At 45.1% G+C, this 288358-nt stretch overlaps 1 protein-coding gene across 6 annotated transcripts; it reads right to left on the reverse strand.

Annotated features, from left to right (window-relative positions):
* Window positions 1-34350: 34350 nt before the first annotated feature.
* Window positions 34351-228859, reverse strand: EBF2 (EBF transcription factor 2). 6 transcript variants are annotated; one of them, XM_047091524.1, is made up of 17 exons: window positions 228729-228859; window positions 226139-226295; window positions 225035-225098; window positions 224668-224723; window positions 224092-224165; window positions 217433-217501; window positions 92442-92523; window positions 75891-76008; window positions 75590-75593; window positions 74248-74407; window positions 73229-73355; window positions 51405-51493; window positions 50087-50152; window positions 49826-50003; window positions 47986-48171; window positions 39084-39251; window positions 34351-34382 (listed from the first exon to the last, which is right to left on the reverse strand). In XM_047091524.1, the coding sequence occupies exons 1-17, from the start codon at window positions 228857-228859 to the stop codon at window positions 34351-34353; spliced, it is 1761 nt and encodes a 586-aa protein (XP_046947480.1). The 6 variants fall into 6 exon arrangements, with proteins under 6 accessions (XP_046947480.1, XP_046947482.1, XP_046947481.1 ...); XM_047091526.1 differs by lacking the exon at window positions 75590-75593 and having other exon boundaries at window positions 39084-39185; window positions 74248-74378; XM_047091525.1 differs by lacking the exon at window positions 75590-75593 and having other exon boundaries at window positions 74248-74378.
* Window positions 228860-288358: the final 59499 nt, after the last annotated feature.

Genomic DNA, 288358 nt, shown 5'->3' on the forward strand with positions numbered 1-288358 from the left:
TAGCATGGACTTAGACATTGCATTTGAAGCCATGGAGAGGAAGAGACAAGATATCTGATAACTCCCGAATCTACTACCCTGGGATGGGTGCCTAGGTGGCTCAGTCGGTTAAGCGTTCGACTTCAGCTAACTAAGGTCATGATCTCATGGTTCCTGAGTTCGAGCCCCACATTGGGCTCTGTGCTGATAGCTCGGAGCCTGGATCCTGCTCCAGATTCTGTCTCCCTCTCTCTCTCTGTCTCTCCTCCCCCTCAAAAATAAACATTACTACCTTGGGAAGCAGACAACAATATTGCACCACCCATCCACTCACCTAACCATGTTTGGGCTATGCCGTGTCTTCGGGCTTAGGGCCCTGTCCTTTTAAGGAAGCCAACCCTTCCTGCCCGACTCTGCCAGGACACAGTTGGAATGGCTCCCTCTATTCCTGAAGCTTCCCTCACTCCCCAGTCATTTCCCCTCTCCTTTCAATCCCCTTGCCTAGTTTTGAGCAAAGCAGCCCTGCTCCCACTTCCCCAGATCTGAAGCCAGTTGTGTTCCTCTAGTGCAGCCCCTGGCTCCCTCCCTCAATGGCGCGTGCTAGTTCTAATCTGTGGGTTATTTTTCCTTCCCTACCTGATCCAGCCTGGCCTTTGAGCCGTGCCCCTGGTGAGCTCCAACCTTTGAGAACTAGCGCCATGCCCTTAACATTATTTCATGGCGCCTGGCCATTGGCCCGACTACTGCTTTCTAGAGTTGAAGGAATGGGTAAAGCAGAGAGAGAACAGCAGAGACTAGCTCCTGGGAAACCAGGCTGGTGATCTGAAACTGGAGAAGTTCCCCAGACGGTGTGAGGGGGATTGTCCTCCTGACCCCTCACCTCCCCACAGCCCTGGGTCATCTTCCTCTGTTTACTTGAGAACACGCATGTGAGAAAACAGGACCTGCCCGGGCCAGTGAGCCATGTATGAGAGAATTTGAACTTTATTGGTCCTGACACCTCTGCCTTGGTATGTGTGACTGTTCGTACACATATGGATCGGATCAAACGAGATAATTTATGCGAAAACACTTTGAAATTTTTAGAGGGCTATCCCAAGTATTGCTTGTTGTTATTATTACATTCCACAGGAAAGCCTTTCCTCTTTAACATACCCAAGTATTTGATTAAAATTAGGTGGCAAATTGGCAAACCTATAAAATGCTTTCTTGTGTAGCCTGTCACCTATACCTATGGTGACCATATGGTCTCCATTTTCCAGGATGGCCCAGATTTCATGTCATTTTATTCTTTACAACAGAAAAGTGATTTGTTAAATTCTTAACCAAGTGTCACTTCATTATTAAGCCTCTGTAAGATTTTTCTCAAGAATAAATTCTTAAGTCAGGATAAAGAGTTTTGTCAGCCCACGCATTTTAATTTTTTGGACAGGTACGGCCCTCCATATTTAATACTGTCATCCATGTAGAATGGGAAGTATTCTGAAAAGTCAGAGCACCTCTTTTATCTCCTGCATCTGGCAGGAGGGGAAAATGAGAAGAAAATCAATTCTCCTCCTTTTAACAAGTGAGTAGATTCAAGCCAGAATGGCCTGGGTGGCACCATGGCCTTGTGAGGACAGCCACCCTGGAATTAGTTGGATTTTAATGGAAGGGGAAGAGACGAAGGGGGACTGGCCACAGTACCTTTGCCCCTTGTTGGTTCTCCCCTCTTTGTTTTCTTTTTTTCTTTTTGGTCATCCAAGGCTTTCCAACAGGGACTCTGCAATGGCAGCCTTTGGGTTCTCATTGTCCACATATGCTCTGTGTCCCGTGGCTGTGGGAAGAAGTCATGAACAGAAATTAAGAGGGAAGGAGGGACAGTGGGGCTCCTGCTTGATGCCCACAGGCTTATTCTTTAGGGAAGAGAAGGATGTTCATGGGTTTTTTCTCTGAGACATCATTTCCTGATCTATTCTGAAGTAGCTGGCCCACCAGGCATCTGAGAGATGTTTCATAAATGGCTGCATCCTCTTCACTACTTCCTCTCCTTCTCCTTTCAAAACACCTTCTCCTTTGCACAGCCTTCTCCTAAAATCCTAACACAGGGGCTCATTTGGTATTGTTCCGCAAAGGATTCAGTGAAGAGGTCACCTTAGGTTTTCCAGTCAAGAGAATTTCTATGAGTAAGAGTCCAGTTTCTAGAACATTGCAGGCCAGGTTGCATTTGAGCTTCAGTTAAATCTAGCCCTGACCCAACCACCAATGAGCACCGTGAGACAGAGCAGCTCAATGAGCACCTCAGGCCTTACTTTGCTTACCTGTGCTGTGAAAGAATGGTCCTTCCACCTCCGTGGAACAGTTCAAAGAACAGAGCACCTTTTGTCCCAGATACTCTTCATTGGGTTGCACACTTTAAGCCTCTGTACTCAGCTCTTCCAGCCGGGCACACAGCTACCATTTTTCTGCTTGTATAAATCTAGTTTGATGAATCTTGGAACAAGTACCTGCCAGATGCTTGGCACTTTGACACAGTTTTTTCTCATCGAGACTCATCTTCTGAAGAACAGTGTAGGAATAAGATGAAACAACATGGACAGAAGCATCCAAGAGAGAACGAGGACTCTGGGTTTCACGGAGCTCATACTCCCCACGTGAGGTCACTTAGATGAGAGGCAGCCAAACCAGGATTTCAATCCGGGTGTTATGGCTCCGGGGCCAGTGTTCTTCCCAGCACATCACAGCAATTGCATTCAGAAGTTGTTGCTCTTTAAAAAGAACCAAAAAAAATGAAAATTCTGTAATCCAGGAAATCCCAAGTCTTCTAAAATTAAAGAAGTTTAGAGGAGAGCGTAAGTCATTTTGAAAAGTGAACGCTGTGAATCACCACAGCATGGCCTAGCCAGGGAAACGTTTGAAAGGAAACAAATAACAAAGATATAAATGTTACCATTCTGACTTTTGATAGTATTAAGATCATTTCACTTCAAACAAGCGTGTTTATTCTTCAATATTCAGCGTCCTCAGTCTTTGAGGACACTTCTGGTATGCACTTACAGAAATAAACTCCATATTCTACAAAGGGCCTAAAGGAAGACGTTTGGAACAACTTGTTCTACTTTTGCTAATGAAGAAGCTGAGGCTAGGGAGGACGGTGGCTTGCGTATGGTTGCTCAGCCGGTGGAGAAAATGGCAGAATCTTGAATGAAAGAACCTTAGCATTTTTGCTTGAATGAATGGATGCATGGTATTACCATTCGCTGATGTAAAAAACACTTGGATTGGAGGATACGTTTTGGGGAGATTCAAAAGTTTATTTTGGATATGTTGGGTTGAGCTTTCTGTGAGATATCCAAGTAAGCAGCTGTCTGAACCTCAAAAGAGGAAGTATAAATGTGAGAGATGTCAGCATATAAACAGGTACTAAAAGCCAGGCTCGGGCTGAGAGTGGAAATTGGCGCAAGCTCTACAGATAGAGGGGACCATTTGGTTTATCATCCAAACCAGCCACTTAAGTGCAAGAGGTATTATTATTAATAACTACACTGGGACAATGTCCTTGGCAAGCTAGAGTGACGGTAGTCTCTCTCTTGAAGGTAATCTGGCAATATTTGAAAAATGACAAATGCACATGTTCGTTCACCCACTTCTGGGAATTTGTCCTGCAAATATACTATAACTCTTCTCACATATGTGCAAAAGGACAAATTTATTAAATACCAATTATATTATTATTAGTGGCAAAAAATAGAAAACAACATAGATGTCAATAAATAGAGGAATGATCAAGCAAAATATATACATTAACAATTGGAAGGGATTGAAAGGGGAAAAGCACTGCCCGCTGGGCCTGGAGATGGTTTGAGGACACAATCAGAGAACAGCGGGAGCCCAAAGCTGCTGCTGGGACCACTTGCCCCATGGCTGGACCAGGTCCTGGACTTCCCTCTTGGTTCTGCCCTTCCTACCCCTCTGTAGGCGCCTCCCACCAGGAGAACCCTCCAGGGCTTGGGCTCTGCTCTCTCTTAAAAAAAGAAAAAAAGAAAAGGACTACAAGACAACCATTAAAAGCCAAGCTGTTATTTATGCACAATGGAAGTCTTTAAGATGGTTAGTTTTATATATATATATATTTTTTTTATTTATAAATTATATATATTTATAAATTATATATTTATATATTTGTTTATATATATTTAATATATATATTTATTTTATATATATTTAATATATATATTTATTTTATATATATTTATTTAATTTATATTTATATAAATATTTATAAATATATATTATAAATTTATTTTTATATATATATGGTGCAGTTATATTTTTTTAAAAGGTACAAAACAGTGAGTAGCCTGTGTTACTGTGGGAAAGACGGGCAGAGGATAATATGTATATGTATATATGGAGACTACCTCTTAGAAAATATACAAGAAATTGGTAAAATTGATTACCTACAAAGAAGGAAATTGGGTGACTAAGGGACAGTTGTCAGAGGGAAATTTTTCAGCATACCTTTGGACTATCTTGAATTAGGAACCATGTTAAAATATTACCTCTTAAAGAAAAAACATTAAAATTAAAGATGAATCAATAAAATAAAGTCAGCCTGAACTTTAACCCATAGAAAAAAATGTATTGTGAGGCTTGTAGTGTTTTATACATTTTCTTCTTACAAGGTGAAAGCCACAAATGCTTAGACCATACCGGAAAAAGGGTACGTCTCATGCATGGTAACCAAGATATCCTTTGTAAGACCAACAGACTGACACTAAATAATATCAGAGTGGCTAATATGTCAGAGTGGCTAAAATGAACAAATCAGGAAACATATACAGAATTGCAAATTGAAATTAAAAGCTGTAAGAAGTTTCAGCCACGGTGGAGAACTGGGACCAGGTTAGTCCTTCTTCTTAAACAACAAGGAAACTAGACAAAATATATGAAATGATTCCTTTCAGACACTGGAAGTGAGCAGAGAATGACTGTGACAGTGAGGGAAAAGAAATAGCGAGGGGAAATCATAGCCCTACAATTACTGTGGCTTTCCGCCTGGAAGCACTTTCTGGAGCTCAGCACAGGGAGGAGGAGATCAAGCACAGCAGGGCCATCTTGCTGAGTTGAGGAGACAGAGATTGAGGTTTAAATGGTCTAAGGTGGTTGGGAGTTGTGAGGAAGACTATTAGAGGCAAAGAAGCAATGCAGAGAGAGAGAAAGATCCAGAAATCTACAGAGGAGCCTCCTAAAGTCTGATGCTAAATGTTAAGCTATCTATCTATAAGGTGCAAGTCCATGAAGCCATACAAAATCCACTGGTGAGGACGGTAAGGCTGAACAGTTGGCAGAGCTCACAAGACCTGACAGATGTTCAATTTTCAATCAGCCAAAGAGGAGACACATTGTCTAACACCCAGGCATGTGGTAGATACCCCAGAAGGGTCATGTCTCAATGAGAGTTAAATTAACCCTAGAGAAAAACTACCCTAGATTTTCCCCTACAAAGTTTAACCAAATCCACAAAGGATCAAACTAATCCTTTTCAAAATAAAAATCAGCTCTTTCAAGCCTGACAACAAAATCCAGACACGCAACAGTGTTAGATCCACAATATTTATAAATATTTATATGATATCCCACAATAACAAAAAAATTACTAGACATATAAAGAAGCAAGAATATATGGTCCGTAACCAAGAAAAGAGTTGGTTGATAGACCAGAAATTATAAAGATAATGGTATTAACAGAAAAGGACTTTAATACGGCAATTATAAATATGTTCAGGGGTTGAGGAGGAATGGGCGTATAAAAAAGAATCAGTTGGAAATTTTAGAACTTCATAATGCACTATCTGAAATTTCAAAGTTAACCAAATGTACTCAGTAGAATATTATACGCAGAGCCAGAAGAGCTCAGTAAATTTGAAGACAATAGAAACTATTCAAACTGAGGCACAGAGAGCAAAAGTTTGGGGAAAACAAGTGAAGAGTGAAGTGACTTGTGGGACATTATCAAATGATCATATCATTGCAGTCTCTGAAAACTGCAAAACATTGCTCAGAGAGTTTTAAAAAATACCTAAACATATGCTATGTGAGGGATAGTATGTTTGTCAGAAGACTCACTATTAAGAAAGTCATTCGTCTTAAATTAACCCATAGAGTCAACACAATCCAAATCTCAAAAGGCTCTTTGGTAGAAATTGACAAGCTAATTCTAAAATTTATAGGAAAATACAAAGATCTAAAATAGCCAAAAATTTTTTTTGAAAAAGAACAAAGTTGAAAGACTGATTTCAAAATCTACTATAAAGCTCTTAAAATCAGTGTGGTATTGGCATGAAGGTACATATATAGATTGATGAAACATAATAAAAGAAATAGGCCCCCACCAAAAATATGCTCAACTGATTTTGATACAAATGCCAAAAAACAAAAACAAAAAAAAACAACCCAACGTGGAAGGGATAATCTTTTCAACAAATGGTTTTGGCACAATGGATAACCTTAGGAGACTAAAAATAAAAACAAAAAACCTTTTACCCTTGTTTCAGACCAAACGCCAACATAACCTGAAATAGATCATAACTTAAATATAAATCTAAAACTCAAAGTTCCAGAAGAAAACAAAAAAGAAAATCTTTGCAACAGTCAACCGTTTAACATTGGAGTAGGCAAAGATTTCTTAGCCCAGATGCATAAAGCACTATCTGTAGAATTGAAAGAGATTGATAAATTAAATCTGACAAAAATGCAAAAGTTCACCTCTTCAAAAGACATTTCAGTTGTATATCCATAGGCAAAAAACCCAACCCAAGCCCACACCAAACCCAAATAACCCTTGCCCCCAGACACAAGCCTCACACTTTTATAAAACTTAACTCCAAATGGATCATATACAACTTTTAGGAGAAAATCTTCAGGATCTAGATTAGGTGAACGGTTCTTAGACTTGAAACAAACAGTACAATCCATAGAAGGGGAAGCTGATAGATTGGACCCCATTAAAATGAAAATTGTTGTTCTGCAAAAGTCTCTCTTAAGAGGAAGAAAAGACAAGCTACAGACTGGGAAAAAAACATTTGTAAATCTCTTATCCAACCAAGAACTAGTATTTAGGATGTATGAAGAATTCTCAAACATTAGAGTAAAAAACCAAAAAAAAAAAAATTCGATTAGTAAATGAGCAACTCATGAAGAAACATTTCACTGAAGGTGAAATATTTAGAGGGCAAAAAAGCACATGACAAGATATTCAATTTCATCAGCAATTAGGGAAATGCGAATTAGAGCTACAATGAAAACCACTATGCACCTATCAGAATGGCTAAAAGAAAAAACAGTGACAAGACCAAATGCTGGCAAGGAGGCAGGGAAACTGGATCACTCACATTTTGCTAATGAGATTGTAAAATGGTACAGCCACTTTGGAAGATGGTTTGGCAGTTTCTTATAGTACTAGGCATGCAATTACCATATGACCCAGCAATTGCACTCCTGGGCATTTATCCCGGAGAAATGAAAATTTATGTTCACACAAAAACCTGTCCGTGAATGTTCATGGCTTTATTCGTAACAGCCCCCAAGTGGAAACAACCTGGATGTCTTTCAGTGAGTGAATAGTTAAACAAACTGGTATATGGAATGCTACTCAGAATGAAAAAGCAACAAACTACTGATACATGCGACAACTTGAACGAATCTCAAGGGAATTATGCTGGGGGGGGGGGGCGGGGAATCCTCAAAGATTACATCCTACATGATTCCATTTATATGACATTTTTGAAATGAAAACCTGAAGATGGAGAACAGATCGGTGATTGCCAGGGGGTGGGGACGGGGTGTGGGTGGAGTAAGGAAGGTCTGTGGGTGTGGTTATTAAAGGGCAACACAGGGAGCATAGTATTCCGCTTCTTGACTATGGATCCATGAATCTACACAAGTGATAACTGAATATAAACACACACACACAGGAGTATACATAGGACTGGGAAAATCTGAATATGATGGGTGGGCTGCACTTAGGTCAATATCCTGGTTGTAATGTACTACTGATAGTTTTGCAAGGTGTTACCACTGGGGGACTGGGTAAAGGGTCGCAAGAGGTGTCTCTCTACTACTTTTCACAACTGTGTGTAAGTCTATAATGATCTCAAAAGATGCTTAACATTATTAGTCATCAGGAAAATGCAAATTAAAACCACAGTGAGATAGGCTATACACCCATTATAATGGACAGAACCAGAAAATCTGAAAATACCAACTGTTGGTGAGGATGTGGGGCAACTGGAACTCACATGCATCGCTGGTGTGAGTGAAAATGACACAGTAACTTTGGAAAACAATTTAGTCTTTTTAATTTTTTTTTAATGTTTATTTTTCAGAGAGACAGAGAGACAGAGAGAGTGCAAGCAGGGGAGGGGCAGAGAGAGAGGCAGGCACAGAATCCAAAACAGGCTCCAGGCTCCAAGTTGTCAGCGCAGAGCCCGATGTGGGGCCCGAACCCACGAACTGCGAGATCATGACCTGAGCCGAAATCAGGTGCTTAACCGACTGAGCCACTCAGGCGCCCCCAACTGAGTCTTTCTTAAAGATAAAATAAGACATATGCTAACAATATGCTTACAATTCCCTTCATAGTCGTTCACCCGAAAGAAATGAAAACATCAGTCCACAGAAAGTCATGTATGTGAATGGTCTTGGTGCTTTACTCATAATAGCTAAAAAATAGAAAAAGTATAAATATTTATCAACAGGTAGATGAGTAAATAATTTATAGTATATTCATACAACGGAATACTACTCCTCAATAAAAAAAGAATGAACTACTGACACATGCAACAACATGGATGAATTGCAAAAGCATTATGCTTGATGAAGAAAGACAGATACAAAAGATTACATACCATATAATTCCATTTATATGAAATTCTACAAGAAGCAAACTAATTTATGGAGGCAGAAAGCAGAGCTTTCAGAAAGCAGAGCAGATGCTTGCAGTCAGGGGTGGAGGATGTGTTTAGGGATGATGGAAACACTCTAATCTCAGTTGGGCTGGTGTTGATGTGCCAAAACTCACCACACTGTATACTTTAAATGGATTTTTTTACGTCAAAATGAATCACAATCAATTTTACAAGTAACCAAGGAAAAAAAGGTTTCAGAGAATACACAGATTCTGTAAAATATAAAGTCTCTCAACTAGTCAACAAGTTTGCCAAACTCTCGCAGACAGTGAAGTCAAAGGACAGAGAGAGGCAATGAGAGAAAGAAAGTATAGATGTGAAGGTCAGACCATGGAAACTTGACATATGGCAACTATTGTCCCGAAGAAGACAACAAATGGGAATAAAAAAAAAAAAAAAACACCTTTAACGTGTAGTCATAGGAAAGATGATAGCTAGCTAGGAGGGTAGGTAGATAGAGCCTCAGACTGGTGTACCTGTTGCACAATTGATAACAGGATGTAAATAACTTCTCAGTCTGAGAGAAAAAGGAAACCTGGTGCATACGGCTAAATAAAGAAAATTGCAAAAAGGCACAAACTATAAAAAGTGGTGTATCAAACATGAGACAGGGCTTTTGTTGATACCGTTAAGCATAAATGGATTAATCTTCCGCATATGAAAAGAGTATTTTGAACTTCTAAAATAACAACAAGTGAAACGCAGATATTTGATCCTTCTTCCATTTTTAACGGAAATGACAAGAGAAAGTAGAAGAAACCAGGATTTCTAGATGTTGGGAAAGAAACAATCCAGCTTCCTTAAGCTTTGGAGGTTTGTGCCAGATGCACAGAGAATGGAACCAAAACAGAGAGATAACATGAACATCCTTGAAATTTACTGCCCAAAGAGTAGGCAGAGATTTGGGACCCTACGAATATCCCTCAGCTCTTAGGAGGAAAGAGTGGCTGTAAAGGCAGCCACTGTGTCTCAGTGATGGTCAGTACCCAAAATAGCCAAGTACCTCAAGTCCAAAGCCAGCACTGATGGTAAATGGATTTATTCCAATAAAACAACAGAGCTCTTATCTTTTGTGGAAAATGACAGCACCAGAAAGGAAACTGACCAAGAATGGAGAAAACACATTTCAACAAATGGTGTGGGGAAAATTGGATATTCACATGGAAAAGAATGAAGCTAGACCCCCTATATTACACCACTTAAAAAAATTACATCAAAATGGATTAAATTCTTAACATGAGACTGGAAACCATAAAATTCCTAGAAGAAAGCATGAAAGTAAATAGCTTTTGGACACGGGTCTTGGCAGTAAGTTTTTGGATATGACACCTAAAGTACAGGCAATAAGATAAAAAATAGACAAGTTGTGACTACATCAAACTAAAAAGTTTCTGTACAGCAAAAGAAGTGATCGATACAATGAAAATACATCCTATGGAATGGGAAAAATATTTGTGAATCATATATCTGATAAGGGGTTAATATCTCAAGTCTATAGAGAACTCAAACACCGTACTTGTCATAAATAGACATTTTTCTGGAAATATATGAATGGCCAACAGGCACACAAAAAGATGTTCAACATCACTCATCGTTAGGGAAATACAAATCAAAACCTCATCTTGAGATGAGATATCATCTCAAGCCTGTTAGAATGGCCATCACGGAAAAGACAAGAGATGACAAACAATAAAACTTCTAGAAGAAAACATAGGCAGCCAACTCTTTGGTATCTGCCACAACAACATATTTTGGAAGCCATCAACAAGATGAAAAGACAACCTACTGAGTGGGTGAAGATGAATACTATATGACCTCATTTACATGTGAAGTAAGAAGAAAAACTCATATAAAAATAAATCAGCCTTGTGTTACCAGAGGTGGGGAGTGGGGTGTGGTGTGGGGTAATTAGATGAGGGTGGTCAAAGGGCACAAACTTCCAGGCATAAGATAAAGAAGTTCTGGGAATGTCACGTACAGCAAGCTGACTGTAGCGAACACTGCTATGTGATCTATGGGACAGTGGTTAAGAGGGTAAATCCTAAGAATTCTCATCACAAGGAAAAAAATATTTCTCTTTTTTTTTTTCGTATCTATATGAGATGGTGGGTGTTAACTAAATTTGTTGTGATAATCACTTTACAATGTATGTCGATCAAGCCCCCATACACCTTAACAGACATCCAATTCTGCGTGTCATTTACATTTCAACAGCACTGGGGGAAAAAATATGAATCTTTAAATTAACCTATATATAAAAAAAAGGAAGCTGAGTACAATTTGGGGGCACAATCCTCTCAGTCCTTGATATAAATGGTTAGCAAGGGATACATAAGGCTGGAGAATCTCAATAATGTAATAACATTGATTAATAGACATCTTTCTACCCCAAAGCTTCATCTTTTTCTCCAGTATCCTGAACTACTTTTTTTATAAAAAATAAATGCGGTCATATGTTAGACCACAAAGAAAACATGTCAAAAACACCGGAAATCAGAAAATGTACAGTCTGCATCCTGAAATAATGCAAGGAAGCATAGAAATTAAGGACGAAATTATGAAATAAAAGTCCCCACTGCTTAGGAATTAGAATGCACACTAAATCATACCTTTAGGGCACCTGGGTGGCTCAGTTAGTTGAGCATCTGATTCTTTTTTTTAATGTTTATTTATTTTTGAGAGAGAGAGACAGAGACAGAGAGAAGAGAGAGTAGGAGACGCAGAATCTGAAGCAGGCTCCAGGCTCCATGCTGTCAGCACAGAGCCTGATGCGGGGCTCAAACTCACAAACCGTGAGATCATGACCTGAACAGAAGTCAGACGCTCAACCAACTGAGCCACCCAGGCGCCCTGAGCATCTGATTCTTGATTTCGGCTCAGGTCATGATCTCAGGGTCATGGGATAGAGCTTTGAGTTGGATTCCATGCTGAACATGGAGCCTGTTTGGGATTTTCTCTCCCTCTCTCTCTCTCCTTCCCTTTCTCTGCCCCTCTCCCTTCCTCATGCTCACTCCCTCTCTCTAAAATAAAAAAATAATAAAATAAAATAAAATAAAATAGCTATTCAGTACCAATCTTGCAAAAAACAATGCAAATCCAAAATTAAGAATATTATATCGGTTCCATCATTAAGCAACAAAACTGATCACATTATACAAGATAGAAGGATGTATTGAGAGGATCCTGATGTAACACAAAGAATTGAAAGACAAGCTGAGCCAAGGTGTCTCAGGAAAGCCACGAAAGGCTGTTGTAGACTCTCACACTGGGAGCTCGTGGGATCTCACTAAGGCTTTAGCTAAACCTGGGAGAAGCAAGTTCAGTAGACAAAAACAATAGTTATTATGACTCCATGGATCAGAAAAATACAAGTTAAAACCAGTGGGTTGGAACCAGATCTGTCCTTGGAGAGAAATTAAATAACATTAAATCATTTTGTTTCTAATAAGTGAAAAAGGTAAATAAACTTCACTTAAGTTAAAACAGGAAACATCCCCACTACACCATCCCCAAAAGGAAAGAAATAAGAGAAACTTAATAAAAGTACCCTGAAATTTAAATAGAGGATTAGTAAAGCTAAGAATTGATTCTTTGCAAAAAATAATCAAGTACCAAATTACTAAAAGTCTAACAAAAGGATGTACTAAATTAGACCACAAGAAAAATCCAGTAGGAACTGTATGCAATTCTATGGTATTCATTCAATTTAAAATTCTCAATGCAATGGTCACATATGTAGGAAAATTTAAAGTAATAAAATTGACAAGTGATGAAATAAAACTCCTTAATTAATCAATAATGATGAGTAAAACAGAAAAAGCTGTCAGAATATTATCTCTAATTGCAGCTCCAAACCCACAAGTTTTTATGAACAAATTTTAAATTTTTTTCAAGAAAAATAATTCCTGTTACATAAACTAGAAAATAATGAAAATTTTCTAATTTATTTCATGGTTCTATGTATCCCTCAAGAACGCAAACTTGGCACTTTGAAAACTGAAAAATAAAAGCCAATCTTCCTTTGGCCTTGTCCACAAATCAAACACAGCAGCTTAGTTTAAATAAAGAACACAGCAGAATCAGGAATGCAAAAATGGCTTGATGATAGAACATCTATTCATATAATTCATTAGTTTTGTAAATAAAGGATGAGTCACATGATTATCTTACTAGATGCCAAAATACGTTGGTGATTTCCAATGTCATTCTTGATTTTTAAGAAAAAAATTTCAAATGAAACTTCTCAGCAAGAAAGGAGACTTCCTTAACCAGAAAAAGCATATTTATGTCAAATTGGCCAATATCACATTTAATTGGGAAACCTGGATATAAAAGTCAGACCTAGGCATGTGAGCTTGCTATCATCACAACTTGTTAGTTAATATTTTCCTGGAACCCTTAGTCAACAGGACATCAACAGAAAGAAATATGAAGTATAAACTTTGGAAAGGAGAGAAAAACTGTGATTTGCCTCAGAGGTTACTAGAATAATATCCTTGATGGGCTTGGGCTTTTGGAAACCAAATTCTCTTTATTTTCTGCTTTTTGCCTGTTCATTTCTCCCCTGAGGCAATGAGCAACATGCTTTCTATCTGCTTCAAGTAGGGAGAGAAGGAAAAGGGAGATGGACTGAAAAGAAAGAGGGAAGGAATCGGGAACAGCCCAAAAATATTACTGCACACACTCACGCACACAAATACACATGCACACACAGAAAACAAATCTGGAGAAAATGATAACAGGGCGTATTCCTTAACAGTAAAATAACTATTTTTTTTTCTTTACACTGGTCAGCAGTCTCCAAATTTTCTACAGTGAACATTTATTACTCATGTAGTAGGAAAAAAAAAAACACATGATTTCAAAAAAAGAGGCCAAACAAGGGGATTGTAAGAAATTAGTCCCGGAGCTGTGGCTGGTGGGGAGTGGGGGAGCAGAATCCAAAGGGGAGGGGTCACCGGGATGTATTGAAAGAACTGTAGCTCCGTATCCAGAAGACCTGAATTCATTTCTGGTTGCATCGCTCATAAGCCTGTTAACTCTAGGGAAATCACTTAACTATCCAAGACTCCATTTCCTTTGGGGGACACACCTATGTCCTAGTCCTCATGTTCCCCCCTGGAGGGGCTTCCCTGGAGAATTAGGACTTTCACCTTGCCTGACGCTTGAGCTTATGGCTCCAGTTACCATACATCACAATTTGCCCAGCACAGTGAATGCCTTTTGTCTCCCAGTATTTATACATTTCTTTCCTTTTCACTCTCAAAACTGTCCTGGTTTAAACACTAACTTACGTGGTCACCCTACTCGTGACAGCTTTGTCTATGTGAAAATGGCTATTTTTTATTGTTTTAAATACACGTGGACTTCAGCGAACTCCGGCTGCCAGGGCAAGCAGGCTGCTGGGGTCTTGGCAAAGTCCACCTGCCTACGCGACTGGTGCCGTTTCACCTGCAACCACCCAGGCTCGATGAGGTATTGTCACCTGCTAGGCATCAGTAGGCAGAACTGTGCTTGCATCTTTGACCATGGATCTCAGCCAAGTCTGCAGGCCAAGAGTTTAAACTGTGTGGTCAGCAACGATGTACAGAACACGAAGGTGTCTTGGGCCGGGCACAGATAAAGCGAGGCTAGGTCTGATGTCCCGGAAGTCATCCGACTGTGTTGCTTTGGATCCCCTTAGAAGCTGAGGGAGAGAACCATGGAGGGATTAAAACTCCAATTGGATTCCCATGGCTTATTCACACTTTCCAGAATTCGCCCCCGTTTGGCTCTGGTTTGTAAAATACGTAAGCACTGGCCAAGATTTTAGATTTCAAGACCTATATTGTGGGTTAGCCCACAGATTTTCTCCTTCTCCCAACACTGCTTGCCTCTGACAACATTACATACTGGGTTCTGAAAAAAATAATTGTGATAAGTTAGCTTCTCAGGTGGCTGGAGATTTCTTGTGGTTCTAAATTTTGTGGAATATGGGCCTGATGTGATGATAATCTTCTGTGTTCCATTAACTCTTTGAACCCTTTAAAAATGGAGCTCCTGGGGGACTGTGCAGGAGTCACGCCCATTCCCATGGAAGACAGCCCAGTCTGCAGCTGGTAAAGGCCAAGACCCTCTGGTTGAGACTGAGCAGGGCTGGAAATTGAGATGAAATTTTGGACATGAATTTCTCTGTGTATCAAGTCACAGGAAAAAAGAAAAATTCAAATTCAACTTTAATTTCTTTGGACTTTTAACCCCACAAGTTAAAGAAATTTAACTTTGGGCCTTAATTATTTTGGCCTGAAATGTCTTTGGACTTTCTTTAGAGGAGTATTATTTAATTTTTGGACTTCAATATACCCCTTGGAATTTCCTAATGGGAAGGAGTTTCGATTCCAATTTGGTCCCCTCTATGTTGCTGGCATTATACAATTGAGTATATTGTTACTTAACCACATTGCAGAACCTCTGAAAGGCATATCAGAGAACATGGCTGAACAGTTTTGGGGGGAGGAACACAGAATCAGGCGTGCCTTTGCACTTGGTTAAGTTCATGTAGTCTTTGGATTCGTTCGGAGTCTTCTGAAGGCAAATTCTAAACTGTCTATCTACGATCCCAGGAGGATTTTCCAAAGGAGCCGTGGCAAGGACTGGGGGGCTGGCCTCGTAGAGTGGGAGCAGCACGGCTGTGAGATAAAGCCCCTCAGAACAAACAGCCACACCTGTGATGACCATGTGCTTGGCGGTTAAATTCCAGGCATTAGAACAAAAGAGCTGGGATGTACCAGGAGAAATCCCTTCCCCTCCCCTCCTTGTGTTTCCATGAACAATATTGCTGGCTCTCCTGCCCTCTCACCCACTCAACCTCGTAAGGAGGAGGGAGTTATCCACTCGTGAAATGACAGCCTCAGTTGCATGGAGCTCATCTATCAAAAGCCTTTGAGCATGAGGGTTGTGCTCTCTTCCCCCTCCTCCTGGATTCGTGGTAAGTGAATCTGCTGTGAAGACCAAACTTGTACTTGAATGGGCTGCCCTTGGTCTATGCTGATGTCCGTTGTGTGTGCCTGTGGGGAGAGGGGCAGGGATGTTAACAGACTCATGGCATATGTCAGCAGCTCTCCCTGGTAAGTTTTAGCAGTAATAAAGCCGACATTTTCCTCTTCGCTCGCCTGGCTTCTGTAGGTTCCGCACTTGGGCAAGAACAGAGGTATTTGTTTAGTCTATAGAGCCCCGGAGAAACCTCATATTTGAAGGGTGAATGATAAGTACCGCTACCATACAAAGTTGTATTGAAAAGTTAAGTGGATAACGGATGTGAGCATATTTGGTGAATTGCTGATCATTACGTAGTTTGGCCAATGACCACTGTTACCTTTATTAGGTCTAAGATAAGCATCACCTGCTTCCCAAATCAGAATTTAAAAGGGCACTGCTGGCTGTTCAGTCGGTTGAGCGTCCGACTCTTGGTTTCAGCTCAGGTCATGATCTCATGGCTGCTTGGGATTTTCTCTCTCATTCTTTCTCTGTCTCTCTCTGTCTCTCTGTCTCTTGTCTCTCTCTCCCTTTCGCATGTGCATGCTCTCTCTCAAAATAAATAAATAAACATTAAGAAATAAATCAAATAGGGGCATTCTGGGTAGCTCAGTCAGTTACGTGTCAGAATTCAGCTCAGGTCATGATCTCAGGGACCGTGAGTTCGAGCCCCGCATCAGGCGCTATGCTGACAGCTCAGATCCTGGAGCCTGCTTCGGATTCTGTGTCTCCCTCTCTCTGCACCTCCCCCACTCGCACTGTCTGTGTCTCTCTCTCCGAAAAAATGAATAAACGTTAAAAAAAATTAAAATAAATAAAATGAAAGCGCACCTCTGCCTGTTGCGTGTTAGCAGAGTGCCTGGCCACCACTTACGGACTCCCTACTCCGTGTACGGCACTCGGGACGGTTTCCCCCTCTGAGCATTTCTGGCTCTACATTTGCAGTTTTCATCAGAATATGAGGGGAAAGGAAGCTCGTGGGAGAACCCTGCCACGTGTGCCACCGGGAGGCCCCCGGCTGTCATTTCTCATGAACACAGAATAAATACATTTGCTGTTGATAGCGCCTCATGCAAAAAGAGCTGGGAAGTGGCCGCCCCCGCTCTGTATTCCTCTTCAAGGTTGCGAGGGGGGCATAGGTTGCCCACGTCTTCTCTTCTAACTTGATATCTTTGTGTGTCAACTTCCCATTAGCTATTCTGTCGACACGGCGCTCGGCCCCAGCTGCCCCGCGCACCCTATCCCCCAAGCAGAGATAATGAGACAGTGCTACTTATATAACCTGGTCTGATTAGAGTCTCAGATCTTTGCACCTCAACAGCTGTGTGTTGTCACCAGTGGAAATTTTTAACTCGTCTGCCAATTCCCAGGTCGCCCAAATAAGTGGCTGAAAGAGTGGCTGCTGTTTCACCGTTTATTAGAACAGAATTTAGGTTCTGATAAACCCTAATGCTGAAAATTAGCTCCGAGGAAACTGTGGCCGCGGTTCCTGGTCTCTGGCCGATAGGCACAAGGAGAATTTATTCAGGTGGGTTTTTTTTTTATCCTGTAGCCCGTTCGGCACACAAATTACTTCAGAGCTATTTTTAAAAACGTAATAAGACCAATACTTAGGAGAGCCAGACACAGTGTGAGGAGGATCAGAAAGCATCTATTATGGGCTCGACATTCGCTCTCCCACAAAGCCTCAGATGATATTGAAAAATCTCTTCCTGGTCTTCCTGGTGGCTGAGCCACGTCGCTGGAATCCTCTGGGTGTTGGTCAGACTTGCCATGGGTGGAGAAGTCATTTTGGCCTGCTAAGTCATGTCGGAATTAGCCTTTTGATATGGGCAGAGTGGGGGTACCCCGCTGGCTTTCCAGACTGTGTGACACACGGCGAGGTCACCTCTAGGACCGGCGCATTCAAACCTCTGGCACTTGAACACTCTCTTCAAGGTCTACAGAGAGAGAGGCCTTGTACCCTTGGTGGTGCGTTCAAGTGTTTCACACCCAGTTCAGAGGAAAAAGGAAAATTCGTTTTCAGACGCATTCTAGAACTTTCCTTCTTGTTGTGACACGATGAAGCATAAACCCTCCTTCATCACCACTCCCCTCTGAGTCCTTTAGGCATGGTTCTTGGAGGTTGTAATGAATTCCACCCCCTTGGCCTTTCCTTGTGCAGACCAGAGTGATCCATAGATCAACCAGGACACATTGCATCCCCAGCTGGGAGCCTCGGAGGGAGAGGAGGAGGCCGGCCACTAAAGCAAAGTTATATGACACCGTTCCTGGCCCCGTTGGAACCTACCATCTAGTGAACAAATTCTTTAATTTTTCCCTGTCAGGAAGAGTTTTCTTGCCTCTCCCCCGAGCTTTTGTTCATTTTGGCCGCGTCCTTCCCAAGCCTTTCCAAGTTCTCCCCATTCTCGCCTCAGGTCAGAGGCCCAGCTTGAATCTCGGACAGGAAAACAATAATCTTATTTTAAAAGATTTCTACATTCCAAACACCTATAACATCTTGCTTGTATTATTTTAACATTCAAATGGGAAATCAGGAGAATTCAAGGCAGGGCTTTGCCACTGCCCAGCTGCTCAACGTCAGGCAGGGCCCCTAACCTTTCCTGGCCTCAGTTATGCCACCTCTCAGATGTGGGTAGCCACAGTCCATTACAGGCTTGCCGGGGGGATCAGAGACTAGGTAGTGAAAGCTTCTTGCACTGATTTTTTTTTTTTTGTCCTTGGAGTGAAACATTTTAAACGCTAAAAATTACTACTGCCTTCTCGTGGATGAAAATAAAACAGGCCCATGGTCCTCGAAAGCAACAGCAGTGCGCCCAGAGACCTCTTCTGCGACACCTTTCCTAAGACAGAGCTGGATCTCTGCCGCCAGCTGCCCCCCAACCCTCCGTGCCCCCTCCTCCACCCCCTGGCCGTGGTTCAGGCTTTTCCCGCCTGACCTGGGCGTCTTGGAGTTGTGTGTCCATAAACGAGCTCCTCCCTCAGGTAATGAAGCTCCGGAGGTAATGAAGCCCCTAGGAAAACATGGGGCGTCTCCTCACCTGGGCGTCCCCAGAACATTTGCACTCACCTCCCAGATTATGTTAGTAACACTTCCACATGTACTAGCATATTATCTCATTTAATCCTTCCGACACTCACGTGAGCTTGTTCTTTGGGCCCATTTTACAGAGGATAAAACGTGCTCAGAAAGACCGAGTCACTTTTCCATGGACAAAATGCTCATGAACAAGGTCACTTGCACATGAATCTTGGTCTCTGGGTTCTCCATTCCTGCTCCCAGTTCTGTCCCTTTCACGCAGTCAACATCCTCCTGGAGCTAGACCACCCCCAGGCGTCCTGAAGGCTCAAGTAATCCCAGGGTTTGTGCATTCCAAAAACACAGCTCAAGCCCCCAGGTATCTGAGAGCCACCCAGAGAGAGAAGCCCACCCAGAGAGCACCAGGCTGCCCTGGGAGCTTGCTCAGTCTCCCTGTTGGCTTCCTCTGGGCACCAGAATCTTGCCTGAAATGGTTCTGTAGTACCTACAAAAAGCTCGTGAGTGGTTTTAAACCCCAGACGTCACGTGGACAAGAAAGGTGTCGCTGGGAATGGCTGAAGCCACACAGTTGAGTAGACTCAGAGTCGAAGGCTGTAAACATCTCCCGGCGGCTTGTGATACTAAGTCCTATTGAGTTTTACTTCCTCATCACCAAAATGCTTAGCAAGTGCAGATAAGGGGATCTCTGTGCTGGTCGTGACCAGATTTATCTTCCCGAGTTAGAGTCGCCGCAGTTCCCTGTCCTTGTCTATCAGGGGACATACCTGGCTACTCTTCCTCAGCCTCTGCCAGCGTCCCTTGCTCAAGGCCCTGTCTGAGCAGAAGTGTGGTCAATCCCCATGCGCTCCACAAACTGCTCGTTGCTTCCCCCTCTCGGGGAGAGGGAAACAGCTCTTTCTGTTTCCTGAACCCTGTAGTGTCTCAACTCAGTCGATTCTGGAAGCTCTGTGCTGTCTGGCTGGCCGTCCCATGGCCGTGGTGAGGAGGCAGGTGCTGTCTTCCACTCCTTTTGGACAAAATGTGGGTTCTAAGATAAAAATGGATTCCCCGGTGGACAACAGCCTTCACCTTTATCAACAGTCTTTCTGATCATAGCAGACAGCACTCTGACATTTTTTCTACTTCATTTCCTGTCATGGATGGGCTCACTGTGCGTTCAGGGAGCAGCCCTTTCTGGCATCTTCGCCTGAATTAGAAGGGGAATGGGATGCCCCCAGCATTCTTGAGAGTGGGAGAGAAGTGCTCGTTTCCATTGCCTGTGTTATTTATTTGTACAGCCTAAGGATAGCAAAGTGGGGAGCAGGAGGAAGAGGGAACAAAACAGGCATGTAGGCCGCTCTAAGGCTTAGACACTTCTTCCCTTGGATTTATCTTTCTGTGTCTCTTTGTGTCTCTTCATCTTTCTCTCTCTCTTTTAAACCATCTTATGAAGTATATAATTGACATACAGTAAACTATACGTACGGGGTGCCTGGGTGACTCAATCGGTTAAGCTGTCTTACTCCTGGTTTGGGCTCAGGTCATGATCATGCGGTCTGTGGGTTCGAGCCCTGCACTGGGCTCCATGCTAATAGTGTGGAGCCTGCTTAGGATCTCTTTTTCCCTCTCTCTCTCTCTCTCTCTGCTCCTCCCCCGCTCTCTCTCGAAATAAACTTCAAAAAAAATTTTTTAAAGAGTCTGTTTTAAGAAAAAGAAAAAAGAGACTATGAAAACGTAAAGCGTGCTCTCTGACGAGTTTTGACATATGTAAATACCCACATAACCATTACCGCAGTCAAGCTAGTGAATATCTCTATGACCCTCAAAAGCTTCCCCATGTTCCTCTATAATCTTCCCCTCAACCCCCAGCAACCCCTGGTCCGCTTCCTGTCTCTATAGATCAGTTTGCTGTTTCTAGAATTTTATAAAAATGGAATCCCACAGTATGTAGTTTAGAAATAAGCACTTTATTGAGAGAGAATTCACATACAATAAAATCGACTTGCGTTAAGTCTACTTTTCATCAGGGTTCTCCGGAGGCACATCACTAATACGTATAGGGAGAGAGAGGGAGACGTTTATTTTAAGGAGTCGACTCATACAATTGTGGGGGCTGGCAAGTCTGAATCTTCCAGGGCAGCCCAGCAGGCTGGAAACAAGCAGAAGTTCGGTGTCACAATATCGAGGCAGAATTTCTTTTCCTGGAATCTTTGGTGTTTGCTCTTATTAAGGCTTTTCAATGGGTTTCACAAGGCCCATCCATATTATCACAAGGAAGTCCTCTTAACTGATGGTAGATGTTAACCACATCCATAAAATACCTTCACAGCAACACCTCGGTAAGTGTTTGGTTGGATAAATAGGTAGTGTAGCCCAGCCGAATTGATACACACAGCCACTAAGTGCACAGCTCGATCATTTTAGTCTATGTATTTACTAAAGTTGGCTCCCTATCACCACAACCTAATTTGAGAACAGTTCCATCACCCCAAGGTCTTTACACACTTTTTCTCTCAGATTTATCTCTGTCTCTTTCTTTGCCATCAAGGTTGTGAGAGGGAAAGGGACCAAGCTACCTCTAGTCTAATTCTTTCAATCTTCAAATCCAACCATTTTTAGCAAGGCTTTTCTCTAATTGCTTACTGATGATCTGTTACTTATCAATATACCAGAATTGAAAAAGTCACTCTGTAACATGAGCCCATTCCTTGATTCATGTTCAAGAGCACTGAGTTCTGCTCTGTGCTAGGGGCATTCACAGGAGTCATATGTGATTCTTATCACAACCGCACAAAGTAAGGAGGAGTTGGTCCATTTTGCAGAACACAGCAGAGTCCCAGAGAGGCCGAGAACTGACATATTCAATCCATAGGCAAACAGATTTGCGAACCGTCCTCCCGATTCTAAGTCCTTCCCTTGCAGCCCAGCTGCCCTCTTTAGATGTCACATGTCGTATGTGTGTTAGAGAGCCTGATACCGCATCACACGCACATGACTAAACCTTGCCAGGTTGAAGAAAAGCCTTGTGAAGGTCCTGAATGCAGGAAGCTTGGCTGGGAAGTGAGAGAATCCTCAAGAATTTTCACCTGGTATTTCCACTGGCGCTTCAGAAAGGACACCACAAAAGGGCATTGGCATATTTCAGTAGATTTCTTGGTTACAGCTGTTGAAGTCTTTGGTTGTTAGAAAACTAGGCTAGAGCGTGTTGGGGAAAGCACCCTTCCCAGATGTATCCCCTCTTGTCTTTCTATTGCCAACACAGTCCTCTGTTAGGCAGAAAGAACCCGGCACCTGTATGAGGGACCTGAAGCATTTTGCCTAAGGCTTTGCACCTCCTTTGCTCCTTCCCTGCTTCCTGCACCTGCTGCCTTTCCCACAGTCTCCTTCTCTTCTGCCATGCTGATGAATGTCAAGGGGAGGCTCCACGTTCTGCTGTCATTTCTGAAGAATGGATGCCATCAGTCGTATATCTTGTGCTCCCACGAAGGGACAGCCCTCTCTTCATTCCCCACGTCGAAATGTGTCCTACAGGACAGAACCTCAGTGGGACTTCTCCTGCTTGTGCCTATTGCCTCTGAGAATTTACTTAACTGAACTTTTCTCCAGCATGGCACTCTGTTCCATGCCAGCCAAACCCGCCATGCTAGAAAATTCTTCCTCTGTTCTTGTTTTAAGATCAAATGGGTATCGTATGGCATATTTCAAAGTCGCTAAGAGTAAATCTTAAAAGTTCTCATCACAAGAAAAAAATTTTTGTAACTCTGTGTGGTGACAGATGTTGACTAGACTCACTGTGGTGATCATTTCATAATATATACAAATATCGAATCATTATGTTGTACACCCGAAGCCAACAAAATGTTGTATGTCAACTATCCCTCAATAAAAAAAAAAAAAGATCAAATACATACTGTGTTCTGTCTTCATTTTCTCTTTTCTTCCACTCTCTGACATTCCTCCTTAACCCAAAGCGCAGTCAAACAATTAAGGAAAGACAACAGTAACCGGAATGAAAACTATATGCTATGCAAATTCGCATCTGCTTACAACCTTGGGTCCTTTGGCCGGTACAATATGATTCAACGTAGAAGAGAAGTTTAGCCTGAGGCGTGAGCATTTCCCCAAGCTTCTGGGCACACCGCCTTCTCTACCATCGCTATGCCAACCCTGCTAAGCCTGAAGAAAGGACCAATTTTTACAAGGCTTATTATACAGGAAGAGATTTCTTTCTGGTTTCCTTGCAAAGTCAGGGTACGTTTCCCAGAAGAGCTGGTTTGATTTCTGTTCTCACCTCTTGCCCACCTTAGTGAACCCAGGGAAGTGATAGATTCTTGGGTCTCAGCCCACACATACATAAGGACGGTGAAGACAAGAACCTGTGGCTTTCAGTTTTCAAAAATAAGAAAGTGAAGCTTTCACCTGCACTGCATCACGTGGTAGGTGATTTTCATGGCTTATACCGTAGAACTCTGTACGTCCTGGATTTTCCACGACAACCCGTTTCAGATACATCTCTGCTTGTCAAATCCCAAGTCCTGATATGTGCCCTACAAAGGATGATCACCTTGGTTATAGGTGAGCCTGTGCTACGTGAGGTCATTTTGGTAACTAATTTTTGTCGGATGGTGTCAAAGATGACTCTGAGTTCTGCCACACTGTATAAATGAGTCATATTATTGAGATGATACAGTGCAGTTACCAGGTGGTTTTGCTAATAATTAGAAACACATTTCTATATTTCATAGAACCAAGGCAAGGAAAACATGACCAGGAAAATGTTACATGTGGGGACAATTATTCAATAGGTCCTTGGCTGAGATTTGTGGATATGAACATAATTCAGAGGCAAAAATGAAATACTGGAATAATACATGGAGATTTCTTTTATTGATGCTGAATTACAGAACACAGGAATTAACATTCAGCCAAGTCTTGATAATTCAAGGAATGATGACCCAATCTGTAGAATACCAGACCTTTTCCTCCTCTTTCTCATTGCCATAGGCTTCTCAAATTTGAGTAATGTGTTTCGGAAAAAAATCTTTAAGAGGCTACAGTGTTTCTTAAGTTACGTATACTAAAATTGTAAAATTTGCACAGAACTAAACTTTAAGATCGAATACTTATGCTTTCATATATGCTTGTTTTAAATAAAAATAATTCACAAAGGCCATCAAAATCACAAAATCAATCAATTGGGTATTCACAACATGAATTTACAGTGATGGATGGTGTTGTTTTGCTGAAACAACATGGAACACCGCGATCTTTCTATGTGACCAGAAGCAGAGGGGAACGAAATATTAGAGACCAGTGTGAGACCCACAAGCCCCAAGTCCTCCCATAGAACATCATGCTCCTCCCCCAGGGACGTATGAACCCTGGCTTGAGGAATACTGCCTTTATCCATTTAGAATCGATCTTTTTCTATATTCCAAGATCTACAAGGGCAAGGAGAAAATGTGAAACCAAAATGGGCCAGCTATCCTTCTTGTTGGTAAAAGTTGTCACTAAAGGGGACTTACGGGTGATTTGTAGATTTCGATCAGATCAACTTTTGACCTCCTTTTATTGGTTTCCCATTGCCCTGGCTATTAGAGGATTATCTATAATATTGCCTGCCCCAAATTGCCTGCCTACTGCTCAGAACAGGCTGTAGTGCAGCCTGCAGACCCACGGCTTTTCCAAAGACTCCCACACTGATTTTTGAAAGACTGGAGCACTTCTGTTAGGACTCCCTTACATTGTAAGCAGATCCAGTTGAAGGAGCCGCCAACTCATGTATTGTGATGTAAATGGTGTTGTTCCACACCCAGTGCTTTTCATCTTCCAAGAGTTTCACAAACACGGACTAATTAATAAGCCTCTTTTCCATGCTGGCAGGGAGGAGTTGTAAGAAAAGAGCTGATGGGTGGTTTTCCAGATCAACACATGTTAATTTTTATCTAAGGCTGAGGAGAAAGAAAGAAAAAAATGTATAGTGTTGAACACGTAACTGTGTCGGCCACTTTCACATTCTTTATTTTCTTTCAACCTCACGACAGTCTTGGCAGGAAAAGAATCTTGGCACAGAGGTCTTTTTGTCACCAGTTTTACAGATGGGAAAATGACGGCTCCTAAAGGTAACTTTCTGACAGTTATACAGTTATAAGTGAAAGCTGGAGGTGGGACTTGAACTCAGGTCTGTGAATTTCCTGCGCTCACACTCTTTCTGTTCTTCCATAGGACGCAGACCGGAAGTTGAGCATTTTCGCTGTATTGGTGATTATCACTGTTATTGTTACCAGTTAGTGCTATTAATATTTAATGACCATAATATTTCACAATTATTAAGTCACAATCTTTGAGGCACTTAGAGTTCTATGCAACTATTCTGCTTTTGCTCAGTTCCAAAATGGCAAATATTTGGATTTGATATTACAAGTCATTTCGGTCTCATTTCTGTCTTACAAGAAATTTTTCATGGGTTCAAACTCTTGGAACTTGCAAAACTCTGGAATTAAAAACAATGCTTGCTTTGTCCTCAGAAGTTTTGTTCATGATGCACCAGATGTTCTGGTCTATGATAAAAAAAAAAAAAATTCTTCTTAGTTTTTAAAGGAAGAAAACACAGACGGTGTTAAGGACACATCTTTCAGTCTTATGATCACTTACAAAGAACTGGGACTGTGGCTTCTCTTGAGTGGACCACTTCCAGGTATGCAGAGCGCTAGAGAACTCTTTCCTGGCCTGGGGTCGATTATCCCTCCTTGACTTTTGCTATCGGTTCAAAGGGCATCATGGCCAAATAATGGTCCCAGTGCTGTTCACTCTTCAATCCACCGAACAGACCGGACTGAGCCTTGTGCTCTGACTCCTTCCCTTCTGAGCACCTATTTGAGAGGCACCTGGGACCTGGGACCATAAGAAGGAGATATTAACTGACCCCAAGGCAGGAGCAGTTGTAGTAGTCCTGTTCTCTCAAAGATGATAAACCAGAGACTACAAGGTCTCACACACTGGCAAGTGGGAGAGTGAGCCTGGGGGCCTCAAAAACCCTGCTGGAGCTATTGTCAAATTTACTGAGTCTCTACGGAAGGCAGGCATTTCACATATTCATTTAATTGTTAATTTTTTGTTGCATGCCTACACTGTGCCCAGTACTATTCTAGGTGTTGGGAACAGAGCAGTGAAGACCAAAAACAAAAATTCAACACTCACGGAGCTTATGTTCTTTAACGTATGTAGGTGTTGCTATTTAACCATAACAATGATACATACATACATATGTATATATGTGTATATATGTATATGTATATATACTCCTTAGCCATGTATATTTTTATTGATGTAATCTTGCGTAAATCACTGCATTGAGTCTTGTCTCCTCAAGTGCAAACCAAGGACAACCATATATATGTATACGTATACATATGATATACATGTGAATACATGTGTATACATATATACATATAGTTGTTTTTGGTTTGCATTTGAGGAGATAACGATTTAATGCAGTGATTTAATAAAGATTGCATAGCTAAGGATGATAGAATTTGAATCCAGATCTCTGCTTTCTAGCCATTTCCATTTTATCATACCATGTTCTGTGCATATAATTAAATAATTTATGGAAAATAGAATTTTACTGTTCCAAGTGGGATCAGCTATAGGGAAATAACCAAAAGCACTGATGTGCCATTTCAACATATTTCCAACATTCAGGCCATGGGTCCCTTTTTGTATATTTTTTCATTGAAACAAATTCCAGTAGTAGTTTTGGGAATTACTTGTATCTTATTATTTGTATTTGACTATTTGAAATCATCCAGGGGAGAAGATGAAGAATGTAGCCATCGGCCTGGGCCACAGGAGCTGGTTAGCAAGGGGAATCTACAAGGTCAAAGGTAGAATGGAGGGGTTCATAGCACTACGCAGCAATCCCTTTTTCTTGAATTACTATGGTTCGGAGAATACGAAGCCATCAGATTAACACACTATCATAAGACCTTTCCCATCAATTCCCACTCAGAATCACTCAATAGAAAATAGGGAAATGAGAAAGAGAGGCATGAATTTCATCTTGGATGAAATTAGGAAAATCGGTGACCCCAAATCACGATTTGTGAGGAAGGCATGGCAATGGCATTGAGAGTCAAACAGGAATGTGTAGAGACTGAGAAAAGATGCTTCAGCTGCTGCAGACAAAGCTGGCAGGATGAGGTGTGATGATCCTAAGGTCCAAACCAATGGTCTTCTGTTGAAACGACTGGAAGTAACATATAGTCTGATGGCAGACACACCTCTGGACACCATTTGGCAGAGGCATAAAGCACACTAGGTAAGACTGATGTGGGAAGGACGCAAGGAAGCCATGGACGTATGAAGTAGTCAGTGAGGAAGAGTAGCAGCCACTGTGAGAAATAGCACAAATGCTGTTTTACCTTGCCCAAGAGGAAGTAAAAGCTAAAACAAGCATCTCTCTCTTTCTCTCTCTCTTCTCTTGTACACACACACACCCCACATCCCTCTGAAATAAGAATTCCTGCTAGCCTGTACATGGTCCTAGACCCTTCCCTTTCAAACTTCTGGCAACTAGCTGATACAGAAAAAACTCACTTTAAAGACGAGTATTATTGGGCACCTGTGTGGCTCAGTTGGTTAAGCATCCAACTTCGGCTCAGGTCATGATCTCGAGGTTTGTGAGTCTGAGCCCCACATTGCACTCTGTGCTGACAGCTCAGAGCCTGGAGCCTGCTCCGGATTCTGTGTCTCCATCTCTCTCTGCCCCTCTGCTACTCATGCTCTGTCTCTCTCTCAAAAATAAACATTAACTTTTTTTTAAAAAAAATGAGTATTATGAAGAAGGTATCAAAACATGATTTATATACATAACACCAGGAGAGAAAATAAAAAAAAAAAAGGTAGGTGATGACAACACTCACCAGAAAAAAAAAAGAAAAGTTTTCACAAACCTGATGGTAATTCTGATCAAGCTCATTGCCATAATAATAATAATAAAATAATTTCTCTATGAAACAATAGCTCAAAGCAGAGATACAATAGCTCAATGTAAACAAGCAACACAATAGAAAGCAATGGGGTATAAGCTGGTACAGCTGATGAAAAAGTGAAGGAAAAAATAGAAGCATCTGAAAAATTAAGGCCACATTTGAGGGAGTAGAGAAGAAGACAAGCATACGAATGGCAATATACAGGTACACTAAGAGTCAAGGGTGGCTAGAGAGACCATGATAGATATGAATGATGGACACTAGAGATCCAACTTATCAATAGCTGGAGTCTCTAGCAAGACAGACTGCAATGAAGGAACAAGGAATGTATTTTATGTTACAATTAAAGGAAAGTTTCCAAAAATGAAAGAAGCCTGGAAGCTACACCTTGAAAGGGAATGCCGTATCCCAAGGGGGAAAAAATTACACATAGCTATCAACACTAAGACAAATCACTGGACTTCACATACAGAGAAAGGCACTTTTAGGCAGGCAGATAAAAATATCAAGAGTGAGACCAACTGCCAGTTTGCATCTGTTTTCCAGGCATAATTATTTACTGTGTCCCTTCTCACGGTCAGAAGTGTCTGGACTTCACCAATTATGGGATTTCCTTGCTTATATAAGGGAAATTAAAGAGAGGAATGAAAAGGGAAGGCATGACTGCAGACACCCCCATAGCAACATTCAATACTGGGAGCTAGCTTTAAAACAAACCCTTGTATGATGTTCTCAGAGATATGCAGTGTAACCCCAGAAATTTTATACCCAACTGAACAGCCATTCAAATAGAAACAGAGCAACCATTTTTTTAAATATGCATGAACCAAAGTAATAATTCTCCTGAGTCCTTGAATCAACTGCTGGCAAACAGTCTTCAGCTAACCAGGAAAGAAAAAAGGAACTGGGGCAGTTGTGCCCCAATTTAAAATCATGATATCTTCACATTCCCCGCAACCTGTTTCTCTTTATTCCCTATTTCGGTTAACGTTATCACAGAATCCAATTGTCTAACCAGCAGACTGGGACTTAATACCAGCCCCCTCTTCTCCCTCATTCCCACATCTAATCAGTCTGTAGGTCCTGTCAAACTGCAAGGCTCACTCTCAAATCTTTCCTCTACTTTCCATCTCTATTGGCAATCCTTAGGTCAGGTATGTCACTCTTACCAGGATTATTGCGACTTCCTCCTAATTTGCAGGAGTCATTTAAAAACACTTACCAGCGGGCATGGCATAGGTACTGATCAGTCAGTATGGACACCTGCCGTAGGCACCAATACAGCACACAGGTGCATATGAACCATCTTTCATCCCTCGCCTGCTTGGACTCCTTGCCTCCAGTAACCACTTGCCCCAATCCATAATCCACACTGTAGTTACTGTCATTTTTCTATAGTTGAAAGCGTATCGGGTCACTCCTTGACTCAAGTTCCTGTAAGAGTTTTCCGTGACCTGCTGCACAGTCCTGGGGATGAAATCCAAACTCTCTGGCATGGTCTCCAAGATCCTTTAGGACCTCGCTTCCACTTCATTCATAAAGTCTCACATTCACTGCCCCACAGCCACTCTGAACTTGCAGTTTGGTGAATGCCCTAAAAGCTCTTTGCGATTCAAGAGTGGGATCGACAAGTGTCATATCTGGAACAGAAATGGAATGCACATTTCCCTAAAAGTTCCTGATTCTGGTTCTGGAATTACATCATGAAAATCCACATGGGATAAGTTCCAGGGCCAAGGGGTCAAGCAACTGACCCAAGAGGCTACCAGCCAGAGAGGTCTCTTCTCTCTTTCTTTCTTTCCATTTTGAGATTTCTATATTTATTAAGCAACCAGCCACTTTACATCATAGACACACTTCATCTTTTTTTTTTTTTTTTGATTAATTGACTGACAAGATCGTCCCTAAGGAGTGGGCTCTCAAAGCGATGATATTTCCTACCATTTGTGACAGATCAGCTACCTCTCCCACATGGAAAGGCAGAGCTGCCTCTGGGGATCAAAATTCAGTGTGTTCGTTCACTAATTTAACAAGTATTTGTTGGGCACCTCGGGTACTGAGCTCAGTGCTCCACATAAAGTGTTGAGAGAGAGATGGCCCCTGTTCTTATGAGCCTTCAGTCTAAAGTAGACAACAGATGAATCCAAATCATGACAAGGACACAAGCAGAGTTCCGTTAAAGAGAGTAAGTGGGAAACCTGCATGATCAGAGGTCGGCCAAGGCCTCCATGAGCACAGGATACTTGATCTCAGGCCTGAAGGACGACAAGACACCAGGCTGCAAAGAGCAAGATCTTCCCCGTGAGAAGATCAAGGGCAAGCACGGTCAAGGCAGAGAGATAGTCTTCACAGAGAAAATCAGAACTGAGGTGACTTTCTCAGATTAGTGCTTAGAGATACCATCTCATCCACGCATGCAAGGAACGCGGTTTACGTGGTTTCAAGAAACTATACCCTTGTAGACAGAAAGGAGATAATCCAATCATGACTATGCTTGTGAACAGTCTGCTTGAAAATGACATTGAGGAGCACATTCACCGAAATGTGCTTTGTGAATTTCCCTTTACATGTCTCTGTTTGTGATGGCCTTCCATCTGCAGCATTCACTATCAACCTCTGCCACAAAATTCCTACCATTCTTTGAAGGCCCTTTCAGCCCTGCCTCCCCCCATAGAACCTTCTCTGACCACTCCAACCCTCTGTGATTGCTGTCTTCTCCGAGTTCCTGCAGCCCTTCTATATTCCTGTATGAGCTATTCTTTTTTTATTTTTTTTTTTAAATTTTTTTTTCAACGTTTATTTATTTTTGGGACAGAGAGAGACAGAGCATGAACGGGCGAGGGGCAGAGAGAGAGGGAGACACAGAATCGGAAACAGGCTCCAGGCTCTGAGCCATCAGCCCAGAGCCCGACGCGGGGCTCGAACTCACGGACCTCGAGATCGTGACCTGGCTGAAGTCGGACGCTTAACCGACTGCGCCACCCAGGCGCCCCTGTATGAGCTATTCTCTATGGATTATTTCCTTCCAGGGGCATGCACCTTGCTCTCTTCCTATGACTTAAGACTGGCCTCAAGCCTTTGTGTCCAGCCTCCAAATCTTGACCCAGTGTCTGATGGGTCAGTTATAACATTTGTTCAACATGCAGTTTCAAACTTAAGTAGACCACCCACCTACCTCAAGAATTCCATACAGCCAAAGTCCAACCCAGGAAGTAGGATCCTTCTGAGTTTTTATGAAGGAATTTGACCAGATGGATACATAAATAAATGCATACAGAAAAATGACCTAAAGTCATACATACTCTCTCCTGCAAGTGAGAACCTCAGAACGCTTTCCATGTAAGCAAAAGCTGTAGTAAGATTTCCTCAACCAGAGCTCAGGGACTAATAGTTATGAGAAAATCCCCAAACATAAGAACAAATCCCAAACTATTTTTTTTGCACTTCAGGGGGGAAAAAAAGGCAAAGTTCCAATCATTTTTACAGTACAAAAATTTTATTTTTTGTTAGGATAATTTAAAGTTTAAAACTGAAGTAGACGTATTCATTTTACAAACAAGATATTCTTTAATAAGTAAGACCATTAAAAACAGTAAACAAAAAAGCTGTCTTTACAAAAAGCTCTGTGCATAGCAACTTTATACTGTATATAACTGACAAAGCAAAACGATAAAAGGAAACTATACAGTTTGAAAATGAGACCTTACTGTACAAAAGGTAGAGAAGATAATGGTTTTTAAACCATGCATATTGAAATGTGCAAAGAAAAACTGGAAAAAATATGATGCTATAACAAAAAAATGAGATAAATAATGAAGTAAATTGTCCCTTTACATGGAAAATCTTACACAGCTCCTCTTACAAAGATAGGATAGAATTTGTAGTTACCTATAGAAATACTCGTATTCCAAGTGGCACAAAAGTAACCTGGGACCGGAATGACTCAACAGCAAGACTGAAGAGGAGAGAGTAGCTTTGTTTTTAATTTATTAGTACACTAAAAATAATCCGTACACACATTTGTACAATTAAATAGATCTGTCGCTGCCAAGGTTCTAGCTGAATGGTCAAGGATGTCTGGTATTTAGTTACACACATTTTTCGGTGTCAAGCTATCAACAAATTCTACAATCATTTTGAAGACAGTACTCCACTCATCTTCATGCAAGAGCAAAATTCACAGATTCTAAAAGCAATGCTACTTAAAAAAACATTTCCTTATGTTGGATTGGCTCGAATCCAGGTCTAAACACGCTTAGTTTTGTTCTGCCTTCACTTTTGGATGGTGGTGTTTGTATTCCACATACTCTTCCTCTTCGATCAGAATTTTCACAGGGAACTTTCTCTGGTGCGTTCCCTATGTTTTGGTGCTGTAAGCCCTGACTATGAAGGACTGTCAGCAGTAATTATAAGCATGCCAGGTTTCTAGAATCTTGGATTCTCATGTGCATAGAAATAATATTTGGGTCATATTGAGTAATTCCAGAATGGATTGAAGGCAGGTAAGACCGTTGGGGGCTGGACAGCTGTGGGCAGGTATCAATGGGGCAAACAGAAGGGAGGTGGGATTTGTGAAGTCACCTAAAATTGGCTCAGATGCACTGAAGATGTGTTTCCATGAGAGCTGCAACAATTTCTGATGTTAGAACCCCAGACCGAAATCTGTATACAGACTGTACCGTGGTACCAATGAGGCAACGAGGAGAACCCTGGCCTAGAATAAATGACGTCCTTACCAGAAATCCAAACGAGTCTAGATACATCTTCAGGATCACAAAGACTTTCAGGACTCAGCCACTGTTAGCCGCTCCTGCAAAGTTTCCCTAAGAGCTAGTCCCAGAACTAGGAAGAGTCCATTGCAGACCTGGGTACCAGTGCTGTTTCAGCACAGAGGTCCTTAGTCTCTGACCCTGCTAAGAATCTGGGTGTCCATCTTTTTGAACATTAGGAGAGGGATTTAGGGCTTTTAACATTCTTCTTCCACACAACCATCCCATTCTTGTCTGGAAACTGTGTCAAGTTAGATACAGATTTTTTCAAGAAAGTTGAATGCCATGAGAGGGGAAAGCTGCAGAGAGAAGAAAGGACATGGACATTCTAAGACTAGTGCTTACGAGTCCAAGAAACAGGATCATCTTCCTTAAACCCTGTCTCTGAAGTTCCGTGGAGCTCATAACCTCTGTGCTCAGCCAGGTAACCAACAAGGAGGGGGCATGTGGCTCTATCAAGGGAGAATTCCAAAGGGGCCACTTGGTTGGGAAAGTCACATGGCTTTGGCTCCTCTTTAAGGCGAGACACGTCTTGCTCCGGGATGCAAAGCCTGGGACACACTAAAACATGGGAATTTTCCGCGCTGCTTGGAGGAGAGTGTTGAAAGCCAATATAAATTTTTCAAACATTCACAAAGAGAGAATACCAAAAGGGACATGTAGACTAGAAAGTGGACGGAGCTGGGAATGAGTGGATGACTTTGAGTATTTGTGTACGCGCATGGACCGAATCTTTGCTTCTGCCTTGGGCTCTTCTGTAGGAATCTGTGGAAGGTACGCGTTCTTGCCCATGGGTCAATAAAATGATGGGAAAAGTGGGGGAGGGGATGCAGGAGGGGGGATAAAAGTCTAGTAAGTAACTGCAGGAATAATCACACACCTTTTAAACTCGTTACTACTTGTTTGCATCATTTTCATTTTACATCAGGAAGAGAAATTCCTCTCTCTTCCAAAAAGGTCTTAATTTCTACCTCTACTTACAATAAGTTACACGTTTATTTATTTAAATAATTGTAAAACATTTTAAAATTTTTCCCTTTTTTGTTTTTTTTTTGTTTTTGTTTTGTTTTGTTTTTTAAAGAGATTAAACTATAAGCAAACACACATACAACATTTCATCATTCAGTTCAGGTTTCGTTTAAGAATGTCTTCCATGCTGGTACCCTGTTGTGTTCAATTTTTTTTTTTTTCTGCATAAACTAAATTGGTATCTGAAAGGCTTCATAGAAAATAGAAACTTTCAACTTTTTTTTTCCTACAAAGAAAAACAAATAGTATCCAAAATATTAAGCATGAATTGTTTGCCAATTTTTTTTTCTTAAATATTTTACAAACATAGGAAGGTGGTTCTCATAATGTTCATAACAAAGAATTGCATTTCTGCTCTTAGCACTGACTACGTCAATGACATCTTTTGTCCTTGTCCCCAAGAGGGTCAGTTTGTGTAGCCACCATGAGAGCTATCCAGGAAGCGGGAGGCCAGGTGAGATGCGGCTCCTTGCACACCCAAGTCTGTCCGTCATGTTCGTTCTGGGGCACAACTCTCCCCAAAGAGCTCATAGTGCTTTCTTCAGTATTGGTCCATCAGAGTAAGTAGTTTTGTGCTATAAGAAAGCAGTTCCTCTTCTTTACATCGGGGGCACGACAAGTCCAGTCATGGCTGCAAGGAAAGAGTGGCACAGAAGTGAGACTCAGAGATGTTGACACTCGTGTCTATAACCCGGAGTGAGGGGCGGGGGGTTGGGACTGACAGAGTCTGGTACAATCCGGGGAGACGGTGCACGGATACGGGAAACCATTTCCTCCAGGTCTGGTCTAGCAGACAGCCCGGTCAGAGGCACCGAAGCCTTACGGAATCACTGACATCTACACAAGGCTTGTTGAAGTTTTGTTGGGAGGCCAGGAGCTATGTTTTGTCTTGTTGTGTATCAACGGGTTGCATTCCTGACAGAACAGAGGTAAACATGTAAACTAAATACTCACATCCTTGCGTTACATTCATTTTGTAGCATCAGACTACAAAGAAGATTGTATGGTCTCAAATCAGTTGGAACAGGAAAGAAAGCTCCAGGTGCTGAGCCTACAGCGTCACTCACCGGGTGTCGTTTATGACCAGTAGGGTTTTCTATCCATCCTAGGTTTCTATCCATTCTAGCTGAAATGTGATGAGTTTTTTTCTTGTTTTTTTCTAACTAGCTCATCTTCCTTTGGTGCTTACTGCTGATACGCGATACTCGTTCACTAACGAATGCTGATCCCCTGGAATAGACGACTTAATTGTGTTCCTAATCTGGGAGTCACCTGATCTCCACTCTTCAGCCCCTAGCCAAGTGTGGTGCTCAAGGTCTCCTCCATCTAGTGAGGAGGACACACACGATACCTGTTGGGGGCATCGGGTTCAAGGCTTCCCCTTGATATGGGAAACAATGTAGCCTCGGCACAATGTGGAAAAGTCACACGGCAAAATGCACCCTCTGACCTTGGCTTTGGGGTGATGAACCCATTCTTGGGAATCAGCAGAGGAGCTTCCTTGCATCAAACCTGAAAACCCTATCTAGAACTTGATCCTTTGAGTTTTATTGTCTCTGTCTCATCTAGAGCTCACCGGATACATAGAAGCATTTTGCTGAGTGGTGCTGACCAAGCTTCTAAGCAAATGGCCGAGATTCTTCCTGCTTCCCCCAACACCACCCCTCTTCCCTCCTCCCCTCCTCTTCCTCCCCCGCCCCTCCCTCTGCCCCTTCTCTCCGTGCCAGCTAGTCTGCTCGGGCAAAATTGTCAGCCGCCTATTTCCCTGCCCATACAGCCTTTATTGAATGTTTGTGAGATCTGGATTAAGGTCTTACACAGCTAGCAAAGCCTTAATTATTTTTGCCTGTATTACTATATATTGAATCGATGTAACTTTTCAATAAAGGCAGTTCAATTCTGGACACTCCCTGATGATTTGGAGACATAGCAACCCTGGTAATTATCCCAGAGTGTAGGAGGTTTTTTATTTTATTTTATTTCTTTTCCTGGAGGGAGCTGGAAAATGAATCAGGCACATAGTGCATAATATTATCTCGACAATCTATACTCATCACTGCAAATGCCTGATAAATGAGGTAGAAGCTGGGAGAGTGAACACTACACGTATAACTCTCTGGCAGTGGGATTCTGGCTCACGTTTTCAACTTTAACTTGTCCATTACACTTAAAACTCATCACCCCCTTCCTTTTTCCGGGTCCTCAGGGAGTTACCCAAGCTGCTTAGGGCAGAGCCGCTCAAAGAAGAGGATCCACTGCCTGCAGGAAGAACAACAGATCTCACATATTTTCCTTCTTCCTACTCTCACCTCGGGGACTGGGTGGGCTGGATCTCCGCTACACGGTGACCCTGACTTTTTGCTTATAGAAACCATCGCCAACAGACAGAAAGCAGACGTTAAGTGGAGAAAAAGTAAGCATGCTCACTGTCGCGAGGGGAGCGTGCTTCACCGCACTTTGTTCAATTTCTTTCTGCCTTTGGCGTTTTCCAGGAAAGCAATAATCCCCCTTTGGTCCAGGTGGAAAGCAGGTATGGGCGAAGGGTGAAGAGAGGAACTGCACTATGCCTGTCCCCGGGGAGACAGTGGGCTGTCGCAGCACAGGCTCTGGAATCCAAACGTCTGAGGTCACCTTGCTTGTGTGGCCTTGGGAAAAACGACTTAACTGAGAACGGTGAGAATGGTACGACCTTCCCTTTTTGGTCACATGTGCGGCTTGGGCAAGGTAATCCGTGTAAAGTGTTTGGGTCACTGTCTTGCACGTGGTGCTCAAAAACGGCAAGCCTCAGAGACGGCTGGTTGCACGTGACCTCTGCAGATGATTGAGCCCCTCTCATCTTACGGACCAGCCTGTGACCACCCAGGCACCTCCGACCACACTCTTACTCTCCCGCCGTCTGTCTTTAGAGAGACGCGGCTTCGTGCTGATCGCCCCGGCAATCCCAAGACTCCTTCGCTCGGGGACTGTGGCTAGCTCGTTTGAAGCCAGCTTTTTTTCTCCTTCTAGGCATCAGCGGGACACCTGGTAGCATTGGACCTTGAAGTTCTAGTCACCTGATGCCAAATGAGGAGAAGTGGGAGTCTGCACCCCTAATTTAGGCATGGCTCTCCCCCTCCACCTCCTCCCTACTGTCTTCCTTCTTCTTCAGGCTCAAATTGCCAGAGGAATTTAGAGGGAACTGTAGGGTTCCCAAAGAGGCTCGGGACATTTCAGCGATTCTATAGAAAGGAGACTAGATCCCAGAGCCTGTGCCTACGCGCAACTGATAAAATCGTCACTCCTGCCGACACGGAACGTGTGGCTCAGCCACCTCCTCAGTCTATTCTGACCTGTGGGGGACCAGAAGCTCACATGGTGGAGGACCCTAGGGAGGGTCTTCTGGTGACTGCTGTCCCTGCAGAGAAACCTCACTATGACCGCATAGACCCTTCCAGCATTTGGGGCCAACTCAACTCTGAACGGGTCACACCACAGCTAGACTTAGGCAAGCAGCCACAGGCAGGGGGTAGATTCCGGGTCATGGGAGCCGGTGAAAGATCTGTCCCGGCATTCCTGAGGGCCAAAAGCCAGGCAGGGCCCATCGCTGAGTATCTTCTGCCCAGAAGATCTGAGGCAACCAGCTCAACTCGCCCAGCTGAGTGCACGCACAAGAGAGATAAAGGAGGGAGGGCAAGTGGAAGTGAAGTCGTACTTTTCCTCCTCGAAGTGAAGCTGGAAATGTTGGCAAGGGTTGCCTGCAAGGAGGAAAGGGCTGCATCCCTCCCGACTTCCTCCTACACCTGCACTCCTTCTTAGCCTTTCGGGGGGCCCTCGCTCTACATTTCCCCAGCGAGAACTGTGTGGCCCCCACTTGGTTAAGGGACGTGACTAAAATCACAGCACTTAGAAAGCGGAGACATCATCACCGACGCCGGCAGGCAGAAGGGAAAGATACACCAAATATTCAACAACTGTATCCACTTCCCGGTCTCGAGATGAGGCCATTCATAGACAACGTTCTGAGCATATCCCCCAAGGACGGGATGGAAACCACCGGTTGTTGAGGAGAGACCAGGCAGGTAGTGACACTGAGCCGCGGGCTGAGCCTCTTTCTCTATGGATCAGGCATCTAGATTAGAACCAAACAGATCTATATTGTCCCACTCAAATATACAGATGTTTCCAACTACTCACACATTGGATGGCATGTTTCCCAGCTGCTTGTCTCGTTGAAAGTGAAAGAATTTTCAGGGACCTCTTCTTAGGGCTGAGCTTCCAGTTCCCGTTTCACAGTCTGTCTGTCCAGTCACTGGACTTTGAGGAGACACCACTGTCTCTTATGGTAGGATGGGACAGGAACCTACCGTGCCTCCCAGAGCTCTGCTCGGCCACAACTGGCAGATGAACCCTCACAGGTGACCCAGAGGGTCAGGAATCTACGCATAATCATAAAGCTACTAGGCAGATGCCGTCCTGCGGACGGCACAGGTCATCTGAGGTTCTGCTGAGCTCAGAGGCTCTGATCCATAAGGGGTTAACCAAACCTCTGCCCTGCTCGGTTTTAGCCAATGCCGCTAGTCGTGAATGTTTTCATGTCAAGACATGAAAAAGAGCCTAAAAATAATGTGGGTCGTCAGGATCCATGGTGTTCAGCAGGTTCCAATTTGCTCTTTTGCCATCAGCTGGCTCCCATTCACAGCGAGATGATTAGATTCTCGTGCACTCATCACATTTGTGTAATGTTATGTCATACTCTATTTTCAGACATTGCTCAAAAATGGGTTGGATGGGCGATATTCATTTTTGTTCTTAGACGGTGTATGTCTTTTTTCTTTCTTTCTTTCCTGCCCCACCCCAGATCAGGCACCTGCTATCAATCTGACTGGCATGTAACCAGAACTCTCACAATGGGCTGGTTGCTCCCAATGGATCCTGTCCATTTGTGCCATGGGAATATGTATGCAGTGTAGACGGCAAGACAGTTAGGTAAGCAGCAATCACCATACGGTATCTGATGTGGCAACGAGGCACCTTCTGGGAAACGGTGACACGGCCCTGTGGAAACCAAGGGTCTGGGGAGTCCAGACACTCCAGGAGGGTGTATATGGCTCTATCATAGTTAACTCTGTGACCTCGAAGAGCTGTCCGACTTCTCTGTTTTCCTCCATCTTGCTCTTAGATGGAGTACAAGCTCAGTTGTACAAGCCGTCTGTGACCCATGGTGAAAACACCAAAGCACCTCTTTGTAGGTACATGGTTAAAGATGGGGAATGATGCTGTGCTGTTTGCTCTTACTCTGCTGGCCCTGTGGCCCATCTAATCATGGCGGTACCAAAGTGGTACCTTTGCTTACCTCTGAATCCATTTCCATTGCCACTGGAGCAGGCAGGTGAAGGGGAGCCTTGTGGCCTGATGACAGGGGCAAAGGCACTCTTCTGTTTGACAGCAGGAAAAACTGAAGAGGAAAATGGAAGGATGGAGGACGTGCTAGAAGATCCAACAGTAGGACTTGATGACATGACTGGAAAGCAAAGGCACAATCCTCTTAGGAAGGGACAAACCTAGGCACGAAGTCCTTTCTTCAGGACATACAACCAACACACATTACTCATTGGTTCCAGGCATTGTCCCAGATTCTGGGGATTCAAAACAAAGTAGAATGCAACAACGTCCCCACCTTGCCCAGTGGAGGGAACACACAGACAAAATAATGAACAGGTTCACAGTCCTACTGGAGGAACATACACGATGCTAAGGAGACTCAGCAGACAGAGTCCTCTTCTGCCAGGGAGTCAGGAAGACAGCAGCAGGAGGTAATACGATGATAGGTCTTTGCTCACGACTAGAAGCTTGACAAGAGAACACTAAGACCAACATCGGCAAAATCATCAAATCTACTCAAGAATGGAAACCTCTTTTTCACCCTAAAAAGAAGTCCTGGCTGGGAGCTCTGCGCTTCCCTGGTAATTCTCAGCGCTCCAGAGGTTTCATCTACAGGGTTAACATCTCTGAGAGTACCATCTCTATGGGCCACTGCCTCATTAAATGTAAACGTTTATTAACATCTAGGAGATTACCTCCCTCTCTCTCTCTCTCTCTCTCTCTCTCTCTACTTTCAAAGCCCCTGGGAAATGAAGTTGCAAGTTAGGCCCCTCTGATGTAATGTGTAGAAAAAAACACCAATATTAACACTAAAATTACTTAAAGGAAGCCAAAAGCTAAGTGTTGTAATTTCCAAGAAAAATAAAGGCAATTTCCACAATGAAATGCCCTACCTCTTAATGTCAGATACTCCACCAAGTTACATCATACAAGAAGATAATTTTATCTTTTCTGTTCAACTAGCTCAAGTAAGGGGTAATCTCCAGTTCACAAGGGTAAAATTGGCAGATACAGCATCTTGGAGAATAATGTCAAGTTCCAGGGATTCATTTTAGCACCGTCTCCAGAATTCTGAACTGTCATATGAGGTGGTGAAGGAATTACTGAAACCTAATGGTCAAGGCTAGGAGTGCTAACTTTTGCTTCGTATCTTCAGTGGCCCAGCTACCCAACAAAGTAAATTTTGAAAGTGAGGACATGTATGTGACTTATGGTTCAAAGACCAAGTACAGGGTGAATTGAAGGTCAACTGTTCTGATGTCCTCTGTAAGACTCCATTCCCGTTTCTTGTCTCTCCATATTTTCTACCTCCATATGAAGACACACTTTGGGCTATGTTCACACAATTACATATATAAAATCACCATATAGCATCCCTGCAATATGATGTCTTTTATAGCCAAACTACAAACCAAAGACCTCAAAAAAAGAGCTTTATCTAAAAACTGCTCGTCCTTATGTAGTCCTGATTTAAGCGCAGAAAGACGCATCTAAGTACATGTCTGTCTTTCCGCAAGTAATAGGAATCAAGAGAAAAAATTGGAAAGGAGGATGAAGTCTTGGAAGAATCTCACATCATACTTGAAAATTAAACTGAAGAAAAAATTGGGCTAATTCACTATTATTACAGAATAGGACACAGGGCTAACCATTGGGAGTGGATTGTATTCATACTCTCAAGCAAAATCTCCTCTTCTAGCATTGGCTTTCACATCAATAAAATGAAGTCGGGGACCTTTCCCCTTTCGGGAAGGCACACAATTAGAGGCCAAAGAAAAGCTGAGACTCCGGAGGCCCTGATTCTGATCACAGTCCAATCTCCACCACTCCATGTGAACCATGCAGGCACCAAGATGGCGCCTTGACTTCTGAGTCTGCAAAAGCACCACCTCTCCTCCTACACCATGATAGAGGAGGGTTTTTATAACATTAGGCACACATATACACCCTTGATTCCATTTATATTCAGCATCTGATTCACTTTTACAAATACCTCTTTTCTAAACAACAGATCTCAAGCTAAAGTAGATTCATTAGGTCAAATGTGGCTGCCTCTTCATGAAAGAGTCGCCTCAAACTTCTCTAAGTAACATGGAACAATTGTTGCAGAGTTGAATAAGCACAGAGTTATAATATGCCCAATTAAAATACCTTTTAGGAAATTTTTGTGAAATGCTAAATACCCAACTTAATTTAAAATTTAATGCAACTATAACAAAAATCCCAAGAGGAATTTTAATTTGTTTATGTCCACAAACCCAATTGTTATGTTTATCTATTAAAAAAACAACAACCCTATAAGAGCCAGAAAGTTCTGTTAATACTTCAAAAGTACTAAGAAAGCATTTATCTTAACAGATATTAAATCTTACGAAAAATCTACATCAATGAAGTCAGTGTTATATGAGTGTAGAAACAGGCAGACAAATCCTTGGAGAAAATAGAGGCCAGAAACAGACCTGGATATATATGAGAACTGAAACTTAATAAAGGCGACATTTCAAATTAATGGGGACATAAATGCATGGGAACAATATACAAGCCCCCCAGAGACAAAATTTAAAGTGCTTCCTCGTGTTAAACACTAAAGTAATGTAAGTGGATTAATGAGTTATTTGCTAAAACAAAATTATAAAGGCGTGAGTAGAAAAATTAGGAAGGTTATATAATCTACATAATCCTTTCAACCTCAAAGCCTAAACAGAACATCACGGAACAGATTTGCCCCATGACGCAAAACTTCCTTAACACACAGAGAAAAGGCAAATGACAAATTAGGAAAAATCTTTATCATAATTATTTAGATATGTTCTTATCCTCAATAGCTAATAGGCTGTTATAAATCAATTAGAAAACAGAAAAACATCCCAATGAGGAAAATGGGCAAAGGATCGGAAAAGCAAGGTCACAAACATGAGTGAGACATGAGTGAAAATGACCAAAAGACTTTCATAGGCCTAAAACATGTTCAAACTGATTAGTAATCGAATGCAAATTAAAACAGTAATGAGAGGTTACTTTCCACTTTACCAAACTGCCAAAGATTAAGGAGAAAGGAACAGGGCAGGGAAACAGATACTCTTCCTTTACTAAGGGGAGGTTTCATCTCTCTGGGGGGACTTTGGCAATGTGTATTTAAAATCAAAGTATTTTAAAATGTGCCCATTTTTTAACCCAGCAATTTAATTTTGAGAAGTTAATCCCAAGGAGATAATCATAAATTTGCAAAAAAAAAAAAAAAAAAAATTGATCCAAGGGCATTTTTATAATTGTGAAAAATTGGGAAATAATGGAAATGACCAAGCAATGGGGTAAACTATATTAAGTCTATAAAATAGAATGCTACGCAAATATTAAAGCTAATGTTGGAGAAGAATATTTGCTGACATTGAAAGATATGCCTACTCAGGTGAATAGGACAAATTACATCATAACATATACATCAAACACAATTTAATTTTTTTAATTATTAACTTTTTTTTAATTTTAGAGAGAGGGAGCATGTGAGCAGGGGAGAGGAGCAGAGGGAGAGAGGGAGAGAGAGAGAGAATCTTTTAATTTTGTTTTTAACGTTTGTTTATTTTTGATACGGAGACAGAGTGTGAGCCGGGGAAGGGCAGAGAGAGAGGGAGACAGAATCTGAAGCAGGTTCCAGGTTCCAAGCTCTGAGCTGTCAGCACAGAGCCCAACGCCGGGCTTGAATTGACAAACCGTGAGATCATGACCTGAGCAGAAGTCGGACGCTTAACTGACTGAGCCACCCAGGAGCCCCAAGAGAGAGAGAGAGAGAGAGAGAGAGAGAGAGAGAGGGAGAGAGAGGGAGGGAGAGAGAGAATCTTAAGCAGGCTCCACGCTTAGCCCGGAGCTCAATCCCATGACCCTGGGTTCATGACCTGACAAATCAAGACCCTAACAAATCAAGAGTCAGGCCTTCAACCATCTGAGCAACCCGGGGGCGTCAACCCAATTTTATTTTCTAAGAACACGTACAAAGCAAAAATTTAGAAGGATGCGATATACATCAAAACTTTTAACAATGTTATCTCTGGCCGATGGATTATGAATGTTCTTAAATTTATTCCTTTAACTTCTCCATATTTTCAAAATCTTCTATGATGAACATGCATTAATTTTGATGTAGCAGAAACCAATAAAAGCTGTTAAAAGAAACAAATGGAAAATCTCCTTTTTTTTTTTTTTTTTTTTTTGGTTAAAAATTATATAATCCAGGGGCGCCTGGGTGGCGCAGTCGGTTGGGCGTCCGACTTCGGCCAGGTCACGATCTCGCGGTCCGTGGGTTCGAGCCCCGCGTCGGGCTCTGGGCTGATGGCTCAGAGCCTGGAGCCTGTTTCCGATTCTGTGTCTCCCTCTCTCTCTGCCCCTCCCCCGTTCATGCTCTGTCTCTCTCTGTCCCAAAAATAAATAAAAAAACGTTGAAAAAAAAAATTTAAAAATTATATAATCCTTAGCACTAGGCCTAATAGCTTTTCTGGCTGTTAATGCTCCTCTTTGATTTAAGGCTTTACTACCTGTAAACAAGGTTGCCTGTTAACCTTTCTGCTACAAAAAAGCAGACACTGATAAATTTTCAAAATCCCGGGAAAAGCTTATTGATTATAGTGAACTTCGCAAGGCAAACATCACTCCTTCTGTCTGTTCTCCATTCTCAGGACCCAGGTCTGCATCATTGACAGATTTTATGGAGCCTAGCTTCCAATCTGTGACTTTGATAATTTTGCCACTTTTCTTTTACTCCCTCTTTCATTGATCCCCTGGCAGAATTCCATTTGTTGTGCGTCAGAGAAGACACTGCAATTTTCAAAATGTATCTATCCATGACTAGAAGGTTATCCTTTAAAAGCTAACGGCGGTTGTCCCTGCACGGAAATAAAGCGTGTCATTTCTCTTTTCCTTTTTACATATACTTGCTTTTCAAATTGTGTATAATGAGAATGTTACTATTGTAACAGGGTTTCTTTTTCCTTCCCGGAGTAAAAGACAATAGAAATATGTCAAAATGTTAACAAGGTGGTTTTTTATGGTGGGAGTACACTTTCTTTTTGAAACTACTTCCATATGTTCTAAATTTCCTATAATAATCATTTAATACTCTACCATAGAAAATGTCTTGATATCTGTTGTTGAAAACATAAAAATATTGAGCCCCAGGGCCCAGGCTAAAACTATGTAAATGAAGTAGGAGTCCCTGAGCACGGGTTGGATTTCTGCCCATATAGATTCTGCCCCAATCTTTGGAATTGCTCGATGGCTACCCTGCTTTGGAAGAAGTGGTCCCACAAGTGTCGCAAGCCTGTTGAGTAGACCATCTTTGGGGACACCAGCGGGCGCCATTTTAGGAAAGCTGATCACATCCACTTGCAACTGAGAATTTCTCTGGACAACTCTCTCTCTATGGATAGAGGCCAAAGTAAAGGCAAGTCCGTCTGGCCCCCAAATCTCTGTGAACATGGGGAGTTAAGGAAAAACCACTTTTCTTCTTACAAGGATTGATTGGCCTGCATAGGCCCAGCTGGAACTCACCGGGCACATATCCTCCTTTGCATCGAGCCATTGCATTTGTTGGCGCTAAGGGGTCTGTCGGCATTTCATTATAACCCCCTATTGTCAGGGGTTTAGAATTCAGCCATAAAAAGCTGCACTGAGCTGGAACTTGGCACACATGCTACCGCCAGGAAGTGAAGTTTGTATGTGAAATTGAAAAAACATCTGTCCGGCCATTTTTGAAGCAGTGTGAGAGCGAAAGCAGTGAAGACGCAGGTTTTTGATACTCTGCGATGGACATCATGCAAATCAACTTGACCGAGAGGCTTGGCTTTTTATTTATTTATTTTCTTAACGTCTCTGGCAAGTGATTGCTCCGGGGCAGGGCCCGGCTGCATCAGCATCGCTTAAAAAAGAAAACGAAAAATCATAGACTGGTGTTTTCAGACACAAGCAACTGAATTGACAAAATGGTTTCCCCTGGGCTGTTTTTTATATTTCCCAGAGAAGTTAAGACTTAGCTGGCTAGAAATACAGGTCAGATGCTATTGTAATGAACTCCATGGGGTATTCAGTATTTTTGCAGTAGGGGATTTTATTGTAATGAATGCACTGCTTGGAATCCATTCTCGGTTTGCAACTGCTTCGGACCCTCCTTCAGAAAATAACGGTGCGAGAGATCACACAGACCCAGGAGGAGCAAGGAGAAGGTTCTCTGTCGTGTTTCCCTACTCCCGTTGGGCAGGGTGCCTCTTTCTGGTCTGTATAAGCCATCTTGTTTTAATGGGTGATTTGAAGAATTGGGTGTTATCATTTTTCTTGTGGCAGTGGGATCGAATGATCAAGAAAGTATAGTGGAAGGAAGTTGTCACTGCTGCAGTGGGAAAGGAAGCTCCCGACCAAATGAATTAGCTAATAAGAAACAAGCAATTACCCAGTGGGCATATTCATTTAGCTGTTCCTCTTTTCTCTCTCTGTCACTCTCTATCTCTATCCCTATCTTTCTCTGTCCCTCTCTGTGTCTCTGTCTCTTTCTGTTCCTCTCTCAATATATATATATATATATATGTCTCCCTGCCTCTATCTCTCTCTCTCATCCCTACTCATCCACCCCTGTCTTTCTTTTGGTCTCTCTCCCTCATCACCACACTACATACTATATTATTATATTGACCATTTTTGAGCTACAAAAATGACAATTAATATGGTTCAGCTTTATACATGGATTTTTATTGATAAATGTATGTTGAACATATGAACCTATTTGGGGGAAAAAAGTAATTTCATGCTGTTTGGTCTAATAATGTATTATAAATACAAAAAGTATTTCCTACAGTATTGAATAATTTTAGAACATGGTATTCTGAACCTGGTGACATATTTCTAGTCCTATTTTTATGATTTATTGGCTACAAATCCTTGAGTAAGTCATTTAATATCCCTTGATAACTTAAAGGGAAAATGATAATAATAATTACAATCATAGCCATGTCATAAATTGTTGTGGGGATCCCACTGGGGTCTATATGTGAACATGCTTTTTAGACTGTAAAGTGGAATGCAGTTGTGAATTACTCTTGTTGTCACCATTATTATGTGACATTCTTTACACAATGGCTCTCTTGCCTTTGTATCGCTTGTAGGGGCTATTGGAGATGTGGTCCCTTCTACACAGTGATGCATGGGAGATATCTCTCCAAGATCTCAGCAACAGAAAAATCAGGTTTCTTCAGAGCTCCCCGCCGCCCCACACCAAGAAATGTGTGGACACAAAATCTTATGACAAGTAACGTTTCTCTCTTTGCTTTCCCATCTTGTAAGCCTCCGAACCAAGTTTATGGCTCTCTTGAAAAGACTGAATAGCATCCAGGTTAGTCCTTGGATTCGTCTAATTTTCCTATCCATATTTTTTAATTTTATCTCAGTTTCTTATAGTTATTATTTTATACTTTCAAAGCACTCATCTCACTATTAATATCCCCCCGAAATATTTTTGGAAGACGATAAGGTAAAAACAAGTAAAGAACTAAACAAATCAAGAAAGCGATAGTTTGTTTATCTAGACCGCCATGATCTATCCATATTTTTAAATTTTATCTCAGTTTCTGGAGGTCATTATTTTATACTTTCAAAGCATTCATCTCACTATTAATATCCCCCCAAATATTTTTGGAAGAAGATAAGGTAAAAACAAGTAAAGAACTAAACAAATCAAGAAAGCGATAGTTTGTTTATCTAGACCGCCATGATCTAATTGATCCAGGCCATTGGACATGACAGACACAGAACTCATGTCTTTACAGCAGTACGATTTTAGTTGTAGTAGAAGAACCAACCTCTAGTCTCTCTGCTACTTGGTTACTAACGTCCTTATCACACTGAGTAGACTGTTGAAGGTAATGAATTGAACAGATAACACAGAAATAACTCATGGGTGTGTGTCCACAGAGAACCACAAGGCTGTGAAAGGCAGCCTCCAGATCCTTGGCATGTCACAGGCTGAGCTGTGTGCTGCCCTTGACTTGCCCTTGTCCCTGGCCTGAGGGAACCATTCTGGTGAACAGAGGGCTTGCTGTAGAGCCTTGCAATTGGAGCCAGAATTTCAAGAACGTTCCACTCGCTCACACAGACTCTCCATGGCGGCTTCTCCCCTGGCCTGAAGTATCCCCCAGGCAGGTCTGAAGTACACATATTCTCTCAGGTTTCTTAGCCCGCGAAGCAACCCAAAAGAGTTTTCACGACCCCCTAGGACATCTAGCTAGCCCATAATAGGATTAAGAGATCCGTCTCACAACACTCTCTCATGAGCAGCTAAATTCCATCTCTCGGAAGGTACGTAAGGAGGAGAGGGCCATGTAACAAAGCAACATGGGAGCATGGTGTGATACACAAATCAACCAAACCACAAATTCTGTGTTCAAATGATGGCCCGGCTCTATCCTCGCTGTGTGATCTCGGATAAGTCAACTGCTGTGCGCCTGAACCTCCTCACCCACAACAAGGAGGAAGTTCTTATAAGGATTAAATAAAACATTACATCCCAAAGTGCCTAACTGAGAGTGTGCATAATGGTAGCTGAAATGGAATCTCAATTCCCCTCTCCTGTCCATATGAGCCGCATTGCCCTTTCTTTGCAAAAAGCAAGTATCTTCCCTCTTTGTCTTTCCTTCAGAAGGCTTTGAGCAACCAAGTGCACCAAAGTCCAACCAACGGCGAAGAGCAGAGGGCAGGAAGGACATTTCCTCGGGAAACTGGGTTCCTCCTCCACGAGTCAGTCAGATGTAGGGATGCAACTCTCCCTCAAAAGGGTGAACAGTAAAGCCCAGGGACAGAGAGACAGGGAGAGCCGGACAGAGGGAAGGGGCACTTACTTCCATACGGGGAGCCTGTGGGGGAGCCGTTTAGAAATCCTGGTGACCCGGGGACGCCCAGGTTGGCCATGGGGACGTTGCTGTAGCCGTTCATGCTGTTACTGGAGGTGCTGTAGTTAGACTGCTGGGGGGTGGAGCTGGAAGAGTAGCCCCGCGGAGAGATGCTGCTTGTGTTGCGGATGTACCCTGGACAACAAGGAGAAAGCCCAGGTAAAGGAACCGGCACACGCAGCCAGCACAGGCCAAACATGGCGGCGTGGGCCCATGTGGCCCTCAGATGGCAGAAACCCCCCCGGAGCCACCCTTGGGCAGGGTGGAATGTCTGCACTTTGTCTTCAGCCTTCTATCCTCCTCTCCCTTCCCCATCCTACAACCAGGCCATGTCCCTGACAGCCCCTCCTTCCTCTTGGTCCCCATTTGCAGTCAACATCTCCGGCTCAGACCGAGGAGTAGTGACTAGCGGTTGGGTGCAGTGACAGCTCCCAAATCATCCTTCATGTCAAGTCCTGTGAGATCTCCAGGGTGTCACTGAGGAAGGCATTCTGGGGTCAAGTTGTGTACCGTAGCTATCCCTTGTCTTTTCACGTATGTGGGGCCTAGAGAATAAGCAAACCAGTTTACATCCGCTAACCTAGTGTTTCCCAAATTTAACACACCACAGTATCTTTCCCGGGAGCGGTGGGCAAAAGGGATCCTGATAACCTCCCAAGGGCCACCAGGACTCTGCAGATCATAGCTTTGGGAACGTGAGTTCAAGGTTGTTACCATGCCCTGGGTGGGAGTGGGGAACATCTTCATTTAAAAATTGCTGTTAAATTCATCTAAATGTGCCATTCTTTGGCCAAAGACTTGGAAGCATCCGCCATCGAGTGCAGGGAGATCAGGTCTGTGGGAGGGATGGGAAGGGATGGCAGGGTTCTCATACTTCTGAAACCCCAGCACGGAGACATCACCTAACCTATCCTGAAATAATCCATTTTGGATAACAGTCTCTAAAGCTATGTAAAAAATGACCCAAGTCAGAGAAGGAGGAGGAGGAGGAGAAGGAGGAGAAGAAAAAGAAGAAGAAGAAGAAGAAGAAGAAGAAGAAGAAGAAGAAGGAGAGGAAGAAGAAGAAGGCTATAATATGTCCACACCCATCCTTCTATAAGAAAAACGCAGCCTGGGCATGAAAATGAGGCATTGCCTTCCGATGGATGAATGAAATTGGAAACAAAGCTATCCCAAAGTTAGGGACATGATTAGGAAATTTATTCCTTTTAAAACATGATTTGTGATAAACTTAGCACCTTAATAAAATCGACCTCAGTGACAAAAATCTTTACACGATATACTTCAGGTGTAGAAAGCACTGTTAACTAGAAAATGTGCTGCTACGTATTTGTATATGAGATAATACACATATAGAAGTCACCAAATAAAGCCAAGCCACTCACCCTTGGCTCCTAGGAAGAGAGGTTGGGCATAATAAATAAACGATAATGGCAATGACTCAGCCTCCTTTCACTATTCAAGCTGATGATCCCAAGAGCAGAAGTGCACATTTGAGTCAAAGAGTACCTGTAAGTCTAGTTTCAGGAAGCCAAAACCATTCTAAATAAGTAACAGTCCCTCCTAACCTTAAATATCTTCAGTTAAGGGGATTCGACCCGGGACCTAAAAAGCCCCAAATCTAACAAAACATCACCTATCATGTTGAGATAATCTAATATGTGATCGGGAAGGGGGGGACACGCTTTTCTGATGGTACATGAATCAAGCTTCACCTCCCTCCACTCATGCAGAACCAACGTTTTAAATGGAGAAGGTGCTTGAAGCCTGCCTCCGGGAAAGGCTGTACCTTGATTATTTCCCTGTGTTGACTCTGAGATGCTGACGCCAAGCTGGCTGCCGTATGAATTGATGCCCATCATGCCACCGTGAGCCGGAGAGCTGGAGAGAGCTGGGATCTGGCTGGGATTCCTGGGGACGCTGTACAGGGCTTCCGCGATGTCTGCGGCCCGCTTCAAAATGATGTCCTACAGAATGGCAGGTTGAGGTGAGCGTTTTTATTCAGCGCAAAGACTCAAGCTCAACCGAGTGTAAGAGGTCAACGTCTAACCTGGTTATTGTGTGGTGTGCCATAGAGGGCCTCCACCAGATCCGCAGCTCTTTTCAACAGCATTTCCTAGGAAAAGGGAAGAAAGGGTAAGGGATGAGCAAAGGTAACCCCCCCCAGTGGCAACCACAAAGGAAAATTATGCATAAAAATCAAAAGTCCAGACATCCTCCCTGAAATATAAATAACTGGCTAAGGGGTCCTGTATAATTGGTGTGACAGGCAGAATTATACCTGTACGTATAAATCCCTCTATAAATATGTATCTACACGGAATCCATCTAGATAAAACGGTTCCATACATGATTGCACTACCAAAACCAAAACGCGACCAGATTCAAGGTGGAGCTGGTTAAAATTAATAAGGTCTGGGAAGTGCCATTAAAAACTTTCAGACCATTCCATTTATAAGATCTGGTACTCTAATTAACCAGAAATTCTTCAAATGATTGACTGGCCTGAGTTTAGCTGCTTGCCAAGGAGTTGTTCGTAATACTGAAATGATCTTGGCAGGGCCTTCTGCAAAATTTTATTCTAATAAAGATGAATTCTTTCAATAATATTTCCCCCTGTTCACTTTAACCAGAGAGAATTAGTAATCAGTAATCCCTTTCGTCTCATTTTGTCTTTTCCACCTCCTGCTTTGAACAGCCTCTTAAATTGCTATTAACCTACTTTCCAGATATCATCTAATTTAATGGTGGGGCTGGGGATTTTTCCAAGAGGAGAAATAAAGGTGTGATGGAGAAGTGAATGTGGTACTTGAATTTTACTCACAGTACAGAGAAGAGAACACAGCATATTATAACGTGTGTACTCAAAATGCAAGTAGAGACGTTAAAGTTTAATAATGTATCCTTAATTGAATGTCTAATAAATTAATGTGCTTTTCAATACGGAAAGCTAAAATAATGGGCCAAGTTCATGACATAATTGTCCATAAGCAAGTTCACTTAAAAGTGATTCATTTCACAGAAATTTTACATGGAGGCATTTTTCACTTCACAAAATACCCACATACAGGGTAGTGCCTCTATGAATACCTGATTGTGGGTTAATGTGCCCTTGCAACTATGGGCACATAAAATTAGACTGAAACACAAAAAAGGGAGGACTTACATTTTTAAGCAATTGTACAATTATTTATTTTCATAAAGTTGGCAATGTTTTATAAGCTGGATACTTGTAGTGTATCTGTTTTTGAGGACAAAATTTTCAGATTTCATATTCCCTCAGGTATTAATTTTCTGGATTCATCTAAGTTTGCTGAAATCCTATAATAAGGTTTTCACCTGTCAACTTCCAAAGCATTTTTTTTTACCTTAGCTAATCTCTCTGGGTCCCCAGGATGCCTTGGAATGACTTTCTGCAGTCTTTGGAAACCGTAGTCTATGGTGGGTTCATTTAATGCTGAAAAATAAAAGTCCTCTTTTTGAGTATGTTTCATGGTCATAAAGCAGAACTTCTCAGTAAGTCTTCCACCCGCAAAGAGAAAGGTTCTGGTATTATCTGAGAATCGATACATAATGGATACAATTCGTTAAGGAATTTTTTGCTGTCGACATTGGTTAATTCACATTTGCAAGTTTGGAATTCACAGTAGTTTAGTGTCTTTGCATTCAAACGATATTTCAGAATTTCGGGATTATTACATTTACTTACCATTCTGCCTTAAGTGTATACAACTTATCATTCTCCGCTCACTCTCAAATAACCAGAAATATTACACAATCGACCATCTCCCAATTTTCTACGAAGACAATGAACTACCCTTACATGCTTTTTCTCTTCCCCCCTCTTCTGTTTCCCAAGTATACCTTTATCATCTATTAATTCTCCTAATTATCAGTTTTTCTTATTCTCCTAAATATTTCCATTCATACATATACAAACCTTCTGTGAATTTATTCTCTCAAAGCCCTGTTCTTATGCAATACACTTTCAGAATTTCCCATTACATTTTGCTACACGTACATTCGTATACTGTCAGGCTCCACCATATGCTGAAAGTTCCATAGAATCAGGACACATGCTTTGCTTTGCCACTGTGTTCTCATTGTTGAAGACAGTGCCCGGCACATAGTAGGCACTTGGCATCAGCAATTTGTAAAATGAGTGAGGGACAGAGTGAATGAATGACACATCTCCCCATTTCTACCATGCTAAAGAATTTTTGGAGTGGATTCCCTTATCCTTTCTCCTTCTTCTTGTCTTCTTTGAGTTCTTATAAGTCTGTTGTTTAAATTTTGTAGTTTCAAAATTAATGCATGATCAAAGTAAAGAAAAAAGATGCAAAGAATAAAAAAATAATCACCTGCACTCCCATTAGGCAGCAGTAAACACAGGAGGGTGTACTTCCTTTTTTAATCTTCCTTTTTGCACATATGTTTTATGAATATTTGTTGCTATTATTCTAAATATCAAAGCAACACCTTTGGTTCAAAAGAATTATTCAAAAAATTTAAATGCGGAAATAAAAATACAATCATCCATAATCTCACCATTTTAGAGATGAGCTGGGTTAGCATTTTTGCTCATATCCCTACAGATCTAAACACGCACGCATACTTAAAATTATTCACACTGTTACATAACCTACTTTTTATCAATTTAGCAACATATCAAACTTTTCCCCAGCTTATTCAATATTCTTTTATAACATTATTTAAAATTCCTGCATATTTTTCCATGTCATGGCCTATAATTTATTTAAATGGCTTCCTAACGTTTGCCATTTAACGTGATCCTTAATTTCTCACTATTATAAAAATCAGAGCCATAATTATCCGCTGTGTATAGGTTTAATGATTTCAATTGGATAATTCCAAGAATTAGAATTACTGGACCAAAACTATGATTTACGTTTAAGGCCTTCCACACATCCTGCCGAACTCTTCTCAGAAGACTGTACAAATTTGTATTCCCTCCAGCGGTGCATGTGGTCACTTTAATGTCTATTTCGTTATTCATCAGTGAAACTGAAGAGCTTTTTCTTATACTTGCTGATCATTTTAATTTTTTTCTTTTATGAACTGCTTATTGATTCCTTCCATAGTCCTTTCAATTGGGGATTAGTCTTTTTCTTTTTTTTTTTTACTTGTAAAAACACTTTATGTATAAATATTTTTAACACTCTGAATGTCCCCATGCTATAATATCATATCCCAGTTTGTCCTCAGGTATTATATGTAAAAAGATCATCCCAATTCCATGATAAGTACGCGCGCACACACACACACACACACACACACACACACACACATGCAATGCGTGTGGTATTTGCATATACATATACAAACATATATGAATTATCTTTCTTCTTCTTTTTTCCCAGGTCCACCCATAAAATGTGTACTGCTCATCATCTAGGTAATACGTTTTTTATTTTTTGGTCTGTATTTCACTTTTTATCATTTTTCTTGTCAATACGATTACTCCCTCATCACATTTTCTAGGAGTTTTACTAGTGCCTAGAAACACTTTTGGTTTTTATGTGTCTGTGCAGGCAGCGTGCAGGGAGTGGGTGGTCGTATATGGCCTAGTCATTAAGAGATTCCGCTTTAGAGTCAAATGGATCTTGGGTTTGAATTTTAGCTCCACCATTAATTTCTCTAAGCCTCTGTTTAAAATCCATCTTATGGGTTTGCTGTCAAAATTAAAGAAAACCATTTATATAATGTCCCAGCTCAGTTCTTGGCCCAGAGAAGTTCTTAACCAAGGGCGGCTACCTGTTATTTTGTAACCAAACCCCTGACAGATGTCATTAATGTTTTCTGTTCATTCTTAGGACCATCCATTCATGGCATCAACATATGAGGATCATTTTGTCTGTATATTAATTCCAACTAGTTCTCTTAATCTCATTCTCATGTTAGCTAAAATGTCCCAAATGGTCTAAAAATGAGGGTGATAGTGGAAATTCTTGCTTGTTTTTCTCCAAATGGGAATGACATTGACATTTCACCATCAAATTATTTATTATGCTTCAATAAGGGTTTTTTATCAGGACTTTTTAGAATTTGAGGAAATTATAATCATGAATTTGCTCATTTGACAAGTATACATTATATTTGATAAGAGATTTCCCAATTTGTCACAATTAAGTGTTTAGTCATGGATATGGTATATTTCTGAATACAGTTTGTTAATATTTTCCTAAGATTCCTGCTGTGAGGATTAAATCATTTAACTATTGAGAATAGTGCCTAGCACATACTAATCATTCAACAAGTATTAGTTACTATTACTGTTGCTGGGGGTTTATGTGTCCATATTAATAATTGGGATTGTGTGCTTGGTATTGTCCAGCTTCTGGTTGATTTGTGTTTTATACAAGCTTTGAAAAATAAATTGAGAAGCTCTGTATTTCATCCTATGCTTTGTAAAATTTATACGGCATGGATACTCTCTCTTGACTAAAAGTCTGGAAGAACCCTGTGAGATTTCTCTCATTAAAGTCACCAATAACATTTTAACCAAACCAAGAGGAACTTTGCCATTCCTCTTTTTTTTATATATATTCTTTGAGAGAGAGAGACAGAGAGAGCACATAGGGAGAGAGGCAAAGGGAAAGGGAGAGGGAGAGAATCCCAAGCAGTCTCCACACCCAGCGCTGACTGGGTGAGTTCTCCACATGGGATTCTATCCCACAATCCTGGGATCATGACCTGAGCCAAAATCAAGAGTTGGGCACTCAACTGACTGAGCCACCCAGGCACCCTGGAACTTTTCCACTCATATGATAAAGACAAGTTAGCATTTGACACTGGAAATACTCTCCCCTTGGAAATTCTTCCACCCATCGCCTTTCCTGAAAATGCACTGCCTGTTTCACTCTACCTCCTTAGTCACACCATCTCAGTCCACTTTGAGGACTGCTCTTCCTCCATCTTGTAAATGCTATTGCTCCCCATGACTGTTGCCAAGCCAGTCTTCTGTTTGGCTATACATTCTCCCTCAACCACCTCATCAGTGCCCCCATGATTTCCATGTCAAGCTACATGCCGACTGTCACAAACCTTTGTCTCTAGTCAAGAGAGCTTGCCTAAGATTCTGCCTTATCACTCCAAGTATTGGCTGGAAGTTTCCACAGGATAGCCCATAGACTCCTCCCACTTAAGATACCCCAAGCTGATGTGGCTTTCTGTGAACTGTCATGTCCGTTAGGTTGCCAATCAGAAACCTTAGATTCGTTCTTTATTTCTCAATATCATTTGTATTCTTCTAGACAATTCATGCATTTCATCACGATTTTAAATGTTTTAGCACAGATTCTACACAGTATATTTAGAATTTCTAAACATGGGGCTTAGTCCCACACCGTGAGATCATGACCATGAGATCATGACCTGAGCCAAAATCAAGAGTCAGCATTTAACCGACTTGATCCACCCAGGTGCCCCATGAATAGTCATATTTCTAATTTTGTCTTCCTTTTGTTCCAAAGAAAATATCTGAGACGCTTGGCTGTTAGTTAATTATTTATTCCAGCTAATTGCATTGGATTCTAAAAGGTGGCCTGCAGAATATCTGTCTTTTGGAATTTAAGTTTTTTCTGAATTCATACGTATTAGTTTTGTCTGTGTTCTATGGGTAATGCTTCAAGTATATTATTTAATATATCTTTTTGATCATATTATTTAACATATTTTATATATAATTGCTACTATAAATTTGTCCTTCCACATTCTCCATGTATTTCTGATAGTTTTTTAATGGCTATATTTCTCTCTAGTAATGAGAAAGATACACATCCTATTTTAACTTAAAACAGTGCTTTTATGTCCGACTTCAGCCAGGTCATGATCTCGCGGTCCGTGAGTTCGAGCCCCGCATCAGGCTCTGGGCTGATGGCTCAGAGCCTGGAGCCTGTTTCCGATTCTGTGTCTCCCTCTCTCTCTGCCCCTCCCCCGTTCATGCTCTGTCTCTCTCTGTCCCAAAAATAAATAAACGTTGAAAAAAAAAAAAACAGTGCTTTTAGGGGCACCTGGGTGGCTCAGTCGGTTAAGCATCCAACTTCAGCTCAGGTCACAATCTTGCGGTTCGTGAGTCCGAGCCCTGCGTCGGGCTCTGTGCTGACAGCTCAGAGCCTGGAGCCTGTTTTGGGTTCTGCGTCTCCCTCTCTCTCTCTCAAAAATAAATAAATATTTTTTAAAAATTTTTTAAAACAGTGCTTTTAGGTTTTTCTGAAAATCTTTTTTTCTAACTATTTGAGTCCGGTAAGCCCCTCCACACGGAAGGAATTTGGTCCACCCTTAATTTCTCTACCTCATACTTTCTACTTTTACATTTTGATTGTTCGGTTGTCATCTTCAGCTAACATTACTATCGTTAGACTTTCTATGATCCGTCTCTTTTAGACTAATTTTCACATTGACATTAGCCTTTGTCATTACATTGACAATAATTGAAATACTCTAACTGCTTTCTCTCTTGTGATACCATAACTTTTCCATTCTTACGTTTTTCACTGGTTCAATTCCCCAGCAGTCAGGTTACATCAGTAAGAAGAGCTGAATTCTATCCAAGCCCCTGCAATGAGACAATATCTTTTTGTCTCCCTCATATGTAAATGACAACTTCTCTGGATGTAGCGCTGCTAGGTACCCTGGTCTCCATTCAAGATCAAGTTTCTGCTTGTGTGGCTTGTTCTTACCCTTTGGGTAGGGGGTCAGAGGAGGCCTGGAGGGGAATGACGGGTGCAGCTTTCTACACATCCTCCAACATAACCCTGTTTGCACACACCAGCACACAATTTCTGGCATATTGATGACACCAAACTGGCTTCAAACATGAAGACTAGATTTCCCTTATTTTTGTTGTTGTTGTTGTTGTTGTCGTTTTCTTGAAAATATCCTCTGATATTTTCTGGGGCTGAGGGCAGATTAAACACTTGGACTCACATTACCATTTTATCCAGAACCACATGTGAGAAAACCTGTGTGTATAATTAGAATCCTTCCATAAACCTTTTTTTTTCCCACTTAGCATTAAAACGTCAGCAGTTTCTGAATCCTTTTTCTTTAATAACAGTATTTTTAGTGGCTATAACATTCAATAATGAAAATCGTTATTGCCGCCGTTAGAATTAACCAAAGGCTTGCTGTATTACAGGCCTTTTACATACGTTAGCTCGTTTAATCCCCATTACAACCCCACGATATGGGTTTTATCCCCATTTCGAATGTGGTTCCAGGCAGTAAAGGTGGAATTTGTGTCCTGTCTTCTCTAACTCCTAGGCCTGTGCCCTGAACCTTAGAGATGTTGTCTCAAGCCTTATCCAGATTCGCCGACGGCCGCCTGGGTCAAAGGCTACCCCTCTGCACTGAGCTACTGGGCTGGAGCTGGTAAAGAGCAGAGAGTGTTGGCAAGTGGCCATGCCACCTTCTGCTTCCACCCACTCTTTGCACCCGCCCTTCTGCCTTCCCGCGCTTCCTCTCTAGCTTCTGGCAAAGGGCTGCAGATCTCCAAAGCGAAGCCTCGCCAGGTTGCCTGACTTCGCAGTCCCTGAGTGTGGGAGAAGGCCCCATTTGGTATCAATCAGCAAACACAAACAGCTGCCCAGGGCTGCAGGGAGAACAGACCTAGTGACAAAATGCTCTAAATCAATCATTGCCTTGTCTGTTTTCAAACAGGCACCATTTCGTTACCTGACGTACTGATTTTCTTATGTGGAGAAAATGGAAGTTATAGAAATTAGTATGCTCACAATGTGTTTACTAGAAAGTAAGGGAAGATCCCCTAAGGTAGAAAATCTAGCCCCTCCGAGGGCCCTCCCCCTCCTGTCTCCACTACTGTCCTTGTCCTTTCTAGCCATTTGCATGGCTACTCCCCCCCCCCCCACCGACAGGTTCTCACTCCCCCTCACTACAGCTCCAGGGGTCCCCCCATGACCACCACTAATCCCCGTATCCCTTGTGCTTCCTGCCACTTGCAGAGGAATTCTCTACGGCTGGGCTTTAATCAGTACACAGAAGTGGGATGTAGATGGAAGTTTCTCTTGCACAGAATTGATCGCACATTTGTACCCACTGTTCTTCCCGTTGGATGGGAAACCACCAGGTCCCAAGGGTAATGTCTGCTTTATCTTGCCTGCCCTCCTCTCCTCTCTCCCCACCCAAATCAGAAATAGCAGACTATCTTGGCCACACCGGGTTAGTGATGCATGTTTTAAACTGAGAAGTTGATCAGGCATCCTCATCTATTTCTGATGTTGAGTGTTTTTTGGCAGGCCCCTGCCAGACTTCACAGCAAACTGTGGGAGGGGTTCTGTGTGTATCCCAGATGAGAAGACAATGGTAAAATACACTGTCGCCTATACGGACAGGAAAAAAAAAAAATCACACGCATGCACACACGCGCGCATGCACACACACGACTTCGTTTAATCAAGGGCACGTCTGAAGCACAAATCATGGGCGGTGCTTAGTCAACGCCAAGCCAAAAGAAGAAAAGTCGGTCAATGCCTCCAGTTTTCGGCCGTCAGAACATCCAGGTTGAACTGGACAACCTTTACTTTGGTCCCAAACTGACTTCCCAACTGACCAGCTGGTTTTGCATCCTGTCGGTTCAGCCTCACGTTGAATCCCGGCTTCCCTCCTCCCCGTCTCCCTGGGTGTTCTCTGACATTTCAGGCCTCGGCGCGAGCCAAGCAAACCTCAATTAGCTAATGAGGTGCCCAAGATCAGCACCAAGACTGCCTCCGAGGGCCAACCAGATCATTAACCACCATCATCAGTGTGAATTTCCAACCTCTCCTACCACATGGAGTGGGGGGGGGGGGGGTGCTGTGAAACGCTGCCGGCCCCTTGGCTGACAGGGACACAGAGAAGTGCTAGCAGGGCAAAAACAGAGTAAATTAAAAATGCACTTCGATCTATAGGCTCTATTTATCTATGTCTTTCTTTAGTAACATCACATTAAGGTAAAAGGTCATATCCCCGCTGAAATATAATTTATATTTACCTTTTATTAAATAATTACGGCATGGCATGAAGTTAAATATTACAGAAGCTAATCAAGGGGGAATTCAATAGAGAAAACTCAGACATGAGAATTTCGTCTTTGCTATACATAGAATGTCTTAATCCTCCACTGGGAGTCATTCGGGTTTGCTTAAGGAGTTTAATAATACACATTTCAACTGCCACAGAATCTAAATCCCATTTGGATCAGCCTTGGAAAAACTTTCATCAATACCTTGAGATTTCATAATATTTCTCCTGAGAGCCTGGATCTTATGTGTCATTTCTCATTTTGATTGCGGGTATAATATATGAGGTTTCTTACATATCTTGGATCCGGCAAATAGATATAAACTATAAGCAGTGTGTAAAGGTTTTATTTTATAAGTAAATAGTATTTAACTAAAAATATCTACTGGGAACCACTCATTAGAAAAAAAGCTGGCTGGTGTTCAATATTAATTTTCCCCAGAGGTTGGTGAGATGTATAAATTCTATATGATTATTGCTTTCCTTAAAGGGAGGCACAGAAACCAGATAATGCCTACCCTCTACTTCTGTTTCCAAAAAAAATATAGGGGACACTGGCTAACATGGAATGGGGAGTCTTTGTGACAGTTCTGGTCAACCCTCAACAAAGACAGCATTGACATTGCAGGCAGGAGGTCATTTATGCCCTTGGCCGACAGGAGTACTCATCACAAAAATGGCGGCTTCAAAGGCTGATCAAATTCCTTTGCAGAAATTTGAGAAGAGACAAATCAGATGATGTGGTGAGGGAAGATCTGAGTGCTCAATTGGGCTGTCACTCTAGGATGTTGGCCTGGGTTTCAGCTTTCCTCACTGGTAAGTCTTCAGCTGGAGCCTACGATCATCACGGAGTGTATGGATGGCCATCAAGAGGCCAATAAAATTCTAAAAGTCTGAGCCTAGCTGTATGTTTGCACATATGTGCATTTATCGGCAACAAAGGATCTTCACTTTTATTAGATATGCATAGAGCCCATGGTCCACTGAGGGGTCTAGGCCACATAAATAGAGGATCTCTCTAGTCCTAACTTGAAATCTTATCCTTCTCCAATAATAAAGAAAACAATGGAAAAGAATCAAATCTCTGCAATGTGACTGCCAGACAAACACCAAATCAGAAGATGGACTTTGATACGCAAGCGAAGGGGAAAAACTGCATCACGAATACCTCTCTGTGTGGCTCTGGTCAAAGTCCTGTTGACAGGACAGGAAGGTGGAGAACAACTCAGCATGGGGAAGAATTCAGATGTACAGAGACCAGCTCTTGCCTTCATGTTACCTCTAGGACTTCATTCTGCTTTTCCCTCAGTGTCCATCTCTTCAAAGAGCCTTGAGCCTCCATATTGATTCCTGTGGGGTCTGCCTTCTTTGTGCTTTGATTTTAGTTTCTCTCTCTCTCTCTCTCTCTCTCTCTCTTTCTCTTTCTCTCTCTCCTCACCTTCCCAATGTCCTTGTCCAATCATCTACCTTCTGCCCCACTGCTCATGTGTCCAACATGCAAAGCCTACGTTCATTTCTTTTAAGGCCTATGTTCAATTAGCATCTTAATGCTCCCAAATTAAATTTTTTCAGAGCATTGGATAGCCAATGGAGGTAAAATTGGTCTGGCCTGGGATCTGCCTTATTCGCCCACCCATGACCGACCATACACCATCTTCAAGGCCGGGTGGACTTTGGTTTCTCTCTCTGCAAAGACAGAAGCTGGGGCTAAATGGCCTCTAAGATCCCTTGCAGGCCCTTGCATGTGATCCGAAGGCTATTATTTATTTGGTGCAGTGAAATTCTTCTTTGAGAAGCGGAGACGGGGGGGCTGAAGCCATAGGCTGTTGAATTACATCGTCGTTAACCTTTGCTACATTGAAATCTTTCCCCACATCTGCTTGTTTCAATGTAGCAAAAGTTCAGTGTCACCAATTAAAAAAAAGGACAAAGATAATATAAGAACACATTATTAAGAGGCGGTACCCGCCTTCGTGGATACAGGAACAAGAACACGAGGTGAGAACCAGCAGTGCATAAGTGAAAGATTAGACTGAAGCCTTTGATATTTAATTTTAAATGAAATATTAATTTAATATTTAATTATGCTTTGGTTTCAAGAAAAACTGCAGCAGGAAGACAGATTGTTTGAAGAAGGGAGTAATATACGCGGTTAAGGAGACAACTGTAAAAATTAAAGATAAATTTCAAGGGTAAATCTAAATGCCACAATGGAGCAGTTATGAATATGATCACGCTCTCTGTAATGTGTATTTAGAATATTATAGCCGAGAGCACCAGGCCATTAAGGGGCTGAGATGTCTCCAGTGAAACAACAGCCCCCTATTCTGGGGCTTCCAATGGAGACATCATTCTTCAGGCTCAGCTATATGATGGATCCGAATTTTACAAGAGGTGGGGGCAGAGGCGACCTCAGTAAAACTGCAGGCTACCAGGAGGGCTATTGATTCAACCTGTTTCCAGGGTGAACAGGGAACAATTGTACTCGGGCCAGTTTTTGATGTCTGAACTGGGTATTTTTAACTAAAAATCAGATTCATTTCTTAAATGGGAATTTTTTTTTTCAGGGTACCGCTCTAAGAAAAAGAAAGAACGAAACGTGAATTGCAATGAGCTATTCACATTTGCAATCCCATTTGCACACCTGTGAGGTGCAGCTTTATGAAAAGAGGACCCCACGCCCTACCCCAAGCCTCGGGTATGATGGAAAGGTTTGTGGAAAAATCCAGGTCTTCCATTTCTTCTCCCAACTGCTGCCTGTTCTTGGCCATTTTCTTGTTAACGCTTTGTCTTGTTAACACATGGAATCAGATGCAATTGTTTGTGCTAAAGCAAAAGGTAAGAAGGTCTCTGGGGACGGAGGTGAGGTGACATGAATTCTTTGGCTCCTCAGCGTCCCAGGGTCCCCATCCGTCCTCATTTGCCAACATCCAAGTTCAACCACACACCTGGGCAAGCAGCTCCTCCGTGCGTGCCTGGGCCACCTGGGCCGATTAGGTGTCTTCTGTCCCCCTTTGAAAACCCGCTCCCCCTTCTCTCCACCTTCAGAGCCCATGTTCTCAGGCTGCCTCAGCCCCCTCTGGCCCCGACAGAATCCTGATTTCTAATCTAGTCCCAGCTATGAAGAGCACGGTGTGGCGGGCCTTTCAAGAAGAATCCACCTTTTTCAGAAGGGAAGACATGCCAAAAAGCCCACCCTGGGTTCAACGGTGAAGAAGGCGAAGCCACGTAAAACTCATCCCAGAAACGCGTGCCCCCTGCCAAACGGCGACAGGAGTGAGCTGGACTTCTATTTCGATACTTCTAAGCATACGCATGCAGAAGGGTTAAGTGATTTGCAGGAAAGTTGGGACTCAAATCCAGGCCTCCAAACTCAGTCCCTGTCTTCCACTCCAGCAGTAGGTTCTCTCTTAATAAGAAAGTGGAGTTGGTACTCCTTTCCCAACTTCAGTTATTCGTGGAGAGGATAGTTTCTATGACTTCTAGGGAATTGGAAGCACTCCATAGAGTCTCAGCCGATCACACGACACCGTAATAGAAATATCCCACTTCGCAATGTGGAACAGCAGGGCACAGGCAAGGCATCGTCTTCTTCTTTTTTTAAAAAATCTTTTTAATGTTTATTTATTTCTGAGAGAGAGAGAGAGGATGAGCAGGGGTCGGGGAGGGGCAGAGAGAGAGGGAGACACAGAGTCTGAAACAGACTCCGGGCTCTGAGCTGTCAGCACAGAGCCTGAGGCGGGGCTCGAACTCACAAACTGTGAGATCGTGACCGGAGCCGAAGTCAGACGCTTAGCCGACTGAGCCACCCAGGCGCTCCAGGCAAGGCATCTTCTGAGCCCCTCCGTGCTCATTGGCCAGGCTTATCTCCTGTGCATTTCCTCAGAGTACCGGCCAGGGAGGCAAGGCCACTGGCATTTGCCAGGTAAAATATTGGATGAAGCCAAAGAGATGGCCTTGGTGTAATTTCTTCTATTCGCTATACGGGATTGGTGAGTAGCATAGGTCAGTGGTGAAGAAGGCAGCTTTGAAATAAGACACCTGGGACTGCACCTATCTCGGTGACCTTAGGCAGCAGCATTCTCATCTATAAGGTTGAGATACTAATAGAATCATCACCATGGGGGAAAAGCAGTGATGCTATGAGCTCGTGAGATATGAGCCTGGCCCTACCTCCTCAGACGATGCCAGATATGACTACTGAATTCGTATCATCATTTCTTTTTCTCGCTAGTCTTATCTGATGACAGAACTTACAGGAGACTCCTTCACCAACAATCAAACGTTTACACCAGATGTTTAGGCCAAAGAACCAGAGGAGTAGCACTGAAAAGCTGTACTCATCTACCCCCATATCCTCGATGACCTGCCTTCAAAAACCATGACCTCTCACTGGTTTCTGTGGGTGGTGCGGATTTTATCATTATAAACTGTGGCCATTCTACCCCCAGATGCACACTCCAGACATCCCCTTCCTGCACCCACAAGACAGCCAGGAAGCACCTGCACAACCAATAACCACGATCCCACTGGGCGCCTCTACCGTGATTATTTTTCTGCCCTCCAAGTTCACTGTGGAAGGGTCTGTGAGGAAAGCAGAGGTCCTTCTTCCCTCTGAGCCCCGGCTGGTATACCATGCCTCGGTCCCCAAGCAGACAGAGGCAGTCGGACCTTTCCCGAGGAGCTGTAGTCTCACGTGGATCTCTCAACTCCACAGCAGCAAGCCACGCTTTAGCAAACCACGGTTGGAGGAAAACAGATCTGCAAAGTCACACGTGTGAAGCAAATGTGTTGTTTTTCAGAGCCCCGATGCTGTTTATGCTGTACTTGGCGCAACAACCGCGGGGAGCTGATTACTGCATTTTGGCTAATTATATCAAGTAAGTTACATCTAATAGGCTTGGGTTTATTATGATGGTGTATCCTTGGATACAGCAACCATCAATGGTTGGACCTTGGAGCCTCCTTTCCCACCTCCTGCTTTTTGAGTCTCCTAGAAAGTTCCACCTGAGAGTAAATATTATTGTGTTCGCGGTGCAACGACTCAGTCTCGAAGGAGCTGCCCCCGTGCGCAGGGTACTTTACCAGCAAGAAAGTCTCCACGACGGCCTGATGAGCAGGACTCGGGCTTCTCAAACTTGTTTCTTTGTTTAAAATACAGATTCTCAGACCCTCCCCAAAGAGAATGATTCGGTATGTCTGGAACGAAGCCAAGCATGATTCTCATGCTCAGCCAAATTAGGAAAACACCTATGGGTAACAGTATAATTAGTACCAGAGCTTTACAGATGAAGAAAATGAGGCTCAGGAAGGTTAGCTGACTTGTCAAAAGGACAAACAAGTCATTGGTGCCACAGCCGGCATCCGAAAGCACGTCTTCTGGCTGAGTCCAGTGCACTCTCCCCTTGGATGCCAGCCGATCGCTGGTGCCCAGTCCGTCCCCACTAAAGCTCTCTAGATTTCTCAAGGTTTTCTTTTCCTCTGGAATCAAGATGCGATTTTCCACGTGACCACTGGAGCTGAGTATTTTGTCTAGACCTCTAGGGGTTTCTGACACACTATCCTGCAGCTAAGCACATTCTGAGGCTCCGCACGTGTGGCTCGGGAGGCCGGGCTGGCTGGAAATCCATAAGTTCTCTCCCCATCACCACCCCGAGAGAAGGTCAGGATTCTCCAGGCTCCCTGAAGCCGGGCCTCGGCTCGGGAGGCATTGTAGCCCCACCTCCAGTCACGGGGGGAAGCCACTGCCTCTCCAGCTCTTGGACCAAGATTCCCGACGGGCTGGAAAGTACTTTCCGTGTTGGTGGCTGCTCACTGAGTGGGCAAGACGAGAGATCGCCAAACCACTTCCTGTAGCGCCTGGGCCCCTCCGCGAATAACGTTAGCCACTTGTCTCTACCAACCCTAGTCCCATTTGGCTCAGTAACCTCAGGTAGAAGTTTTTAGAGAGAGTGACCAGCCGCCTGGGCCACCTGAACAGTGTTTGTATTTTTATTTTCTTCTCTATTTGTGAAAGAATATACTACTGTGTCCCGACCCTCCTCACCCTTAACTGCTTCCCATGGTCCTTCTTTCTCAAAGGCAGTCTTCTGGAAGAAGCTTCACTGCTTCCCTGGCTGGAAATACTCTTTTTTGTGCCTAAAGAATCAAGTCGACCAATGTGTGTTGTTTCAGAATTTAAATATGGGGAACATTAATTTTTTATACCACGTTTTCTTTGTTTAATTATTAATTAAAAGTTACTTATTTTTTTCAGAAAGTAATAAATATAAGTAAGCAAAACTTAAAATAATAACAATAATGCCAACACCTAGAAACCACCATTGTTAAGACCTTCATATGCAGGGCTTTTTAATCTTACTGGGGTTTTTTATACAACTATTCCTTTTTCATGTATATGTGTATGTGTATATATATATATATATATATATATATATATAAACACATACATACATATATGTATACACACACATATATACATACATGTATATATGTATACATGTTCATTAAATCAAAAGGAAAAGGACAGAGAACATATTCATTACTTGTGATATATTATCTTATGTATAAAAAGATTCATTCATTTGTTAGCATAAGCTTATTTTATGCCTACCATTTGTCAACAACTATGTTACGCATGTGGATAATTATATATATATACACATATAAAATATATATGGATGTTATATATATAATATCCATATATATTATATATATAATATGTGGGTATTATATATAATATATATTATATATAATATTATGTATATAATATGTGGATATTATATAATATATCATATATATTATATATTATTATATATATTATATATATAATATCCACATATTATATATATTATATATATGGATATTATATATAATATATGCACATTATATATATAATATATATAGATATATATGATATATATAATATATATGGATATTATATATATATAATTTATGCTTTTTTTAACCTATATCACATCTTTCATGCAACTAAATATTCATTCATAGCATTACTTTTTTTTTTTTTAATTTTTTTTTCAACGTTTATTTATTTTTGGGACAGAGAGAGACAGAGCATGAACGGGGGAGGGGCAGAGAGAGAGAGGGAGACACAGAATCGGAAACAGGCTCCAGGCTCTGAGCCATCTGCCCAGAGCCCGACGCGGGGCTCGAACTCACGGACCGCGAGATCGTGACCTGGCTGAAGTCGGACGCTTAACCGACTGCGCCACCCAGGCGCCCCCATAGCATTACTTTTAACATCTAAAATGTGTTTCAGTGTAAAGAGACTTCATTATTTATTCAACGAGTCCCCTAATGGACACTAAGGATGTTTTCAATTTTCACTACCACAAACAGTGTTCCAATGAACAGCCTTCAGGCAAACTGAGTTATTTCCTAGGTATACATTACAGAAAGTAGAATTGTTGGGTCAAAGGGTATATACATTTTTAAAGCCAGTGCCATCAAGGTACTCTTTAGAGCCATCTACTCTCCTGCAGTAGAGTGTTAGAAGTCCCACTTCCTTCTAATTTTGCCAGCTTGGGTATTTTCATTTGTTTAAAAACAATTCTTTGCCAACCTGACAGGGAAAACAAATGTTATCCTATAGTCGCCTTAATTTGCATATATTAGATTATTAATGAGATTGGGATTTTTAAAAATACGTTTGCTGCTAAACTGTATTCCTTCCTGAATTAACTCCTGATATTCCTTGCTAGCTTTTAATTTACATATCTTTCCTTTTCTCCTTAGTTTGTGAGATATCTAACATGCATCACTTTACCCACAAGGCATAACATAGTGGTTGACAAATTTAGTGGTTGGCCTAAAGTAAGCTTTTGCTGAACAAATGAATGAATCTTTTTATACCTAGGGTAATATGTCACATGCAATGAATATGTTCTCAGTCTGTCCTTTTCCTTTTGACTTAATGACCATCACCCTGACATGCAAAAATTTTCTTTTTATGTCATCACAGATGTATGCTTGATGGTTTCCTTGGGGTCAAGGTTAGCAAGGCTTAAGATTATAATATTTTGAACTGTGTACATTTGTTTAATGTTTACTTGTTTACTTTGAGAGAGAGGGAGAGAGAGAGAGAGAGAAAGAGGGAGGGAGAGAGAGAATCTCAAGCAGGCTCCACAGTCAGCATGAAACCCAATGTGGGGCTCGATCTCACGACCACGAAATCATGATCTGAACTGAAATCAAAAGTCACCGACTGAGTCACCCAGGCACCCTGAACTGTGTACATTATTCATTCAAAACATCTAATTCAAATATTTCAGTTTATAATATAAAATTAGTTATCTAACTTTTTTTTTTTTTTTTTAATGCTTAACTAGTGAGCCCATTCCCATTGGTTAAACATTCCATCTTTTCCACATTGACTGAGATGGCTCCTTATGTATCCATAGTACTCATGTGTACAAAACCTGTTTGTTTTTAAATGTTCTCTTCTGTGGCATAACGTTTCTATGTATTCCTACAAAGCCCCATATTCTTCTAATTACTGAAACTCGCAATAGGTTTTAAGTCTGGAAGAGCATGGCCCTTCTCATTTTTCAAAAGGAGGGGTTCTATTTAGCACCTTTATTTTTCCAGGTGAACTCTTGTAAAGTTTCCCCAAACATTTTGTTAGTACTTTGATTGGCATTGTGTTAAATGTATTCATTAATTGACATCTTTACAATATTAAATCTTCTCACCTCTCCACCAGCTGGAAGTATTTTGGCCTTCCTCTGAACTCCCTTAGCACTTTATACCTTTTTAAAAATCCCTTTCTAAACTATACCCACCCAATTTTTCAAACTTGAAACCTGAGAGCTGCCTCCTCCCCTCCCTTCCCCAACCTTCACCCCATCCAATCAATCATCAAGTGATGCCAACGCTACCTCCTAGATTCCATCCCCTTCTGCCTGTTCCCACTACTGGTACTCTGGTCCAAGCTGCCATCATTTCTGGCCGGGGCCACCACACCGGCCTCCAGCTGACCTCCTTGAATCCACCCTGGCTTCCAAGCCATTCTCAACAACTCAGCCAGAATGATCTTTTAAAAGGCAAATCTGATCATGGCACTCCCCGGCTTTAAAATATTCCAATAGCTCCCCATGGCACTCGGGGTAGAACCAAATGATCAGCCCCAACCCTCCCTTTCCAGCTCGAGGCCAACCTTTCTTCAACTCATTCTTTCTTCCCTGTTCATAGTGGCCATCATATATATCCCATTTTCTTTCTTACTCCAGGGCCTTTGCACCTTCTGCTTCCTGTGTTTGGACTGTTCTCAGCTTTCCCCATTATCTCAGTTTAAGAGGGTTCAATTTCCCAAGCATATGTCCCCAGCATCCTATGCAACTCCTTTTTAGGATTCATCACATTTGTAATTACCTGCTCAAGTTTCCATGGTAATAACCCTGATAGTAAAAGTTTCCATGGTAATAACCCTGATAGTAAGCATAGGAATATTATTAGTAATAAATACTTTTTTTTAAATTTTTTGTGTAACGTTTATTTATTTTTGAGACAGAGAGACAGCATGAACGGGGGAGGGTCAGAGAGAGAGGGGAGACACAGAATCTGAAACAGGCTCCAGGCTCTGAGCAGTCAGCACAGAGCCCGACGCGGGGCTCGAACTCACGGACCGCGAGATCGTGACCTGAGCCGAAGTCAGACGCTTAACCGACTGAGCCACCCAGGGGCCCCAGTAATAAATACTTTTGAATAATAAGATATAGTCGCTCCCCCTCCCAAATGCTTACATACAGAGGCGTTCTAGACCTGGTTTCCACCAGCTCGTGAGAGCAAGCTGTTAAATTTTCAGAAATTTTGTGAGCCAGCTGATGTCATACTGGTAGCTAGAAATCGCCCACAGTCAGAGTATTTGCACCATGGAAATCAGCAAATACTACAAACCCTACTGCTCCCTCCCCCTGGCTTTTCCCTGAAGAGCCAATTGTGAAACTTTTACCAGCACGCCACTGTTTCCATGCCCCATATTTTTAGTCCTCACCACAGCTCTGTGAGGTAGGCAGCCCATTTTGTAGACGGGAAGGCTACGACGTGAAGTCACGTATACAAGACTTCATAACTATTTAGAAGCATCCAAGCAGCCCAAGCTTAGAGCATCACTGGCTTATCTTCCCATCACTGCACCATAATGAAGGAAGGATCCTGCTGGTCTGACTCATCTACAGTGTCCCCAGCACATGGCACAGTGCTAAGCACAGCAAACACACTCCACCAATATTTGCTTCCTGTGGGGGCTCAGTTGGTTAAGCATCTGACTTTGGCTCAGGTCATGATTTCGTGGTTTGCGCGTTCGAGTCCCGCATCAGGCTCTGAGCTGTCAGCCCAGCCTACTTCAGGTTCTGTGTCTCCCTCTCTCTCTTCCCCTCCTCCACTTGTGCTCTGTCTTTCTCTCTCTCTCAAAAATAAATAAACACCAAAAAAAAAATTTTTTTTTAAATATCTGCTTGGTGAATAAGTCAATAAAATCTCAGCACATCAGGAAGGCCGAGCTGTTGGTTAACAAGAACTGCTAAATAAAAGATGCCGGGCAGGATGGCCAGAGACCTGAGTCCTTATTCTGACTCTACCTTGAATTCAAGGGGCCACTGGGAACAAGTCACTTCTGCCTGGCTCTCAGTTCTCCCATCAGCAAAAGAGGGAGCTTGACCACGTGGTTTTCAATGGCTCATCATCTCTACCGTTCTTGGAATTTACAAGTAAGATAATATCTATTATTTTCATGGTTATGTGGGCTCCTCTTTGCCAAACACTTTGTTTCCACAAGCTGTGGATCACGGCCTCTTCTATTCTGTCTGGCAAGTTCCTACTTTAGAAATGTCACTCCGTTGTCACCTCCTGGAAAGCCTTCACTGATTCCCCGAAGTCAGCCACTCCCTGCTCAGTGCTCCATGCATTTATACCTCTTGTGGGACTTAAGCCAATTATCATAATCTCCATGTGTTCGTCTCCCCTTCTAGAACTGTAAGCTGCTAGAGACATACTGAAATTACTGATTTGGTGCCTTGAGCATAATTTAGAGCTGATGTTTGTTCAGTGAATATATGAAGTGCATGGATACCTGGGTGGGTCCTGCCCTCAGAGATTCAGAGATACTTGGTCTGGGGCCCAGGTGTCAGTGACTTAAAGTGCAGCAAAGGGTGAGGACTTCTGCTGCAGAGACAGTTTTCACATGTACACACACATATGCGTGTACAAGCACACAAGCCCTGGTTCCACACGTCCACAGCCTCCCTGAGGATTGATGTCTTTCATTACTTCACAAGAGAGCTGAGGATTGGCTGCAGTGGGATTGCTATTAGTCCTACCTGTCCCCTCACAGGCCGATGGTCACCCATATACAGTGAGTATACTAGAAAAAAACAGAGATGCCGAGTCCTAAATGTGGCAAGTGCCCCCAAAGTGAGACCCGTTCCTCACCTAACTCTGGGGACAGCCCACATTTCTGCTGTCCTCCAACCCTACCAACCACTCCTTCTCAGTCACCTTCACAGGCTCCTCCTATCACCCCGAGCCCTACATGTTGGTGCTCCTGAGGCGCCATCTTGAGACTTCTCCATCCTGTAGCTACACTCCCTTCTGTGGCCCTCTCATCCAGCCCCGTGGCCTTCAGTCCTGTCTGGATGCCCACTGCTTCCCTGTTCAACATCCTCCGTGTCTTCCCATTCAAACCCCTTGCTCTATGTGCCCTTCCAACCTCGTCTCCCATTGTCCTCCTCCCCCCCAGTGCTACTCCAGCCACAGGCATTCATGCTTTTCCCTGATGACGCCAGGCTTATTCCGACCTCTCAGTCTATAATCCGTTCTCTGCTTGGGACGCTCGCCCCCAATTCACTGAGAGTCAGACACTGTGCTAGAGAACACTGAAGAGCCAAACAGAAACACAGGCCTGAAGAGTTCCAGGCGCAGAGGGAAGGCAGTGTGAATGGAGACGAGAGAAAGTGAGAAAGATACGGAGGCAGGGGGACAGCTTTGCACACCTGTGATACAGGTCTTCACGCAACGTCCCTTCCTCACAGCGTCACTCGCTGACCACCTCACCCCAAGCCCTCCCTCATTCTCTATCCCTTACTTATTACTGTTGAAATTATATTACCTGTTTTCCGTGTTGTCTGTCTTCCCCTCTAGAAGTCAGTTTTATTAAGATGAGGGATTTTCTCTTGCCCATTTCTACATCGGAGAGCCTAGACATGTGCCAGGCCATGGCAGTAGGCATGTAAGAAACACTCATTTAAATGAATGAGTAAACTGTGTCCCTCTGGGGGCGAGAGCAGCAAATAGCTTACTGTTCCTGCAATAGACTCTTCCGTAGACACACACACACACATACACACACACACACGCTAACCCTGAGAGAGAAAATTCAAAGGTGGAATTTTAAATAATAAACCTAAAAATTACTCTCCATCTACTCCTCATTGATATCTAACCAGACACTTACACATAAACGAGAATAGGAGGCTAGATCCAAACGAGAGACGAAGACGCTATAAAATACGATCAGAATTTCGTAATGTGCCTGATATATTTTTTAGGTTCATATGATTCTTTCTCTACAACCCTTATTTTCTCCTTCAAAGTACAATGTGCTGGTTGATCTTCCTGCCTTCAGTCATTCCCCTGATTGACTCAGTCTTTATATCAATAGCATTTGTTTTTCTTATGATAACCCGTTTGAGTTACTCTCCCTTGCCTGGGAACATTTAACATTGTCTTACAAATCAAGCCCTAACTCCCATACGAGGTGCTTTTTTTTTTTTTAATTTTTTAAAAAATTGTGGTAAAACATGCATGACAAAGTATACCATCTTAAACCATTTCTGAGGGTACAGTTCAGGCGTGTGAAGTACATTCACACTGTTGTGCGACCCATCTCCAGCATTCTTTTCATCTCACAGAACTGAAACTCCGTACCCATTAAACATCAACTCCCATTCTCCCTCCCCCGACACCCGATAACCACCATTTGATGTTCTGTCTCTGACTTTGACCACTCTAGGTACCCTACAGGGCTCTCAAACTGTTTTATGTTTTCCTTCCCTCCCCTGCGTGGCTCATGTGGGCTAAGTTCTGGTCTAAGTTCTACCTGAGTGCATTGCCACAGCTGTAAACCGGCCCTCTCTTCTCCAGACACCTGCTCGCCTCACCCGCTGGGCCTTAGTATGTGAGATTCCCATAGCTGGAACATTCTTCCTTCTTCTCTTTGTCTATTCAAATCCTCCCCACCCTTAAAAATAGTCTTTGGGGCACCTGGGTGGCTCAGTCAGTTAAGCGTCCGACATTGGCTTGATCTCCCGGTTTGTGATCTCACGTCATGATCGCACAGTTCGCGGGTTCGAGCCCCGTGTCAGAGCCTGGAGCCTGCTTCAGATTCTGTGTGTCTCTCTCTCTGTCCCTACCCCACTTGCGCTTTCTGTCTCTCTCTCAAAACTAAATAAATAAACATTAAAAAGACAGTCTTTGATTTCCATCTCCTCCTTGAAAACCCTTCCTCCTACTCTAGGCCACACCAAACTCATATTCCATTCATCGGAAACACTAAACATTTTGAATATTCAAATTCCTCGGCTGTTCTGTGCAATATACCATCCCTCCTCCAAAAGTTTCTACATTTCCAAATAGGAAGCATGCCTTATAAGTCATTGCACCTTCCATGTAGAAAAAGTAGATACAAAGTAGATATTCAACAGATACCGAAATAATAATTTCCACTTCCATAAAATTTTAAAATACTTTGAATCAGTCTGTAGTATCATTGGGTAATTTTTATGAATCTTTTTCAAGAAAATTTAGTCACAGCCAGCAACTTGGTCTATTTTTTTTTTATCTGATTGCTTAGACAAAATTCCATTCTAGGTGGTTCCAGCTGAGTTAAATCTATGAGGATATATACTCATGAAATGAACTCCCGTGATCATCTCTCAGACTGTTGAGAAACTGCTTGCATAAAATAAACTTTAGAATCAAGTCTGCATTTCCCCAGTCAATACCTATCACCCAGTCCACTCTTCCCACACTAGTAGAAAGGCCTAGAAAAGGTAAAATCATTATAAATTGGAGACACTGGGAGCTAGAGCAAAGGTGAACCAGGAGCCAGTCTCCCTTGGATCATTTTCTCACCCACCTGTGTAAATGAACCTCCCAGGAGCTCCTTTGCAGAACTGCTTGGATTTATAAGATAATGTCACTTCCACTACTCCAGGGATGTGCCGGGGAGGAGTCTGCACTCGGATGGCATGAGGAGTTATTAGCTGAACAGGCAGGGAAATAAAATACCTGTTATACAAGTTATCACCGAGGATATGGGGAACAGGAGCATCTCCCTCAACAACCCCCCGGGGCAAACTGGCTGTACTCACAGTGCTCCAAACGCTCCAAACGCCCCGTCCCTGTGTCGCACGTGTTTCTCTCTCCCACTCTGGAATTTCCTCGCAAGGTAACCTGTCTGGATCCTTGCCTCCCCACCAGTGCTGCTCAAGTCCCACCACCCCCTGTATTCACTCCCTCCCTGCTTCCTACACTGCTACTCTCTCACATCGTGATTTGCCACTTTCCATATCCAACCCAGCACTGTACTCGTCTTTTTGTAATGTCTCGTTGGTTTTCTCATTATGACAGTGGAACATACCTACTTTAGACAGTTTGGAAATTATAGAAAAATATAAAGTAAAATATTAGCATTGCATAACCCAGAGACAGCCACTGTTAATCTTTGGTGTGTTTCTAGCGTTTTTCTATGGATGCATGTTGTGTAATTAGATTTTATATCCGTAGATCTTGTTATCCTGAATTTTTTTTCACTTACCATTATAGCGTAAGTACGATCCCCTCTCCTGTGTCATTAGAACTTTGTCAAAACCCAATTTTTAATAATGGATTTTAACCATTCCATTATTCAATATTTAGGCTATTCCTAATTTTTCACAATTGTAAACAACGCGCAACAAATATTTATCTTTTTAAGGGATTCGTGCCTACAATAAACTGTGGTTTACATGTCTTTTAATTCTCGGTGACTCGCTCATAGCAAGTACTCAACAACAGGCAATCACGTTTTTGCTGATGACCCAGGAATTACACTTACCCAAATCAAAACAATCTTTGGGCCAAAGAAAATCAGGGAAGCAAGTTGCCTTTGCCTACCTCACTCCATACAAGCATGGTCCCAAACACCACTTGGAGGCCATCAAAGAAGTTGTCTCCAATGATGATGACCATGGCTCCTCCCGTGGTCCAGCCTTCGCTCGGGCTAATGGCTTTGATGCAGGGGGTAGCTAGGAAGATAGGAAAGGAAAAGTCAGGGCTGTCCTTTGATGGTTAAAATTTAGAGTTTTGGGGATTGGCTGCTCTTGAAAGCTGTTGGTTATTTCAAGTTCAAGTTGAGCTTTGCTGACTTGCCATCATTCCCTAATTGGTTGCTGGTTTTCACCAGGTCATTAAAGCCTAATGAGTTGACCACTATATATGAAAACGTGGAACACTTAGCTAATTGTGCAAAGGGTGTTTTTAAAACCCTGTTGTTTTCCCCCATATTTTTATAAGTTGATCACACTAGAAATGTGTAAATCCCTTTTCTCTCCCCACCTCCTCTGCCCCAAGATGTTAAGATTTACAAGGCCTGTTAATGTGCTAGCGAGAGGAGAAAGTAAAATCTATCATAGTTGAGTTTTTTTCCGGCTCTATTAAGAGACAATTTCTAATCAGTTTCCTAACTTTGTAGGAAGGATTCCGCCCCCCCCCCCTTCTTCCATATGTTCAAGGCCTCTGGACTTTACATCCCAACAGGAACCCAATATGGTTTTCAGGCCATAACTAAAGTCAATCCATCACTCCATTTCCAAAGTTGACAGGGTCAAAGGTGGAGGAGAACTTTGGCAGGACTCCAAAAACATGAGCCCCCTTTGAACAGCCAGTCAATCACATCCAATCAGTCAAAAGAAACTGGATGGGTTCCTAGTTCTGAACCCTGGGATTTTCTTCTCCCCTTTCAATGCCCACTGTGGGAGAATTAACACCACTCCAAATTCTTTACTGATTCAATCATTTTCTTTCAGTTCATTAATTCCTATTTAAATTGATACAAGACACATTTTAAGGGCCAAGCTGGAGCGGGGGGCTGGTGGGCAGTACACAGCAAAACATCACAATAAAATAGTAGCCTAGGTTAGCCATTCACCCCCTATAACAAAGCCTTACCCAACTCTGGCGAGTTGGGGAGTGTGAAAGATGGAATTTACTTAGGTATTTGTCAGTTATCTTCCTTGATATGCTTTAATTTTTTGGACAACTTGAAGTTGAACAGTCACCACTATTTCTGACGACTCTAATGCACATGGAAAACTACCCAGAGCAGATCATGATTTCTTCTTGTCCAAGCAAACAAAAATCAATTAGTGTCAATTTCATTCTGCACATTGTTTTGTTTTGCCCACAATCTGTTTAAGGGTACATCTGACACTTATTCATACATGTCTGGCAAGGTAACGTTCCTGTTTAACCAAGATGTCATAGGCCCACGTTTGCCTGAAATGCCCGTCTAGCAAAAAGAAAAACACAGAACTGGATGGAGGAGACGGTGAGGCACGGGGGCCTGAGTGTGGGCTGGGACGTGTGTGGCGTTGCAGCAGAAGAGGCAGGCATCCGTGTTTACAACTTCACTTAAAACCCACATGATCTTGTGTGCTTTCCCCACTCCGGCTTAGACATAAATGGAAAATTCAAGCCAGGACAACTGCGGACATCTCGACCCGTGTGCTGTTCTCAGCCCAGACAGCGGGCAGCCCTACCTTCTGACGGGTCCAGCCTTCTCGCTCGCCGTCCATGCTTGGAGTTGTTATGAACAAACATGTTGTCAGAAACAGCCAGCACGTGTCCATCCACATTCACCGTTGTTGACAACACGACCTGCGTATTTCAGGTGAAAATGGGGTGGGGGTGGAGTTAGTTGTCCATAAAGTAGTAGAGGCCGTAGCATACTGATCTGCCAGACTTCCCCATGGCTAATGAGAGACGGAACAGAATCTTGGGCCGGGGCCATGCCCTCAGCATCTCAGCAGGCCATCCCCTCATAATTATGGCAGAGCCTTCTGGAGAAAGAGGCCACCCTTCGCTCACGTGTTGTTACGTATTTGCACGCAAACCACGCCCAGGTGATGAAGTGGGGAAACTGGCCATCCGCCTGCTGGTTCTAAAAACCTCATTCTCAGGAGTGCCTGGGTGGCCCAGGAGGTTGAGCATCTGACTCCTGCTTTCAGCTCAGGTCTTGATCTCATGGCTCATGGGTTCGAACCCCCCTTAAGGCATGGACTGCCAGCGTGGAGGCTACTTGAGACTCTCGGTCTCTCGATCTCTCTCTCTCTCACTCTGTCCCTCCCCTGCTCTCACTCTCTCTCTCTCTCTCTCAAAGTAAATAATAAACTTTTTTCGAAAAGATAAATAAGAACCTTGTCCTCTACCACAGGACTTGGACAATCGTTCCCAGCTGACCCTACATCTGTAGTCACACCAAGGAGCCGACTGTGTGTGCTCAGGAAGTGAAGATCTCGACACCAGTGGGGAGGTCATTTCTCCCAGCTTGGAAATGGGTTCTCCCACTTCTAGCGTGTGCTAAAGCAATGCTGGGCACCAGGACGCTGCCCGGGGAGTGGTCTGCGGTGGCCCCGCCCACTCGAGAGCTGCGGCAGAGATGCTCTGATCTTTTGGTGAGTGGATGAAGAAGCTGGAAGTCAGTGTTGAAAATGTAGGACAGTCGGTAAATCTAAGCAGAGGAAAGGGAAGGGATGGGTGTGGAGTAGTGGAAGGGCATGGACTGGGAATGAGACAGAACTGAAACGCCACACCTGCTCTTCCCCAACCTTGTAACCTGGGACGAATTACTTCACCTTGTCTAATCTCTTTTTTTCCTCATCTGTAGAACATACACAATAATGCCTGTCTCGAGGGCTGAATAAACAGAGGAAGGATAAGGTGAGATATTTCACGTAAAGCGTTTGGGGCAGGGCCTGGCACATGCCAAATCGGGATGACGTCCGACCCTAATTGCCTCACCTCTGCCTTGTTTGACCTGTCAGTAGGACAGGTGACATTACTCAGTGAGCCCCTCCCATAGCGTAAGCTCCGGGGAGCCTCTGGAAAGGCAGGCACACAGGCTGGGTACCAAATTTACGAGGCAGGGTCCCTACCCTTAAAAAGCTCACTCTCAGGCTAGAGAGATATGGCTAACACATCAAACCAACAGCATGCAAAATGAAATCCAATTGAGTTCTATGTGTGTGCCTTAGATCAGGGGTGCAGGGGACATTCAAGACAGAGATCAGTCAAGGCCAGAGCAGTTGGGAAAGCATAGCAGAGGTGGGTGGATTTGAGTGCACCCACCACCTACTTGACCCAGGAAGACGGGCCATGCTAGACATGAATCTTTTTATCAGTTATGCATGCAATTTTTTTGAGAAAGTAACGTGTTACATACATATTCATGCATATGTATAGACCTCTGGAGGAAAGACATTGAATAGGTACATAATGAGGAGCCGTATTTAAAAATGACTCTTCTGTCTACTCCCAAATTAAATTTGCTGATATTCTACTGGTAATTTTTCTGCACACCCCTTCCTTCCTTATTAAATGAAGGGCGGGAGGAAACCTTGACCCTGCCTTATCTCTAATATGAAATAAGATTCATTAGACGGCACTTAAAATTTTCCACTACGAATACTTTCCAGCAAACAAAATAAACAGAATAGTGTAATAAATCCTTTCTCTAAGTTGAAGTTTACATACATTGAAATGTACAAATCTTTGCTGCACAGCTTTGACAAAGAGATACATTCAGGTAATTCACACCATATCAGGACAGTGAACATTTCCATCTCCCCAGAAAGCTATCTTGTGTTCCTTCTCAGTCAGTCCTATCCACTGCCTAACCCCCACCCAAGAAAACCCTTCTGAATTTTTTTTTTACCTTAAATGGAGTTTTAGATGGTATCTTTAAAAATTTTTAATATATATTTTAATGTAATAGGGTTCAAGAAAACCCCCATAAACAGAAGTCCACAAAATATTTCACCTGGTGCTGTGGGCATGACAGTGGCATATAGGAATTTTCCAGGGACATAAGTGGGCTTCAGTCATTCATCCCAAAAGCTTACAATGAGCTCCTGCTACGTGTTGGGTATTACGCCAGGTCCTGGAGATTGAAAGACAACAGAACGTCTTCCTAGTCAGCTACGTGTCCTTCCCACACTTTAGCTCCTGACTTGGGAGTGCACCACAGGTACGGTGTCCCTGCCTCTCTGTGACATCAAAATGAACTTAAAGGAACCTTAGTTGTCACTCAGAAAATTATTGTCTATTAGCTCACAATTCAGGGATGCAGCCTTGTCTAGCTCCGGGTCTGTTTTTAACTGTGCCCAAGTTAACACGTTAGGTGTCTGGGGAAAGTCCTTCCCGAAAGTTCCTATCGTACGGTGGCCACTGTAAGATGTAGACATCCATCACTCTCTCACACATGCGCAGAGGCACAAGTTCTTATCCGGACAAGCATCAGATGGCATCATAGTCAAAGGAAGAGAGAAACTAAGTCTCCTAGCGCGGGGTTAGGATGAACACGAAGGTTGAAAGCACTCACCTCTGTATACGCTCGCCCTCTGAAAACAATAGGAGAAGGCAGAGGAAAAAAAGAGGAAGCGGACCACCCTTGTAACTTGTGTGTGCGAATGGATTTTCAAGGACATGCCTGCCACCTGTGGGAAAACCTGAAAACGCAAGGGTGCTTCTGGCTTTAATTGCCAATGAGCCGTCCTAGGCACAGTGAGGGGAACCCTAGCCTGTCTGAGGATTATGTGGCCAGAAAGAGCATTCTCTCTGAGACCACGTTCATTCATTCCACAAGCTCCTTGTCATACTGTACTGTAACGCTCCTCGTGCATCCCTGCCACAAAATGTGGGGCTTTCTCGAGCCAGCTGATTTCATCATTGTGCATTTGGGTGGAGTGAGATTCAGTTCCAAAGTGAACATTTCCCGAATGACATACCCTGATGGTTCAGATGCACTTCATTATTTTCTATTAACAATGGAAATAAATTTTAATCTCTTGCTGGCTAGCGCTGGCCTCTCGTGACAGCAAGGGAATTAACCTGAATTATTTCAGTGTCTGCAAAATTTATTACAAGATTTTAAATTACGTCCAAATGTATGTGCGTGTGGGTGTGTATATATATAGATACGAGGCAAGTTCCCATTTTTAATACTCCAACCTATCTTAGACTGTGAGGTATCTAGGAGAGCCTGTCAGTGAAACGGACTTGGCAAAATGTCGAGGACTTAATGTTCAAACTCCACCGCGTGAAACCAGACATGTTTGTTTGTTGCTCTCGTACATGGAGGCACACGCCGATATTGACTTTTACGCGCATTCCCTCTACTCCTGGAAGCAAACGAACCGCATCGTGGAGGCGAAGACGCACTTGGTACACTGAAAGCTTCGAATTTAACTTCCTTCCCTGTTTTCTGGTGAACGATGACAACACCGATATTATTCTATTCAGACAAGTTAAAGTTTCTGAATGTTCGGGGACTAAAGGAAGTAGAATGTGCATTCCAGCATCGCCCCACTCCCAGGCCTTCCCCTTCCACAAGCCAACTTCTTTCCCCTAGTGAGTATTTCCTGGGTCACGAAGGCTGACCTTTTCCATCTGGAATCAATCAGTCAACCCCTGACAACTTCCTGAAACACCTCACTCCATTTCCTGTTCTCTCCCCCTTCTCTCTTTTCCCCTGGTTAGCTTCACTCTTCAAAACTGCAGGCCACAGCAGCTTAATGTTAGAGGGTCAGACACAGTTAGACTCCAAAACACTACACAAGGACACCTTTGACCTTCAAAAATCTTTACATCTTAGCTAAACAAATCAAGGTCAACATTTCTTACCATTACCTTGTTAACTATTTGTATGCATCTCTGCCAACGATCTTCTGATCATATAACCATCAACACTACTTGCTATCTCAGGCTCATAAGCTGATCTGTTTTAGAAGTAGCAAACTTCGGATTGACAAAGGAATACCATTCGGAGGTTGCCGAAACTGAAAACCACGAGTATTATGGCAAACCTATGGAGAATACGGCCTACAAAAGAGCTTCGATGTCTCATCAGTGCCTCCGACCACCTAAACCTGATACCTTGTCTTTTCTGAAGCTGTCAGGCTCTCTTGGAACTCCCGTTCTGCTGGCACAGCCCGAAAGAATGCCAATTAGGAATACAGATGTCCATAATTTGTGTGGGATGGACCCCCGGTCTTAGCTGCTGACACCGTGACAGCTTTCATTTGTTTCTCATATCTGGTGTATCTGTATTTTAGCTCAAAGCTCTCAAAGGAAAGCCTGCAGATCTGAAACCCACGCTACTGTAAATTATAGCTCTCCCCAACTGAAACATTTCAGTTCAACCCAAAAGCAAAAACGATCATATTCATGCAAATATTATTTATGACATGGCACTTGTAAGACAAGTTTCCAAGAAAGAGAAGTAGGGATCCGTTGAAACTGTTTGCATTTAAAAAAAAATTTTTTTAATGTTTATTTTTGAGGGAGAGAGAGAGAGAGAGAGAACGCAAGCAGGGGAGGGGCAGAGAGAGAAGGAGACACAGAATCCGAAGCAGGCTCCAGGCTCTGAGCTGTCAGCACAGAGCCCAATGCGGGCTCAAACCCACGGACCGCAAGATCATGACCTGAGCCAAAGTCGGACGCTAAACTGACTGAGCACCCAGGCACCCCAAAATTGCTTGCATTTTTTAAGTGACAGTAGCTTTGCACTTCTCGCAACTCCCTATTTTGCGCTGCGTGATCTCTAAGTTTTGGTGAAGCCAAATCAATATGCACAGACCAACTGGAGAGTGGCCGTGTGCGTTCCGTTCAGAATCAGCCAATTCAATGGCAGTTTTCGCTACATGAATAAAAAGTCTGTATCTCCCCTTGAAAAGTACGAGAAAGTTGTAAGAACAAAATTTACAACTGTGTTAGCAATCTGCTAAAAGTACCCAAGAAAACTGATTGGCTTCCTCAAATTATATTTTTCTTCTCATTATCTAAAAGTACTCCCATGTCCCTCGTTCTAATAATTTATACAAAGCAGGAGCTGAGCCGTAAAGAGGTCTCTCCTGCCTATACAAGGCCACGGCGGGAGTTACCCTTTAGGTGGGCACATCCATTCACCCGTACAACCAATTTGCCACGAAAGGAACTGTCCCTTTGGTATCAGAATGATAGCATGCAGCCTGGGAACCTTTACCAACCTGACTTATCCCCACCCTTCAGGTATTTTTTATGTCTCACTCTGAGACGTCTTTGGCTTTTTGGAACATCACGCTTTTGGTTTTCTTTTTAACATCTCTCCTTCTCAAAGCTCTAACTGTATGGCTTCGTTGAATTGCTTAAGTCAGAGGAACGACCAGCTTGGAGTCTACCCCCAGCCAGCCTTTCTCAGCTCCCACCCAGGTGTTCCTACAAAGGCCCTAAGCCTCACACAGGAGGGTGAAGGAAAAAGAGAAGTCAAAATGAAAAATGGGTGGAATGACTACACGATCTGCTTTTTGAAACAGACGAGAATCCTAGTGTCTGTCGTCATGAGAGAATAATTACACTGGTTAGAAACCTCCCCATATGGATCAGAGCTCCTGCTTTGAAAACACACCAGATTCCACCATCAGTCAGACACGTTTCCCCTCCATTTCAGTGAGGGTCATGCACCTTCTAGCTGAACGTGGGGCCTTTCGTAGTTTAATCTCAGTAAAGCTACACTACGTAGCATTTATAGCACACTCAAGGTGGAAGGCTCTCGTATACCTACTCACAAACACGCGTCCACCAAGCTACATAAAATGGCCTCGAAAATTCCTGTTATTTTGCCAAGTATGGAAAAAAATTCTTTATGACATTTTACATCTGGAAATGGAATTAAATTCATGATGTGCTTTTCCCTTATAACTGTTCAGTTGCTATATATGTTATTTCAGCTTTCCCAAAGCGTAACTATTATGTGGGATTTTATTTTCCACCTGTGGTAGGAGGAAAGAGACATAGAGACCATTAAAGGGACAGAGAAAATCAAGACAGACTTCTGGTTGTGGTAGGCAACCAAGTCTGGAGTCCACAGCACGAGAAAAAAAATACTCCACTGGTGTTTTTATACCCTGGCTAATTCTCGCATTCGACAAGGGGACTCTGATGAAACAGTTTTGTCTAAGCCTCCGTTAATTCAACCCAGGCTGACAACAAACAATTGGCTACTGAAAATTGTTTCTCCCCACCACTTTACTCTTGGCACACGTCGTATTTTCAAACCAGATTTAAAGACCAGATTCTTCTTTGTTACTGGACTCCAGGGTCTCCAAAATTACCTTTAAACACCTACCCCACAAGTATGGATTTTGTCATCTTTTTTTTTTTTTTAAAGGAATTCCCAGAATTCTTAGCAATCGCTGCTGTTTTGTATTCCCTAAGGCTAAATTTTCTGTTCAGTTAAGGATCAAGTGCCGAAGGAGAGAACACAAAGTTGAGTGCTGTTGAGACAGATGTGGGGCATTGTGGGACTGCTTGCATGAAAGGAGGGGGGACCATGGCATTAATGACATAACTCCTGAGAAGACACTTGCTGAAGTAAGAAGACAGCCCTATGTTTCAAGCAGTCAATGGTATTTTTTGACACTCCCAGTGACATTCCCAGTGACACTCCACGGCTACACGCAATGGAGACTTACAGAAAACATTGTCACGGCTCCAAGAAGCTTACCAGGTAGTTGATGAAGCATAACAAACACTACACATAATCAGAAAAGATGACTATATAGTAATGCATAATTGAAGACCAAATTGGGTGGCCGTTGGATACCCTAGGAGTCCAAAGGTGAGAAAAGTTAACCCGAAGGCAGTAACCACCATTTTCATCAAGGACGTGAAACTTGAGATAGGCCTTGAAGAGCTGAAAAAGTTTGGTTACGTGACTTGAGGTTACTGAAATCATCATTCTGGAACTTAAAACAAAACAAAACAAAAATCTAATGGGCATAAGTGCAGTAGTATGCCAAAGACAGTTTCTGCTGGCATATTTTGCAAATTTGGCTTAGGATGGCTGTCTTTTAGAGCCTGTTTTTTGGGTTGTTTTTTTTTTTTTTTTAAGAATTAAATATGTACAAAAATCAAGTGGCAATTTTTTTTCCAACCCACCTTTCGTGTCATTGGGGAGCCTGCTTTACAACTACATTTGTCCCATCTCAAAGGTCAAAGACACTTGCTGCATCCACCCTACCTCATTTTATTCCATCGAACCCATTGCTTTCCCCGTCCAAAACGTACTCCGAGCGGGATGGTTCTGGTCAAGGGCTGTATTTTACTAGCAAACATTTGGAGAGCCACAAGGGAGCCTTAACATATTTGATGCAGTTCTCGATTCAGTTGGGCCATTTTCTTCCACCAAACTCTGCCCACCGGGGACCTCATGAATCACCTGTCGCTCATCAAAAACCAGGAGCATGCAGTCCCCATAAGCAGCTAAAAATCTACGCACTCTTATTGCAAAACTAAAAAAGCTTTGCTTTTCCAGGAAGTTCTGCATCTGATTGTTCTGGAATGCGTTCAGAGGTAGGGTTTAGGGCCCAAGCTTGAGTCTCCTAAAATGCTGGAGCATTTAAGCTTTGTTTCCACTTACCTGAAATCTGACGTGTCCTTTTCCCAAAAGTTATCCAGAGAGCTACTTGCTACCACTCTCCCTTTTCTCCCCCAAAGAAGTCAAAACACATTCCCTATGGGGGTGAGTCAAACCTTTTATCCACCTGATTCTTGTCCCCATTTGAGATGCCAAAGGTCACGCGTTGGGTGGGGGTGGGGGGGGCAGCAGGGTATCCTGCCAAGCAGAGAAAAGCTTGAAGTGACCCACAGAAAGCCTTCCCTGAGCTTAAAGCACTAGACTGAGGGAAATATCCTCAGCCCCTCGGAGGGTTTTTTTTTTTTTTTTTTCTGACTCCAGATAGATAATTATTCTTTCCTGGACTCTCTGGTTTATTTTACCACCAGATCATGGACTCACCTGTTGATTAGAGAGGCCATAAGTCAAGTGATTTTCATTATGAGCTTTAAACCTGCTACTCAGTAGCCCAGCAACCTTCCAAGGGTGCATGAGATCACAGAGCAGCTGGGGGAGCTCTCGATTTGAAAGATTTGAACTGAAGAAACCTGCAGGCAGCTGGAGCTGTATTAAATTTTTACCATTTGGAGTTCATTTAAACTCTCGTTTCCCTCTTCAATGGGTGTGAGAGAAACATTCAACATTTTTTATTTAAGGAAAATAGATGGTGGTGCCATTAAAACGTTTTATATAAGAACTGGGGGGTTAAGAAATCGTAAGGGTTTGTTGGATGGATCCTGGCCCTGTTCCAAGACATGAGCAGCCCTGCCCTTCGCTCATGCGTTGTTTAGTCACACAGACTAAGGGCTGACGCCCAGCTGTGGGGACTGGGTGTCTCTGTCATCCACATTAATTTCCCGGTTGTTCCTGGGCAGTAACGACTGTATCCGGGCCCCAGGCCTCTCACATTATCCAGCTACCACAGCGATGCCAGTCAGGGCTTACGCGGCCTCACTTCCTTTCTTCATTCTGATGGAGGAGATCTTTCCGCCTTCCGTTCCCTTCTCTCCACATCTCTTCCTCCCAGGTCTGGCAGACCTAGATGTATCCTCAAAAGGCACAACCCTTTCTCTCACCCCCTCCAAGAACCCCTCAAAACCCCCTTCTGGCAGGCCCATCCCGGGATTCTGTGAAGATCCCTATAAACAAGCAGGAATCGACTTAGCACTGATGTCCTTCCCAATCTGGCTCCACGATGACTTTCCTTTCGTTAGAAATGGTGGGGCGCCTGGGTGGCGCAGTCGGTTAAGCGTCCGACTTCAGCCAGGTCACGATCTCGCGGTCCGTGAGTTCGAGCCCCGCGTCGGGCTCTGGGCTGATGGCTCGGAGCCTGGAGCCTGTTTCCGATGCTGTGTCTCCCTCTCTCTCTGCCCCTCCCCCGTTCATGCTCTGTCTCTCTCTGTCCCAAAAATGAATAAACGTTGAAAAAAAAATTTAAAAAAAAAAAAAAAAAAAAAAAAGAAATGGATGCCCGTGCCCCTCCATATATCTTGCCCGATTGTCTCTTGAGGCCACAGGTGGTGAGACCTGTCTGTATATATTTCTCAGTCCTCCCCCTAGAATCAGCGTATAAACAAAAGTTATGATTTTGGTGGACCTAATCCAAAAACGGAATCATTTAGGGGTGAACCTGAGGCATACGAGAGTCACTCAGAAAAGTTCAGCAAATGACAGTAAGGGTCTTTATCCTAACTACACGAAAGCTTTAGGTTTAAACGAAGGCGTTCATTTCATATTATGCTCGGGTGAGAGATATCTCAAGGCACATGCTACTAACTTCAGAATGACTAATGCACAAGTCGGTGCTATCTATATGATGGAAAATACTGCAGCCCTCTACAGTGATCAGGCCTGTTTAGTTTTTTTTTAATTTTTTAAATTTATTTTTGAGATAGAGAAAGAGCATGAACAGGGGAGGGGCAGAGAGAGAGGGAGACACAGAATCGGAAACAGGCTCCAGACTCCGAGCTGTCAGCACAGAGCCCGACGCGGGGCTCGAACTCACGGACCGCGAGATCGTGACCTGAGCCGAAGTCGGACGCTTAACCGACTGAGCCACCCAGGCGCCCCTGATCAGGCCTGTTTAAAACAGACTCCTTTTTTTAAAAAATGTGTGTGTGTGTTTTTTTTTTTTTAATTTATCTATTGAGAGAGAGAGAGAGAGAGAGAGAGAGAGAACACGAGCAGGCGAGGGGCAGAGAGAGAGAGAATCCCAAGCAGGCTCCGTGCTGTCAGTGCAGAGCCTGACACGGGACTCAATATCACAAACTGAGATTCATGACCCAAGCAGAAATCCAGAGTCAGACACTTAACTGACTGAGCCAGACGCCCCAAAACAGAGTCCTCGTGAGGCAAGGGGAAATCATGGACACCCAGGCCTTTAAGCTTCCCAATATCAAATAAGTAAGTGATCTGCTGATGTTAGTGTCCTCTTACAGCTGATGCTCTAAAAAACTTTGAAAACTACATGGAAGAGTATCCCCACTGACTGCTATCATAACGGCGGGTATCGCTTAGTTCTACCTCAGCTGGCCTTGACCACACCACTGGGTTCTGACAGTCAGGGCGAAGACAACTGGCCTCATGCTGGGCCCTGTGCTTTCAGGCAGGTCACTTGAAGACCACGGGGAAGCAGAGCTAAGCCATGTAAATCACTCATTTATCATATTTTCCCTGTGTCTCCCCCTCCCGCCCCGGGAGATAAGTCTCTAAAGGGCAGGGAATTGTATCTGTTTTGCTTGTTGACGTATCTCTAGCACCTAGGATAGTTCCTGGCAAAGAGAATTTCCTCAACAATACTGGTTGGGTGAGTGAATGAAGGAGGGCATCTATGTTTTCATTGACTTGGAGCCGAAGCAGTCCGCCTGTCTATGAGAATGAGCTGGCAACAATTGCCCTGATTGTTATCAACTTCCGTGCTTTCAAATCTGAATGGGGGAAATGGCAACATATTTCACTTCTCCTTGTCTTGGCTTGATTTTCTTCTGGATTTTCCAACTGCCTGCTCTCCACCCACAATGCAGCAAAATAAAGAATGGGGTTCATCACGTCTAACAGGCCTGTCAGCTTAAACTAGGCACAAATTTCTTTTCCTTTTCTTCACTGAGCTGTTAATCTGGGTGTTTCACCTAACTGTTCGATTTCAAGAAGGGCAGAAGTGATTTTCTGCATGTATGGTCCATGAATTTAGATACGTTGGGGACCACAGATATTTTTACTTTCCCTTTCTTCCTTCCCTTTTTTTCTTCTCCCTCTTAAAAATGTATCTGATAACAATTTATTGAGCTCTGCAGAGTGGCTGGCATTGTGCTAGGCATTGGGGAGAAATACAAAAATTAAGAAAACATAGCAGTTACCCTCAAGCAGCACAGTCCCAGACAAACAATAATGACAAGACAATGTGATCGATGGTATAGAAGAAGCGTGGAGAGAATGGTATGATGTACAGAAGAAGGAGGCAACCACTCTGTCCGGTCAGGAAGAGTGAGAAAAATGCCTCACAAAGGAGGTGACACTCAGGTGTAGTCTCTTTTTTTTTTTTAATTTTTTGAAAAATGTTTTAATGTTTATTTTTGAGAGAGACAAAGCGTGAGCAGAGGAGGGGCAGAGAGAGAGGGAGACACAGAATCCGAAGCGAGTTCTGGGCTCCGAGCTGTCAGCACAGAGCCCGACGCGGGGCTTGAACCCATGAACTGCGAGATCGTGACCTGAGCCAAAGTCAGAAGCTTAACCGACTGAGCCACCCAGGCGCCCCAGGTATGATCTTGAAGCATGAGTAGAAGTCACAAATCAGAGAGAGGTGAAGGGTTCTCAGGCAGAGGGGTGACTGTGTGGAAAGGTTCCAAGTAATATTCCATGTCAGAGAAATCAGCGAGAGGTGCCTAGTGAGTGGTGGGTATATGGAAACATCAGGAGATGTGTGTGACAGGAGCACTGCCTGGTGTATCTATGAAGAAACTATTCAGCCTTTTAAAACCTGAACTTCTGTCTAGATACTTATATTCTAAGCAGAGGAGTGACATGTTTTCAAAGTTAACTTTGGCAGTAGGGCTGGGGATGGACTAGACAAGGAAGGAGTAGAAGCAGGGACCTATTGCAGTTGTTTTCAGGAGGAGAGATAGATTTAACCGCTACTTGGGTGGAGGAAGTGATACTTCGACGATAAATGAGGAGGGCACAGATCCAGAGAGGAAGTACTGAGATCTGCTGTGAACATGTGCTCATTAGTGACACAAGAGAAGATGCCCAGGAAGAAGGTAGAATGGTAATTCTGCAGCTCCAGAGAAGGGTGAGGTCTGAGGACAGGGATCCAAGAGCCACCCGAGAACAGATGGCATTTATAAGAGAATGGGAACATCATGAGGGAATTCCCAAATGAACAGGTCCTCTTTGTAAGGGTTAACTTACATGGAGGATGCCCGTTTGGTAGATGAATTTCATTTGTTTAGATCAGGGGTCCATGGAACCCTAAGAAACATTTCAAGAGGTCTGGCCACACCTGATATTTTAAGTAAAACTTGGTTTCAATGTAGCTTTTGGTGGGGAAACTATAGCTTCTACCAAATTCTCAATAGGTTGTGAGCCAAAAAAGGATTAAAACCTATTGTGTTTTGATAAATAGACATATGTATTTGTATAGGTCCAAGATACTTAGGACTTGAACTGAATTAAAGAAAGGTTTGTTTTAGGTTAGAAAATGAATGTAATATAATGGTTTTGTTCTCATGTGCTCATTTTTGGAAAAAGAATTTGGTTCCACCAGTGTTTTGGAGACAGAGGAAAGAAGAGGGGTGAGAGAGGAGAGGGAGGTTGATTGGCGTTGTGATTTGGTAAGAAGAGATTCATATTTTTATTCTGTTCACATCAAATCTCCACAAAAGAAGGCTTCAGATTAAATATGTTTGATTGATCACTTAACAAAGTAGAGAAGTGAAGTAATTGTCTGTATGGTTTAAAAGTGTTACCTTTGTCATTCTGAGTAAGATATGTATTTTAGAAATTCCCAAGTCACCATTCCTTCAGATCACAACCTGCCCCCTGCCCCACCACCATGATTACCTACAATCTCTGGTTTGGTTCCATATGTTGAACTTGACCCAAGTCTCCCACTTGACCCTGATAGCCCACAGTCATAGTCAAGGCTTTTGTCTATGCAAAGAGTATTCATTGAAGACTATACTCTTAATAGAATCTGAGCACAGTATAAAAATTATCATTTCTTCTTTGCATCAAAGAACACTATCCAAAAAGAGAAAAGACAATGATGGAATGAGAAAAAATATTTGCAAATCAATTATCTGATAAGGGCCTAGTATCCCACACATACATATATATATATACCCTCAGAACTCAACAATTAAAAGACAAATAACCCAATTAAAAATGGACAAAGGATTTGGAATGGACATTTCTCCAAAGAAGATACACAAATGGTCAACACACACATGAAAAACTGCTCCACACCATTAGCCATTAGGGAAAGACAAATCAAAACCACAGTAAAATACCACTTCACCTTCATAGGATGGCTAGAATTAAAAAAGAAACAAAGAAACAAACAAAGAGACAAACAAAAACCAGAAAATAACAAGTGTTGGCAAAGAGATGGGGAAATTGCAACCTTTGAACATTACTGGTGGGAATGTGAAATGATGCAGCCACTGTGGAAACCAGTTTGGCAATTCCTCAAAAAGCTAAAGATAGAGTTAACGTATGACTCAGAAATTCTACTCTTAGGTATATACTCAAGAGAATTGAAAACATATGTTCTGTTTGCACATGAAAAAACTTGCACACAAATGTTCACAGCGGCACTATTTATAAAAGCCTAAGTGTAGGAACAACCCAAGGGTCCGTCAACGGATGCACAGATAAACAAAATGCGGTACATTTTTACAACGGAATATTATCCGGCCACTAAAAGGAATGGAGGACTGTCACGGGCTACAGCACAGATGAGCCTTGAAAACATCATGCTAGGTGAAACGAAGCCAGACCCAAAAGGCCACAGATTGTATGATTCCAATTCTATGAAATTTCCCCAAGAGAAAAATCCACAAGAGACAGCAAGTGGATTTGTGGTTGCCAGTGGGTGGAGAGAAAAGAGAATTGGGAGGTGTGGGGTTTCATTTGGGGATGATGAATGTTCTGGAAGCATATAGCGGTGATCATTGCACAACACTGTGAATATACTAAAGGCCACTGAATTGCACAATTTAAAATGGTTAAAATGATGAATGATATGTTCTCTCTGGGGTGCCTGGGTGGCTCAGTCGGTTAAGCATCCGGCTCTTGGTCTCACAGCTCATGAGTTCAAGCCCCACATCGGGCTCCACGCTGAGAGTACACAGCCTGCTTGGAGTTCTCTCTCTCTCTCTCTCTCTCTCTCTCTCTCTCTCTCTCTCTCAAATAAATAAACTTTTTTTTTTTATTTTTTTTTCAACGTTTTTATTTATTTTTGGGACAGAGAGAGACAGAGCATGAACGGGGGAGGGGCAGAGAGAGAGGGAGACACAGAATCGGAAACAGGCTCCAGGCTCTGAGCCATCAGCTCAGAGCCTGACGCGGGGCTCGAACTCAGGGACCGCGAGATCGTGACCTGGCTGAAGTCGGACGCTTAACCGACTGCGCCACCCAGGCGCCCCTAAATAAACTTTTTAAAAAAGGATCAATGATATGTTCTCTGAATTTTAACTCAATAAAAAATACAAAAGAAAATTGCCGATTGATGTTAGCTCTACCCCCAAAATAAGACAATCAGAATCCACAAGCTTAAATAAGTCTTTCTCGTTCTTTGCAGAAGTTAAATATTTTCACATGGGATGAGAACTCGCCATCATTCTGAGATCAGCAATATTTATTCTGACCCTGTTGAAAGCTCAGACACGTTGAAACCCTCACTTAGTAAATAACCGAAGAAGTAGAGGAAATATGAGCATGCGTTTGCTTAGTGGGTACGTTTCCAAAATTTGAGAAAAATAAAATGACAAGGCTTTCTATTAAAAGCCTCTTCACATTTATAAGAGCATTCTCAAATGCAAAACTCTTTGGAAGTGATGGTAGTGAACAGGAAGATAGGAATGCAAACTGCCAACCTCTCCTCCCGACTCTGTTTCTTGGGGAAGTGAAAGCCAAGGTCATTCTGGTCATCGAGGTACTTTGGAATTCTTTTGCATCTCACACTTTTTTTGGACTGACATGCTGTACTATTGCATGTGGAACATGGAATACCATAAACTTCCACCTTGCACAATCCTCCTTGCATGGTCCCCAAGAAAGCTCACTTTATTTCCATTTGTCTTCACGGCATACGGCAAGGGGAAGAAATTGTGTGATGGAGAGGAAGAGAGGCTGGTAATAGTGTTCAATAATGCGCAAAAAGTGGGCCAGTGCCAGGAAGATAGTTCGATAGCCATCAGATGGTGGGAAAAAAAAAATGACAAGAATTTTCTTTTTTTTTTTTTTTTTTTTTGCAAAGTAGTTCTCTCACCGTGTGTGCACCCACCTCCCCTGGCAACTCTTTAAGGACCCTGTTCCTGTTCCTAAACCCGAGAAGCTCTCTGAGCCTCGGGCGGGAGCAGCGACATTATCTGTGCGGTCCAGCGCAAAACGAATACGTGCAGCCCCTTGCTCAGAAATGATCCAGGTTTTTCAAAAAGTCAACAGCAAAGCGCGCACCTAGCTGTTGTACACAGTGCAAACCCGCGGTCTGGTGGAAGGGGTTTGAGCAGACAGACGCTCCTGGCTCCTGGTTCCATCACATCCTTCCTGCGATTAGAGGCAGGTCACTAAGGTCCTAGAACCTCACTTTCCTCCCCCAAAACACGAGTTTAATAATCCCCATCCCTTCCGTTGCTGCCGGATTTTTTTTTTTTTTAAGTCTCAAGCTTGAAGGCTATTGTCTAACGTGTTTTCAATGTTTCCACGGGGAAGAGAGCGCTGTATGTTTCGCCGGGGTGTGAATGGCAGGAAAGCCTTTTGGTGGATTAAATATGGGTCCTTCAAAGATTAAGGAAGGGGGCCGAGGGGGACTGCACTTCCTCTCATCTCCTAGCTGACACACTTTGCCTCTCTCTGTGTTTTTATTAGCTCGTGTCCTCAGTACATCAGTGGCAAGGGTGATGAAACCGGTGGCAGATTTAACTGCCAGGCAGCTGGGTCACTGCCCCGTGGGTCTTGTTGTCATGCTGCGATCTTAAAGTGACCACGGCTGTTTGGGCTGCTGCTTTCCCAAAGGCTCCGAGAGAGACCACTGAATAGTTAATCGGTGGGAAAGGAAAGGAAGAGGCTGTTGCTTGCAGAAAGCACAGAGAAGCCGCTTTGAAAAATCCCAAGGTGGCGGAGTATCAAGAACACGGTTCCTGCTGTGGGCAGCTGTGTGTGCGAAGGGCAGCCTGAGGGCTTAAAATCAAATCTCCAGCACGGGTTGGTGCCCCTCCCCTGGGGCCTTGGCAATAGAGGCCGAGGGCCTAAGCACTACACAATGAAGAAACCCTCAATGCTACGGGATGAGGGTTATCATTTAGAGTTATCTTTATTGTTAGCAGCATCGGTGAATAATGTTTTCTAAGGCAGAAAAAAAAAAAAAAAAGAAGCAAGTGCTAAAGACTGGGAAAACAGGATGACTTATTTAACAGGAAAAAAACCGCAGGCCCCTTACCTGAAACCTTCTCATGTCCCTCGGGTTTCCTGCTGTTTTCAAACAATTCTGATTGCACTTGAGGAAAAATTTGAGAAAGAATCTGCGAAGAGAAAGCAACGTGTTACACTCCGGAGTAAACAGTTTTTAAGAGAAAATAGATCTGCATTATATTAGATTTGATTGGAAAGCGATTGTGTTTCAAAGTCTGGGGAATTTCAGCCAGCCGCCTGGGAAGGAACACCCTGCCCCAACCCACTGCAATTTGCAAATTTGGATGTTTGCAATCACACGTCTGCTCCATCACCCGTTGAGGATTGTGAGGTGGCTCCCAAGCTGGGCTCCTGGTTGTATACCCGCCCCCCCCCACCCCGAGTTGCAAGGGCACTCTGTCTCCCAAAAATAAGCCCTTCCAAGGCAGCAGTGACTCCTGCCTCGCAAAAATGTCTTGCTCCGGGGTAAAAAAAAAATGGCATGACTTCACCCAGAATCCTAGGGTTCCTCACGCATGTGGCTTTCCGCGGGCCACACACACCTTCACGCTCGCACACCTCACACGTATCCCCTCACCCACAAAAGGGCCCCTGATATTTTTAACCAATGTATATAAAAATCAGAAAACGGTATGTTGCCATCCAAAGGCGGATCGGTCTGTGCAGAAATACACTGGGGTTTTTATGATTAATAACAAGTGTGAATGTCCTCTCAGACCATCTGTAGATTATCCCGAAAAATACAAAGGCGCAGCATAATGGTCTGAGGTTATCATTCATAAGGCATATTTTAAAGCCCACAGCCTCTGAAATAAACTATTTGTGCAGGTTTAAAATTGGGAACCTTTAATCAGACAAGGACATGGAACAACAACAACAACAAAAAAAAAATGGCAGAGGTGGTCTTTTCAGCCATTTACCTATTTCATGTTTTGGATTTTGTTGCAAAACACAATAAGTTTCTCATTTATTTCACTTGCAGAGTCCTTTTCCTTAAAAAAAAAAAAAATCCAGCTTTTGCAGTGTTAAAGTCCCAGGTGAGCTAGGCCTATTTCCCTTTCTGTTACTATGACAACGAAATTTTACCGCAGTCCCAAAGTCCCTCCAGAACTCTCACATCCATGCCTTGAATTAGAACTTTAAAGGAAAAGATATACATTTTTTTTCCCAGGATTTACCAACAAAAATAAGTGGAAATCAACAATGCTTCCAAAAATTCTATTTTAAAGCAACGGCTGGTGAGATGCTCTCAGGGTGACCTTCTGTTTATTTTCATTTTTTTTTTTTAAAGAATCACACAAAAGAATTAGAGCGCGCTCCGGTTAATTGTATGTAGCACTTAAAGAAAAAAAAAAATAATAATAGCCCTGATGGAAAGATAAGCAGTACACGATAAAGGAGGAGAGAGTGGGAACTGTATTCTGCACAGTGTTTTCTGTGCTGGAGTCTCTTTTACTCCAGATTCGCTAAAAATATTTGGCCAAGTGCTCCTGACCCCTATCTATGAATAAGGTGGGGTGTGAATTTGGAAATAACAGCTAAATTTTTTTTCGTTCTGTTACGACATCTGCTTTTCACTTCTCTCTTTTAATCTTTGCTGGGGCGGGGGTGGGAGTGGGGCGTGGGGGGTGGGGCGGGGCGGGGGTGGGCATTACTTCCGGTGCCATGCAGCCACCGAGGGTCTGCAGCCGAGGTACCTCTGGAATGACAGGGCAGAGAAGATGCCCCGCACTGCTTTTTTATTTTTTTTTTCTTTTGCCCCTCACTGCTTTACGCAGTGTCCAAATTCACCACCTGCCTTTGCTCCCTAAAATGCAGTGAAATGCCTGCCCGTAGCACTCGGAGACCGAGCAGAATTCAAACATTTGATTTTTGTGAGGGGAAATGTCGCTCCGTTTGTACATTCTCCGCAGAGGCAGCTACTGCCACTCAGGACTCACGGAGATCCTTTAAAACTTGCTTTTTCTCACAGGAGTCCCCTTGCAAACAATAGCCCTCCCCCCCCCACCCCCCATGGGTGATTTACACCTTTTCCCCTCCTCAAACCAAATCAAGTGCCTTTTCTTACCAAGTCCTTGATGTTTGGAAAGTTTTGCTTCAGCGGAGCTCCTTATAATGCACTCTCTGTGTGCTAGACTTTCCCTTACCTGCCCTACCCTCTCCCTGAAACGTATCTGGTGAAGACATTAATGTTCGCGAAGGCATTATTACGCGCATGGTGTGGTAGGTGGAAAAGTGCAAAAAAAATAAATGCTTACAAGAAATCAAATTGATTGGGGGAAACGAGGGGCCTGCCGAAAGGCTCGATTCATTTTCAATTAGGAGTTCTTTGGATGGAAAGTTTTGACTCTTTTGCTGGCCTGGGATTGGAGTTTGTAACCTAGACAGCTCCCTGCACAGTAGGGATATAACCCTCTGTTCACAAAGGAGAAGGGAGTGGTGGCGGGGGGTCGGGGGTAAGTCAAGCGGGGAAGGAGAGAGAGAAAATTCTCTTACATTGTATGGTACTTTCTAAAGGAAGGCACAGCGACTTCTAAATGGCTAGCTCCAGAAACTATGGCCTGGATATTTTGTATGTGAACCTAAAAATTAATGTAAAGGAATTCTGGGGTTTACTGATGTCTCCAGTTTTTTCTCTTCCTTTTCCTGCTGTCTTCCACCTCCCTCGCCCACACCCCCTCCACCCACCGTGCTCAGGGGCTTGCTAGAGAACCCTTTACTAACTATACCATCCATTAGCCACAGGCAGGGAACAAATCCCCTGGGTCTGGATCCCTCCGAAGCCACAGCTGCCTGGAAAATGTCAGCACTCTGCACTCAGAAACGGGAAACCAAAATGAATTACAAGATTCGGACCAAATGTGCAGATTCTCATCAGGATGGATGTTGTTATTTCCACTTTCTCCAAACAGCGTTGACTCCATAAATATTATAGCCACTCAGCATATAGTACACTTTGCAAGGCTTCTGATCTCATCCCTGAGGAGCGAACTCTAACAACTGCAGGACTGTCCTTGTTTTATAGACCCGGGGAGGTGGGATCAGAATGGGAACTCGAGCCATCAGCTTTCAACCTGGTTCCTAGGTCCGCTGAGGCAACCTAAGGTACCAAAAGGCATTCCTGCACTCCACAAATATATATTAAATGCTGCCAGGATTCTAGTCTTGACCTGCTACCAACCAGCTATGCAGCCAGGTTACCTCACTTCCCTGGGCCTCAGTTTCTTCCGCTGGGTTTAACTGGATGATCTCCAGGGCTGAGGCAACATTAACGTTCTATGATCACAAAGTCAAGTGTGTAGAGCCGAGAGCCCTCCAGAAATGGCTGCATTGATAGAAGAAAGCACTGAAGACAAAAAGACCCCGATTTACTAAAGTCCAAGTGGGATGTTTGCAGGGTTTTCTAGAGATAGGGCAAACCCACTGATCTGAGATTGTGGAAAAATAACTAACTAAATAACTAAATAAGGCAGGACAGCTGATGGATGGAAAGTGAGGCATCTTAGGTGATGCCTTGGTCAGAGCAGGTGGTACCCTGGGGCTTGGCAGGCAAACTGCTGAGTGTCCGTTCTCTCAAGACCCCTTCTGGATGCTTCTGAGTCAGGGGAAGGTGGCTCAGGAACATCACAGGTCAAAGCCACCTCTGTCCCCGCTCACCATTCTGGGTTGGACCAGCGGCTGAAGGGTGTCGGGATCACAGAAGGGACGGAAAGGAAGTTTGTCTCTTCTGTGCAATATCATGAGCTAGGTGCTTCATATACAGCGCGTCATTTTTTTCTTGCAACAACTTTATGACTGATGAATCGTCTCACAGCCACGAAAAACAAAGGCACCAGATTTCTCAGACACTTGCCCAAGATCACACAGCTTGTCCGTGGCAGAAACAAGGATTTGAACCTGGGTCTTTCTCGCAGCAAGCTCCATCTGGCGTTCTATGTTTCCTGAACCAATTAGATTACGGCAATGATCGCACAGCTCTGTGAACAGGTTAGAAGGCATGGCGCTGTACACGTTAAATGGGTGAACTTTATAGTGTGTCAGTTATATCTCAAAACAGCTGTTTTAAAACAGAAAATGCTCAGGAAGGAAGGAAGAGGGAAGGAGGGAGGAAGGAAGGAAAAGGGAAGGAGGGAGGGAGAGAGGGACGGAGGGAGGTAAGGGGAGGGGGGAGGAAAGAAAGAGAACCACGTGAAGGATTCTGGTTTCTTGGTGAGAGGGCTATAGCATCGCAAGAGGGAAACATTAGGTCCAAGATAGTTGCATGGAAGTCAATGCCTACTAATGAAAGTCATGTATTTACCTATCTGATCGACTGCAAAGTATATAGTAAATTCCACAAAAGTTCAAGCACCATGGCAAATAAGATGGACAGAATCTTTGCCCTCATGGAGCACACAATCAACCTCTTCAAAATATACTTCTTCAGATTGTGAGAGGCGTCTGGAGACCCCTGAACATGGGTCTACGATCTCACGGGATCTCCTAGTACCCCAGAACTCTTCTTCTCCCAATCTGGAATACTGGAACACACATCACTGTTAAGAATAGAATGAAAGTTCTAGAAGGGTGGGTCTAGAAGTGTCCTGAGCCCTTCCCAAAAGGAACCTGAGTTTAAAACCAGTTGCAGAAATAGGGCGCGGAGTGACGGCCTGGAGGGTGGGAGAAGCGGGGCGGGCAGGACGTGTCTCTAAATCCAAGGAAGGGCAATTACTCAGTATTCACTCCGGATTCCAGAATTATAACCAACAATCCGACTAGTACGAAACCCAGCAGAATTCTGTCCAGATTTGTGGTAGAGGTCATTCAATTCACCTCCCATTTGAAATCCGAGATCTAGCGCCTTCTAAAAAAATTGCAACACGAAAAGTGTTGCGGAGAGCACTGTGGGAAGACATGAACGTCTGCAAGGAAAAGATTAGACAGGGATGCGTATCAAAAGAATGTGAACTAGGGGCGCCTGGGTGGCTCAGTCGGTTGGGCGTCCGACTTCGGCTCAGGTCATGATCTCGCGGTCCGTGAGTTCGAGCCCCGCGTCGGGCTCTGGGCTGACAGCTCAGAGTCTGGAGCCTGTTTCGGATTCTGTGTCTCCCTCTCTCTCTGCCCCTCCCCTGTTCATGCTCTGTCTCTCTCTGTCTCAAAAATAAATAAATGTTAAAAAAAAAATTAAAAAAAAAAAAAAGAATGTGAACTAGCACCAGTAACAGCCACCATCAGGTAAAACCTTACCCTATACAAAATAATGTGTAAAATACCTTTCACTTTGAAACCTTTTCCCTTAAAAAAACATATCTAATTCTGCCTATGCTGGAAATAATTTCTGCAGTACCATGATCACATGTTCCACACCACAGAGATGAGAATACCCCCACCCTCTCCAAAAGCCAAGAGCAAGGGGTACTCTCTCTGGTTCTCTCTCTCTCTCTCTCTGCCACGATGGCCACATAAGCAGGCTGGCTCACTGAAGCCTGAGCCATATGTAGACTGGATATGCCTCACAAACCGTGTAGGTGTTTAAAGGCCGAAGTCCAATGATTTTCGAGGAAGACACATGTTATCTGGATTAACTACTAAACCGCCTTTTCTAGAGTCCAATAAATTAAAATACAATTGGCTCCCACTGCTTGTGGGTGCTTCTGAAAAGAAGGTTAACTCCTGTCCTTTAAGGCACTCATACCACTTCTGAGAACTATCAAATGTAGGGAGAGGCCGGATCATCCAGTCACATTTGAAAGAAATGAGCAGTTGCCTCTCTTGTCCCAGGGCCCTGTCACGCTTGGATCCTCGGGGGACTAGGCAGGATGAGGGGCCGCGCTGGATGGACACACCTGCGGGGGCCATTTTCTCACTCAGAACGTCCAACATGGCAGCTCCCTCTGCTTTACAAGGTAGGAAAACCCCTAAGTGCTGGGTTTCCACTTGAGACCAGTAAAAAACATGATGATAATGCTCCAGCTTTAATCTAGGTCTTAACTGTAACATCCTCTTTGAACCTTCTGACAACAGAAAGAACGCATTTTCCTCTCCCAAAAGCCTACAACAGAATCCAAATCCAGGCGGCCAAAGTGAGATGAAGGGCAGCAGTGGGCCCCATGCTTGGCTCAAAGATGACATTGTCCTTGATAAATCTATTGATTGTTTAGGTATCAGCCCAAGGAAGAAAGGGCCCTGAAGCTTTAAGGGCCTTGTGAAGGGTCTCATTCAAGTCCACAAAAATTAAGAGACTCTGGGGGGGGGGGGGTCAAACTCCCCATTGGCTCTTGCTATGCCTTAAAAACTTGACAATGGGGCATCTGGGAATAGTTGGAACTTGACATCTGCTTGGTAAGATGACAGCCAACACAAAGGTTCAAGAAGATCCATGGAAAGGGGAGATAACTGAAAAATGTTGACTGACTGGGATCTTTAGGCTTAAATCAAATACTCATTTCTCTAAGCTGATTTTCTAGGTGATCTATTTATTTAAATAGTCCCTTAAAATGTAAATATAAATACATGAACAGAGCAGACAGAATCTTTAATCTCCACAGGCATCCCTATGGAAGAGTTTTATTACCATTAAAGTTTATCCACTTAGACTGCTTCGGTGAGAGGTCATTTCAGACCTGAAAAATGTAAGTTTACGGAAAATCTGGAAGCACTACATTGTCTTACTTACAACTACACTCAACCCCTCTCACTCCCGATGGTTGAAAGACTAATTACGGAGATGATTGTAATAACAATAAATAAATAACCCACATTCATCGACCTCATATTATGTGCCACGTGTGATTGTATTTAACCCACCCACCTCTGACAGTAGGAGAATTAACATCTCCGTTTTACAGGGGAGAGGAACAACACTCACACAGGTGAGATTACTTGTCCAAGGTCAAACAGCTAATAAGTAGAAGAGCTAGGAGAGGCACTCCGCTTCGTCTGACTCTTAGAAAAACATGGCTCTGGTGGGAGGTTGGCTGTGCTTCTTTTTTTCTTGTTGTCTTTAATGCTTTCAATGTATATTTATTTTTGAGAAAGAGAGAAAGAGTGCAAGTGAAGGAGGAGCAGAGAGAGAGAGAGAGAGAATCCCAAGCAGGCTCCAGGCTCCGAGCCAGCAGCACAGAGCCCGATGCAGGGCTCGAACCCACGAACCATGAGATGACGACCTGAGCCGAAGTGGGACGCTCAACCGACTGAACCACCCAGGCGACCTTGGCCGTGCTTCTTTTGAAGAAAAAGGTAGGACATACAGCCAAGTGGCTCTTTGCTTCAGGGACTAGGGCCTCACTGATCTATGGGGGGATCATGTGACATCCTTCACCCTATTCCGTGGAAATGAGAGTAAAGTCATTCTTCATGTCACAAAACAAAACAAGCAGACAAAAGTCTATCAGGTATCCGAAAACAAGACATCCCAAGAACCCACGTGGTCCAAACATGACATGACCCAAAGAGTTACAGCCTTCTAGAAAAAGAACACAAAATACTGCTTGAGTGGATGATGAAGATTAGGGGTCGTTTGTCCATCAAGACTGTGGAGGGAAGGGGTACCCGGGTGGCTCAGTCAGGTAAGCATCCAACTCTTTGTTTCAGCTCAGGTCACGATCTCACCGTTTCGTGAGTTCGAGCCCCGCATGTGTCAGGCCCTGTGCTGGCAACGTTGGAGCCTGCTTGGGATTCTCTCTCTCCGTCATTCTCTGCCCCTCCCCTACTCATGCTCTCTCTGTCTCTCTTAAACAAATAAATCAACTTAAAAAAATAAAAGACTATGGAGACAGAAAAGGCTGGGAGTCGAATGTGCAACATGAGCAGTTGAATTAAATCTTGGAAAACATTTTTTGAGAGTCAAGTCACCAAGCTAAATTTTGAAAGCATTACCCAAGGGACCGAGGAGGCTCTCCTACATTGGAGATTTTTTAATAGACCAGCAAGTTCATTTCTTTGGCCGCAGATAATTTCGGTCTTACATGTGGCAGCTCACTGGGGTGTCCCCACCAAGTCACTGCCACACGACATCAAGGCTTCTGCAATTACCGTTATTATTTTTTGCTTGCTTTGTATTTATTGTAAAAAAAGTTAGGGACCTTCAGTTTCTTCCTCTGTAACCTGACCCCCTGCACCAGTGGCGAGGATTAATTATCCACGCCAAGTGTTTGGGTAAACACCTGGGCTGGGGCATAGTAACTTAGCGCCCTCACCTTTCCATAGGCGAACTTACGGCACCTCGCCCTGAATTGCCCCTTCCTCGCCACCACATGTGAAAATGGTTCATTTTCTAAACAAAATTATACCAGAGGGAGTTGCCATAAATTCAGATCTGGTTCTCTCTGCATTGATTACCTCTCCAGTATTAATATATACTCTACTGAAAGATCTTCCCTTAATTTTCAGGGAGAGATCGTTTGTTTGTTTTTTTTTTAAGTTTTTTAATGTTTATTTTTAAGAAAGAGAGAGAGAGCGTGAGCAGGAGAGGGGCAGAGAGCGAGGGAGACACGGAACTCAAAGCGGGCTCCAACAGCACAGAGCCCCACATGAGACTTGAGCTCATGAACCGCGAGATCAAGACCTTAGCTGACTGAGCCACCCAGGCACCCCTATTTTATTATTTTTTTAATGTTTATTTATTTTTGAGAGAGAGAGAGAGAGAGAGAGAATGAGCAGGGTTGGGGAAGAGAGACTGGGGGACAGAGGATCTGAAGCAGGCTCCGCACTGACCACAGCAAGCCCGATGTGGGGTTCGAACTCACGGACCAAAGTTGGATGCTCAACTGACGGAGCCACCCGGGCATGCCCTGGAAAGATACCGTAAAAAGAAAAACAAAAATGCCATTAAATCTGTCACAACAGATCGTAGGAAGAGAGCAACAGCAGAAGACCGTGGGCCAGAGTCCTCATCCGCGTTTTCCGCAAACTACGGTCAGGCAAAACAATTCGGTTCCTCACTGGCAGCGGGCCCCATCAGATCATTTTCTATTCGGCGTTCACTCCAATCACAAGCTCCTGGAAGTGGCACTTCAGTTTGGCACTTCAGTTTCAGATCCTTCATTACCAAACACACTGCCTCTCCAGTAGACCAGGAGGGAGCGACTTCCCCCACTGTGTAATTCTGACTCTGTATTGATAGACTCCATTTCCGAGCCATTTCGGGATTTCTTCCGAAGTGAGGGTCTCCCAGAGCTCAAGTGCAAACAACCGACTGTCAACAGTCGCTGAGTTCCCAAAACAAGGGGCCACTTTGATTCTCCACGTCTGACCAATAACACCCTATAGTTTCTGAGGACCTGGGGTTATGTGGCGGGAGGTTTTTTTTTGTCTTTTTTTTCCCTTCTGGAGTCAGACACACATCCTCACTCCCCTGAATTCCATTACTTGGCAACATGAGGCTCGTAGGAAAAGAATCTCCAAGGAGAAGTCCTTGTTTTTGCACTCGGATGAAAATCTGACACCATTAATGAAAATAATAATTGAACTCTTTGGGCTTGAATTGGAGTGAAACAGAACGCTAAGAGCATGTTTGTAATTCCAATTGTTCTCAGAAAGTGTCTTTGGAGGGCTCTTGGCAATGTGCGCTGTTCCAGCTTTTCCTTTTGTTTTTTGTTTGTGTGTTTGTTTTGCTTTGTTTTTAACCCGCATCCTCTTTTTGGCCAGATCCTTCCCTCTGCCTTCAGATCAATAAGAGGAAAAAAGACGGAGGGAAACCGAACGTGGTACCGGCTGACTTCAGGAAGCATCATTCAGGGAGACTTCAGAATTGGAATACAAATCTCTTTCCCTTTCTAACGCCCACGACGACTCGGATGAAGGAGAGAAATGAAGTTATTAGCCAGCCATCAGCTTAATGGGTCCTTACCACCCTATTTCCTTAGCGCCCCTTCTCCCCTTGGACAGCCTTCCCCTCCCCCTCCCGTGGCTCTGCCCTCCCTGTGAAGCTCATCTATGCTAGGCTGAGCAATGAACACCAATTACACCAAGAGCCCTTTGCTGCTGCCTGGTCCGCTGGTTTTACTGTTTTGCCAGATGGTTGAGGCCAATGTGTAAAACTCTCTACCCTACCATTAATTCATAACTTGGTAATAACTTTCCCACGGCTCCAGGAAATTGAAATGAAGTGCAAATGTGAATATTTGGAAAGGGAATCAAGGTTGGACGACTTTTCTACCTGCCAGCACAGATAACGGTCGGACAAAAAAGATATCCCTTTCTACACAGGTTGGAAGGTTACTTTCCTGAAACTAAGGCGGACCGACCCAATACGCAATATTGGATAAAGTGGCGAGCAAAGTTCAGAGTTTGGGTCCCTCCTCTCACCGCTTCCCCCCGCAGTTTTTAGCTTTATACTTACTGCACCTATGGGTCCACTCACTAATGACCTTGAGTTTGAGCATCTATGTAATGCTATATTCTTATGACAGAGTCGTAGATTAGCAGATATGAGCGCATTCTCTTGGTAAGACAGGACACCATCCAATGTTTTTTAGCATCATTAAACTAAAACTGACTTTTCACCTGCTCCCATACCATATGCAGCTGCAAATTTTTAAATTAAACTATGAAGCCATGCATAAATTTACATATATTACAGACTAGCCTCTCCATTTAACATGCAAATGTACTCCAATGTTTCAGAACACCTTCTGTCGCTAATTAATTTGCTGAATTATAATTAGACTAATCCTGCATAATTAATAAGCACAGATTTTTTTTTAATTTGTAAGCAGCTTGAGGAGATCATTCACTTCCTTCTATAAACTGCTAAGTAAGTGTTAAAAAAAATCTGGAAAGAACATGTGTGAAAAGGTATGTTTGATGTCGCATACAAACTCAAACTAGTGTGGAAGATACAGAAGTCAGTATTGATAAAGGTACATATTTGAAGCCAACATTCAAACAATCAAAAAAATCTCACTCAGAGGATGGGGACTAATTCTCCCTTTGTCTCCTTGTATATAATGTTTTATTCTTTGCCGTCTATCCGTCGGATCTTGCAAGATCACAGAGGCGGGAGAGGATTAAAGTAACCGTATGTTGTATTAGGAGAGATAATGATATTAACACTCCACTGTATATCAAAACACTCTGTGCATGCTGGGTGCTTATAAGCCCCTTTGATGGTATTTGGAATCATTTTCATTTTGGCTGCCAAAAACACCCGAGATCCATCTAGTGGAAACAATTAAGTTCCATTAGTACTGTATCCATTCGGTAATGATTACAATGAAGGGTCCCTCTTTAATGCTGAAGAGTACGGTCTCAAAGAAACGCACGCATCTGTGCGCTTGAAAATGTGAAACTATATAGTTTTACGACCGAGCACGAGGCTCAATTTTGACCCGGAGAATAAACCAGGGGCAGGAGAGTCCAGGTATGGGTCGATAACTTGTTTGAAATTTTGAGGCAAGGCGGGAATCTGGAAGGCCAAAGTGTGCTTAACAGTCACACAAATCGAGGACAAAGCTAGAAACACAAAGTGGGAAATGCATGTTCTGGCAGGGGGGAGTGATCAAACTTTCAAAGAGAGGAGAAATAACAGGCTGGGAGAAAGCAGAGAGGTCCTTGGCCCTCCCACTCTGCGAAGTCACTAATAGTATAGCAGCCAAAAAAGATCGTTAGGCCAAAAGGACGGGGCCACTTGAAATGTGCCTGGCTGTCTATCACTGGAAGGCAGGTTTTCACAGGGAATGCACACAACAGCAACTTCCGAAGAAGGGGAAACATTTTCCCAGGTCCGTTACCAAATACTTCCTCATTACAAGGCAGCCAACATTTTTTTTTTTTTTTTCACAAAGCTAGGACACAAGCTAGCTCAGGAGTGGAGATGAAAGTTTAAATGTTCTTTAACGGTTATTATTTATCTTTGAGAGGTGGGGGTGGGGGGAGGCGCAGAGAACAAGGAAGACACGATCTGAAGCAGGCTCCAGGCTCTGAGCTGTCAGCACAGGGCTGAAAGCAGGGCTCAAACTCACAAATGTTGAAATCGTGACCTGAGCCCAAGTCGGACGCTCAGCTGACCGAGCCACCCGGGCACCCCAGAGTGGAAATGCAAGTTTAGACGTGCACTAGCCCCTCAGAGGCCTGTGGCCACTGCCAGGAGCCAATGCCAGGGGGTCAGACTGACAGGCGGCTCCTGCTTCTGCCCTGAGAGGCATTCATCTTATTTTTTCTTTTTCTTTTTCTTTTTAATTTTTTTTTTAAGTTTATCTATTTGTGACAGAGACAGAGAGCGAGCATGAGCTGGGGAGGTGCAGAGACAGAGAGGGAGGCAAAGAATCCAAAGCAGGCTCCAAGCTGTCAGCACAGAGCCCGATGCGCGGCTCGAACTCACGAACCGTGAGATCATGACCTGGGCCGAAGTTGGACGCTTAACCGACTGAGCCACCCAGGCGCCCGAGAGGCATTCGTCTTAGACCCCGGCTACGGCCTGGGGCTACTGCAGTGACTAAGCAGACTGAGAAAAATATCTTGAAAGCACCTGGAAAGAGTGCAACAATTTTTCTGAGCGAAGTGATGTTATTACTTGGATAGTTTGGAAGCATAAGACACTGGGACGGGTTTTCAGAGTCAAACCATAGCTTTTGCCTTCGGTTTCCACCTGAGGAGATTAAAATGGTTTTAGGCAGGTTTGTAAAAGCCTAAAAGAGAGGGAGCTCTCTGTGTATCTCGTAGTGACTCAGAAGGGACATAACAACAGCTGGAATAATGCTATTAATAAGAGGCAACAATTATCTTCGGTCAAAAACTATATGCATGGCCATGGAGATCCCGAATAACACCTTCATTTTCAAGAGAACCCACTGTAATATAGCGGGCTCGTCTTTCAAACTCCCCACATCCCATTTTTGATGGTTATAGTAGGAAACCTGGTTTCTGTGTAGTCGGGAACGGGTGCGGGTCTGTTTTGCTAAAGCGAGAAAAGGGCTTAACCGTTAAATTCTGACTGAAAGGGAGGGCCTCCCCGCTTCCTCCCTGAAGTGTTGGACCAAGGACACCACATCCTCTCTGCAGCAGACCTTAGAGATGGAAAGAGCCAGAAGGTCACCCAGTCAAGCCCCACGTATGGATAGGCAAATGATTTGGTTTTGGTTTTGGTTTTCTTGGCTATTTTCTCCAGCTTTACCCAGCCAATTTCAAAATACTTACCAGGGGGAGAGAGCCGAGAGAAAGCAGTTGTGGCCCATGCACAGTCAGGTTTTGAGACATTCCTGACAACTTATTAGGGAGAAAGAGAAACGACTTTGTGGCCTTTAAACACTAAGGTGTAAAGCAATTCGTTAACAAACCCACATCACTTGTGGCTAATGGGTTTTTTCCCCCTCGTATATACATTCCAGGAAATTCCTCTAATTTTACTCTTTACCGGGAAGATCTTCCCCTCCCTTGACTATCACTCCCAGTTTCTTCTCGTGATTCGTTCTGTCTCCATCCCTCTGTCTCCCCAGTTCGTAAATTCAGGACGGCATGTTGTGCTTTTCAAGAGTCGTGGGGGGGAGGCGAGTTGGGAAGAAGGGGTGGCCGGAGCAAAGAAGCCGAGATGATAATGACATCAAAGCTCTACCTCATCTGAAATGTATGACGGCTTGCCTCCACCGAAGCCGGGAAGACCCACATTCACAGTTAATGCAACCTTCATGCCAAAAAAAGGAAAAAAGAAAGAATGTGTAACCTGACAGGTAGCAGGTGGTACATATGGAATTATCATTGGCTATTAACACCAGGTCGGGTATCATATTAGCCACTTTCAGACTACATTTGCCAAACCCACATAAAAATATAAAACCAGGTATTTCAATATTCTGTCACTCCCTTAGCAAAACAGATTTTCTTATATTACTCATAGTAGAGTCAGCCGGCTTTCATTAGAATTGTTTTAAGGTTTTTTTTTTTTTTTTTCCTTAAAGGAAGCACTAAACCTAAATGATAGAAGAGAGAAACTAGGACAAAAATCAGGTCAAGAATTTGATACAAAAAGCATCCAGATAAAGCTAATAATATTCCAGAGTGTTGTCAGTATCGCAGCCGATGATGACATTTGTCTAATCTCAACCCAACCCCTAGATCTACATGAGGTCCCAGGAATCAGGTATTATTTCTGATTTTTTTTTTTTTTCATTCAAACTTTGCTGATTCTAAAACCTCTCTTTACTTTCTGGGTATCACTCACTTTCTGGAAACTTCCAAATCTTAGTACCAAAAATGGAATCTTTCTTTTACATGCCACTAAGAGATTTTTTTTTAATCTGTTCCACTTTTTTTCACACGGGGCTCGAACTCACGAGCTGTGAGATCATGACCTGAGCTGAAGTCGGACGCTCAACCGACTGAGCCACCCAGGCACCCCCAAAACTCTAGTTTCTTAAATAACTTCCAAACTGATGAAAATCGGTTTTCTTTCTTTAGCCCGGTTTTATGATATGCAGTGTTTTACAAGTCCAGACCATTTCCAAAGGTAAGAGTGGATTTTAGGTAATTATCCCTGCCCTTCATTAAATAAGATCTGTTCTTTCAGCCAGGGGAGTAGAATGCGTGCCTTCACAGTACCTTCACTTGAGGCCAGAGAATCACGATGACTCAAATAAAGAAAACCTTCCTTCAGAAAAAGATTGCAAAGGTGTTGGGTATCTACAGAGATCCTCGACTTTAATGGTTCAAACGCTCATTTCCTTCACCGGAACAGATACCATTGCCACGTCAAAGTACACACAGCACACACACATACACACACACACGGTAGCACAGGAAACAGGGTAGCACAAAAAATGCATGAAAGTTGCATATAGTCCCCAAAACTCTGTTGAGACTTTCAATGCCATTGGCTTTCTTACTCTCCAAAATGCCTTTGAAGTAAGTGCTGATAAGCCAAATGGACCCACCGCAAGTTCTTTTGGGAACATGGCGGAGAATTCAATGAATGACTAAAATTTTAACACCATGAGGGGAAGAAAGGCTTGATCATTGACACGCTCAATATTCAGCAATCTGCAAAGACTAAAGACTTGGATTGCTTCATATGAGCCGTCCCTTTCCCCACAGCTTAGAGTTGAGTTTGTGGTTTCTCCTCGTGCGGTAGATCATAGAACACAGTCATTAATGAAAAAAAAAAATCACTTCCCTTGGGGAGTCAGCAGCTGACCTGGAAGTAAAACGTCTCAGCCCTTCCCTCAGAGGCCACAGAGCCTGTTCTGCTTTCTCAGGGAGCTGCCAGGACTCAAGCGAACAGTAGGACTGGGTCCAGGAGCATGGGAAAACGAGAGCCAGAGCTCCCTGGGGAAGAAGCACAGAAGGTCGCACAGCCACGCTGGGAGAAGGGCAGCTCCGTCCAGCCCGGCATTTTCTGCTGACTCAGACCCAGGGATCCAATGCCAGCTTCTCCCTGGCAAAGCCATCGGCAGGATCACCACCCCCAGAAACGGCCCAGAAATGCCTCTGGTCCAGCACCGTCACAAGGAAGTCATCTTGGCTCCTGGATGACTCAGAGCTGATTGGCTGCACATTGGCCCCCAATTGAAGCTACAATTCTACTGTTCCTCCTGATAGAATCCTGCCTTGAAATCTGACAGGACAGGAAGAAGAAGGCCCGTTTTTGTTACCATCCCTCAGCTTGCCAAGGTGATTACAGTTTAGCCATGCTGAGCAAACAGCTAATCCATGGCTAAAGTTCTTTGTTTTCTAAGAAAAAGGAGATTTCCTCACTCCCAGGAACATGACTACATTAAGTTTTCTTTAGATAGTGCAAGTTCTGAACTGATCAAAATGTGTTTCCACCCCCCTGCTTTGTTAGCCAAGGCCTAGAGTTGGGGGTAAGGGGAGCACTTGAGTTCAAGTTCGAGATAGAGTCCAACCGAAAGGCCCAGGTGTGGTTCGTGGCCTTTCACAGTTTGTCCTCATCTATTTTTTTATCATTATTTATTTTGAGAGACAGAGAGAGTGCGAGTGGGGGAGGGGCAGAGAGAGGGAGAGAGAGAGAGAGAGAGAGAATCCCAAGCAGGCTCCAAACCGTCAGCATAAAGCCCAAGGCGGGGCTCGAACCCACGAACCGCAAGATCATGACCCAAGCCGAAACCAAGAATCGGACGCTTAACTGACTGAGCCACCCAGGCACCCCTTGTCCTCCTCTTTAAGCTTATCGTTTTATTAAGAATACATTCTATTTTGAGGCTGGCCAAGATTATGATAGCAAAGCCTTGCTCGGTGAACGAAGCGAGGCAGATGAACTTTTACATTACGATTTTAAAAAGCGATAATGCAGTTCTCCAAAATTAGCGGACTCCTTTTGGTTTTAACTCGGCTATGTTAACGGGGGCTGAATGTTTACCCTTCTCCTAATGAGATGACTCACCGAAAAGTGAAGATAAATGTCACCTACTTTTCATGTGATCTATAAAATTAATCTCCCATGCTTATGTTAATACCGATAATGTAGTGTAGGAGGCAGTGCGACCCACAGGATAAAACTTAAGAGGAAAGCGAGCGTGTTCAATTACTGCCTATATTACTCACAATATTTTCACCTCTCTGTTTCACTGCCTACTCTCGGCCCTCGTACACGTTCCCTCACATATCTTCCCTGTAAAATTGGGTATTACCTCAGGGAGATGCCGGGAGAATTACTTAGGTGCTTTGGGAAACAACTTAAAACACCTTTTAGAACTTTCTCGTGAAATAGCAGATATTGTTAACGTCCCTACCGTCGCGGCAGCCTTCGGTAAATAACCATGACACATTTAGCAAATTGTCTTTCTACTCGGTGAAAGACGATCCCACACAGGTAACCCTCCACCCAAAGGGTTCCGTTTATTTCCAGAGAATAAATTACACAGAAGGAGGGCACCATGGATAATAATTAAGTCACCAGGAAGAGATCAATGCTTACACTTCAGGGGTTAAACCAAGAGCTGATTACATCGAGAAGGAATTCATGTTCTGTATTCAGCTGTAAAAGAAACTGGGAGTTCTGTGTTTGGTGTCTGAAACATCTTTCGGAACACTAAATCAATTTAATATCAATAATTGCCAGATATATGCTAGATTAAATGAACCAACACAGATAGCTTTGTTCACAGAGAAAACAGGGCCAAATGGCCTTCATTAGCATGACTAATCCCAAAGTTCTGTGTTTCGATGATCAGATGTCTAAGCCTGAATTCTGACTCTTGCAATATATAGTTTGGCACAAGACATTATACACCCAGCTATTCTTTGCCTTTCACGTGCATGCAGGATGTCGGAACAGCAAGGTGACATTTATAGCGTCCGTATTAGCCACAACTGCGCCCACTGGTGCTTGGAAACATACCAGACGCACAGAAAATGAGGAACCTGCTCTTCAGTGCAGGGCTGAGGCTTTTCCCAGACCCGTTTCTGGGGTGCTTTAGAAACACCTGCTTTGGCCTTGGGAGCCTTAGGGGGACCCTCTTAACAATAGTTTCAAAAACCAGGCCTTTCTTCATAACAACTCTCCAGCAGCCCCATCCTGCTGGTCCCTTTCCTGCCATGATTATAGGACCAAATGGGCCCTGTAACTGAAGGGTTGGTAGTATTTTCACCTCGGACCTGAGAATAGTTCCCTTTTTTTTGAAATTCTAACGTATCTTTTCTCCTTGCGACTTCTCAAGTTTGAAAATTATAACAAATTTTGTCCCTAAACAACCCTGTGAATTTCAGGGTTTCTCTCAGGATCTCTTAACTAGAAAAGAATGGCTTTTCAGAAAACCAGGGGCGTAGAAAATGAGCTGAGGAAGGTCATCAGAATGACTGGTGTGGGTGGAAACTAGGGAATCGTCAGGGCCCGGCTTCCACCACGGACAATTGGATGTGCAGGAAAATGTTGGCAGAGCACTTAGAACCTTGTGGAAGGGGGCTGTGGACATTATCATTTGTCGGCCCTGGTTTTCTAATCCTCAAGTCCACCCCCTCACCCCCAACCCGCCATTACATCACCTCAGCCAGTCCTTGTGAATATACTTCACCAGCTGCCCTTTGAAGAGTGAGTGAGTGAGAGTGTGTGTGTGTGCGTGTGTGTGTGAGTGTGTGTACTGCCAGAAACACAGAATAGCTCTTCAGGGTCTAATCACAAGGCGGCCAAGCCTCTGGACAGTCTCCTTTGGAGGTCTGTGAGCCTCAGGTCAGAACAGCTGCCTCTGAGTCATGGTGGGCTGTGGGGCCCCAAATGCCTTCATAGCTGATCTCTTCAGAGCTGAGAAAATACTTAATTTTCATTTCCATGATAGAAAGGAAGTTGTTTTTTGTTTGTCTGTTTGCAAAACCCTTACAACCCAGGCAGGGAATTATTTATTTTGAGCAAGGGGGGTTGGGGGCGCACAAGCACAGGAGGGGCAGAGAGAGAGGGAGAGACAGGAGCCCAAGCAGGCTCGCACTACCAGCACACGGCTGGCTGCAGAGCTCAAACCCACGAACCCCAAGATCACGATCTGAGCCCAAATCAAGAGTCGGCCGCTTCACTGAGCCACCCCGATGCCACAGGGAATGCATTTTAGAGGCAAGGGTGACTGTCCCTAGACTGTGGCTTTGAAAATCACAGACTCCGATTATGAACGTTCCTGGAGCACAGCCCGTACGCACAAGTACCAGCCATGTCCTTGCAGGCTCTACTCTCCTTTGCTACGTGCGTGTGCACACTTGTGCACTGTAACGGTTCTCTTCCTTTCCCCCATTGACACAGCGGCAAAGAATTCCTCAACTGCCCCGCCTGGCAGGTGCTCCAAGGAGTCTTGACTCAAACGTGCAGTCAGCTCAGAGGGGCAGAGAGAGTCCTTCTGATGGGAGGCAAAACCAGCAGGCGAGGGCTCCACGTCCCCAGGTACGGGGCCACAATACAGAGCGTGAGGAGGACGTCTTTATCCTCTCCACATGGTAGCCTGGCTGAGAAGTCAAGTGTTTCTGTGAGTTTTCTGGGACCGAATCCGAGGCAGGCTGGCTCATCCACTATAGATGCTATTGCAAAGAAAGGTATTTGTTTATTTGTCTGTTTGTTTTTGAGAGAGAGAAAGAACAGGTGTGTGTGAGGGAGCAGGAGAGGGGCAGAGGGAGAGAGAGAATCTTAAGCAGGCTCCACACTCAGTGAGGGGCCTGACGCAGGGCTGGATCCCACGACCTCGGGATCATGACCTGAGCCAAAATCAAGAGTCAGGTGCTCAACTGACTGAGCCACCCAGGCGCCCCCAAAGGAAGGTGCGGAGGAAACATCATGTCTGGCCTATGAAATCTGTCCGCCCACCCCACCTCTCCCGTCTTTCCAAAGTTCTTCTCAAGTCTCGCTAAGAGTAATGCACTAAGCGCTTGGACCGGATGGTGGCGGAATCTCTTGAGAAACAATCTGGAGGGGAGGGCAGGCCTGGTGCCTTTGTGAGTGGAACCTCAGCCTTTACACCTTGACTTTGGCAAAGGAAACACAACTTTCTCTCTGGGCATCCCCTTTCTCTGATTCTGAGCAGGCTGTATTAAGAGTTTTCATTTAGTGAGAAAGTGTGCATTGTTCCTACTCTCCGTGACACTCATCGATTCCCCCAATGTGTCCCACCAACTCACAGAGGCCTGAGTCCCTTCCACATATCGAGGCTACTTCCTAAGAGATGCGATCACCGTCAACGCTGGCGATAGTCTATTGTTGCATGTAAAATTTGAGAAGCACCCCGGAAAATTCTATTCATAATCTTTGCAGCCATCTACGTTCACCACACTTCCCAGAAGAAATGAGAAGAGAATCGCCACCAGCTCAGAAAACCCCTGAGATCAAGAAGGACGTGCACGTGATCTTTGGGGGCCAGTAAGGAGAGGCAGAAGTCCCAGGGAGAGTTTCAGGACTGTGACGGCTAGTGTGGAGTGTCAACTTGGCTAATGGCTAAGCTCCACTGTCCAGTTATTGAATCGAACATTAGTCGAGGTGTTGCTGTGGAGGTATTTATAGGATGTGGTTAACATCTGTAGTCAGTCGACTTTAAGTAAAGGCAATTACCCTCACAATGTGGGTGCGTCTCATCCAGTTACTTGAAGGTCTAAAGCAAACACTGGCATTTCCTAGATAAGACATTCTGCTTCAAGGTTTACAGCACCAACCCCAGCCTGAATTTCTAGGCTGCATATGGGTTTTGGACTTGCTAACCTCACCGCACCAGTATATGAGCCAACTCATATATACATATACATATATACACACACATATACACACACATACACACACATATATATGTATGTGTGTATATGTATATGTACGTGTATGTATGTCCATGTACATATATATATGTATATATATATACATATATATATACATATACATATATATATATATATATATTCTCTTATTGGTTTCTCCCGAGAACTTTTATCATTCTAGAACTTAAAGATGCAAAGAACCTAAAAGTACCAAAGAGTAGACACTTTTCTGCCTGAGTGGATAACTCCGAGGTGAGTTGTCCTATTCTTGGTACACAGTAAACCTTCTGGGGACATTCCTTCTGAGTGGTACAAGAGGGAGGTGGGGGAGAGGAAGGGGGGAATATTTCTGTGATTCATGCTGCTGTGGCCTTATAACAGTAATTTTTACATACCTGACTGAAAAGTACTCAATTGGAACTTAAACCCTAAACAGAGTGAGTTTCCATGACATTGTCGTTATTATGGCCCAGCTACAATCAAATTGTGTCAAGTACCACGGGCTTTCTCTCCTTCTCTGAGAAATCCCTATATTTCTCTGGAAGAGTTATATAACTCTGATGAGAAAACCTCGTAGAGAATAAAACCTGGCCTTCATGGTCCCAGGACAAGACCAGAATGTATGTATTCCATTCAATAAAGATAGAAATAGAAGGAATCATGCCCGCTGTATAAAGGACGAAGGCTTGTCCCCTCCTCCCCAAGCACCTGTAGCCAGAAGTTTGGAAACTGTCAGAAATGGGTTTCCCCTAGCTTAATGGGAAAAGACATGGGTTAGAATCTGGTAGGGGTGAATGTTATTCTTTAGGATGAATTCAGTTAAGAAAAAAAAAATGCACCGTTAGCATGTATTCCTGAACTCTTTTCCCCACTTTCTTGAGGCTATTTGGCATCCTAGATGCACAGGTTGGGTCTCTACAGGCTGTAGGAAGAGAAGAACCTTTTAGATACCTGGTCATTACCGGCTTAAGTCTCAGTGCTAACTGTGGAAGAGAGAAAGAGAACCCCACAGACTTTTCACTTGCTCTTTGACCCCTTTCACCTTGGAGATGGAAACTGGAAATGACGTAGAGATCAAGCCTTCTCCACCAGGAAGTAGACCACACTTGGCCAAACTACAAACACACCAGGAAATGGTCCCTCCTTTCCAAGATGAACCTGCTACATAGGAGGCACCTACTGTACGGAATGCTTAGCAAGATGCCTCCACATCAACACTCGATACATGATCGTTGTTAGTACTATTAGTTTTAATTCAAAAAGAACGGTATGGAGAGAGTTCAACTGAAAATAATACACCTGGTGAGGGAACCCTGCGGGGCCAGGGGTTGGGCCCACTGGGGTTGGCGGTCTACATGGGCAGAGTTCTCCCCAGGAGTGTTGTGAGATGGGCCAGGGCCCAGATGCTGCAAGCTCACATTCCATCAGTGCGGCCCAAGGCCGAGGGCCCAGGTAGAGTCCATTTAAAAAAAGAAGGAAGGAAGCAAGGAAGGAAGGAAGAAAGAAAGAGAGGGACAGAAGGAGGAAGGAAGAAGGGAGGGAGGGGGGAGGGAAAGAGGGAAGGAAGGAAGAGAAAGAAAGAAAGAAAGAAAGAAAGAAAGAAAGAAAGAGAGAGAGAAGGAGGAAGGAAGAAGGGAGAGAGGGAAGGAGGGAAGGAAAGAAGGAAGGAAGGAAAGAAGGAAGGAAGGAAGGAAGGAAGGAAGGAAGGAAGGAAGGAAGGAGGGAAGGAAATAATACACCTACCTAGTGCTTACTGGATGTTGACCAGTGATCTGCTTCTAGTTCATTTGAATACTCGCAACAATCTTGTGAGACAGGTAGCCATGATATCCCCATTTTACACAGATGGGGAAACTGAGGTATAAAGAGGTAAAGGCACTCACACAGGGTCCCATAGCGACTGGATGGTGGAGAAGGGACAGGAGCCCAGGTATCCTGGCTCCAGAGCAGACTTGTTTAACCACAGCACGAGGGTCCAGCTCCCTACCTCGGGGAAGAGGGAATCGTTGCCATTTCTTTTTTTTTCCTGAAGCATTTCATCACAGTTTATCAGGTGATTTAAAGCACTCAGTACACTGTTTATTGAAAGCAGACACTCGATACAGCTATTCATTATATGATTAAGATTTTAAGGCAAGAGAACTTCTCCATTTTAGTATTTATTCACCTTGTTCCTCCAATGCCTTTCTATTGGGTACTTTTTTCTATTCTGCTTTTGAAACCTTGTAAGTTCTGCCCATCTTTTGGGACGCACACACACGTCCTCTCCTTTATAAATCCCGATCCTTCAGTCCACGGTGTTGTTCTCTCCTTGGCATATCTACATATATCCATGAGGAAAATAACACTGGTCCTGGGCCTCCTTCACAGCTCCTTCCTCCTCCACCCCACCCCCCGAGAGCTGGGCCTTACCCAGATCCAGATAACTAGTGGGGAGAAGAGTAATGGAAGGACTGTGTTAGGAAGGGCTAAGGTTTGGGGCACCCGGGTGGCTCAGTCGGTTAAGCGTCCAGCTCTTGGTTTCAACTCAGGTCATGATCTCATGGTTCAGGGATTCAAGTCCTGTGTCAGGCTCCATGCTGACAGCCCAAAGTCTGCTCGGGATTCTCTCTCTCTCCCTCTCTCTCTCTCTCCTCTTCCCCAGCGCCCTCTCTCTCAAAATAAACAAACAACTTAAAAAGAAAAAAGAAAGGACTAAGGTTTATGAGAAACACAGAGAGAGAAACAGAGACAGAGAGGGAGAGAGGGGTAGAGGGAGGGAAGGGAAGACGGTGAGGACTTGAGAGAATGGACAACAGCAGTGAATATACAGAACTCATGGCGGCTAAGGACGGGAGAGGGATGGAGAATAAAATGATGAGGCAAAAGCTTATGAATTGAATTCCCTTTCATTACTTTACTGTTCCTTAAACTACGCCCGGAAGAAAATGAATTACTTGCAATTACTTTTAGCCGCTGAAAGGTTTGGATGTGAGACCATGCGGAGACAGGCACGCACAGACTTTTGGTTTTATTCAGACTACACTCCAAGGCTCGGCCATGGTCATGGGTACTGCTGGGCTGCACCACTCACGGAGTACTTAATCTTATGCTGACTCACACTGTGTCAAGTAGTCTCGAAAACACCAGTGCTGGAAGACCCGGGCTAGAGTCCACCACTTCGAAGCTGTGTGACCTTCGGGAAGTCGCTGAGCCACTCTGAGCCTCACGAACAATTTCTGTCTATAAGAAGCAATAGGGACAGTATGTGTGGAAGCGTGCTGGGAGCCATCGAGTGCTACCTACACATCACTTGTCTCTCAGTGCCTAGCAGGGACTCATTAAAATCGTGCCGATTGACCAACCGATTGATTAACTCTCTGGCCAGCTTCCTTAAGAGTTTCCTCATTCAGTTGAGAAACGGGATGGCCATTTGTTGTACGACAAGCAACACCCGAGACAATCCACTCGGCTCTGCAACAGCTGAGGCCAAGAGATGTTTTAAGCTTATAAATTCACTTGCGAACACAACTTCTGCCGTTTAATGAATTTCACCTTGGTTGGGACGATGAAATTTGTCAAGAGAAAGGACGATGTCACATTGGCTACGTGCACGTTTGAGCTTGGAAGAACCCGGATGCCAAAGAATCTGAGTGCAGACGGCAAGAACACTAGTCCCCACCTGCCTTGCCCCGCCAGCTCCGGACTGAGATTTTTGAGAAACACCTCAGGGCTTCCCTGACCTCATGAAAACAAAAATGACTTGAAGTTAAATACAGTTGAAGCGAATGAAACTTCAAGCCACATTTTATTGAAATTCTCTTCATTGTCAGCCGACATTTTCAATTTCCATTTCCCTGCCTCAGCCCATTTTGCCATAGAAACTTGGATGTTTTCATTGAACGGCAGCCAGTGAACATTGGACTGAAGGGGCACACTATAAATTTGGAAAAATAAATAAATGCTTCAGAACTTCCACTTGAAAACCACAGCTAAAAATGAAATCAAATCTGACCCACCCCTTTTCTTTTAAATTGTGGGAACAGACTCAGTCTGCCTCAATTTTTAAGCCCATATTAAATTTTATATAAGCACCTTGGAGATCAACGCATGGCCTGGTCTAAAGCAATTGTGGAACTTTTGACTCATACAGCAAGGTTGGGACGACTTGAACCAGAAGGTATCATCCCTCCTCCACCATATTCCTTAATAAACATGTGTGCTTAAAAAATAAAAAGGGAAGAAAAATCAGTTTATGGGCATAGAGAGAATAATTCACTCCAAATTGCTCCTTTGATGAATGTGGACAAAAGAACAAAATTTGTCACCCAGCTAATATTACCATCAATATTTTGTCCAGCTACATTCCTTCCAATTTAAAAACAGTTCAATATCCCTTTTACCTTCAAGTAGCAGCACTTAATAAACAGTGATGGATGGTTTTTATTTTTGTTCGCATTTCAGTCTTCCCTGCTTCTGTTACAAGGGGACTATTTTGCTTGGGGGAAATGTAGATCTTCAGTCTTTCTTGCATTGACATGCATCCCTCAAGGAAAGACGGCCATATTTAATTCATAACCCCCATCGGCTACACAAACATACAACTTCCCATCAATTAGGCAACACAGAGATGTTGTTAAAAATCAATGAGCTTATTATTAAATATATTTTTTTCATGTAGCAATAATAGTTATTGCCGCACTATTGTTATTACTGCAATGACAGCTGTTTAGGCAGCTTTCAGAGAGTTTGATTGGTTTTGATGTTGCTCGCAAGGCATTCTATGAAACAAGGGATCGGGGTGAGGCTTTCCTGTTCTGTCTCCTGCCTTCCCTAGAAGCCATCAAGAGAAAAGGGGGAAGGAGTGCTGTAGGGGAAGGAGCCCTGGAATGTTGGCAGAAGACCTGGGTTCCAATCCCCCCTTCTGCGCATAACTAGCTGTATGACCGTGGGTAGACCCCTTCTCTCTCCTGGGGTTTAGTTTCCTCATTTTTAAAAAGGAGAGGGCCACCTACAGGATGGCTGAGGGCCCCTCCATTCCAAAATTCAGGATTGTTTCATAACTTGTTTTACCAGCAAACAAAACAGGAAGAAACTGGTACAATTCAGCAGTTCTCAGTCGTTCCTTTTCAAAAAAAAATCCTGATTTATAAAAAAAAAAAAAAAAAAGACGGAGACAGAGTGGGGCCGGGTGGGGGGCGGTGGGGGACACTCCTGAATCTGGAACAGACGTTAAATTGATCCGAAGACCAAATACGCCCATATCTGTGTTTTCATCCTCGTTGTGTGTTTATTAAAAATAATTTTGATATTTTGACACATGCCACTAACTGTGGGAGCCTCCTGCCTACAAACAGAGATGTTAAAACCGTGCCAGCACATGCAAAGGTTAAAAACAACATCGCACAGATTTTGCCAACTACATCATGTGCTGTCTGGCCGCAGCTGATCTGAACTGAGTCCCCCGTAATTACAGGAGAAGGTGGAACAGGTTTGCTGCTAATTGGAAAATTCTGCAAATGGCAGCACTGAAGAAAATTGACAGTCGTTAGAATATTAGCAAAATGAGAGTACTGATTAGTAAAAAGCTCAGATGCAGACTCTTTTTTTTTTTTTTTTTTACTGCCGGATTCTACTGGCAAATTGATAATAAAAGCTGAACTTAATAATAACAGCTGTTATTTGACCTGCTAATATTTTTTTTTAATCTGTTGCTGTTCCCAGACCAATAACACATAAAAAAAAAAAAAAGGTCTGTATCCACTGTTGCAAAATTATTTTGAATCCCAAAAGGTGTATTCAGACTTCAGACTCAGTGAAGGAAAACTGCTTCAGGGACAACCCATCTACAGGCACATCCTAATGAAGGTACGTTCACCTGAGAAGCTGTCGCGTCGTCTTGCATTTGCCATCTTCCAGCAGGTCTTGGTGGACATGCCAGGGTGTTACGTGTCTTTTCAGAACTGGGCCCGAATCCTACCTCTAGGACACTTTAAATCTGTGACTGGCGGGGCGCCTGGGTGGCTCGGTCGGTTTAGCATCCGACTCCTGATTCCGGCTCAGGTCAAGATCTCGTGGTTCGCGAGTTCGAGCCCCACGCCAGTCAGGCTCTGTGCACGGACTGCGTGGAGCCTGCTTGGGATAGTCCCTCTCCTCTCGCTCTCTCTGCCCCTCCCCCGCTCATGCCCTCTCTGTCTCTCTCTCAAAAAAATTAAATACATAAATAAATAAATCTGTGACTGGTAAAAAAAAAAATCAAAGTTAACTTATTTTTCACTTTAAAGTGAATGGGAAAGGAAATTAGACGTTGTCAGACAGACCATGAGGCTCCTATCAGCACTGAGCTGTTTCCAACTACTGCAGGCAGAGAAATACAGAGGGGGGAGGGATTTGGGAATATACGTGTTAATGAGAATTGTGGCCATGAATCGATGGACTGTTCAAGACTGTGACTTCACCACACGTAGTTCCATATTATGTGGACACACATGGATAGGCCCAGAAGACCTCCATTTTGGTACAGTCTTCTTGGCTGTATGGCAATCTGGGTCAAGAATCTTAAACCCGCATATGGCCTTTGACCCAGCAATCGTATTTTAAGCGTTTGTCCAAAGAAAGAGACTTGGAAATGCCTAATGCTCCACCTCCAAAAGATATTCCTTGCAGCGTTGCTTAGAACAGCGGAAACCACATTTGTCCTGAAATGAATCATTGTCTCTGATATACAGAAGAATTCTACATAATTATCTAACATATCCTGTAGAATATTTAATGACACTGAAAGATAGTCTAGTAAGTTAAAAAAAAAAAAAAACAGACTACAGAAGAGCCAACATAGGATAATCACTCTTTTTTTAACTACAGAGAAACAAGAGCGGAAGAGGGCTGGCCAAGGGGATTGGTGGTTATTCCCGGCTGGTGAGCTCGCCGGTCGTTTTCATTTTATTCTCTTTTGCCTGTCCGTGTCCTCGAAATTTTCAAAAACGATCACATGCTGTTTCAGTCGGAAGAGAACGTATGCATTATTTTTCGGAGAAAAAGAATCTTGAGGCTTCCCGTTGTTGTTTTAAGCAAAAATTCAATCTGTGACGGTGGGAACCAACAGCACTGCTGAAAGCCAGGTTGGGTTCTCTGCTGCCTTACACAACGTAAGCCCACCTTCCATCAAAGTCAGGAAAAGGGTCAGCTGAAAGCAAATCTTAGAACCCCGTGTGAAGAACTGGCCTGCTCATTATGGTTAATCACACACACACACACACACACACACACACACACACACACACCTTTTTTGATAGGTACCTGTTCTCCAAAAATGCAGGTAGGTCAGCAACACTCTAGGCCCATACACAGACAGATTTCCTGTTACGACTTTGGACTTCACACTCTGCTAATTTTGCCATTTCCTTCTGCTCTTATTATGGTAACGCAGAACCTCCCTTATTTTGAATCAGTGCAGGAGGGAGTCATTGCTGTTTTCAAGTTTTATCTAGCCGTTAGTCTAGGGGGACTGGAGGGGAGTCTGGGGGTTGGACCCACACAAACCCAAATCCAGCTCACAAAATACACCCCGTTCTTGCATTATAACAAGAAAAGTTCGCTCCTAACCAGACGCGGTCACGCTGCACAGGGCCCTGTTGACGGATCTCTGCATAGTTCACCCTCAGCAACAAAATATTAGCGGCTTGAGCTCTCACAACACTCCCTGCACTTGAACATCAGCCAAGAAGTTGAGTGAGGCTGAAGCCTTTCGGAGCCGGCCCTACAGCGCATGTACGTTTGCAAAGATAGACGCATTGCATTTCTTAACAGGTCGGCTTTTTAAAAAAATTCGCATCCTACGGGCGCTGTGGCCAAAAACATAGAATTCCAAAGGCAAATCCCCCAAGTTCAAGCGCTGCCAGAACTGGTCCGACTAGGCTCTGCCCGGGGACTGTAAACTGCCAGTTTCTTCCAGCGAGGAGCACAAAGCCCACGCCATTAGTTTCAGCCACAGGACCAAGCCACTTTCAAGCTGCTTCTCGCCAGGAGTGTGGGTGGGCAGCGGGCAGGATCCCAGCGCGACAACTAGACTCAATTGACTGTAACCCGGAGTTTTTTTCTAAGCGGCTGTTTTGGACGGTGGCACCCAGGCCCCCCATCCTTCCTTCTCTCCAACAGTTATGCATCAGGAAAACAAAGCGACGAGGAGGGGGAGGTGGGGTGTGGCGGCAGCCAGTGTGTTGCCAGATACAGTTAAGGGTGGAGAGGGAGGGAGGATTGGAAAGGGGGGTAAAAATCAAGTCACTTTCAATCAAGTGTCGCACCTTTAAATAGTGGTTAAATCTTTGCATTATGCAGCTCATCCCTTTACAACATGGGGTTCCCTTAGAGAATTCCCTGTTTACACTGGGAATTCCTCCAGGGCCACATCAATAAAGCTGAACAGATGTCAGGGTGGGATGCCAGCGGCAGTGGCTGTTGTCAGGGGTACTGGGGAGGGAGGCACAGAACAATGAGAGAGGCATCTGCTACACAAAGCCCTCACGCGTGGGTCAGGTTCTGCCAGTGTGTAGAGATTCCACCCTACCCTTTGTCTGGGCACATTGCCTTTCTTGTTTCTCGATGACAAGGGTTGACACATGTCACCGGCCCTATCAGGAGTGTTATTTGTTTGCCACTTGCATATGCACCAGCGTTTCTGACCTCCCCCGCATCTCCGCAGAATGCAGCGAGCAATGCTGAAACTCTCCAGCGCTGCCCCAATCTACAATTTCATTATGCACTTTGAGTGGAAAGTGGGATGTAGATGTCCTTCTTTTTAATTAAAAACATGATTGATGAGACTTAACTGACAGTAGGAAATGCAATTTAAATATTCCTTAAAGAGGCACTAACCCTGTTTGTGTGGTGAGGGCTGCATTCTGCCTCCAAAGTTGCAACCAGCGGGAGAAAGGAAATTAAAATAAAAGCCCCGTTCAAGTCCGCTCGGCTGTGGAAGGGTGGTAACGGAAGCCAGCATCTGCAGGCTTGTAACCAGAAACTTCTGCACATTAGGAGCTAATGTGAGGTGTTACTCGGTAATGGTAATGTTCAGTGTGATGAAAGGCCGCAGATGAGTGGAGAAGACGACGATATGAAACCGTGTCAAAGCAAAACACAACTACTTGACCGTATTGCTAAGGGACAACCGGCTTCTAAAAGACCTTCTACCACAACTCCCCCACTTGCCGGCTCTACAGAAGTGGTTTTTGCCTTCGCTGCCGTGTTGCTGGGTTCCTCAATCCTTGACTCCTCTCTTGAGCTCTTTTCCGTACGCTGTCCTTTAAATACGTGCATTTTAAGGCAAGTCCTGGATGCCCCGGGAAGGTTCATCTCCAGCCTGGACTCAGGCTGCGGCACTAAGGCAAACAGGAAAGCGTTCACAATTTTGTTTTAAAGGCCTTCTCAGATTTATTCCCTCGGTGACCGCTAAGTTATTAGGGAAAATTACGCGAACCACAGGATGCGGTAATTCACAAATCATGGGAACCCCAAAACGCAATAGTCGGAGTAGGTTTTCCCAATCACAAGGCCTTCACGTTGATATTTTCAGTCTAGAAATAATGGGCGACGTCGAATCTTGGTCTGTACCAAAATAGCGTTAAGCTAAACACCAACAACGATAGCCGTTCAAAATGTATTTTCAAAATAAATCTGCCTTCTTTTTCTTGGTATCGTTTACAAAGGGACTTTTTTGTTGTTGTTTCCGGACGTTTGTTTTGTTTCGCTTTGTTTTCCACGGAAATAGTTATTTTCTGAGAAACAGCAACTTTGAGTCAAAAAAAAAAAAGAGAGACTTTTTCCTAAATGTATACGCAAGAGTAGCCGAGTCTCTGCTATGGAGCCTACTAAGAGTCTCATCTTTGTATGTTGTTTGTGCCTAAAGATTTTATTCTATGTCGTCAAAATCCCCCAAAGAGCAGTAGATACCACACAGTATAGATCTTTTCCACTTAATTCCTAATTAAGGACTGATAAAAAAGAAAAGCTTTTATTGAAACGCCTGGATTAGAGGAAAACAATTGGAGTTGATTTTTGGTGAGTATTTAACTAGCAAAGGTTAATTAGAATTGTAGCAATGAGATGTAAAAGAACAGATTCTGATCAATTGATTAATGAGATGTCAGAAGGTACAAGAATTCACCTTTGGGAGAAACATATTAAAAATGAAATATATTTGCAAAGCCATAATGTCTTCCCTCTTATTGGGTTTATTAACACTAGCAGCAGCTGTAGATGCTTTTCCGTCTATGACAAGGTACAGAAAATTATGGCCCCCAAATCTACCAAAAGTAGCACCAAAATATTCCGGTTTCTCCTAACCAGGTTCTCCTAACACCCATAAAAGTTCACAGAGGCTCTAGGAACAGGGCAAAATCTTCAGCAATCCCTTTCTCCGTCCCTCTCTGCCTGTCCTCCCCTCCACCCCCCCCCACCCCCACCTATTCCCTTGGCTTTATATATTCAGATTAATTTAAAAGATAAGTGGTTTTGAAGTTCTGGATTTGAAATTATTAAAATAGGGCATGTTACGCCCATTCTGGATTTATTGATTCATTAGCCCCACATCAATTTCACTGCCGACAAGGGCGATGGGGTAGGGAATGGGTCTCCCCAAACGTTTTTCCTTTCTCAACTGATGGTACCGGTGAACAGACACATCTCCCTGTTTGTGGCATAGATGTTCTTTGTCACAATAAACCACAGTATATTATGTTTATATATGTCCTTCAGGCATGTCACAACAGTTTGGCATTCTGAGCGGCTCTACCACTGTGTACATTAAATAGTCATGTAGTTACATTAAACAGTGGGGAGTTCACACTTCACAACCACTCAGTGTTTTAAAACAGATGTGGGCTGTCTGTTGTCAGACGCTGGTGGAAAAGCTCAGAAGGATCTTGGTGGGAATCTCCAAATGATTGAGGGCTCCCCAAATTTTCCACCCAAGTTCCCTCATCCCCACCCCGGCCTAGAGGGTGTGGATGCGAGAGATTTGGGGGGAAACAGATGAGACAAGAAGGTGGGGGAAAGCAACAACTCTTATGTCTTATAGTACAGGATCTGAAAAAAAAAAAAGAATTCAGAATTCGGAATAGTTTGTGGCATGGAATATTTTGAGCGGGGTGGGCTTGCCGGGGTGTCGTGGGATTTACTGACAGGAGAATTTTTGACAGTTGATGGACAGATGAATTCCGTCATGGAAGCGTTAGTCGAAAGCGGCAAGGCCAGATGGAAACTCACAGCTTGTCTTTAATATTAATTTTCTTTTTTTTTCAGGAGATCAGAATTCCCTAATTCCCTAAAATGTTTCAATGCATCTTGAGGTATTATTTTTCAGATGCCTTTCTCCACCTACTCTTAGTAAGAGTGTTCCTTTGTGTTAATGTTATTTTTCCTCCCTTACTTTGAAAAAGAAAAAAAAAAAAAAAGCCCGGTTCGTTCTTTCTCTCTTTCTTTCTGTCTGTCCGTCTTTCTTACGGGAGTCTAGTTGTACAGCTGTTGAAATTCTTCCATCGTTTCCAGTAAATAGGGAAGACACATATCTTAACCTCATAAGATGCTAAATCTAAATAGGAGAAATGCTCCCAAAGTGGTTGTGACTTTGCACCGTGATGACTGAACGAGCTAATGGTAAGATTTTCTTTGTGGCCGAATGGGAGACGGAACTCTTCATGCTTTCGGGGGGTGGAAGGGGCCATTGTTTTTAGGGTGTCCATCTCCTGGATGGGAAGAAGTCATCTACTCTGTTCCGGGATGCAGTTGGGACTTGCTTACTGACTGAGTGGTGTTACACAGGTCACTACACTGGCCTGGCCCTCGTTGTCTCCCCTTGTAAAATACGGTTGGTATCGCAAGGAGGCAGCGAGGCCCAAGTGTCATGTCTCCCTTTAGGACGCTCCAAATCTTCTGAGGGAACGCCGAGTACTCATACCCAAAAGTCACAGACTGTGGCTTTCCTCCACTCACCGCCGAGCTCCTCAGAGACCGAGGCAGCCCCTCCACAGGAGCTCAGCGAGCAGGGAGAGCGCCCCACCTCTACTGTCACCTTTTTCCTTCTGTTCCGCACGAAATGCCATGCATTTCTCTGTCACGGTGACCTCCCTCTTAAGACAAATATCTAAACATTTAAAACTAAGTGACCCGGGGTGACATTCTATATTCTACCAAAACAAAGCTCAAATGCTCCTAACGTTTCTGTTCTATGATCTTTCCCCCCTAGTTCCTTTATGTTACATCACTGGATTCACTCAGGTTGAGAACATTACTTTAGAACTCAGAGATACTTCTTCTATGTCTATGTATTGCCTATTTGCCTAACATCGTTTCAAGTTTCATGTAAAAACGTGAACGTGGGACAGCTTTCCCCAGAGTTTCCAACACATCACTTTGGTTGTATGTCGGTTCTGTGTGTGTGTGTGTGTGTGTGTGTGTGTGTGTCCAGACACACACATATGTTAATAAGTTAGTCTTGGTCAACCAGCAAAACCTTTTACAATTAATGTAATGAAAACATTTGGCCACACAAAGGAACTCAAAACAAAGCAATGGATTGTGGTTTGTTGGCAAAATGAAACAGAGACCTCCCCACATAAGTTCAAAGAGTGTTTCTATGTGTCTCAGGAGGGGTGGGCAGCAGTCATGAAACCTCGTGCAGGAAGCTGTCACCATACCCTGATGTGTCCCCACTATGTAATCAGGGATGAGTCACTTAACTTTGTTCTTTCTCCTTAACTGCGAAGCAGAGAAAAGTTTATTAACCCAGACAAGAGAGATAGAGTGAACACAAATACCTGTAGGTTGTTTAGGGTTCCAGAGGACAGAAAGTAGGAGCGGTGGGCAGGATTTACCAAGGACTAGATCTGGCCCATTAGGAAAAAAATTTGGCTGAAGTGTAACACTGCTCAAAATCACATTTGGTCCCCTTGTGACCCGATTTCCCCACCATGATAACTAACCCATTGTCCAGAATTCCTTAAAGATAATCACTCTGTGACTTTGCACGTTCGCCTAGATGACATCTAAGCCCCTTCTAATTAAAAATACCTATCTTTGATGATTCTAAGACACATAGCTAGACAATGGGGTGTTTCACAAAAATACCCGGAAACATCCTCACGAAAGAATAGACTATTAAAACTGAAAGAGACCTCACGGGGTGGGGGGACTCTAGGCAGTCCCTACACCCCCAAGAAGGCGGTCACGGACCCAGAGACAGCAACAACCTACATCTGAAGAGTATCATACAACCTCTTTTGAGCCTCACAGCACCCTTCTAAGGTGGAACTCACGAGCTACACATTTTACTGTCATTGAAATCAAGGACAGGGAGGTTACATGGCTTGCCTAAGTCCAGGCAGCTAGCAAGGGGAAGAACCGAGGCTGGAACTCTGAGCAGCTCCCGTCCTGAGCTGTCCCCTCTGTCCCTGGCACTTCTCTTTCAAGGACCCGTGAACATTTCTCTCTCAGCGTCTCGGCAGCATCCCAGACATATGCGTTACAAATGATTAGCCACAGAGAATCGCTAACTACCAGAAAGGAAACTCTGTGGTCATGACGCTCCGTCCTTTCATTTACAAAAGGAAACTGAGGCTTGGAGGAGTCGTCATTCAGCAGGCCACCTGAAATAAAAACCTTGATTTAAAAAAAGAAAGAGGGGCGCCTGGGTGGCGCAGTCGGTTAAGCATCCGACTTCAGCCAGGTCACGATCTCGCAGTCCGTGAGTTCGAGCCCCGCGTCAGGCTCTGGGCTGATGGCTCAGAGCCTGGAGCCTGTTTCCGATTCTGTGTCTCCCTCTCTCTCTGCCCCTCCCCCGTTCATGCTCTGTCTTTCTCTGTCCCAAAAATAAATAAAAAACGTTGAATAAAAAAATTAAAAAAAAAAGAAAGAAAGAAAGAAAGAAAGAAAGAAAATCTTGATTTCTGCAAGGTTCCTCAAAGACCTTAAAATAGGCACCCGCCCCCTTGACCAGGCAAGTAATGATTTAAACCAGGTGAGTGCGAGAATGATTTCATACATTGCATTTTGCATGTGCCTCTGGAGGGAAGGCATGTGTAATACGTATATGGAGAGAGACCCCCAACCTCCATGGCCTCCCCCTTCTCCCACACATGGTAGACTAGTAAATGTTTGCTAGCTATTTGTAAGGCTGACAGCAGGGATAATTTTTCCCATGTGCCAAACAACTTCATCCTAAAGGAAATATTTTGCTCTGGCGAGATTTAATAACAATTATAATGATACTTTATATTTATATAGCACCCTATCTCTAAAATATTTTTTCAAGCCTTATTTTATTGGTGAGTTGATAGGGTGTGACAGCAAACCTCACGGGTATGAAGAGTGGTGTGGCAGTAATGGCCGGGATACAGGCCACTCCTCGCCAGTCCCTGGGGCTCTCCCTTCCCCATGCTTCCCCAGCTACCGAGCTGGATGACAACTGGCACCCCCAAAGTCATTACTGCACCCCCTCTTTTTCACTCACTTTTCTCATCTGAGATTTTGGTGTGGGGGGGGAGGAATGGGACAACAACACTACAGGAGAAGCAAAGGAGTCTGGGAAAGGAAGGGGCAGTAGAAACTGTAACTCCTCTATTACCTGACCCCCTAGTCTGTGCCTTATGCCATAGAGAAGTGTTAAAGACACCCAGGTTGACCAGAAGGATCCAACAACAGTCCCAGACCACTGGCTGCTGATAGAGGGGCCAGACTCCATCCACACTGGCCATTGGTTCTGTCTCCTTCCCTTCTTTACAAAACTCCCCACTCTCACCTATGCATTGCTTATAAACACTCCAACTTGTTAAACTTGTTAAAATATGGTAGGGGGTTTCCAAAGTCAACCATTTCCATTCCTAAGATGGCCTGAGGTTTTAGTCCACATGGCAGCTAAATTATGGATCACTTGTTGATTCAACAAATGTTTATTGAGTAACCATTATTTGCTAAGACCTGTGCTAGAGACTGGAAATAGAAAGGGACTTACGGTCCAACCGAGGAGATGAACACTGGAGACAAAACTGTAAGATGGTGTGTTTAGACCCAAGACAGAGGGGAGTCCACGTTGCGGTAGAAATGCTTAAGAAGAACAATGGACTTCGCCGGGGAACACAGAATAGTCCTCAAGCATACCTGCCAGTTTGAAAACTAGACTTTTTTTTTAAGTTTTATTTATTATTTATTTTGAGAGAGAGAGAGCACAGGGGAGGGGCAGCGAGAAGGAGAAAGAGAATCTCAAGCAGGCTCCGCACTGGCAGCACAGAGCCCAACGCAAGGCTTGATCCCCCATGAGATCATGACCTGAGCTGAAATCCAGAGTAAGGCACTCAACCGACTGAGCCACCCAGGTGCCCCCAAAACTAGGCTGTCAAGAGCCACCTCCAGCAACCTGAATTCTAATATAACCTTTCCCCAGTTGAATTTGGTGTGTGTCTGAGAGGAACGAGGTCTAGTTAGATGGTGAGCTAAATCAGACACCTCTTTTTTTTTTTAATTTTTTTTAACATTTATTTATTTTTGAAAGACAGAGAGAGAGTGTGTGAGCAGGGAAGGGATGGAGGGAGGGAGACACAGAATCCAAAGCAGGCTCCAGGCTCTGAGCTGTCAGCACAGAGCCCGACACGGGGCTCGAACTCACGAACCATGAGATCATGACCTGAGCCGAAGTCGGACGCTTAACTGACTGAGCCACCCAGGTGCCCCTAGACACCTCTTTTTTGAAGAATGTACAATTCAGTCACCTACGTATAATGCTGGCACATTGTCAGTCCTCAGTCTGCGGAGCAAAAGAAGCCCACAAGAAAAAGAGGTGTTTCCAGGATGGGGCATAAATCCTACTATGTTGCTAAGCATTCAGTTTCAGAGAAACTGATTGAAATACAACCAATTTGTATTTGATACAAATAGGATCAAATCCTATTTGTATGATATTGTTTGGATATCATACAATATAGGATATTGTTGGGAGACGTTCATAGGATATTGTTGTAGGATATTGTTGGGAGACGTTCATAATTTGCAGTTCTGAAAATTGGTGACAAAAAATATTTTCATTTTAAAAACCAGGTAACTAAAAAGCCTTATACACGGGCCCATGCACTAACCACCAGGTACGGGAACAGTATAGGTTTGTGGATTCACTACGTGACAGTAACTCTGGGCACTTACTTGGGCATGTGTGCACTCTGCAATTTGACCCTGTGAGCGGCTTGCATTTCATGCCTATTAAGTGCCCATGCTTCGATCCTGAAGGATTCTTCGGAGGGACACAGTAAGTGTCCTAGTACTTGACATGAGAAAAATATAATATATAGTATATAACATGTATCATACATAATAATATATAAGATATAGAACATAATAAACTCCATAAATGCTTGTTGGATTGATACACTTACTAATATATTCAATAACTGTAACTGCTCCCTTTCCAGCCCTCTTGGATTTGGGAAGCAGTTCTGACACAGTAAAGAGGAGTCTAAAGCCATTTCCCCTCCCTTTGCTTTCCTTCTTGTATTCTGAGGCTTCCCCAAACCCCTATTCTCCTTCCCTTTCCAGGGCTGAGCTCTTTATTACCTGGAAGTTCGTGGGTCCTTAAATAGTCTGAAAACTGGTTCACCCCAGTCTGGCTCGGGATTGAGAGAAGCTGCAAATTCCTCCATCCAGAGAAGAGAAAGTCTTCAGGCTGCAGCGTCCTGGAAATACACTGTTTTCCTTTTCGCTTTGCTGGGAGGGGCATTCCTCCAGCGCTTGGGGGGTTTTCAAAGCCTTTTACAGTCATTAGTGGACTGACACCACATCCCTATGGGGCTTATCCCCCTTTTAGAGAGGCTCCGTGGAGATTAACCGCTGTCTAAGGTCACCCAGGGCAGAGTCTAACCCCTAGCCCCCTCCTCAGGCAGCTTCAGAGATACATATATGGCAAAAATCATTCTGGAAATAGAAACTGAAAGCCTTTTCTAGCTTGACCTAAGCCTAAATTGGAGATTCTACACATATCTTCTATCTTTGATAATTAAGTGAGGAGGTGGGGGCTGGGAGGGCCAGAGCAACTGCTCTGTAAAATGAGGAGCACTGCTCATGCCCAGTGACCCCCCGCCCCCCCACTTCCCAGCTCAGCGGCCGCGTCCCCTTGGGGCCACAGAACTTAATGACTATTGTGTGTGCTCTTTCAGTGGTCAAAGGCTGCTGTGTGGACTTTTGTGTTTGGGAAATGTTTCCTAGGCGTGAACGTGGTAAGTTGCGTGTGTTTTAAGTCAATGAAGGGGTAACTTCCTCGGGCACAGGGTTTTTCTCCACGAAAACTCAAGTTTACATCCATGAGTAACTTCATAGGACTCTTGTCTCTTGAAGCCTAGCACCTTGCCTCCCCAGCTGTGTAGGAGCTGAACTGGACTAACGCCAAATATTTGTTTCTTTTGTGGAATAATACTGTTCAACTAGAGTAGAACTCCAGAGGCCATCCAGTGGAAACACCTCATTTAAGACCGAGGTTTTGGGGCGCCTGGGTGGCACAGTCGGTTAAGCGTCCGACTTCAGCCAGGTCACGATCTCGCGGTCCGTGAGTTCGAGCCCCGCGTCGGGCTCTGGGCTGATGGCTCAGAGCCTGGAGCCTGTTTCCGATTCTGTGTCTCCCTCTCTCTCTGCCCCTCCCCCGTTCATGCTCTGTCTTTCTCTGTCCCAAAAATAAAAATAAACGTTGAAGACCGAGGTTTCCCGGCTCCTAATTCACTGTCCTTTTCTCTCTACCATCTTGAAAGCAAAGAATCTCGTATGGGGTTGCCCGTGACTTTAGTCCTGGAGACCTAGTCCACGGGTACGTGACAACACTTAGCTGCTTACAATGGAAACCTCTGGGTTTATCTGGGAAGCTGGACAGCCCCAGAAAAAATACAGTTCTTCCTGAAACACCAAAACACCACGAAAGAAGCCTACGGTAATCTGGAACGTTCTTCTCCTCCTTCCCATTCCTTGGCGGAAATAGAGCAGAATAGGACACTCGAGGATCCCCATGACTGCCGTGATATCTGGAAGGATCACAAATGTTCTTCACAGCTTTCGAGCAGAGGAGAAAGATCTAGGGGAGAACAGGGCTGCAGGGTGCTCCAGACTCATGGCCCGGGGCCACACGCAAATAGACCCTGTTCCCCTTTGAAAAAGGGCTTATCTGTGTGAACAGATAAGCTGAGAAAAGAGGACGTCTTCATAAAAAATTCATCCTCTTAAAATTTTTAATTTAAGTGACGTTAAGCATTTGTCATTTGCTTGGTTCACAGTGGGCACTCTACAGGGGTAAGAGAAAAGCTGACGGCCAGGTCCCAGCCCTCCAAGAAACCACAAGCTAATGAGAGGAAAAGACACAAATGACAGAGAGGTAGAAAGAAACTTACAACGTGTCTAAACAACGGTGTCACCATTCAGCTGAAGTTAACTGTCCTCGTCTCTAAACTCCCAAGAACATCTCCATCCTGCTTCTCTTTAGACCTCCGGTCGTTGCCTGCTATAGACAGTTCACTCCTCGTGGGTATCAGTTTTCTCTCCCCTGACAAGACTAGTTTTGGCAGGCAGAGGTCAAAGGATGCTGTTTGAGTCACCCTTAGCATCTAGCATAGGACTTTGTACATGGCCGGCCTTGTACACACACACACACACACACACACACACACACACACACACATATATATGTAAATATAAATATCTATAAATATATATTTATTTATTTATATTTATAATTATATATTATATATAATATATATTTATAAATATATATTATATATATTATATATATTTATATTTCTAATTTATATATATAATATATTATAAATATATATGTATATATTATATATATTTATAATATATTATATATAATATATATTATAAATATATATTTATATATTATATATTTATATATTTATAATTTATATATTTTATATAATATATTTATAAATATATATTTATATTTATTCAAATATATATATTCTTTTTTTTTTTTTTTCAACGTTTATTTATTTTTGGGACAGAGAGAGACAGAGCATGAACGGGGGAGGCGCAGAGAGAGAGGGAGACACAGAATCGGAAGCAGGCTCCAGGCTCTGAGCCATCAGCCCAGAGCCCGACGCGGGGCTCGAACTCACGGACTGCGAGATCGTGACCTGGCTGAAGTCGGACGCTTAACCGACTGCGCCACCCAGGCGCCCCTATATATATATTCTTAAGTGCAGTGTTATATGCAGCCAAGGAGCCAGGACCTTAGTGGTATGCTTTTCCAGGCCCTCTGATCCAGACTGTGGGTCCTATCACCTGCATGATTCCAACTCTCTCTTTGTCATAGGCCCAGTTTGTCAATATTCTTCTGCTGTGGCCCCAAAGTTGAGCTCAATACTTCTGCCTTATTTCACACAAATTGCTTTTGGGCAATATCTCCCCTTGTTCCACATCATGCGGTGGTTGAGATCAGAAAATTTCTAACGTAATTCCGTGGGTTGCTGACTTCCAGGGCAGCTGGCCTAAGGAAATCCAGGCAAAGATGCCCCCTTCTTCTGTATTTTTCCCGCATTTTATCCTCATTTTATTTAAGCTCTGGGCTTGAATGAACCTTCTTGCATCACCAGGTTAGAGAGGCAAAAAGAGTCACTCCAGGTTCACCCAATACTCGAGGCCTCTTATGCCAAAATCAAGATGTGAGAGGCATCATTTATATAGAATCAACTATTTCTTTCTCCTACTTTATGTCTCTTCTGTGTTTGGCTTCAGGGGTACCGTGAAAGCCTATGAAGTTTGTTTCTGATAATGCAATGCTTTGAGGGCCCCTGAATAATGGGTCTGTAACTGGGATTATGGGGAAAAGACAAAGAGGGTTGGAGGGAAGGTGGTTCTGATTCCACCTCTGTTAAATGTTTCATGCTGCCGGAGGGTAACTAAATTGATTGGGGTAAAAGGGAATTTTTATTCCTCGTGCTGTCTAAGGATTCGGGGCTCCTCAACCTCTTAAAATCGTCTCTCTTTCATTCCAAAGATGGGAGAGCCTTTTGCTATTAATAGAGAATGTTGAAACGTAGTCTCAGAATGAGCAGTTGGAACTGGAAGGGGGTACTTCCAGTTGGAACTGGAAGGGGGTACTTCCAGTTGGAACTGGAAGGGGGTACTTCCAGTTGGAACTGGAAGGGGGTACTCTCTACACCCACTGCTATGCCTTCATCCGAGCCTCCCTCACTTCTTGCCTCAATCATGCCAACGCTCCCCTAATTGGTTGCCCTGCCCCAGGCTCTCCCCTCTCATGCATCCCTCACTCCATACTCTAGCCCCAGTCAAAGGCAAATCCATTCAGGCTGTACCCCCTTTTAAAAACTTTTGATTCTTGTCCAACCACCCTCAATGCTGCCACCGTGTTCAGACCAGAGTCCATACTCCTTTGTTTGGCCTAAAAGTCCCTTAATAACTTGCCTCTATTGGCAAGAGCCCTAGTTGAACTTTTGCAGTGTGGCCCATTCCCCCTTCTCTTTTGCACATTTTGTTGTTCCTTCTACCTGGATGTTGTTCCTTTCTTCCCTGCCTTAGTAGCACCTTTTCATTCTTCACCCAGTCTGGGCATCACACACTCTGATTATCCCTGATTCTTTTTTCCCGAGGCAGAGGTATGTAGGAGCCCTGCCTATAAATTTGGTACAGACCTCTGATAAACACTTTCATGCTCTTCGGTCATTTTTGGTTTCCTCACCTGTTTCTCTAACTGAACCGGGACCCCCTAGAAAGCAGCAACTACGACACTCAACTCTCTCCATAGAACAGAAAATCTGTTCCATGGAAGATGCGTAATAAATGTTTCTTAATGGCATGATGATGCCAGAAAGTTCTTCCAAAGAGTTTAGTTGGCCAAGCATGCATTGATTTGTTCATTCATTCATTCAGCCATAGGATACAAGCATCCTATACTTCGGAGGTAGAATCTGATTAGAAATTAATCCTAAGGGAACTGGTTTTCTAAGTGATCTGATTTCTCCTTGGCCTGTCTTGAAGGAACCAAAAATGACAACGTGCAGTGTCTCTCCTGCCACATACACTCACCCCAGCTCAGGAGTTCTGTGGATGAATGAAAACTTGAGCGGGTTATTTCTCCAGAGAGCAGGCATTGTTACTCTGGGGAAACAAACCAATTCCATGACTTCGAGCAAGCATCCATGTAGAGCAGCTTAGACGATGATTGGCAAGAAGGCACTCCTCTTCCAGATACCTCTCTGGTCCAGAGGAAGCAAACCAGCTCATTGCTTCACCTTCCCCAGTTACAATGTCTGGTGAGGGATGGGCCCAGAGTCCCACTCTAATTATACCCTGTTTGACTAGGAAACAGAGTTCCTGATCCATTCCTAAATCTCAAGCTGATGTGACATTTATAACTACGTGAAAAAGGAAATGTTCTTTGCTGTGTGCCTTCACCTGAGATAATTGCACAGTGATAACACTGCTGAGGGGCCTGAGGCCCTTCCCAAAATGACAGGAGAGAGCCATGACTCATAAAAGCAGAGGAAACAGTAGTTCTCTCCCGGAGCCCTGGACACAAGGGAAATAAATGGAGCCTTCGCTGAAAGATGGACCTATCTCGGAGAACTCCTGAATTCTGGAAATCTCGGGGATCCAAAGTCTAATCCCGCATTGGTGCCAACTACCTCTCCCTTCCCTGTTCTCTGCTAAAGGGGACCAACCAGCGTGTGCCTTTAATACAAACTCCAACTACGATTGCGGACCTCTGGGCGGCTGGGGCTTACCGCAAGTGACCTAGGAATCCAAACACACACCAAAAATCATAGCTAAACAGATAACAGGTCTTGCACAAATTTACCCTTCTACTTTTCAAATGCTTTCAGTCGTGACCTTCATCATCATCGTCATCATCATCACCCTCACCATCGCTTCCCATACGCCAATTTTCAAACACCACCCGCACATTAACTGATTTAATCCTCTGAACCACCCAATGAGGTACATGGCCCTCATTGTTCCCATTTTACAGATGAGAAAACTGAGGTACGGAGAGGTCACGTAACTTGCCCATGTCTCACAGCTAGAAAGCAGCGGAGCTGTGATTCAAGACAGGCAAGCTGGTTCTAGCATGCCTTACCCCTATTGCATCATGCTGCCTCTTCCGTTTCTAACAGTTATTATTAAAAGTACCCCCCCTCCCATAATGGCATTGGGAGTCCTGATTTTTCTAATGTTTTTTTTTTTCTTTAACAAGGTCCTCATGTAGTTTGGAACCCCTAATTGGTTAAATAAGAAGGTTGCAGGAGCTACTCCCTGACAGAACATTCCTACCAATGCCTGAAAGCTGGCCATCGGAGATCCCTCCCATGGGTTTAAACGTGGCCATCAACATGTCCTTTTAAAATGCAAGTGCCCCAAGGAGGGTAATATAAAAAGTCACTAGTACTTTAGTACCAGTGAGGTTTCTGGATCATTCCTTTATTAGCATGGAAGAAAAAATCAAGGGCATTAGAAGGATAATGTTGGAAGTAGAGGAAGGGGGGTGGGGTCCGGGGGTGGGGAAAAGAGAAAAGGAAGGTGGTCCTGAAAAGGATAGAAAATGACCACATTTGGAGGCAGTCAGGGAAGTCAAAAAATAAACTTGGCCTACTTCACAGTTTTGCCTAGAGCTGGCCTCGGGGCATTCATCAGTACCACACGGGATGTCATTTTTGGTGAGATGTTTTAAAACCAGTTAAGGGCTAAATCATTATTTCTAGAAATATTAACTTCATCACCTTTTGAAATAAAAACTGTACCAATAAGCAAGAGGCCAAGTAGATCTGGGATTTTACAGAAGACAACAGGGCATAGTTCGTCAGCCTAGAAATGTATTAATGGCCATGGTCTGAAGACCAACTTTGATGAAGGGCAGCCTCCTTAATCAGAGCATCTGAAATGAGCCACCTTGCTGAGCTGGCTGTTTCCCCTTTTATCACTGACTGATAAATAACAGACTGCTAGGTTCCATTACTTTTGCAAAGACCTTTTCCTTCAAAAATCATACAATGGCCCCTCAAATTCCATAGTTTGCTAAAAACAAGAAGGCTGCCATCTCCGATGCCCATCCATATGAGATTTACACATTTTATTAAAAAAATAATAGAAATATACAATAAAATTGGCCTCATTTTTCAATTACAATAAAGGCTACAAAACACATGTGAAGTCTCTACATAAAGGATGCTTCTGCAACACATGGGTCCTCAGAATTTAAATGCCCCTATGTTCCAGAAGGTTCCTGGCTGCCGAGGCAGGTAACCAAACCACCTTTGGCCACTGCCCCAAACATCTCATCTACCTGGTTCAGAGGGAAACAAAAGTAACTATCAATGACACTTTACTCATTGCTGCATCTGAGGAATAAGATTTACTAGAGCTAAATGAATAAGAACAAGATTGGGTCTCCATCTGGGAGGAATGGGTTAAAGTCTGTTAAACCATTGACCCTGGGTCAAAGATGTCACCATAATTGTTCATCAACTGCCTCAGGCATAGAACTACAATCTTGGGTTGGGGCAACCTTCAGGCAATCTTTAATGCCTTGGTGCTCCAAATTGTACCAGAAATGCATAATTCACAGGCCAGTTAACAAATGAGGCCAGTTCTCCACAATTTTAACACAAACTGACAAGAAAAAGCTAGAATGAAAATTAACTGTAACTCAGAAATAAAATGAAAATAAAAGGGTTTTTTGTCCTCCACTTACCCCCACACGGAGGGTCCCAGTCCAGGACAAAGTAGTTTTTTATAGATTTTCAAAGGAAAAAAAAAAAAAATCTCCAAGCATGATGTATCTCTTTCTCTCCAAATGAAAACCAAAAATAGATGCTGCTTCCCTAATCTATCTGATTTGGAAATTATTTGGCATTTTTAGAAATTAATTTTTCCAGACAATTAAATTAGCCAGGAATTTGATATCACCATCTTATGTCATTATATAGAACACATGCTGAAATGACACACAATCCCATTTTCATTTATTATTTTTGCAAATCCAGCGCACATAAAAAGGTGTTGGATTGACTGTGCCAGCAACTAGAATCTTCCCTCCTAGCTGGGGGAGCTGAGGAGTGGTTACGTGAGCTGGAGCCCAGGCCCATCTGGGCTGGAATTACCAGCTGTGAGAGCAAGAGCAAGTCCCACATCGGACAGGACAGCCCTTTATTGCCTGCTCCAGAATCCTAGTTGGCCCATCCAAGTGAACATGATAAATGGCGCCACCACTGGATGGAACCCACCCCCTCACTTCCCAATGGCCACCTGGTATTTCTATGATGCCTGTGTCCAAAGAATTTTTAAACACTTTCCAAGTCATCCAACTCAGTTCTCCAACCCTTTTAGACAAAGACAGATCTTTGAAAACCTGGAAATTCACTTGGGAGGAGAGAGAACACACACACTACTACAGCAGAGATGAGTGAGTTTTTTACTTCTGTTCAGCCGGTAAGGGTGAATTGTTATGTTCTACCAAAAGCAGAATAAGGTTGAAGATTTCACTGGGCCCCGTAAGTCCCTAGGAAGAAATGAAAGCACCAAGTGTTTCATGGGTAAACAAAGGCACAGAAAAGAGGAGCGATGACTTCCAGCATGTGCCTAAGACAAAAAGGCAAGGTCAGAGTTCTGACATTCAGAATTCATCAGAAATGATGAATACTTGTTTAATCATTCTTAATATGGATACTTTGAAGAGTGTTCGAAGGGGGCTCTGGTAATTACACCAGGAAAACAGGTATGTAATCCAGGCCTGTCCAGGGCTACCTGAGACATGTGTTCACCCTGTATATGTGGAATTTACAATCCGGCTGGGCAATCATTAGGTTAAAAACGATTACAAATCATTTCAGCCTTTTGGCTCTTCCCCACTCTGCCATGTTCACTCCTTCTGCAGGCTTTGTTAATCTTTCCCCAACTCCCTGACTAGAGTATCCTCCCTAACCTGCCCTTCATCTAAGCAAATCTTACGCTTTATTCAAAATCCAAATGAATGTCCACCTCTCCCACACAGCTCTTTCGGCCTACTCCAACTCCTTCTACTCTTTCCCCATTCTGAATTTTAAAAAATATTTATTGTATGTATCATATAACATAGCACTGACCTACAAAATACTTTGGATTTTTTCCTACTTGCTCTGTGAGTATGAAGTTCTTTTTCCAATTAGTCTTTAAGTCCCTGGAAGGCTGAGATCTTTCTTGTACTTTTCTTGCATCCTCCATTGGACAGCCTCACAGCTGATTCAGGAAGTTAGGATAGGAAAACAGACAAACAAGATTCAAAGAGAATACCCAGTCAAGTTGCAGCTCAAGAACCTGGGATCTCCCAGCCCTGACATAGCCTGGGATACAGTCCCCTGGTCCATGGGATCTTGCGCAATTCACTTCATAGCACACACATTGTGGTATTTCTTTACTGTAATAATTGGGTGGTAATGATTTGTTTACGTAGCTGCCCATCACTATATTGGAAAGCTCCAGAGGGTAGGAACTCTGTTGGATTATCATATCCTCAATACGTAGCCATAATACATAATAGACACTGAGTAAATATCGGATGAGTGAATGACTGAAGGAATGAATGAACGCATGGTTTTCTTTAAAGTAATAAAATAGGCATTTATTGGACTTAAAATCAAATTATTCAATTTAGTCAGGAGAGGAGAGACAGAATCTTCTCTTCCCTACAAGAGAAGAGACAAGTCATAGGAAGCAGACTGGGATGAGATAGCTGATTCCTCGCTTCTGCTCCTTCCACACTGGCTAGCAGAACCGGTTTCCATTGGCTTTTCAGCCTCATGCCATGCAGGGAAAAAGACACCGGACTCAAAGCCAGAGCAACTACATTGAGGCCTGCCTTCCACTGAGTCTCTGCACCACCAGCAGCAAGACCTTGTGCTTTGGACTTCAGAGTCTCCACCAGAAATAGGGGAAGCCTGGCCCCAAAGACTATAGAAGCCCCTTCCAGCCCCCGAACTCCCTGGCCCAGAAGCCTACCCACTGAGCACTCCTGCAAATAAATGGTGATTCCCAGGCAGGATAACACTCCATCAGGGCTGGATGCACAAGGGCCTGCTCTCCACAGTCAGGGATTGACAGCTCAGCAGACAGAACCTCTGATTCTCCCTTCAGCTGCTTCCCAGTGGGAAAGTGAGCCTCACGGTAGCACATTAGGTTGCATATTAAACAGATGGGATGCCGATTTGAGACCTCTTAAAGGTGGGGGCTTTTCCTTTTTTTTTTCTTCCTTTTTTTTTTTTTTTTTTTTGTATAAGCTGTTGTCAAGGTGCGTTAGTATCTCTTTATTTAAACAATCTCCGTAGTCTTGGTACACAGAGCTGGGACTCAAAAAAAAAAAAAAAAAAAAGAGTAGAATAAATAATCTATCATGCCAGCAACATAATTATAAGAACATATGTTAGCTCAAACTAGCTATATTCTAGTCATAGTAAGGGTATGTGTGGGAGAGAGAAAGATGGCAGGAGAGTCTCAAAATAGTTCAGGCGGAGGAAGAGTGATATTGGGATACATGGAAACCCAAACTGCTTTCCTGAAGCCTCCATCGTGGCGCCCAGAGCACCCCAGAAGGCTGCCGGCACTGCTTGCAGACTGCTATGAAATGCAGCCGCCTGGGTCTGGAGTTCAGCAGCGTCTTGCTGCTCGGCGGCCCTACCTGAGCGCACAGGCCAGGGGAGCTGTGTGCTCCCGCTCCCCCACCCCCGCCCCCGTCTCTCTCTCCATCAGGTGTACAGATAGCACAAGTCCAAGGAGAAAGATCCCCAAGAGGCAAGGGCAACCTGTGGGTCTTGGTTCTCTCAAATGCCTCATACTTTGAAGCGCGAAAGAAAAAAATCCATACATTTGACACCTTCCTCAAGGGAGTCAATAGGAAAGAAATATATACTGTTTCCGCCGCGTCTTCCTCTCTGCTCATCTAGATTTTACCTGCCATTCAAGGCCCCACTCAAATCTCCCCTCTCACTGCCACCCACCTCCAGCCCTCCCCAGCCCCTCCCCTAGGGAACTCCTGCTCATCCTGCAGGAAGCCTTTCCTGCTCCCTGCCCCAGTTTGGGTCTCCTGGTTGTTTGCTGCTGCAGCACCCTGTGGTTCTGGATGATACTAATACCCACTGCACTTTTAATTATACCATGTCGGTCTTCCCCGAATGGATTGCAGCCCCTGCGAAGGTAGGAGCTGTGCCTAATTTGTTAAGCACGGTGACGGCTGTGCTGGCTCTGGGAGCTGGGGTCTCCGTGCTGAGGATGCAGACACAGCATGCCAGCCTGTGAGACAGCTGTAAACAAGGTGCCCCGAGAACTGAGAACTGCCGTAGGCCGGGAGGATCAGAGAAGGCTTGCAGACGACAGCCCAGTGCGCATCCCGGAGAAAAGCTCCAGGCTGCAGCAAAGTGGAGAAACTGGACCGATCGCTGCCAGCAGAGAGAGCCACGGCTCTATCTTAGCCTGACCGAGCCAGGGACCAGGACTGGGGGGCGGGGGGGGGGGGGGTTGGGGGGGTTGGAAGGGCTTTCCTCGCAGGCACTAGGAGTTGGGGTGGGGTCCTGACACAGAGGGCAGATGCCCTCAAGTCTGTGCTCTAGAAAGTTAATTTCTGAGCCAGAAGAAGAGCCTGGAGACAGGAAACTGACCGCAGGCCATTATATTTGCCATGATAAGAGATAAGGGCCTAAATTAGCGGAGGCCTTGGGAATGGAGAGGGGGATGAAATTCCAGAAACATTTGGTGAGACTCTAAGCATTCTGGGGTCTTAAAAAGTTGAGGGCATAATAGAAGTTTAATAAATATTTGCCATCCTATAAAACACATACACTCACGTGTCCAGGAAAGTATAAGAATGGAAAGGGATTTTTATGAAAATATTTTAAAGCATTGTAATTTTAACACATTTTCCATATTTTTAGATAGCCCACTGATGTTGTTAAAAGGACAAGAAATAAAGGATCTGAAGGAAGAAAAAAGAGAGCACTCCGGAGAGCCAATTCTTAGACACTTAATATTTGCAACCACAAGCCACATTCAAGGGCACGTTCACCTAAACTATTCCCATTGAAGCCGGAGCCCTTTAAAAGCTATGATTTTGGCACATTTAAGTGCTACCTTCTGTGTTTGGTGACTACTGATACAGAATTAGGGTACTGATACGCCTTTCCTTCCCCTGGAAAGCATGACCCCGAGTAGTAGGATGTGCCGGTAGGTCTGCAGATGGAAAGGAGAGCCATGATTTCTGACCCAGGAACAGCAGAGAAAGCAGAAGGGCAAAGGTGGAGCCCTACATGGGGACGGGTGGCACAGCAGTGACAGGGAAGCTTTCACGGTCACCTGCCCTCCAGTTCTCACCTAAGGGTCGTTTCAAACGCTCACATGTAAATGGTAGTCTTTCCCAAGATGACAAACCATCAGAACTGAATGTAACCCGGACTATTATGTCCATGGCGCTGATAAAGAACACGTGACATCTGGGCTTCATCCCCAAGGAAACACTGCTGCCCATCAAGGAGAGGAAAGGAAGAAGTCCAGATTGACATATTACCCACCACCATGCAGTTGCCAATATCCATATTGAGAAATCGGGACCTTTTGCCAAGGACCACGGTGACGGCCACATCTTCCACTGCTCTTAAAGCGCAGGACGGAGGTGGGTCAGGGCACACGTCAAAAAGCCCTCACTTTCACTCTTTGAAAGAAGGGTACCAGTAGGACTTCTGTGTCCACACTGCCTTCCTGCCTTGCAGCGCCTCACCTCTCTCTCTAAAACTGCTCTCTCGCTTCCAAGAGCAAACTTTCCCGCCCCACAGATGACGAAGAGGGTAACACACTGCACAAGATGATACAAGATAGCCTGCAAGACATTTTCACACGTATTCCTTCACAGGCGTCTCCCCAAACAAACGTGGATCTCTAAAAGTCACTGGGAAGGCGCTGTTAGTCCTGCTGGGATGGCAAAGTGACCCTGTCCAGCTTCGCCCTCCTATTTCAAAGTCAGAGACTTTTCCACTCCCCCACGGGCCACCCCGTTACCATCCCCCCTGCCTATGAAGCCCTAATATCTGGCCGGGCGTCCTGCGTTATTGAATTATACCCAAGGCCGGACAAGGAATAGAAGAGAGCGGGATACAACCAAAAAGGAGTTCAAGCCATCCTTGCCAGATGGGGGCGGGAGTGGCGACTGGGACAGAACCAAACTGGCCAGGCTTCTTCTCCAGAGCCAACAGAGAGCACGACCGGTAGGGAGGGTCGGAGCTCCTGGCTGCACGTCCTTCCACGAGGTCCCCGGACAGACAACAAACCTGCAGGATGACGCGGGCTCTCCAGAGGTGGCGCAGTCATTTCTAACTAAAGACGACGCGGTGCCTGAGCAGACCCCAAACAGAGACCAGCACCTGGCTTCAGCCTGCCTCGCACTGCCCAGAGCCTCCCCGACAGAAACAGCCCCGTCGGCCCAGAGCAGGAAAAGGTAAAAGTAAATAAACGCTGCCTTAATCTCTCCCGTAGATTGGAACAATCTGAACCAACCTGTAATTTCATCCAGACACGCGGGGAGAATAATTTTTAAAGCTTTGCTGCACAAATGCACCTCCACTCATTATGATTTCCCCGGCATTTTTTTTTTTTCCTTCCTGCCCCCTTCTCCATCTGCACTTTATTCAATGAACACATCTGCATTCCTTCTCTCTCTTTTTCTGGCCAGAAACTCTATACAACCTTATCACTGACACCTCTCTGCAGTTTCAAATTCCAACTTTGTGCCAAATCCCCATTTCCTGCTGCTTAATTTCCATTCATTTACTCTTGTTTTTGCTTCTTCTGCCATTCCCAGCATGGACCAGCTCCAGCCCAGCTTCTTCTAATTTTTTAAGGAAGGCTCCCCATCGAGTGCTATTGGAATCTGAGCCTGCACTCCATGCCAGTGACTGGCCATTGTTTATACTACCTAACGACAGTTGCCAATAGGAATGCTTCTTTCTCTTCCTTTGTTTCACTCCCTGCGTGTGTAGACTAAGGCCCAAGAGAACTTTTCCCCACATATGGTGACCCAGTAGGTCTGGTTTTATTATTACTTCAGTAGACTCTGAAGTAGCCTCTTTCCATCTTTTTTTCGAGAGGAAAAAGGAAAGAAAATCGAGTCTGGGAGCTTTGTTTACAGTTCCGTTAGGAGAATGCTCAGCCCTAGCTCCTGCTAACCTGCTGTAAGGACTGGGTCCTTGGGAGCTTCATCAAGGGAGGCTCAGGAAAAAGATGAGGGAAAGGTACTGGGGGTCAGGGGCGGGGTTAAGCTGAGGCCGAACTCTACAGAGATGTGGAGGGATCACCGCTCAGTATTTCTTAGGCTCAAGGATGACTCGTTAAGATTGTTCGGCAAAGCCAGGAGCACCCTCAGGTTGGTTTCCTGGCTTCCAGGGATAGAACTCCTGTTTAAAATAAGCTCTTCTAGGGGCGCCTGGGTGGCTCAGTCGGTTGGACAACCGACTTCGGTTCAGGTCATGATCTCACAGTTCGTGAGTTTGAGCCCCGTGTCGGGCTCTGTCCTGACAGCTCAGAGCCTGGAACCTGCTTTGGATTCTGTGTCTCCCCTCTCTCTACCCCTTCCCCACTCACACTCTGTGTCTCTCTGTCTCTCGAAGATGAACAAACGTTAAAAATTTTTTTTTAATAATCTCTTCTAAGCAAATGAATTGTGGTTTGAGAAGGTAATGAATATTTCACTTCCCACAGTGGGACTGATCCTGGTCTGGTGTTTACTCAGTTTTGTTTTTTATTTGATTCTTCCTAAATCTACAGATGAACAGAGCTCATCTGCCAGCTCTGTTCGTCACACCAGAGCCATTTTGCCATCGCCCCAAGCATCTCTACCCCCAGGTTCTGTTCGCCATTCCTTTCCCACTGGTTTTCATCACCTACAAACTACATCTCCATAGCCCCATCGAAAACATGGCATCCAGAGCTAAAACATGGCATCCAAAATGGAAGGATGAGAGGTCAAGAATGGAGATGACTCGTAGCAAATGTCACCAAGGAGCAAGAAGAGAAAATCATCAGTTATTGCAAATGCTTAAGGGACCCAAACACTCCTGACTATCTCTTCTCCCATCTGTCTCTGCTACAGACCCTAAATTGTAGACCAGCCTCCCTGAAATCATACCACAACCCCGCCTTTGGCCTCCTGAGACAAAGATTCTCCTATATGGCATTCCTTCTCTGAAGCTATAGTTAGAACATTCTGTATCAGGAGGAAATCTCCATTCCACAAAGTTTGAAATGTTCTCAGGCATGTTCTCTCTTTCCCCAGCTCGCATAGCAACAATATTACTTCTTAAGAGAGCAAAAGGAAGGTGCTGTTTTATGACACAGATGTGCCTGTAAAACATTACCTTTTGTTGATCTACTTTATTCACATTTAAGAGCAAAGTCCTTTTTCCAGTAGAGCAGAGTTGGGTTATCCTCTTGACCCAACTCGGGCCAACAGTCTCTCAAATGGTATAATTCACACTCGTATAATGCTAAAGACTTGAAAGCATTTGTCAGATTTTTAAAAAGTGAGTCGGGGGTATCTGGGTGGCACAGTCAGTTAAGCGTCCGACTCTGGATTTCAGCTCAGGTCATGACCTCAAGGTCATGGGATCAAGCCCGGCATCTGAAGTAGCTCCACACTCAGCATGGAACCTGCTTGAGATTCTCTCTCCCTCTCCCTCTGCCCCTCCCCTGCTCATGCTGTCTCTAAATAAATAAATAAATAAATAAATAAATAAATAAATAAAAGTCTGTGTGTGTATGGTTGGTCCTTCTCAAGAGCAGGAATACTAATTAGGTAATAATGCTCCATTCTGCAGATAAGAAACCAACAGTTCAGGGTTGTACCCAAGGTGGAATAAACACAAATGATCCAAATTCCTGGTTTCTGATAGAGCTACCTTTGAACACATCTGTCACCCTGAAGCAATGATCCTCAAGCATCTAAGGTAGAAAGTGAGGGACCGGTGACTCAGAGATTATGACCATCCACCCTTACTTTGTTCCTCCAGTGCTGGGGTCTCCACGCCATGACAGGCAGATTCAGCCCTTGCTGTAGGAGTATTCAATACCATGGCCTCATTTCAGTTCCCGAGTGACGGAAAGTCTATCATCAGATGGGCCGTCTCGTTTTAAAGAAGTGGGATTCCAACCAGAAGAACCAATTCCATGCCCTCAGGCCAGCTGTGGCTCTCTTCACAGAGCTCAACACAAGGTTCCTAAAGCTAGCTTGTAACACATGCAATACCACTCATTCGTCGTCCCAACCAAAGCGAAACCACTGTCTCTGACAACGAACTTCACGTACAAATCAACAAATAGATGGCCAGGATAAATATTCATCAGATTTCGCCTGTGTAATAAGTGAGGGGCGCCTGGGTGGCTCAGTCGGTTGAGCGTCCGACTTCAGCTCAGGTCACGATCTCGCGGTCCGTGAGTTCGAGCCCCGTGTCGGGCTCTGGGCTGATGGCTCGGAGCCTGGAGCCGGCTTCCGATTCTGTGTCTCCCTCTCTCTCTGCCCCTCCCCCGTTCATGCTCTGTCTCTCTCTGTCTCAAAAATAAACGTAAAAAAAAAAATTTAAAAAAAAAAAAAAGAATAAGTGAACGAGGAATTAAAATCGGGAGGGTATCATTTGTCACGTCAACAGCCAAGGGGAGCCCCATTGGAAAGGTTCAATTTACTGTAAATTTTCTTCTTTGCTGGGGGATACCTGTGGGTGCCTATCACAGCAGATGAATCAGTAAAAGAATGGAAATCCTTTGCCTGTTCAAGAGCCTTTATTCTTTCCCTAAAGCACCATCAAAAAGTCTCCAGAGAGCTGGGTATGTTGGGTTCGGTAGATTCTTCAGAAAGCCAGAGTAGAATATGTACTTAATTAAACTCACTAAAATCTATCTTCCCCACTTCTTTCAGTTCCCCAGTTTTAGACTCTTCAACCTATGGGTATGGTACTTACTAGTGGCATATGCACAAATATATAAATATAAATATGTATGCACCTATCCACATGTGAGTTTCTCATTATATTATTCTCTTTGCTTGTACATGTGCTTGAAGTTTTCCATAAGAGAAAGTTTAAAATGTAAACTTAGAAGATAAAAATTCCGCTCCCCTGGAGTCAATAAAATGAATTTTATTAACTTGATAATTATGGGACATTTCAAGTAATCCACATGGAGACCCTTCCTCATTCTACTGGTTTTCCTAAACGGCTCTCAACTTTTTGAACAGGAAAGAGTAATAATGAGTCTTTTTAGAAAGGGTCTATGCACCAGGGCAGCCTACAGTTGAAAATGGGCGGAAGGTGGACCAAATGGTATTGGAAAATGCATTTGCCATTATTCTTACGAAGTTAAAAACCCTCATTTTTAAAGAATCTTTCTGTAGATTACACCCTCTCCAAAACACCCGTAGAAGATTTATAAGCCAAAGTATATTTTCCATAATTCTAAAATGTCCTTCTACCCATTGCTGAACTGACCTGGGCATAAGGCATGCAAATTCTCTGGAGTAGCCAAATTTAAACAAAACTAATAAAGTTTTTGGGGACGTGCATTCTGAATGCCAAATACAAATCCTATTTGTTTTCTGCTCCATTCAAACAGATATTGTAAGTTAAGGTGTTTACACATGGCAGGTAAAACAAAGAAATAAGAAGGTGGCCCAAATTTTGGTTCTAAGTCCTATCCGGATATGAGCACAGGGTGTTGGTAGTATTAGCTCACTGATGCATCTGGTTTCCCCTGGAACCCAGTTGCAAGAGGGCTATTTTGGATAACAAGTTAGTCCCAGGATAACAGGCCCCTCCAGAAGCAAGAAGCTATGGCCTCAATGTAAATACCCTGGGTCCCAAGGGCCGGCAACCCCCTCGGATCAGCTTCTAACTATTATCCAGACATAACTGAATCTAGCCTCTGAACCGAAACCCATCCATCTATCACGGGCAACACCACACATTTTCTTGGATCCACACAGCCTGACTCCCCCTTCCATCCCCCCCCAAAAAATTCCAGCAAGTGTGTGACATCAACATGTTTTCCTCAGCTAACAAGCTTCTCTATTCACCAGCAGCCAAAAATTTTAAGTGGCTCTTAAACAAAGACAGCCCAACAAAGAATAATGATGTCAAACCCAAACCATAGTTCCGTGGTGTGAACACAAAATCTACAGGACTCAAGTTAAAAATGATTTACACACAGTTTGATCAGAGTCAGATGTAAAATTGTGTCTCACTGGAGACAAGCCAGTGGCTATCAATCCGAATCCCCTACAACAAGTGATGTCATTAGTCAGAATCAATACATTATGGAGACAATTTTCTCTTTTTGTCTCTTGGCCCAGGGAATTTTCTCAGTTGAGTTTCATCACTAGATTGCAAGGCACTCAGATTACAAAGCGGCTGACAGGCATCGCAACCAGGACTCGCCCACGTGGCTCTTCTGGAGGAACAGGGGAAAAGTTAAAGGAATAAATCCAATGAGACATGGGAGACTGAGAATAACAAGTCCAAGGTCCTTGTTGGCAGGTCCATTTTGAACTTGTCTAGCCCATTCCTCTTGTTTTACCCCTTTTAAGGTCATGACTTTGGATTCTCGGGTATAAGAACAACATTAGGGAAAATGCTTAGTTCCCCATCTCCCCTGGAAGGAACGACCTCATCACGTTGGCTTAGCCACGACTTAGAGAAAATGACTCGCTGATGAAGTTCAAGACTTCCAGGCTTTGACTCTGGCCTATATGCCCTCGTTTTTCTCCTGTGTAACACCAAACAGCCCCCATTTACCCAAAAGATCTCCATGCCCATGCTCTCCTCTTTGAACCCTGAAAAATGGCCAGGATGTGGCCATCTAATATGAGGGTAGTTCTGTAAGATCCTTCCCAGGTGTCACCAGGTAAACAGGTACTTCTTCCATCATTAATGTTACCAAGGACCTCTTGCCTCCCAGCCTTGGTGCCATCTCGTAGGACCTTCCAAAGCTCTCTTAAAGGCATGACAGAGAATAAGAAAGAAAACACAGGAAAATTAAAGAAAATGAGACTCTTGTTTCCTTATTGCCTTCAAGCTCTTCCTAAAGAAAAATTCTCTATTCAGTCCCATGTGCAACTCCAACACAGGATATTTTTCCAGCTCACTGGTATTTCATAAACACCATTTGTTGTCATGTGGTTAAATTAAAACTGAGGATATCAAACATCAAACAGTATGTTAATGTCAAGTATGCTTGAATAAATAGTAAGAGTTCAACTGAATGGAATATGTGGATTGCTAGCTAATTAAGCAAGAAGCAGGTGTGAAAAAAATCTAATTTAGGCAATTTTTTATAATTAATAATGTTTACTTGTAGTACCCTTCTAATGGGGCTCTAGTTTAGCCTCTTGTGAATTGCTAGGAGTTTACTCCAGTATTTTAAAATTATAATTGAATGGATAATTTTACGAGATATCAGGTTTCCTTGCTGATGGTGAAGCACGATGTACATAGAAGGTTCCTGACGGTACTTTGTATCAATAGGATCAATTAGCAAATCGCCCCCAGCAATTAAAACTTCAAACACACACAGGCTCACGTCCTCACCGAAAAGTTCTCTTGTAAACTCCAGCACCAGTGAAGGTAGAAGGAAGCCCGGATGAGCCAATTTGAATGAGAATACGGTACCCATTCCAACGGATTGTTGGACATAGATGGTGAGGGTTTTGGTGAACGTCTGCAAAGAGCCGCGACAGCACATTTTGTTACAATTAGGTACAAAATATTAAGATCATATCTAAACTGTCCTGGCAAATTGCATACCAGCAATCAATTAGTCCAAGTATACATTTAAGGTTGGTTTTCTTTCCAAGAAGCCAAATGGAAGTAGAGGAGGAGAAAATGTCCACAGATGCGAAAGCAGACCTGGAATATTTCATGCACGTGACATATCTACTGCATTTAATTAAAAGAAGAATGTATGAGAACAATGTATCCTTCTCAATCCGGGCGGAGGGAACAAAACAGGACTGGATTAGATAGGACAACTGCAATCTCTAGAGACCGTCACATGTTTAATGGGAGCGCCACATGTTTGATACGTAGGGAAGTAAGTGGGTGTCCTGGACATAGTCCACTATTCATCATAATACCACAGCCCTACTCATTCCCAGAGAGGAGACTTAAAACCATGAAACCATATGTAGAATATTAAAAATCATTTAACGTTAAAATACACATTATGAAAGCATGTACTCCGGGCAAGGCTGCAGTCCAAGAGAGCTCTGAGAAATCTCCAGTTCAGGAGATAATGGTTGTAAAGGTAAACACACACACACACACACACACACACACACACACACACACACGGAATTTCACAGAAACCTGGCCCTCATCTCTTCAGTGCTGCCTTTTATCACTCTGTTTTCCTTACTGATTTCTGCAGTGAGATCAGTATTAATAATTGATGGAGAAATGATACCTAGGGCATCAGTACATTAATTTATAATTAAAGATGAGAAACACCAGCTCCTCTCCCACCACCCATCATTTGGAATAGATATATACGGCAGATACTAAATTGTTTCTCCGACAGAGTCAATAACCTTACTATATTTTCGTGGTCTTTTCATTGCCACTGAGTTAATCACAGCCCTGCCCCTAACCACATAGAATTTTATTTCCCATAAGAGCGATGTTTACTTTGGTTTACTTTGTTGGAACTCAGAGTACTTATTCAGTCTATAAAGATTTAGTGTAACAGATTGTGTTCAGCAACGTTAAAAGCGCTCCCTGACAGATCTTGTCTTACGTTGCTTTGCTTCCATGCAGATTCTGTGGGCTTTCGACGTCATCCAGTGCTCCAACAAGGTCGATGCTGAGGCTAGCTCCAGTTGCGTGGAAATGCCAACAACGCCTTTGGAGGCAGAGAGTTCTAGTTATTTTCCTCCGTCGCCAAAAATAATATATGAAGTGAAAAGTGAATGCCACGAACCTGAGCATGCCCCCAGGGAGAAATCCTATTTGTCAACTTTTGGCAGGAGATGACAGACACCAGAGACGGTACCAACTCAAACCATCGGTACTTTCATTCTTAACCATTCCAGCTCAAAACAGAAGGACAGACGGCTGTTGTCAAAGTTACCAGAAGAATGAGAGCCCCCTGGTCAAGGCGACGCGCCTCCTTCCCCATCCCATCCATAAATTCATTGTAGGACCCTAATGCCACCCCTTCTGCTGGTTGCCTCAGTCTCCCCGGCTGGAGGATGGGAGGATATTTACTAGAAGGGCAAATATCAGATCGGGGGAAGCAGAGAGAAATCCAGAGGTCGGTACCTGACCAAGAGCAGCACAGCCATGACTTCCCGGGACAGGGCATCAGCAAAGAGTCTCCTGCCCTCAGCTCTATACTGCTGCAATCGGCCAGTGCACTCTGTGGACACAGCATAACTCATTCAAGAGTAACTATGGGGCGCCTGGGTGGCGCAGTCGGTTAAGCGTCCGACTTCAGCCAGGTCATGATCTCGCGGTCCGTGGGTTCGAGCCCCGCGTCAGGCTCTGGGCTGATGGCTCAGAGCCTGGAGCCTGTTTCCGATTCTGTGTCTCCCTCTCTCTCTGCCCCTCCCCCGTTCATGCTCTGTCTCTCTCTGTCCCAAAAATAAATAAACGTTGAAAAAAAAAATTTAAAAAAAAAAAAGAGTAACTACATGTGGAGAAGGAGTTTCACATCCCTATCTGTAAGGTGGGAGAAGCCAAGGGGAAATAAGGATGGGGAACTTCTAGCAACCCAGATATGGGTACCTACTCCACCCCACCCTGGATCAGGCTGGCCCCTCCTCCAAGGGAAAGAGGGCCTTTGCCCCAGGCCCAAAGTCTTGGGGACGGTAACATCTTTCCCATCAGAGAGGGAGCTATATAGGTACTAGAGATTTTGATGAGTAGTCTGGCACTAGAAGGACAGGAGTGTTCACAGCTCAACACCCAAAAAGCCCAAACAATCTGATTTTAAAATGGCCAGAGGACCTGAATAGACGTCTCTCCAAAGAAGACATCCAGATGGCCAACAGACACATGAAAAGATGTTCAACATCACTAATCGTCAGGGAAATGCAAATCAGAACCACAATGAGATCTCACCTTTCACCTGTCAGGATGGCTAAAATCAAAAAGACAGGAAATAAAGAAGTGTTGGCAAGGATCTGGAGAAAAGGGAACCCTAGCGCACTGTCGGGAGGAATGTAAATTAAGGCAGCCGCTGTGGAAGACACCATGGAGGCTCCTCAAAAAGTTAAAAATAGAAATACCATGTAATCCAATCATTCCATGACTAGTTATTGACCTAAAGTAAACGAAAACAGCAACTCAAAGAGATGTATCCATTCCCATGAGTATTGCAGCATTATTTACAACAGCCAAGATAGGGAAGCAGTTTAAGTGCCCATCAATAGACGAGTGGATAAAGAAGATGTGGTGTCAACACACACACACACACACACACACACACACACACACGCACTGGAATATTACTCAGCCATACAAAAGGGATGGGCTTTTGCCATTTGTGACAACATGGATAGACCGCGAGAGTATTACGCTAAGTGAAGTAAGTCAGAGAAGGACAAATACCGTTATGATTTCACTCCCATGTGGAGTCTAAAAATCAAAACAAATGAATACACAAACAAAAAAAGCAGAAGCAGACCCGTAAATACGGGGACCAAACTGATGGTTGCCAGAGGGAAGGGGGAGGGGGAGGGGGGCAAAACTGGCGAAGGGGAGTGAGAGGTACAGGCTTCCAGTTATGGAATGTGCTAGTCGCGGGAATACAAGGGGCACGGCTTAGGGGACGTCATCCATGGTATTGTAATAGTGCGGTGTGGTGACGGAGGGCAGCTACACGGAGCACACAGCAAAGGATGCAGACTTGGAGAATCACCGTGTTGTATGCCCGAAACGAATGTAGCATTGCATGTCAACTCTACTCAAATTAAAAAAAAAAAAAGTTGTTGTTTTTTTTTTTAAAGAACAGGCCTAGTTGATGTAAGCCATTCAAACCCGCCCCTCGCCCCAAGCAAAGGGAGAAAGGAAGGTATGGCAGGGTGGTAGGGCACCTCTTTGCCTGCACACACTTCCCACCTAAGCCCAAGCTGTTCCTAGGAGACCCAAAGGAAATCATTTCATGGACTCTGCCCTCACCCACACACTTACCAAACAACAACAACCAAACATCAATCTCGGTAGAAAGAAAACGAGCAGTGGTTGCAAGAATGTTACTGCAATCTGAGAGGTGTGCCGTAAACAACAGGGGGTGGGGGGGGGTGGGGAAGGGGAAGGGGGAGCTGTGTTCCATCATATAAAGCATGAGGCAGAGGCTTCTGAGGGAACCTGAGCTCCTTTCCAACATCCTGATGAGATGGGCCCTGACTTCCCTGAATTCTTGAGAAAAGACAGCCCGTTCTACTCCCTCCTAATGCTCCCACCTGCCTGCCATTTGGGCGGTGAAAGAATTAACAGCACAAGGCCACCCACTCCTCCGCGAATGCAGTCAGAAAGTCTCACTGTACAAGAAGACGCGGAGGAATTCTCTAGACCAAGACAGCGACGCTACAAGCCTTAATGCCCTGCCAGGCACGAGGTTGGCCAGAGATCATTTTCTGTGGACCGTCTATAGACAGCTTGCCCAAATACCATCCCTGCCTGTGTATTCATATAATTTCTTGAGACAATGTCAGCAAGGGACGGGAGAAATCATAACGGATACGCTGCAGTCGACGTAGCTACAATAACGGAGGGGAGGCTAATCAATAAATTCGTCAGTAATGATGCAAAAAAAATGAAGATGAGTCTGTATTGGCTGGGAAAGCAAACCTCTAATAAATGGCACACACACAGCATGTTGCTTGGTGGGGGCTGACCCTGGGCGGAGGCTCACAAGAAAAAGACGCCATATTAAGTCATCGCCAAGGACGGAGGCAAGAGGGGAGAGCTGACGCACCTGCGGTTGGGTGCGGATTCAAAAATAGAAAAATAGAGCGCCCCCTTGCGTGGAGAATTGGGATGTCTGTGGACATGTGCTGGGGGCGGGTGGACACATTGAATGGCTGGGATCCTCACCCACTTTCCACGAGAGACCACAGCGCTGGGGCCAGACCTCCTGGGTTCGCACCCTGCTTCCCCCATCTGCTAACTTTCTTAATATCTCTAAGCCTTAAGACATCCACATGTATAACGTGGGTAATCACACAACCCGCCACACAGGAGTGTTGTCGGGAAGACGGAATGGAGCAGCTAGATGAAACCCTTATCACAGTGCCAGGCACGCAGCGGCGACTCACAATAGCACGCATGCACTGTCTGCACGCACGCCGCGCAGCCTGCCTGAAAGAATCCGGGCAGAGCTCTGTTTTAAAAAATATATACGGGCTGCAGGTGGTACTTTTTATGTTCACTGGCCATTTAGTGAAAGACGAGGCACTTGAGACCTACTTAAGAATCTCAGTGAGTCACATAATCGGAAAGTCCTCTTCAAATGGAGATTACGGTCCCGGTCTCTGGGTCCTCCCAGCATCAAAGACTCCTCCTCTGAAGACACCCCAAAGTCAAACCCTGGAGAACAAGGAACTGTCCAAGAAGATTTAGGTTCGAGTCCGACTAACGACCAAATCCATCACTGAAAGTTGCCAAATTCCCCCATCCCGTATGTGAATTGCTTCCCCAGTGCCCAGAACTGGCTCCATTTCTGGTGGGCAGCCTGGGAATCGGGGATCAAAGAATTCAGCAAGCAGCACGAGCCAGAAAGGGAGGCTCTGAAATCAATCACCTGTTTCAGAAAATGGAAGGCAATGGAGACTCTTGTGTCTGGTCTCCCCAGGCTTCCAAGGGCGGGGCCATAGACCTACGGACCCCTCTGAGTTCCACCGGGCCTGGGGCACTTTCGTGGCCGGCAGGAAAGGCGGTAGCGACGCGTGTAGGGCCCCCATCCTGAGAAGTCACTTTCTAAACTGAGACCGTAAAAGGGCAAAGGAAATTCTAAATGAGAGCATGTCTGCTTAACCAGAGCATCTCTTAGGACATAGCAAATGCATGTTGCCACTGGAGTACTTGCAAGTTCTTTCTCAGTGAGTCTCACTTAGGACGGAGCAGTTAAAAGCTCAGGCTCGGCAGTCCGAAGAGTCTGGGTGGCAGAGGAACCATGGGCAAGGAACGTAATCTCTCCTGGCACCAGCTGTCTCATTTACAAGACGTGGATGACCACGTCACCTATTTCTCAGGATCGTGGTAAACATTCAACGGGGCGATGGGTAAAACAGGCTTCGTACAGGGCCTGATACACAGCAAAGGCCTGGCGAATATAGAGACGCATGCTTGGATAATGCTGTCCTGTCCGCACTGCTCCTTCTTCTGGTTCCATTCTTTCTGGCCCACGCTCAGAAGAGGCCTTCGGATCCACTGACAGGCCGGGCCAAAGGCCCTGGTCTCCGGATACACCAGGAAGCCACCTCCAGGTTGGCTGCGGACTTTCCTATCCTAGGGTAGTACCCAAATGTAAGGGAAACGCTGTGCCCCGTTCTTCCATTTGCCTCGACAGGGGCCCTCATCTGCTCTGCCTTCTGGGAGACTGTGTCAGTCTCGGAGCCCGGCACTGAAGCAGGTGCGGGCGTATTTTAAGCTCCAGCAAATAACTTTAATTGAGCTCTCCTTAGACATATGAACCCACAGAGCGATTTTTTTTCTCTCTCTTCTAATAAAAAAAGACCCACAACAAACCAGATGGGTCTCCATCCCTCCCCAACACCCCCTCCCCGCTCCTCAGGCTCCCCTAATAAATCTTTTAACTCTAAAGAAATTACCTTTCTTGGAGTGGGTATTTTATTTGGTTGCATATGTGGACCCAAGCTGCCTCTGCGGGTCAGAATGTGGGTCAGAAGGATGCAGGCCCAAGAACGAGGCCGGAGGATGCAGCCCACTGGTTCAAGGCCCGGTTGGTACTTGAATTATGACTCATCCGGAACTTTTGCCAACTGCCTCCCTCTGCCGGCTCCCCTCACTCCTGGCTCCCTGACCACCACTGTCGCTTCCCCCATCTCTCCTCAGATTCAGCATCTTCACCTAAATCTTCACCTTTCATCGTCCTGACCTAAACTAAAATCTCCACCGCGGCGTGGGCCTTCCAAAGCCGCAGGCCAATGCACGTGGACCCAGACGGAATCTCTCCACCGGGAGCCAGCATAACTCCTCGGCCCTGTGTCCAGAAAGAGCGACAAAGAAATAAGCCTCCTGTCACCCAAACAAGGCAGTGTGGGGCATGGGGTTCTGTCTCATTTTGCAGATGTGTGTTCTTTTTTACTGTCCCCTCCGAAGATGGCAGCAGGGAGGAAGAGAGAAATGCAATGTGAATGGATTCCAGACTCCCCTAGAAAAAAAAAAAAAAAAGACTCCGAGAATCGCCCAGGGCAAGAGAGAGAGAGAAGCAACACGCTCTGGGTTCTGATTTATGAGCACTGAATTATTGGTAGGAGGGCCCAGAAGGAGTCGTTTACAACAGAAATTATTGCAGGCAAATGTTGGTTGGTATTTTAAATCACTCACTAATATTGATAGGTTAATGCCTGTCACACTTGCTTAAGGGTCATGGGGGAAAAAAAAACCCACACAACTTTATCTTAGACTTGTTACCAGCTAAATATAATGATAAATACACCTTTTTGGCTTGCTTTTGGGGTGGTTTTTTTTTTTCCTCAAGCAAAGCTTGCTGTATTATTTACGGTTTTCTGAGTCACTAGCTGTCGCCTGTATCTGGATTTTGAAAAGGTTGATTTGCAAAAAAACAAAAACAGGGCACCCGTCTAGTGAGGCTGGTGGGAAGGGAGAGCGGCCCCTCCGAGGACCCTCGTGCCGCAGCGGCCTGGGCGCCTCAGGCGGCGGGGGCCAGATGGCCAGGGCGTATTGTTCCCTTTTTGGTGACCGTCCTGCTGTGGCAAATAAAGTTAAATCAAAAGGTTAGTGCTCCGCAAGAGCGTGGCTGCAGCCGACAAGGAGCAAGGACGCCGAGCAGTGAGGACACAGCGACGGTCCCCTCAGAACGCAAAGGCAAGGCCGCGGCTGCACACGTAGAGAGGAAGCCCACGGATCTCAGAGGCCTTTCCTTCCTGGGGCCTGAGAAGAGCCGAAAATATCACCTGGGTCTACCCAAGGTCAGGGGCTGAGGGAGGTACAGTTGCTCTCCGTGTGTGCAAGCTCAGAGGACCGATCTTGACTTCCCCCAGACAACAGCGCATTCCTCAGGGGCGGTGGGGTGGGGGGTGATCTGGGGTTATTCTGAGAGGGTCAAGTGCCTGCCACTGTTGTGAGTGGAACAGAACTTTGGAATCCAGGCAAGCAGCACGAGATCACCCTCATGGGCGCATCAGACTTTTAACACTGACACAGAATTCGCGGATTATTTCGTTGCATGTCAGAGCTAGAAAGAAACTGTGGACACCCCCCTCCCCCACCCCGCCACACACACACGTTTTTTACAGATGGACAAAAAGGAGGCCACAGAAGCGAAGCGATCTGCTCAGGGCTCAAGGTCACATGACAAGGAGGCAGAGCTGGCACCAAGCGCCAGTTTTCTGCAGTGCACCTCCTGGGCGACCGTACAGGGAGGATACATGGTGGGGAGCGGGGTGGGATGGGGGTGTCCATGTCTGCCAGGGATGTGCAAAATCACAGGACCCACAACCGCAGCATGTGCCAGTTTTAAATGGTGACTGAGAGATGACGTTTTCCACACCAACAGATACAATATACAGTCGAATGCAGTACTGGCAGTGTTTTTGAAATCACCTTTTTGATAAGTCATGTTTAAGCTCCTCTTACACTTCAAAATCTGCTACCCCCTCCTCAGCTCCAAAGGTGGGATCTCCTGGTTTCCTCTCCTCCCTCCTCTGGGCTCCGCCCCGAGCTCTCACTCAACGATGCACAACTTTACGCTCCTTTTTCCGTGGAGTTGCCAAAGCACACCGTTTACCCTCGAGGCCTGCAGTTTCCAGGGCTTGGAACACAATTAGGCGGTCTGCAAAAGCATTTGTTATTTACCTGTGAGACTCAGGCCATCCTTCAGTGCCAACCGGTCTCACGGGTAAATATGAACTTGGGCAGACTTTAAAAAAAGGCAAACATCAAAAGGTTGTATTTAGGGATTTTTAAATGCTGATTTCATTCTTTTTGGTTAAGTACCTTTCTTTCCACTTCCATCCCCCCCCCCCAACAGAATATTATGTATGCGATTTCAGTGCTGTTGACGCTGTTCTAATCTAGACCACATTTACGGGTACTTGTTTCCTGCCACGTTCAACCGGCTCGAAGGCACAGCAATATTTCTGTTTCTGTTAAGTGATATCTTGACTTCCCTTTGAAAATATAGGAAAAGGGGGAATTTCCAAAGGTATGTAAACTCATCGATGCAACAAGTTTAACATTTTTTAAAAGCGGGAGCTACATTTCCATTCAAGCAGAACTTGAAAACAGCAAAACTCTCAGATCACTACATCTCCATCCTTAAGTCTGCTTGGTTAGGTTGGGTGACCCCCCTTGAAGCTACTCAAGGTGTGTCAGTTCCATTAGGAGACTGTACGAGGCTCTGTTCCTTTGCAAAGCACGTGAGGTCACGTGCCACATCTCTGTCTATTCCGAGTTCCAAATGGAAACTATCTGAGCGGTTTTGACTTCTTGCTAAGGATAAGAACTTCAGAGACGGAAGAGGCAGGTGAGATTGTGCTGTCAGACTGTGATTGTTTTTCAAAGCTTATTTATTTATTTATTTTGAGAGAGAGAAAGAGCACAGGAGGGGCAGAGAGAGAGAGAGAAAGAGAATCCCAAGCAGGTTCTACGCTGCCAGTGCAGAGCCCGACGCAGGGCTCGAACCCATAAACTGCAAGATCACGACCTGAGCCGAAATCGAGTCGGACACGTAACCGACTGAGCCACCCAGCAGCCCCTGTCAAACTCTGACTTTACAGATGAGCTCAGGAAATACCCAGGTGAATGGGCATAGATCCCAGCTGGAGTGGGCTGGACTGAGGCCAGAGGCCAGTACCCTAGTGCCTGGACTCCTCACTCCGTGCTCTTCCCAGAACCTCCCACTGACTTCCTAGCCCCCCCGGTCATGATGGGAGCAACCAGTGACTTTATATTACCGGCCTGACGGCCACCAGAAAATAAGAGGATCTATCAAAGTCCACGGCATCCCCTTGTACTTACTAGTAGCTGAGAACACTGACAGATAGCCTGGTGATCAAAGTGAAAATAGGGGCGCCTGGGTGGCTCGGTCGGTTGGGTGTCCAGCTTCGGCTCAGGTCATGATCTCAGTTTGTGGGTTTAAGCCCCACGTCGGGCTCTGTGCTGAGAGCTCGGAGCCTGGAGCCTGTTTCAGATTCTGTGTCTCCCTCTCTCTCTCTCTCTCTGCCCCTCCCCCACTAGCACTTTCTCTCTCTCTCTCTCTCTCAAAAATAAGTAAACATTAAAAAAAAAATTTTTTTTTAAAGTGAAAACCTCCACCCTGATACCTGTATTTGGACAAACCTCTAGTTTGGACTAATGTCCCACTGTCTAGCCAGTGGCTAGAGCTGAAAACTGAATAATCTGAGTTTGAACTTTTAATGTTGGGAGAATCAAACAAGCAACCGAGAATTTTACCATTCAACTAAGTATTTTTAAATAGATGTTATAATTAATATTTTCAAAATATTTTTCTGACCATACACAAACACATTAGCAGTGACGTAAGTAGGACTTGAACTACAAAATAATGAGCCCTGCTCTCCTTCTACCCCCACCCCCTCCACTCCCACCCCAGCCAAAAAATACAGTTTTCCAAGAACTGCATTTTTCTGACATCTTGTACATTCTGATGTCCGGGGAGACTTCCCATTTTCTACACTCAGCACTTTGAGGGTCATCAGGGTCAAGGCACCAGTATTCCCAAAAGATCCCTGATAGTTCATCCAGAACAATCACGCTCCTGGCTGCTCCGCCCCTCTTGTTACTAGCGGATGCCAATTTCCCAAATAAGCATTACCTTTTTGTTGTTTTCGTTGTTTACCAGAGATCCAAAGCAAAAAGATTAGAGACACTGAGAAGTTGTAGCAGTTCCAGACCCTGCTCTAAATCCTATTCTTTAAACACCAGGTGCCCAAGTTTAAAAAGAAAACAGAAAGAAAAGAAAGAAAGAAAGAAAGAAAGAAAGAAAGAAAGAAAGAAAGAAAGAGGGAAGGGAAGGGAAGGGAATAGGAGGGGAGGGGAGGGGAGGGGAGGGGAGGGGAGGGGAGGGGAGGGGAGGGGAGGGAAGGGAAGGGAAGGGAAGGGAAGGGAAGGGAAGGGAAGGGAAGGGAAGGGAAGGGAAGGGAAAGGACCACATCCTGGTCTCAGCTTCTGTCAGCACAGGAACTACTGTACTGAACTGCAAATCACATCTTCTGCTCAACTCTCTGAGCAGGGACTACAGGGGAAAAGGAAAGAAATGGTCCATGTTTCAAATTTTACAGGAGTTTACATCATGCAAAATGGGAAGGGCCTTAGTGGTTTCATTTTGAAGCATGGTTGGTACAGAATCAAAGAGGTCTCAGGAAAACACGCCACAGGCACATTATGTAACATAGGCAAACATCGAAAGCAACATCAGATCCCTTTCCTGCCTTCCTTTATCATAAAATTTAGATGCACATTTTTACTGGGACTATTACTTAAATAACGGGACAGGGTTAAAGCAGCATTCAAGCATTCGTAAGTTGAGTAATACGCTTTGTAGGATATCAGTATGATCACATACATTGGCTTTGTTAAATGAAATATTTGATTCATTTAATACATAAATACATAAATACACAGCCTGCTTTTTCATTTCTTAACACTGTGTGTTTTAAGCCTGTATGTATATTTTTATATAAACAAGATACATATTTTCGTGTGCTAGATATCTTTATATAAGCAAGATTCTAAGAATCTTTCGTCGTTTTCTTGCCTAACCCCAAACTGCAGTATGACGTAAAATAAGTAGTTTTTATATTTCCAAGCAACATGCTGTTAAATTTTTTTTTCTTTTCATTTCTACAGTAACTCAAACTTATCCCGAGTTGTAAAAATTGGCATTGTGTGCAGAATTACTGAGGAGAATTAATAGGCAGAAAATCATCACAGAATCTAAAAATTGTGTTTAAGCAGAGCTGGTGACTGGTGATTTCAGACCTAAATTTGCACAGCTGCCAAAGGAAAGTTAAAAATTACATCTAAAAGGATGAACAGCTGTGGTCAAAATTATGCCGCAGTGTTAATCTTTATGAGCTGCTTCGATAGGATTCAAACCAATGCCAGAAATTTCCAAATAGATTCCTCTTAGAGCATGAGTCAGAATCACCATGTTCTGAGGTTTGGGTCTTCTTTAAAATAAAACAAGAATAAATTCAATGACATTAAAACTCTCCTCAGACGAAAATGAAAAACTCAACTCTGTTGCATCATGCGTTTTTATGAAGATGAATTAAAATGTCTTCATTGCTTTTAAAGGATGTGGTTAAAATTATTAAGTTATTACTGAATCTCGTTCTCAAAAACCACTCGCAGCTTTTTTCCATGTTCTTCCACATGTTATAACGGAGATCCCTAAAATTTTGCCAATTTGGCAACAGGTCCCATAGATGATTATTAAGCCGTGCTTGACTATTCAGCTTTCTAACTTCTATAATATTTTGTAGTCCTCCATAGAACTCAAGCTGCCATTCGCCATCTTTAGAATCACTCATAACGTTCTGGGCAAAACCTTAGGAAAATGACACAGCGTTAGACTTAGCTGCCAGGACACAATATATTTCAACTGAAGACTAATAATATTTGGAAACGATTTCCTGTATTTCTTTTCTACTTATTTGTTAATCTGATATAGTTTCCAGGGTTTGGACTGTTCATGCCTTTTGTGTTCTAAAAAGAGATCAGGGGCTCCCGGAGGAAAAAAAAAAAAAAAAGAATCAACTTACTTTCTCTTAGCTTGAGTCTCGATGCTGAAGGTCTTGCAAACCTTCTAAGTAAACATAAATGTGCATACATTAGTGGTACTTGCTTTGGGGGTGGGGGCGGGGAAAGGTTGGCCTTTTCCCTGTAAATATGGACTCTTAAGCCTCTAAATGATTTGCCAAACCGAATCGGATAATAAAGGGTTTAAACTTTGCCACTTTGGGGTTAATGTGAAAGGCTTGTCAACATCAGATTGTTTAGACATTAAAAGGAACGCGCTGTGCGCCTCCTTTTAAACCCCATGTTCACTGGAGTTGCAGCTCCCAGTGAATTTACCCAGCTGTAAGTGATTCCAGATGCGCCGCAGTGACAAGCTTCAGTCTCAGGGTACTTATTCATTTCGCATTAAAATCTCATGTTCCCAGGTCTGAGCCGTTATCTGACTGAGATCTGATTAGGGAATACAGCAAAGAGGCATTTCCAAAGCCAGAGCCTGCCCTCGCTCCCTGGCATGGATCTCTGACCAACAGGCACCTCCGATCCAGGGAGAGGTGCTGGGGGCTCAGAGCCACCTTTTCCAAACTACATCCCATACGCCAAGTGCTCCTCCCAGGCTATCTCATTTAATCCTGGACAGAGCCGTTGACATCTCAGCTCGGCTAATTCCTCAACCAAACACCGACTTCCTCCCCCCGGGGACTTTGTCCAGCACAGCACCCACACGCGGAAGGGCTCACAATCGGTGCATTATGAGAGATGATGGATTTGCCAGACCCGCAAGCCTTCCATTCTCTCTCTCTTGCCCCCAGCTCTGTTCGGACAGCGACAGCAGAAGGAAAGTAGAAGCGGTGAGGGGAGGAGGAAGAAACGTAAAGCAGGTCGGGAGCCCGGAGGAAGCACCTAAGTCAACCAAGTAGTCGTGCCTTTGTTCCCCGGGCAAAGGCAGTGATGGACCTTCCCGGCCCCTAGAATGAAACAGGGTACTTGGTTCTGAGTCCGCTTTTACTTCGCTACCCCAAGTGCCGAAGCACAAATGCCGTTGTCTGACACTGTCTTCCATGACACGTGTCACAGACACATGGCTGGAGAACTAGAAGGTGCGCTGAGGACTGTGGACAGAGCCTACAGGTAATGGGGTGCGTGTGGGGAGCATGCTTCCTCCGTGATGCCCACGAAAGGCAACAAAATTACGGATCATTATTATTTTATTTTCCCTTCCAGGCGGCCCTGTGGTTTGCTTTGGGCTTTCCTGTTTTGTTTTGTTTTTCTTTTTGCCCTACTCCGTTGTCACTTTGAAGAGGTAGAGAGAACCCCCAGCTGATCGACTGTGGTCACAGGCTGCTGGGCAGCCCCAGAGCCCGTCAGAAGCTCCTGTCACTGGACTCCCGTCACACTGGAAGCCCCGGAAAACATGCAGTGAATACCGTAACCCCCTCCCCATGGGCTCAGTCTCCCCCAAGAGGAACAAAAAAGAATCACTCAAACCCCAGATTCGGAAGGGAGAGGATTTAAAAACTCAGGGAATCCCCAGACCGGCCTTGGGGGGAGACGGGGGGGGGGGGTTTGAAATGCCGGCGGGGGGTGGTGGGGGGGGGGAATGAGCTGGCCACATGGAAGGAGAGCAGCGGCATTTGGTTTGGCGGTGGGCAGATTTTCTTTTATGACTGCTAAATGCCTGCCTTTCTCCCCAAGCAATTACAGTGCTGTTTCCCATCAAGATGGCTGTTAGCAGCAGATCTCCAAGTTGCTGCAAATAAATCACGAATGCTATTGGCAGCTGTCGGGGACTGTGGCCTGGCTGGTCATCCTGGTCATTCCATCACAGAGACGAGGGGCATGGCAGCAGTGGTCCGAGCTGAACCGTAGTCCGCAGCTCAAGAAAAGAGGGTGGCAGCCCTCCCACGGCCCAGATGGGCGAGAGGGGAAAGGTAGCCTTCGCCCTCTTGCTGCGGGGTTCAGAGCAGGGGCACCTACGAACTTGAACTCCCCGCCAGGGCCATGCTTCGCCCAAGGAAACACAACGAAGGCACCTTCCTCCGGCACACAGACCGGCATCAAGTGCTGTCATTACAGTTAATTAGAAGCAACACAAAGGGGCGATTCAGCGCACCGTGGACACAATTCATCCAGTAATGAAAGCTTTTAAAAGACCGTGCCGAAGACGCGTGTTGGACACTGAGGGCGACTAATGGCTGTGACATACGGGGACTTCTCTCTACAACTTGCCGTGGCTTCCGGCTGGAACACAGGCAGCTCGAACCTCCCAGCGCCTTTGATCTTCTGGTGGCAGGAAGGGTTCTCAGAACCTCCGTACCCGTCTTGGTGTGGATGAGCGCACACCCACGCGAAGGCTCCACATGCCAAGGGAGGGTGAGGTCCCCGCATGGCTGCAGGAATCTCTGCTCCCCGCCACACCCACGGCCCCCCAAAACCACTGCCGGCAACTTGCTGTATGCCCCACCGAGGCAGAAGGCATTTCCTCCGCGACAGTGTTTGGGGATGAAACGAGAGTAAATGATTTGGGAAAGCTGCCAGGGGTGTTTGGAGGCCAGGTGGCCGTGTCCTCGATGGGCAACGCGTGCTGGGCTAAGTAGCGGTCCCCGCACCGGACAGGCTCCGTGTGCCAGCTGCAGACCGAAGCCCCGCCCCCGGCCCTCGAGTCACATTGTGTCGTGCCACACAGCCTTCGGATCAGGAGACGGCTGTGGCGTGCTGCATAATATTTTTAAAAGCCCATTTCCCTGTTCAGGGGGAAGCAGGTGGAAAGCAGGACCCCTGAAGGGCAGATACTTTGAAAGGCCCCACAGGCAATTCTCCAATAAAAGAGCGAGCAAAGCTGGCATATATCCCAAAGTTTCAAATTGACCTTCTCTCTTGATCTGGGACTTAATGCCTCCAAACCAAACTAATTCCAAAAGTCACCTTCTCAACTTCTCTGCACAATTTTTTTTTTTTTAAACAAATGAAAGCTCAGGTACAGGCTCCCCTCACAGCCCTTCTGACGTCCTTAGCTGCTCAAATTAAATCTGAATGGTTCGTCTCTTTTTATTATACGATGGGCCATATGTCACCAAAATAAAAACCCAGCTGAAATCCCAGTACAGATAAAGGGCATGAAAGGCTGTTCCGGCCACAAAATAGAGACCCTGTTTAAATCTTATTAAACAATAACACCCACCCAACCGTCCCCTCCCCCTCTGGAAAAAAAGTCAGGAAGGAAATTGTGGTTAAATCATCTCATAGTTTGGCAAAAACTTCTACCTCTGAAAAATGAAAAGAAAAAAAAAAACTTCATTCTGAGCTGGACTCACACAGGCTAATAAAAAGCAGGACTGTATTGCTTTGCACTGTAACTGTCAAATTCTCAGCAATGAAATACAGATCCTGAGTCTCCTGGTCCCTCGAGTCCTACCCCTCCAGACCACCAAAAACGGAACGGCCGGGGGCGGGGGGCCCGGGGGGGGGGGCGGAGGGGTGGGTGCATTTATCCTCTCCCACTCCAGAGTGAATCTTGTTTGTTGCTTTGTTTTATTTTTAATTTGGGGGTTCTGGGCCCGCGTAGCTCCTTTTCCTGAATAAGGTTTCCAACTGTTCCTACCAACACAGTTTGATCGATGTGTCAGGGGATGTTTGGGGCTGCCGTTTTAAAGAGCTGTAATGCTCACTCTCGCCAAGACACCACACACGTACGTTCAGAGAAGTCCAGGCATTGCCACGACGGTATGTGTGTCTTTAAATTAAGAAAAAAAGAAAGAGAGAGAGATCAAAAAGAAAAAACATTTCCATTTCACAAGGTCCCCCAGTGGCCTCAAACGCTCCTCCTCCACCATCAAAAATTCATAAAGGGGATCAGCATTCTTTACCGAATGGATCCCAGTGGCACCATAGACCTTGTTGGGGAGAGAGGCAATAAATATCGAATTATACACCTCATGGGAAGAAAGGACTGAAGACTCGGCTTCAAGCCCTCCACATGGTCCCTGGGGGAGCTGGGTCCAGACTCAAGGTCCAGCACAGAAAGGAAATGGGTCAAGTGTGTCAATTTCTAGACTGATGACCTTTGACTTGCTTAATGACACTAGGAGGCCACCACAAAAAAAAAAAAAAAAAAAAAAGATGCCAAATGCCTTGGAGGAAAGACATGGGGGGGAGGGGGGGGGTTGGGGGCCACAGGGAAACTGCAGCCACAGCACTGCCGTGGAGGATGGTCCCCGGACCCCCTGCTACCTGTGATCTGTCCTTGTGAAACTCCGACCAGGTGGTGTTAGACAGTCCACGAACGGAGAACTTGAATTCCCACCCACGTTTGGTTCCCGGCCCCAGGAACACTTCACCTTCTGACTGAAACTCCAAGAACATAGGTTTCCCACTGAACCCCCAGAATTTGCCCATGCAGAGACTCCCCTCTCCCTCTCTGTCTGCTGTGCCCCCAGAGCCCTCGTCTTCACCCCCCACTAACAACCCCCGCTTCCAGCGGCCCCCCACCTACGCTCAACCGTGCATGTGGCCTCAACGCTTTGCTGTTTTGCACCACCACCCCCCCTTCCATGTATGGGTTTTTTGCCATCTCCCCACTTCTAGCTCCCAAACAGCAGGAGCTCCCTGCCCCCCCCCACCCTCCTGCCCCACACACTGTGTCACAGACGCTGAGTCAATGCTCTGTCATCCACGTCCATCGACCGCTGCACAGGAAAAGGAAGAGTCTGGCTTCCAAAGTGAAAATTAGAGGGCAGAGAAAGTGGGGAAGAAAGCAGACACGAACGTGTTCACACAGCCCGCATCTGCGTTTTTCCAGTTGAGGAAAGCAATGCAGTTATTCATTCGATAAACAGTATACAGAAGAGGTACCCAGGACTCCTTTCCTTACGTTGAGCGATCTAGATTGAAATTTCCAAAGTACTCTCACAGCTTCAATGCAAATTAGGAGCCTCAAAGTTGGTGAATAAGACGGAATAACATTTTTTACGGACCAGAACACTTTCAGGTAGTCTTACATAGCTCATGGACTAATCTTTAAAAAAAAAAAAAAAAAAAAAGACATTTGGCCGCAGTTGTCCCATAGGGAGGTCTCAGTAGCTAAAGCCCCTCATATTATATATAAAGTTGACCCAATTAGAGTTTGGATCGGGGTGGGCATTTTTAGCTCCTGCTCTCAGACACCTGGGCTGAAGTTGTCGTTTATGCTTCAAAAACGGTTGAAGTTCCTCACCCTCTAGCTTTCTGAACTCTACTGACAATTCGGTGAGCTAGTCCTTCAGACATTCGCTAAAGGGTAAGCGGCAAGAAACCTGCCCAGAACACCCACACTGAACTGCTGTTTCTCCCTGTTCCCAGAACTCAGGCTCGGTGGGAATGAGCCTCAGCCCTCTGCCAGCTCGCCTGCGAAGCGAAAGCTTCCCACCCCGTTAGCCGTGGCCCTGCTTCTCCGTCCTTCACTCCTCCTCCTCGCTTCTTGTCACTTCCTCAGTGCATCTGACCCTCCACAACCAGTGGGCCTGGGAAGTAAAAAGTGAACCTCACACCAGTCCCAGGGGAAGAGGTTTAATGCCAGGCTCCGTGGGGAAGGAGCCTGGGACTACTATCTCAAAGGAAGCTGGGGGACTGTGTGTGGATTTCATTGATCCGTGTTTACACCGCCCTCCAAGACCATTAAGAGGCTGTTCGCCAGCCCCTAACCTTTTTTAAGAGTGGTAACACACTAGCGCTGTCAGATTTTACCAGCACCTTTCCTTCCTCCCCTTCACCACTACAAGGGGAAAAAGTATCCTATGCTTTTCCTTTTTTTTTTTTTTTTAAGTTAAGGTTGGTTTAAATTATTTTGGTTTTTAGAATACGGAGCCAGTCATTAAATTGAACAGAAACACACAAGGGTGACATATGGGCCAACCTTTTTGTGTTTATATTATGTTATTACAATATACATATACAATACAGATAGTGTATATAAATGCGTAATTACGTTATCACTATATTATATTGCCATATGACTAACATGTGTATATATTTCTAAATTTTTTTTAATGTTTATTTATTTCTGAGACAGAACATGAGTGGGGGAGGGGCAGAGAGAGAGGGAGACACAGAATCGGAAGCAGGCTCCAGGCTCCGAGCCGTCAGCACAGAGCCCGATGTGGGGCTCGAACTCACGAACTGCGAGATCGTGACCTGAGCCGAACTTGGTCGCTCAACCGACTGAGCCACCCAGGCGCCCCACATGTGTATATATTTCTATTTATAAGGTTCATATTTATAGGTAAGATAGATACAATCATCTCAATTCCATGGTGAAAAAAATGAGACTCAGTAATTCTCTCCACAAATCACCTAGCTAATATGTGGCAGGATAAGGACACACACCTTCATCTTCTCAAATGAATATGTTCATTACACCATTTTTAGAAACAACAAAAAAATTAGAATTTCTATATACCAGAAATAATGGCAAAATGGTTATGCAAACTATGTCACATTCGTCCACTCGGTGGGATGGTATTTATTCATTAAAAAAAGGATGGAGAATATATAAGAGCATGCCAAATGCTCACCACTCAGTGTGGAAGTTAAAATAACAGAATACAAACTCCTAGGTCCTCTATCACGCATAAAAATATGCCTATTTAGAAGACTGTAGGGAACACACAAAAGTGCTGAGAGTTACAGCGATGTCTTTCCCACTCTCTTCCAGGCTTTGCTTTTGTGTTGCTGTTTCATTTTATCATTGAAAACTTGGAACAAGCCTCTCGATCCAAGCTCAGTGCTGCCTCCAGTGGGGAGACATCTTTTACACTCCTGTCTTCTCCCTGGGGCCACCTACTGGCGCCCAATTTGGGAACTGGGCTTTGCCTTCCCAACACTACCCAACGAACTGGAGTCCAAGGAAGAGCCAGAACTCCTGAGCTCCAATCTCCAGTGCCCGCCCCCCGCAGCCCCAGCTTCCCGGGCACTACGCTTGGCTCTAGCTGTGCGTAGCCCCAGTTCATCAGGGAGGGGCCTCTCGGCTTATGAATTATGAAAGCTCTCTGGGTGTGCCCACTCGTGCATATGGATCAGCTGAGCCCCCAGTGCTGGAGACATAACCAAGGATTTCCCTCCTTGGTATCAATGTCAATTTAAAAATCAGAAACTTTAGGGGCGCCTGGGTGGCGCAGTCGGTTAAGCGTCCGACTTCAGCCAGGTCACGATCTCGCGGTCCGGGAGTTCAAGCCCCGCGTCAGGCTCTGGGCTGATGGCTCGGAGCCTGGAGCCTGTTTCCGATTCTGTGTCTCCCTCTCTCTCTGCCCCTCCCCCGTTCATGCTCTGTCTCTCTCTGTCCCAAAAATAAATAAACGTTGAAAAAAATAAAATAAAATAAAAATCAGAAACTTTACTTTGTGATCTATATCCTTCCACGTCAGTAGGGTGTGGTGTAAAAGGTACCCCAAGATAACTGTTCAATGATTGCCTCAAAAAATAATAAAATCTAAGCATTTTTTTAACCAGTGGATGTATTTCCCCAACATTTGTCACGCGGCCGTATGCCGGGCTCGCTCCTCCAATCGGATGGTACCAGGGTCAAGGAGAATGAAAAGTAAGCCAAGAGGTGTGTACCTGTGTAGGTTTATGTACACACTTGGGTGCAACCTGGAACCCATAAAGGTTACATGTGGAATGTGAAATCGAGGAGGAGGTGGGTCTCCAAATTTACGAAGACTGTAAGAACTCAAGAGTTGCATGGAGCTGTGCAAAAAAAAAGGGGGGGCTGTTTTGCTGAAATAATCTTGGCTGACTCGATTTGAGTGTCAGATTCACACACAGTTGCATTCACCATATCATTAAATGCATACGTAAACAGACCCCCAAGCCCAGGTTTACCAACATTTATAAGCAAACAAGGCACAGAGCCTGGGAAAACTCAGTGAAGTCCATCAAGCCCGCGAGCACCTCAGAAAGCCCCGTTTCCGGGCGATGAAATTTGCCCAATGTTCCTTGATGTCTAAATTTTGGGAGCAGCCCAGGGTTCTTTCTTCGGGTAGAGGCTGTTAGGTTTTTACAGAATGAGATGTGCAAAGCTCAGATCTGCAGCTACCCGTCCTGGGTGTTCTCAAAGATTTTTATCCGCCTACTCCCTGAAATGGAGAAACTTTTCAAAAAACGCATCTTCTGCCAAAAGACAAAAAAAAGAAAAGAAAAAAAATACACTTCTACAATAGGCAAAGGGAAAGGTCTCTTTCTTCTGCCTCCAGATCTCAGGGACAGTAAACTCCACTCTTAAGGGAAAGAATTGTTTTATATTTGAAAAGTGATACAAACAGAACTGAGCGGAGCACGGGCTGTGATGGGAAAGGAGTGTCACCAAGGTGGGAATTCCCCAGTATAATTCAAGCCTCCATTGAGGTCTCGATGTTCTCCAGGGCTCCATGTGGCCAGTCCCCTTTCTCTGCCAACATCATGGAAGACAAGCCCTTTAAAACTGGCTGGGAATTTAGCTCCTGTCTTCTCTGAAATACCCAGTGGCTACATATAAAATATATGGTGCCACAGCAGATTTCTTCACACATGATATACACATAAAATTGCAGCATATTCCGTCAGTAAACCAGGTGGTAGGCCTCCGGAGAGCAAAGATGACTAAATGATCCAGGGGACTGGAGAGGTTTCCAGAGTCAACTTGGCCGTAATGAGAAAGCCAGGCACTTACTTGAGAAGCCAGACTTCGGAACGAAGAAAATGTTATAGTGCTGCCACCAACTAGCTGTGTGACCTTGGGGAAGTCACTTAACCTCCCCGGCTTTCAGTTTCCTCCTCTGTAAAGATGTACACTGAAGGTCCTTCTCAAGGCCCCGACGTTCCCTGAAATGCTACTCTTGGTCCGGCCGGGAGAGAAATTAAGGAGGACAGAAGGTAATGGGAATCTTGCTACTGAAAAATGAGGCGAGGTGCTGGAAACGTTTTATGAGCTTAATGGTGACGTTACATGGCCCTAAGATGTGCACTCGTTTATGTAAAACATAGTCGTTGAGGAACGATTATGTGTATATGCTGGAGTGCAAAACTCCATGGTTCTTGCCTTCATGAAGCTTATGGTTGAGCATGGCCACGGTCTCTGAGCCTATCAGGCACCCTCCTGGATACTCAGATGTGCCAGAGGGGTTCACACTGTCTGCTTTTGCTCATGCTGCAACCACCACCTGCAATGCCCTCTACCCATTTCAATTCTACCTCTGTTTAAACCCCCAGCTCCTCGATGAAGCCTTCCTCCCTCCACTATTAACGCAGTCGACCCTGGCTTCTTTTGCCTCTGGGCTACCGTACTTCTAGGAGCACCGTTGAATATGAAATCGTATCGCTTGTGAACTGCTGGTAAGTGTCCCCAAATTGTCACCCTACTAGATTATAACCTCCCCAGAGACAAGGACATGCCTTCTTTTGTCATGTCCCCCACGGCACCAAATTTAGCTGTGTCTCAGGACCTATGCCTTTGTTCGAACGCTATTATTGCTCCCTATTTTGCAGATGAGGAAACTGAGGCACAGAGTGGTTCAGAAGCTTGCCTGCAGTCACAGAGCTGGGAAGTAGCGGAGCCGGGAGTGGACCCCCGGTAGTCTCAAGAGTCCTTCTCGTACTCACTCTCCGCCAGCCGGCTCTACGGATCATTCAAGCCTTCAAAAACCGTCATGCCACCTTTCACTTGCTCCACACTTCAGAGTTTTCTAAGAATTTTTATGCATGGTATCCCATCTGAGCCATTCAGCGATCACGTATGAGGATTATTGCCTTAGTTCTTCGGCTGAGCAAACTGAGGCACACAAAGGTGAAATTCCATTCAGAGTAACGAAGCCAAAGCCAAACCTAGGTCTCCCGGCCTCTGAGTCCAGTGGTTTTATACCATACTAACCTTCTCTAAAACCAAACTTCGCAAGGACGTCACACCTATTTAATGCCCCTTCAGAAAGCTTCTACCGTGTTCTCTAGAAGCGTCTCCTCCCGGGTGGTTCCAAGCATTAACTTGGGCTCAGTGTCTGCAAACACATCATCAACCACTCAAGTATATTTTATAGTAATACGCCCCAAAAATAATTAAAGAAACCTCTTGAGCTTTGCTGATTTGGTAGGTTTTATTTTTTTTGTTTTACAGGTAACCTTAAAATACAATGAATTCTTTTATGACACAGGGACACTCCAAGGACAGCGTAGTGCTGTCCAAGGGTTTTGCAAGAGACCTACTCTCTTAGAATTACCTGCTCCTCCCAGCCTGGTACGTCTTGTCTAGAGACCCATTTGGCCGGCCATTGGATAGAAGGTTGAAGAGTGTGGAAAGGTGGGAAAACAGAGTTGGGGCACACATTCCCACCCTGGGGCCCTTACCACAGCTCTGGGGGCCCTGGACACATCCAAGGGCTGCCCACAGAGCTGCCACAGGCACAGACAAGTAGAACAGCTTTGATCTTGCAAAAATACCATTGGTCCCTGCACATCAGCCATCAGTGACCCCCCCCCACAACTAATAGTGAACTCCCCACACACATGCAAAAATATTCTACGTGGTCACTCACGCACATGTTTAAATAAATATTACACAGCCATGTACATCCCTATGAATGTTGATACATACATGTATTAAGAAACATTTTTCAATCTGCCAAAAGTCATCTCTGGGATGTCACCATTTGAATGGAAACGTATTATGCACAGGGGGGAAAAACACAAAGGAATGGGAAGGCATGATCTCAGCTTTCCATCAATCAATAAGTCAATCAGCTTATATGTATTGCATAGCTTTTATGTAGGTAGCACTACATTAAGCTACAGAAATAGAAAAGGAACGTGACGTGATCCAGCAAGAAATATACAGTCTAGTTCATGAGAGAATTATAATAACCTTTTACATTTTGCATAATAGTTTATGTTCTATACGATGCTCTCCCAAACACCGTCCCCCACCCCCGCTTTACATCTATCACAAATCAGAATGGATTTTCTCAAAATTGCACAACTAAAGGGTCGAAGAGCGAGAATTTCCGCTCAGTTCTTCAAACTCCAAATCCAAAGTTCTTTCACAGAAACCACACTGCCAAGCAAGACTCGCATGTGAAAACTAAACAGCCAGCATCGTATCATCCAATTATATTAAACTAATTGTGTGAGACACGACCATGAGGGGCAGCTGAGATGGAGAAGAACTGACACGGGACTTAGGTAGAGTCAGACGGCTCGGACTCTGTCCCTGGTTGGTAAAAATCTATGACTTCACAGAAATCCCTCAGTCTCTCTGAGCCTCAGTTTTCTGTAAAATGGGAATAGCGGCAGCTACCCCAGAGAGCCGTCGTAAGGCATAAAGGCCATAATGTACATGAAGATGCTTTACAGGCAGGAAAGGAACGACTGAATATGACTCGTTAGGGGCGGAGGGGTGGGGAGCACAGTAGGAAGGGTGCTCCCCTCTGCTGGGCATGGAGACAGATGAAACACTCATCGCATGAGCCAATGGCAGGTTAGAGCAGTTTCGCCGTCTCGCGTGTGGCATGGAGGGCCAGGTTTTGGCTTGCGGCGCATTCAAATCTGGGCTATAAAGATCTATGTTGTAGTGAACGTGTGAGCAAGACCTCATCTGATCCACCTCCGAAGATGAAAAATATACAATGTGCAAAGCACATTGGGTGCCATGTGTAACTCTGGTTCTTTAAACAAATATCCATGTAACCAGGGGGTTGGGAGAGTACAGGCATTACATCGTGCGGTCTCATATACCCGAGGCCCCTGGGAATAAAAACGGTTCGGATATATGACAATCCAGATATTTGCAGAGAACTCGCCCACACTTACAAGTAGCCTACATTTTTGCTCCAGTCTCTTCTTAGCATTCCTGCCACAGAAAGACGCAATGTATTCCATATAATAATAGGGAAAAGGGCAAGAGAGCTTCCCTTTCCACAAGCTCAGTCAAGTTGCCTTTCTGGATAAAAGGGCCAGTGGGTCGCCCTGTTCCTCTACTTACCAGTAAATAAATGTGATGCAGGAGGAGAACCTGCCAGGAAGCCCTCCATTGAGGGTTAATGGTTTTCCTGTCTGCCAGTTCACTTGGCATCAGGGTCAACTTCTAGAGCATAGAGCTGCATTAGGATTAGCAGGAGAATTCAGCTCCTGGTGACTCCTCCGCCCAGCCTCGAAATTCGCAGATAGAAAAGGAAGCCCAAGGTCAGGAACAAGAGGTATAGTCGTCTGCACATAGTAGGTGTACAATAACATCTTACTGAAACCACAGTTTTACACAACCAGTCATCCTACGTAATTGTGTCCTTATGCACACGCATGCATAGAATACACTGCTCCGGATGTACACACACACACACACGCACACACACACGCACACACTACACGTAATCAACATACCCATTTGTACAATAGTGCATCTTCCCTCTGAGCTTAAAATATTCTATGTATATGTGCATTGCTGTATTAAATAATAATTTTAAAGGTCTATAAATAGAAACTTTATGAGATCATGTACAGTCCTGTTTTAAGCAGAAAGCTTGAAATGCACAACGTTGGAATCATCTGAGAACCCTCCTTGAGGCCAATCCGTAATGAAAAATAAAAAGCTAGCTCCAGTCTTCCTGGGGGCCAAGCACTCGTGTCCAGGTTCTTAAAGACGGTGCGGCAGAAAAAGAAAAAAAATTGCCTGTCCTTCTTATCCCAACAAAAGCCACCATCTCCAGAGCTGAATTCAAATCCTCTGCATTTTTAGGCCAAGAAAAGGGAAAGGGGCTGTCCTTACCACAACAACAGAATAGCCTGGAAATATTAAATTGACTCAACCCATGTTTTATTAGACACAGCTTAACAACTCTGAGTTTACAAAACTCAGCCAAACAGCATCAGGCTTCAGCATAAACTTTTGCTAACTAGCCCACATAGTTCCCATATGCTATGAGATGTTGTTTGAGCCAACTCGGTACCTTATAATTATAAACACACGTCTTTCAGCTCTTCTGTGTATTCTTCCCAGGCAGAACGGAAATATGTCACTTAAATTAGCACTTGGAGTACAGAGTGGGTGCCAAATTTGGGTTAGCACAAACAGGGTAAATAAAGCAGCACCAAATTAAAATGGTAAAATAAACTTCTTTATGCTCCAGTGGAAACTGCTAAGTCCTAGCTGAATGGCAGCTAATGGGTCTGGGAAAAGGATATCCCTCACACTGTAGCTCTTGGCTTTTGAGTAAGATTTTCTCATCCAAGAATCTCGAAGCAATTTCTTGCAAAACCCGAGCAGTGTGAAAAAAAAAAAAAAAAAAAAAGGAGATGCCATCATTTTTCTTCATCATTCCTTTCCAATAATACTGGGAAGGTTTATATTTTTATCCTTATACAACTCGCGAGGAAAAAGAAAGGTTTTAGGGGAATAAATGAAGGCAAATAGGTGTGACATAACTTGGCAAAAGCCGCAGAGCTAGAAAATAATGCAGAAATCCAATCATAAAATATCTTCCAACTAGAAGCCTCTGTGCCTTCTCTGTACAATCACGACTACCACTTGTTGAGCACCTACTGTATACGAGGGACTTACTTGGGAGCTTTTCATACATTACCTCACTTTCTTCACAACACAACCCTGTGAGATAGGAATTATAGCCACACCATGAAGTATCACTTGGGCAACCAAAAAGGAACAACTATTGGGGGTTGGACAAATCTTAAAAACATTGGTCTTTTTTGTTTTGAGAGAGAGAGAGAGAGAGCAAGTGGGGCCTAGGGACAGGGAGAGAGGGAGAGAGAGACTCTGAATCCTGACATAGGGCTTGAACCCACAGACTGCAAGATTATCACCTGAGCCAAAATCAAGAGTCGAACGCTTAACCGACTGAGCCACCTGGGCGTCCCTTAAAAACTTTTTTCTGAGTGAAAGAAGCCTTCCAGAAAGGAGTACATCCTGTTTGTTTCCATTTTTATGACGTTCTAAAACAGGCAAAACAAATCCAGAGTGGTAAATTGTCAGAATAGTGGGGGTCTCTGGAGGGAGAAAGGGGGGACAGGGATTGGTTGTGAAGGGGCATGAAGGAACTTTCTGAGGTGATTGGAAGGTTATCTGTCTTGACAGGGGTCTGAGTTACCCAGGTGTATTCATCTGTCCCAACTCATCCAACGGCACACTTAAGACCTGTGAAGTTTATTGTGTGTAAATTGCAGCTTAAAAGTGGGAGCTGGGTGGGGGCGTCTGGGTGGCTCAGTCGGTTAAGCGTCCGACTTCGGCTCAGGTCATGATCTCACGGTTTGTGAGTTCGAGCCCTGCGTCGGGCTCTGTGCTGACAGCTCAGAGCCTGGAGCCTGCTTCGGATTCTGGGTCCCCCTCGCTCTCTGTCCCTCCCCCACTCATGCTCTGTCTCTCTCTGTCTCAGAAATAAATAAACATTAAAAAAAAAAGTGTGAACTGGGTAGCTCAGTCAGTTAAGTGTCTGACTCTTGATTTTGGCTCAGGGCATGATCTCACGGTTGTGGGATCGAGCCCTGTGTCACACTTTGTGCTGACAGCACGAAGCCTGCTTGAGATTCTCTCTTGCCTTCCCGCTCTGTCCCTCCCTGTCTCCTGTGTGCTCTCTTGCGCACACAAGCTCTCGCTCGCTCTCTCTCAAAAATAAACCTAAAAAAAAATGAGTTCCCTCCTTTAAAAAAAAGGGGGGGGAACTTTAAGCAAATATTGAATTCTAGCTAATGATACACATACTAAAGTACTTATAGGGAGTGTACTGGTCACCGATACCCGAAACGTATTTTAAGATAAAAAAAAATTATAGATTTCTGGGTGGATACAGAGATAAACAGATATGTAATTAACAGATATGTACATTTCATAAGATGTTAACAATGGAATCTGAGTGTAAGTATACTGGTATCACTGTAAAATTTTTTCACCGCTGTATACTTGAACATCTTCATCATAAAGTGTTGGGAAAGAGCAGGAGGATTGGGAGAGAAGACAGAATATGAGGGAAAGGACAGGAAAAGAGGACAGGGAAGTAAAACATTCAAGAGAGGTCTAGGAAAGGAGAAGCAGAAGGAAGTCAAGTGGGCGGAGGCCGGAAAACACAAACAGAGATCGGGAAGGAAAATATAAAGAAAGGAAAGACAAAATAAGAGGGGGCAGGATATGTGATAAGAAAGGAGCAAACTAAAGGCAGATGACATGGACGGAATGGGACATAAAGGAGAAACGCGGCATACAGACTGACGAGACGTGTAGCCTAGGTCTTGTCCAAACCACCCAGCTCAGGGCAGCCGGACTGTGACTCATGTGGCCCATCTTGCAGCTGCCATGCCACGTGCATCTGGTGGTGCACTTGGTCAGAATCTGGATTAAGAGGGTGGAGAGGATTCGAACGTGTTTTATATTAAAGCCACTTGACTCATCAAGCCCAAGACTGGAGGCAACGTGGGATCCTGAAATGGTTGTCAAAATGTATCATTCATCAATAGAATCTCTTTCAATAAAATTTTACATGTATAGATTATAAGAATATAACCGGCAAAGGGGGAAATGCTCTGGCCAACATGGAGGTGACAGGGGCCAGGCCCTATGGGTAGAGTTGACCTGCCACCTCTCCCTGCCCCTCACCCCACCCTCAGTGACCATTCCAGAGTTTCTGCAGAAGCCCAACGTTCTGAATGCACTCAGTAGAAAGTCCACTGCGCTAAAAAACAGAAGATGAGGTCATGATTCCGCCACTAACTGTGACTTCGAGCAAATCATTGAACCGCCCAGTATCTTAGTTTTATTATGTCTAGCTGCACTGTCAACCACTCTGGGTAAAAGGCTCAATTAAGGCATTACTCTATAAGTTTTAAAGCACTTTGCAAATGTCCAACTATTAAGACTCTTCTTTCCTACAAACTTGCCACAAGAATCCGTGAGCCAGCTTCTGGTTCAAAATGGCCTCCAGCTAACAGCTCCCTATCCTGTTTCGTCCTGGATCTCAAGATCCAGAAAGACAGAAGAAGAAGAAGAAGAAGAAGAAGAAGAAGAAGAAGAAGGGGAGGGGGAGGGGAGGAAGAGGAGGGGAAGGGAAAAGGGAAGGGGAAAGGGAAGGGGAAGGACAGCAAGGAGAGGAAGAAAGAGGAGGAGAAGAAGGGGTAGGAGAGTTCACAGCAACATGGAAAATTACTTATAAAATGTATCTCAAGTTCATTTGTTTCTTTCCTTCTGTACTGCCACCACCCTGGTCTGTGCCTACAAGAGCTACCATAACTGCTCTCCTCATTGCCTCCATCCCAAACTACCTTCCAGTCCATTTTCCACACAGCATCCAGGGAGAAAACTAAAACCACTATGTGGACCACCAGCTTGAAATGCTGTCCTAGAAAACATAAGGAAAGGGCAAAATAATAAGGAAGAAACATAAAAAACATAATAAAGAAATATTTTTCTAACTTGAAGAAATGTATGCAGATTTTAAGAGTTCCTTATGTTCCAGGAATAATCAATAAAAGCAAAGTATTACCAGACTTTCACATCTCAACATTAAATACTAGAATACACTGGGCTATGTCTAAGTAGTTTTAAGTGGAAAGGAGTATGACCCAAGAGTTTTATAGCCAATATCTTATAAGTGAAGACCTCAGAAAAAGACTCTTAAGTATACAAGTGTCAGAAAATATAGCACCTATACACCCTTCCCAACAAATTTATCGAAGATGTAATCCAACTCCTGAAATACAAAACAAAATTAGAAGCTCAAAAATGTGGGTATTATAATATGAAGGAAGTAGTTGAGGATGCTGAAACCAATTAAAATAGAGACATGCCTAACAATACAAATATCACTACAAATTTAAATATAAATGCCAAAAAATAGATATTCAGAGGAGGATATATAATGAAAAAGTCTGATGTAATCACATTAATCTGGTTATAAAGGCCAAATTTATTATTTTAAAAGACTAAGAAATGACATAAGAAGAAAAGGGGGAAAAGGTGATTATATAAATGCAAAATTGTGCTAAATTATTTGTATCAAACACAGAGAGAGAGAGAGAGAGAAAGAGAGAGAGAGATGCATTTCGCTTCTGGCTGACAGTAATAGAAATACAGCTTAGGAATTATTTTTGAAAAAATTTTGACCAATAGTAAAAGTAAAAGAAGACATATACATTCAAAGATATTTGAGATTAAAAACAAAGAAAACAAGATCAATATACAGAAAGAGAACAGGCAAAGGAAATGAAGTAGAACAAGATGACAGGTGTTTGGCCAAAAAATATCAGCTACAACAATAAATGTAAATAAGTTAAACTTTCATATTAAAAGGATATTGAATGAGATATTCACATCGAATCAAAAATACATATTATTTAAAAGAATACGCAGATGTCCCATAACTCAATTTATTAAAAATCAAAAATATATACTTAAGGGGTGCCTGGGTGGCTCAATTGGTTAAGTGTTCAACTTCAGCTCAGGTCATGTTCTCGTGGTCCATGGGTTTGAGCCCCACATCGGGCACTGTGCTGACAGCTCAGAGCCTGGAGCCTGCTTCAAATTCTGTCTCCCTCTCTCTGCTCCTCCCCTGCTTACACTCTGTCTCTCTGTCTCTGTCTCTCAAAAATAAACATTAAAAAAATTAAATATATATATACATATATATATACACTTAAAATGGGAGGATTTTATTTATGTCAACCCTACCTCAATAAAACTGTTTTAAATAAAAATAATGCTCAAGTCAGAGATTAGAAATAAAAGGATGTGCAAGTGATTCTGAGGCAAAGGTAAACAAAAATAAAGCTGTCACAGGGCGCGTGGGTGGCTCAGTCGGTTGAGCGTCCGACTTTGGCTCAGGTCATGATCTCACGGTTCGTGGGTTCGAGCCCCGCGTCGGGCTCTGTGCTGACAGCTCAGAGCCTGGAGCCTGCTTCGGATTCTGTGTCTCCCTCTCTCTCTGCCCCTCCCCTGTTCATGCTCTGTCTCTCTCTGTCTCAAAAATAAATAAAAACATTAAAAAAAATTTTTTTAAATAAAATGAAGCTGTCACGAAACTAATGGTAGACAAAGTAAACTTAAAGGCAAACAACACTAAACTGGATAAAGGAGATAAGTTTATAAACTTTATTGTTATAATAATAAAAAGAGCTAACATTTATATTGAGAATAATGCATAGTAATCCTGAATGCAAATGCACTACATGAAAATATATGAATCTTACAAGTATTAGAATTCTAAGGATAAATTTGCAGAATGATAATTATAGCTAGAGATTAACAGAGCCCTCTTGCTCCTTGGAAAATAAAATAGACTAAAAAAAAACAAGGTTGGAGATGATGTGAATAACATTAATAAAGTTGTGGGGTTTTTTTAGAATCACCCAAAATAGAAATGGTCCAAACCACATTTTCTAACCAAAATGCAATAATTCAAAAACATAAAACAAAACAAAACAAAAACCAAAACAAAAACCATTCAATCACTTAGAAATTGAAACTGCAATATGAGTATTTATAAATAAATAACAATTAGAAAGAAAAACGTATTAAAACTCACAAAAACTCATGGCCAAAACATGAGGCCACAAATTTTTCTTGGCCACAAAACATGAGGCACACAGAGGCCCCAAATTTTTCTTTTCGCATGGCCCCAAATGCCTTCTTTGAGTAAAAAAAAAAGAAAAGACAGAACAACTAAAAAATAAATAAACTAAAAATTCAATCAAGGAAACTTGAAAGTGAAACAGACCCACAGAAAGGAAGAAGATGGATTTGGCAGAGACGAAAGCAGACCATAATTAACTAGAATTGACAAAGAATTTTAAATAAATAATTTAAATGTAAATTAGAAAAACCACCAAGGATGATAAGAGAAAGAGAGGGTAAGAAAGTGAAAGAGAACAAGAACACAAATGGGTCTAACTCCTCAAGAATGAAGGACCTGGGGAATTTACCCTCGCTTAACTGGAGATCTTTAAAACTGTAGGGGAACAATTGCGTTAGGACCCCTGGGTGGCTCAGTTGGTTAAGTGGCAGACTGTTGGCCTCACAGTTTTGTGAGTTCAAGCCCTGCATCAGGCTCGGCACCAGCAGCGTGGAGCCTGCTTGGGATTTTCTCTCTTCCTCAGTCTCTGCCCCGCCCCTACTTAAGCTGTCTTTGTCTCTCTCAAAATAAACAAAAAAAACTTAAAAAATAATAAAACTGTAGGGGAACACTATATACAATTACACGCTAATAAGTGTGAAAATGTTGACTTAAGTCTGCTACTTTTGGGATAAGACTGCATTTGAGAATAAAACGTCTTCCAGTAGAAAATGTAAACTGATCCAAAATCATTATGAAACTGGAAACATTTTCAAAAGTCATCCTTTTAAATTTTTTTTCTTATTGAAGGATAGATGGCATATAACATTGTATTAGTTTCAAGTGAATAACATAGTGATTGGACAATTCTACACATTATGCAGTGTTCACTGTGTTAAGTGTAGTTACCATATTACTGACTACATTCCCAGGCTGTACATTACATTCCCGGTGACTTATTTATCTCATCGCCAGAAGCTGACACCTCTTAATCCCTTTCACCTCAACCCATCCCTTCCTGGCAATCAGCAGTTTCTCTATATTTAAATCTGTTTCTGTTTTTCTGTTTGTTTGCTTGTTTTGCTTGTTTGTAACTGGTGAATATATGCAACGGAATATTATTCAGCCATAAAGAAGAACAAGATCTTGCCATTCACGACAACATGGGTGGACCTAGAGGGTATTATGCTAAGAGAAATAAGTCAGAGGCATCCTTTGGGCGAAGATTTTGTATCACAAGTGGTCAGAAACAGACGGCAGGCGGAGGAGAGGAGGGGTCAGCATGAAATCCTGGAGACTTGCACAGCTAGAATGGACCTCATAGGTTGTGTTGGGTAACCCACTCCCTCCTGCCCATCCCGTGCTAAAACACATTCTATGTCCTGGCATGTTTCATTCCACTGAGATCAGTAGGTCCCAGAGCTACATTTCCTCAGATTATCACCACTGTTTATGCAATCTTAATTTTTTTTTTTTTAATCTAACAGACCAATTCTAACCATCTCCATGGGACACGGGGAATAACAGGAAGAGCTTTCAAACTGGGGCCCAGAAGCCTGAAACCTCGTCCTGTGCTACCACTAACAATGGTTTGTACACCTTCTTGGAGAAGGCAGTTTCTCTCTCTTGGCCCTGAGCTGGCACATAAGGTTCACTTTGAACGTGTGATCCACAGAGTTAGCTTTCAAACAAAACCTGAGAGGAAAAACAGCATTGTTGGTCCCAAAAAGCAGTTCCCTGTGCACACATATTTTATACCTTCTTCCCCAACCCCCTCACCCTCCTCACCCTCCATCGCATTACTGAAAAGACTGGACAGAACCTAGGAACTTCCATCTGGAAGATCACTGGACCCCTACGATGCAAAATAAGGTAAGACATAACCCTACTTGTGAGAGGCTCCCAATGTCATGGAGGGGATACAACTGACAACATCAAGCAGTGACGGACAAGAGAAGAGAATTAAGTAACCAAACGGGTCGTTTAGGCAATAGTTGTGAAAACAGACAGACAAGGATCTTGGCACAAAGGGGAGTGAGTGCGGGCTGACTCCACGGCAGAAGCCAAACTTGAACTTCCTCACAATATTTCAAGCAATACACAAGGAAGGGACTGTCCAGTCTTGAAGGAGTCACAGGCAACATGAAGAGAGGTTAAGAAAGCGCATTTTAAGTGGTTATTTCAGTGCCAAATTGCCCTAATTTGAATGATCTCTGCCTTGTAACTGAGAGGGATCATCCCACATAAACTCCTCTTGGTAATGTTCTGCTTTCTTCCCATTTATTTGTAGTACTTTCTGGGTTGTGTTTCAGAGTGTCATTTAATGTCATTTTATGACTCCCTGGTTGTAAGTGTCTGAGTATTACCAGGGCTTAGAGATTTACAGCCTATTTTAAACTCAGATAATGATGTTTAATTTGTTATTGGCTGTGTAAAGGTTAACAAAGAAATAACTCAAATTATCATCTCAGGGATAACACATTACAAGAGGGCAATTAAGCGCAGTACCTGGCATTACACAAAAGATTGATATCTCGTTACCAGAGTGCAGATGAGTTCCGATTTCACAATACAGGAAGTACACTCGTCACCACCATCCCTCTTTGAATAAACAAATAGCAGGTCCCACTTATCAGCGCCACTGAGTAACCAGTAGGGGAAGAAAACAATTTGCCAGCAAACGAAAGACTGACATACAGCCAATTTCTTGGAGAAGAGCTGGAGACGAAAGAGAGAAGCTTGGCCTCCTAGCGAAATGAGGTTGATGCTACTCAAGTAAAAGATCGGGTTCCCTCTTGGTTGTAAACAAACGACGCTAAGGGGCAAGCAAAACAGACATGGGGCCAATAGGCCCTTGAGAAGAGGAAGCAAAATAAATAAAAGCATCAAAGCCAAATTGTTATTAAATTGTCTCTGAAATGGAAAATGAAAAACAATCTATTGCAATAATCATTTTTGTCTCTTTTCTTCTCCCCCAAACACCTTTCTATGATGATCTGGTCTGCATTCCATGCGTTTCCATGCCAATGAAAATATAAATAGATGATATTTTTTAAAACCCATCAGATTAAAAATATATTTGTATTTCTCAGCTCCCTCTTTCTGGGGTAAGCTAACAAATGCAGCATGTCGCATAGAAAGTCTCATCTAACTCACGTTCTATTTATCTCCCTCAAAGAGAACATCCATCTTTTTTTTCCATATTCACTTTCCATCTCTTGCCTTTTCTTCCCTCTGCAGTCCGGGTCTCTCTCCATCAGGGTTTGTAATTTCCTCTTTCGTTTCCCTTCGCATCTTTCGCTTTCTTCCAGACTCTCGCTCTACACCCCTTCTTTCCTTTTTTGCCCCCGTTGTCTCTCATTGCCCCAACCTGCCCCCATGTGCTCACATCTTCTCTTCCGTGGGCGTCCCGCTTCCTACCTGTTACATTCAGTCTTCCTACCCAGTTCTTCTTTGTCTGTTATTTCTACTATGCCATTCTTCAGCAATTCTCTACTCCTGCACCCTTTTCTTCACTTCCCACTTCCCATCAAACTTCTCCAGTCCAAGGTGTGTGGCTCAAACCTTGCTCCATTCAGACCATGACATCTAACCGAGGTCTCGGGAATGGGTGTTCCCCCACTTTGCTTTGACCTCAGAACTGACGGGACCAGCGACTCGAAAACAACAGGTCTGTCTGCCATGGCTGAAAACACCCCAGCAGCCAGAAAACTCAGGTCATGACAACTGCAGAAATCACAAGTGTCATTGTCTGGTATGGTTGGGGGGAGAAGCCCTCCCCCCCGCCCCGCAAAGTACAGTCCAGTTAGAATCTGGCATTTTGAGTCCTTACTCCCAAATCAAGCTACCACTGGGGATTTGAAGCAGGCCCAGCTTTCTGTCTGGCTTTATATTGAAAGAAACAAGGGCTTGCCACCAGACATCACGTGTTCGGCTTGCCCAACTGGCAAAGCAACACAAATACGAGCAAACACCCCCTTCCTCGACGTCGTCGAGGAGCGTTTACGAAGCACAAATGTATCTTGCCTCTGGTGCCAAGCCTTGTGGGAAACAGAGGGAGACGAGACACGGTCCCTGTTGTCAAAGTGCTTATGGCCTGGACACAGGTACCGCCAGCAATGATCGCCAGTGCTGAGGCCACACTGCATGAGGAAAATCAGATAGTCAAATTCAGTAAGTAGCCTCTGTTGACACATAAAGGAACGCGCTATTCATTTGTTCCTTTAATCAACTGGCTGTGCCTTAGTTCTGTAGCCCCTGATAAATGGAATTGTTCGTATTTCATAAGGATGTGTACATTCTACCAGTCACACCAGGGAGTCAAAGCCCAGACAACACTGTCATACGGGAACACCTGGGATCAAGGGATAACGCATTAGTTAAGCAAACTAACCTTGCGCTTTTGGAACTGAAATATCAACAAAAGGATAAAATAAATGTGCAAATTGTTCTTCCCTGTGGACATTAGCCAGTCGTTTGTTCTTTAGCCAACAACAATCAACAGGCACAACACAACCGTAAAAATGCCAGCCGAGGAGCTAATCCAATAAATAAAGAAAACTCCTTGTATTATGGATAGGCCACCAATGGTCACGCCGTCGAAAGTGAGCAGTGAATTCAAACAAGAATGGGGAGGTCAGAGTCAAAGTCGGACCTACCTCAGGGAGGGGCTCTGACTGCTAACATAAATTTCAGATTTAACGCTTTCTTTAGCATGTGATTTCTAGCCTGCAAAGCAACCATATGCCACGTGGGGTACCTAAAAAAAAAAATTTCAGTAAAGCCTAACTCAGTGAGTGCTGAGTGCATACGGAGAGCCAGGCACCGTGCCTGGCATTGGCTCGCTCGGCCCTCAAAAGGCCAAATCCTGCCAAGCCATTCGTGTAAGACCAGAAGGGAAGGAAAGGTAACCATGAGTCAGCATTTTCTAAAAGTGGCTCCCCCACTTGAAAAATGCTTGACCCTTGAACAACACGGATTTGAACTGTGTGAGTCCGCCTATATGCTGATTTTTTCCAATAAGATACAGGACTCTAGGTGTATTTTCTTTTTGTATTATTTTCGTAACATTTTCTTTTCTCTAGCTTATTTCATTGGAACAATACAGGATATAATACATACAACAAACCAAACATGTGTTCGTTGACCATTTTATGTTATTGGTAAGGCTTCCAGTCAACAGTGGACTATTAGTTGTTAAGTCTGGGGCAAGTCAAAGGTTATACATGGATTTTTGACTGGAAGGGGGCAGTGGGTGCCCCTGAGCCCCCACATTGTTCAAGGGTCAACTGCATTGATAGGAAAAGAGGACGGAAGAAAGGGAAGAAGGAAAGAGGATGGTACAGATCTAACTAGATTAACTATGTATCTGGAAAGATATTAACCAAACGTTACTAGTGGTTAATCCTAGCTCATAGGCTTATTTTTTTCCTTACAACGTCTGTAATTTCAAATCATCATTCTCCATTAAATACAGAAGGTGTAGAAAAGAAAGTAAACTTACTTATTTTTTTTTCCTCTTTTTCTTTTTCTTTTCACTTAATATATTTTTAAAACAGCTCTGTTTTCCCTCCCCCGCCTGCTCCCCAAGCAGCCGCCGGATCCTAATGACGCTGTTCACATGGGGGCACCAGAAATAGGAAGGATGAAGGACAAAAGTGACCTGAAATAAACTGAACTCAGCAAGATGGTTATGAAAAACAAGACAGGGGGCGCCTGGGTGTCTCAGTCGGTTGAGCGTCCAACTCTTGATTTCGGCTCGGGTCACCATCCCAGGGTCGTGGGATCGAGCCCTGCACTGCGCTCCGAGCTGGGCATGAAGCCTGCTTAAGATCCTCTCTTTCTCTCTCCCCCTCTGCCCCTCCCCGCCAAGTTAAAAAGAAAAGAAAAAGAAAGAGTTTCCTTTTATGAGGCTTGGTAGCCAGAAGAACCCCAGCGCTCCCTGACCGTTAGCTAGCACGGATGAGGTGAGTGAAGTGTTCAGAAAAAGGAAAACAGGGATTCGGGGCCTCTGGCGCGAAAGCTGCACTCAAGGTCCCAACCAGCGCCGGGAGCCCACATCCGAGCCCGTGACCTCCTTGTCTGCGACTCCACTGGGAAGTCTGCCCGGGTGGGGTGAAGTGAGGGAGACGGTGCCCAGGGATGGGCTTGATAGGAGATGGATTCTATTTGTTGTTCGGTTCCCGGAGAAGGGTGTTAGGAAAAAATTATTGATGAACTACTTTGTCATCGTTAAGAGTATTGCTGACACGCTCACAGCAGGCCCACTGCGAGGCAGACAGCGCCAGTCTACCCAACGCCTTTTGTAGCCGAGACATGTGCTGTGCATTAGGCAAGGTGTGTAAATTATGACAGCCCGAGTTCTTCGGCGAGGGCCCGCTCTGAGCCCTCTTCTGCCTCCTTCTCCCTTCTGTGTTCTATTTCCCCACGGCGCTCGCCTCAAAGCAAGTGGCGCTCCTCGGAGAGAACGTTAACAGGCAGAGGCTCTGGCTCGGAGTAAATATTGCAGGATTGAAATGCGGAGGGAATTATACCTGCTCCCTTGCAGACTTTGGAGTGCTGGGTGAGTAATAAATAATGAGGGTAATAATGGGCCCGGTTCTTCTCGCCTGTGCCTCTTCCCCCCCTGGGCGTCGAGCGTCTTCTAAAGTCGGTGTGGCTGTTTGTGGTTATGGATTCGATCTTGAAGCCAATGGACAGGCAGTCTTGGTCAGGAGAGCAGGTGGCCAGAAGAAGCGGGGCTCCGGGACAGTTCCCAGATGCTTTCATGTCCTCCCTGTTCCCGGCCTCCTTTCGCAGACAAGGGGCCCAGAAAACAAAGAAACTCCCTGATTGTTTGGGGGAAGGAATATGATCCTAGCTTGCGTTCCAAGAGACTATTTGGAGTCACTCCTTCTGAAGCCAGAGTGGGAGAGCCTTGGAACTTTGAATAAAAACGGCACACTGGAAGGGGTTTGAGTACCCTTTGTGATGGATACGTAAGTGGTATAGCTCATCCGTGGGCACTGAGCCCGTGGGAAGCCCTGCTAGAAAGTGGTTAGACACTTCCAGGCCCTTGGAGAAGGCACTGAGTGTCCCCCTGCCTCTTCACCCCTACCCCTATTCAACGACTGCTGCGAAATTGTTTTCTGTGAGTGAGCATTTTCAGAATTCCTCCGATAGCTCTGTCTTTTCCCGCTACTCCCGATCCTCTCTCCAAAAGAGGGCAATGGAAGTCATTTACAGTTACTTCTACGCAGTGAAAGCAGCAGGTAGATCGATGTCCTGCACTTGAACTTCTGGAATCAAATCCAGCCTCGGGAAGATAGAGCCTGCAGCCTCAGGAGGATGGAGTTGTTTCTATGGTGAGTGCAAGCGGTGCAGGAAGGAACCTCCTCCTGGTCACTGGCAAGTTCAGGTTGAAATCTGAAACACCGTACGAAGCAGTACCTCCGGGAGGTGTCCGGAAGGCAGCTCTCACCGTGGAGAGCCTGCGGGTCAATAACCGAGCCGGTCTTAGAACACTGGGCCATCAGGACAGGTGAGCGAGCGATGCCCCTGCTTCTGCTCAGAATTGACCCCTAGGAGCTGGTGACGGTCAGATTCGCTTCCAGCCGTGTCCTGAGAGGGCAAACGTTGATGGCCCTTCCCACTACCTCATTCTCAATTTCTTTCATCTGAACTCACGTTTTCTCCTGAAAAAAACACCTCTCTGGCGAAGCACCAAGAGAACAGTTAGGGATTCACCGAAGTGCTGCCTCTTGCCAGCAAGAGTTTGGACTCTCAGGGGACCAGGGGCAGTTTGTACCAAAGCTCTTTGTCTCTGAAACTCCTTCGTCTTTGTTTTCCATCTCATTAGGAGATGCATTTTTCTTTCCACCGTGCAAAAAGACTTTTGCTTCTAGGTGTCATTGAATTGTTGACTTAGTATTTTCCCCATGTCCAAAGGCCTTAGGACAATAAGTGACCATGTTGAAAAAAAAGGGGGGTATTAAAATCACTCAAAATCAACATATAATTTGTTGTTACTATTGGCTTCAATATCTATAATTCCTTCACACACTGGCTTTTCCTAGAACACAATTTTAACCCCAGTGTCTCTAAGCCAGCATCCATCTGATAAAATTATTGCAAGAAAAATTAACAAGGCAGAATTTTTTTTCCTGATTTTTATTGATACTCAACTTCCACATTGCACTCCAAGTGCAAATTACTTCAACTTCTGAGACAGGACTAAAATCAAAGTGGTCCCTTATATAAAGTTACCTATAAAAAACACTCCACCAAAATTAAAAACATAATTTTTTAAGCACGACAATCCCCTAAAAGACACCTAAGCCCCTCGACATTCCATAACCAGGGCTGAGAGATGGGTATCATAGCTCAAATTGAGCCCCACCTCACCCCACAATATAGACAACAGAATTATCTTTGATTTCTTCATTCATCCAGAACAATGGAATCATACACAACAGTCCCGTGGGGCTGCTGATATTCCTTTGAGGCACACAGGAGACATGGAGAAGATAATTGAGGCACATAGACGAAGAACCACCTGTCCACAAACACAAATTTAACAGCAAAAAATCAAATTAAAGTGCAGGATTTCCTTTTCTTTCTCTACCAGGTCACAAAAAGCCTGTGGAACATTGCTAAGGAGTTACTTGTATGTTGGAGAGCAGCTGGGCTATTTTTTTCTAAGAGATGTTTTCTGCACTGATGTACACAGCAACGATTCTATCATGAGACAGAGTATCCTGTGTGTGTGTGTGTGTGTGTGTGTGTGTGTGTGTGTGTGTGTTTAATGGGAAGAGTTTAAAATGACACTAGAAGCTGGACCCATTTGATAAGTGATGATGTCAAAGCATGAGTCTTCCCAAAAGTAGCCACAATTTAATTTCCATTTTCAAATGGTCAGGGCCTCCATGTAGCACGTCTTCACTGGCATCTTGGTTCCTCCTTAGCACGAGAAAAAAAAAACAATCCCTTCCTGCAGGATAAAGATTCATTTTTTTTACAAATGGCTAAACATCGTGGAACATGATGAACCCAGAGTGGGAATAGAAAGTTAAAACATACTCTGGGTCAAGATATCGAAAAGCCGGTCCGAGTGATCCTTCTTGGGAACATTGGTTGTAATTTACATTAAGGCAGGAGAATAAAAGTAGGAAATAAAAAACAGATCCCCAGCCATAACTGCACCACCTTAACCAGTGACTGTTTTGACTTTCTCTGCTTCCTGGGGGCATACTTTACAGAGCAGCAATCTGTGAATACATTCCGTTTTCCACTAAACATCTTCCCACATTTGCTAGCCAGCCCCCATAATCCTCCTCAATGGCTGTTTAGGGGTGCATCCAATTGCTGTGCTATCACGTGCCTACTCGTTCTCTTTCCTCTACAGGATATGCTTTGGGTTGTTCAGGTCTTAAGTTAGAGAGGGAGGGAGGCAAACCATAAGAGACTCTTAAAAAAACTGAGAATAAACGGGGCACCCGGGCGGCTCAAGTCATGACCTCGCGGTTTGTGGGTTCGAGCCCCGCATCGGGCTCTGTGCTGAACGCTGGCTCAGAGCCTGGAGCCTGCTTCAGATTCTGTGTCTCCTTCTCTCTCTGCCCCTCCCCCACTCATGCTTTGTCTCACTCTGTTTCTCAAAAATAAATAAATGTTGGGGCGCCTGGGTGGCTCAGTCGGTTGAGCGTCCGACTTCGGCCCAGGTCATGATCTTGCTGTCCGTGAGTTCAAGCCCCGCGTCGGGCTCTGTGCTGACAGCTCGGAGCCTGGAGCCTGTTTCAGATTCTGTGTCTCCCTCTCTCTCTGACCCTCCCGCATTCATGCTCTGTCTCTCTCTGTCTCAAAAATAAATAAACGTTAAAAAAAATTTAAAAAATAATAATAAATAAATAAATAAATGTAAAAAAAACAAAACTGAGAATAAACTGAGGGTTGATGGGGGGTGGGAGGGAGGGGAAAGTGGGTGATGGGCATTGAGGAGGGCACCTGTTGGGATGAGCACCAAGTATTGTATGGAAATGAATTTGACAATAAATTTCATATTAAAAAAAGAAAAAAGGTTGTTCAGGTCTTTACTATTCCAGATAATAAACAAGGTAATGAACATCTTCATGGAGGGAGGGGGTTTTTTCTGTTACGCGATCCACTATGAGTCTATTTTTAAATAAACAACCTCTTATGTATTTCCTGGTGGGAAAACTACATCGTCCGGTTAATCACCTTTTCTGGACACCCTCTCCTTGCCAGTGCTCTGCAGGGGTGCTTTTGAAGCAAAAATGAGAAGCCCACTCGCAAGGCTGATGTTGGCTTTACTGAGACATGGCATCCTGCCAAGACCTCATCTCTCTGTTTCTGAGACCGGAAAGAGTATTTTCACTGCTGACTTGTGTCTCTTCAGAACCAGAGTAATTCCTTTTCCCCTTAGAGGTCGTGGGACTCGGCAATATGAACACAGCAGCACCCACTTAGCACATATTTTTCAGGCCACAATCCAGGGCCATTACCATCAGGGAAGCGCTCCTCTGGCCATCTTGACATTGTTACCTTTGTGTGGCCCAAGATGACTGTGAAGTCTTCCTCACCAGATGAGACAAATAAATTTATTTGTTACTGAAGAAGTGACCTTTCCTCAAGCCATAGTAGCAAAAAAAAAAAAAAAAAAACTGAGTTAATAGAAGCCTTAAGAAATATTCTCCATGTGGGGGGGGCGCCTGGATGGCTCAGTTGGTTAAGCGTCCGACTCTTGATTTCAGCTCAGGTCATGATTCCACAGTTCATGAGTTCGAGCCCCCCATTGGGCTCTGCACTGACGGTGTAGAGCTTGCTTGGGATTCTCTGTCTCCCTCTCTCTGTTCCTCCCCCACACATTTTCTTTCTCTCTCTCTCTCTCTCTCAAAAATAAATAAATAAACTAAAAAAAAAAAAAGAAATATTCTCAGTGAGAAAGGAAGTATAACCTAATGAGACCTACTGTTGATCCTTGCTCCTCCGGGCCAAGATTCTCCAGCGAAGGTTGCTCCTGTGGCCTGATCATTTCACATCACCAGGTTTTAAGTGACTAGGCCAACAGGGAGAGAGGCTGGCCTTTTGGTGAGCTGTCAGGACACCAGGCTTTGTGTCCTGCCTTCCGCACTGACTCACTCCACGGCCTTGACCAAGTCCCTGAGCACTCCCTGTGGCCTCCGACATTCTCTACTCACAAGATATGAATCATTTTGGTATCAGCTCCCTTTGGGGAACTAGAGATGCAGTTTGCTTCATCGTGTTTTCCTGCCGATATTGTCATTTACAATTTGTTCTCCTCTACTCCACTTGAGTTGTGCTTTGCAAATCACCTAATCCAGGCTAAGACTAGAACAGCCTTATGGAGAAAACAAAAGAACCCGTGGAGGAAGCTAGGAAGGGTGAGACTACAAGTATTCAGAAGTGTAAAAGACACTAAAACTTCGACACCCTTCTATAGAGGTCCCAGATCACACTGGGCCTCTAAACCAAGGAGTAGAGGCTGGGCTGCAAGATTGGGGTCATCCTGGATTCTGAGATCAGACTCAGATCTTGACACCCCCTGCCCCCCGCCTTAAGGACCATCACTTTCTCATCTGCTCGTGACTTTTTGCACGCCACCCACACAACATGCACACACCACAGAGAAAGCGGTTCCCAAGGACACACCTAAGCCCAGCCTGATCCTATTGGGAAAGTAAGACACACAGGTTTCCCTGAAAACATAATTTTACCAGATATCTCAGCATTTTTCCCTGAAAAAAAAGGAAGATATCACTGCATAGTTTCCAAGTGAAATCGTTTTAAATGTCCTACATTTGGGCCGTTCACAGAGGCTAATATTTGAATCCACTTGGGAGACTGTGTCCCCAATTCCGATGCAATCATCATGACCAGCAGGGCCTGGGATATCTTTGAGGTCAATACGAGCTTTCACAAGTTGTGTACAAGACAGACTTCAGTGATACGTGGGTGTGGGCCTGTTTTCACCAAGCGGTATTTACAGCACATGGCAAGAGGCAGGGAAGTCTTCTAACGCCCGGTCCTCAGGAAGGATACGGAAAATCACAACACGTGTGTCAGCTGCATTTATGCTTTTTTTTCCACCTTCTTTTACTGCAGTCCCCTTCACACCTTTCCTAGTCTGCATTTCACCACGCAACTGCAAAACGCGTTCTGCCTTTGTCACTGCGAGAAGCCTCGTTGGACAAGGACCCGGTCAGGTCATGAGTCATGCCCACTAACCCGATGTTTAAGCTAGCGTTCAAGAGCAAAATGTCAGCCTTTGGGGGGCCCCAGAGACAGACTGGGGTGCTGCCTGAGCTAGTCAGTGCCTCAACCTACTCGGGTAACCATCAAGATACTCACTGCGATAACTGCAATTAAGGCGGGGGAGGGGGTGCTCTTTAGAAAAGTGCCGTAAATGCAGTTAGAACAAAAGTTATGACATTACATTTTATTTTCCCCTTTTGCCTGAAATCCTAATGCCAATATTAAGTTAGCGGCATTTGATCATGATTTGCTTTTCATATCCCAGGCATTTGTTCCCTTAGAAACTAAACAGAGGGAAAAAACTGACTCTATATAGAAATACACAGTTAACTAACTCTCCATCCCCAAGATAAACAAACTACTCTTGGCCTTATTTATGCACCACTCAAAAACAAAAACCTAAAACTACAATAAAAACAACAACACACCATGTGTGTGCAAAATTGTAGGCAAAGCTAGTTAAGCCACAGAGTTTGTGATGTTTTATACAGCAGGCTCACAAACTGAAAACAAATTTTTGATTGCTTATATATTCTGAAGTGTTTCCTGCCTACATATCCTCAGAAATCCCAGGAGCTTTCCTGGACACATGGAAAATTTCAAGTTGAGCCATTTTTAAGTTATCCATGAGTGAAAGGGGAAAAAAAGGAGGAAAAAAAAAAAAAACACCCCAGCACATGGAGTGGGAGTTTGAATTTGTCATAAAAAAGAAGAAAAAAGTTATTTTGTTCTTTGCCTGTCTTTGAGTTACTTGACAATGGCTGAACATACTTTACCCAAGTTTTTTTTTTTTTTCATTTTTTTCAGAAAGAGGAGAATCACCTTTGTGCCGCAGCCAAGTATGAACATATTCAGCATGTTCTTTCTATACAAGTGCGCACCAGGGAATTCTTAAGGCAGATCTACGTGTAACCGTAAAACTAGCACTACCAGGCACAAATCGGATCGCACGTCATAATGACAAATAACTACCAGAATAGGAAAGCAAGCGTGCACTTGGCATCCAGCATCCAAAATAAGAATTCGACTTTTAAAGTTACTGTACAGCATTTAACGTGGAAATAATCACCTCCGTGGTGGAGATCGCGGACGGAGACGCGAACCCCGCAAAAACCCCGGCGACCGGGCGTAGACCGGCTTTTGCGCCTTCCCGCCGCGCCTCGGAGAAACACCGCCCCCGGATTCAAGGTTTCCCAGATGCTCTGCGCACGGCACCCACGTGGTAGATGGCAGAGCCTAACGGTGGCTCGGGTGCCCGTGACAGGCGGGGCAGGGAGGCGCGGAGATTCTGGAACGTTTAAAGTGAAAGAGTTGAACAAGTTAAGTAGAGGGCAGAGGCCAAGACTGTTTTTGCAGGGAAACACCCCACTCAGAAATTCAGTTCCTGGCTTCATTTCCCGAATCTCACATAAATATCTGAGGACATTGCCGGCTTCCTAGAGCCAAGAGGGAAAACATGCATTGAAAAGAACGAGCAAGAGGAGCCAGGTCGCGGGATGATCGTTTCGCTGGACGCCCTCCCCTTCAGACACCGTTGGCTGGGGCTCCCGGTAAGAAGGGCCGGAGAAAATGGATGAGCGGTGCTCCCTCGCCGGGAAGGGAAGAAACTCTGCTTTTATAAATAAACTTGTCACGGAGATAGGCCACACATCAAAAAAGGAAAGTAGGGGGGAAACCTGGAAGGACAGGGGGCCTGAGGTAATGGAGCCCTCCTGTCTCCCATCGCGGCTGGTGCGCACGGCGAGGGGAAACCGAATATTAGCATTGTCTGGCCCTGGCCATTTTTTCCCTTCTCATAATATAACTTTGTGAATATGTTTAAGAGAGTGTCTGCTGTTATTGGTCTAATGAGCGAACTCTGAAATCTGAGCTAAAGACAGCTCCCTAGTGGCTGCTCACTGTTCCACAGACCGAAAGGAAACTCCTTTCAGGGGCCCATCAGGGCGAGCCACTGCTGACAGCTTGGAACGGCACAGCACACAGATTTATTTCACAGACAGCCACAGACAGGAATTTAGCACCCTGTGCTGGCCTCCTGCTTAGTGGAGAAGGTGTTAAAATGCAACCATGCAGAGCTCTCCCTTGAACAAAACCCAGTAGCGACTAATCAAGCGGTCACCCGTCCCCCGGCAGAAAATTCCGGGTGCCGAGCAGCTGAGCGCCGAGCGGGAGCACCATCCTGACAGCTGCTCGGCGGCCGCTGCAGCTTGAGAGCTGCCTCGGAAATCGCTAAATATTTTGCGTGACCTTTCAACTTACAAATTAATTGATTTATAAACAACGGCAAATGTTATTTATTTATTTATGACATCTTGGAATGCCTTCCCTCGATTTAAGGGCACAGAGCTGCCGAGAATATTCCCTGAGGCCTCCGGCGGAGCTTCAGACCCAGAGGGTGGCGGCTCTTGCTGTCCCTCGCCAACGCGCCTCCCCTGAACGTGCGGCTGAAAGGCGGGGACCAAAGTGGGTGCTGATGTGTAAGACAGTCACCCGCCCCCACTAAGCAAGTCTGAACCGTGGTGTCACCTGCAGAAAATAAGCACACTAGCTTTGTTCTATACGTATATAGATAGATAGATACATATATGTGTGTATTTCTGCGTGTACCGTGTGTGCATATATACCTGTGTGTGTACATGCGAAATATACATACACACATACACATATGTCTCTAAGGCAGCCTTCACCTTCAGATTTGTAGCCAAAGTTACTCTCTCCCCACTGCTGCAAATTCTAAACAAGTACTCCACAACTGATGGGCTGAGCTATTTAGGGATAAAAGCGAACTACATTTATCGAAGCGATTGCTACCGCATCCTGGTCGCTGGGGGTCGTTCCTAAGGAAACTGCACACAGTCGGCAATATTGTCTATATTGATTAGTTTGCTAATCTCACTCTCCCTCACGAATGCCATGCTTTCTCATACTTAGTTGGTGTGTTTATGAAACTACCGACTTGTTCTGGCAAAAGGAGGAGAGGAAAAAAAAAAAGAGAAAGAAAACAAGGAGAAGGCAGGAGGAGGACCAGAAGAAACATTTTTCTTTCGTATTTTCTGTGCTGGAAGTAAGCCCCTGGGTCTCTCGTTTTTAATTCCATTTGCAATGGCTCTGAAAGCTGTCTTCGCCTAGTGTATTCCCAATAAACGTATCCCTTCAGCTCGCTTCTCTTTCTCCCCACCTCAACTCTTAAAGTTTGCCAATCGATAAATAATAATGACCAGATGCTCCCTCAGTCCAGTGCTGGAACCATGCACGATGCCAAAGGCAGGACACATCGGTTCAAACAACGATCTGCGTCCCAGAAGGTCTTTAAAGCAAGGGACACAAGAGTGAAACGCGATGGCACATGGACCGAAAGGACCCTGCCCGAGACCCCAAAATGCATCTTCACAGAACCAAGTCTACATTTGTTGCGACTACCCTGTGGCACCCTGTGCTATTTGCTAGCATTCTTAGAGGGAAATAATATTTATTTGGACTTTTTTTTTAATGTTTATATATTTTTGAGAGATGAGGAGAGACAGAGTGTGAGCAGGGGAGGGGCAGACAGAGAGGGAGACACAGAGTCCGAGGCAGGCTCCAGGCCCTAAGCTGTCAGCCCAGAGCCCAACGCGGGGCTTGAACCCACGAACCGCGAGATAATGACCTGAGCCGGAGTCGGATGATTAAGTAACTGAGCCACCCAGGCGCCCCTTGACTTTTTTTATTTTTTAGGCCAACATGTTATCAAATCTTGCAGAGCCAAAAAAAAAAAAAAAAAGGGCACAGTATGAATAAGAAACTGATGCCTAGGCAAGTGCCCCTCCCAGAGCTCCTCCTCCAGAGTGGTAAAGCTTTCCCCACCTCACTGTGGTAACTTTACAAAGGGAGCCTTGAAAGAACCAGAGCGTTAGAAAACCAAAGTGGGGAAAGAAACCTCATCACCTTAGGAAGCCAAATCCATCTGCTCCCATTCCAAGACAGAAGAGAAAAAATTATGCCCTGTTTATTTTTCTACTTCTCCCACTTCTTTGCAAGCATATCATTTTCCTAGAATTCTTGTGTCGTAGGTTTTGGTTAAAGGGATAAGACTGTATTTTTGTCCCTGAAGTCAAAAGGGGTGTGTGTGTAGGGTAGTGGTGTGGAGGAAAGAGGAAGAGAAGCCACAGGTACGATGTGACGGAGGAACTTTGTATGGAAGGTTCCTTTGCATGTGTATATACATATAGATTCATATATACATATAGATTCATACATACATACACATTCATATATAAATATACATACATACATATACGTTCATATATACTTACATATACACATATACATATATATTCATACATACATACACATTCATATATAAATATACAGACATACATATACGTTCATATATACTTACATATACATATATATTCATACATACATACACATTCATATATACATATATGTATATATGAACGTAAAGTTCACATCACACTTACTAGTATAGGGAACGTGCAGAAAAGTATATTTTCACTTAGATGCAAATAGTTTATAGGAATCCTATACAAAGAAAAATGCAACCAAAAATAAGTAGCTTGAAACAGAGAAATTTGCCTTAACCCCAAGTTGAAAACCATCTAAGTGATTCCTGATGCACACTAAGTTGTCCCTCTCACTCTTACTCCCTTGCTCTCTTCCTGGAGTCGGTATTTCGTATATTAAACAGGCCCTTTCATTCTATAAATGTGTTTGCATTCCAGATGAAATCTATTGAGGCAAGGATGAAGTGCGAGCCAAGATGGGCAGAGAGGGTTCTCAATTCTTCCACCAGTGGACATGGTTACAGTTTTTATTCTGGACTTACATAATATGTTCTGCCTTTGAAATACTTCCCCGTTGGTGCTGGTTGCTAGATTTCAAACAGGTGCTACCAGTGAGGCACCCAAGGTAAAAGGACATGTCCCTGTCCCCTTGCCCAGTGTGCATTATGTATACTCAAAGTGTCCCTGAGACCCCTGACCACTAGAACATGAAACAAAGACTTCCACAATGTAGGTCTTCTTTTATTCATTCATTAAATAAACGTTCATTGGTACCTACTATGTGTTAGGCATTATTCTCGATGTTGGGGATGAACCGCTAAACAGAAAAACAAAACTCTCTGCCCCTTTGTAGTGGGAGTCAGCGAGGGCAATATACACAAGCAACAAATGAGAAAAATACAGAGCACGTTAATTAGTGAAAAGCGTGATGAGAAAAATCGAGCACGGAAGGGGGTTAGGAACTGCAGGATCGAGGAGGAGGATCTTCACCGGGGTGACATTTAAGACCCCAAGGACACTGGAGCAAAAACTTCACATTGAAACATACAGTCCCGGGGCGCCCGGGTGGCTCAGTCAGTTAAGCGTCTGACTCCTGGTTTCAGCTCAGGTCATGATCTCACATCGGGCTCTGCGCTGACAGTGTGGAAACTGCTTGGGATTTTCTCTCTCTCCCTCACTCCCTCTCTCTCTGTCTCTCAAAATAGATAGATAGATAGATAGATAGATAGATAGATAGATAAACAAAAGAAACATACCGTCCCAATTAAAAAGTAGATATGAACTAACTAACGACAAGGATTTTTCCGTTGGTTTTTATCATGCCAATCACAGCCAATGGTAAAACAGCTGAATTTCTCCCCATTTTCCCTCCAGAGACCAGATTGTGCTTTCCCGCACCCTTTGCTGCTTCCTTCCCACTGAACTTGCACCATTTGGTTCCTGCTGTCCTAACAGTAGGTTCTGTCATTCCTTTAAGTAATATTTGCTGGGTGTCTACTCTGTGTCAACATTTGAGGAGGAAATATCAAAATGGTGTAAAAGCAACATCTATGAAGTCTTCCCTCCTCTGTCTCTCCCCCCAGCTCCATCATACCTGCTCCCCTTCCTACTTAAGGCAGAAACATTCCAAGATCCCAAATCAGTACCTGGGAGTTTTAATTTCAGGTGCCAGTTCCTACATGGTAAATAGATGTGCTCCAGTCACGGCAATTCACACTCCCTGGTTTTCAGATACACCCCTCCTAAAATCACATGTCTACTCACTATTAAAAAAATCAAGTCAAGCCACAACAAAATGACTCCATGCAATTGTGTATCACAGGTAAAAGAAAACCTTGTCGATATGAAATCAGACAGTGTAAAATTCTCTCCCAGAGGAATCTGGCATTATTACATCCCCCATCAATCATGGTATTGTCTCTCCAACAACTGTATCAGATGCAACATCCAGATATTGCTGTCATCCCACCAATTCAGCAAAGACTCCAGACACCATTACAAACAATTTGGTCCCACCAAAATCTAAACTCTGCCTAGAGATTTCAGAGTCCTCACTTGTTTCCAACAACTATGTCCAAATTCCGGGACTTTGCCATTGAGTGTAATGGAATTTGACCTAAATATATGTGTATGACCTACACATGTACATTTATGAGGAAATCATGGATCTGACCTTGGCATATAAAAGAAATACTCTATACACATTATCATAGAATAATATCTGACAATGCATTATTGGATGGCATGTACTCTAAATCTTACCAAGATCAGTTCCTATTCTGGGCATGCCATTTAACGACAGGCAATGATTCCTCCCAGCCCATATTACGGATCACGTTATCGGAAGCATCCAGGCAATGCTCCAAGTATACAGGATATAACAGGTAGACACACGGATGGACCCAGCAAAGCGTCTGCCTTCTGAATTTACTTTTTTTTCCAGTAAGGAGAGAGTTTTGGGTTTTGTCTCGTCAGATACTCCCGATGTGGGTGAAAATCACAAAACCAAGCTTAAACTTCAGTGCAGATATCAGGTGAGCATTCAAATCACCTTCTCTTTATCCCCCGATGCCATTAGGATAAAAACGCTTCCCCCTCTCCTCCTTCCTGCATCCTCACGCACATATGCACACGCACAAAAGTTGACTCTGAAGCTTTCGATTTCGCTTAACGTCTTCCCTTTGTCCCTGCCACGGATAACCCAAAGCAAACGAAGTGAGGATCTTGCCTTGGCCCCTGCACAGAAAACACCCACGGTACTTTCACCTTATGTACCTTATTTATAATCCTCTGTAAATTCACCCAAAAGTCATGAACTACATAATACTAATTCTTATAGGTTGACATATTTCCCTGATCTTTCATGAGCCACATGGGGAAACAGTTTTCTCCTGATCTGAATGAAGAAGAAAAACAGTGATCCTAATCAACCATTTGCCCTTAGTGGCTTCCCTAAACAAATCTGGGAAAGCGCTTAAAGGCTTGGGAATAACCATGACCCTGCTTGATGCACTGTAATAACCCTACCTAATTATACTGATATAAAAACTAATTGGAAAGATAGCAAATGTCAGGGTAAGATGCAAATCGTAGGGTGTTAATTGCTGAACAGGTGCTGGAATAGAATTAAATGAGCATTCTGATTAAAAGAGTGGAGGAAACAAATGTGGACCCCCGATACAAACTTGGCCATGTGACTTCTTCAGCAGTCCATTCCACCAGGAAAAGGTCATGGTGCTGTGACCTCTGTTCTGTGATGGGTGGACCAAGAAAATAATAGTGACCACAGAAGAAAAAAAAAACAACAACCGAGCAATAATACCAACATGACTTCTAGAACCGACTGCTTGGTTTGAGCCCCAGAGACATGCAATGTGTTTTAAGAGTTCTCAGATACAGAAATAAGCCTCGCTAGAATCAAGAATGCAGAAATGCTCACCTTTCCCCTTCCACCTTGGACCAGAAGTGCTCCTATCCCGCCCCCAAGTACAGCACTACACAGTGCTAAGTGCTACGAGGGACTCACAACACACTTGGGGAGGGACGGAGTGCTTGATTAATTAACTGAATCCATAGCATCGCTTGCTTTGAATAAGGTGAAGCCGTATACGAGCCATGGCATTGGAGTGAGACGACATGACAGAGAATATATCGGCGGTTCCAACTGCTATGAACTGCTCATTCTTATTGCAAACAGCATCTCTTGATGCTCTAGCCATCCAAACCGTAAACTGTGTCTATAAAGGCGATTTTCTCCTTAGCCCAGCATGCCAATGAAGAATGCTTCCTCCCAAATGCCTGGTGCCTTGGTCAAGCTCTCGGCCAATCGTCATTCATCTCCTGACATTTGGAGAAGCCTGGACCAACAGCGCCTGCATGCTGACACCATCCAGGGACGAAACCCTGAGGGCAGCCGCTGCATGTGGGTGCTGGGTGACAGAGATACAGCTCCCAAGCTCCAAGTCGATAGGATCCCTTCCCAACACCATGACACCGTCCATGCTCCCACCTCCTAAAGAGGCCCTTTGCTTCAGCACCCCCTTGGAAAAATGCTCTACGTGAAGTTCCTACCCCTTTTCTCGACATACAACCACAAACAACCCAGAAGGAAATGACTCCCTTTCCAAGGAAGGATGCTGCAGCATAAGGGTTCTTTTCTCCCCATAGTTTGCGGGGCTTTGAGATGTATGATGCTGGACACCTAAACTAGCTCTTCAGTGCAGGGAGAGGGAGGCAGCGCAGTTCTGCCCTGTTCTACTGGTGTTTCTCACACTGCCCTGCCCCGGGGTAGAACAGCAATTCATTTACAGTGCTCGTTCCACCGGGGGGGGGGGGGGCCTCTTCACCCAGTGGCTGCCAACCGCGCACCATTCTGCTTACCTATATTTGCTTTCGGTGATAGAGCCCAGGGACGGCAGGGCGCACAAAGCGGCAAAGTTAATCCTTCTAACTCAGACCTACGTCTCCTAGAGTTAGAGCAGAAAGCGCAGCAACACAGTTTGCTTCCTTTTATTTATTTTTTTTTCTTTGCACTTAATAGATTTGGCCTCCACTGACAGTGGGCAAAAGAAAATAATATGATGGTGACACGAGACAATGCATCAACTCAGCAGCCCAATTTCAAAGTGCAAACAGAGGAGCTCCCAAATGCTTCAAGAGGGAAATGTGGGTACAGGAGGCATGGGTGAGATTTCACCGTGTTTATTTATGCTTTTATAAGGACACTGAGAATAATAACAAAACAGGATGGGAAAGAGAAAATTTTTTGCTCCAGCATGGAGATGGGGGGGGGGGGTAGAACCTCCTTGCTCTTTCCTTTTCTTTGATCTTAAGAGAAGCTCACTCTCTCTTGTTCACTCTTCTCTTTAAGGAAAAAAAAAATAAAATAAACTGTCTCCTGAGTAATAAAGTCAAGACACTTGCCAGTAAAAATTGGTTAAGGTCATCACTTCCAAAGGTCAAACGAGTTTTAGACAAGATGCCATGTGGGATCGCCATTCAGCACATTTCGTTAAATGGTTAAAAATAATAAAAATAATGACAGTAGTGGAGTTATTTAAAAAAAAAAAAAGCACAGAAGTCAGAGAGAAAATGAGAGAACCAGATGTCTTGAAGGAATGCTGGGAAATGCTTAAGAGGAAGATTTCTCCCACCCCAAACAAAAGCTTCCCCAAGGATCTTTTGAGATGCGCTGTCAGTATCTGATGCAACACCATATATCTTTTTTTGTGTTTTGCTGTGGGGTTTTCTTATTTATTTATTTTATTTTAACAAAGAAGACACAACAGGGCAAACTTTTTTAAAAGGATGGAGATTCAAGTTGACCCCAAAGCAAGCATTTCCCCAGATCCCTTGTGCATCGGCCTTGTCGAAAGATCCAAAAGACGGCAGAAGCGATGTTGTTCCAACGGTAGGTTGGCATAGAGGGGCCAACCTCATGCTCAGCCTTTCTGAAAATGATACCATCAATTTAAATGAGAAGATACCACGATCCATGCAGGTTCCGAAAGAAGAACTCTGCTTTAAGCAGGTGGAGGCCAAGAGACTGTTACGAGATGCAAATGAACTCTCACAGGAGACCTCCGTGGCTCCAAAAACAAACTCGGAATCCACACTGACAGTGCAGCCCGCGTTCCAAGTTATGTCACATCCTTTCGGAGGGCAATAGTGGGCCGTCAGGCCTGGTGCTTTTTATGATCCGTTTGCTTTTTCAGGCCACAGCTCACCCACGGAACCAAAAAGTCTCTTGTGCCAAGGGATGCTTTAAAACTCCAGTGAGGCCACCGCAAGACTCCGGTTCCAAGTACTGTTCGTTGCCAGTGACAATTAGAACAATCTGAAAATGTTCCTCCCAGAAAAATACACTCTTTTTTTGTTGTAACAGGGGTGTAAACGCCAGCCAATCTCTTTTGGCACCCAGTGCCGTAAGAAGTGCTTTCACTGTGCCACCTCTCGACAAAAACGCCCTCAATGAGTGTCCTCTGAGGACCAGCTTTGAAAAGGGGTTTCGCGTATCAGGTTAATGCATGCACTTGGCACGGCCCAACTTTTGCACCAAGGCTCTGGGGTATGGGGTGATAAGAGCCAGGTTCTGTTTGTTAACGATAAGGCAATTATTTCTTTGGTACTTCATAGGAAAAAAAAAAATCTTACAGCAAAGATTCAAACAAGGATCCCTAGGGAGACAACGGAACTCGTAGGTTGGAAAAGTTTCTTTTTTTTTTTTTTTCCTGCACAAGAGCAAACAAATGGGCCATTGAGAGCAACAGAACGGCTGAGACCAAGTTCCCGACAAACACACTGGCTGTCGGCTCCTGCACAAGTCCGCGATAACTTGGGGAGGGGAAGGCAGGCGGCAAGGGGAAAGAGAGACAGGAAGAAAAGGCACAGAGTGAGAGGAAAGGAAAAAGAAAAGGAGGCAAGAACAAGAACAGAATAGGAGTAAAGAGGCAAGAAAGAGAACAAAGGAGTGGAGACGGGATAAGAGAAAAGAAAGGGCACAGTACATCACTGGTGGAACTTTCGATGTGTTTGGGGATGGAAGAGATCCATGAACTTGGAAGGGTAAACAAATTAGATCTTTATTTTCACTGCCCCCTAATTGAAATTTAGCATCTAAGCATCTCTTTCCATTTTAAATGTAGACAAGCCCCAACGGGATCAGAGATCCGCAGGCTTTCCTGGACCATCGACGGTATCCATGATGAAAAAGGAAGGGATGTGGTGGGGGAGATGAGAACGCCAAAATCTTGGAATGGTATCAGGCAACCTTTCTCTCCATAGACATAGTATTTCAGAGGATAGATATGTATGACTTGGGTTTGGAAAAAAGGTCCTTTCATTTACTCCCTGGGTCTGGTTTTCTGCCTTCAAGCCCTGGCTCCCTGACCTTCCCCGGAACCCTCTAACGTGCAACAAGTCTAGGCTTCCCATGCCAGGGAGCTTTCAGGAAGTTTTCTCAAGGTCATCACATCTGATTAACAGCTGAGAGTCAGTTCCACAGCTCTGCAGGTCAGGTCAAGCATGACAATCTTTTCGGACACAATTTTGCCCAGCTGGTTCCTGCTAAGGTCTGTAAAACTCAAAAAAAAAAAAAAAAAAAAAAAGAAAAAAAAGAAGAAGAAGGTAGGCTGTGACTTCCCAAAGAAGCATGTCACTGACGCCTCATTTTTAGTTTTCTACTAGGGAAAAAAAAAAAAATGCCGAAGGGACCGAGATTAATCTACAGACACAATGGGTCTCAAAACAACCAGCCTTCTGGGGCGCCTGGGTGGCTCAGTCCGTTCAGCATCCAACTTCAGCTCATGTCATGATCTCACAGTTCATGAGTTCAAACCCCGCATCCGGCTCTGTGCTGTGGGTGCAGAACCCCTTCGGATTCTCTTTCTCTCCCTCTCTCTGTCCCTTCCCCATGCACATGAGTGCTCTCTCTCTCCCTCTCAAAATAAGTAAATAAACTTAAAAAAAAAAAAAAACTAGCCTTCTGTCCAACCTTCCTTGTGCTCAGAATTACATCACAGAATCCCATTTCCACGGAACTTCAAATCCTGCTGTCAGGGTAGACTAGCATCCCGCAGTCAGTGGACCACTGACCCCATGACCTGTGCCGTAATCTACTAGTGGTTATGCCCCTTTACAGATGTGAGTGGGGAACAGCTGAGCCCCTGCCCTTGGAAATTCCCACCTCCTTCCTATTTCAGTATCACAGGTCAGCCTGGCCCGACCAATAGAAATCATGCCAACTCATCAAACTGATCTCCCTGCCCTCATCTGCAGATGCTTAGGTTTGGGCTCTGTTCCCAGAGGCTCCAAGCCAAAGCATCCCCCCCCACCCCCCGTCTTCATGAAGCAAGAAGACCTAACACCTTGACTTGGGGCTTCTTGGTGCTGGACGTTAGCATAGGTGTCCCACTCAAATCCAGCTGTCTGCCCAGGGGTTAAGAATGAGGGAGGCGGCCTGTTTCAGGCCGATGCCAATTTTGAAAAAACGTGACATACTTCTCTCATCTAAGGAGGGGAGGGTCTGAAAGGACAGGGGAGGGCCTCCCAAGCAGGCGCCCACCGCTCCACCTCTTTGGAGAGGGCACGTTTCTACCTGGCAGTAAGAGTCCATGGGACTCCAAATGATAAGTTACACCCCCGTGTAGGCAGGTTCCAGCCATCAGAGTGGCGGGGGTCAGGCACGGGACGGAGAAAGACGCTAAACAAGATACGCCCTGACCAAAACCACATACCGGCTTACCTCGCTGTCTGGTTAATTTGCTTCCAGTCTCAGTGATGGGAATTAGGCAATTGCTTTAAAAACTCAGAAGCCACCATAAAAATAGAAAATTATTGCTTCCTGTCATGACCAAATATTAAACACAGTGCACACCTAATGACTCTATCCCTCCCCAGGGAAGAAGCTTTATGAACAATAAAATCCCAGCAGACTTCTACTGTTTGGGTTTGGAGGTCTCATTATGGGCTCACTGATCCAATACAATTTACAAGCTCAATGGACTCCACTCGAAGTGAAAACCGCCAAGCCGGAGTTATAAACAGAACACCTACAGTGAAGCCAGCGTTTCATTCTTCATCAGGGAATGAAAAGAAGAAAGAGGGGATTGAGGAGAAAGGCACTCGGGTACCAGTTGCTCCCGGAAATGTTTCTGACAGCCTGTGTCTGACTCAAGGTTAGACACCTCACTAAAAACGCAAGGCAAGGTGGGGGGAAGCTAAGGAGTCCCTAAAGCCAAAGGCAGGAAGTAAAAAAAAAAAAAAGAAAGGTCAGCAAAGGAAAAAGAGGGAGATGGGGTCAGAGTGGGGCGCGACGGGAGTGAGGGAAGAAAACGCAGAATTTTAAAATCTGCCGTCCGGTGTTTCGACACAGGTTGACTCAAAAACGACACCAAATTTTCAAAGTTAGATTTTTTTTTTTCAGCTCACTAAATTACCCAGATATATGTCTAAATGGTGGTGATCCTTCATCTTGTGACTCAACATCTGGATGATAAAATGCATTAGCCACTCTACATTTACTTGGGCAAGCATCAAGTGGACTGCTAGCATTAAATCGAAGTCGAGTCTGGCTCTTGTTCAAACGTCAGCCAAGACCAAGTGGGGAGAGAGGAGCTTCCCCTTTACCTTCAACTCCGCGCAATTTATCACTCGAGCCTAAACAGTCCCACATGTTTGAAGCGCTGAAGGAGACTTGGGGAACGCTGAACAAAGGCTTTCAGGGAAGTCAGTATAAAAGTGAACAGTAGGTAGACAGTGGGCACTAAACAAAACCAATGCAGGGGAGGCGACAAGTCCATAAAACAGGGTCTAGACAGAGCATGAGAGCAAGGCACCGAGAGGTGACAAAAAGAGACAAGAGACAGAGCGCCGAAGAGGGGGCCTGGGTGGCGAAACTGGCAAAGACTGGCGGGGGAGGGGGAGGGGGAGGGGGAGGGGGAGGGCCGGCAGGGACTGCTGACGGTTCCCAATAATGTTTTCTGTTCACCTATCAGCTTCCTCACTGAACCCCCTAAGTGTGAATCAACTTCCACGTGGACAAGAAGATCATTATGAGCCCTGCACGAAGGCAGAACACACACACACACACACACACACACACACACACACACAAAGGAAGGAACCAAGCCAGCATGAGCCCATCATGGTACAGGGCTCTCTCATGCATCATCTCCCCATCCCAGCACCGTGCGACAGTCCTCACTCCCCTATTTTTCAGATACAAACTGGGATTCAGGTAGGGTTGCCAGATAAAATATAGGATGCCCAGTTAATTTTAAATTTCAGACGACAACGAATAATTTTTCAGTATAAGTATATCCCAAATATCACGTGGGAAAGGTCTATAATGAAATTGCATTTGTTTTTATCTGAACTACAAATCGAATTAGGGCATACTTGCACCAAAAAAAAAAAATCATTCATGTTTATGTGATACTGAAATGTGACTGGACATCCTATATTTTTATTTGCGAAATCTGGCAACTCCGGATTCAATGAGAGGGAGGAAATGAATGAATGGGTAAAGGCATGAATGGTATAGTGGAGTGGTCAAACCCAGATCTGAAGCCAGATTTTGCCAGTTATCACACTCCAGGAATAACAACCACTTCAAGTACGCAACCCACATGTCATAAGTCTGTGTTACATGCACAACCTTACTTTTTCTGAAGAAAGAAAAGGCCTTTTTTCGCAGAACAAACTGGCTACATACAAAATTACTGATTATAGGGAAGCAAAATGTCATCAGTCTGACCTATGGCATGGTGCTTGAAAGGTGATGAATCCTCCAAAGCTCCGGTCCAGTTAGAAGCTTTGCGATTCAGTGACACCCTATTCATTGGGAATGTCATTGTTCCTCCTGTCCTCTCCTTACACAGACCATCACAGCTGTGTCCTGGGAGTGAGAGATCTTGTCTCTAATCCCAGTTGAGTCTTTGACCTGCCTGCTACATGGCCACTGAAGGAGTTGCTCTTCCACGGAGTTTTCTCATCTGAAATGAAATGTGGGTGACAGTCCCAGTGTATACCTGAGTCATGTGCAAAGCTTTCAATCAATCAGGAAAATGTCCTGTGCAACTGTGCAAATCTGGACCAAAGTCAACCAACCAAAAGGCTTGCCCTTTCTCTCCATAGAGAACCACCTCAGGGCTTGATTGGAGGACCTATGTGTGAAGGACAGCATACAGAGCTACGATGGCCCAGACTGCATGACCATTTTGTGAGCTCTCTTTTCTAAAAGTCCTGGCATCCTATGTGCCTTAAAAAATGCAGGTGTTAACCCCAAAGTGCTGGCTGGAATCCAGATGGTTCCATCCCTGCAAATTCTTCCATTCCTGCCATGGTATCAGTGGGATTAGGAATTTCTCCCTATTTCCTTTTCAAAAGCTCCTGTTATATGTGAGCAGCTGCAGCATTTCTCACCAGTTCTGGCTCCTTGGTGGTCTTGAGGGGGCTGGGAGAGTTTGAGTTTAGAACAAAACCTTCCTGGAGGACAATCACTTAATTAATTACCCAGTAGAGACTGACAAAATGCTGACTCTTTATAGACTTGGGTCTAAGCTGCCTGACGTGCTTTGAGCCTCTTGTCACTCGACCACTTTCCTTTCAATCAAATGCCCCCTCCAATCGCAACTCTAGGTCAACATGAAGAACAGAGCAACAAAGAACATTTCCTACAAGATTTCAATCAGCATATAATCTAATCAAGTCCTAACAGGTAGAGCCCTGAGTTTTATAAATCATCTGTGGATAACTTCCTTCCTGTCTCCTTAGGATATGTCATATTTCCCAACCGTTTGGCCTGTTAGCCTCTTGGCTGGTCATAAATAGACCCAGAAGAACTCCTCTAGCCCCATTTGCTCAAATAGAAAGAAATAACCGGGAGTTCTAGAAAGTTCTCTCAGGATGAACATGTGGTCTTAGCAATCTTTCCCAAGTTCTGGGTCCTTTGTTCCCCCTAAAGCCAGCTAGACAACTCTGGGAAGAAATACCTTTCCTAGAAACAAACATCGATTTCTTATTTCCAGCATTGAACAACGTCACAGTGCTGTCTACTTCTCCTGACTCATCCCCTTTCTGGCAAACCTGCAACTTAATCACATCATACAATTTTATACGGGAGAAACCGGAAGTTGAAGCATACCATTATTTTGCTCCGCATAACCGCATACATCCACTTGGTCCTCTGATTTTCCCTGGGAATTGATCCAGGGGACCTAACGTGAGCACTTCGAATGAGAGAATGCTAGTAAAAGTGAACTGGTTTGGGTTTTTCCCCTTTTTTCTAAAGAATTACTTGCAAACGGTTTGGATTCCGGCTTCCGAGTTCCTGCTCTCTCACAAACATCCAGGCTACTAAAAAATTCACAGATTGCCAGATGGTACAACAGCAGTTCTTTGCAAAGGATCTGAGCTTTCCAGTGAACAAAGGACGCATACTCATGGGGACAAGTGGCAACATCAGCAAAAGCTTTGGAGTGGTGGGTGTATTGGGGGAGGGGAAGTGAAATGTGGAGAGGTGAGAAAATGGGCCTTTTACCTCCAGTGACTGGTATCTGGCAGGGAAAACCCAACTCCCAGCCACTGCTGATGGTAGGAGGGAGCATATCCAGAAGAAGATGAAAGAAATTAAATCAGAAACTAGGATATTTTGGGGCGCCTGGGTGGCTCAGTCGGTTGAACTTCCGACTTCGGCTCAGGTCATGATCTCACGGTCTGTGAGTTCGAGCCCCGCGTCGGGCTCTGTGCTGACAGCTCAGAGCCTGGAGCCTGTTTCAGATTCTGTGTCTCCCTCTCTCTCTGCCCCTCCCCTCGCTCATGCTCTGTCTCTGTCTTTCTCTCTCTCTCTCTCTGTCAAAAATAAATAAACATAAAAAAAAAAACTAGGATATTTTTATAGGAAGTCACTAAATTTGAAGCCTGTGCCCATTTTCCCAATTCCTGGCGGTGCAGGGTGATAGAAACAATGCCCAAGTTTTGGCAGGTAAACTGATATATTCCCAAAAAAGTCACAGGAAGCAAAGCATGCGTGAACTATTTTAACGCCTTCCTACAAGTTTCCCCTACTTCCATTCTCCATTTTCCAATGCATCCTCAAAATCATCCCTCCAAAATATTGACCTGACCATAAAATTGCACTACTTAAAATCCTCTAATGTCTTTCCGTCACCAACGAAAGATGTCAAAATACTTTTGTCCAGGCATATAAAGTCTTACAAAATCTGGACCCAAATAATCTTTCTAGCTTCTCCTACTGCCCCCCTTCACATACATCCATGCACTTCTAAAACTATGAGCAGATTTAGGAAATTTGTTCCTTTCCATGTCTTCTCCTACCCACTTTCCTCCTAGAATGCCCTTTGATCTCAACTATGAATGTCCAAGTTATAGTCGTCACCTCTTGCACCTCTACCTAGATGAAAATAATCTCCCCGCTACAGGTCTTCAGAGCTTTAATCTCTGCCTCTCTTATAGCAGTTTTTTCTGCACACTTTTCATTTTTTCATCTGAACTATAAGCTCCTGATGGGAAAGCTTTGTGTCAATTCAATTTTATTATTCCTAACAGCACCTTGCAAAGTCCTTAACATAATAGACCCTTGATAAACATTTACTGAATGATTCATTCTGCCTCACAACCCTAGATATCTGTTCTTGGCATTGTTTTGTTCCTACCTGTCCCTGGGGGTAAGACTGCTAAGCAGCAGTCAAATACAAGTAGTTACAGGAAAGGTCCTATATAAACTGGCAAAGGACTCACTCATCCAAACTCTTCAACGCTTGGCAGTCACAGACTAATCTGCCAACTAATATTTACTGAGTGACTGTAGTATCCAAGCCACTGGACAGATGTTACAGGAGATACAACATAATAATTGCTATGACTTTTTTAAAGCATCTATTCAGTCATACGCTATGGTGGGCACCTTACACTAATATTCTTTTTTTTTTTTTAATTTCCAATAGAGGTTACTTTTTTTTATATTAAACATAATTTTTATCAAATTGGTTTCCATACAACACCCAGTGCTCAACCCAACAGGTGCCCTCCTCAATGTGCATCATCCACTTTCCCCTCTCCCCCACCCCCCTCATCAACCCTCAGTTTGTTCTCAATATTTAAGAGTCTCTTACGGTTTGCCTCCCTCCCTCTCTGTAACTTCTTCACTACAAGCGTGAAACCTACAGATAACACAATGACTCTAAACCCATATCTTTCAATAATATTCTTAATACGACTCATTGAGAAAGAAGTATTATTAGCACCATCACAAAACCAAGAAATATCAAAGACTTAAGCCACATATGATGCCCAACATCCAAGAATTACAGTGTACTTGGAAATGTAAGGCAAACCCAATAGGTAAAGAAGATAACAACATCCAAACATCCTAGCAAGAGCAGGCACAGGGGGCAAATGTCAAGTGAGAAGACTTGGGCTATAAGATTTGATATCTTTGAAGAGGCAGAATCTGAAGCAGGTCTTGAAAAACTGATAGGATTTATATCGGCAGAGTTTGGGGTGGGTGTTCCAGGCAGAGCTGGTACATGCAAAGGGAGAGAGGAAGACATTTTCAAGGTCTGCTTGATGAAACAAACATTTTGATTCATGGGGAAAGACATGACTGAACTAGAAAGTTGGAACCCATCTACAATCCACTCACCTAGTTTTCACATACTTTCCACAGTTTGTAAATAAATATTTCTCCGCGTGATCATTTAAGCTGTCCGCTCCATAAAAGGAGGAACCATGGCTGTTATGCTCCCCAATGGTCTCTTAGTGCCACGAGTTCACAAATATTTGTTTAATAACTGAATAACAACAGCAACAAAATCCTAAATGAATAAACGATGGAGTGAACCAACGTACAGATGATTGAGCCAGTGTGAGTCAAATCTTAAAGCTCTGTGAGTCTAGGAAGACCGGTGAGTCGAGTAGAACAAGTGTAATTCTTAAACACTAGCCCAACTACAGAAGTAAACATCAAAACTCTTCCATACCACCTCTTTGATCAGCAGGGGAAGAGTGATTTTCTCAAACGAAATATCATTTATTTACCACGTGGTCCAGGCTGTCATCTGGTGAAGTGCTTCAACCCAAAAGGATATATTTTCTATACCAGCACATAGAAGAGTCCCTTCTCCTATCTGTGTCTAAAATGGCCAAGAAACTAGCAAAGATTTTACTTGAAAATAAAGGACAAAGAAAATGAAAGAATGATGCACTCACTTCGGGTAGATAATCTGTGTTGTTTGGTGAGAAAATCTACACCCTCTCTGAGAGAATAGAATTTTCAGTACAAAAAAAAAAAAAAAATAGCCCGGGGCCAGGCTTTTGTAGACTCTTCACAGCACTGGGCTCCCTACACTGGAGATGGGGAATCTGGGCATGGAAGGCACATATTAATAGCTCCCGTAAATTATTGATGAGCAAGGATGATGAATTAGCATGCCTGACACCCAAGCCTGGGCCCTCCACTAGAATCAGAATTCAGAGCTGGAAGGTAATGCAAAGGTCATCCATTAATCCCATGCACTTCCTTTTACAGATAGGGAAACTAAGGCCCAGAGAGGCAGCTCATGACCTCTGTAACATGAGACAGCTAGTTAGTGCATGATCCAGGGCCAAGAGCAGGCATCCTGATCCTAGTCAAAGGCCATATCTGCTACCAAATGCAGCCTCTCAGTCACGGGGACTGGGGACTGATATTCCATCACGCCCGTCACACACATGAATGTGACTTGTACAACCTCAGAGTTAAATGGCACTTCGGGAGCCAACAGTGCTTCCAGACCATACTCACCAGGCCTTTCCATTCTTACACAGCTCTAAATTCTGGAAAGGTTTCCCTTCTTTGCCAAAATCTTTTTCTCTGGAACTTCTACCCATTAACTACACTCCAATTTCACCACTGAAACTGGCTATGTGACCTTGGCTAAGTTCTCCAGCTCCTTAAGATTCATATTCTTCTCCATAAAATTGAACTTTTCTTAACCACCAAAGATGAATTAAGAAGATAATTAACGCAAATTACATAGCCGAATGCCCAGCACATAGTAAATGTCAATTAAAGGTTGAGTATCGGTCGTATCCACCCTTTTCGGGGACAGAAATCCTTGTTTGGGACGTGCCTCTACTGACATATCTGGCTTGTCCATTTCCAGGGAAAGGGAGGGAGTTGTCACAGATTGAAAACCAGTGTGAGTGGCCTAAGACGGCAGGAATCTACTAGGCTTTGTGGACATAAATCTCAGCAAGAGCTCAACTCCAACTACTATCCAAATACTGCTTCTGTGCTGAAAGGAACAGTGGGGTTAAAAGCTGAATCGACATAACAAATCAAGAAGAAATTAATATGGAGTTCGTTTGGTAAATTAACAAAAACTCTAGTGTTCAGGTTTAATGCAATACCCTCTAGCATGCCTGGGAGGTCGGTAAGAGCTTTACTCCCCACAGTTATTCTCTGGAAATTCCCATCCCACAAATAATACTTTCCTGGAGTTAAGTGATACACTGGAGAGGGGGATAACAAGCATGGGCCAGAGAAGAGAGGATCCAAACACGCACTCCAATGGAACAAGGTGGTCGATGAGGCAGAAAAAGGTGGGAAAAGGATGTGCCAAACGGCAGGAAAAGGCAAACAAGAAGCCTGGACCAGAGGGGAAAGCAGCAAGTGAAGATGCTTACCAAGATGAAAAGAGGAGCAAAACTTGAGATTACAATTACTGAAAGAAAGAAGGAAGGAAAGAAAGAAAGAAAGAAAGAAAGAAAGAAAGAAAGAAAGAGGAGAGAAAGAGGAAGAGGAAGGGAGGGAGGAAGGGAAGGAGAGAAAGAAAGAAAGAAAGAAAGAAAGAAAGAAAGAAAGAAAGAAGAGAGAAAGAGGAAGAGGAAGAAGAAGGGAGGGAGGAAGGGAAGGAAAGAAAGAAAGAAAGAAAGAAAGAAAGAAAGAAAGAAAGAAAGAAAGAGGAAGGAAGGAAGGAGGAGAGAAAGAGGAAAAGGAAGAGGAAGGGAGGGAGGAAGGGAAGGAGGGAGAGAAAAAGAAAGAAAGAAAGAAAGAAAAGGAAAGAAAGAAAAAGAAAGAAAGAAAGAAGAGAGAAAGAGGAAGAGGAAGAAGAAGGGAGGGAGGAAGGGAAGGAAAGAAAGAAAGAAAGAAAGAAAAGGAAAGAAAGAAAAAGAAAGAAATAAAGAGAAAGAAAGAAAGAAGGAAAGAAAGAAAGAAAGAAAAAGAAAGGAAGGAAGGAAGGAAGGAAGGAAGGAAGGAAGGAAGGAAAAGAAGATAAGTAATGTGGGGATCTGGAGAAATTGGGACCTTCATGCATTGTGGGTGGGAACGTAAGTAGCTGCAACGGAAATGGTGTGGCCATGACTCAAATTACTATTTGGTAGGAACAAGGGCAGAGAAGAGAGTTCCATATTCCACTTCTAGGTCTATACCCAAAAGAATGGAAAACAGACAGTCAAAGAGATATTTGTACACCCCTGTTCACAGCAGCATTGTTCACAAAGAGCTGAAAGACTGAAGCAGCCCAAATGTCTGTCGACAGATGAGTGGATAAACGAATGTGATATATCCAAACTGGGATATTGTTCAGCTTTCAGAAGGAAGGCAGTCCTGGCGCTCTACAACATGAAGGACCTTGGAGGACATTATGCTCGGTGAAATGAGCCAGTCACAAAAGGACAAATACAGTAAGGATCCTGCTCATATGAGGTCCCTAGAAGTAGTTAAACTCATAGAGACCAAAAGTAGCATGGCGGCTGCTGCGGGTGGGGGAGAACGGACGGTCACAGTTTTGCCAGGTGAAAAGATCTCTGCAGTGGCTCTCACCGCTCAGTAATGTGAACGACCTAAACCACTGAACTTAAAACTGGTTGACACTTAAAAATGGTGACGACGGTCAAGTTCATGTTGCGTGCATTTTTCCACAATTAAAAATTTATTCAGGGGCACCTGGGTGGCGCAGTCGGTTAAGCGTCCGACTTCAGCCAGGTCACGATCTCGCGGTCCGTGAGTTCGAGCCCCGCGTCGGGCTCTGGGCTGATGGCTCGGAGCCTGGAGCCTGTTTCCGATTCTGTGTCTCCCTCTCTCTCTGCCCCTCCCCCGTCCATGCTCTGTCTCTCTCTGTCCCAAAAATAAATAAAAACGTTGAAAGAAAAAAAAAATTTTTTTTTAATTTATTTAAAACAAAGGGAAGATACCATCAGGAAAACCCACCCATGAGATACTTTTAAGTAAACCTTTTGAATAAGGTTCATTCTGTTGTTTGTCGGGCTTCTTGAAAAAGAAAGTAAACAAAACTACATCAACATTTAAAATGGCCCTCCAGGAAACAGCTCAGAAATATGGAAACCAATGTCCCAGGACAGAAGATCTTGGGATATTTAGCGTATGAGACATAGGCTGATCTGCCCTTCTGATAGAAAATACCGTACCAGTATGCACATGGGCACAGACAGCCTACAAAGATGCAAAAAGAACGTTAGCCCTCTCTACCCATCTGACTTTTTATGGGCTACAAGAATTGGTACTTTAAGGACTCTTTTGTCACTCTCCTACATCAGTGAAACTGTCCCTAAAGAGATCTTCCCACGGACCACCAGATTATCCCTGAGCCCCAGAGATTCAGCAGATACTCAGAAGAAGTTTCCAGACGGAGAAGAGAGTCTGAGAAGAATACAGCCCAGAAAAAACAAGCTCTGAATTAGCTCTGAAACCACAAAATGTAAATCGGCTTGAGACTTTTTATTTTTATTTACCACACACAGATCTTTATAGACAAGATTTAGGCCGAAGACCAAAGGAAGGATTATGGTTTCATTCTTGGTTTGGTCTGTTCCGGTTTTGGTGTTTTTTTTTTTTTTTCTTTCATACAGGAACTTTGGATTTTTACACTAAAAATTAATCAGCTTTACTGCCACTCTAGACACGCACACATTTGTACACAGAAGGAAGGCTCTACTGGAGGCCTGTGATTCAGCAGCAAGTCCTGCTGGGCTGTGCATTGGCCTGGCTTTTTGGAGAGAGGTGGGGCTGCCCAAGAATTCACAAAAGCATGCTGAAAAGACAGCTGAAAATAAAAATTAAATTTATGTTTCTAGAGAAATCAAGGCAGAGAGCAATTTAGTAGGAAAAAAACAAATCCTAATCTGGGGCTAAGTCTGAGGACCTAGAGAACTATATCTCTGATGGGGGGGCGGGAGGGCGGGCACCCTATTATAAAATCCGATGATTTTCAATGAAGGGGCCACATGGTAGTAAAAGCTATCTTTCATCTTTTAAGCAGCCTATTGGAAACTGAATATCTGCCCAAGATGTGGTCACAGGGGCTAAATGAAAAGTCAAGTTGTTTGGCGTTTGAGCTGGAAGCCTGTCAAGTCAGTGTGATAACACTGCTTGTCTTGTCCCCATCCAAAACTCTGACTGGCCATTGATGAGATCAAGGGCATTTCTGGAATGAGATTCTTCCTTCCCATTCCATTGTATGTCTTTGATTAATAAAAATGGAGTTTACAGCTGAATGGTTGGTTACTTGTCGATTGCAGTCCAGCGGGCAAAATCTGACAAAACGCTGGGCCGGCCAAGGAAAATGATCGAAGGGGTCTTTTGTGGTGAAAAGTTTGGGAACCACCCTTGAGGCTCCCCATCCCCTCCCCCGAACATGCACAATTCCAAGGGAATAAGCAGGCTCCCTAGAGCCAAAGTGGAGCGTGCCTGTTGTGTGAGAAAACTCAAAGAGAGACAGTGTAAATTAACTGCATCTGGTTAGATGAGCGAGCAGGGGGAGGAGATAATTAGTTGGCATTATAGGAACAAGGGCAGAGAAGAGAGTTCTATATTTACTCAGAGGAAATCCAAAATAGACTACTTTGCACCCGTTTGCTGCTCGTGGGGGATCTCAACATTTCCAAGTTGGCAGACGTTGAACACAGGGACGGGATGCAGAACTCAACCAAACCCCTGAATGACACAAACCACCCACCCCACCTCCCACAAATGGAAACCTGACTTCACCTCCTTTTACATCCACAGGGAAGGGAAGGAGGCGAGGGTAAGCCCAAAAGACATTCAGAAGTAATAAGACAAGGGCGATATCTCCAAACAAAAGCCCTACAATGAGTAAGCAGAATAAATGCATCTGTTTACAATAAAACGGGTGCTCTAAAAACCTGATGATGGCCAATTTACGGCACCCTTTGGTATGTCTCCGTGTGTAGATGCACAACATTTCAAAAGTAACACATATTTCAAGTGATGCAGAGATATCACTGGGCTGTTTTATTGTGCACAGGATGGTAAAAAGTAAATGCCATAGTCCCATAAAGCTCTATAATATGCAGCCAAGATACAATTTCCACCTTCAAAGACGAATTTAAGGCATTCTAGCACAAACAATGAAAGCACCTAATTTGAAAATCTTCTCCCTCTGTAGATGCTAAAAGACTTTCTTTTGTACGGGTACCATGCGTATTACATAGGATTAAAACGTAGATATGTCAGGCTTTATCCGCGGGTGCAAGTCGTATGCGGGTTCTTAAAGTAAGAACTGCTAAGTGCAGAGTCATTAAGATGTGTGCTTATGAGATGGAAGGTGCAGGTTAGGATTTATGGGTTGGCAACCATCTTTAAAGCTGATTTGTGGGGACCTTATTCCAAGAAAAGATGCCATAGTCATGAGGTAGCAAGACCTTCTTCAAAGGGGAGCAAAAGTGTGGGGAGGAGAGTTGAAGATTAGTGAGGTCAGCGTGCATCCTGGAAAGGACTGGGTCTGCATCTAGCTGTTCTCATATGCTTCGAATTCCCCCAGAGGATCCTGAGGGCATCCTGGGAAGTTGGGAAATGGGGCCACGTGCGATCAACACATCCAACTCACATAAGTCAGGACAGACAGTGCTTGGGAGAGGCAGGCTGTGGCAGTGAGAGGAGCACGAGCCGAGAGGGACAGACAACTGTGTTCTAGAGCCAGCTCTGCTCCACCCAGCCGTGCAATCGTGGGCAAGTCACGTCACCATTCCCGGGTCAGCCTTCCGTCTATCAGATGAGGGAGATGGCTGACCCCAGAGAGTTCTTACAACCCCTGCATTGTAAGCTTCTATGCACTTTCAGAAAAACAAAAAAAAAACAACAACGGAATTCCAAACAGCTCTCTAAAATTGGTCCCCCGTGAGCCTCCTACGATGGCAAAAGCACCCTGCACGTCCAACAGACATTGTACATTTGGTTCTCATCCTCTTCCAAGCACCTCAGAGAAGTCTGCAGAACCGCCATGGACATTTCAGGAGCCTCCTGAAACCTACAGCGGCAGCCAGTACCCTCCGATCGTACCATGGAAGAACAGAGCTGCTGAGTGCTTTGTCCAAGGTCAGAGGCGAGGACAGGATCAGGATTCCAGCCTCCCCGTTCCTAGGGCTATGCTATACTTTCCACAAAGAAACCAAGCTGGCTTTCTGGGAAGAATGCCAGAGGTTCCATTCTCCCAACTGAGAATTCATTGGGATATTGGAATAACAACTTTGGAGACTGTGGTCTCTCCAATCCATTTCAGGACCTGGCTAGAAACACGAAAACCCAAAGAAAAAAGCAATAGGGAATTATTCCGTTTTTTAACGAAAGAGAAAAAATTAGGGGTGGGAATATGGGATTTCTTAAAAATTACATGATTGCTGGAAGTTAATTTGGTATTTCTTCGTTGGTTTGTAAGTTCTGTTTCCAATCACAAAAACAGACAGCTGAGGATGCCTAAATCACATTTCAATGAATTAGCATCTTGTCCCAGAGAATCTTTCCCACTCTGAATAGAACAGAAGACCCAGAATGCAATGCTCTGTGGTAGAAAGGAATCTCCCTCGATGCAAGAGAGAGTTTGTCATAATCCCCTAAACTGTAATCTAAACTGATAGTCTTCAACCCAACAGCCATCGCGGAGAATGACAAAGGGGATGACGCTTAACTCGGGGTATACTGCCTCTTCCAAGAAACTTAGTGAGACCCAGCTCTGCCAAATAGGAGAGCTGGCCTCCTTTACCATCAATATCCACACACTCCTTATTAGGTTGACATCAGTGCACCTGGAAAAGAATCCCAGCATAGATTTAGAGACACATGTTCAAAAAGGAAGGTTCTGACTTCTTCCAAGAAAGGCCAACCAGAACAAGAGAACACATGTTGGACTAGCTCTGCCTTGAAGATAACATGAAACCAACCTTATGGCAAATCCCAAGTGATCGATACTCAGCGTCGAGGTTCATAAAGGAGAGAAACCAGAAATGATCGTTTTAATCACTTTTGCCCCCTACCTGTCGATGATGACAGGGTCTGAAGGAGTCTCATTTCGGTTTCCACAACTTTTCTTCTCGCAACATCGACTGTAGATTGGGAAGGAACCAAAAGAGTAAAAGAAAATTGTTAAAATCAGGAAGATACAATGAGCATACAGCATAGAAACATTCACAAAAATACACACGTCCTAGGTAGCCTCTTAGCGTTCAGAGGCTCAAGCACAGAGTTTATGGCCATGTTTCAAAACAACGCTGGACCTGAAGCCCAAAGATACTCCTTCAAATACTCTGTGGCTTATGACTGGGTAATTCTCAGCAAATCACAACTTTCTCGGGAACCATATTTGTATTCTGAGCCATGGGCATTGGACTTTTAAATCTATAAGGTCACATCTTATAGACCCATGTTGAATGACTTTATGATTGTGTATTTTAGATCTTTGTGTCTCAATAAATATTTGAAGAAAGAAGGGGAAGGAGCACGGACAAAATAGACCCCCAAGTAGCTGCCTGGACTTAACCTTATTTGTGTAATCTTTCCAGAAAACTCTGTGTACTTTATAAACATTTATTTATTTATTTATTTATTTATTTATTTATTTATTTATATCATTTTCTAAAGATGATGGGAGAAGACCAGAACCATGGTATACATTGTGAAATAGGGGAGAAAATGAGGCAGGGAGCTATGAAATGATATCTCCAATGATTTTCGCCAAGTCCAGAACAGAAATGGGACTTGATGCGTTAAGTGCCATCTTGAAAACTCCACCTCCCAGGGCTTCCTCCTAGCAGAGTACCTGGTAGGGGCTCAAAAACCACTTGTGGAATTAGCTGGGAGGGAGAAAGATGAGGCCCGATGGCAATTACGACAGATAAGCGGGACCCCGTCAAACCTGAGCAGAGAACAAAATGCTCCCTTCCAAAGGTGTCCGCGCGAAAGACCTAGACAGATGTGACAAGAGCAAAGGAAGCTGGGTGGTGGGGAAGCACTGAAAAAATCACCTCCCCACATGGCTGCCGCTGCAGACTTCTGAATACCTCTTGGCTCATCCAAGCACATGGTCTACCATCAATGGTAGTTGCTTATGGATGTAGGCTTGCAGGGCATAGAAAAAAAAAATTACCATCCACACTGGTGCGAGAATATGCCTCATAAACATTAGCAAAGTATATGTAAGCACTGCCTTCCCCCGATCTGTTGAAGAGTGAAGCAACACCATAGGAAGATTGCCCAAGTGAGAATCAGGGCTCTGGCGTCCGACCCAGTGCTGTCACCAAGCAGCTGCGTGAGTTTCGTCAAATCTGTTTAACCCCCCTGGGCTTTGCCAACCTTATATATAAAATTAAAATATTGGACTAGATTGGGGTGCCTGGGTGGCTCGGTCAGTTAAGCATCTGACTTCAGCTCAGGTCATGCTCTTGTGGTCCGTGAGTTCAAGCCCCATGTGGGGCTGTGTGCTGACCGCTCAGAGCCTGGAACCTGCTTCTGATTCTCTCTCTCTCTCTCTCTCTCTCTCTCTCTGCCCCTCTCCACCCATGCTCTGTCTCTCTCTGTCTCTCAAAAATGAATAAATGGTAAAAAAAAAAAATTTTTTTTAATATTGGACTGATTATCTCCAGAGTCCCTTCTAGGTTTACAAAGCCTGTGAGGCAGCGAGATCCCCAAGCACCCTTTGGAGGTGACGACAGAGTAAGAGGGAAGCCATGTGGCAGCGATACCGAAGCCTTATACCGGCCCAGACACAGATTTGCTTTCTGCCTCTTCTCCGTCCATTTGCCCTCGCTGGTCCGCCACAGAAGTACAAACAAACAAATAAAGAAGAATTTTTAAAACTTTTAAAGTTCCTCTTCCCTCCTTGCAGGGATGTGTGCGTGGATGACGCGGCATTCTCAGAAAGCAAAATATACTTGAGAGATGCTAAACAAGTTCCACCAAATGAGCGCTAGGAGCTTTTAAGAAACTTAATCAAATTAGCAGGAAGTAAAAGAGAAAAGGTCTCCACTTCCCTAAATACCAGAGTTTGCCACTGGGGGCTTTCTGAAATAATATTTTGCCTTTGAAATTATATTAGGTCTTAACTTTTAAGGTTTCAATCCATCGCAAGATTAACACCAATAAAAATGCCGGCCAGCTGCTTTCCTAGGTCCCAAAGCCCTTGTCTCTCCTCCCAACTCCCTATCACCACCCATTTCCGTCTCCCTCCTCTTCTGTTTCCATTGCTCATGTCAGCAGAATACCTTTGCAGTTCAGGCAAACCTTTTCCTCCTCAGCAACACAATTTCAAAAGCCCATACATGCTTGTTACCTAAAGACCTTCCAGCTAGACTCCCCTTTGACATCACCAGCATGTCAACGTGACCCAAATTATGTGTACGGTGCTGGGTACAATTTAATTACAAAAGCACACACTGTTGGGATGTGCCACTGTGTCTAGTTTGAGAAGGAATGATTCTGAAGAGGCCGAGTAAGTTTGCAAGAGTGCTCGGCCGAATTCAGCTGCTTTCCGTGGGGATTTTCTCTGAAGGAAAAGAAAAACAGGTAAAAATGCAAGCCTGGGGCCAGTGTGACACAATGTGGGGAATCTCATCAGGAAGGAGCCGATGCTTGAAGAAAAATGCAGAGGAACTTTAGGACCCAATCTTCCATTTTCCAACAGTAACGTCTTTAAGCATAATCTCTAATGTTCACGGGGCAAAAAAAGATGGAGAAGACACTCACTTGGCAGCTGGACTGAAATAGTAAAGGTATAAAAATAATAGGAGTTGGGGCGCATGGGTGGCTCAGTCAACTGGGTGACCGACTTCGGCTCAGGTCATGATCTCATGGTTCGTGGGTTCGAGCCCCGCGTCGGGCTCTCTGCTGGCAGCTCGGATCCTGGAGCCTGTTTCCGATTCTGTGTCTCCCTCGCTCTCTGCCCCTCCCCCACTCATACTTGCGCGTGCTCTCTCTCTCTCTCTCAAAAATAAACATTAGGGGCGCCTGGGTGGCGCAGTCGGTTAAGCGTCCGACTTCAGCCAGGTCACGATCTCGCGGTCCGTGAGTTCGAGCCCCGCGTCAGGCTCTGGGCTGATGGCTCAGAGCCTGGAGCCTGTTTCCGATTCTGTGTCTCCCTCTCTCTCTGCCCCTCCCCCGTTCATGTTCTGTCTCTCTCTGTCCCAAAAATAAATAAACGTTGAAAAAAAAATTTTTTTTTTAAAAATAAAAAAAATAAACATTAAAAAATAATTTTTTTTGAAATTAATTAATTAATTGTGTTTGCCCCATTTGAGCCCTTCTTAAAATTTCTCTGGGTTAGGCAAAACTAACTCTTTTTCTTTCTTTCCTTTTTTTTTTTTTTTTTTTTTAGAAAATGTCTCATCAAGATGTCCTCACTATTTTTTTTTTTCAAATCTGGTTTCTTAAATGACATTCCGTCCTCATGCCAATAATATCAACATAAGCAAAGGGAAGTGGGAAGTGGGAGACATTCGTGAACCCACAGTCGGTCTCTAAACAACTGCTCTGAGATCAGATATGTGGATGGTGGATGTGGAGGACTGGGGCCCTGAATTACTCAGATAACAAACTCCATTCTCCCCTCCCTTTGCTGTATAGACAAAGCCTGTGCAACCAACTTAAGGTTCAGCTACTTTAGTTAAAAGGCTTTATAGGGTTATTTTCTAATAAGCAAGTCTCTAGGTCTGAAGTTCCTGGTGTTTCTAAAAACCGAACAAGACTGTGAAACAGGAAAGGAAGGGGAAAAATAAACAAAGAAGAGGAAACTGAACTTGGCATCACGTTGACTGTGTCCCTAACTACCATGGAGAGGCTCAGAAGTGCTTTTTCCCTAATGAATGAAAATGAAGGTTGGTCCTCCCCTCCTCACTTTGGCTGGGTTTGGCTTATTTTATTCTAATTCTGATTCAGAGAACCTTTTACCTGAAATCCTCTCAATTTGCCTACAGGACTCTGCCCTTCCGCATCTCTTCACAGAGTCTTTAGAGAGGGAAAGAGACAAACAAACAAACCAAAAAAACCATGGGGACGAGGCTGGGGAATATGGAAAATTGCATCCCAATCCTGAATCTTACCTGCATTTTTCAGAAAGGAAGAAAGAAGGGGGATGAGGGACGGCTGGAGAAGAAAAAAAAAAAAAAAAAAAGCCCCAGCCACGGACACAGGGTGTCCAGTCAGTCAAACTCCTGCTCGAGACGAGCGAATGTGCCCTTTCCCCTCCAAAATCGTTTTTAAAATTCAACCCTCAACTTTCAAAAATCTGTCTCTAATTTCAAACTCAAATAAGCGCACAGCATGGTGGCTTTTGTTTTGTTTTCTTCTCCCCAACTCCTCCCTGCGATTGCATAACAAAAGTGTCTAAATTCACACCATCTGGCCGATAAAGACACTGGCCCCACTGCCCGGCTGGCCCATCTGATTAGGGCCCTGTCTAGCCTGCGCCTTGTGGCGAAAAGTCACAGCTGTGGGGTTTGCTCGCGCTCAATACAACTCTGTTATTAGCCAGCTGTAGGCCTTGAGACGACTTCTGTTCAAATTATAATATCTTTTAACCCTCTGAGCATTGAGGGCACAGGGGTGGCTGGCAGCAACCTAACAACTACATTTCTCCTTGCTAATAATTGGCAAAATGAACTAAAGCAGGGAAGAGGGGAGCAGAGACAATTGGGGAAGAGAGAAAAAGTTATTCCTAAAGAGATTTATTTTGTTCCCCTCCAAAAGCTAAACATCAATTTATGAGCTCTTTTTTTTTTTTTTTTTTTTTTTTTTTTCCTAAGGATCACAGAAACCATTCAGGGCAATTCCCAGGTATGGCCTGCAGAACACCATGCAGATGGAACTAAGCATGAGCAGGAATCTCTGAGAACATCCCTCTATCACTGACTCTGCTAGCACTTGCCTTGAAAAGTGCTCTGACTGACAAATTGAGATCTTCCCCTCTGGATACATCCAACATTTGCCATCATCCCAGTGATCTCCCAAAACACACACGCATGCACACACACATGCACACTCCATGCACAGTGCCCATCCAATGGATCATTTATTTACCCATAATTAATATGTGTTTTAAATTCTAGTTTGGGGAAGAAAATAGCAGAGCGTCTTCCCTGGTCTCAAATGCGGAGAAGTTACAGTACATTAAATTTTTATATTGTGTTACTAATGCAGACTAAACTAGAGGCTTTAAAAATTGATGCTGCTACTTAGACAGCATAAAATGAGGAGGATTTGATTGGGCTTAAAAATAAAAATGTCAGCCTTAACTACAGCTGGATGGGGCGTGCGAGTGTTATTTAAAGTGATAGGTGTAATTCGTCAGACAATGGGCCAGTTTGGGGGTTTGTTTTCTTTCCTTTTAAGAAGATAATCTCTCCAAACAAAGACATTTAAAAGTATAAAGAGGGATAAAAAAAAACGCCCTTCAATTAGCCAACTAAATCAAAGTGTTCTGACTATTTAATCTAGGTATTACACGCAAGTTCATCTTGGAATTGTATTTTCTTTCTGAACGAATCTATCAGGGGCCCTGGGATCATGGCGTGGCTATCCGCTTACGCCATCACCCATCACCTCACCCGGCTACTCAGGCAGGGAAGCTCTATTCCCCTCGGCTGAGGCCCCTGGCAGAACTGAACTTTGCATTTGGCAAAGTTTGTTTTTCCTAATACTTGGTCAAAACCAAAACAAACATGGCTGATTGTTATGGTTTCTTTCTGACTGGGTTGGGAGGGAGCCGGGGCTGCTAGGAGCTGCCCATAAAACAGTCCAAGCTAAATCAGATGGCCTGCAATTACCCAAAACTAGCAAGTCTGGAGCCGGTAGACATTCGCCGGAGCAGGAGCAGTCGGAGTAAGGAAGAACTGAGGCTTTCTCCCCCGTCAGGGATTTTGGAGAAAGAAAAACACGTATGCAATCAACGCTTACATTTTTACAATAAAATAACCACCTCTTTCAAGAGTTTCCTTCTTATACCCTCTCTCGCGTGCTCTGAGTTCCCCACTACCCAAACGGTTGTTTGAAAGGATGAAGAATTAAGAGCGGACTGCACTTTCTACCCAGTAGTTTCTCCTGACCTCAGAAACTCCCCTGACACTTGAAATCTTCGGAGAAGCCACATCCCCGGAGGAAGGAAACCCTTCCGCATCACAGACAGGTGCCTCGGCGGTTGGGGATGGGGGTCTCCACCCTCGGGTGGTCCCTCTCCGGGACTGCAAGGTTTTCCAGTGCTTTGGCTCGGTCCGCCACAAGTGGCCCCTCCTGGAAATCTACCCAGAGCGGGCCCGACAGGCGGGAACCTAGCGGTGCGGACCTCGGGTGGAGACCGGTTCAGGCAAAGTTCACGACCCCAAATTCGGCCCGGGGGCTGCCCGCCCCCTCCCCGCGCTGCCACCGACCGCTGGACTACAGAGACTTTCCACGTAACGGAGGAGACTCCCGAGATGCCAGGGCGGTGAAATCCTGAGTGGTTGTGGGTTTCCTTTTAGCGTCTTAACGGATATGCTCTAAGAATCTGACCTTTAAGGGGAAGTTCTAGCGGATCGGCCCCCGGGGTAAGGCCTCCCTCCCTCCCAGCCATCATTGCTGAAAGGCAATGCCGGGGGCTCACGGGAGCGCGGCCAGCGAGGCTCACCTGCCCCGCTTTCCAGCAAAGCCCGCAGGAAAAAGCGACACTTACCTGCACATCACTTCGTGCGTCAGGAGAACTCGGCACATTTCCGGATTCTTATTTTGTCCCTCGTAAGCTATGGGCTGCAGAGGAGTCGGGGGCAGGGAGGGAAGATAGGAGGGCAACGGAGAGACAAAGGAAAGGAGACTTCAGAGCAAGCACAGAATCGTGGGGTGGGTTTTTGTCCCCTCTCTGCCCACTACTTCATTAGGAGTTAGCACAGAACCTGAGCTGTGGCCCGGTTAATTCAGGCGACAATGATAATAGAGTAGCGAAGTTGGCCCTAGTGAAAACATATTTTCTGCAAAGGGGGGGGGGGGACGCGATCTCGCAACAATTCTCTCTTCGCTCTTTTGCTCCCCTGCCCCCACCCCCCCCCCACCCCCCGGCCAGAAAGAAACAGGACAAGGGGGAGAGAGAAGAAAAAAAAATTGTTCTCCAGGTTGGACAGGTTCTTGCTATTCGACGTGGAGAGGCAAGTGAAGTCTGACCCAGGAAACCGCGGGGGGTGAGCAGAGGTCAGGGACAGACGACGGGGGGAGGGGGGCGCGGGAAGAAGAGGAGCCGGGTGGACCTCCGACTTACCTGCTTGGTGACCGAGTCGATGAGCCTGACGTACAGGTCCTGCTCGGTGCGGACGCCTGCGGGGGGGGGGGGGAGGGGGCGGGCACGAAGTCAGGGCCGGGGAGCCCCTCCCCCGCACCCCCAAACCCGTCCCCGCGGTGGGGGCAGAGGCCCAGGCAGCCACTCCAGGCTCCCGGCTGCTGGCTAGCCGGCGGGCTGAGCCGTCCAGGGGGCAAAGACCCCCCCGCCCGTCCCCTGCCCCTGACCGAGCCTCCCGCAGCCCTGCCAACCCCAGGCCTGGAGGCCGCCGGCCAGCGACGGCGGCAAGGTCAGCTGCCCTCCTCGCCGGTTACACGTGCGGGCGCAGCCGCCGGCGCTGGGCGCTCACCATTGCTGTAGAGGAGCTGTAACTTGTAGTGGGTGCCGTTGTTGGTCTTCTCGTTGCCTTGTTCCTGAAAAGACAGGCAGCGTTCGAGCCCCTTTGCCTTCCAGCACCCCCCACCCAAAGGAGAGACTGGAGAGCGTGCCCCACACCGCCTCCCGCCGCCTTTCTCGCACTCCCCCTGCAGCTTTGAACAACCCCCTGCCCAGCCCCAGGTCAAAGGGCAGGAGCTTCTGCCGCCGCCAACCCTTGAAACTTACTACAGCTCGGACCACTTGATGCTCTCCAACCCCTCTGTCCCTCCCCCTCAAAAATGTCCTCAGAAGTTTGCCTCCGGAGCCGCCACCATCGGACTCTGCGGCCAAAGCTGCCTCAAACAGGCAGCCCCTCCAGATCTCTCGGTCCTTAAAAAGCCCCAAGGCTTCTCTGGGCCGAAAGATACAGGTCAGTCATTTGGAACGGCAGCATCCCGGCTCCATCCCGCCAAGACTGGAGCTTCTGGGGCCACAAGCTCAGGGACCCAGGGCCAGGTTCCAGAGGGCCCTCCGGAAGCCCCTTCCCTAAAGCTCGCATTGTAGAGCTGAGGAGACTGAGGCCCAGAGAGGGCAAGAGACTTTCCTTTCCTCACACGTCCGTTTCATCTGGGATCAAATCCTGACCGAGCCTGGGTCTGGAGCAGGCACTGCGCTCAGGAGGGAGAGTGGGAGAGAAGGTTCATTGGGGAAAGCGGGCCAAGACTGGGCTCTGGGTTTGCACCTAGTAGCTCCCCACTCTGCCGGCGCTGGCAGGTGCAAAATAATAAATAATCCGGAGAAGGGCATGCTCTAGTCTGAAGGGCGTTTACTCCGCGGCCAGTCCAGGACCAGGCTCTACGACTGACCCGGAGCCTAGGTGCGCAGAGCCGCCAGCGCCCCCCGCAGCGTGTGGTGCGGGAGCGGAGTCTGGAGGAGGCACCAGGAAATCGACTGATTTAGAGGCTTGGGCCAGAAGCCTCGATTTATCATCCCTGATGATGTGAGTGGAAAAGTGTCGCGAGTGACAGATGGAATCTTTCGTGCTCTGCAAGGTGGTAGTTATTAGGCCGTGAGAAGAGGGGGGACCTCCGCTTACTTTGTCGTTCTCCACAAAATCTACGAAGGCTGTGCGCTCGATCTCCACCGGCTGCCCCTGCCTGTCATAAAGCGCCAGAACGAAGTGAAAGAAGTTGGATTTCCTCAAGTTGGAGGGAGGCTGCTTCTCAAAGTGGGCCCGGGACAGGGCGACTCCGCTGCGCAGGAAAAGACACCGAGGGGGCCACCGGACAGAGGGAAGAAGAGAAAGACACAATGTTACCAACGTCCCACACAAGCACCGCGGAGGAGGGTCAAGGGTTCCGGTCCCGGGTCCAGAGCTCTGGGCCCTTCAGATCTTTTTTCAGTTCGGTTTAAGAAGAACGGACTCCTTAGAGTAGTCGCCGCGGCCACAGGGGTCGGTTGGCGGAGCCGACGCCCTGTCCACTGCCACGCCCGCTGTTCCAGCCTCCGGGAGTCCCAGCGCCTGGCAGCTCACGGTCAGGCCTTTAGTGGAGCCCAAAGGATCTCGGGTGTGGGCCTTGGCTCAAAGCGGTCCCCTAAGGAGGCGGCCCAAGTCCTATCCGGCAGGGCCGCCCCTATCTTCACCCTCAGGTGGCGCCGCCGGCTGGATCAGGATTTGGAGCTAGGACCCCGGGTTAGAGCAATAAATGCCTCCTTACTTTTGAAGAAGTGACTCTGTCCTGTCCTAGAGCTACTGCCCGCTACGCCCTCCTTGCTCTCTCCAAAAGTTGGTGGCTGGGAACGCCTTGGGGGCGGGCGGGAAACCCAGAGCCCAAGCCTTGGCCCTACAGGGAGAGGCCTCACCTCCGGCTTCCCTCGCTCTTCCGAAAAGTTGCGCCCCGGACAGTGGCAGAGCGGAATCCCTGGGACCTGGGATCGAGGGCCACTGCCGACAACGTGATACTGGGGACCCCGCCCCCAGAACTGCTGCGCTTGAAGCAGCCAAAATGTTATTAAGAGGCAGAGAGCGTCCTCGCCTGGGGCCAGAGGGATCCCCGCTTAAGCTGCATCTCCCGGCGGCGCCAGCCAAACCCGCTGACCGCGAAACCCATGTTGGAGGACCCGGGAGGCGCCCTCGAGCGTTTTGAGTGTGCGCACACACCTCCCTGCAGACCCGTCGCGGCCGGGGACAAACTAGCCGCCAGATCACATTTAACAGAAGTCTCAGGGCCCAGGCGAGCGCGCAGATGGCCAGTGCTGCCCCGCGGCGCCGGTATCGCTGGGCCTTCTACCCTGGGGCGCGAGCACTTTCACTCTTTTGAATGGTGTAAAATTTTGGCTAGAACCCGCCACTCGGGGTGCCTATTCCAAGTTTCACAATTATTTGATCGGGGGAAAGGAGGAAAGTAGGGAAGGTGTCTTTAAGGTGCTTGGCTAAGGAAATGCGCCTCGGAGCCTTCTCTGCGAAGCTGCCTAATTTCTCCCGGTTGAGCCCAGAGAGTACCCAGACGGCTGCGGAAAGCCGTCGCCGCCTTATGCTGTCTGCCTTGGGGATACTGGCGTGCCTGGGGCTCGGGCAGAAGGGAGGCAGCCGCCGCCAGCCCCGGTCTCCTCTCCTCCAAGGGTGGAGTCTGGTTCGCTCTACCCGGGACACCTGGAGACATGGCTGGCCTGGGAAAGGAGTTATTTCTCTGCGTGATGTTAGGACTTAGAGGGAGATGGCTAGGAGAACGGATAGGAAGGCTGAAGTCGTGGCTTGAAGAAGTTCGAGAGCACTTTGGGGTTGGGAGAAGGAGGCTGTCTCTCCAAGACAAGGACGCGCAGACCACAAATCCCAGCTCAGTAGTGGTGATGAGGGAAGGGGACCAGGATGTCTCCGTGGAGTGTCATCCTAGACAAGGCGTTTACTATCTCAGCAGGCGGACGCTTAGAAACAAAGTCAACTTCAGCAACTAGCAAAACTAAAGGCTGGTGATCCCTGCGTTTGCGGCCCATCTCCTCGCCTTTCTTCTGCGGCTCTTTCCACTGCTACTCCTTCGTCTTTTCTTTTTAATCTCTTCTCTCCCCTCACCCCCGCCTCCGTGCGTCTAGTCCACTGTTTTTATCTCTGCGCCTGGACCTCCAGCCTGCACCCCCTCCTCCCGGAGCTCCCAGCCGCTTTGCCTTCCCAGCAGCGGCTCCGGCCTCTCCCACTCCTCGCGTCGCCGCCGCCGCCATCTGGCCGCGGGGCTTCCGGCCTCCAGGAATCACCCGGCAAGTTGCGGGAGGAGAGGCGCTTGCACGCGGAGTGGCGCAGCCCGGGAGTCGCCGGGAAGCCGGCTCTCCTCCGGCGGCCGCGGCTGCCAGCTCGCGTCCTCACGCTCCGCTCCGGGCTGGCATCGCAGGACTAGGGGCTGAGCTGCAAGGCGTTGGATGCCACTTTGCTATTTTTCCTCCCAAAGAGTGGTGTGTGGGGAAGGAATGGGGGAGAAACACAAACGACCCAGGCAGTTCGGAAACTTGAGTGTTGGCTAGGGGGTAAGTGTCCCCCTGACTGCAGCGACCTGCCTGCCCTGGGTCGAGCCCCAGCGCGTGGGGCGAGGGCGACAGATGGGGGAAGAGGGAGGGGACACACAGAGAGACGGTGAGAGAGAGAATGAAGGAGGGAAAGACTTAAGAACGTAATAACTGTGAGGCCATATCGTTACCTCTGCGCCGCGACATTGGCGTCCACCACGCCGACATTCCGGACCCAGGACCTGACGGAATCCATCTCGGCACCCAGCGATTTGTCCTTCAGAGCTGGTCCTCTTCCTAAAGTATCTTGAATCCCAAACATTTAAAAAGTCTGGTCTACTGTCGCTTTAAAAATACGAGTTACAACACTGTCCCTACTGTTCCCAACGCTGTCACCAAACGGTCTCCTCCAAAAGCAATCCAAGAAAAGGGATCAAGAGCCGAAGTTTGAGTCTCTCTGGAGGGGAGGGGTGGGGGGAGATAACCCGTCCTTTGCTTCGCGCGTGAGGTGCGGACTGATGTAGTTAAAGTTTGGGTTTTATCCTCCGCAAGTTCAGATCTGCCGCCTGAGGCCCTCCGTCCTAGGTCGCTCGCATCCTTCCAGCGGCAGCGCTGCCTCCAGAAAGTGATCACAATTTAGAAGCATCACCTGTTCTGGGAGAAACGGGAGATTGATGGCTGCCTAATCTCTCCCCTTCCTCCTGGTCCCCCCCCCTCCCTGCTCCTCCCCACCGCTCGAATTTAGAAAAAAAAAAAAAATCCCCAACAGGATCAGTTGTAAAAGGAAGGGGAAGACCCGGAGCCGAGAGGAGGCGGTGGCTGCGAGCACCGCGGAGCCGGGCTGCAGCCGCGCGCGGGCCCCATGAATGGGTTACTACGGCCGCGGTCGCGGGAGGCGGAGCCGCGGCCCGATAAGGAGCCTCATTTGCATGGACGCTCGGGATTGGCCGGCGCTGGGCAGGCCGGGCCGACGTCCTCCGGCGGCGCGCGCCACGCTCGGCGTTGCCGGGAGTCCGGGAGGTGAAAGGGGACAGAAAGCTGTGGACGCTGCGTCCTTGTCCAAACTCTGTGTGCGTGCGTCGGCTGGGGGCCCCAAATCCTGCACTCAAGGCTAGTGATCCGACCCTGCAGGTTGGGATGCGCCCGCTCAGTCCGGCCGCGGGAGCGCGAAGCCTTCGTGGATCCCGCCTCTAGATGCAGATTTTTGCAGCCTGCCGGAGGCATATTCATTCTCGGGGCTTGAATCTGCGTGCGTATTTGTGAAGAAGCGGAGAGTGTGACCACATGCACTTATGTTTTGTGCAAACGTTCCCCAAAGCAACCCAGTTCCCTGAATGGCTCTCCCAAGTCTCCTGTTTCATGGTGACACTCAGATTTTGTGTGCGGTTTACAAGTTGTTGAGAGAGGAGGATATATGAATGAAAGCGGCACGGTGGGGGAAGAGCAAGGCTCCAATGCTAGACAAATAAATACAGTGTCCGGGGAAACGGTCAAGGAGCTAAGGAAAATACCCCCGGGCAGACACTAGCGGGAGTCGCACCCGTGCGGATGAGAGCTTGCTGACAGATCGTGGTAGGTAGGCTGAGAGCGAGAGCTTCCCGGTGTCGTCCCAGAGGCCCCCTCCCGTCCCTCCCCCCGCCAGAGCCCACCCCATTCCAATTCGCGAAGCCGGGGGCGGGGGGTGGGGGGGGGAGCCAGCAGGGAAGTCGCGGAAACTTTGCCCAGGGCGCGCGGTCGCCGCGTTGCTGGCCGCAGGCTGGTGGCTGCGAGGCGGCGGCGGCTCAGCCAAACAGCTGAAACCCTAGACGGCTTTTTAACTACGCCGGGCAGCTCCCGGTGCCTATTAAAAATCCTCCTGGCTGGGTGTTATTTTCTTGCTTCTCCTTTTGTATTCTGATCTGCGCATAGATCTGCTGCTGAAATCTAGAACACCAGCGCGAAAACAGATTTGAAGACAATGAATGCAAATCTGTGCTCAAAGACCATCTGCCATGGAGGAGACAAATCAGCTGTTCCACAGTTCGAGCGACTGCGCCCGAGCCTCCCGGCTTCATTACCAGGAGGGCCTTGGCGAAAGCCTGGATTACATTCAGGAGACTTTCCCCTCACTTAGGACTCAAATTTGAGCGTGAATTGACTCTCGACCAGATCCCATTGGTGTAAGTGAGCGCTCAGAAATGAACTGCGAGAGTTTGCCGCTAGAGGACACAGCGCCTTGCTACTCATTGGCCTGGGCGGACTGGAAGCTCACACTTTCAGAAAATGCCGCTCTCTTGAGAGAGGGACAGGTCTGCGCCTCCACTCTACCCCAGGGGCAAACTGCGACCCTAGACTGCTCCAGCAGACCGTGCCCCAGGATGCGCAGGTCCCTACTGCTGAGATTCACTTGAAAACTGATGAGGAGGAGGGGAAGGCGAGCAAACCCTTTAGGCACAAACCCAGGGTGCAGGGATTGGAATAGTTGATTTAGGGGGCGGAGAACGTGAAACCCCAGCCTCTGGGTTGTGCTGACTGTGGCACTGGGACCCCAGAGCTCTGGCTTGGACAAAAGGGAGAAATGAAGGAAGATCGGGCGCCAGAATATGGAACGGGACTGTCATAGAAGCCAAGATAGAAGTTGTCCATAGAAAAAAGGAGGGTAGGAGAGAAATGTACAGGATTGAAACTTCTACCCTGTTTCAAACCAGCAATTCTCTATGGATAATTTCGGTTCCTGCAAAAACTAAGTCCTCGGAGTCTTCTACCCCGACCCGCTGTCCTTGTAAATCTCTCTGAACTTCAATCACCCAGCCCCATTCTCATCAGAGATGTGTGCCCAGCGGAGCCTATGCCTCGGGTTCCTTGGAGTGTGGAACAGCCCTCGAGTCCCTCAAGAGGTGTTGATGAGCCCAGCGATTTTTTTCAAGGGGCCTCTCGTCTGCCGCACCTCGATGCTGCCCAAGAGAGGTACCCAGCGCAGTGCGAGGGACGTGCGAGGCAGCAGTGGGGCCAAGCCCGGCCGGACCGCCTGCCCCTCAGGCCTTGGGGTGGCTGGGGTTAAAGGGCAGAACCCGGGTCGAGGACGCTGGCTCTTCTCTCCCCCAACAGCTGCTACCCAAATTATGCCCCTCTGGATGTGAATGAATTGGTCCTTTCTCCGGGCTCCCCGCTGCCCTCCCCAAACCAGAGGGCCGCGCAACGCGGGCGCCCCCACCTCACCTCCCAGAGACAAGTTCAGGGGCCGTTGTGCCCTGCCAGGAGGTAGTTTGAAGAGTCGAGACCCCGGAACTTTGACCGGGGTGGGGATGGGAGCTGCACGGCACCCCTCCCAGCCGCCTGCGCTAGGGGCGCCCTCCCTGCGCGGGTTAAGGAGTTTGGGCAAACACCCGCCGCACCGCTGGGGGCCTTTGGGCTGCGAGCCGCCGGCGTCCAAGTTCCCTCTGGGCGGGGACGAAGTTCCGGGGCCAGCAAGGGAAGGACAGCTGAGGGGACAGGGAGTGGGGGTAGCAGCCTTGGGCCCAGCAAGGCGGCGCTCGACCTTTGGGGAGCAGGGAGCGTTTCTGCCAACCGGGTTGGGTTTAATTCTGTTTGTGCAGATTTTGGGGAGGGCGGACGCAGAGTTGGCCACCCTCGCAGAAGGAGCGTTGGTTAGTGGTGAAGTGAGCCGCTGCTCCTGGAGGGTCACTCCCGTCTCTGTAGCCTCTGGCTACCCCCAACAAACCTCCTTTTAGAGCACGCCACACAAATCCCGCCCCGAGCCGCGCGGGGGCCCGGCTGGCGCAGCTGCGGCCAAGGGAAGCCCGGCCCCGCGGGGGTGCCAAGCCCGCGCGCGCATCCCCGGCTCCGGCCCGCGAGCTTCGTTCCGCCCCTTGCCAGGGTCGAGAAAAATCTTAAATGACCTTTATTCCGATTCTAAACGACATTCGATTGACACAAAATTGAGGTGGGGGGTGGTGTTCCGTCTTTTACCCCGTCCCCTCCTTTGTTCGCTCTCCCCAAGGAACTCCCCGGGTTTCTTTCCGTTCACGTTTCACATCCGCACCTCAGTGCGGTGTGTTCAATTTCCTCCGGATCGGTTTGAAAGCCCGGTTCCCCAATTATCGTTCGGTCCAGTTTTCTGGGCGCCGCATCTCTCCTTCGGGTCAGAGGTTCGGAAATTTTTCTTCGAAAATTGCTCACCAAGCCTCGTTCTCGTCGGGCAGGACCCTGGGGTGAAATCAGAGGTGTGAGAACACCCCCCCCCCGCCCCGGCCTTACAACCTGACCTTCACCCCCACCCTCCCAGACACTCCGTTTGGGGCCTGGGTCTGCGCAACCCGAAGAACAGAGGCTGGTTAGTACCCAGGGAATTCGATCCTTAGGGACAGTCAGTCTGGGTTTCGTAAATGGAATAAGTAAGCCTCTCTTCGTGGTTTTTCCAGTTTGTTTGTTTTAGTTGGAACCTTTGCTTTTTTTTTTTTTTGTAATGGAAATAAAGGGATTTGCTCGCCATCTCCGAATCCTGCCGAATATGTAAATCACAATCCTTCGTGGAATATTTTTTCCAAATACCCAACTCCACTAACCCCCACTCCAAATTTCAACGTTGGCATTTTTCTTACGAAAACTGGGCTTGTATGCTCCATAAATAAAAATTCCCTAGAGAAGGAGGGGGGAAAGATACTACTGTGCTCACAAACGCACGACAAATATTTCAGGAGGACTTCACCATCCATACCGAACACTTCTCTTTCGGGACAATTTGGTGTGAAGTTAGATTCGCTTCCTGATTTGCTTTTACTAAGTAAGGGGGACGGGAGCAGGCACCGCGGCCAAAATGCGGGGGCACGGAACACGGAACGACGTTTTACAGCCACACGATATTGCTCACACCCAGGCCAGTGGGGACGCTGCAATGAGTTTACCCGAAATAGGCTGTGGGACCCAGAGTTGCCTCTACCCTAACACTTAAAAACTCCAGAAAGCACTTCCTCCCCCTTCTCTCCTCTTTTTCTTCCTCCTCTCTGGCTTGCTCCCTCTCCCCTCGGTACCCCGCCTCTGAAACACCCTTCCTTCCCGTTCTCCTATTCCCGGCGCAGAGAGCGAGGGAGCCGGAGCCGAGGCAGGGAAGCAGCAAGGTCAAGAGAACAGATTTTCGAAGCCGCGGCCGCGGTTGGGGGTTTGGAGAGCTGGCGTCGGCCGTGGGCCCGCGGCCGCGCGGGAGTGGCTGCCCCGGGAGGTGTGTGTGTTGGGTGGCAGGTGGTCTGCAGCCTCCAAGCGAACCCGGGGGCCTGGCTTCCTGGGTGGTTGGGGTGGCACGCGCGTCAAGCCCCCCCGATCGGCGCTGCGCGGGGGTAAAGCGGCTGGTCGCAGGCCCTTCCAGGTACCCGTGCACGACGACGTTGGCATCTCCGCTGAAGGCTCAGCGACCGAGGGGCAAACTGACCCAAATTAAGCGACCCCGGAGAGCAGGTCCTCACTCAAGAGGAGGTTGAGGGGAAGATACAAAGGACCCGCCCGAGGCAGGACGTTCACCCAGCACTAGCCACACTCTGTCTTACCCTTAACCTCGACAGCGACACTTTCAGAGGGATTTGCTGGCTCCCGGGATGCAGATGTACAAAATGAGAATGGGAGACGGCCTTTCGTCCGATAACTTGGAGAACTGGGAACAAAGACCCACGCCAGTCTTCGAATACACCACGGTGGCAAGCAAGATAAGGCCTTTCAACCAGAAAAAGTTTAATGTGACTTTTCCCCCCCTGTCGCCTTCTTCCGGTGTCTCAGCTCGGCTGAGGGGAAAGATAACTGAAGAGATACTCTGAGATGCCCCCGCTCTTTTCCTGGTGGTCCCCTCCCCCAGCCAGCCGGCAGGGGAAAGCCCTCGGGACCTCCCAGCTCCCTCCCAGCTCCCTCCCGGCTCGCGGCGGAGGTGTGAGCGATGTGTTGATTATTCATATTTTTGCCGAGCGTACACTCCGCCGCGGCCGGCGCCGCCGCATTTCACACGTACACACATGCACACGCGCTCACTCGGGCCGGGCGCTCGCTCCGCGCCCGGTGCGCGGGGGATCGCGGCCCCCATCCGACGCCGCCCTCCTCGCAGTGGAGGAAGGGTGGCCAAAGGGTCCCACCCGCCCTCCCCAGGTCGCCTCTTCCCCCTGGCCCCCAGAATCACACTCACGTACACACATGCACACGCGCTCACTCGGGCCGGGCGCTCGCTCCGCGCCCGGTGCGCGGGGGATCGCGGCCCCCATCCGGCGCCGCCCTCCTCGCAGTGGGGGAAGGGTGGCCAAAGGGTCCCACCCGCCCTCCCCAGGTCGCCTCTTCCCCCTGGCCCCCAGAATCACCCTTGGCCTCCAGATCCAGCTTGCTTCTCCATAATACACTTGTCTTCCCAGCTCCGGGAGGGGGTCGGGGGTGGCGGAAACAACTACAAATATGACACCAGCTGGAATTTCCGTTTGGCACTAGGCGAACTCGTCCTCCAACCCACCCACACCACTGTCACCTCCACCCGCACCACACACCTCCGAGAAAATCGAGAAAAAGGCACTTGAGTAAAATGCATGCTTTCAACTTGTCTTTAAAGGTATAAAGTGGATTTCTAACTGTGGAATCTTCACAAATGGTCCCCAAGGGCTAGAAATTCCATCTCTGGATCATGGGGACCCCCCCCCACCCCCGCACCCTCTGGAGCTAGACACGCATTTCGTGGCCTGTGGACGCAGGGAGTGCGGGCCTGCATGAAACCTCAGAACCAGCTGGGAAAACAGAGCTAGCTGGCCCGGCTGGGCAGCTCCGTCCCACCCTCAAAGGGGCTGCTTACTTCCACTTACTCCGGTTTCCCGAAGGAGAGCAGAAGGGGATCAAGGGCTTGGCGGTCACCCGCGTGGGAGCAGTCCCGGGGGCCAGCCGCTCTTAGAGCAGCATTTTTGAGCAATGCCGGCCGCGCCAAGTAGGGGGCGCTGGACTCAAGGCTGCAAAGCCGTCGCAGCTCCGCACTTTCCGCGGCTCTGACCCAGGACAAGTTGGGGCGCTTCAGTTGCTCCTACAGGGCGGGCAGCGTGACGAAGGAGAAACTCTTGCAGCTGTGGTGTCCGCAGATCCGGGTTAGAGCCGCGCATTCACTGGTGAGGTTTGGGGCATCTGATCTGACCCCCCCTGAGCCTCAGTTTCCTAACCGGTAAAAATGCGGGGCGTTATTCCTCCGAACCTGTTTTTCTTATGTTTATTCCCCCTAGAGCTTCCCTTGCCCTACGGCGAGAAAGTGGGTTAGCTCATGAGAGTGAGCATCAGGCACGTAGTAAGTGTTCAGTAAACGCGAGTGTGCCTTCACCACCTGCATCTGTAACGTGCGCATGCTAGTGTTTGCTTGTGGCACCTCACTAGGTCCTGTGAGTCTCCTGTGGGGGTGGCGTTCCTTCCTACCTGGCCTCGGCGCTCCTCGAGACCGCAATTCTGACTTGCTTGTCTTTACAGCTCCTCGACCTGCTGATTCCCGCAGTGGGCGCTGCGTCGTTTTGGTTAACCGTGGAACTGTACCTAGGAAGGCGCTTTGGAGCCTGTTTGGTGCTCACAGGTGTCAGAGGGCACGGAACGCAACCAAGTGGGGGGCTCCCGGGGGAGGGGATGGCGACTTCCTAGGGGTCTGCTTTCGGGGCTCAGCGGTGCCATTTTCCGCCGCAGTTGACTGGGCGCAACCAGGATCTGCCATGCGGTTCGCTGGGAGGACCGCGACAGCAGGAGCGCTGGGATCGCGGAGAAGATCACCAGGGAATTGAAGAAAATCTCAGAGTTTAGGAAAGGTCCTTAGGTTCCTGTGACAAGCACCAGTCGATTGGTGGTTGGGGAGAGCCGAGAGCCTCTCCCTGCCCTGCGCCCTACCGGGAGACGCGGCTCCAAGGTCGGCGCAAAGCAGAGCTCGGGAGCCACGCTTTCCCGAGACCACGTTAAAGGAACCGGGAGGCAGGGAAGCAAGGAGGCTTAAGAACCCAGACGCAGAGACCGGAGTTGGCAGAAAAGGGGGAGAAGGACAGAAGGAAGAGAGGGGTTCCAAAACTGCGTTTTCCACAAGACTAACGCCTCCCAGAATCCCCTTTTTTATTGCACCTTGAATGCCAAGGCAGTGCATGTTCCTGCAGGAAAAAAGTATACAAATACACATAAACAGCAACAGAATAAATTCAGGACCATCCCTAACCGCATCAACATAAACAAATGCTAATATTTGGGTGGGTTTCCTCCCAGTCTTTCTTCTATGCATATTTGTGTTTTCTAATTTGTCGTCTTTTGACTGACATAAGCATATTTTTCCATACCATTAAATATTTTCCTACAGTAGCATTTAATATTGGCTTAGTATTTCATTATCCAGAAAAGATCTACCGTAAGTTGTTTCATCAGTCTGCTGTTGTTGACCGTTTGTTTCTAATCCTTCACCATTATAAACAACACTGTGAGGAACATCTTTGTGGCTTTTCACATAACTAGAATTCATTCCTTGAGATAAAGTCCTTGACATAAAATTGCAAAATCAAGACTATGCATGTTTCGAAGCTTTGATGCAGATTGAAAAATGGTCCTCTTTGAAAGACTAAATGTACACTCTCTTCTCCCCCCACCCCAACCTTCCTTAGTCCTTGAAGTTATTTTCTTATTTTAAAAATTTGCCAATTGGATATCTGTTGGTGTTTTTATTTCCACGTTATGTCTCTTTCATGAATTTCCAGTAAGGGGAAATTATTTTTTATTCATTTTTTTCTTCACCCCATCATCATTTGCATGTTGAGTTTTTAATCTCAATTTCACTGTCTCATGGTGTTGAGATGGTTGATGGAGGAGCAGACACCATAGCATACATTCAATGCAGGAAGCAAGAGGAAAGAGGTACCAGAAGATTCTGTACCTTTGTACAGCAAAGTAAAAGCTTTTCTAGAAACAGCCCTTATGTCTCCTTGGCTACAACTAAGTCGTATATTCTTATCCATAGTCAGATGGGTAACTGAGAAAGCAAGTCCCCGCTTTTCCGTAGTTGTGTGATAGGCCTCAGAGATGGGGGTTGAGAATCACATTTGGATTAGACGAACAAGCCCTCCACAAAAAATGTGTCTTCAATTGCATGTGACTAAATCTATTCATCTTTCTAATATCCTCCTTTTATGTTATTCTCAGGTAATCTGCCCGCATTCTAAAGTAATTTAAGTATTGCCCTAAAACTTATGATGTCTTTTCTATGAAGAATTATCCCGTCAATAAACAAATTTGTTTCTGTGGTCTTGGTTTCACTTTCATCAATAAGCGCCAACATTTTGAAAGCCTGATTTTAATAGAAGATTAATTATAAATGTATCTAAATATTTAATTAATTTGTTCTTTCATTCAAAACATATTTTATGTTTATATATCAACTATATGCCCATCATGATCACAGGTCGTGATCTCACAGGTTCGTGAGTTTGAGCCCCACGTTGAGCTCTGTGCTGACAGCTCAGAGCCTGGAGCCTGTTTCAGATTCTGTGTCTCCCTCTCTCTCTGACCCTCCCCTGTTCATGCTGTGTCTCTCTCTGTCTCAAAAATAAATAAACGTTTAAAAAAATTTTTTTAAAGAGTCTATATATCAACTATATGCCATCTGGAATTTATTGTGGTTTATGTTATGAAATAGAAATCAAACTTCTGTCACCAAATAGTTGTAATAAATAGCATTTATTAAATAATCCACAATTTCCCCCAAAATGTGAAATGTTACTATATATATATAAAACAAATGCTGAGATTTTTACATTGGAATTGGAGATTTGTGATATATTTAGAAACTAGAAAAGCCACGTGCTATTCAGTTTGTTCATTTTATTTTATGCCCTACAGTAAACCTTTGTAGTATTCCTTATATACATCTAGCAAATTTTTGTTTAAGTTATTGCTAGGTAGTTTGTGAACACACTTTTTTCTATTATAGTTACTAACTGATTATTGTTGAAAAATAAGGAAGTTGTTTGTTCATTGTGGAATCAGTCATCTTACTTACCTCCCATTAGTTGCTGTAGGTTTTTTAACTGATTCAGTTAGACTTCCCAAATAGACAAATATATTACCTACTTAATGATAACTTGGTTTCTTTCTTTCCAATAAATATACCTGATTTATTTTACTTGTTTTATTGCATTGGCTAGGACCTCTAATACCATGTCAAATAGTAGAAGTGTTGAAGATAAACTTTGTCTTATGTCTGAATATTATGGATATTTTTGTAATATGCCATTATTAATTTAACTATTATGTCAGATATTATCAAATAAGTATGTTAATTCTTAGGTTTCTAAGAATTCTGAGCACAAATATATGTTGAACTGTATCAAATACATTTTTAGCACTTAGGAGGATAAGTATAGAATTTTTCTCCTCTTTCGATTATTGTGATTAATTATTAACATATTTACTAATGTTACCCCATCCTTGCATTTCTATAACAAACTGAACAGGGTCAATCATTTATTCATTCATCACAAATTTATCAAACCCTCACCTTGTGGAGGCACCGTGCCCACCAATGCCCAGTCTGTGCCCTTGTGGATGGATTTTATATTCCAATGGGAAAGATGGAAATTGATTTACAGTTTTCTCTTGTTAATTCTATCTTTGCAAGTCTGTGATGTATTTGATCCCCTGACACTCAGCATTCATTCCCTTCTGCTGTGCCTTCTTGTCCTGGAGTTTAATGCTATGAAGAAGCGGTTAACTCGAGGGGGACCCAACGGGCTACAAATGATCTGAAGAGCTGTTCAACCACACTGGCAATCCAAGAAATGCTCATTAAAACAACAGTGGGGTATAACTTTAGATCTATCAGATGGACCAAAATTAGAAAGTCAAGTTTTTGGTACACTGTTGATGGGAATGTAAAGTGGAATAGTCTTGAGTAATTAAAACAATTACTCAATTTAACAAAACAATTAAAACAATTCTGTTGAACACAACATTCAAATATGCTCTGTGGGTCATTCCTAAGTCCCTGCTTAGAGTCTGCCTCTCCAATTATTCCAATAATTTTGTAAGTACCATATTTCTTTTATCAAATTCCTTTCTGCTTATGATGTTTAAAGGAATTTATATTTTTTGTGCCAAACTCTAGCTAGCACATCAGGTTTTGGTATCCAGGTTATACAAATACTGCAAAAAATAATCTATCTTTTCTTACATTCAGGATTAGTTTAAATAGCATATGACCTATGCTTTTTAAAATAAATTGACAGTATTTTCCCATAGGCATCTTATCTGTCTAATTTATCTAATTTATTTGATAAGTTACCCAATTTATTTGATAGCTATTGATTTATTCAAATTTTCTATCTCTTGGTGATTATATTTGGGTAACTTCTATTCTCACAGAAAACTATTTTAAAGTGTGCAATTATAGACATATACCTTGTTTTCTGCTGTAATTTACATTTTCTATATCTGAAATAATTTTTCTCATTTCCATTGTTGCATATTTGAATGTTGAGTTACTGTTTTGTTTTAATTACTCGAGACTATTCCAGTTTCTAATTTTGGTCCATCTGATAGATCTAAAGTTATACCCCACTGTTGTTTTAATGAGCATTTCTTGGATTGCCAGTGTGGTTGAACAGCTCTTCAGATCATTTGTAGCCCGTTGGGTCCCCCTCGAGTTAAGCGCTTCTTCATAGCATTGTTCATGTTCTCATTGGATTTTCAGCCTTGGAGACTGTTGTTCGGATGCCTTTTGCCGCTGCTGCTGTTGTTGATGTAGATGATGCGTCTTGTGTATTGAGATGTTAATCCATTGTTAGCTTTAGATGTTACAACTATTATCTCTTAATGTATCATTTATCCATAACTGTCAGTATTGTCTTTTTTTTTTTTTTACTAGAAACGCTTCATGTTTATATTGTCAGTTCCATTCATTTCTGTGCTTTGCAGTCTTATTTAAGAAGTCTTTCTGTCTTCAAGGTCACAAAGAAATATCCCTATACTTTTATTATACTTTTCTCTTTCATATTCATGTGCTGAATCTCTCTTGAGTTTAACTTGTAACATAGTCTACGATAATGGTCCAGATTTTGTTTTCCCCATTGACTGAGCCACAAAAATGGATGGCTAAATTGTAACATGGTAAGAAAGAAAATTGTCCCCAATCTGGCTTAGGACAGAATTTCCTTGTCTATGTGATGTAATATACAATTCCTCCTGGGCAATGATTAGCATTCCTAAGCAACTTTTTGGTAGACTTTACTGAGATGAAAAGCACCTTCTGAGTTGTGGGTCTTGAGAAGAATCTGATATTAATTGGCACCCTTTTTATTGTAGCATCTTTTTCTGTGAATTTATTTTCCAAGAGAATAGTCTTTGAAATTACTGGTTCAGGACACTCTTCCTTCATGGCAACTTTGAAATAAAGCTTTGACCAAGGCTTATAATCATTTCACCAGAAAAGTTGTTTTCACGATAGTTTATATGCTCTTAGTTTATAGACACATTTCTCAGTTCACCAAAGTGCCTCTTGGAGTAATTTTTCAGAAATGATATGTGGATATTATCCTTTTTTCCAGCAATATCACTACCTTCATCACAGTTCTGTTTGATAATAATCTCCAAGAATTATTTAGAATCCCTTCATAGAATGTTGACAGTAAGTGTTAGCTCTCAGTGAATTCTTTACTCTCATTGTGGTGACAATTGTGTAAACAATAAATTCTTTTTTTTTCAACGTTTTTTATTTATTTTTGGGACAGAGAGAGACAGAGCATGAACGGGGGAGGGGCAGAGAGAGAGGGAGACACAGAATCGGAAACAGGCTCCAGGCTCCGAGCCATCAGCCCAGAGCCCGACGCGGGGCTCGAACTCACAGACCGCGAGATCGTGACCTGGCTGATGTCGGACGCTTAACCGACTGCGCCACCCAGGTGCCCCAAACAATAAATTCTTAAAACTGTTATTTTTCCAGTGATCCTACATTGCTTCAGCAGACTGATCTCTCTCTCTCTCTTTTAAATACAAACTCTCTTTAAATGTCTAAAGATTTCACACAATCTCAATCAAAATAACACCAGCGTTCCTCATGGAGCTAGAACAAACAATTCTAAAATTCGTATAGAACCAGAAAAGGCCTCGAATAGCCAAAACAATCCTAAAAAAGAAAGCCAAAGCTATAAGCATCACAATTCCAGACTTCAAGCTGTATTACAAAGCTGTAATCATCAAGACAGTATGGCACTGTCACAAAAACAGACACACAGATCAATGGAACGAATAGAGAACCCAGAAATGCACCGACAAATGTATGGCCAACTAATCTTTGACAAAGGAGGAAAAAATATCTAATGGAAAAAAAGACAGTCTCTTCAGCAAATGTTGGGAAAACTGGACGGCGACATGCAGAAGAATGAACCTGGACCGCTTATACCATAGGCAAAAATAAACTCAAAATGGATGAAAGATCTAAACGCAAGACAGGAAGCCATCAAAATTCTAGAGGAGAAAACAGAAGACAACCTCTTTGACCTCAGCCACAGCAGCTTCTTAGTTGATACGTCTCTGGAGGCAAGGGAAACAAAAGCAAAAATGAACAATTAGGACCTCATCAAGATAAAAAGCTTCTGCACAGCAAAGGAAACAATCAGCAAAACTAAAAGGCAACTGACAGAACGGGAGAAGATATTTGCAAATGACATCACAGGTAAAGGGTTAGTAACCAAAATCTATAGAGAACTTATCAAACTCAACACCCCAAAATCAAACAATCCAGTGAAGAAATGGGCAAAAGACATGAATAGACACTTTTCCAAAGAAGACATATAGATGGCTAACAGACACATGAAAAGATACTCAATATCAGTCATCATCAGGGAAATACAAATCAAAATCACAATGAGATATTACCTCACACCTGTCAGAATGGCTAAAATTAACAACACAGGCAACAACATATTTGGCAAGGATGAGAAGGAGGAACCCTTTTGCACGGCTGGTGGGAATGCAAACTGGTGCAGCCACTCTGGAAAACAGTATAGAGGTCCTTCAAAAAATTTAAAATAGAACTACCTTACGACCCAGCAATTGCACTACTAGGTATTTATCCGAGGGATACGGCTGTGCTGTTTCGAAGGGACACCTGCACCCCCATGTTTATAGCAGCACTATCAACAATAGCCAAAGTATGGAAAGAGCCCAAATGTCCATCTATGGGTGAATGGATAAAGAAGATGTGGTATATATATACAATGGAGTTTTACTCAGCAATCAAAAAGAATGAAATCTTGCCATTTGCATTTATGTGGATGGAACTAGAGGGTATTAGTGAAATTAGTCAGAGAAAGACAAATATCATATGACTTCACTCATATGAGGACTTTAAGATACAAAACAGATGAACATAAGGGAAGGGAAGCAAAAAAAATATAAAATATAATATAATATATTCTACGAAATTAGTCAGAGAAAGACAAATATATGACTTCACTCATATGAGGACTTTAAGATACAAAACAGATGAACATAAGGGAAGGGAAGCAAAAAAAAAATAAAATATAATATAATATATTCTAAATTAATAATTATTTAATAATATAACTATTTAATAAATTATATAATAATAAATAAATTATTTAGTAAATTATTTAATAATTTAAATAATATATATTTTAAGTATATAATGATTTATATTATATATTATAATATATAATATAAAATATATATAATATAACATAATATAATTTATAATATAAAAACAGGGATGGGGACAAAACATAAGAGACTCTTAAATATAGAGAACAAACAGAGGATTGCTGGAGGGGGTGTGAGACGGGGGATGGGCTATGTGGGTAAGGGGCTTAAGGAATCTACTCCTGAAATCATTGTTGCACCATGTGCTAACTAACATGGATGTAAATTATGAAAAATAAATAAATTATAGAAAGTAAAAAAATAAAAAATAGATAAAATATGAAATAAACTTTTCCACATAAAAAAAGATGTCATATATATATATGACATCTTTTTTTAATATATATACATAATGGAATATTACTCAGCAATCAAAAAGAATGAAATCTTGCCATTTGCAACAACATGGATGGAACTAGAGTGTATTATGCTAAGTAAAATAAGTCAGTCATAGAAAGACAAATATATGATTTCACTCATAGGTGAACTTTAAGAAATGAAACAGATGAACATAGGAGAAGGGAAGGAAAAATAAAATAACAATAGAGGGGGAGGCAAGCCATAAAAGATTCTTACATACAGAGAACAAACCGAGGGCTGCTAGAGGGGTGTTGGGTAGGGGGATGGGCTAAACGGGTGATGGGCATTAAGGAGGGCATTTGTTGGGATGAACACTGGGTGTTACATGCAAGTGATAAATCACTAAATTCTATTCCTGAGATCATTATTACACTATGCGTTAACTAGGTTTTAAATTTAAAAAAACAGTATTCAGATAAAACTTTAAAAAAAAATAAATGAAATAAAATAAAATGTCTAAAGACTTCACATACCCAGTGATTGCTCGTCCTAGGGTGGGGGGAGGGGCAAGCACGTCCGTTTGAGTTTCCTAGGTTGGTCCTCCACATTTCCATGCTTCTGTTTCATCTATAAAATGGGATAATGCCACATTTCAGCTCTCTTGCTAACGTTTTCAGGCGATGGGAGTTGAGATGGAGTCTTGTATGGATTTTGTCGAGCTGCTCCAAGACTCAAGGAAAGAAGAGAAATACTTAGAATTACTGTACCTTTTACTTTTCTAGATTTAGGCTTTTCATTCTATGGAGAATGAAAAGGAAAGCTACTGCTAGAGGCAGTTGTACTCAAGAGCGCCACCCTTGTGTCTGAGAGCTTTGTTTTCGTATTTATTATGTTAAACTGGGTCAGTGTTCCCTGGGGCAGTGACCTTTTGTTTGGGGACGCCGCTGCCCTTACTATGGCCAGCCTTGGCAGTGCCCAGGCTGTGTTTAGAATACAGCCCCAAAGAGATGTCTATTCAGAGTGCTGGAGCCATCCGCTCGCCCCGAGACTCTCACTGTGCCCAGTGGATGGCTCTGTGGCACAGATAGAACAAAATTCTCCCTGATCATCTCCAGTCCCAGCTGCTTTGAGTTAGGGCATGCTGGTGGGGTGACTTCCACTGGCCCTAGCAGTTTTTCAGTTGAAGAAAATGCATAAAATGACTACAAAGGAAACACCTGTTTAGGCAGACCCTTCCCTCAATCCAGTCTCACCTGCCATATATCTTGGAGAAATTCCTTGAAGTTTATAGTATAAGAATGGCAAATCTCTCTAGTTTCCAGCAATAATATGCCTTTTTATTATAATATTCTTTTGGCAATCTCAATAGGAATTTGAAGCATGGGCTCAGAGGACTGGAATCTCTTACTCAGTTCTATATCCCCAGCACCTAGTAAAATGTAATATGTGTAAAGAATGTGTGCGTGATGAAGAAGAGATGAATTCAGTGAATTATGAGCACATAATTCAAAGTCTAAATCAGGATCCTTTTGAGAATTAAAGGGGATATTTGCTAGATGAATCATCAGATTAGCAGTAGTAAAATAGTACTGTCCCCAACAAACCAGGATATATGATCACCCTATCCATAAGGAAAGTGAGGGAAAAAAAAGGAGAAAGAAAGAGGAAAAATGTGAGGCAAAAGAATGAGAGAGAACATAATGTCCTTGGATCCCTGGGAAAGTAACTCTGAGATAAAGCCTGGGCTGCAGGGAAGTTGATTGAGGAATGTTCTTGTCGACAGTCATTGAGGGGGTGTGGGAGAAGGAAGATTGGGCAGAGGGAAAAGTTCACTTCCATGGGCCACAGGGAAGTCTGAAACTGAGACGGCCCTTCAGAGATGACACAAATCAAGGCAAGGAGCCTGCGCCTTTGTACTCCAGCATCAACTGTTCATGGGATGTGGTATGACCTTTGGTGAGGCTGCTTCCTTCCGTGGAGGTCAACTCCCCCAGGGTGTGCAGCTATGGGGTCTCACCAGAAAACACACCCAGCACTAGGACATGCCTAGGGCCAGAAGGACGATCAGGTTCTACTCCCATTGGCCCATCACGCTACTCAGTTACCTCCTTCACGGACGATGTTTACCCTCATCTGGGGAAGTTCCTAAAGGATTCGATGGGGCAAACTATAGTTCCTGCACTGCAGCTGGACCCAAGATCACAATGAATACTCATCATCTTTCTCTGCAACCTATTCTAGATTCCCTTCATTCTCAAAAGGCATTTTAGCTGGTCAAGTTGACTTAGAGCGCCATCCATGAGAAGTTTCAGTGTCTGGTGACCATACCTCTCTCAGGCTATGGCTGCTGGATTTTTCCATTTGCCATCACAATGGGGTAGGGTACCAAGAGCTTCCCCCCACTGGCTTATTGGTCAGCCAAGCACATCCCTCACTGTTCCCCTTATATAACAGCATCACCCTCTTCTTCCAGTGATCTGGGCCAATCACCCGAGCCAGGAGAGTGGCTCCTTTCTTCAGTTGCTGTTTTCTTAGCACAAGAAGCCCCAAATAGCCAAGCAAGAGCCATCGCTTAAAGTTTAAAGTTCTTGTCATGTCCCGTGTTGAAAGTTTCCTTCTGGAAACTAAGACCTCTAGGCCCACCTAGAGTTTCAGGGAAAAGAAGCCTAAGTTCCCTAAGTGGGTCACAGGAAGTGAAGAAATAGGGCTTTTCCTGCTTCCATACTGTGTTCTTCAGCCTATCAGGAGTGCAGTGCCACATGATGGCAGAGATGAAGGGAGGCTACTCATAGGATATCATCTCAAAACAGGCACCTCCATCATTCTATCAGGCCAGCGGTTTCTGGGTGATAGAACAAAATAGAGCCAATGGGTCCCCTGCTTGCGTACCCACTGCCATGCCTCCTTTGGTGGCAAGTGGGTCCTCTGGTTTGATGGGACATTTCGCAGGATCCCACGTGGATGGATCACTGTTGTACAAAGAATGAAAGTTGTGCTGGCGTGGGCGCCACAGGCAAGAAAAGCAAATTCACATCCCAATTCTGTGTTCATTCTAGTCAAGGTGAATAACTGGCCACTCTCCACCAAGTGGCAGTTCATCCTACTCCAGGGAAGCTGCTGTCAAGAGGACCAGCATTAGTCCATTGCCGGCAGGTTGGACATATGGCAGCAGAGTGGCCAATCTTTGTGTGTGTGGCTGCTCACGCTGTTGGCTCGTGAATCTCTGCTACCTTGGCCGTGCTGTCAACGTGCTCCTTGTGTCAGCACTGTGGCGGTCAGATACAGAGACGGGCTGAGTCGTTGTCTGCTTAGTTGTTAAGCACCTCTTTCCTGGTAGATGCTGTCTAGTGTGTGGTAACACGCACGTCAACACGTGACGTAGGTATCTTCATCCTTTATATCCACCCCAACAGGTCCGACCATGTGCCTCTTCCCCTGTCTTCTTTCTTTCCAAATCTTTCTCCTTCTAAAGCCCTAACAAACCACTGATCTGCCACTGCCCACCAGTCTATGTGTATTCTTCTTTTAGAAACTCATTTTTCGCACACAACACGGATGACCAGGCATACTTCCCAAAGCACTTCCCATTGAGAGGATTCTCCCTGCCACAGTCGTTCAGGGTCACCCCAGAGTGGGGCTGTAAGTCAGCTGTGGTCCATTTTGGACTTGCTCTACATACCGTGCCGGTCCATCTGTGAGCCACACTTGGCCTTTTCCTACCTCCATCATCTGGCCGTAGGGAACCACCCAACTCCAGGCCAGCCAGAGGTATGAACTGAGGGAGAGACACCGCTACGAAGACAGTGGTGGGTTCAGCGAAGCTTTGGAGGTTGGGCTTATTGACCTATAGCTTTCTAATGTTCTCTGGCCTCGAACATGCCCCACCCCAGATGGACCACTTCCGTCTCAGAACATACGGCTGCTGGGACCTCCAGACTTAGGACTTCGAAGGGCTGACAGAGCCCAGCTCATAACAGGAAGTTCTGGCTGCATGATCACTTGATGTCTCATAGTCAGTTGTCCCCTCTCTGCCAGAGTCCAGAAGCCTTCCAGGAATTGTTTTGCAAACATATAGCTCTCTGCTGAGATGGCCTGCTTGCTCCAGAACTCTAAGGACCTGTATTGTGATTGTGCTGTTGGGGTTTTTCCATAAACTCTACTGGATGCCTTTGGACGCCACAGATACCTCTCCTTCCATGGGGTTTCTTGGACCATAAGGCTTGAGTATCACATCACTAGAACCTCAGCCTTGGACCTGAGCTCTTTCCTGCTCTGGGTACCACCAGATTTGGCAGCCAATGGGAAAGTAGTATTCCTAGATGTGAAGTATGTGATTTCCAGAACCTGAGGCCCACTGGGCATTGTGCTTCCTTCCTGGTGGTGAGCGGTACAAGATGTAGTAATTTGTCCTTTACTTTGAAGAAAATGTCCCGTGATGTTCCAGACCAACACACCCTTGGAAACTTTCCCGCCGTGGCAGGCACTGAATCTTCACTGGGTTTATCTCTCATGCTCTGAAGCACATGTGTCTTACAAGGCTTTCAATGCACTTGCCTCCCCTTGTTCATCTGGTCTGATTAACAGATGTCAACGGGAACCTGGGTGGCTCGGTCAGGTAAGCATCTGACTTCGGCTCAGGTCATGCTCTCCTGGTTCGTGAGTTCGAGCCCCAAATCAGGCTCTGTGCTGACGGCTCAGAGCCTGGAGCCTGGTTCCGATTCTGTGTCTCCTTCTTACTCTGCCCCTTCCCTGCTTGCACTCTGGCTCTCTCTTTCAAATATAAATAAACATTAAAAAAAAAAAAAAACAGATGTCAATAGAATGGGCCACTGTGATATTACAAGACTAAGGATGGGAAACATATCCCTGGGGCAATATCATAGATGTATATACTTGCCTGGCCCATATGAATGTGAATTGTGTCTAATCTTCTTTTCTAACTGGCAATGGAAAAGAAAGCAACTGCTAGATGAATGAGTGCATACAATGGCTAAGACCATCTTAAGTCACTCTAGCAAAGACACTGTAACCAGCACATCAGCCGAAATCGGAGCTGCCACTTGTTTTAGTTTGTGACTGTCTATTGTCATCCTGAGAGACCGGTCTGGTTCTTGTAGGAGCTGGGATGATGTGCTTACATGAAGATATAATGGGGACCACTGTCCCTTTATCCTTTGGGTCCTTAGGAATGGCATGAATCCCCCCCCCCACCCCCATCAGGACACAACATTGTTCTTAATTTCCTGTCTTGGTTGGGGAACAGGATCAAATTTCAGAGATGCTACTTGCTCTTCCCCACGACGATACTTCTCATCCGTGGGCCAAGGAACCAAGGTGACAGTTCTTCCAACTACGAAATGTGTCCATTCTGATAGCACTTTCAGAGACTAGGGAAATGGCATGAGATCATGATGGGCACAGTGAGCCCACTGCGAGCCAGACTCAGAACAGAACTGTATGCATTACCAAGCCCTCATATGCCCCCTCTCTGACCCAGGGGCCATGATGACACTTCAGCTGCCCAGGTATCAAGGGCAACTTGGAAGCTGTAGCCAACAGTCCTCCAAATGTCTGAATGGGCACCTTTCCCCAGGGAACAATTACTCAAATACATGGCCATCGATCCCCTTACAGAAGGACTTTGGCAATGACTATAGACTTGCCACGTGTTGTGGAGCCCGTTCTTCCGAGGACTCTTCCTTGGAAGAGTAGGTCCCAGGTCCTTCCTCTTCAGTAGGTCCCAGGTCTGAAAACTGCTCAGCTCTGGAAACTGGACAAGAGTTCATGGCTTTTATCTGGATGGCTGCCCTCAGTTGATTTCTGTTTATCCTATGCATTGAGTAACTTTGCTGGCTGCTCACCTGTTTTGTCCCTTGGGATAAACTCTAGTTGAGTTCAGGGATTTCAGGACTGGTCAAGGACAAAGATGTAACCACAAGGGGGCAGTGGCACACAATAAGCTTACTTCAGGCAGTGCTTTGATAGGATTGCTCGCAAGGGGAAATCCCTGAGGACAGGAGACTTTCCCGAGACAGGAGGGGCCACTATCCAGAAAACTCCAAGGAAAGAGGGGAATGAGGGGGGGGGCATAGGTGTCTGGGAGATGTCCCTCAGCAACACAGAGAGCAGTCTCTGGTTTGGAAAAGTTCCAAAGGGCAGCAGTGGTGTGCCGTGTCTTGTAGACCCTGGGTTTGTCTGGTCAACGGCCAGTAGATGTTGGGTACAGATGTTCTGGAAGGTAATGCAAGCAAGCAGGCCCTACATGGCTAAAAATCTATTTGTGCTACATTTAAAGCAGTCGGATGGCTTAAATTTAAAATTTTGAGTTTGACTATGGCGGGTTTTTGCCCTAATGATCTCAGTCTGCTATGAAGAAGTAAACAACTTACAGGCAATACCCAGGGGCTGCCTTTGGCTCATTTATATAGCAATGTTCACGTAACCATCTCTGTCCCTCTTCCTGAGTCAGGCCTTCCATTCTGATTTTGCTAATTATGATCATTGCCTCCACCTTTGTTTGTCTCAAGGCCACGTGCTTCTACTTGGCCTCTGCTATTTAGAGATCCTATCCCCCTTCCTATGGAAGCCCAGTCACCTAACAGTATCTCCTGCCACCTGCCCAGGCCAGGAGAGGACAGCCTCCTCCCCTCCCTTAAAACCATGAATTTCTCAGAGTTGCTGGTGCCCCTCTTACCAAGTCATTTCTTATTGCTTTGGTGAACAGAATAACCTCCAGGTTCTCCCAGGGGACATGGTTCTCTGGTGAATCGTCCAGCCTTTATGTGGCATGCACTCTTCAGTGAAACTCTTGACCCCTTCTTCTATTGTCTTATCCAGGCTTCCTTAAACCATTCAAAGTATGCCAGCAATGTCTCCAAAGATCCCAGAGTCCCAGGACCCCAGGTCCTTGACAAGTATTTATACTGCAGTGTGCCCCCATATCCACACACTCACCTTTCCTCAACTTTATGGTCTGCCCACCTTGACCCAGTGGCCTCCAAATCTATCTTCACACAAACTCTTGCGGATTTTGCTGGTACACAGGATGTAGGTCCTGCAGCTGTTTGGATGCCTATTCCTCTGTTAGCAGGATCAGCACTTTCCCGGCCCTGTTACGTTGGGACCTCGGCCCAATGGCCAGGATTGGAGATGGGGTTAGGCCCTGAGAGGGGTGCGCATTGTCTTCAAGCGTTGAGGGCTATGCATTGTCTTCAAACAAATGGCGCGGTGACCACTATTTCAGGTCCAGGATATTCAAGGGCCTCTGGGAATTCAAGGTGTGTGAATATAGACGTCATCGTCCAATCCCTCAGGGTCCCATTCTTCTTGATCGGAACTCTTGACATCTGAGACCTTAGCTAGTGATGAATCTCCTTCAGTCCTTCATTGGCTTCTCCAAGGCGTCAACTACTCTCAGCAACAGTGACCCAGTTTCACAGAGCTTATAATTCCTACTGCCCTGGTTGTTATTGAACTGAACGTCTGTGCCCCCTCCCCGAAATTCACGTTGAAGCCCTAACCCCTCGTGTGATGGTACCTGGAGTTAGAGCCTTTGGAGGTAATTAGGTTTAGACGGGATCATGAAGGTGGGGCCCTGTGTTGGCATCGGCGGCCTTGTAAGAAGAGACCAGAGAGCTCTCTCCGAACTATGAAAACAAGTAACAAGGTGGCCGTCTGCAAACCACCAAGCATGACTTCAACCCTCACTGAGAACCGAATCCGCCAGCACCTTGACCTTGGACTTTCCAGCCTCCAGAGCTGGGAGAAATAAATGTGTGTTGCTTAAGCCCCCACGTCTATGGTATTTTGTTACAGCAGCCCGAGTAGACTAAGGAACAGGTTCACCTCAAAGGCCTGAGTTATTTCCGTCACCACTAACATGTCCTCCCCCACTTTCTGACATGGTCGCTACCAGCAGAAGCTTTAACAAGGGCACCACAGCAGCATGACAGGGCCTCTCCGTACTCGCCTGCCACCAGTGTTGTGGCCCTCACACCAGTCTGCCAGCAGGTAAGCTCTCCCATTTTTAGCGGCTGCTTCCTAGGGCCACTCCCAATACCAGCCGTTATGGGTGGAGTTCCCAAGGAAACAGATTCTGAGCCTCTTAGATTGGTGAGCAGGACTCGTATTGGGCAGTGCTCTCAAAATCCAAACTCGTGAAGAAGCAAGGGAATTAGAAGCAGGCAGTGGAAGACGGCTGATCTGCTTCAAGGAGCCCTGAAGCTGGGACGGCCCCTCAGAGACATCCTGAATCCAAACGAGGGACTGGTCAGCAAGTCGCGGGACGCAGGGCTGAGGCGGGGTGGTGCCGGCAGGGGGACCCACCTTGCGTGAGATGGCTTCCTTTGGCCAAGCTGGCCACAACTCCAAGCAACTGGGGGACCGAGCATCTCGGTGCTGAAGGACACCACACCACAGGGCCCGCTGCAGCCTGAATCACAGGCTTTCTTAAGGTGGGGAGGCCTGGGTGGATCAGGTAAGCGTCTGACTTCAGCTCAGCTCATGATCACCCGGTTCCTGAGTTCGAGCCCTGCATCAGGCTCTGTGCCCCCAGCTCAGAGCCCGGAGCTTGCCTCGGATTCTGTGTCTCCCTCTCTCTCTGCCCCTCCTCAGCTTGCGCTCTGTCACACTCTCTCTCTCCAAAAACAAATAAGCATTAAAGGAAATTGTTTTTAAAAAGGTTTCCTGGGGTGCCTGGGTGGCGCAGTCAGTTAAGCGTCCGACTTCAGCCAGGTCACGATCTCGCGGTCCGTGAGTTCGAGCCCCGCGTCGGGCGCTGGGCTGATGGCTCAGAGCCTGGAGCCTGTTTCCAATTCTGTGTCTCCCTCTCTCTCTGCCCCTCCCCCGTTCATGCTCTGTCTCTCTCTGTCCCAAAAATAAATAAACGTTGAAAAAAAAATTAAAAAAAAAAAAAAGGTTTCCTAAGAAGAAAAATGCAAATTCTGTCTCTCTTATACTCCTCAGCTTTTCCCTTTTTCTTAGCCCCTCTTTCCTGGTACTACTTGCTTGAAGGTAAGTTTGAATTATGTCCCCCCATATGTTGAAGTCCTAACCCCTCAGGACTTCAGAACATGGCCTTATTTGGAAATAGGGTCTTTGCAGATATTGGTTATGATGAGGTCATTAGGGTGGCCTCTAATCCAATATGACCGATGTCCTTAGAAAAAGGAGAAAGAGGGGCACCTGGGTGGCTCAGTCAGTTAAGCATCCTCTGACTCTTGATTTTGGCTCAGGTCATGATCTCATGGTGGTGAGATCGAGCCCTGAGTATGGCTGTTGTACCCTGGAGCCTGCTTGGGATTCTCTCCCTCTCTTCCTGTGTCCCTCCCCTGCTCACACACTCTCTCTCTCTCTCTCTCTCTCTCTCTCAAAATAAATAAACAGATAAATAAACATTTTTTAAAAAGAAAAAGAAGAAAGAAATTTGGTACAAAGACACACAGAGAGGGGCGCCTGGGTGGCTCAGTCGGTTGAGCGGCCGACTTCGGCTCAGGTCACAATCTCACGGTCCGTGAGTTCGAGCCCCGCGTCGGGCTCTGGGCTGATGGCTCGGAACCTGGAGCCTGCTTCTGATTCTGTGTCTCCCTCTCTCTCTGCCCCTCCCCCGTTCATGCTCTGTCTCTCTCTGTCTCAAAAATAAATAAACGTTAAAAAATTTTTTAAAAAAAGAAGACACACAGAGAGAATGCCAAGTAAAGGTGAAGGCAGAGATCGAAGTAATGTTTCTACAAGTCAAGGAAAGCCAAAGACGGCCAACAAACCACCAGAAACCACGGGAGAGGCAGGGAGCAGATTCTTCCTCGTGGCCCTCAGAAGGCGCCAACCCTGCGGCCACCTTGCTCTCAGACTTCCAGCCTCCAGAACTGGGAGACCGCACATTTCCGTTGCCTAAGCAAATCATTTTATGGTACTTTGTTTCTGCAACCCCAGTAAACAAATACAGCAAGTTTGCAGCAAGTAAACAAAGTCAGTGTAGAGAGTAAGGAGGTTAGCAGATTTGGTGTCCCCTCCCCCCAGCAAGGGGCCTGGTCAGAATTGGCGACCCTAGGGAAACACTATGACATCCCCAAGTTCATTTTCTGTAAAGTTCAACTTTACAGAGCAAAGTTCTCTTTGCCCTGCCCAGAGTGTGTTTGATACAGTGGTCTGGCCCTAGTGAGCTCCTGAAGGATCATTCTGGGACACTCAGGTAGTCCTTCTGAGAAACGGAACACCCCTCCCAGGGACACAAGGATTTATGCCAAAAAGAGAGAGACAGAGATGGAAGGAAGGAAAGAAGGAAGGAAGGAAGGAAGGAAGGAAGGAAGGAAGGAAAAGAGGGAGGCAGGGAAAGAAAGAGAAGACAAACCTTCATACTCATGTGTCCAATTCCTTCTTGCCAAGACATCTGTCCCTTGGGGAACCAGGTCCTCAGACAGCCCTATAGGGTGGAGTTTGGGCACAAGCCACATTCCCCCGCTCTCCCCGCAGGAACTCACTGAGCAAGTGATGTTTGTGGGCAATGCATCGACCAAGTTGAGAGCCAATGTGAGCTCTGCATCTTAACGAACAAGGAAGCCCTGTTCAAGTAGCAGAAAGAACCACCTCTCAGATTTCTATTTGTTAAGTAACCCAGAAGAATGAGTGACAATACAGGGCACAGAAAATTGGAAACTTAGGGGCGCCTGGGTGGCTCAGTCAGTCAGGCTTCCGCTCAAGTCATGATCTCACAGTCTGTGGGTTCGAGCCCCATGTCGGGCTCTGTGCTGACAGCTCAGAGCCTAGAGCCTGTGTCTCCCTCTCTCTCTTTCTCTCTGCCCCTCCCCCACTCATGCTCTGTCTCTCTTCTGCTCTTTCAAAAATAAACATTAAAAAATTTTTTTTAAGAAAATTGGAAACTTAAGCTGTATTTCTGTTGCACATTCTGTTTTCAGAGCACTTTCTCATCTTTTATGCCCTATTTTTTACCACATTTCTGTAAGTCGCAGAAAGGAGAGTTATTCCCATTGAGCAAATGAAACACTGGGTCATAAAGAAGTTAAAGAGGTAAATACTAATGGCTGCTGGGATTTGTTAGGATGTTTGTGCTTTCCTAGTGGACGTCAGAAAGGACGGTAAGAGGACAATTAGTGAATTTTCTAAACCTGTTTATTACTCACTAAGGTGTATTTGGTGTTTGGTGTTTAAAAGATACACCCATCAGTTTTTATTTCCAAACATTTATAAGCCTTCCAAAGCCTTATGTGTAAAAATTTTGCCTGTAACAAGTATGGCTAGCATCATGATTTTAGTTACGTAGGGAATGCCACTGTATCCGTTTTGTTCTTGCAACTGCCCTCTGTAAATAAATAGAAAAAGAAAAGCGTGGTGGTCCTTGGGAGCCACGAAAAGCGTGGTGGTCCTTGGGAGTTCACGGAGTGTGCAAATCTATTTTGAGCCTTTTCCAAAGGTAATGGAGAGAGTCAACGTTTCCTCAAACTGCCCCCGCTGATTCGACTAGAAAATAACCAAACACTACTTTGTTCCAGGATGGGTCAGAGGGAAGGATTCCCCTCACCACAGCCAGGCAAATAAACCCTGGCCCACGATTTTACGTCCTGGATGAAGTCGGGAAGTGGCATGTGTATTGTTTCCGCACGATTCTGATAACGCACAGCCCTCGTCTTGGATGTCTTCAGCAGGGTGTCCTGATAGACTCCGGCTTGACTCCTGGAGTTCACCAGCCAGCCACATGGCATTCGGAACGTTCAGGAAAATTGTTTGCATCTGTGGGTTAACAGACACCCAATGATGGGTGTGGTAAGGGGATGGCTATGGTAATAGTTTCAGACTGCCTCCCCTCAGATTTATTTAACAAGTATGAGAGATGCAGAAGGTCCATGGGAGTGACTGAAATAAAAAAGCTCGATGATACTATTGGATAATAATAAAGATCGGGTTGTCTGGGTGGCTCAGTTGGTTGAGCATCCGACTCTTGATTTTGGCTCATGCCACGATCTCACGGTTTGTGGGTTCCAGCAGCTCCCTGTCCCCCTCCGTTTTGTCACTGAGGAGCCTGCTTGGGGTTCTCCCTTTTATCCACTCTCTCTGTCCCTCCCCTGCTCGCATGCCCTTTCTCTCAAAATAAATAAATAAGCTTCAAATACGACAACTAATACTAATAATAAAGATCAAGATTGTAGTCAGGGGACACCCGGCTGGCTCAGTTGGAAGAGCATGCAACTCTTAATTTGGGGTTGTGAGTTCGAGCCTGACATTAGATGTAGAGATGACTTAAACATAAAACCTTAAAGACGGAAAAAAGGATGGCAGTCAGGACGGTAAGAACGTCATGCTCATGCAGCCACGGTCCCGCTTTCTTTTCCTTCATTACTGCTTGTAGCACCCACCCCATCTGAAATGCCCAGCGTCTGGACAAGAAGCTACAGGGAGGCCAAAGCAAACGTATCAAGGTCCACATCCCACCAGCAGTGACATCTTCCCATATGAAGGACAACACAGCTCAACATTTCTCACAGTTTATACCTATTATGGATTAAGACTCTATAAAAAACTTAAATCTTCCCTACCTCATCCACAAGTGGGACAGGAAGCAGAAGAGAGAGAGTGAACATGTTGTATTAAGGGGTAACAAAGAGTTAAGCTGTGCTGTCCAATATGGCAGCCGTCAGCCACATGTAGCTTTCAGCGCTGGAAGTGTGGCTGGTGCCACTGGGAAACTGCCGGTTCAATTATACCTCATTTTAATGAATTTGAATTTCAATAGCCACCTGTGGTGGGGACAGCACTGAGTTAGAGGCAGAGAAAGAACAGAACCCGCAAAATCATCGGTCCTGTTTCTCAGTGATCTTTGATGTCAAGCTTCTCATCGGAGTCTCGTAATGTTGCCCTGTTGGGCAGGAAGAGAACGTCATGTCATCTGCATTTTCAACAGCCATAAAAAAGACACACAGACTCACTTAGAGTCATTAGGTAGTTTGTAACGGAAGCATGCCTCCAGCTCACAATTTCTGACAACTGGGTCAGAGCGTTAGCCTCAATGTCTGTATAATAATGGTGACAATAATACGTGAGCGACATAGCCAGTATTATGAACGGCTCGCTATGTGCCAGGGAGTTCTTGACACGTGTAGCTAGGTACTTGCCAACAGTTGCACATTGTGGCCCTCAAGGAAAGTGACACTGCAGGTATAGCACGTGGGGGAGGGGTGAACTGGGATAAACTACACCCCTCCGAAAATAAAATGCAAAGCAAAAGGGTAGATGTTAGATGTCGATTTTATATAAAACTTCCAAATGTTTCATGAGAAATCTAAGCTTCCTTCTCTGACCGTATATATCATTTAAATATCAAGTTTTAAAAACACAATTTTTTTAACGTTTATTTATTATTGAGAGACAGAGAGAGACAGAGCATGAACAGGGGAGGGGCAGAGAGAGGAGGAGACACAGAATCCGAAGCAGGCTCCAGGCTCGGAGCGGTCAGCACAGAGCCCGACGCGGGGCTCGAACTCACGAACTGTGAGATCATGACCCGAGCCGAAGTCAGACGCTCAACCAACTGAGCCACTCAGGCGCCCCTAAATATCAAGTTTTATGAACGAAGTATACACAATTCCTGACCAAAACTTTTTTCTAATTTTTTTTAAGCTTATTTATTTATTTTGAGAGAAAGAGAGCACTAAAGGGGCAGGGAGAGAGGGAAAGAGAGAGTCACAAGTAAGCAGAGCCTGATGCCAGGCTCGAACTCACAAACAGTGAGATTTTGAGCCAAAACTGAGAGTTGGCCCCTTGACCGCCTGAGCTATCCAGGCACCCCAGGACCAAACATTTTTTTAAAGGTGACCTCTTGAGTTCTGGACATTCACCATGGAAGAGAAATTTTGCCAATACAAATAGGTCACAAAAATTTTAAGCCATTTTTACAACCATCCAAAAATGTACAACAGTTGAAATTATATTTATTTAAAGAATCTGCAAGGCCTTTCGTTGACAAATATAGCATCATGTCCTGTGATAGGGTCAGTGTTTTGCACCCAAACTTTCTTCATGGCAAATATTTCACGATCATGATGACACTGTAATTTGTAGAATACACATGTATCGTGAGACCGCGTCACTACAGCTAGTTCAGACGACATTGAGAAAGGGTTCGTTAGCCGCCGAACAGAAGCGAGGAACGACCAAGAGTGTGACCCTCCCCCAAAGCTAGGCACACCAGGAGCACCTGCGTCCCCTGCCCAGGCCACCTCCCCACCGGCCCGCTGGGCCCTTGGCACATGAACGCTGCCGTTTCCCACGGGCCCCCTCGACAGTGGCAGGCAGAGGAACATTCGGTGCCTCACTGCCATAGTCGATTTCAATTTCGGGGCTTCAGACCACGTGACCAGCAGGTGCTGATGTCCCTCATCGTGCTCGATACCTGCAGGCAGAGCCAGCTTCGTGGACACGTAGCCCGTGCAACCACCCAGGGCCACGTGATGAGAAGGACCCCACACTTGATTTCGCGTTCTCTGTCACCATCCTGAGAGTCTCAACAGTTCCTTCCCAGGAGACCCTGCCTTTTTTTCCCACACTGGCACCCAGCATCATGCTGCCGGCCCTCTGCACGCGGCTCATGACCTAAGGCTGGCAGCCGGGGCCTGGTGGGAGGGAGACCTCAGCCACAAGGTTCACGAACTCCCAGCAACTTGCACGTTGGCGCACGGGTTGGGAGCCTTGGCAATACCTCATTGAACCCTTAGAGCCATTTCATGAGGCTGTTACCATTACTGTTCCCATTTCAGAGATGAGACGATTAAGATGTAGAATGGCCGAGTAACATCCCAAAGGCCAAAAGGCTCTAGCGAGCCCCTAAATTCACTCAAGCTTGGACAGATGGACTCAGAGACACTGACTTCCTCAGTTTGTCTGCTTTCAGTCCTGGGCCTCATCCGCGGAGTCTCCATAATTAATACTAGAAAAGGTAGCAAGAAAAACAACGTGAATAAAAGATTCGGGGCGGCTACTCTGAAAAATGTATTTAAAAAAAAGTCACCCTGGTAAGATGAAACTCAAAAGATTTTTCTAAGGGTCATACGTACAAAATACAAACTAAAACGCGTTCTGACACACTCGTGGCATCTCCAAGACTCTTAAGCATAAAAAACTGACTGATTTGGACAATTTGGGGCTCATAAGAACGGAAAGGCTGGCCCCACAACCTCCCAGGGAAGTGAGCTCAGGGCTCTGCCTCACCCCGTGCAGCCCCTTTTCACATCCGTCCCAGCGTTCACACGCTGTCCCCCACGCCAGCCCTCAGCTTTTGTGACATCTGCTAGGCAACAGTGTGGTGGCTTGTTTGACTAGGACACAACTCTGTGAAGGCCTGAGGCAGGGCGCGTGGACATTCGTGTGCTCCCGAACCTTCCCCACGTGTGCATGTGCAAATCAATGCATCCGTGCACACGCATACACGCACACACTTACACGCACATTTATATGTACAGACACACATCTACGTACGCTGTGCAAGCCTGCACATTTCTGCATGCACACATATGCACACATGTACACGGGCACACAGACATACACGCATGCCGGCATGCACACGCACATATGCATGCAGACGTGTTTGCGCATACGTGTGTCTGCGTATTACAACACGTGCACACATATGCACATACACGCAGACACAAGACACATGCACACGCAGACACACACAGCTCCGGCCCTCCGTGGGGAGCTGCGGTCAGCTCAGTCTAAACACTGCAGAACGTAGCACCCTCTCTCTGCCCATCGGTCGCTGTGCAAAAACAAGCTCTCGACCAAGTCTGGGCTTTCTTCCGGGATTTGCACGCAACGTCCCTCTGAGGGCCGTCGGAAAGGCTCTTGGGCCCGACAGACGGAAAGCTGAGAAGCCGATGTCATTTCCGTGAGTTGCTGCGGGTGTCCTGAGCGGGTTGATGGCAAGGAACAGACCCCAGAGGCCGAAGCTGCCTTGCCCCTTCACACGGGGCCCCCGTGAGGGCCCTGGCATGGCCTGCCGAGGCTGGAAGGACTCGCTTCTCTGTCGTGTTGCTCACAGAGCCAGCTTCCATTCTACGAGCAGGCCTGTGCGCTCCCCGGGCTGTGTCTACAGCCTCCAGACCCTCTCTTTTCAGGACTCCTGAGCCTTAGAAGAACAAAGCCTTTTTATTTATTTATTTATTTTGAGAGAGAGAGAGAGAGAGAGAGAGAAAGGCAGGGAGGGGCAGAGAGAAAGGGAGAGAGAGAATCCACACAGAGCCCTACGTGGGGCTCGAACCTGGGCACAAAGACTTTTATGACAAGTTGTATTAGCGATGCCTCCTGTGCTAACTCTCGGGGACAGGTCAGCGCTATTAACCCCGTTTTACAGAAAGGGAAACAGACCCTGAGAGCTCAGATGCTTCACTCAAGGCCACACAGCCTGTGCTGGGCGGAGATTGGACCATTAGCCCCAGGCTGTCTGTTGAGCCAAGCCCCCAGGATTTGTGAGGCAGGACTCTAGGGGTCCTGGAGCTCAGACTCCAGAAGGCCAGGGATGATAAGGGGGCAGCACCCAAACCATCCCCGCCTCTACACCCACTGCTCTGCCCGCCCCTCCCTCCACCAGCTCCCCTCTGCCGGATTTTCCACCAGCTGGGTGAAGTGCTCCAACGGCCCAAACACAGCGAGGCTGTGGCTTGCAAAGAACTTCAGTAGCTAACGGACCTTTGGGGTCATGAGCCGGAGTCCAAAGGCAGAGCAGAAAGAAACTGGATTCCGGCGTCTTGATTTTTCCTCCCCAGTTGAATCGCTGGCCCCTCACAGCTCGGGGCGGGGGACGTCGCGTTGTCTGTTCCACGTTCCTCCCTCGGTCCCCCGGCACTTAACATGTGGCTGGATATAAACAAGAGGCCGGTACCCACTTGTGAAAAGGAAACGAAAGAAGAAGGCAAGGCGAAGATGCCAGGCGGGCAAGCCAGAAAAACACAAACACACAAGGCCACAAACCTCAGCTCAGAAAGCAGGTCCCCGCAGCCAAAGCGTGTGTTTATGCCTGGCTCTCCCAGGGAGCTTTACAACAGGCAAGGCGGTCTGTGAGCGCTGGTCACGGGTGCGTCCTGGGAAGGAGCCCAGACCCGTGGTGCGCGCCACCGAGCTTGTGAATTTCGGCTGCCAGAGGTACACGCGTTTGCCAAAGCCAGCGTGGCCCTGCCAGCTTCGGAGGTTCCCAAGAGCACACCGACCCGGGCCTCCTAGGCTTCTCCACGCGGATTAACGGAGCACGCCAGAAGGTCGTCCGTAGGGAGCCCTCCGTGTCTTCCTACTTCAAACGCCACCCTCCCTCCTCCTCCGAGTCTTCCTTCCTGAAGTTCTCCCTTTTAGCAAATCCCCGCCCACTCTGGCCAGCGACACCAGACAAGTTGGGGGTGGGGAGGGCACAGGCATGTTCGGCATCCATTTTGGCTCTTCAACATTCGACCCCCTTGCCTGGCTTGGCGCTCTCTTCTGTCTTAGTCCACGGGGCCACCAGCACAAAGTACCACAGATTGGGCGGCTGAATCACCAGGCATGTGCTGTCTCACAGTTCAGAGTCTGGAGGTCTGAAATCGAGGCGTCTACAGCATTGGTTCCTCCTGAGGCCTCTCTCCTTGGCTTGCAGACGGCTGCCTTCTCGCTGCGTCTTCACACGGTCTTTCTTCTGTGTGCACACACGCTTGGCCTCCTTGGTGTGTCCAAACTCTCTCCTCTTACAAGGACACCAGTCAGATTGGATCAGAACCATGGGGCGCCTGGGTGGCTCAGTCGGTTAAGCACCTGACTTCGGCTCAGGTCATGATCTCATGGACACTGGGTTCGAGCCCCACATCGGGCTCTGTGCTGACAGCTCAGAGCCTGGAGCCTGTTTCAGATTCTGTGTCTCCTTCTCTCTCTGCCCCTCCCCCGCTCATGCTCGCTCTCTCTCTCTCTCTCTCTCTCTCTCAAAAGTAAATAAACATTTTTAAAAGTTAAAAAAAAAGAGGGGCGCCTGGGTGGCACAGTCGGTTAAGCGTCCGACTTCAGCTCAGGTCACGATCTCACGGTCCGTGAGTTCGAGCCCCGCATCAGGCTCTGGGCTGATGGCTCAGAGCCTGGAGCCTGTTTCCGATTCTGTGTCTCCCTCTCTCTCTGCCCCTCCCCTATTCATGCTCTGTCTCTCTCTGTCCCAAAAATAAATAAAAACGTTAAAAAAAAAATTTTTTTTTAAATTAAAAAAAAAGAAACTACCCTAACCCCCTCACATTTTTTTTTAAAGCAATCACTCTTTAAAGTTTATTTATTTATTTTGAGAGAACAAGTGTGAGCAGGGGAGGGGCAGAGAGAGAGAGAGGAAGAGAGAGAATCCCAAGCAGGCCCCCTGCCATCAGCACAGACTCCGACGCGGGGCTCGAACCCACAAACCGTGACGTGGGGACCTGAGCCAAAACCAAGAGTCTGCCGCTTAACCCAGCAAACCACCCAGGCGCCCCCCACCCCTCCCTTTCACGTGGTCTTTCTCCAAATATGGTCACTGAGGTGCTGGGGGTTAGGGCTTCAACATGGGAATACGAGGAGGACCCAATTCAACCCACGACACCTTCCTGAACAGGAGACAGAGTCTGATTTCCATCCGCCCTGTGCCAGCTTCCTTTGCGCCGGGCCGGGTGTGGGGCTGGGCGCTGCCTTGAACGCTGGCGCTCGGAACGTGGGGTCTGGAGCACGTGAGGCAGGCACCGGGGCCGGCTTGGCAGCATGGCAGGAGCGGCCTGACCCTGTTCCTGGCACAGGAGAGGGGGTGTGGCTGGCAGGGCAGGCCGTTTCCGTAAATCTGTGCTCCTGGCACACAGGACAGCATCGAGTACACAGCTGTGTCTGGTACTCAGCTTGGCCACAGAAGTTTCCGGTCTCCGCGGCATGGTTTGGGGCATGTCCTTGGCTGCTTGGCCTCAAAATCTGGTTCCCTAGCCCTCGCTATGCTTCTCCGAGCTGCCCGATAGGCTTTCTAGCAAGTTCCTTGTCTGCTGAAAACAGCTACAGCCAGATTCTGTTACTTGCAACTGAGGATTCTAATACACAAGGGGAAACTTTTCACTTTAGAGGCAGACCTCTATCTGACTTTAAATAAAATAGAGCATAAAGTCCATTTCTCTTACAGTTCAGGAACAAAACAGGCCATCAATATGACAATTAATTGAACTGCATAAAAAAACCAGTGGAGGGGCGCCTGGGTGGCTCAGTCGGTTAAGCGTCCGACTTCAGCTCAGGTCACGATCTCGAGGTCCGTGAGTTCTAGCCCCGTGTCAGGCTCTGGGCTGACGGCTCAGAGCCTGGAGCCTGCTTCCGATTCTGTGTCTCCCTCTCTCTCTGCCCCTCCCCCGTTCATGCTGTTTCTCTCTCTGTCTCAAAAATAAATAAACGTTAAAAAAAATTTTTAATTCTAAAAAAATAAAAAATAAATAAAAAATAAAAAAACAAGTGGAAGTTTCGCCTCCAAACCGCAAAACACTCCCCCTCAAGAACTTATGATGGCTCCCTGTTGCCCAGGGTTTCAAGTGCAAGCTCCCTCGTCTGGCTTTTAAGAACCTCCATCATATATTGATAGCCTGTCCGGCCCATCCCATGGCCTACTGCTGACATCTTCTGCATTAGAAGGGCCCCCTGCTCAGTGGTGGGCACGCAGCCTTTCCCATCAGACTGCAGGCCTGCCGCCTCCTGGCTGTGTGAACTTGGCTACTTAAACTTTCTCAGCCTCAGTTTCCCCGTGTGTAGAACGGAGATGACGGCGGTCCACAGAAGGCGTTTAGCTCGACCTCTCGACATCCGTGCTGTCCCCGTACATGCGTCCGAACCAGCAAGTCTCAGGTGTAGTCACAGGAAGCAAGTTCCAGAAACTTGTCAGAGATGTCAAATGGCGGGCCATCCCAGACCTGCGGCCTCGGACGTGCGGGAGGTAGAGCCTAGAAGTCGGCTCCGACAAGCTGTCCGTGGGGTCCTGACGTAGCCTGTTCGAGGACCGCCAGCCACGCCAGGCCAATGCAAGCTGCACCCCCACCGCGAGACGCTGGTTCCAGGGCAGCCGGGGCGGAAGCCGACAGGACTCAAGGAAAAGGTTGCTGTGGCCTCGAGAAAACAAGCCTCTGGGCTCTTCGGTGCAAGCCGCCGGCCGCCGGCCCCCCTCTTCCCAGGGAACGTAGAGGAAACACGGAGGGAGGAGGCAGCCGGTGCGTGGAGCGGGCAGGAAGGTGCACGGAGGAATGAGAAGCCCTCGCTAGCCCTCCGAGCCGCCCGATAGGCTTTCTAGCAAGTTCCCTAGCCCTCGCTATGCTTCTCCGAGCCGCCCGATAGGCTTTCTAGCAAGTTCCTTGTCTGCTGAAAACAGAGTGGGGGGGAAACCCTGCCGGCAGCCCGCCCTCCTCCCACATACCCAGACAGGCCAGGAAAAGGCCTTGCTTTTCGGCTGACTTCGAGTCCGGTTTCTGTGACGTGCAGCCATAAGAACCCCAACGCTTTGCCTTCTAGGGTTGCTACGCGGGGAGATTACCTAGCACGGTGCCAGATGCCCTAGAACACGCGGGACGGGTCTCTCGTGGTCATCGCTGCCGTCATCGGCGCCTCCGGCCCTGAACACACACCCTCATCCGCTTTCCTAAATCTCCCTCCCTCGTTCAAGGCCCGCCTCCAATGGGACCTCTTCTGGGAGCCCATGAGAATCCGCCAGGCCTCTCCTATGAAGGTCTCTGCCACCGCCCCCTCCCCCCCACACAACCGCCCCAGGAGTCCTTGTTGTATCTCCTTGTACCCTCAGTCCCACCCAGTTTGGCACGTGACTGCGATGGCACTGCGTCAACCGGGGCTGTTCATGCAGCTGTGCAGAAACACTACCCGGTCTTTCCTGCCCCGTGGGGGAGGCTCGTACCGTTTTCTCTTCCCAACTAGAACGCAAGCTCCCTGCGAGCAGAGCCCGTGGTTCTTTCTTTCGCTCCTCTGCCAAGACCTGGCACGGTGCTGAGGCTTGGGCAAAGGAAGGGGACACCAGACCCCGCGGGAAGGCCCTACCTGTGTTGCCACGTTTAACGCACGCAGTGCTACGAGGTGATTACGATCTTCTGCCTTCTTCGGGCCACACCAGCGTGGCGGTAAAAACAGCGGCAACAGGAATCTTAAAAGACTATCGTCTCCGGCTTCCACCTTACTGGGGATTCCAGCCCATCTCAGGGAGCACCCGGATCGCTCTGAGATCCCCCCAAAGTGCTCACCGGCACTCGGTGGGCCATCCTCCCGGCTCAACCCCCGGCACCTGCCGTCCTCCTCTCCCATCTTCCCCAACCTTACCCCGACTTACTCCACGCCGTCCCTGCCACCGCCCCGTAGCCAGGCATCAGGCCCGCTGGCGTCCAATGTCCCTGGGCCGCTGCCCCGCCCCGCAAGCCCCGGATACACACGCTGCGGGCCACCGCGCGCGGCAGTCATGCCTTTCCCGCCCTCTGACCTTGACAATGCGCTGTCTTCCTTCTCGTAGCTTCTCATCCCATCGCGCCTCACGAATTCCCTTCCACCTGCCTCTTTGATGATTCCCAAACCAGCAAGGCCCCCGTGGACCCATTTCATCGGCTGAGCGCAGCGAAGAAAAGCCACAAACCTCCGCTGCCTGTGCTTGTTCCCCCTGACGCTCGGCGATTGATTCTTCCATGCATTTCCTGCCGCCTGTTAAACTCTTCCAGCTCGTGCGTGCTCCTCCAGAGACGCCTGGCCCCGCTGAGAAATAACTTCATCTGCCCCAACCTCCCAGCGTCTCCGAATCCTCACCTCCCTCCTTCACGTCCACGTTGCAGACCCTGCCGAAGATCGTGGCTGCTCTCGTTGCCAAAGCCAGTCTCTGTCTCCCCCTGTCCCCTGGAGCTCCCGGCCCCCTCTGGATCCTCGAGCTGTCGACTCTGCTCTCCCCCTTTGGCTTCTCCCCCTCCAAAGTCCGCTCCTCCCGCATGTCTACACAGGGAGGTGTTTGTTCTCACTGAAATGAAACCCCAAGCCCTTTCCCTGCACCCCTCCCTCCGCAAGCTTCTGCCGTCTTCTCTGCTGTTCACCACTCAGCCTCCAGAAACCACATCGCCTCCGCCATCCCCTCTTTCACGTTCTCCTCGAGCTGGCCTCTCGCCCACTCTTGTCCCAAAACTGCTTCCTCAAAGGTGAGCAATGACCTTCTTAGCACCACCACCACCACCACCACCACCCCGCCCCCCCCCCCCCCCCCCCCGGTTCTTGATGGCCCTGAGCCTGCCGAATAGCATCTCTCTTGTGAGAAGCTTCTCCTGCTGCTCTGCCACGACCCCGGGGTATCCTGTGCCCACGTCACCTCCCTGCCTTCCCAGGAGCACCTCCTGTCTCCACACCCTGCCTTCTTCCCTTCTCCTCCCGTGCCATCCCCCCCAAACGATCTCCCTCCACCTGCAGTTCCGGCCACCTCTTCTCCCCAACGAGATGGGCTCCCACCCACCTCTCTTGCCTGACCTCCCTCCCGAGCCCCACACCCGCAGACCAGCTCCTTCTGGAGCAACAACCCTGAAGAAGCTGTCTCTTCCTCAAGCTGAGTCGAATCACGTCACCCCCTTGGTCACGGCATTGTATTTTTGGACAGATGATCATCTGGTCTTTGCTTAAATATTGGCAGTGGTGGCAAGGTCCCTATTTCGTGCGATGCCTTGCTCCGTTTTTAAATGGTTATTAAGTAGTTGTTGAGTTCATCTACCCATTGGTCCTATAAGGTAGAGTCCCTTGGCATAACATGCTCGTGTTTCCCTCTTCTCTCTCTCATCTGTCCTACGTGTTGGCCAAATTGGACTACTCGCTTGGCCCTAACTCGTCCCCCTCTCCTGCTCCACACTCTTGCTTATGCTGATTCTTGTCAGAAACATCTGGTGCCTCAACTCAGCATTTCCGTCCCTCAAGATGGGGCAGATGCCAGCCCCCCCAGGAACTTCTTACCAGCTAAGTGCCCTTTCTCCCCTCCTGAAACCACAAAGACACTTTGTTTATGCTTCTTATCTGCTCGTTTCTCATTCTCCTCATTCACGCATTCATTCTGTGACATTTCTAGAACTGACACCCCGACCCAGACTCTGCTGGGCACTGGGGACAAGGTATGGAGCCCCTCCCTGGAAGAAACATGTCTTCCCCACCCCCCACCCAGGAAAGGCAGGCGTTAAAAATTGGTCACCATAAAAATGTGATGTGTTCAAAAAGGAGATTTTGGGATGCTCTGGGAGGGCACGGCAGGAGGAACTAACTGGGTCCAGGTACGTCTCTGAAGAGGTTAGCTTCACTGAGCCCCCAAGGCCACAAGTACAGCAGCTAGCCAGAAAGGAGAGAGGGTGTTGCTGGGTTGGGGGGCAGAACCACAGGAGCAAAGCCCAGAGATAAGGCAGCCATGCAAGGATCTGAAAGGACTTCTCCATGACTGGTATTCAGAAGATGAGCAGGGAAATCGTAAGAGATTTTAGAGGGCTTGGGAAAGCAGGTTCAGAATACTGTTTTCGGGGCACCAGCGTGGCTCAGTCGATTACGTGTCTGACTCTTGATCTCGGTTCAGGTCATGATCTCGCAGTTCGTGAGTTCAAGCCCAGCGCCGGCTTCCCTCTGCCCCTCCCCTGCTCGTTTTCTCTCTCTCTCTCTCTCTCTCTCTCTCTCTCTTTCTCCCTCTCTCAAAATAAATAGACAACTTAAAAAAAATGCTGTTTTCATCTGGAAGGTAATGGGAGGCCCCCACAGGACGTTAGAGAAAAGGGGCATCACCAGTTTATCAGTTTTGCAACATCTCTCTGGCGTTCTGCCTATGCTTGTGTTTATGGGTCTTCCTTCTCCCACCATTTGGTTTGAACTTTCTTGCATTCAGGTGGCTGCCTTTTTTGGCCCCCACAATGCCTGACCTGATGTGAAGGGCAGAGGGGGCGTGGTAATTCATGAACGCTTACAGAACTGACTGGAAAGGAGCTACCTGTAGTGGCTGTCTTCTGAAAGGCGAAAGCTAATAACTGTGTGACTATAGGCTATAAAACCAAAAAGGGCAACAACCAGTTAAATGAATGTATCTGTTCATGAAAACACATTTGGAGGCACTCCTTAAAACCTAAAGGGGATAAGGGGCACATTAGTTAACCCTTTGCCCTAGGTGTCTTGGGAGCAGCTTCTATCTGAACTTGAGATTGCAAGGGGCACACAGGTCTGGCCTTCCTCTGGGTAAACAGCACCAGACTCTAGACTGGGCAGGGGACCTCTGGGATGGAGGGACAGAAAACGGGCAGGTTTATCCCCTAAATGACTCAGGTCAATGGGGAAACTCTGCCCATATCCCTCACGTTAGCTTTGACGAACTGGCCGTGACAATGTAAAATGATAGCAATGGGGGAGGGAAGCTGAGACGGGGGGGGGGAGGGTACAGGAACTCTCCTATCTTTGCTTCTGTAAATATAAAAGGAAGCCCCTAAAAAATATATTTAGAAGCAAGAGGGAGAGCAAATCAGGGACCCCAAAGGAGGGCAGGGCTGCACTTGAGTCCCACATCAATCTCCTGGACCAGGACCAGCCAAGAAGGGAAGGTAAGAGCCCAGCCCTCACCGGGCGCGAGGAGAGCTTCGAGCTGAGTGAGGATAGCATTGCTGAAGCCTGAGCTCACTCGGGGCAGGTGAGCTGATGTGTTCCCACCCGGAAAAGCACCCTGATTAATGTGCAGGGTTTTTTTTTTTAAGGGTTATTTATTTATTTTGAGGGATAGAGAGCATGAGTAAGGGAGGAGCAGAGACAGAGAGAGGAAAAGAATCCCAAGCAGGCTCGTGCTGTCAGCGCAGATGAGCCCAATGCCCGGCTCAAACTCACGAACCGCGAGATCAGGACCTGAGCCGAAATCAAGAGATTTACAGAAAAGTTGCCAAGATAGGAGAGAGAGATACCCTTCCCCCAGCTTCCCCTAAGGTGAACCTCCCATTGCCATGGTACCTTTTTTTTTTTTTTTTTAAGTTTCTTTATTTATTTTGAGAGAGAGAGAGAGAGAGAGCAACTAGGGGAGGGGCAGAGAGCACAGAGCCTGATGCGGGGCTTGAACTCATGAACTGTGAGATCGTGACCTGAGCCGAAGTCAGACTCTTAACCAACTCAGCCACCCAGGGGCCCCTCAATTAATGTTGAGTGTTGAACAACTTAGCGGATCAGCACCTGTTTACATGTGGACAGAACTGCGCCAGTGTATATGGTCGTCAGTTTTTGCATGACTCTGTACTAACAGAAACGAACGAGTGCCTAAACACAAAAATGGGGACAAGGGACACATCTTGCTTACAGAAGAAGTCTAAATAACGTGTTGATAGCACCCACTCTAGGAGATAGAGCTGGGTTAGGCTGCAGTTAGTGATTGCTTCTGGAGATTAGATTAGGGAAAGGGAAAAAGAATAACTTCACAGTGAAGAAACCTGGCAAATAAAAATAAGTGGTCAGGTTAACACGACCCATGATGTCACACGGCCATCACACACCCCAGACATGCTGTAATGAGAATGGCACGTCATCTCAGTGATGTTCCCATGACCCCACCTGACCAGGAGGAAAATGTCACACAAACCCCAATCGGGGAACATTCTAAAAACTGCCTGACCAGCTCTTCTGAAGAATGTCTCCGTCATGAAAAACAAGGAAAGACCGAGATGCTGTCCCAGCCCACAGGAGATGAGGCAGTTGTGACAACCAAATGCAGTGTGGTGTCCTGGACAGAGTACAAATGGAAAAACTGGTGGAATCCAAAGGAAGTCTGGAGTTTGGTTTGAAAAATGGACTGAGGAAGGGCGCCTGGGTGGCTCAATGGGCTAAGAGTCCGACTTTGGCTCAAGTCATGATCCCATCGTTAATGAGTTCAAGCCCCGCATCAGGCTCTGCACTCTCTGCCCTTCCCCTCCCCCCCCCTTTCTCTCTCCCAAAATAAATAAATAAAACTAAAAAAAAAAAAAAAAAGTACCATGGCAATGGAGGTTCACCTTAGGAGAAGCTGGAGGAAGGGTATCTCTCTACTATCTTAGCAACTCTTCTGTAAATCTAAAACTAATCCAAAATAAGAACTTTATTTTGAAAACAAGATGTAGAAGAAGACACAAATAAATAACATGCGACAGTAAGTACTATTTTCAGTTGTGACAATGGCCCATGTTTGTGATTAATGGTCTTTGACATTAGAGGGCACGCTTCTGGAATCCAGGAGAACGCCCCCCCCCAACCCCCCCGGGCAGTGGAGTATGAACAGGGACTGTCCTGTTTCTGAGTCTGTTTTTTACTTCTGCTGATGATATAAATCTTTGGTGAGATTATACAGTAGGTGAGAACAAACAGCACAAGGGCTCAGTTGTGGCTACAAAGTGTGGTACAACGGGACACCAACACCCCCAATGGTTATTTATTTGAGAGAGAGAGAGAGAGAGAGAGCACGTGCAAGTTGGGAAGGGGCAGAGAGAGAGGGAGACACAGAATCCAAAACAGGCTCCAGGCTCTGAGCTGTCAGCACAGAGCCCGAGCGGGACTCGAACCCACAAACGGTGAGATCATGACCTGAGCGGAAGTCGGACGCGTAACTGACGGAGCCACCCAGGCGCCCCACCTCGTGTGCCTTCTGATTTAAAACTCTCCGTTCTAGAGGCGCCTGGGTGGCTCCGTCGGTCATGCGTCCAACTTCGCCTCAGGTCATGATCTGCACTGACAGGGCAGCGCCTGCTTGAGATCCTCTCTCCCCCTCTTTCTCTACTCCTACCCCACCCCTCAAAGTAAATAAATAAACTTTCAAAAAAATACAACCCTCTATTCTACATTTGTGAAATTCACAGCTCAGGGAGGCAAGTCTAACTGACCACGGGATTTTGAGCTACGATATAAATAAGTGTAGGATGAGCGCCTCCAATGCGTTTCAAAACTCAATCATAGATGCACGGGGCAGGAGTTTATTGGTGCTGTGCTCAGGCACTGTCCCACAGCGTTTACATTCTGGATGGGGAGTCAGCTGAGAAACAGAAATAAACAAGAAAGATGACTGTCCCCGCTGTCTCTCCCTCTTCAGTCCTGTTGGATTAGAGCCCCACCCTGATAGTCTCATTTCACCTTAGAGGCTCTATCTCCAAATACAGTCATGTTGGAGATCAGAGCTTCAACATATAAATGGGGGGGGGGCACATTAGGTCTATAATATTGGTAGTGACAAATACAATGAAGAAAATAAATCTAAGACGACGAGTTTAGATAGTGTGGCCAAGGAAGGCTTCTCCTAGGAGAGCTGAGGCCTGACTCAATAGACATCTGTTCCCACATGTGCACCACGTACAAGACAGGCTGGCATTAGACATTCATAAAAATTAGACGGGGTGAGAAGATCACACCATTAAGCTGGTCCAAATCCCCCACTTCATAGATGATAGCGGCCCAGGAAAGATAAACAGTAATTCACAAGTGTTTAGCACTTAGAACATCTGCCTCCGTCTTTACATCAGCCTCGTAGTAGAAGAAAGTGTTCTAACGTTTTATTGTGGAACATTTTAAGCAGACCTAAAAGTGGGTGCACCACGGGGCACCCGGGTGGCTCGGTTGGCTGAGCGTCCGACTTCGGCTCAGGTCAGGATCCCACGCTCTGAGTTCGAGCCCTGCATCCGGCTCTGTGCTGACAGCTCAGAGCCTGGAGCCTGCTTCGGATTATGTCTCCCTCTCTCTCTCTGCCCCTCCCCTGCTCATGCTCTGTCTTCCTCTCTCTCTCAAAAATAAATAAACATTAAAAAAAAAAAAAAGTAGGTGCCCTAGCACACAAGCCCTCCCTCATTCTCAAAGCCTTGCTAGCCTCCTCTTATTTATTCCCATTTCCCCCCCTGGAATATTTTTAAATGAATTCCACTTCCGGTTCATGAAGTCACCATCCGGTTTTGGTCTGCCTCACCAGCGAATCAAGGAGAGTTTTGCGTTGTCGTTTGTGTTTTTGTGGCTAGTCAGGTGAGTATTATTGTCACCCTCGGTGAGGAAACTGAGACCCCGAGACCTGGCCAATGTCACGCCTCGGGAAGAGCCAGGTCCCCGACCTGCCTTTTCCAACTCCAATCCAGGACGCTTTCTACTACACAGCTGAAGCGGTAGGAGTCATTGCCGATAATCTGAAAACCATTTCCTTAAGTGTGTAACGTGATCAAGGAGTTTACACACATCTTTTCAGGAACATGGTTACAGGTTAAATACATGAGGGAACATCGGTATTTCTTTTTTGCTGCCTGTTTAAAAAAAAAATGAGTATGGAGTGGCAGAGAGAAGGGAATTCTTCTAGAAGAAACTGAACTATCTAGGTGAAGAATCAATAGGGCTTGTGTTCATTTGCCTCCAGGACTTTGGCATGAATACCAAAATCTGTCTCTTTGCCAAGACCGGGGACTATTTGCCTGGACTGGGGCGCCATCTAGTGGGCATGTCCCCGCCGTGTCGGGAGCTGGCGGGCCGAGCGTCGCCCCACACTGAACGCAAGGTGGCCTGCTTGGTCTCTCGAATTTGCTCCAGGGAGCGCCTTTGGGGTAAAACCTTGATTTTAATCGGAGACGCCTATTTTGGTATTTCTTTGCTTTTGGAAGAAGCGTCTGCCTATCCTAGACCACTTGGCACGGCCTTCCTCAACACTTTATGTATGCGTGCTAATTCCTGGGCTTTGTTTTTGTTTGTCTGCTTGTTTTTTATGAGTCCCCGTTGTTCCCGACCCCCGGTCTCCAAGCAGGTGCGGGGTGGGGGGGGGGGGGGGCAGGGGGCGACAGGGGGCGGTGCGCGCAGCGTTACTGGGACGTTACGGTGCCTGGAATGGCGTGTGCCAACGGGACCACCCAGGACGGCAGTCATTGCACACAGAGCGTGTGGGCTGCAAGGCTGTTAAGGCAGAGAGATGTGCTCAGTTCTCTCAAACCGGGCCTGACGCGTACCTGACTTGATCTTTTCCAGAGGCTCGGGCGGCCCCTGCCAGGGCTGGGTCACCGCGGGGACTGCTGTCGTAGAGGTGTGTGCCCGCCGAGGGAGGCCTCCCCCCACGGCGGTTAAGGCGGCATACTGCTAAGTCACTCGGAACACACCGGAAGGGGTGGTGTTTCGAGCCGATCGATCAATCTGGCGAATTTTATTAGCGCTGATCCTCCATCTGGGGTCCTTTTTGTACCCCTGCTCTTGGAAGCACTTGGGAAAGGAGAGAGAACTTTTTCAAGTTCCTTGAAGGAATCAAGTGTATTTCTGCTTAAAAAAAAATTTTTTTTTTATGTTTTTATTTTATTTTTGAGACAGAGACAGAGTGTGAGTGGGGGAGGGGCAGAGAGCGATGGAGACGCGGAATCTGAAGCGGGCTCCGGGCTCTGAGCTGTCAGCACAGAGCCTGATGACGCAGGGATCGAACTCATAGACTGTGAGATCATGAGCTGAGCCGAAAGTCGGACACTTAACGGAGGGAGCCCCCGGGCGCCCCGATATTTGTTTTAAAATAGCCCCACTGCCTTCCTGAAATCTAGGTCTTAAGGAGTGATTAAGTGAATAAAATAAGGTTTTCTTTGAGAAATCTTATTCTCAGGAGTATATTTTAGTAACGACAATGTTTCTTAATTGGGAGAGGCAGTTCTAGAATCTGAGTTCGATAAAAATTACGTATCCTCTCTATACAAAAATATGCTCAAATATGCAACATTTGGATTCGTTGCTTCCCAAAGGGGCTGAACGACTCTATCACTAGAGAAAGGGAATCTGTAGCATTGTGGTGACTTCAAGAAATATCTGAGTTGGTAACTTTTCCTCCGCAGAACTCAGTTTTGAAAGAATTTATTTGCAAAACTCCAATTGTTGATTATTCTCCATTTGTCCTTCCCTGAAATAAGCAATGTTACTGCCATGAAGAGTCCAGAGGCTCACATAGAAATCTGGTACATAGCAGGTGGACGATAAGCGTTTGCTTCGTTATATTGACTTGAGTTGACAAAATTCTAATTAAAAGTGGGAAAACCCCACAATACTTTAAGTTTTACAATGGATAAAATCTTTTTTATTTTTCCAAAGGATAAACTGATTTCTGATAGGCCTTTGAAATATTGCAAGTAATCTCTGAATACTGTTCAACCAGGTCGCCAAGAGGTGTGAATTAAAACTGAAGCTCTGCTTTGAAGAAGCTCTTCGCCTTTTAAGAATTTTAGTTATTCAGTAAAAGTCACTGAGGTGTTTGGTTAACACAAGAAAAAATGCATATGAGTCCTTCTTTCATAACAGAATTCAAAACAATTCTAGGAGGTTAAAGAGTTAAATGTTTTAAAAGGAAAGAAAGAGGAGGAGAAAGAAAGAGGAGGGGGTGAGGAAGGAAGGTCAGAAGGATGAAAGGATGGAGGGAGGAAGGGAGGGAGGGAGAGAGGGAGGAAGGAAGGAGGGGAAGAAGGAAGGAAGGGAGGGAGGGAAGGAAGGAAAGGAAGGAAGGGAGGGAAGGAAGAAGGAAGGAAGAAAGGAGGAAAGGAAGGGAAGGAAGGGAAGGAAGGGAAGGAGGCAAGGAAGGAAGGAAGGAAGGAAAGAAGGAGGAAAGGGAGGGAGGGAAGGAAGAAGGGAGGAAGGAAGGAAGGAAGGAAGGAGGAAGGGAAGGAAGGGAAGGAAGGAAAGGAAGGGAGGGAGGGAAGGAAGGAAGGAAGAAGAAAGGAAAGGGAGGGAGGGAAGGAAGAAGGAAGGAAGGAAGGAAAGAAGGAAGGAAGGAGGAAAGGAAGGGAAGGAAGGAAAGGAAGGGAGGGAGGGAAGGAAGGAAGGAAGGAAGGAGAAAGGAAAGGAAGGAAAGGAAGGGAGGGAGGGAAGGAGGAAGGAAGGAAGGAAGGAAGAAGGAAAGGAAGGGAGGGAGGGAAGGAAGAAGGAAGAAGGAAGGAAAGGAAAGGAGGGAAGGAAGGAAGGAAGGAAGGAAGGGGAGGGAAGGAAAGGAAAGGAAGGAAAGGAAGGAAGGAAGGAAGGAAAGGAAAAGAAGGAAGGGAGGAAGGAAGGAAAGGAAGGAAGGGAGGGAGGGAAGGAAAGGCAAGGAAGGAAAGGAAAGGAAGGAAGGAAGGAAGGGAAGGAAAGGAAGGGAGGGAGGGAAGGACAGATTGAAGGAAAGAAGGAGAGGGAGGGGAGGACAGATTGAAGGAAGGAAGGAGAAGAGGGAGGGAGAAGGGAGGGAGGGAAGAACAAAGGTGTACATATTTGAACATCTGATTTCTGGGTGGGGCAGGGACTTTCTAAGCATAAAAACAAGTTTAAAAATGCCAATAAAAATTAAACATTGGACTTTTCAAAAACCCTAAAAGGCAAGTAGCAAACTGGGAAGCAAATTCACAACAAATATGGCAAAGGCTGAGTGATATGAATCAAAAAACTCAAAGCATACTGCGAATAGAATAGACAATCAGGCAAAGGGAATGCCCAGTAGGGCAGACACTGAGGCTTCACTTCGCCAGTACAGCTGTCACCTCACGAGCCCATCCTGCACCCGGAGACGACAACCCGACCCCACCCTGCACCCCGAGACTACAAACTGCATTGCCCCGACTCCCTGACGGAAGGTGTTCATCTCAGCAATATGTGTGGGAATATATATGTGAAAAAATATGCAGGCCACCTAAATGCTCACAATTAACGGGAACATTAAGCAAACTCTAGTGCATCTATAGAGGTTATTACATAGTCATTTCAAATGATGTTTTAAAAGGTTTTTAATAACCTGAGACTAGGGAGATTCCCCAGGAAAATTACCTCCGTGGACATGACCTTTCCCCCACCCTAAGTCCAAAACAAAATCATCTGACCTTCCCTTGAGAATCAAACAAAACTGACATTAACAAGACTGTGAATATTGCCTTTTGTTCTCTGTACTTCTCTTTATTGTTTCTCCTTCTTTACTTAAAGGAGTATTCATTGTCAAGAATCCTACTCACCTTGTAATCAGTGATGGGGGAAATACACTTGTTGCCACTGATGTGACGTGGATTTAAAAGAACAGGAAAACCAGATCCGTCCCTCTGGGGTTTTAGGACTGAGGCTTTGAGGCTCAAACCCTTGGAGGGAGAGGGAAGGCAGTGAACCAACAACAGTCTAAATTTTAATTCCTTATTCTTTTATTATTATTGTTTGAGAGAGAGAGAGAGAAAGAGAGAGAGAGCATGCCAGCTGAGGAGAGGGGCAGAGGAGAGAGAGAAGATCCCAAGCACGCTCCGTGCTCAGCGCAGAGCCCGACACGGGGCTCGATCCCAGGACCCTGACATCATGACCTGAGCTGAAATCAAGAGTCGAAGACTCAACCACCTGAGCCACCCAGGCTCCCCTAATTCCTTGTTCCTAAACCAGACAATACAAGACCCAGGGCCCTTTCTGGATAGAAAGACGGATCAATGAAAATAAACAGTTGGTAGATAGATATGTAGATAGACAGACACAGATATATAATCAAATATGACAAGATATATGCATACAGTTATATATATATAATAAGATATTAGAAAAAAGTTTTTCTATCAGCACTTCAAATAAGATGAAAAGTTATAATTAGGTTAATTAATAAGCTTCTAATTTTTGCCGTAAGTGCAATTATAAAATATTTCCAGATGTTTCCCCGTCATGCTTGCGAAAGCGGAGATGAAGGTTTGGTGTGAAACCTTTCATTCTGCCCCAGGCACAAAACAAATGGGGCTCTGACACGATTTGAATGAAGGTAGACTACCACTCACGGACCAAGGGCCAGAAGCGGAGGTCGTATCTGGCATGGAAAATAATAGGAATAAAGGTCAACCCTCCAGGCGCCCAGGAGTTTCCGTGTTATTTAAATCAAAATGCTTTTGTAAATGGTCTTGCTCAGAGAGGAAGCGCGTCTAGTTTAGACCCCAAAACACCGAGTGGAAGTCTTATTCTGTATAGTGCATACGTTGAGTATGAAAACCAGGACACCAAATTCCTGTGCATGTTAGGATCTCAACTTTCCAAACTAAGAAAAGCAAGGGTGCATCCCTAACGAGCCAACGAATATAGACATTGAACACCACAGTTGATGTTATCACAAAAAGAGAGCGCTCCAGCTACTGTCTGACTCCCGATGCACTGAGCAGTCTTGCCAAAAATGTCAAAACTGACTCTCATCACGCTTCTAAACTCAGCTACCAACTGGCAGGGAATCAGAAGCCACCGTAAATGACACGATGGAGGTGAAAAGAGCAGACGCCAGGATTAAAAAAAAAAAAAAAAACGGCTCCTTCAATAAATAAATTTCAGGGTGGGGGGCGGATAAAAGAAGGGAGGAGATCTTCCAGATTACAATAGTCCTAGGGGCGCATAAACCAAAGACTTGCACTTTGGACAAAGAGAGAGTAAGGAGGATGGCCTTCCTAGAATAAACAACTATAAAGCTTTCCACTGACCAATATATTCAGAGAAATGAAAGCTAAAATAATTCTTTAAATTAGACACCACGGTCCGGGCGCCTGGGTGGCTCCGTCGGTTAAGCAGCCGACTTCCGCTCAGGCCATGATCTCGCGGTTCGTGGGTTCGAGTCCCGCGGTGGGTTGGAGCCCCGCGTTGGGGTCTGTGCTGACAGCTAGTTCCGAGCCTGGACCCTGTCTTCGGATTCTGTGTCTCCCTCTTTCTCTCTGTCCCTCCCGTGCTCTCTCTCTCTTTCTCTCTCTGTCTCTCAAAAATAAATAAAACATAAATTTTTTTTTTTGAAAAAATAAAGACATAAAGAAATTAGACACCGTCTACAATAAATGCCAAATAAAGTTCTTTATGCTGATTCCAGAGCAGGGATATACAGGAAGGAATGAAGAACACTCAAAATGGTAAATAAGGGCCTGACTGTAAAATGTTATCTTCTTTCCCTTCTCTTAATTTCTTTAAAAGGCAACTGTTTAAAGCAACACTCGTAGCATAGCTTTGTAAGGTTTGTAATATGTGCAGAAATCAAGATACTTGACCATAGTAACAGTAAGGACAAGTGTGGCAGATTGCATTGTTTTTTGATGTCCACAATTAGTATCACATTTTCCTCCAGACTTTCGATGCTTCTTTCAAAAGTTGGAGTCTAGGGGCGCCTGGGTGGCTCGGTCGGTTGAGCGCCCGACTCTTGATTTCAGCTCAGGTCATGATCTCACAGTTTGGTGAGCTCGAGCCCCATGTCAGGCTCTGCGCTGGCCGTGTGGAGCCTGTTTGGAATTCTCTCTCTCCCTCTTTCTCTGCCCCTCCCTGGCTTGCGCTCTCTCTGTCTCTCTCTAAATAAACAAATAAACAAACAAAAAAGTTGGGAGTCTAATGACCTTCTCCTTGACCATGCGCTGGATTCTATGACTTCTTCAATAACTAGAATGTGGCAAAAAAAAAAAAAAAAAAATGTTCTGTTAATCATGTTTTTTATTGTGTGATGTTTTGACATCTTGGAGGCCTGGCTGGCTGGGGAGATACTCCTCCCCCTAGGGCTAGCTAATTCCCAAGGTCATACAGCACTCACTCAGAAATATGCCCTTCATATGGAGACCGACTGCTCCTGAGGCCGTATCCCCAAACACCTTTACCTAACTCTCTCGCCTTGCCCTGGATGACCCCAGCGCCAGGTTCTGGTCAAGGGGAGATCACCGCTGATATTATGCAAACTCTCCCAGCCTAAGCTCTTGTCCCTGGCCTACCTTGCCTTCCCTGCAGAAAACACAATAAAAGCCCTCGGCCATGCTTCCCCCTCGCTCTTGCTTCTGCCTCTTGGCCAAACCTGGTGCTTCCCCATGTCACCCTGCATGGCGTGGCTCGCTTCCTTCTCTCAGAAACTGTCGGGAATGAACTGTTTTCAATGGCGTTGATCTCTCCGTGCCATCGCTCAGTCACCTCCGTAAATTAAAATCCTGCGGATACAACCACTGATCCAGATATGCCGCAAAACCTCCAATGCTAAGTCGTAAAGGGCACCTGGTTTTTTTCTCCCCTGGGATGCTCACTCTTGAGACCCTGGGAATCATGTAAAAAAGCCCAGGCCACCTGGAGAGCCAGCCCGAAGTGCTTCAGCTAATAGCCCCGGTTAATGCCCCAGGCAAGAACCAGCAACGACTGCCAGGCAGATGAATGAATGATCTTTTAGATGTTTCCAGGCCCCAGCTTTCAAGCCCTCTGGCTGAGCTCCCAACATTGAGAAGCAAAGACCAACCATCCCCACTGTGTCCTGTCCAAGTTCCTGACCCGCAGAATTCATGAGCATAATAGGCATTGCTTATGCTTATGCAACCAAATTAACCACAACAGAGAGTGGCATACTTTGTAATATGCAAAATAAACAAACAAATTAAAGCAAAGCACGTGGGAGTGGCTCTGGGACCAGGCAGTGGGTCCCAGCTGGGAGGGACCTTCAGGCGAGTGTCAATGAAAGTGCCAAGGGCCTCGGAAACACTGTGGACAGAAGTCCAATGCCTCTTGAAAACCTCGTCAGTAAGCTTCCAGAGACATGAAGGAAATCTTATTGGAAATTGAAGATAAAGGACTTTGCTATATATTGGTGGAAATTGTTGCACCGATGTTGCCTAGGGGAATGTGTAAAATATAAAGTATACCTAATAATCTGGATGCTCTATTTAAGGAGAATTCCAGGTAGGGATTTGGAAGTGCTTCCTGGATTCTTCTAGCTCCCCGTAGTAAAATGAGGGAGGAGAGAGATGGGCCGAAAAACGTATAATTTCATTTTTAAGTGAAATTCGTAGAAAATGTGAAGGATTCAGAATTTACTAGGTTAAAAATCTATTTCTCATTCCCCACATTTTCAAAGTTCTCAAATTTGCAAAGGGCATCAGAAAAAAGGACTAAATCCAGTGTGGGATTATAGGATTATCTGTTAAGACCCTAGGAAGACCTAGTCACCTCCAGGGACTATTCAGTGAGACCAAAAGCTCTCTGAGGATCCTAGGAGCATACTACAAATATTTGCCTATGACAGTAAAGTTTCTAAGAATTTTAAGGATGTTGACCCTCTGCAGCCTTACAAAAAATCTCAAAATAGAGAAGACTTTATCTCGATGAAATTTCAGGGTATGACTTTTGTCTAATGTGACCTCTTCTAAATTCATAGAAAGGTCACAAAGTTTTAAAGACAATTGCAGTAATGAAAACACTACCAGTCTGAATCAAAAGAGACAGAGACAGGGGCGCCTGGGTGGCTCGGTCGGTTAAGCGTCCGACTTCAGCTCAGGTCATGATCTCATGGTCCGTGGGTTCGAGCCCCGCGTCGGGCTCTGTGCTGACAGCTCAGAGCCTGGAGCCTGTTTCAGATTCTGTGTCTCCCTCTCTCTCTGCCCCTCCCCTGTTCATGCTCTGTCTCTCTCTGTCTCAAAAATAAATAAACGTTAAAAAAAAAAAAAAAAAAGAGACAGAGACAATACGACATGAGACGAAGCCCGTGGGCCTCCAAACTATTCCCAACAGGAAGCAGCTAAAAACACTACAGCTGCAAACGCTGGGCATTTCTTCTGAAAAAGAATGGATGATGTAGAGGGCAGAACAAAGAGGTGGAGGGTAGAGCAAAGAGCCACGGAGAACCATTTCCCAGACGGAAGGCCCAAGACCTGATCAGGAAGCTGGAAACACGTACCTGGCTGGATTTCAGAATTGCCACGGACCAGGTACTCTCGTGCGTCTCCTGTGTCTTCTCTTCTAAATATCAGTATGTGTAGTACTTACCAGGTCTGTTCCACCACCATTTGTTCGGTGTCGGTGAGGCAGATAACCTGTCCCTTTAGTTCACAGACCTTCAGATGAAGATATGACTGGCTGGACAGGAGGCGTCCACTCAAGGCGCCCCATCCACGGCTGGATCTGATGCAGGTGGTGACATCCTAGACATTGAGACAGCCCGGTGCCATCAAAGGATGAGACTTTGGGAAGCCATAGGGAAAGAGTGAATATATTTTACATGTGAGAGGGATGAACTGTGGCCAGAGGGCAGACTGGAGTGAAGTGTGTTTTTTCACAAAAGGCCGACAAATCCTTCTGGTCCCATAGTTCTACCTTGAGGCTCCTTCCATAAAAGGGTAGAGTCCAATTCCCTTCCCCTTGAATATGGCCTGGGCTTTGAAGCAGCCGCCTCGAGAGGAAGAATGTGCAAAAGATACACGGAGTGACTTCCAAAGCTAGGTCATATAATGGTAGCCAAGCTTCTACCTGACTTTCTTTCAGATGTTCATCCTGTAATTCATATGGTCACAAAGCCGCATAGAGAGGCCATGTGTTGTTCCAGCTGAGAGACCCGGACAGCCAGAAGCAACTGCCAGATATACAAATAAATGAGCCTCTGGATAATTCCAGTCCCCAGGATTCAAGTCCTCTAGCTGAGTTTCTGGACATGAAAGAACAGAGACAATTCATCCCGACAGTGCCCGTCCAAATTCCTGACCCACAGAATCCACAAGCACAATAGATGTTTGTTCATGCCACTAAATTTGGGGGTCATTTGTCAGGCAGATGTAATAACTAGAACAATCACAGCTAATGGAATTATGCTGTTGTAAGATATTTATATTTAATGTGAAATAATGTGATATTTATTGACTCTAAGTAGTCGACAGGTGAATGATGTATATTGTGATCTCTGGAGTAACCACTAAAACAATTTGAATACTCCAAAACGTGTAAGTAAAAAACCTAACAAAGAAATTAAAATGGAATACTACACAAAATTTGGATTTATTCAAAAGCAGGCTGGAAAGGAGAGACAGAGGAACAAAATAGATAATAGATTCAGCAAATAAAAAACAAAGAGTGATTTGGTAGACTTCAACCCATACCATGTCAATAACACCATTAAATGTAAACGGATTAAATAGTTCCATTAAAAAACAGATGTTGTCGGACTGGATTTTAAAATCAAACCAAATACAAACTGTCGGCAAGATAAAAGCGTTCACATATAAACACAGAGATAGGTCATATAATAATGAGGATGCTATTTTTGATGGCTGACTGCTGAAAGATTACAAGCCCCACCTTCTTCTTTTTGTCCCACATGCAGGCAAGTCTATAAGAAAGCCCGCAGTTCCCCTCCTTGGCACTGCTAGAAGCCAAACCACATAAGCCCTCCACTCTGGCCTTCCCTCTAACCACAAAAAACCCAATCCACATGCCAATCGCCCTCCTCCTTCCCTCAAGACAATCAGGACCGGCATGTGTCTACCCTGTTTGCCCCAGAAAGTCCCATAAAGAAAGTCATAAATCTTTTCATACCCTCTTGGTGTATATGGCATCCTCAGTCTTTACATTCAGACCTATTTTGGGTGATTGACTCCCTGGGACAGCCGCAAAACAATTTTGGTGGATGTGCAAAATGGAAAAACCACGTTGAAAACAGTGTAAGAGTTTTTATAAGCTTAAACATACAGGTTCCCTATGAAAGTGTACACTTTCCCATTATTAGATATTTGCCCAAGGAAAATGGAAAAATGTGTCCATAAAAAGACTTGTGTAAAATATTTTATAGCAGCTTTAACCATGTGTAAATATTATGTGCAATTGTAAATTTTTGTGTAAGTGTAAATTTTATCTCAATTTTTTTTAAAAAGGCATACCAATCTCGTATCATGTCTAAACTTTACACGGATCCAGATTGTCATTAAATTGTCATTTACGTGGACCATGTTGTCATTGCTGAAGTAATTGGAAATTTGGACACTAACTGATATATGATAATACAATGGAATTCTTGTTTTTTATAGATGTGATAATGGTAATGTATTTATATATTTTTTAAAGAGTACTTATCTTTTGGGGCGCCTGGGTGGCTCAGTTGGTTAGACATCTGACTCTTGATTTTGGCTTAGGTCGTGGTCTCGCAGTGCATGGGATCAAGCCCCACATCAGGATCTGCGCTGACAGCTTGGAGCTTGCTTGGGATTCTCTCCCTCTCTCTCTGTCTGTCCCTCACTCTCCCTCTCTCTCTCTCTCTCAAGATAAATAAAAGAAAAAAAACAGTACTTTTAGAGATAACTCCTGAATATTTTTGGATGAAATAAAAAATAAAGTCTATCAGAAAAACCGAAAGAAAGCACCATAGGAAAAAAAGACCGGAAGGAGCTATACGATTCTTTCGATGATATGATATCGGGTGGTTTTCATGCTTTCGTGTTCGTTCAAAATCTTCTACAAGACGCATATGCTGTTTTGATAACACGAAAATAAATAAACAAAACTAAAATTTAAAAAGCAGAGGAATAGACTAGAGTAGAAGTCACTAAACTTTTTCTGTAAAGAACCAGGTAGTAAATATTTTAGGCTTTGTCTGTCACAATACTCAGCTCAGTCGTGCAAAGGCAGCATTGACAATATATAAATGAATGGGCATAGTTGTGTTCCTATAAAACTTTTTGTTTGGGCAAAAGCAGACAACTGGGACATTTCCATGGATCTAGCTTAAAAATAATTAATTAATTTAATAAAATTTAATAGAAACGGCAGGGGGGAAATGCCTAAAAGCTGGCGGGAAGATTAAAAAAACAACAAAACAACAACACGGCAAGCTCAGGTGTGACCTGGTGAAGCATTAACGTTAGGAGGGTGGAACACGGCGACAAGAGTTCCGTGGGAATAACAGAGCCACAGTCAGAACAGAGTGGTTGCTCCAGGAGATGATCCCAGAAGCACCGCAAGACCAGCTAGTGACTAAGGCTCTTCGTCCACCTACCACAGAGGAGGGAACTAGGAAGAGCTAGACAAGAAACCGGGACCGGGGGCCAAGTACTTTTGCTTCATACCAAGACCCTTCTTCTTCAGGGAGCTGGGAGCCATAGGCAGAGAAATTGGGAAAACTCTGGAGAATGACCTAAGACAGGATCCCAATAGTACGGATTAGGTCAACGCTGGGAGAATGGAGTCCTGTGCGATGGAGCTCGGTCTGGCGCCCTGGGCTTCTTCCTCACACGGTGGGTTGGATGCCGGGGGTGAGGGGGTGGATACCATTCCTGAGTTGGGCCCAGATCTAAGAGTGGAGATCAGCAGTGGACCTAGCCAGAAGCCGGGAAAGATAAAGCCCAGGGGACTGAGGTAGGGAATGACACCATTTATCATCTGGGTAAATGTGCCAACGATGAGCTTAAGACTAGGCCTCAAGAGGAAGAAAAATGTAATTCTGGAAGGAGACACAGCATAAAGGGGAACTGGAAATATCCGTGAGAAGAAAACTTCCCCGGTGAGTGTCGAGTCCTAGAAGAGTGAGGAATGAAGCCACAAGGGACCCAAAAGAGGAATCTGGCAGGAGAATGATCCCAGTAATTTTAGCAGGAGGATAGGAAAGAGAGAGAGAAAAAAAAATGGAGGGTAGACATCAAAAGAGACCAAGAGTTCTCTTCAGCTCTAAAAATCTCCCTCGTCTGAAGCCATAATCGGTTTGCCCACAATTCAACATGGCGTTTTGAGATACTGCAGGGTTTTGATTGGTTGATGTTCCTTCCTTTTTACAGCAATCCCTTTCTAAAGCATGTATGATTACTACTTGCAAGGAGTATCTCCAAGCCATTGAGTGCAATGCATTTCCCAGGTTTCTGATGAGGAATTCTGGTCAAGCTAAGTATGACAGGAGATGCAGTGGCCTACCAGGATCCTGAAACATGACATCTGCTTGTCCCATTTGCCTGGGTTTGGGCCTAAATTCCCGGTTCCCACGCCTTTCACCTCATTTACCCCCGAGGCCCGTGTCCTGCACTGAACCTAGCCTGCCTGGCTGTGTTCCCAGTGCCTCTGTCTGCTCTCATCATTCCTCTGAGTGTCAAAGCTCACTGCTTACTTCCTGCCTTCCCCAGCTTCTGGAGGGTAATGTCACGAGGGTACATGTATTCCTGTAGCTGAAGCCACATGGTGACCTGATACCTGGAATCTCTAGCTGTCAAACACCGTCACTGGACTGGACATCCAAGTTTTGATGCTTAGAATGAAGCCTAAGCTTGCTATGCATCTGGAACACTACGACTTATACTGCATGTCCAGATTTGGTGGAATGGCCTCCATAAATGCGCCGGTGCTCCTACCCAAATGGTAACCTATAGCTGAGGAAATGGAGTGTCATCAAAACAGCTCACCCCCACCCCTGCCGTCTTGCCTCCTTCCAGCACGCTTTGTTCTGGGTCTCATTCAAATCAGGTCAACACAAGATTTCACTTAAATAAATGGTCTTGTTTAAGACAGTTGAGAAGTCCTGATTGTTCCCAATTTTGTAGTCACTTCTGAGGATAAAGAATGTTTTCAGAATAATGAACAAATGCAACTGATAGAGCTGTGAGCTATTTTTTCTGATGGGTGGCACTCAATGTCATTTCAGCCCAGGGCGTTGGCAAAAGAGAGCCTCCTAGGGGAAAATAAGCTATGTATCATAGAGGTGCAGGAAAAAAAAATGGAGGACCAGGAAAAAAAAAAATGGAGGACAGAATGACACCTTTAACTGATCTTAGAAATGTTTGGAATCTCACGAGGACAAATTCACCTGCTAAAAACAGAAAGTAAGGTGAATCTCTTGAAGATAGAAAATCATTTGGGTGAAACTATCTTGGCACCTTTTTGGAAAGAATATATGAATATGTTTTCAGGTAGACGCTCAAGTACTTTTTTAAGATAGATTATTGAACTTCATACTCCCTATTTTTAGGCAGATGTGCAAATAACAAGTTAGAAACTAATAATAGTTCTTTACTGAAGGAAATTGGATCCCATATATGTCAGGGAATCAAAACAATCTAGACTCAGTCTCCTACATTCTATGGCTTCCATACAGCAAATATTCATGCTCATAGGGATGAACCAAAGAAGTTGTTCTCCAGTAGTGCACGTAAGAGCCCCTTTTTAAACATGAGAATGTATTTTTAAATTCCTGGGCTCGAATTCCAACTCAGATTCACTGGTCTGGATTGGGGCCCAGAATTCGCATTTTTTTTTTTTTTTTACAAGCACACTAAGTGATTCTAACGCACATGGTCTCTTAACAGGCTTGAAGAGATGATTTAAGACACCGTAAGAGGCCACCAGTCCTCTGAATCATTAAAGAGCAATGAAATTATGTGCATTCAAATGTATTTGAATGCTTGGGAAGCTAGTAACCCCATGTGAGTCGCATGTAATAGCTCTGTGCAATCAGCGTACTTGATGATAGAAAACGGTTCAATACCTGAGCATATTGAGTAACAGGTAACTCACTCCTGGCAAAACCACTTTTCTGATTTCAGTCTCTGGATCCGCCTATTTCGGATATTCCATATAAATGGAATCATATACATTATGGCACCTTTTATGCCTGTCACCTTTCACGTAGCAGACTGTTTTTGTGGTTGATCCATGGAGCAGGTATCAGTACCTTCAATCCTTGTTATAGCTGAAGAATACTCCAATATATGGATATACCACATTTTGTTTGTGGATTTGTTTGTTTGTTTGTTTGTCCATTCACCCGTTGATGGACATTTGAGTTGTTTCTGCTTTTTGGCTATTGTAAATAACGTTGCTATGAACATTCATATACAAATCCTTTTTTTTTTTTAAGTTTATTTATTTGTTCTGAGGGAGAGAGAAAGCGAGAGAGCGAGCGGGGGAGAGACAGAGAGAGAGAGAATCCCAAGCAGGCTCCGGGTTGTCAGTGCAGAGCCCAGTGTGGGGCTCAATCTCACGAACCACGAGATCATGACCTGAGCTGAAATCAAGAGCCTGACACTTAACCAACTGAGCCATCCAGGCACCCCCATGTGCAAATTCTTTCTATCACAGCTATATCATATCAGAATCCTTCCAACATTTAATTACTTCACATCCTTACCAAAAGTTGTATTTCCAACCCCTCTTTTTTTTTTTATTATAGCGTTCTAGTGGGTATAAATTGGTTTTCCTTGTGCTTTTGATTTGCATTTCCCTCATGATTAATGTTGGTGAACATGTTTTCATGTTTTTGTTGGCCATTTGTATATCTTTTTTTGGAGAAATGTCCATGCAAGTCCTAGGATCATTTTTAAATTGGGCAGCTTGTCTTTTTGTTGCCCTGTTGAGCTGTAAGAGTTCTGCATATATTCTGGATATCAGACCCTTACCAGATATATGATGCACGAATATTTTCTCTCATTCTGTAAGGGGCCTTTTCATTGTCTTGATAGTGTCTTTTGATGCACAATTTTTTTTTTTTAATTTCGATGAAGGCTGATTTATCTATTTTTTTTCTTTCATTGATTTTGCTTTTGGTGTCATACCTAAAAATCCATTGCCAAATCTGAGGTCATGACAGTTTACCCCTATGTTTTCTCCTTGGAGTTTTATCATTTTGTTTTTACATTTAGGTCTTTGATCCATTTTGAATTATTTCTTGCATACGCTGGTGAGTAGGCATTGGAATTTTTGAAAGCTTTTGTAATGATTCTAATGACAGCCGAGGTTGAGAATCACTGCTGTAAATAACTGAGGAAGAAGGGCTGGAGGACACCTGCATATGTCTTTTTATTTGTTTAAATTTTTTTTTTCAACGTTTATTTATTTTTGGGACAGAGAGAGACAGAGCATGAACGGGGGAGGGTCAGAGAGAGAGGGAGACACAGAATCGGAAACAGGCTCCAGGCTCTGAGCGGTCAGCACAGAGCCCGACGCGGGGCTCGAACTCACGGACCGCGAGATCGTGACCTGGCTGAAGTCGGACGCTTAACCGACTGCGCCACCCAGGTGCCCCTGCATATGTCTTTTTAAAGAAATTGTGGTGAGAGGCGCCTGGGTGGTTCGGTCGGTTAAGCATCTGACTCTTGATCTTGATCTCAGCTCAGGTCTTGATCTCAGGGTCATGAGTTCAAGATCCATGCTGGACTCTGTGCTGGGCGTGAAGCCTACTTAAGAAAGAAAGGAAGAAAGAAAGAGAGAGAAAGAAAGAAAGAAAGGGAAAGAGAAAGAGAGAAAGAAAGAAAGAGAAAGAAGGAAAAGAAAGACAAAGAAAGAAGAAAGAAAGAAAGAAAGAAAGAAAGAAAGAAAGAGAGAAAGAAAGAAAGAGAAAGAAAGAGAGAAAGAAAGAAAGAGAAAGAAAGAAAAGAAAGAGAAAGAAAGAAAGAGAGAGAGAGAAAGAGAAAGAAAGAAAGAAAGAAAGAGAAAGAAGGAAAAGAAACACAAAGAAAGAAGAAAGAAAGAAAGAAAGAAAGAGAGAGAAAGAGAAAGAAAGAAAGAAAGAAAGAAAGAAAGAAAGAAAAGAAAGAAAGATGGAATTAGGCTGAAAGGCAAAAGCTGGTACTCTCTGATTGGTCAGTTCTATGACCGTTCATTCATTGAATAGATATTTTTAAGTGCTTACTATGTGCCAGACACTGTTCTAAGCCCTTCAGGAAAACTGAACAAGACGACGTTCCAGTTTGCATGCCACTCAGGGCAGAAAGATAAGCACATCAATTTCAAATGACAGCTATGAAGATAGTCAAAGAGGACAAAGGATAGGCCATGTGATAGCATGAGGGGCGGGGATGGGCAGTGTGGCACAGCAATCATATACATTGACCAGGGGGTAGTGACATCTGAGCTGAGGCCTGGGTCACTAAAAAGCTGGGCAAGTGAACACCTGGGGGAAGAGCATCTCACACTGGGGCAAAGGATGGAGGGCCACACATTCTTTCCCCCTCTTCCCATTGACTATTGGGATCTACAAACCTAGCTGAATCCTCAGTCTATCGGGGCTTCGTGACTGCCTGGACCAATTGAATAGAGCAGGACTGATGCTGGGCCAATTTCCAGACTATAAAAGACGAGTAGCTTCCACTTCTTTTCTCTCGGGACCCTCATTCTGGGACCTCTAAACCACCAAGTGAGCAGTCAGACTCCTGAGAAGGGCCCAGCCTTCTGGAACCTTCCAGAACCTTCCAGCTATCCCTGCCCAGAG

The sequence above is a fragment of the Lynx rufus genome, unplaced genomic scaffold (genome assembly GCF_022079265.1).
Source record: "Lynx rufus isolate CCGP_SWC_20201006 ecotype Redwood Valley unplaced genomic scaffold, mLynRuf1.p SCAF_3, whole genome shotgun sequence".
In the NCBI taxonomy this organism is placed as follows: domain Eukaryota; kingdom Metazoa; phylum Chordata; class Mammalia; order Carnivora; family Felidae; genus Lynx; species Lynx rufus.

Excerpts from the sequence above, each read along its gene's own strand:
- EBF2 (XM_047091524.1), bottom strand. The coding sequence starts at position 228,859 with ATGTTTGGGATTCAAGATACTTTAGGAAGAGGACCAGCTCTGAAGGAC. Across the intron at positions 73,356-74,247 it reads CCATGCTTGTATGGAGTGAG|CTAATAACTCCTCATGCCAT; the intron begins GTAGGCAAAGGC and ends CTGCCTGTTCAG. Across the intron at positions 39,252-47,985 it reads CACAGGCTCCCCGTATGGAA|TCATGTCATCAAGTCCTACT; the intron begins GTAAGTGCCCCT and ends TTTGCTTTCCAG.